At 45.9% G+C, this 288,358-nt stretch overlaps 3 protein-coding genes and 1 pseudogene across 4 annotated transcripts; 3 read left to right on the plus strand and 1 right to left on the minus strand.

Moving 5' to 3' along the window:
• Window positions 1-35,083: 35,083 nt before the first annotated feature.
• PCYOX1L (prenylcysteine oxidase 1 like) lies at window positions 35,084-165,103 on the plus strand. 2 transcript variants are annotated; one of them, XM_085618169.1, is made up of 6 exons: window positions 35,084-35,377; window positions 102,564-102,770; window positions 107,573-107,747; window positions 118,265-118,476; window positions 135,102-135,242; window positions 163,657-165,103. In XM_085618169.1, exons 1-6 carry the CDS (start codon window positions 35,263-35,265, stop codon window positions 164,313-164,315), a joined length of 1,509 nt encoding a protein of 502 aa, XP_085474295.1. In that variant the 5' UTR covers window positions 35,084-35,262; the 3' UTR covers window positions 164,316-165,103. The 2 variants fall into 2 exon arrangements, with proteins under 2 accessions (XP_085474295.1, XP_085474294.1); XM_085618168.1 differs by having other exon boundaries at window positions 35,099-35,389.
• TIRAP (TIR domain containing adaptor protein) lies at window positions 79,173-165,103 on the plus strand. The gene is made up of 6 exons (XM_085618170.1): window positions 79,173-80,029; window positions 102,564-102,770; window positions 107,573-107,747; window positions 118,265-118,476; window positions 135,102-135,242; window positions 163,657-165,103. The coding sequence occupies exon 1, from the start codon at window positions 79,173-79,175 to the stop codon at window positions 80,004-80,006; it is 834 nt and encodes a 277-aa protein (XP_085474296.1). The 3' UTR covers window positions 80,007-80,029; window positions 102,564-102,770; window positions 107,573-107,747; window positions 118,265-118,476; window positions 135,102-135,242; window positions 163,657-165,103.
• A 14,915-nt stretch (window positions 165,104-180,018) lies between these two features.
• IL17B (interleukin 17B) lies at window positions 180,019-215,314 on the minus strand. Its single transcript, XM_085618171.1, has 3 exons — window positions 214,838-215,314; window positions 196,661-197,016; window positions 180,019-183,346 (listed from the first exon to the last, which is right to left on the minus strand). The coding sequence occupies exons 1-3, from the start codon at window positions 214,856-214,858 to the stop codon at window positions 183,088-183,090; spliced, it is 636 nt and encodes a 211-aa protein (XP_085474297.1). The 5' UTR covers window positions 214,859-215,314; the 3' UTR covers window positions 180,019-183,087.
• LOC146811110 (calpain small subunit 1 pseudogene) lies at window positions 184,055-184,746 on the plus strand (annotated as a pseudogene).
• Window positions 215,315-288,358: the final 73,044 nt, after the last annotated feature.

The following is a 288,358-nucleotide window of genomic DNA, read 5'->3' on the forward strand; positions in this document are numbered from 1 at the left end:
CGGCATAGGCAACACTTTCCAAAGGGAGCTGCCTGCTGCCCGGTTTGGGTGCTGTAGTTCCTGCTGGTGGACTAGTCTTGGGCTGGGCTGTGCTGGTCCTGGCTGTCTGCACCTCACATCAGAGACATCAGACCGTGGTCAGACATCGAGGAGGACTAGAGGAGGCTGCATGACGTGGTGACAAGCAAGGCGTGCGGGAGGGACTTAAGCAGTGGCGTAACGAAACTTGAGGGGACCCCCCTGTAAAGTGCATGGAGGTGCCCCCCTCCGGACTTGCTCAGGAGCGCTCAGGCCAGGGTGCTGAGCTGAAAGGCCCCCCTGGAGCTCGGGGCCCCCACACCGCGGGGTCTGCGGGGGCCTTTGTTATGCCACTGGACTTAAGCTGAGAGGGTGGGGAGCACAGGGACAGTTGGACAATGTAATTATTCCAGGGCCGTCATTGTTAGTGCTTTCGTACGCTACTATAAATTGACGACTCTGTGAGCCAGCACATCACTGCTGGTGTATTGAAAACGTTATTAAAAAACAGACTAGGAAGTAGTGTCAAATTTGATAATATTTTCGAAACAGCAGTAGAGTGCACGGGTAAAGTGCTGTCCCCGGGAGGCTGGAAACTAAAGTAACTGGAGAGGACTAATGAAAGGACTTGTCAGCTTGCTGATTTAGTTACTATGCCCTCAGTAACAATATCGGACCCCAGCTCTTCCAACCCCCTGGGAAATGCCTGGTACTGCCAGTCCGACCCTGTCTGGAACAGACTGGTTTGAAGATACTTACTCGGGGAGGTAGAGTGTTATGGCAGCTTCTAAACCAGCTCACGGCCAGGTGCAATGGGCTTCTCTAAAGGTGTTCTAGGTCTGGAGGCAGACATTTTATCCCTGCCTCACCTCAAAGGGAAAACAAGCATTGGAAATGCCAATAGGTCTTGTCTATCAGAGCTATTGGCTTTGGCAATGGTTTATAGCAGTGCGGATGCTTTACAGTGTGGTTAAAAGACATTTTTAAAAGCTCATTTGACACAGCCATGTTATGATGTTTTATAAAATTTTCATTATTATTTTTAGCCTTGCTGCACAGCAGTCACACTCCTATACAGCATGGCTACAAATCATTGCCAAAGTCGACATTGCCCATGCTGTAGAGCATAAGCAAAGGGCAATGGCAGAGCCACTAGACACAACGGTGAGATCTTAGGCTTTTGACAATGCTTGTTAGATCTCAGCACAGCAGCTTTGTGATTCCAACCAAATCAGTTAATCACCCCATGTGTAGCAAAAAATGCTATCACAGAAAGCGACTGCTCCCATGTTCATGTCTAAGTGAAAATACATTTGGAAGCAGATTACATCTGCTGCCAAATAAAAGGAGATAACATCTGTTGACACAAAACATCCATTTCAAACGAGAAAAGACCTTCTTTGAAGTGTGTGTAGCATAGTAAAAAAAATAGCTACAACTGACCAGAGGCTTAACAAAGACGACAGGAAGGAAGAAGAAATAAAAGTAGTTCCTCAATCACAGTGCAATCAGTGGAAGGACAGCAATCAAGCTGAAGCAATCAGTACCTGGTCCATGCTCCAGCCAGAAGAAGAGGAAATGAAGCCAGCATGCTCGGGCCAATTAGAAGGCTGCATGTAAGAGTGGCAATAAAGCCATTGAATTTTAAGCAATGGGCTCACTGCAAGTCCCTTCTTGTATACAATTTCTTTTGCAAGCGAGAGCCCATGTCGCAGGCAAAATGCAGAGCAGCATCTAAATTAGCTCTGTTGCAATCTCACAGGGGAAAAAACAGTATAGTTCCATATCTACAAAGATTGACCTGAAACTAGTGTTATCTCCTGAGCTGATGCAAAAACAGGCTGTCATGCGCAATGCACAGCCTCGTGCCATGATGCAGAGGAGACAGTACACAGTCTTGTGTAGACTTTCTACTAGAGGCATAGCTTTCCAGTACAAATTCCTATGGAAAGTCAACTGCTAAAGAGTCAAATTCATTAGATGAGTTCTGTGCACTGCAACATAAATGTAACATGATGATTTCCATATGAAATCAACATATTCCCCCTAACTTGTGTCTGAGTCGAGTAGGCATTCATTTTTGACTTCACGACCAGTATGGCTATCTTGGTTGATTGGGCTTTGCATCAAAACCTATGGGCGTTTGCATTGATCCACTCAAATTGAATCCCCATGACGTAAAGTAGCATGGATTTAACACTATGAGAAAGGCACCTTTCCAGTGAAAAACACCTTTCATGCTGAAATGTAAATTGCTTTCGACACTTTGCTTTACTTTGCATCCTTCTAGTGAAAGCCAAAAGCCTTAGTAAATATGGTCCTCAGTGACCAAACTTCTCTTTAGACACAAGTATAAAAGAGAGATAAAACCACAATATTCTGACAAATAATTAATTCTCCTGTGTGCCACTTCGGTATGTGATTCTCTTGCATCTCTTGTGTATGCAGGTCTTATGCTCTACATACCTAACATGAACATCCAAGAGATGGCCCATACGCCTGAGGCTTTGGGTTCTGCTACTAACGGTGTCTGAGCCTGTAGATTTTTGGATGGACTGGGATGTGGTCCTTTTAGGTCTCGCCTACGCAGTGCGCATGCACTGCATAGGAGACCTTTAGCGTTGTGCAGCTCTTTTTCCAAGCACATACTCGTGCTTGAGGCGGCATACGCCTTGCAGGAGCGCGCAGGGGTGCGCCACAAGCACGAGTGTGTGCTTCGAAAAAGAGCTGACTGCTCTCCCAAGCTCATGCGCGCGCGCACCACTTTCACGTCCCGGCCACTCACTCGCTCCGCCCTCTCCGTCTCCTTGTTTGTGTTGTCCATCGAAAGGCATTTACGCTCCTGGCACAGCACAGCGCACAATGGCTCCTCCTTCCATGTTGCTCCATCGCACACAACAGGAGTAGTAATTCACCCATTGTTCCTTCACGCCGTTCTTGCTTGTAGGTAATTAAAATTGGTATTTTCTTGCCATTTTGTAGTGACTCCTGAGCACTCATTCTCTATAAAATGACCGCGCACCACTTGCACGTCCCAGCCACTCACTCGCTCCGCCCTCTCCGTCTCCTTGTTTGTGTTGTCGATTGAAAGGTATTCACGCTCCTGGCACAGCACAGTGCACAATGGATCCTCCTCCCATGTTGCTCCATCACACACAACAGGAGTAGTTATTCACCCATTGTTTCTTCACGCCGTTCTTCCTTGCAGGTAATTAAAGTGGTATTTTCTTGGCATTTTGTAGTGACTCCTGAGCACTCATTCACTATAAAATGACGGCTTTGTTTCTAAGCCTCTTGACGTGACTCAACCGGGTCGTTATGTGTCAGAGCAGCCACCGAAGAAAGCTGCTGCAATATCCAATGGAGGCTTTAAAAGTATCCTTTCCTGCAGAACATTATAGCCAAAGATCTAATGCCTACTCAATGGTACATGTCTTTTATAAACATATTTAATTTAAGCGTAGGTTCTTTTTAAAGAAATAGCACCTTTCGCCTTTTGATTTCTTTCTGGTTTACATATAAACATACATTCTCTTCAGGACGCTCCATTGTCCAAGTTGGCAGCCCCACAAGACGTCCTGTTTTAGTCCTTCGCCTCTGTCTATCCGAGTCTCTCATCTTTCAGCATGCACTGCTCTTATCCAATGCAGGCTTTAAATGTATCCTTTCCTGCGCAACATTATAGCCAAAGATCTAATGCCTACTCAATGGTAAATGTCTTTTATATACGTATTTAATTTAAGCGTCGGTGCTTTCACTTTTTAATTTCTTTTCCATGTAGAAATACACATGCGTTCTCTTTAGGACCCTCTATTGTCCAAGATGGCAGCCCCAAGAAGACGTCCTGTTTTAGTCCTTCGCCTCTGTCTATGGCAGAATCCGAGGCCTTCATGTCCCAGCATGCACCACTGTACCTCCAGTTTGAAGCCCAGTTTCAGTGAGGGTAAGCATAGGTAATCGCTGGATTTCTTGTTTATGCAGGTCAAGCTGGTAGTAGGTTGGACGTTTTGAACCCTGTGGTTTTGTGGGCTACCCAGGTACTTCAGCCGGGCTCTGGGAGCGCAGGATGGCGGGGATACTGAGCGGATTAGAAGTGGGACCCTGCAAAGTCTCTCTGCTCTGTTAACAGTGATTTGCATAGCACTAGATTGCCACGTGAAGGACTTGCTGCAAGTTGTGTGATTGGTGTGTGAATGCTGTATTGCTCTTGTAAATACAAAAGAACAGATCCGTGTGGTCTTTGTAATGCTGTTGCCCAGATCTAGTCTGCATGTGTATTTAATCAGCATTTTTCTGAGGTTGTCTTTTGGCTTTTGTGAGTAGGAACAGATGACATGGTCGTGTGCGGTGTTGCTGGCCTCATTGCATAGAAACATTTCAAGAGTAAGGGTTTTTGCTGAGCTCTTCCTGTGTTTTTCTGCACTCCACACCTCAGCACCACCTCTGCACAAGCACACCACCACCTTAGCACTACATCAGTTTAAATCAGCATGACCTCAGCACCAGGGCAGCACCACTTCAGCGCCAGTACAGCACCACCTCACTACCAGTGCAGCACTACCTTGGAATCTGTGAAGCACCTCCACCTCTGCATCAGCGCAGCCCCATCAAAGCATCATCACAGCACCACCTCAGCACCAATGCAGCACCACCTCAGCATCAGCACATCACCCGCACAGCACCAACTCCGCATCACTGAGCACCACCTCCATACAAGCACACTACCACCTCAGCACCATGTCAGTATAACTCTCCTTCACCTGAGCATCAGCACAACATCACCTCAGCACCACGACAGACAAACTGGAAGACGTATATGTTAATTCTTTTTTTAATAGGGTCGTTCAATTGTACATAATGTTTACTTGGTTAAATATAAGGTAATAAAAATGCTTATAACACTTTATTATAACTTTTCAACATGCTGCACAGCAACCACACTGCTCTACAACATAGCCTAAACACATTGGCAAGGCCAATAGCTCTGGCTAAACACTTACAAGATCCCGAAGGCGAGACCTATTGGGTATGCTAGGCTCGTGCTTGTGGCGGCATACGGATTGCGGGAGTGCGCACAGCCACGCGCCACAAGTACGAGTATGTGCTTTGAAAAAGAGCACGCCTACTCCTCGTGTATCGTTTGCGATTGGTCTTTGATCTTCATGCGTCTTATCGTTTGCGGTTGGTCTTCGATCTTCATGCGTCTTTCAGCCAATCGCACAGCAGTTCACGCTTGCTTCTCGTGAGCCGGCAGGGCCTTTTGGCTTCTAATTGGCTGCGCCCAGCTCTGACTCGATGCGATACTTACACAGTCTCACCGTGCACGGACCTAGTGGTCTCTCATTGGTTGTCTTCACTCTCACTGCTGTAGCATTTACGAATCACGCATGCCCCTCATGCACAGTGTCCCAGCTCTCCGACTTCAGCATGTAAACAGCAACACTTGGCACAGACGGGAACGCTACTCAGCCTGTTAAAACTGGTTTATTGAAGTAAATCTGTTGATACTTAAGGGGAAACTATTTTCAACCCATTTCTTAAGGTATGAGCTTTCAGGACATACACAAACTAATCTGACTCGATGCAATACTTACACGGTCTCACTGTGCACGGACCTAGTGGTCTCTCATTGGTTGTCTTCACTCTCACTGCTGTAGCATTTACGAATCATGCATGCCCCTCGTGCAGTATCCAAGCTATCCGACATCAGCATGTAAACAGCAAAACTTGACACAAACGGGAAGTCCTATGACTACAAGAACAATTATTGCGCTACCCAGCCTGTTAAAACTGGTTTATTGAAGTAAATCTGTTGATACTTAAGGGGAAACTATTTTCGACCCATTTCTCAAGGTATGAGCTTTCAGGACATACACAAACTACTCACCCAAATATAGTAACAGGCGGTCTAAGTTATCATGAATAATCACAAAAGGAACCCCTCTGAGCCCCAATAAAGAGACAGACAGACAGACACACCCCACCCCTTACACACATACACATATTCTATGTGGCCCAGGTGCAACCTGTTCAAATAATTAACTTCTAGTAAAACAGCACATACTACATTCTAAATTCAGTCACAGACAGAATACCCAAGGCAGTAGCTTGCCTGAATATAATAAATCAACCATAATCAGAATTAAACCCGAATGCAATAGAAATGTCAGTTTCCGTTTATTGTTATAATCAAGAAGAGAGAGGAGAACTACAGAGGCTAGTCCGTTTCCCCAGTTTATATGTTAATAATCAATGAGAACTAGCTCTTGTTTAAATTGTTTGTATGTCTGCGGGTGGGGGAAAACCATTAGGTTTTTATGAAGGCCCTCACCCACCAACCTAGTTGGTGGCATGCTTCATCATTGGGCCCCACCCGAGGTTCCGAGTGTACCTCAGGTGTGCTTCGACACCAGATTACTGCGGAGCGGGTTTTTTTGGGTTCGTGAGGGTGCTGTGGGTGTGCTCTGAGTGAGGTTTAAAATACTGTCCTGGGTGTCCCAAAGACTGTTTTAATGGTGGGCCCCAGGCAGTCAATAAAAACAAAGGCTATCGGACGTGCACGGTAGGCTTATGGCCTCCGACGTCCTGTGCGATCAACTAGTTTCAGCCAGGCCTTTTCTTCTACTGGCTTTCGTCAGGACCTTATATGTGTGGGGTGTTACAGGGGTTGTTATGAGTTTGTCAGTGCCCTGTGTGTAAAGCACACGCTACGGTGCTTATATGTGCAAGAGATTAGATGACTAGATATCGGTATAGGCCATTTTACTTATTGCGTGTTTTATCCTGAGCTTAATTTGTTTGTTAGTGCTCGGCACCTGTAATTCATTTTTAACATTGTCAGTTATGTATGACACTCCATCACTGTCAATATCAGACCACAGGAGGTAGCCCGTAAACCACAGTGAGACTGGGGCTGTATATTATATCAAACAACAATGTCTCAATGTGGGTTTCATTATAGGGAACAAATATGGAAAACAAAAATAAATATGAATTGGTTAGAGGAGTAAATCAACATGGGGAGAGACACAGGGAGACGGAGAGTGTTGAAATATTTGTATTGAGAATGCATAAAACATGTTGGACATATTAATCATCATATGTACAAGTCACATGGACAAGAAGCACTGCATAGCATTTACTGGAAATGTAACCGATAAAATACTGTGCACAAGTGCTCGTGAGAGTTGTGACGGCGCAAGTGACACATGAAGTGATATATACAGCGTGAAAACAGGGCGCAACAGGAAATACAGTGATACAAAAAGTCTTGCAAAATTAGGGCATCCGAACAATCAATGCTGGAAAATCACAAAGAACAATAAAACGTATGCCCGTAGCATAAGGGCGCCAAAATTAACGCTGTTGGAGTCGACGGCGTTTCGGCCTGTAGAAATCTAGGCCATCATCAGGACTGGTTACATACAATTTTAGGGCAGTGTTGTAGCCGCACAGAAGTAAGGGAACAACCAGATGGACACGGCCTCGGTGTGAATCGAGAGGTCCGTGTGTACAGTCAGAAATGTGAAAAGAAGGGCGGCTCGTAACCCAGTCAATGAGTAATGAATATGAGACGAATCAATCGGGCACAGGAAAATCCATGGCGTGCAAGGTGCCGGCGTTAGTCAGGCAGTGTTTGTGAAACACTGACTGTACACACGGACCTCTCGATTCACACTGAGGCCGTGTCCATCTGGTTGTTCCCTTACTTCTGTGCGGCTACAACACTATCTCAGGGAAGCCGGGTGCATAGGTGTGAAGTGGAGTCGGAAACCGCTGTCAAACCCAATTGAGGACTTCAGGAAAGTGCCACTGCTGGAAGAGGAGAAAGTTTCCGGAGAAATCCAAACGTGGATTCTGGAAGGAGAGTATGTGAAAGCAGAGGGGACAGAGTCTGGGTCACTGGGGAGTGACCAGGGGCTCGGTAGACGAATGCCCACCGATGTTGGGTGCTTCAGGATGGATGTCGATGACTTTGACTCTGCAGCTGTAAGGACCAGGCGACGTGGAGGATGACCAGGAGCTAGATACAAGCTGTCCCACGAAGGATGTCGAGAGCTGAGGGGTCGGTGTCCAGCGGGAGCACCAATAAGCCTTGGCAAAAGCAACCCACAGGAAGTCAAGAAAGTGTACGGTTCGGACCAGCAAGATCCAGGAGACTCACCACAAGCAGGGCAGTCAGGGCAGGACCAGAGCAATCAGGAGTGCTCAAGGATATCAAAGGTGACCCTCAAATGGACCCACAGGCCAACGGCACAGGAGTCGCGTGAGGACCTCAAGCAGCTAGCCAAAAGAGGCAGGCCACGGAGCACACAATGCGGTGTGTCTGAAGATTCTGGTCACATGAGGTGCTCGGGGTTGGGGCTACTTGAAGCCTGAAGATCTTCTTGCAAAGATGTCAACAAGCCTTTGCAACTGCCAAGGTGACGCTTTACCCAGGGGTTCGGTTATTGCCACCCCCACTCAAGCTGCTGACCTCAAACTTGGTTAGAGTGGAGAGCTGGCCTCGAGGGCTTAGGAAAACCACCACCTGAGTTGCAGAGCCCACGGAGTCCGGAGGAGCTCGGGATCTGCAGACGAGTCGTCCTCGTTGTGGTGCCTGCAAATGCAGGGGAGTGGCTCCTTCTCTCCAAGGGTGATTACTTTGGTTGCCCTTACGCATGCGATGTAACAACTTGCGTGGTAACAGCCTTGTTGTAATGGCTGTTTACCGTCTGGGAGGTGGTCACACCTCCCTGTGACAGGATGCCTTCCCCTGCTCAAGCTCGGCTCAGCAGCAGGAGCGCAGAAATGTGTCTCTGGTCGGCAGCAACCATTCTGTAATGTCGGGGGCTAGAAGGCTGGTACCGGGAACACCGAGAGCCCCACAGAGGGCGCTTCTGGTGGGTGGTATCATACCTCCCACACCAGTTATCGGTGTGGGGGTATGAGTCGAACATGTTTGACACCAAACTCGATAGGTTTTGTTACAGCCGCTTTTGAGATGGTCATCACGCAGTCGCGTAATGCCCCTCTATGGAAGTAGATGGCTACTTTACTGACAACCCAGGAGAATGGACTCCGTAGGCTGCAGGGGTGTCTTGCTTATGCAGGGGCACCCTCTTACTTAGAACCAAGAACCCCGTCTTCAGGATTATAAAGGCCTGCTATAGGGGGGACTCATACATTTTAAGTGCAGTGACCCTTAGGTATAGGGAACCTATATCTTATGTAAGTGGTGAATGCACCAACTTACACAGGTTGCAATGTCAGTCCTGTAGTTCCATTTTGAATGGTCTCTCATGGGTGGCATAATACTTGCTGCAGCCCATGGGAGACCTCTGGGGTATCTATGCCCTGGGTACATGGATACCATATACTAGGGACTGACAAGGGTACTCCAGTATCCAATCTGTGATTACCTAAGTACATAGCATAACAGTTTAGGGATAAAGCAGCTTGACTGGGGTCCTGATTAGCAGGATCCCAGTCAGACTTGTCAAAAACAGCATTACATCAAGCAAAAAGTGGGGGTAACCATAAGAAGCAGGTCCTACTTTCCTACATGTTTTATTGATAAGTCTTGTCCTGATACACTTACAGGTCCCCAAACCCCCATATTAGACAGACAAGCTCACCATCTCTTGTGGTTCTAAGCCGACCCGTAGCCAGAACACCATCAGATTTCAGATTAAGAAGTGTGAAAAAGGAAAAAAACAAAGCAACATGCCTTTTCCACTTATGCACCCGGGATCTGGAACAATATTACCAAATTCATCAGGACCACCCTACCACTGCTCCAATATAGGAAAGAGTTGAAGACACACTTCTTTAAAGAACACTGCATTACAATGCAGTAACCATCAGTTTCCTCTCCTATTACACATGGATTGTAAACTTCCCTTTGACCATGTACAACACTCCGCTGCCATTTGTCTAGGTGCGTGCAATAGAAATACCATTTACATACATACATTACGCAGCAAAGGGTATCAAAGCATTTAGTCCACCAGGATTTTTTGCTTATGAAAACCTGGGCCCATATTATACATTGTGCCCCAGGGCGCAACGGGTGTGTGCCCGCTTTGAGTGCCCCCGGGATGCACTAGTATTAGAGAAGGGGCCACAGACGCTTGTGCATACCTTTCTGCAATACAGATAGACCTTGCGCACATGTTGCACCAGCACTATCATGAAAAGTTGTTCTCTCATTTGCGTGGTGACGTGGCCTCATGCAAATGAGGGAATCACTTTGCCTCTGTGCCCATGTCATATTACCAATGTTCTACGCAAACAAATGATGGACGGAATGCTGAATAAATCATACATTCACCCCCAGTCAAGAGATATGGGTTAAATCCATCCTTCTTTTGCTCACCATGCCACCCCAGTTTAGACCCAGCCATATGCAAATCAGTCTTGACCCTGTACCTTATTGGAAAAGCTCAGCTACATACATTTGTGGTGGCCTTAAACTGGGCAGGGTTACCACCAACATATTTGAAAAGTGTTGTGGGGAGCTGCAGGACGTGAAGTAGCCATTCACGGGACTGCTAAAGTATTACGTGGTCATTGTTATTAATGTGAGGACACCCTTGCAAAGCCAGTAGGCCTGCTATATAAATATATTCATCTGGTGGCCCCCTGACAAAGCCAGTACACCTGCCTTATATATAATAATGCCTCCCTCATAGTGTGATTTAACACCTGATATAGGTGGAGGTATTGTGATTATGGGGTTCAGAACTGACTAGGGGTGAAATGAGGCTGCCACCAAGGGTATTTCCATCTACCTGATGTACATATTTGTAATTTAAGGCATGGTATTTAGCAGTGTGTGTGTAATAAAAGTATTTTTATTAAAGAAAAGCACTTCCTGGACAATAGTTTAACGAGTGCTGTTGTTACGTGCCAGAGAATTGGAATTTCTAACCCACACCACCTCTTCTGAGTAGACCTTGAACAGCTCTGCAACGCTACCCTGAGAGAGTCAAGTGTTACAATGGAGCACTTGGTTCCCGTAAAAAAGACAATTGTAGACCTATTACTAGTGCAAGACTCACATCTTTCACAACTAATAATACCATTTCTTACAGGTACATACCTTCATACCCCAAATGCACAACATGGCATATAATTGGCAAACCATCAGAATAAATTAGATTAACCATAGCACACCCTCAAACCAAGAACATTGCATAGAAATTATTTAATTGTTTAGTGATGCTTATCTAGGAAACAAGTTTGCTCAGACCTTGCAATCGACAACCATTCTTCACGGTGGAATGAAATAAATAGCAACATTCTTTGGCACAAGCATCAATTCACAATAAAAATTGTTGGTAGGATCAGATAAATTTTACCTCTCCTACTCACAAATACAAACCCCAGCTTTACGAACCAAACACAACCAAACATCACGAGTCAATGAAAATACCAGCACCACATGGAGAAGGTGCACATGCTCTGAAAACATTATAATGCCATAAAGATGGTAGGTTTATTCTATATCAATGTTGATCAAATATAAATACTTTATTTGGCTATATGTGAAAGGGCAAAAACACAGAGTTCACGGTCACAGTAGTACTTTCATGTGACTTGTTTGCCCTGTAGGTTCCTCTATTGCACTCCTTTTTTGACCTGGTGTTCTCTGGCCTCTGTTATTATTATTATGATTATTAAAGCCAATTAATTGACCCAGGGTGAACATTATTGACCTACAAAGGTTACATCAACACTCTGAGTACACTAACAGAGCTAAGAACTTCATCAACTAACGTGTACCTTTCACTAGAAATACTAGCGTTTATGTGGTCACAAAATAAACGTTTTCCTTACTAAAAAAAATAACCAAAAGAAATACTGTTTTAGACCGCTCGATGTCCCGAGGGTAGTCTTCTTAGGTCTAGCCTGGGCAGCGCATGCGTTGCTCTGCGAGGCATGCTGTATTCAGGAAGGGACTTGAAGCTCTGCCCACTCTCCGCCCATATTTTTCTTTGGCTTGTGTCATTGTCCATTGTAAACTGTGGCTGTTCATTGTTCGATAGGCTTGGTAGTCCCTCCTTAGAACTGCCTTGTCTCATTTTGTAACCCCCCATGGCGACACCCTCGGTACATATGTTTTTACTCAGTAGGCTTTAATTACAGCCTCCAAGCACTATTTGGTTAACTGTTTTTCTCCTGCCTGCAACAGGCAGGACATGCTCTTCCCCCAATGCTTGTTTTCTGAGCACGGCATGCCATGCTGATGCAGTGGTGGCCGTGCCTTTAGTTTGTTGTTTGTGGCCCGAATGCGTCCGCATGTTTTTTTTTCTATTATTCAACTTGACAGATGCTTTTTTTTTGTAAAAGCGCCCCATATAGCGCTTCACTTTAATGTCGGCCGCGCCCCTTTCTTTACATGTGGCTCTAAAGAAAGGGGCCTGGCTGACACTAACGCGACATGAGGCACTTTTCCAAAAATTGCATTTGAAATGCAATAGGTCTCGCATTTGCGAGTGTTTGAGCTATTGGCATTGTCATTTACAATGCCAATAGCTCGAACTCTTGTAAATGCGAGACCTCTTGCATTGTAAATGCTTATTTATAATAATTAGAAAGACGAGTAAACTGCCACTGCCCTTCATTATAGTTGCTCCAAAATACTTTTTTCTGTTGCGCCACCTGGTGCCCTTCCCTCACAAAATGTTCAGCTATTGATAACTTTGTGGTCTGTTTTCTCCTAGAACGTTGGTTCGCTTAAATAATATTGAATGGAGCACTCCGCTTCTCCCGCATACAGATACCCTTTGAGGCATTTTAAAGTAAATTGTGTTCGCCACTATATAAGTTGCAAAATACTATTGTTCGGCTTGTCCACCCGGTATATGTAGCACCTTTGTGCCTTTATGACAAGGGTACAGCAGCAAGGCGCCTCTTCTTAACTGTCCTTGTTACATTTTGCGACGGACTATAAAACATTTTTGACTGGTGCTATTAAATGTCCCTAGTAGTAACTGGAAAGTAAGACAGTGCTTGGTGTAAACACCCTTTAACACTGTATCTTTATATATTTTTTTCTGCTCAGACCAGGGCACTCTCGCAAACCAATTTTGCAGGAGATAATGAGGTATGAGCACACTAGGAGTTGGAGTGCATATATAATGGAGAGTTTAAATAATTTTAAGTCTCCGTCATTTTAAGACGAAGTCAGGAGCAAAGTGGTGCACAAACAGACAATAAATCGATCAGCTACCCTTCTATCGATTCTTTTAGATAAGGATGAGCTCGCAAAAAAGAGTCACTCTTGGTCAGTTATTTACTCATTCACCAAATTAGAACCTCAATTACATCTCACAACCCATTTAAAATCATTTTTAAGGGACAAATGTATGTTGTTACGGTTTGGAAGATATCCCACAAAGGATGGAATGCCTACATGGGAAAAAAATTGGTCCTCAAACCGCTGTAGGTTATGTGGCTTTTACAAAGAATCATTTATGCATATTGTAACTACTTGCCCTCAGTTGTTAGAAGAGAGAAAAGTTCTGCTGAAATCCATCTTTAATGAATTAAGGGTGAGAACATGTCAACAAGCTAATATAACCTGTCTCACTGGGAATACGCCCCGCCTGAACCCACAATTTGTAAAGTTCGTCTTCATCGCAGAAAAAAAGTTACTCTCTGAATGCGAGACCCAACATCAGTCGCTTGCCTAGATTATTAATGATTTGTTTTGCAGGCTAATGTTGTTAATCTCATTAATGTTAAATGAAAATTTGCAATACCCCCCCCAAAAAAAGAAATATTTGTTTCTAAATTGGAATAAACAAACTCGAGGTTTTTAAAAAGATTTTATTTGCTCATAGTAACTGGTAAAATCCTAATACTAAATCAATTATCTATATAGTGTGGGTCCGTTCTGACGGGGAGAAATTATCCATTTTAATTAACAGTTTAAAACGTTTTTAGCTGTTAGATTCTACACAATTGCACTTTAATTATTGCTGCTAAATATAAGACCCTGCACAATTGCACTTTAATTATCACTACTAAAAGACTCTGCACAAGTGCTTTAAACCATTGCTGCTAACTGTAAAATATTGCACAGGTACACTTTATTTAGTATATCTTAATTTTTGAAACACCAACGTATGTATTTCAAATGTGGGGGTAGTGTAGGTAGTTCCCTTGAGAAGGTTTTATTTTCCATTTGGAGAAATGGTCTTTGTGATAGGTGTGAAATATGAAACAACTTTAAAATGTACCACTATAATACTTGTATCAGACTGTATTATATATGCTTGTGTTCCTTATAGTTGCCATTTCAGATTGATTGATTAGGTTTAATTAAGTGCACTCTTATTATGCTGTTAGATGCAAGACACTGCACAAGTGCACTTTACCTATTGCACCTCAACTATGGTATATTGAAATGTGAATTTTAAATGGGGGTAGTATGGTCGGTTCATAGTGAACATTTTAGCTGTAATTTGAAGGGATATCCCCAGTGACTGGTGCAAAATATGATATTGTTTACCAATGTACCACGATATTTCTCAATACAATGTAGTATATGTGCTAAGAATTTGATACTAGTGAATCTAATTGGTATAATAATGCTCATAACCCAATGTGTTTATATTCCTGATTGTAATGTTTTTTTTTAAATCAACAAATAAAGTATTTTATTCACTGTACCACAAAGCAGCTTTGTGTAGGTTGCAATAGTATTTATGCATATTTGTTGTGTTATATTTTATGGTGGTGTTATTGTCTTGTTTTTTTCCTGTCCTGTTTTGGTGCTGCATTATAGTTCTGATTGTTGCATTGTACTGTGTTTGCTATGTTTCCTCCTGTTGTAAAATTCTATTTTATGTTGTCCCATGTTATGTTGTTTTGTAATTTTGCTTTGTGTAATGTTATTGTGTTGTTTTATATAGTTACGTGAGATATGTCAACAAATGATGCTACATTTCCATCCAAAGGCAGCCCCTACCATTACAGATCCAGTAACAACTAACCATTTAATACTTTATAAAGCGGTAACACGCAACTGCTCCAGCTCTTCAACTGTTTTATACAACAGCCAGACTAAAACTGTGGCAGAGAATGTGCCATAAATCAGCACTTCCAGTATGTATTTGATGTTACAGGGCCCAGGGTGTACGGGTAATTTGAGGAATATCTGATTTAAATAAAGCAAAACAGACGTTAGCCCCCCACCCCCTTGTAAGAAACCATATAGCTCATCTTAACACATCGCCTTGAGGACCACTTTCAAACATTTACAATGCGCATTAGACGTGCTCACAAACTCCAATTATGGATAAGTTTTCATTTTGGGTGCCCTGTCCAATACCTCCAGATGGAACAACTGCTTTGCTAGGATACATTGTTGATTCATCACTTCTTTCTTGTAATCTTGCTTGGCAGGCCTTTCCAAGAACTGTAAATTCCTCACATCAAATGCATTCCTGTCTGTTATAATGTGCTCGGTTCTCATGTGCTGACTGTAGGGAAGGCCCAGACCAATTCCTGTCAGTTGGTTTATAAAAACACTACACTGAATGTGGCGTCCTTAAACAAAACAGGCGTAGATAAGAAATGTACAATTAGCGCACCTCTGTCTGTTGCATATTTAATGTTAGAATGCTTTAGGACCAGTTGTCCAGTTCTTAATTTATAAAAGAATAAGTGCCAGGGCCCTCGTTAGGAAGACACTACAGCTTGCACCACCCATTGCCCCTGACAGTGCTGCCAATGACAGTACAAACACATTTACTAACCATCACACTCCTACAAGTGTGACACTTTAAACTAATCCAGGCCACCAAATAGATAAGAATGGCTTGGATGGCAGGTATTAGTTATTTTTAACATATTTTGAAATAATAAACAACTGTTGCTATGGTCATCTCTAAATAAAACAAACAGTGCCACCATGTGGCAGACTGTGATAAGTGCCGGTGTTAGCAATTAAGTACCAGAACCAAGCACCGGGAACCACCGTCTCAAATTAAGCACTGCAGTTGTCTACAGCTTTGGGAACTCAGCTGCAACGGGTCAATCCTCCTACAGAGAATACATAGCCTGTTGTGCCTGGACTCGCAGGAACCATTTACTACTTCAAGGCTCAGTGAATGCCAAGAACCTCCTTTTCAGGCTTTGGCACATAGCAGCAAGGGCGAGCAGTCAAGGTTTATTCTCGAAGAGTGGTGTTAGGTAGAAACTCAGATACTGGTAACTCTGGAAAGACACCAAATTAATATAATGCCTAGGCACTGTTATAACTTTGATGAAACAAATACATGGTTGAAAAGGTTCAGTAGCTTATGAAAACGAAAATCTTTATTCTTGCCTCATATTGTGCTATTTATTCTTTATTTCTAGGATTTACTACAGAACCTTTTCCCAAAATCTTTTTAAAAATTCATGTTGTGTTACTATAAACATAGTGGCAGCCAAGAAGACGTAGATCCAAAATGAAAGCAAAGGTAGAAAGAATTAAAGTATAAGCTATAAGGAATGTTGAGTAAGATGGAACAGTCATATTGGATGTACAAAATGTCTAAAATACCAAACCGAGTCCAAAGTCTTGCAACCCTTCTCCAGATGAAGAGGGGAGTCTCAGCAGGCCAGCTGTCTCCAAGAGATCATGGCAGATGGAATCAACCAAGTGCAGCCCACAATTTTCACCCATCCAATTACTGTTCCAAAAAGCGTTATACTTACAGAAAGTGACAAAAAAGATCAAGACGTGAGAAACGGGGAAGGGGAGGAGGGCAGCAGCCTTACCAGCTTTGGCACTGGATGTAAAAACAGTGTCTCCCGGGCCAGGGCTCAGGACTAGGAAGCACCAGTGACGGTTTCTTTGTTGGGACGTTGGGGTGTTGTCCCCCATGTCTGTTTTTCTGCCCCCGGGCAGACCCATATTAAATGTTTTGATTCCATTTAGCCGCATGGGCATGGTCCCGCAGAGTTTGCCTTTGAGAGCGAGTGAGGACCGGCAAACGTGAGTGGGGGGGAGCTTGCATTACGATTGACAAAGGTGGTTCATCTGGGCCTTGGGGTAAAGAGCGCATGTCGGGTTGGACGGGTGTGACTAGCTCAACATGCAAACTTAAGCCCTCACCAGGTTAAGCAATGTCAGGAGCCCAGGGATTTACAGCCACAGCCCCCAAGTCTCCTAAGGAGTGTTGGCAGTGACTGACAGAGCCAAGACTGTCTAGGTTGGATTGAGCTCCAGGAGGTGCTAAACATCTCAGATTGAACGGTGTGCATGGAGCGTTTGAGGAATTGCATATCTGAAGTAGAGGAGACTGGCAGGTAGAATATATGGGTCCATTCCCAGAAAATGAACACCACAAATGTTCAGGGAGTTCTAAGGATTTGTGAATGGCACTAAGACAGTCCTTCACTTAAGCAGGTTCTGTTGTTCACTGTCAGCCCTATTGTACCGGCCCGGACGACAGTGGTGAACTCCTCTATTGGAAGGATAGCATTTGCGGTGCCCTTGAGCACATTATGTCACAGTTCTGCTTCTTTGCAGGACGCAGGCTGCACTGCCAAATTGGTTTGGTCTAGTGATGTGAGATTAGACCAAAGTACCGTCCCTGTTCAATTGAGCATTTGTTATGTCAAACCAGCTACAAGGCCTGGCTACAATGGCCCATGCAAAGAGGGAAGGAGTGCGACAAACCATGCATTATCCCCAATCTAATTCCTGGAGGATTGCTATCTGGTATTAGGGAACCTGGGTGATCAAAAATTGAACCTCACAGGAATGTAAATCATTAAGGGCCAGATGTGCAAAGAGAGGAATAGCGATTTCCAAATAGTGATTTTATCTGAATCACTTTTGGAAATCGCGGTTCCTTATGTTTGAAACTTTTTGTTTTATACTTGAGATTCCTAGTGGGTCGCAAATAGACCTACCTCATAAATATTAATGAGGTTGGAGAAGTTTGTGACCTATTAGGCATGCCTGCCATCACAGGGATGGAGGCCTGCTGAGGTCAGCAGACCACCTTGTCTGTGATTGCCTTGGAATAAAGTTTTTTTTGGTTGAAATGTAACCCGTCTTCTTTGAAAGAAAAAGGAAAATGGGATGTGTTTCAACAACAAATAATGAAACGTTTTGTTTTAATTTTTTAAGAGCAGACAGTGGTCTGTGGGACCACTGTCTGCTCTTAAAAATGTTTTCCCAACATTCACAAAGGGGATGGGGTCCCATGGGGACCCCTTCCAATTTACGAATGCATTACCACCAGCTTGATCACAAAACTCTGATACATAGCACTGGAAATCGCTATTTGGAAGAGAAGACATGGTCCAAGGCAGTGCTTAATTTGAGCCGGTGGTTTCTGGTGCTTGGCACCGGCATTTAATTTTCAGCACTGGCAGCAATAGCAGTCTGCCACATGGTGGCACTGTTTATCTTATTCAGAGATGAGCACGACAGTTGTTTATAAATTCAACATACATTAATAATGACTAATATCCCCCACCCAAGCCATTCTCATGGCTTTAGTGGCCTGGAATAGTCTGAATTCTCACACTTGTAGGAGCGTGAGGGTTAGTAGGTGTGTTTGTAATGTCATCGGCAGCACTGGCAGGGCCAAAGGGTGGAGGGAAGCCGACGTGACTCTCTGATGAGGGCCCTGGCACAATTTTTTTTTTAACAAATTAAGCACTGGTCCAAGGCATGGCCCATGAACACAATGCACTCAGGTGTCTGAGGACTGGTGGCCTGGGTTAAAAAGGACATAACACCACTAAGAAGGTATGGAAAGGACAATAGCACACCATGTAAGAAGAGAGCGATTGACTTGGATAAGTCACATTTGTTTCTTTCGAATAGTTACCATTTTGGTGAGGTGAACTTGGAGAAATACACTTACAAAAAGCATACTATGTTTAGTAAGAAACAACAGGGAAAACCATGATCTCTACCTCACAATTTAAGAACAAATACTGTTTTTTATTTTTGCCAATGTTTGGAGAATACTGGTAACTCCAAGAAGACTTCCTTTGAAAGGGCTTGGAAAGGGATCAGACCAACCTGTAAGGGACATAGGCTTTGGGAATCTCATCTTATTTGAAATACCAAGTTAATAAAATCCCTTCATGTAAGTTCTACACGTGGACATGTTGCAGACAGTATCTGTAACAGCAGTTGTGGGTGATACACTTAATAAACTTCAGTCTAACGGATGGGAGCCCCCGAAATTCTTTGCCTTACATCTCCTTTAGAGATAATGTTATAACATGTTTGTCTGGGTGTTACTTATTCTGTAGACTGAATTGACTTTTTAGTGCATTTTCTTTGAGCAGTCTTTTCCTTTGTTACCTTGTGGATCCACATTTGCCTCTCTCTGCTTGTGTTTATTTATTTCTGCCTCCCTTATTACAGCCCCATGGCAGACCCTTTGCAGTACCTCAAGTGATAGCTCTGCTCTCCACCTGAGCCTATAAGAGCTATGTACTTGGGGGGAACTTTACGTGCCTGAGCATATAGACTCTCCTCAGTCTGAGGGGTAGCTGTGCTATAATAGGCATGAACCTGTGAGAAGTGTGTAGTTTGGGGAACAGATATGCTGTTTGAGGGCTGGCCATGTAACATTTGTGTATTCAGAGCCTTAAAGATATTAGGGACCTGAAAGGTAGCTCTGCCATCAATGCTTGTGCTTATAAGGCTCATGTAACATGAGTGGTAGCTTTGCTAACAGATACCCGAGCCTGTAAGAGCTGTGTACCCTAAGTTGTAGCTCTGCTAATAGAGGCTACAGTCTCTATGACCATTGGAACTGTACTGAAAGCTTTGTGGTCAGCCTGCTGTAACTTTAAGATCTCAGCAACCTATCAGAAAGCTCTGTTGCTTTCAGAAGTCTCAGTCTTTATGATCTTTCCAACCAGAGTAGATTTTCTATCTGGGACTTTAGCTAGTGCATTCTCTATACACAGTCTGGTCTGGTGACTCGGGTGGTCTGATGCATCTTCTCCATATTTGAGCTCATGGTCACAGGTTAGAAACCTTGCGGGCCGACTCAGCCTTTCATCCTTCAGAGGTTGATACAATGAGTACTAGAGAGTTGAATCTCTATAAACATCTGTTATTTAAGTGCCAAGATAATCCTTTAGGGTGACCATCTACTTCACAAACATGTTTTTATATGTTGGGTGCTATCCAAAGCCAGAGCCTGTAAGATTTGGCAAACCTGGTGATCACTGTGGTAAGGGATGCCTGAGACTGTATGAGCTGTGAAACCTGAAGACTGGAGGTGCTGCCATATGAATACAGATGAATACAGTGCCATATGAATACAACTGAGTCTGCAAAATCAATATAAAATAAGGGACAGGTTTGCCATCCGGTACCAGAGCCTGTAGAGCAGGCTTCTCCAACGAGTAGCTCGTGAGCTGCTGGTAGCGCTCCAGCTACCTGTATGTAGCTCTCCTCTGTTCACCACAATTAATTAAATTAGAAGCTTTTGCCTGGTTGAATGAATATATGTTTACCAAAATTGCAAAGCGTGCATTTGAAACACAAATGTGTGCATTTTCATAACACATAAACTGATGTTTGGATAAAAAAGGCTGATTTTCCAAAATATGTTTAAAGTCGATAAGTAGCTAACGATGTTGGGGAGACTTTTACTAATATTATTAACTTGCTGCTAGGAGCACATCAGCTATGGCTGTTATGTTTTACCCATGTAGAGCAATTCCACAATGACAAAGCATTTTTTACACTATGGCTGACAACTGTCCCTGAAGCACAGAGGGGATCGCTGCTAGTAATCTTGCATATGATGGCCACTAATATAATCTTGTCAAGTGTAGTTACTACTGCATCTCTAACAGGATTTCCACTGAAAACAAGTAGCTTCTTCTGCATAAAAGGTTGGAGACCCCTTATGTAGAGACTCTAACTAAGGACTCAGGGCCATATTATCAAGGGCAGGCGATAACATTATCGCTGCTTTAGCAACCGTTTTTCGGGAGAATGTTATCGCTTTAATAACAAGGACACGCTAGTGCGTGTTTCCTTGCCTTAGCGCCCGGTTTCCTACCACCTCGCCTTGCATCGCTAATGAGATGCAAGGTAGGCGTGCCCCTTACAACTACATTAGAAGATATCGCTAACGGTGCTTCGCTGTATTTACAACAAAGCCCCGTCCGGTTTAGCGCAGATTTTTTTCACGCTAACTGGGCCTTAACACTGGAATTTAACGTCTGTTAAATTCCAGACGAAGGCATACCTAACAAGGGAGGTGGATTGTGTGGCTAAGACCACAGGCCCTATCATCAAGGATATCGCCATTTTCCATGGAACATCACTGGAAAACCAGCGTTGTTCCATGGAAAACAGCGATATCCCCGCTGTCGCTGGAATATTTATCGCCATGGCGCTGAGCGTTGTTAATACAGCGCTAACATGGCGATAAGTTCCAGCAATAGCCGGCGATCGGAAAATGCGCGGTAAGAGCGGCCAGCGATAATTATCGCTGCCGCTTGATAATACGGCCCTCAGTTTGCTGTCAGAGCCTGTTTGATCTGTAACTCGCATCCTCGTCATGCAATGCAAATTACCTCCCATATTACATCACTCATAATTCACAACATGTTCGATGAAATCAATGATAACATCACGGCAACATCGAAAATTTGATTATTGGAATAAATAAGTCTCAAAGCCTTTGATTGAATATGTTTAACGTTCAAAAACATAAAAACTGTTCAAAATTTTAATATGTGCGTTTCACTCGACTTAATTTCCAGAATACTTCTCTGAATCAAAAATGTCTTTCAGCAAATTCCGATTGTTCTTTGAACATGCGCAAACACTTAATGCTTCCCACCAGCCTTTCTGCTCACAGAATGTATTCTGCTCGATGAACTGCAGTGTGATGCATCATGCCTCAATGCCCGTTGCACAGCCCGGGGAAGGCTCTGCAGGCGTCCTTACACTGGCTGCCTGGACTCCGATTTAGTATACTGTAACACTATGAAAAGCTCAGACGGCCTGAGCCTATACAGTTTGAGACCTGTAGAACGTGTGCTAAAGCCTGTAAATATGGTAAGATATCTCAGTGAGTTAGGAGCTTTCTGCTTAAGTCAGGAAAAAAAGTTCATGCCAGGAGATTGAATCCAAGCAAAAAACAATTTAGCTTTCTCTCATTCCAAATTTGAGCAATTGAGATTTTTACAGTGAGTAGTAAAGAGGAATAGGTCAAAGTTTTTCAGCGTTCTAGCAGTTTGCCTGCAGAAGCGCTCTCCAATTTAATGCTGTCACTGGAAGACGCTGAATGTTTGCTGCCTTACCGCGCCTTATGAACGCCCCAGCCTTAACAGGAACCCTTTTTTAATTACAGCATAGAAACAGTGCAATGGTAGCCAGGGCCGGACTGGGAACCAAAACCTGGCCCTGGCAAAGTGCTCGGCCGGCCCCCGAGGCTTGGGGGGGGTGCCGCCGAGCTCTTTGCCAGGGCCGGTTTTCGGCCGATTTTGATACAGGGCCGATTTTGCACCTATGCTGCAAAAACGTCCCTGTAACAAAAACGGCCCCCAGGAGCCCAAAACCGGCCCCCACCCGTGCGGCGCACCGGGGAATTGCCCGGTGCCCGCTACGGCCAGTCCGAGCCTGATGGTAGCATCTGGTGCTGGTCAAAATCATATCATTATTTTTTATGTGTAACGCAAGAGATGGCTTTACTGTTCGAAAGCCAAGTCTGTGAGGTGAGAGTACCATTGGATAGCTGTCTGCGGTCTGAAATCTGAGCCCATTCAACCTTTGTTACCTGAAACACACCTACAAAGCCTGAGCCCAAAATAATCTCTAAACCAAGGGATTGTTGGCTGAGCCTAAAGGGTAGGTGAAGGCAATGCCTTGCATGTAGCTTGAGCCTTTTTGAAATTTCTGATACATGTGGGATTGTTGTGGTAGGATGAAAAAACGGGGTGGGGGGTCTCTCAAAGGGGCGAGGTCGATATAATTAAGGGTGTGGCTTAAAAACACATAAGCTAAAAATCTGTGCTTAGCATGGTGTGCCACCCCACTGGTATTTTGCTGCTTCTGTCATTGCATCCAGACATAAAATAGAACAAGTAACATTACACCTACAGCAAGCCAGGACTATTGGTTTTGTCAATGGTTATAAGTTGAATAAACTAAATACGCAACAACTATGGCTTTGTTGTATATAATATTGAAAATGCTTCCGTTCTGAAATGAGACTGTGAAAGAACTATAACGAGTCTCTTTTAAGTTACATCTAATGCTGTGAAGGGTGGCACTGCTGCAGATGTAAGATTTGTTTTTCATCCTGATGGTGAGGGCAAAAACAGAATCTGATAGGGACCCGTCTCGGCATCTGCTTTTTAGAGCTGTTGGTGCTGAGCATCGGCAGGACCCAGCCCACTTAAAGCCCTGCCCTGACAGCTCAGTCCTGTATGAAACTGCTCCTCAGTTCACCATAACCACTTACAGCATGTTCTGTGTGTGCTCCGCCATGCTTCTTTCTTCTAAACCTCTTTGAGTAGATAAAGTAGGAGGGACTAAAGCCATACTTCAGGTGCTTGGGAGAGTACCGTGGTGCAGTCATGACTCGCGGGTGAGGGGTCGCGGGGGAGGTTACATTTTTTTAAAAAACACTTACCTTACTGGGTCCTGCGCCGCCTCCATTCTGGCCGGGTACCGCACCCACGGTTTCCTGGAACAGGAAGCATGCATCCTCCCGCCCTTCCTCTAAGCCAATCACAACGCTGCAATGACAGCGCTATGATTGGTCTGGACAGCGCCTGTGGGGAGGCCATTTTCTCTATGTATGCTGCATGCAGCCTACATAGAGAAAATGTAGAGTGCACATGACTGGTTTGGTCGGGCCACAGCAGAGGGCAAGCCACTCCTTCCAGAAATCTTCAACCAGGCATACCCTACCCCATCCCCCTCCTCAACCAGGCATACCCTGCCCCCCCAACCAGGCATACCCTGCCTTCATTTTTCTCACAGCGAGAGAAGCAGAAACATAAAATGGTATTTAAAATACCATTTTATGTTTCTGCTTCTCCCACTGCGACAAAGCAGTGGGGCGATGCTCTTCCGCCCTAATGGAGGAGCAGCCCCTGCTGTGGTGCTTGTTTTTAAGGCGCTGTGCACCCCAAAAGCAGGCACTATGTATTGCACAAAAGATCTTGAATTTTTTTTCACTGCTCTATTAGGGCTTTCATATCAGGGGTTGTGAAGGCACTAACTTGTCACATTGCTTGCAGCCTCTGCAATTTCTAGACCTGAGCAGAGCTACAAAGTGTTGACTTTTTTCATCAGTCCTGGCTTGTTAAGTTGTTAGCCACCAGCACATACTTGCTGGAACTGTTTATCACTGTAAATAGAAAACTACAATTCACAGAAATATTCAGCCCCGTTGGCCTTTAAACGCACTAACTTTGATTTCTTTTGCAAGCCACAATTAGACTAGTCTAACTGTTAAGGTTTCTAGTTTGAGAGGGGGTTTTAGACCATTATATCAGTTTTAAGCAGGTGCTGAAGCCTTTAAGTACTTGGTCTTTGTTCTAACGCAAGCAAACACTGCTCAATCGCAACCATTTTTACTGGATGATTTGAATATCATTTTGACCTTCCTTCTACTTGACTGAGAAGTTTGTGGATTTACTTGCCGTTTTTTGATTTTAAGATCAATCTTTGTCCTCCTAGTCACAGCAGTGGTCATGCCGTGGTCATTGTATGCTCCGGCTCCCAAAGCTGGTATTCGTATCATCCCATACTGCTACCATGATACGATCACTTTGGACTGCATCTTTCGTGTGATTTAGGTAGACCCCTAAAAGTTTACAAAACTGTCCTCCCTGAGATTAAGTTTAGGAGGGTGAACACAATTCGCTTGTTGATACACGTGCAAATGGTCCCTGTACTAAGGGTGCCTTGGACTCTACTGAATCCCTATTATGATTCTGTAATGTTAGCTGCAGATGACCTTGCTCCTCTTATGTCCTGACCAAGGAAAATGTCTCCTGTACCTTGCAACTGGTTCAAGCCAGAGCTTATCACCCTCCAGTGCTCTCTGAGAGCGACAGAAAGATACTGGCAGCAGAATTATGATGCAACAGCGAAACAGAAGTGGCAGGAAACGAACGGCATTTATAATCATGAAACCAGGACAGCTAAGCTAAAGATACTCCAAAAAAGATTTGTAATGCTCCGAACATCTCAGCGGCCATTTTTACTTTAATGAATAGTGTGATTCTCCCAACAACCTTTACCAGAACATTTGTCGAAGCACTGCAACTTGATTGCAGATTTTTTGATAGTCGGCTTCCCTTTGATCTGCTTGTTGCTCCCCTTTAGACCCAGTTGAAGATTCACTCTATCATACTGATCCTGCTTTCGTTCATTTTATATATTTAGTCGCTTCCAATTTCTTTACTCTCGTCTCAGCTAGTAATGTCATGTGATTTCCTGTGGACTCTTTGCAGTGCCTTATACAAGACATTCTCTTTACAGGATGGGTTTGGTTCAGAACTAATGTGAATGCCTCCCTGTTGTCTCGAATTGTCCTTGAGCCATTGAAACAAGGTTATGTGATCTCATTATTGAAAAAACTTCTTTACATTAAAAAAACCTGGCAAATATTATTAATCAATTTCACAATTACCTTACTGTAGGAAAGTGGGTTTCTGTTGCAGTAACCCCCCCCCCACCCTTTTTGCCAGAACTACTGATGCACTTTGACTTGGTGTGTCCTGGGTCCCTGCCATTCAGGCTCCCAGGGCTTGTGTTCTTTCCCCAAAACTGTACCAAACCAAATTGGCACTCTCTGGCCACAGGTCAGCCCCTGGTAAATGGTACCCCAGGTACACAGGGCACTGTGACCGTGAAGGCCTCTAAGGGCTGCAGCACTTATTGTGCCACCCTTAGAGGTCCTGTACCTTTACACTCACACACTGCCTTTGCAGGCTGCGTGTTGTGGTGCAGAACATAGTGAAGAGTCGACATGGCACACCCTGTGTGCCATGCCTAAAACCCACTGCCCTGGCATAGATCAGCCATCCCTCTAGCTGGGTGCACTATACCAGTGGTGAGGGTACCGGTGCATGAGCCCTGTACACCTACAGTGTCTAAGTCCATTCTTGGACACTGTGCAGTGTTGCCATTAAGAGTATATGGCGCTGGGAGCTTGTCATTACGAACTCCACAGCACCATAATGGCTACACTGAAAACTGAGAAGTTTGGTATCAAACTTCACAGCACATTAAACCCACACTGATGCCAGTGGGAGATTTAATGAAAAATGCACACAGAGGGCATCTTAGAGATGCCCCCTGAAAAATGACCAGCCTCTGGTGGGGTCCCTGACTGGTACAAACCAGCCTACCACCACGAGACATGTTCCTGGACCACTAGGGTGCGAGTCTTTGCTCCCTGAGCCCAGAAACAAAGCCTTTCCTTGGCGGAGGTGTTCACACCTCCCCCAGGCCAGGAAGAGCCATCTGTGGCAGGGGAGCTTCAAAGGCCTGGCAGCCTTTGTAATGCAACCCCCTGCAATCAGGAGCAGGCCCCCTTCCTGTCTCCCCTCCTTTTCGGCGGGAAGACATGCGGGAAAAACTAGCCAGCCCAGAAGGTGTGCCCACCTCTGCCAACTCCACCCCTCAGGTGGGGGAGGCGAGGTGAGGCCCTCTCTTCAGTGCTCGCCATCTTGCAGAGGGCAGGCACTCCCCAATCAGGATTAGGGATTATGCTTACTCCCCCACGTGGGGTGAGCACACCCAGGGTGTAGTCACCCTACGGTCAGTAGCCCATTGGCTACTGACCTCGAGACCCCTAAAATGCCCCCAAAATACAGCATTTAGGGGGCAGCCCTGAACCAAGAAGGCAGATTCCTGCAACCTAAGAAGAAAAAGGATGAAAGAAGATGCCCAGCAGAGGAGACTGCAGAGAACAACTGACTTGGCCCCAGCCCTACCGGCCCGTCTGCAGTTTCCAGAGATCCTGTGCCAAAAATTGTCTTGTCCTGAAGCCAGCGGCCCCCAGAACCCCTGGGAGAACTGACTGCCTTCAACAAAGACCGGATCTCCTGTGAACAGCAGCCCTGTTCAAAAGAAACTCCAAAAACAGACTCTGAGCCTGCTGAGGACAAAGAAACCCGACGCCTGGAGCTACCACTGCACCCGTCGCCTAGGGCCCGAGTTAGAGTGGCCCATCATTCCCAGCGAGGTCCCCCAGCGCTCCAGTGTCTGAGTCCACCATGGGTTGACCCCTCCAGGACTCCCTGACATCGCCTGCAGCCTCTGCACAGAGCCCCCACCAACCACGAGTGGCTCGGTAAGGTGAAATCCAACATCAAAAGACACCCCTGCATCCAGCCGCCCTGCGCCCTGGAGAAAAGAACTCGATGTGCACCTACGTCCCCTAGCCCTCCAACTTACCTGCCCAGCTCCTGGTTCCTCCCGGAAGTCTTCCTGGACCGAGCCTGCAGCTAAAAAACAAAACCAAAAATCCCCTTTGAAAACAACAGGGCACCCAACGCCAAAACAGCACTCTGCACTCGCCCCCCCTTGCGCCGCTGAGGGTGCACCTTTTGGGCTGGCTTGTTTCCCCTATTTGCCCTGAGCTAAAGCGCAGGAGCTTTGCTCCCACAGCCAAGTGGCCTGCTCGTCATTAGCTACCAACCGGATGCCCCCTATCCCTCATTGGATAACATTGAGCCTCAACACTCTGCACCCGGCCGCCCTACTGCCGCTGAGGGTGTAACAAGAGTGCATCACTGACCCTGGGGGACCCCTGAGTCTACCCCCAGAACCTTAACTTTCACTACCAAATACTTACCTCAAAACCAATAACCATATTTTCCTCCATGGGATAACATTGACTGTTTTTCTTGGAAAAGTTTCCAAGTGTGGAGTTTGAAAACCTAAAGAAATTCCTTAAAATAACACTGTTTAACAATACGATTTTACTTACCTGCTTGCAGGAAATGTCCCAGAGTAGTATCCAGGTATACTACTCTGAGTAAGAAAAGTAATCCAAAAAGTAACTTACTTGGTATTTTACTGAAAATCCCATTCAAGTCTATGTACTGTATTTACAAATCATTGCATTTCTCTGAAACAATACTGTAAGTCAAATCGAAGTACACTTACTATTGCAATCCAAACTGTTAACAAACTGCATTACTACTGTAAAGTATTTATTGCCTCCTGTGCCAGGCTTGCTTGGTCCTAGAAAATAAAATAACTAAAAGAATATTTTTATACAAAAACAATTGGCCTGAAGTTCAGTCTTTGAGTGTGTGAATTCATTTGCTGACTGGGTGTGTACAACAAATACCTAACGCTGTCCTCTGATACTGCCTTACTGCTCGACCACACTACCACAAATAGAGAGTACGGTTCTATCTAACTTTTACCTCTGCCTACCTTTGGGGTTCCACTGGACTCTGTGCACACTATACCTCATTTTGGTATAGTATATACAGAGCCGGCTTCCTACACTTACCTTTCTAAATTAGTACAGAAAGCTGTGTTTTTACAGAGTTTGTGGAAAGTAATCATCCTCTTTGTCATGCTTACTTGGGTTATGTTCAGGCCACAGAACTCATGGTATTGTCTGCTCTTGATGAACTGTGCTGTAGTGCGGACTATCAAGCGCTTCTATTTTACTTGATTTGCCTGCGGCTTTGGACACAGTGAGTCACTCTATTCTTTTATCTAGGCTGTCTATCTTCAGCAATAGAGAGTTTCCCTTACCTGGTCCCCTGGCTTTTTATCTAACTGCTCCCACAAAATTTCTCTCCCTTTCTTAACTTCATTCTCCAGATGCTACTCATTCTGCGTCTCCCAAGCGCCTGACCTGTTGCTATTACAATTTAATATTTACATGGCTCCTTAAGCCCATCTCATCCAATATTATGGCTTTGGGCTTGTACCTATATATAGAAGATACCCACATTGTTGCTCAGATATCTGGTGATAGACAGCACACTGAGAATCAAATTCGGGACTCTCTTATCAAGGTCCATCAGTGGATGAGCTTCAGCCACCTTAAACTAAATGGCAACCAAATAGAAATTTGGTGTCCCATTAATGTTTTGCCCTTTTAGAACTCTGTCTCTGGCCGGCACAGATAGACCCTATGCCTGCAGTAAAGAATCTGGGTATTACATTCAACAGCTTTCTAATGTCCTCAGAACAAATTTCTTCAGTTGTGATGTCTTGTTTTTATTTCTTCTGTTTTTAAGCCTATTCTCCATTTGTTCACACTGCCATAGAAGATGCATATATTAAATGCGTTCATATCATCCCACTAGGATTACCACCAACCACAACTCAGATCTGCAAAGCAAAAATTATTAATGGTGCCCAAGGTTCTTTGTAATGCACTTGTGGGCAGGGCCTTCTCTGTCGCTGCTGTTGCTCGTTGGACTGGCCTTCCCTTCTTTCTGTTAATGAACCTAACTGTGGGAGTAGAAGCATACCCCCATATTGAGGACACCCCAAAATTCAGCTCACCCAAAAATGTATCTCAGACGCTTCTCCCCTGGGTTGATCACGCACAAAAAGGCATCACCCCAATCACCAATATAGCAGATTAATAATCATAAGTAACTGAGTCCACCAAATAATTGAGTTCTAGATCAGAGACAAGTTTAAAGGTTTCATTACAAAAATTACAGTAATCAAATGTTATAAAATAAATGCCATGAAGGCTCAGATGTAGAATTTTACAGAGAGAGTAGTCAAAAATCAGAAATCAATCTAAATCTCAAATGTGCTGCAAAATCATAAAGAATTTGGGCCGTATCCCTAATAGAAAATGAAAGTCTTGCCTAAAAGTCTGGCTCACCCCCGAATCAGGGGTTCGTATACACAATTCTTGCATAACAAATTAGAGAAAGAGCAGAATCATCATGTCATGATGACAAGTAAAAATGTTCTTGGCAAATCAGAATAACACACGTCACTGTCTAAGTACATAAGCACTATCCTGTTTTAAGAAAGCATTGAGCATCTTCCATGATATTGCCATCCGGAGATGTTCAAACTAATATGAAACATTTCAAAAATGATGCTTCATACAATTGAATACGACTAGGGCCTAGGCCCAGCATTGCAACTACAGTGGAAGGGCCTCGAAAAATGCAACAATTAGGAACACTATAAATGCAATTCAAAGCACAACAGTAACAATCTATTATATTAGCTTCTCTTCAATGTGCTAAAATGCACAGAGGAACAGACTGGGAGGGGTGAATGCAGGAGTGAATGACAGAACAGCATTAGAACAGCATTCATGTTATCCAAAATGGCGTTTCATAAAAATGTGGCCTGAATAAAATGTTCTAATAAACACATTTCTATATATAATATTAAACTGGTTTCAACATTTGCAACAGGTAAGCCTCACTTATTCAGTGATGGAAGTGTTCTAGACATATAGTGAAATAGTTCCCCAATTACTCAGCGTTTTCACTACTTTGAGTTGTTCCCTCATGTGTGGCTCTGTAGTGCAGAGTGCTGCGTGTGTTGCATGTGTGGGACCAGGAGACCAAGTGCAGAATGGCTGGGGGCACAGTGGAAGAGAATGTGGGTTCCCTGCAGGCTTGTTTTCATGTGTATGACATACTTCCAGACCTTTGTTCAGTCCTCTCTCCCTTATACTAAATTGGTCTAGTGGGCTGGAGAAATTCCACTTCTCCCTCACTCAAACCAGTTTCCCTACCCACCTTTGAACCCGTCACTTCCATTTTTCCTGTGTTCTTGATGAGTGTGGGACTGAACAGAATGTTGGGTGGATTGTTGTGTAAGTTCCCGGTGTGGAACACTGGTGACGGGGAGTACCCAAGTTGATAGTTGCTGCCAGGGCGGTTGATGTTAGTGGTTGAATAACCTGGTGTTTCCACCTTTCCAGAGTCTGTTACTCCTTTTCAGTTCTGCAAATGTTGCCAGGCAACCGAAGCACTGTGGTTCTAATTAGTATAACCTCTGCTTACCAATGGAAAAGCCTAGAAAGATGGGGGCAAATACTGTAGATTCACTGTCTCTTTAATAGACTAAGATTTAAGAATGCGAAGAAAACTGGTTCTTGGTTGGCTCTGCCTGATAGAAAGTAATCCAAGCAAGGTATACATACTGGCACTCAATAGGCCAAGAATTTGGCTTGTATCTGGACTCCAGGAGGACACTCCCCATCACCAGCATAGAGAGGGACTTTATATTGCTCTTCTGCTGTCTTACCATAAGAGCTTCAAGAGGCTGGTGCAAGCATTCAGCTCTGGAGAAATATTGCTGCCATGAACTGCTTAAAACATGGACGCCATGAAATTCACAGTGAGAATAGGAGCAGACCCACGACAAAGCAGAAAATTAACACAATTATCACATTATTACTTTAAAAGTCTGCAAGAAAGACATCTGGGGAAGTGAGCATGCAGAATCCACAAGAACATTTTGCAGTCCATCTGGACAAATGTGCCCAGCATCATAAAGAAACCAAACGTCAAGGAGCATGCACCATCCCTTAACAGCACTGTACCACTATGGAGCCCATACATTATTATTAGATAATTTTGTAGACCGTGGAATTACCCTACTAGGGCACCCTTGTGCTAACTGACGATGTAGAGAACAGAACCAGTAAGAAGTTATTAGGCATACATCACCCCGTCCAGCAGCAATGGGGCACTGAGATTTTTCTTCTTCAGCAAAAGTCTTGCTGTGAAACCAGGTTAAATGTAGCTGATCACCTTAGTTTCAGAGCTATCTCTCTAGCTATTATGGATGTGGTGGTGAAGGTGTGCTGGTGCTATCACTTAGATCATCTACATATGATGGCATCCAGAATGCGGCACCGGAATAGTATTGACCTCAAGAATAGATAAGATTCAAACAACATTACAAAAATACAGTCAATAAGAAAGGATTGACCCAAAAAGGGAGTTCGAGAGCAAGAACTGAGTGAAAACCATGAATGTTTATTAAAAATATTAAGGCCCAATACAAAAGGCAAATATAGCTCAGTTCAATAAATCATTATATACAAATATAAATTAAAACGTCATAAAAGCTCTGAGCAACAAAAATAAATGCAGTAGTGAATAAACCAGAAAAACAGCGTAGGTTCAATTATGCACCAAAATGACGGAGATTAGTGTAGCATCGCTACTAGAGAACAAAAAGATCTAGCTAACCCCCAAATTCAGGAGTCTTTTATGATGAATTTCACCATAAAAGCAATGAAGAACTGCACAGTCTGCATCAAATGAACAAATGTACTCTTTCATTAGCAAATCACAATTCAGAAATATAAAATGTCATATAAATCCAGTATATTAACACTAGTCCACAACATGAATATTGATTTGCCCCTTCTGAACTAATATCATAAGAGGTAACTGAAAAAATATGTTGCAAAAAACAGTGGAAAGACTAATAGATGTTCTGTCTACAGAGTGCAAGCAGGAAGAGCCTTGAATGCAGCAAATGCTTTTTCCAGAGTTCTTGGAAAACAGCATTTCATTACAAAACAAACAGTGCTTGCTGTGTGAAATGAGAGACTATAGGTACATGGTGATTATTATGAAACAGCAGCAACCATCTTTTTCAAGATGGAGTTGAAGACTAGTTGAGCACAGGATAGAAAAGTGTCCTTGTGTTTTCACTTCAACTGCAATAGACTGATATTAATATCACATATAATTATAATCAGAAAATAACACCCACAGAGACATAGGTATTTGAATATGTGGTTGGTCCCTAATCCTAAATCCATATTGCCAGTCCCTACTAGTCAAGCCTGCACATCTAGAAAATGCATGAGAACCCTTTGCTTGCCTCCAATCTTTCTCTTGCACTCTCTTCTTTTCATCCTCAATCAAGGTTATAGTATAGCCTTTGCTACCTACTAAGCACTTTTTGCCATAGATAATACTAGATTGATGCATTTAACTTTAGCACCTACTGGAAAATACTTGCCCAAGATCCTCTTAGATAATAGGATCCTTCTTCTATGTCAGTGGGTGCTGCAACTCTACTCCTGCTTCAATGACAATAACCTGGACCAGGTTTTGTTTTGAAAATCTACTTGACCCTCACCAGAGTGGAAAATGGCCGCAGCCAGACAGCTCCCGAACATTGGTACTTGCACAGCACATTGCTTTGCCCTCACTATCTAGAAGTTGGCCTAACGGCTGGGACAGTCGACCTCGAATCTGGGGAACTGCGTTCTAGTCTCGGCAATGATGCTGAACATCCTGTGATTCTGGGCAAATCACTTAATCTCCCCATGCCTAACAAAAATGAATGTGTGTCCTCATGTAATGTAACTGTAAAGCACTTTGATACCAGATTTGGGTCAAGTTCACGCTATAAAAACTCTGTAAAAAACAACAACAAAAAAAACGATAAGCTTGAATAGACTTGAGCCTTCTGCTTTTTATTGGTTTATACTTACCGTACTTCCTAGTGGTTTGAAACCGTAAACTATGTAAAAAAATAGAAATTTCAAATATATATCTGTGCCACCTGGATTATTTATTTCAATTTTTTTCAGATTGTCCCGTTTCTCTCTTTGCACTTCTGATATTGTTGTCACTAAGCAAATAAGCAAATACACTTCAAGTATTTTAGAGCTGTCCCTTAAGATTTCTATGTTTTCACCAGTACCTCAAATGAACATTTGGAGTTTGTTAAGTTTAATTTTAAGGCAAGTTGTTACAATGTGAGTTGGGAGGGAAGGAAACACTGGGAGCTCACCCGGGCTATTCGGTTTAATAGTGAGGGCCAGACTCCAAATAGGGTAATGTATGTTATTTTGAAGGTGGTTGCTGTAGCCAGTTGATCAGATGGAGTATGGGGATACCAGTGTTTTTAGATGCTATAGGCTCACATTTCCTGAAACAGGTGTGTAATAAGGGATGTGCCTGCATTGTTGCTATTGAGCACGTGTTACCAAGGGTGCATCATAAGACCTTAGGTTTAGTCCACCTTCATGGTTCATTTCGTTAATGGTCGGGTGGACGATCTTGAGGAAGAGAAAGGGGTGTAGGGGTTTGCACTCAGTTAATTGTTATAGCAAGTTAAGATAATGTTTGGGTTAAAAGGTGTTGCCCTTGGGGGCTTGAGTAATGAAAAGCAGTCTAAAGAGAGGACGGGGGTGTTGGGGTTGTAGGAGACGAGAACGGCGTAAGCCTTTTGGATAGATTCGCAATGAGGTGCAGTTATTTCATTTTTTCAGCTTGTAAAGCAGTTGACAGAGTTGTGTATGTTCTTGTGATACATTACACACCTATTTCATTAAACAAGATGTGGGGCATTTGTTTGCGGCGTCTCGCCTGAAACAGGTTGGTTTGACGAGCAGATTGCTAACACCCTGTTAACCAATTAGACTTGGTTACTACTTGACAGAGTTGTAGGTTTATGGGATTCTGGACTCCGGCAGAACTGTTAAAATAAGAATTACAGATTATTCCAATTGCGTCTTGGAATTGGTTAATGATGTCAAATCGTGCTGGTTTCGCTTTTTCCTTTTAAAAAACTAGATTACCTTGTAATTTCTTGTATCACTACATAGCTCAATCTTTAAAAATGTACTGGCCACACTTCAATTTAGTAGAAGAACTGGGCAACAAAAAATTCCACTGCTTGCATAAGAGACTGGAGGACCTGAGGGGGCATGGGTGTATTTAATGTCCTAATTCCCTCTCCATAGAGTTGGGGAAAATGTCATTTTCTCACGCTCGCCGATGCTTCTTATTTTTGTAGCCTCCATACTGTGCAACTTCTGTCCCAGAGTTCCACGATGTAAATTTACAATTGTTATTCCTAAACAGAAATTCCGTACATTCCCTCAAACTGTCACCGATTTTATAGTAGTAGGCAGATTAAAAATGTATTGCTAACATCCTCGAATTTCTAGTGATGAAGGAGAAACCAACTTTAGCATCATGCGCTTCACTCATCTGACCTGCGGGAGGCAGCAAACGCCGTTGTAATTCAGCTATTTCAGTAAATATGCCATGCGGTGCCTGTCGCAAGAGGGCGGGCTTGATTCCCGAGGTGTGGCCTAATACCTCTCCTCGTAGCTCCGGTGGCAGTGTGAGAGGCGGAGCCTGTCATGCGGATACTCGAGGTCGGGGATTCGCCAACTGCTGGGCCTCAGTTCCCGGTTCATCTAGCCTAGTGCCACCCCGGCGCTCCCACGTTCCTCATGTACCTCTAGCTGCCGGTCCACTGCCGTAGAACTCCCAACATCATCTGTCCGCTTCACAATGGCGTCCGCTGGCCAGACCCCGCCCCGGACCCACCTGCTGATTGTAACTGCACTGGCTGCTCTGCAGGTTCGATGCTGGGCACAGGACACACCTGTCCCGCCTCAGAGGATTGGTAATAATGAGGGTACAATGTTCAGACGTTATGGGAGGTGGGGGCGAGTAATCCGGCACGAAGGGTGGTGGGGGTGATGGCACGCTTGAAGTCAAGGGGAGTCCATGTCCAAGCGTGGAGAAAGATGCTAGGGTTTTGGCATGGAAAGGATGGACATGTATTGGGAATCCGGATAAGATGCGAACAGTTACAGACTTCAGGGCCGGCTTTAGCGCTGTGCGAAAATCATTTTTTGAGCCCCCACTCCACATGAATGCCTTCTCGGATCCTCTCACTACGACTGGGCATAAGTGCCCCTCATCTCTCCAATCATACATTTCTGCTAAACCCAGCACCCAAACCTGAGGTCGGCGCCCCCTCCACAGGTCAGCGCCCAGTGCGGCCGCACCAGTCCCACTGCCCTAAAGTCAGCACTGACAGACTTACACGTGGGGTTCGCAGGAGAGCGGCGGGGGTGGGGGGTGGCGAGGCTGTTAATCATATGGGGTGGTTGAGGCAGTATTCAGGCGTGGGAGCGGGCACAGAAAATAGTTGTCATCTAAACAATGAAACAAACATTGTGTGAAATCATGATAGTCGTTTTATAGTTAGAAGATATATTTCTTTAACCTGTAGACTATTTTTTACAGCCCACACTCTGAACTCACGTATTGCAGGGTACTCTCATGTATGATAACAAAGAACAAGCATTTGCAATGCAATAGGTCTCGCATTACTGAAAGTTTGAGCTATTGGCCTTGCATTATTATTTGCTACCCCAATCGCTCAAACTTTCAGTAATGCAAGACCTATTGGTTTGCAAATGCTTTTTTTATTTTTTACATGTTGTTCAGAAGCTTAACTGCTGTGCACAGAACAAGAAAAAACATTAACAAGCTTATAGATTTTGCATTGACAAAACCTATTGCTTTGCCAATGCTTTCTATAGAAACATTCCTAAATCATGTTCCTGCGTGGGTAATATGAGGCAGCGTACGGACAGATGGCCTAGAGAAGTTGTGCCTATTCTGAATCTCCCTACAGCCCCAAAAAATGCACGATAGTCTAGATGTATGTGCAGAGGATTATTAGATGTGCCTCTACATGGAGTATCATATGCACCAAAATGACGGAGATTAGTGTAGCATCGCTACTAGAGAACAAAAAGATCTAGCTAACCCCCAAATTCAGGAGTCTTTTATGATGAATTTCACCATAAAAGCAATGAAGAACTGCACAGTCTGCATCAAATGAACAAATGTACTCTTTCATTAGCAAATCACAATTCAGAAATATAAAATGTCATATAAATCCAGTATATTAACACTAGTCCACAACATGAATATTGATTTGCCCCTTCTGAACTAATATCATAAGAGGTAACTTAAAAAATATGTTGCAAAAAACAGTGGAAAGACTAATAGATGTTCTGTCTACAGAGTGCAAGCAGGAAGAGCCTTGAATGCAGCAAATGCTTTTTCCAGAGTTCTTGGAAAACAGCATTTCATTACAAAACAAACAGTGCTTGCTGTGTGAAATGAGAGACTATAGGTACATGGTGATTATTATGAAACAGCAGCAACCATCTTTTTCAAGATGGAATTGAAGACTAGTTGAGCACAGGATAGAAAAGTGTCCTTGTGTTTTCATTTCAACTGCAATAGACTGATATTAATATCACATATAATTATAATCAGAAAATAACACCCACAGAGACATAGGTATTTGAATATATGGTTGGTCCCTAATCCTAAATCCATATTGCCAGTCCCTACTAGTCAAGCCTGCACATCTAGAAAATGCATGAGAACCCTTTGCTTGCCTCCAATCTTTCTCTTGCACTCTCTTCTTTTCATCCTCAATCAAGGTTATAGTTTAGCCTTTGCTACTTACTAAGCACTTTTTGCCATAGATAATACTAGATTGATGCATTTAACTTTAGCACCTACTGGAAAATACTTGCCCAAGATCCTCTTAGATAATAGGATCCTTCTTCTATGTCAGTGGGTGCTGCAACTCTACTCCTGCTTCAATGACAATAACCTGGACCAGGTTTTGTTTTGAAAATCTACTTGACCCTCACCAGAGTGTAAGCCCCATGTCTTCAACAATAACCTTACTAAGTGCAAAGCTCATATTGGAACTTTATTATTTGCATAAAGAGGAGTTCTGAGGGAAGTGTCCTGTGCTGCTCATGGTGCGTGAATGGTATGTTAATAATTGTGTGATTGAGCTTCTTCAGGAAATTACTGAAGGAACCAGTTCGAGATGTTTTTAATATAAACATTAAGCACATTTTTGTACCAATGCTTAAATAAGTCAGCATGATTTCCATTTTAAAGAATTTCTTTTTTTAATCACGGTGAGCCGACCCGCAGACACATTTAGCCCCGAAGTACTGACCATATATTTGCATATAACCCCAGCAATTAATGTTGATTCAGGGTTAGAAACAACTCATGCAGCATCAACACAGTGAGGGCAAAACAGAGTGGTTTCACAGCAGAATCGGCAGTCCGAAAACAGTAGCAAGTCACTAAGGCAGGAGCGGTTGGTGGACGGGCAAGCAATGAAGAGGCAGGAAACAAGCAGGAAGGGGGTGGCAAATGGTGTGCACTTTCACGGCCGCTTTGATGTCCTCAGTGGCCTCGCGGCTCACTGAGGACATCAAAGCGGCCGTGAAAGTGAGCAAACGAGTGCTTTTCAGGCTGCCAAATGGTGCGCGCGCCCGGCGCACATGCACTGTATTTGGAGGCCTGAAAAGCACTCGTTTGCACTTCCAGATCCCCCTTTAACAAAAGCTCTCGCGAGAGCAGCGCTAAAGCGCTATCTCAGGCGAGACCTAAAAAGGAGGCCCTAAAAAGGATAATATTTGCATAGGAACACAACATTTGGTAAAGAGGGGACGCCAGGATCGCTCCCAAGTTTTCAGGTTTCACATTATGCAATTTACCCACTAGATGGCTACGTCTTTCTCTCCTTTTTTACACCAAAGGCTTATATTTTCTTTTTAATTCTTGGCGCATGACAGGCAAAGCTCTGCTCTTTTTGGGCTCGAGGGTCCAAGAGGACATCGAGCTGACCCAGGCCTCTGACTCAAGCCATACCTGGTTCGCCACTTCTAGAATAACCTAGTGCATTCTGGGTGATGTAATTTGTTTCGTGAAACCAAACTATACGTGCACCAGCATACAAAGATTGGCTAAAGTCAGTGTTGAATATGGGACGAAATAATCCAGTATCCCATAAATTGGGTGTCGAGGTGCAGAAGAAGTGGGAGGGAGTCGTGAGGGCCAGCCATGAGGTGCTTAGTCTGTACAGTCAACTCACATATTTTTTTTTAGATCTCTGCCTCCAGAAATTGGCAACAAGGACACATTTGATAGCAAGTCTGCTATGATTTACAAAGTTGGTCCCAAACAGTCTGTATTTTAAAATATGTTTGGGTTAAGGCACGTGCTGCAGATATCTTTGTGCATCCCTCATGTTCTAGGGTATAATAGTAGTAAGGTTATCTATTGTAGCTAATTTTAGTTGTTTTAATTTATGATTTTGTAAACAAAATTGAGAATTATCACTTGCGAAATAAGCAACTTTTATACTTGACTTCATCTTGAATTTATAGTCTAATTGCATTTTTATAGCACTTACTACCCCTCGTCAAATCGCTTTTTCGGTGAGTAACACGCTACTCTAGAACCCAAAAAAAGGATTAGTGGTGAATCAGTATGAAGAGGGAAGGGTTTGCATTTACAAAGCGCTAGCTATCCGTGATGAGGTGTTGAAGCACTTTTCAGCGGGTTGCAATCTATTCCGAAACCAAAAAGGATTAGTGGTGAATTAGTAGAGGGAAATATGAAATTAATTTGAGCGGTGGACATGTTAGTCTGTTATTTGTATTGAAAAAGGTTAGTGGAGGGATAGAAGAGGGACGGATTTGCATTTATATAGCGCATGCTACACTTGATGAGGTGTCGAGGCAATTTTCGTCAGGTAACATGCTACTCCAAGACCCAAACAGGATTATTGGGGAATGAGTTTAGAGAAATATGAAATTAGTTTGAGTGGTGGACATGTTAGTCTATTGTTTGGATTCTAAAGGATAGTGTAGGGATAGAAGAGGGAAGGATTTAAAAAATTGGGGGGGGGGACTCCTAGCAGTGGGGAGGAGGTTTGAGATGAGTAAAAGGGAAGGGGAACAAGTTTAAAAAGGCTTGTTTGGGAGATTTGAATAGTAAAAGAGGTTTGAGATGTTGCACGGAGGAGTAGAGGAGGGAAGAGTCTGGAAATGGTTATTTTGGGGATCATAGTTGTAGAATGGGGTTTGGGATGTGTGAGAGTGTTGAGGTAGTGGATATATTGAGAGAGGCATAGGGTGAGACATAGGGTAGTGCATTGGAAAGAGTAGTAGAATAAGGTTTGAGATGAGTCAGAGTGGAGGTAGAGGATATATTGTGAGAGGTATAGGGTATTGCATTGGAGATGCTGAATTGGAAGCAAAGTAATACATATAAACATACATAAGTCCATGAAAGGTATATATGTTTAAGGAAGAAAATGTATGTAGATTTGTATTTAATAAACTCAGACTTTCAAGTGTTGCTGTATTTAAAGTTATTTTTTTCTTATAATTCAATAGTGAAGCAATTGTAGATAGTTATGATATGATAAACAATTTATTTATGCAGTCACGTACATACATGTTAAACACAGACTAATATAACCATAAGTAATATGTAAGTTGGTTAAGCAGAACTAACGAATATATCTACATATTTCAAATCATATTTACTATACATAATTTAATAAAATGAATAGGAAAAATGTTTCAAGAAAAAATCGAATTCTCAAAGCTGTGCACAAGGCAACACGAAGTAGTAAACCCTAAGAATGATGCAGTGAATTATGCATTGGGACAATGTTACCTAATAATATGCTCACTGCGTTTCCAAATAGTCTATACTTGTTTAATTGTATATTCCCAGTTCCAAACATGGAATGTTTTCGAGACAAGGTGTGTTATGTGACTACTCTCTTATTTATTAAGCATTTTGTGTATTACTATTGGTGGTAAACAACACTCAGTGGCCTCTGAGGGCATTGGGCATAGTTTTGTTGAGCAGCAATAAATTGTGTTACAATATATTGTATGATTTGGTTCTATTACGTTTAAACTGCAGAGGCTAATGTTTCAATCATTTACAGAACTGATGTATACAATGTTTCGAAAGGGAACCGTATACTGTTCATACACTTTGACCACTGAGTAATCGCTAGATTATGTTGATTATTTGTATATTGTTTTATGCCCTTTGAGGATGCCTCAAAATTCTGAGGACGTGCATGTTTTCTGAATTAGACTACACTAATAATCAAAATAGTTGTTTGCTCAAAATGTCAGTACTCCTGAAGTATAAACAAACCACATGGATGTCCAATACCTGAGCTATAAATAAAACTCGAGAGTGGTCTCTTCCCATCTCTCCCCCTTCTAGCTCAATATTAGGTTGAACTACAAACATGCATTGGCAAAGCGAGTATGACTGGCTTTAATGTGCTAGGACCTGTATACAAAGGCATGCTTGGTGTAATTGTGCCTCGTTCGCTTCCGCTAATGTCTGTGCCTTATTTTCTATTCCCCAAGCTTGCACTAGCAAACTCAAGCTTAAGGAATTAAAAAGAACATCACCCAAGCTTGGGGAATAAAATACAGGGCACAGAAATAGGAGAAATGGAACAAAACAGGTTGCCCAGAGTCGTGACATAAATAGTTTGTGCACATTTATTCATCCCTTTCTTTGCAAACGCTAGCATGTTAAAGACAGTCCTCTTGGGTTTGTTAATGCTTGTTTTCAGTATGCTTCAGGCTCCATACGTTACCATTTTGTATCCTATTTAGCATGGGGAGGGTGTGTTAAGGACAATGTGTTAAAAGGAAGAACTGATATGACCAATTTAATTTGAGAGCGTGAGAGATTTATATGTGACTTTACTTTATGGAAATCAGGCCCAGGGCAGCTTTTTTTTATGACTGGGGAAGGATTTGAGGTATTATATGTAGGTGTTTGTCATTTTGCCAGTGATGGCAGAAATCTACAAGTAAACGCTGATCACAAGAGGCCGGTGATTTGATGATCAGTGCTGTAATCAAGGAAACCCTACTAAACTATTTTTGATGCCAGGTGGGTGGTAAAAGGTGCTTGTCCTCAGTTGTGTAGGTCTTCTGTCAGTTACCTCCACATCAATACATTGGAACAAGCATTTTATTGAGTTAACAGTTTGCATTTAAGGACTCCAGATGAATAACAGCAACTCTGAGTTCGTTCTGTTCTGTCATGGTGGAGGATGTTGACATGGAAGGTGAGAAGAAACAAGTTTCTGTGAGCGCAATAGCATAACTGTCTTGAAAGAAGGAGTATTTGCATGGCCACAGACTTACAGTTCAGGAGGGCAGCAATAATGTGTTGTGTAGGAGATGGATCAATTGGTTAATGCAGGTGAGCTTTCTGAGGTTGCTTGGGCAGGTTGGTCTTTAATTGTATTTTGAGTGCCTAGCTGTGGAGATTGTGGTAATAGGGAGTATTGTAGCATCTATAATCATTGAGTATTTGGGTGTGCGGGGTGCATTAGAAGTAATTTGTTCAGCGAAATGCTCTGAAGCACTAGGTTTGGTGTATGTCAAGGGTGTGGAATTTGTGTTGCTCGCCACATGTCACGTGCGGTTATACATAGGATTAAAAAGTCTTAATGTTTATTTTTTCAAAAGGACAACTAGATGTTAAGCTGTGGTAAAGAGGTACAGGCCTGTAATTGGGGATTAGCTGGTTGTCGCTGCGCCACAGAATATGTCCATTTAAAGGTATCATTGAAGACACATTTTTAATCTTTACCAATGTTGATAAGGAAAATTTGAACAACTGCAGTACAGCAGTCCGCAGGGGAGAGTCCTTAAACCTGCAGAGGGAGCAATGCTAAATCCTTTAGTGAAATGGTTGCCTGTCCCATGGTCTCCAGAAGACATACTTAGTATGTGTAAGAAATTGAATTATTTGGGGTCAATGACTACCGACCTCCAGGAATATTCACAATCCTTTCAAAGTCATTAAATTAACCTGAGCTTACCCTCGTGAAAGATATGGCACAGAGCACACCTGCTTAACTTAGGACAATGTGCAAAGTATTTGTGCAGTACCAAAATAGTAATAAAGTCAAAATGCAAAACAAAACCCCAAACCGAATTTGAGAAATAAAGTAACATTTAATTAAGAAAATGACAAAAGTCCAATGAGGAGAACAGGAAATATTAATTTTTAAAGCTTTAAGTAGAAATGGCGCAAAGAAGCACAGGTGCCAATGATAGGCAACAGTAGTTGTAGCAGGGACCTAGGTTCAATTTGACGCTGACCATGATGGAGCATGAGTCGGATACACCAACCGTAAAATGATTCACAAAGGAGGCCTAGGATACAATACCGCACTTATTTAAATTTCGGGAATATAATCGGCATATGGTGCGATGATCAAAGAAAACGAGACCCCTTAGTTTCCTAATGAGTGAAACGAACTTTCACAACAGACAATTGCACAAGTAGTTTGATCCGCACACATTAAAGGTAAAGAAATAGTTCCACCTGATATTGTGATTCACACATTCCTTTATTCTTTAAATTTTGTTCTCCTTTCTTCGCAGTAGCCAACGTGTTTCGTCCTATTCAAGGACTTCTTCAGGGCTCATCAGTTGAGTGAAATGCGTTTTCCTTCTTTTCAAATAGAATCCACCTCGCAATACCCTTTCTGTATCTCTATAATATAGTAATCCCCAGTAGGATTGCCTTTGAGTTATTGTATCCTTCTGTTATCTTATTTAGAGCGGTGGCAGCATCAAAAAGCTGTACTTCTGTATTTGTAATCCGAGGTGGGGGAAGATGTTTAAGCAGTAGTGCTCTTTAAGTAAAACAAGGTCATGGTTGACACACAAATCATTAGATGTACGTCGGGCAAAGTGTCCCTCTGTCTACGACCTTGTTTTACTTAAGGAGCGCTACTGCTTAAACATCTTCCCCACCTCGGATTACAAATACAGAAGTACAGCTTTTTGATGCTGCCACCACTCTAGATAAGATAACAGAAAGATACAATAACTCAAAGGAAATCCTACTGGGGATTACTATATTATAGAGATACAGAAAGGGTATTGCGAGGTGGATTCTATTTGAAAAGAAGGAAAACGCATTTCACTCAACTGATGAGCCCTGAAGAAGTCCTTGAATAGGACGAAACACGTTGGCTACTGCGAAGAAAGGAGAACAACATTTAAAGAATAAAGATGTGTGAATCACAATATCTGGTTGAACTATTTCTTTACCTTAAATGTGTGCGGATCAAACTACTTGTGTAATACACCAACCGTATTTATTCTGGTCAAGTTTTTTAACTCTTTGAAGGAAGTGACCTGATTAGGGTCACCCAGGTCACTCGTGACCACTTCTCAGCCTTCCATACAAATGAAGAGTCGGTCAGACAGTAGAGAATACAAACCAAGTATATTTTATTCAGGTACGCTTGAGCAGAGTCCAGCCTGACCAGCCTTCTAGGATTTCCGCAGAGGGACTGACTTCAACAAACAAAGAGATACATTATGTACGTTTTCTGAATCAAGAATTATCCCGCCCCTAATGGAAATCTACTAGCAGGTGCAGCTAAAACAAATAAGTACAATAAGACGAGTCTCGACTCTGAGGCCGGGCCCACATTATCTTTATATCAAGGTCATTCTGTTCATCTCTAAGGCTAGGCTAGTGGGAGAAAGCCTCTATCTATGGGAAAGGAATGTGTTAATAAGAACAGTGTATTCTTTAGCGGAGCAAGGCCTAACCTTGGAGAAATTAACATTTTCACAGCCTGCTTCTCAAGTCAGGGAATACATAGCTGACAACATGATTCAAAATGGCGGCTAAATCTAAAATGGTGCCACAAATGCTAACTTAAGACATGAACAAAGCACGAACAAAATAGCAAAACATTTTCATTTCATCATTCTGACTTAGTCTAAGTCCCAATTCACCACAAGGGTACACTTTTAAAGCCCCCAGGACCTCAGGTGAGGCACCTGGAGACTTACAGGGTGTCTGACTGAGGCTGGGTCCATCTCAGTTCCAGTGCCAATGGTAAGCTGCAAGAATGGCCTCTTTCTGTTCACAATACTATAACTTTACAGTGTGGGGAGGTTGTAATATACATGTAGATGACCCACACTGTAGAGTTGCTGGGCAGCTAATAGAGACTATGGGCCTGACTTAGGTCTCAGCGGATAGGTTACTTTGTTACAATGGTGACCGATATCCCGTCTGCCGAAATATAAATCCCATTATATCCTATGGGATTTAAATTTCGGCGAACGGGATATCCATCACCATTGTGACGGCATACACCGTCTGCCAATATCTAAATCAGGCCCTATGTCTGACTTTAATCTATAGCAAAAAGTTGAAAGCTCTACACATAAAGGTGGCCATACTTCAGATATTATTTTTTTCTAACCGACCCTCTTTAGTGGTGGAACAACTGGTATTATTAGTTTGGTCAGATCGCTTATTAGTCACTTCCCACATAAAGAATTCTACTGCGTAGACGGATAGGAATAAACAAGTGGATACTTTCTGTCTGTGGCATGCTATTTCAGATTCAGATCTTAACAAATTATGTTCACAAGTAAATATGACTCCATTAGGTGGCATTGATGAGGCAGCTAGATCTTTTGATTTAACCGTGAAGGCAGTTTTTATTAAATTAGCACCGCTAAGGAGGGGTGTTCAGGAAGGAAACTAAGTTTTTACAGTATGGTTTCTCTCACTTTGAAGCAGGAAAAACTCTGCCCTAAATAGCTGGAAAGAAAATGGAGACTTAAATATGCCCTTGAGGATAAGCTGACTTAAAAAGCTGCTCTTAAACAGTTTCCCAAAAAATATTAAAAGAGCAAAAGCTGACATGTTTTCCAAACCTATTGCAGCATCAGACAATGCACCTAGAATCATCTCCAAGATAGTAAAATCCTTTTTGAATCCTGATGCTGGTAAACCAACTATTCTGGCAACTCAGTTGCTTCTCAATAACTTGTCAGCCTTTTCCTATGAACAGATGGAAAACTTTTACTTAAAGTTTAATAGTGTCAAGACCGTAGATTCTCATAGGACACCTCAAGCATCAAGTCCTCGGTGCGAGGACTCTTTCATAGCAACCTTTGAGAAGATTTCCTTGGCTAACTCCAAATGGATCCTTTAAAAAGTAGATCTGGCTCCCCAGCGAGCGTTTGTCATCCACACATTTTTTCCCAGGCAGCACAGATTAACTTCTTGTTTAACCTGTCTTTGGAACTAGGTTCTCTTCCATCAGCATGGAAAAGACTGTGATGATGCCACTTCTTAATTAAAAAAACGAGTTTAGACCTGCTACGCCTCTGCCATTACAGACCTATCTCTCTACTCCCTGCATTAGGGACAATGTGCGAGACATCTGTCAACCTCCAGATTATCAGACATATTGGAAACAACAATATTCTTCACCCATCGATATCTTGCTTTCACGTGGGCTTTAGTACAGAATCAGCCCTCTTAGAGGTAACTGATTTAATTGGAACTAACCTTGACCTCAGAAAACAATCTCTAGTTACCCTACTTGACTTGTCTGCCGCTTTTGATATGGTATCCCATTACATCGTACTGCAGAGATTGGAAAACGCAGGCATAGTTGACATTGCATGGAATTGGCTGACATATTATCTTTCCAACAGAAAACAAGCGGTCTATCTTCCTCCCTATGCCTCTTGCTACACAAAGCTGAGTTGTGGGGTTCCGCAATGGGTCAGCTCTTAACCCCACATTGTTCAATATTTATATTACTCCCCTAGCCCCTATTGTACAATCCTGGTTCTTCAACATTGTGTGATATATGTGGATGACCCTTGGCTGATGCTTGTGTTTCACCAACTGGAAGACTCAATGAAGGGTAATTTTCAGTGCTGGCTTTTGGCGGTTGCAAATTGGACGCATAGCAGCTACCTACGGCTTAACTCTGGACATTTTTCTTTGGGACCGCCTCCCCTTTTGGATATGATCAGAATATGACCTACAGAGTTGGGTGAACCTCTCCCTCCCTGCCCCCCACATCAGTTGCAAAAAATGTAGAGATAAGAGATTCAGCCTTATCATTCAAACCTCATGTACTACCCATTACAGGATTTTGATTTTCTCTACTTAAATCATTGCGAAACCTTATAATATCTTCCAGAGGTCATTCGAAAAGACCATGTTCATGCACTGATTACATCTAGATTGGTCTGTGCTAATGTCCCCTTTCAAGGGGCACCTCTGCAGTTGACTAATAGGTTGCAATGTGTGCAGAATGCGGCAGCTCAGCTTTTTCTGAACATCCCTAAATGTCCATGTATTTGTATGGTCTGAAGTTACTACATTGTTTGCCAATCAAGAAGAGAACAAAGTTTAAGGCCGTTGTGATCTCCCATAGTATGTACATAAAAAAAAACCTGTCCTATAGCAAAGTCAGATAATACATACCCCTAGGAGCCTCTGCATCCCTAGGTTGCATAAAGCGAAAGGAGGGGGAAAAGCATTCAACTTTTTGGCTCCCAGCCTGTGGAATTCACTTTCGCAACATCTTTGGAAACTATCACCAGAATCCATCTTTAAGGCTTGCCAGAAGACTTTTCTATTTAGAAAAGTGTAATCTGACCCGCGCTTTCCCCATCTCTGCATAGTGCCAGGGCACTCCTTTTGGAGCAGCAGTTTGCACTTTAGAATTTGGCTTCCTTCCTTCATTCGTTGATTCATTGTTGTCTGCCTGTAGCCACACAGGTGGTCAGCCCACTGACCATACCTCTGTCTTGGATGCAAGAAGGGAGTAGATGTAGTCTTTCAGGGCTCTTGTCAGGCTATAGATAGCAGGTCCAGTCCTCTTCCGATCTTCCACATGTCCTGGAAGTGTTCTGAAGTGGTTGTCTGGGAGTGTGACATTAATGCCTGGCACAAGCTAGTTGGTGGGAATAGGACCGGACATGCCCTGGCTGATGGGGTAAAAGTTCTTGAGCCCAACCCTTCAGCATTTTCATGATTCAAATGGCCACACTGAACTTGGGCCCTGAGGGCTCTGTGTGTGCGTGGGGGGGATTGTACTGTGTTAATCTAGTGTTCATCTACATTTAACACAAAAATCCAGTTTGAGACAGCCATTGTACCCACAATAAACCCAGAGACCAAAGTCTGGTAAAACAAAAGCAGGACTTTTCAGCATCCAGAAGGTGGATACACAGGAGTTGTCTTGGCGTCCTGTTTCCCTTCCTTTCAAGTATGCCCCCAGATTATATGTAAACTCTGCAACCTGTCAAGCCAGACTTGACACACAAGCAGGACTTTACAAAAAGGATGCTCACCCTTCTGAAGAGCTCAAGAGAGTCATCCCTGCCTATTCATGTTGACCTGTCCATCACAGTGACCTATTGTGTAGCTGGGAGGCATTTTACACATTTTTCACACCAGTTTAAATGCCGATCACTTGCTGCGAGTAATTGAAGAGTTGTATCCTCTAGGAACTTCAGGCAAGGGAAAATAACTTTCTACATTTACTTTTCCATAATATTTATTAAAATACGACTTCACCATTGAAATTGAATTTAAATAACTATTAAAAATAGTTCTTTAATTATTTTTTCAGCTAGTACTATTCCCGAGATACAGCATTAGGATTTTATTCTGTACTTTCGTTTTCTACATAGGACAGCTAGGCCTGCCACAGTGAAAAAGCTTTTGGGTGCTACTCACTGTAAGGACATGTTAACATTACATTTCTACATGTCCTACTTTTAAATACCATGCACCCAGAGCTTAATTTGAGCCGGTGGTCCGGTGCTCGGCACCGGCACTTAATTGGTTTCCAATGCTTGGCACCTGCACCTAATCGTCAACAATGCACTTAAGACAGTCTGCCACATGGTGGCGCTACTCTTCTTAGTTAGAGATGAGCAGAACAACGGTTGTGTAGGAATACAGTATAATTTAAAAATAATAACTAGTACTTGCCTCCCCAGCTATTCCTTTAGCTTTGGGGACCCGGAATAATCTGAACGGTCACACTTGCAGACGAGGGAGATGGTTAGTAATTGTTTTGGTACGGTCATTGGCAGCACTGGGAGAAGCATTGTGTGGTGAAAGCTGCAGTGGCCTCCTGGTTAGGGCCCTGGCACTTATATCCTACAAATTAAACACTATATGCACCCTTCCTTGTGGTTGACAGGTCCTCCATAGAGGATAGACAATTCATATTTAAAAAGTAGGTTTTGATCTGTCAAAGGGTTTATTTTGATAGGTCAAATTACATTTGTATATACCTACAGTCAGGCTACAGTAGTAGGTCTGAAGCCATGTTTGTGCTGCCACTGTAGTTAATGGCACAATAAGTGATTCAGTCCACTAGTGGCATTTAACTTCCAAATCCTGGGCACATTTTGTACAGTATACTAGACGTAGAGGCAAGTTAAATTAAGAGTATGCAAATTTAACCTTGTTAAAAGGGGGAGCACAGGCACTTCACCACTGGTTAGAATGGTTGAAGTGCTCAGAGTTCTAAAGCCAGCAAAAATATATGGTTCAGCAAAAATAGAAAAATCCTGGGTGACCACGCATTAAAGGCGGATTTACTACACTTTGCAACTAGATTCCCACTCCAGATCTTCAGCCACATTCATTTCCAGTATCGCAGTTTCTTGGCGAGACTCAAACTGACACCAGAGCACCACTGCTCTCTCTGCCAGTGCCCATCTGCCTTCTAACCCCTGCAACCACTCTCTTGGAGGCTGCCTCTGTGTGCAATGCTCTTATGGCACCCACATCTGCTCCACAGTGGCAGCTTCATCAATCACGATGCCTACTGTTCCCTCTACTATCTGCTTCCCTCACACTCTACCCTTGGATGCATGCAGCAGCTTTGAATTTAGGGCAGTGGGTTTGCTGAGGGGCCACAAGCAGATGCCTGGGAATATGCATCAGCATCAGAGTCACGGTTTGTTTTTCTTTTTAAGCAAAGTGGCACTGTGGGTGTCTATGCAGCAATCTGTATGTATGTGCACCTTTGCAGATGTGTGTGTTTCTGTCCGGTCTGTGTGCATCTCTGTGCAGTGTGTGCCTGTGCGGTTTCTGTGTTTGTGAAGGCAGTGTGTGTTTCTTTGCTGGGTGGGAGGCTGCTGGGTGGATGTGGTTTATTTTTACTGGAGCATGTCTGTTCATTGTGAGATATGACGGTTCATAAGGGGGTGTGACATAGCATAGTGTGTGGAGGGGTTTGTGTCAGACAGGTGTGTGTCTGTGCCGAGTGGGTGCGTATATAGCGTATTCTTTCCACAGGACGTGCATCTCTATAGGAGTGGGTAGATCACTTGGGTGCTGTTCGTGGCCAAAAATCCATATGAGCTTCAGCACAAAAACAGCTGAAGATCATTCGGCTCCACCTGTCCTTAACTTTCACGAGGCAAGAAAAATCAGGAATGGAAGCGGAAAGAAAATAAAAGGATAGGAAAGGTGGCAAAACTAGGAAGGGGGCAGAGGAAAAAAAAGAATGAAAGGGAAAAAAATAATGAAAAACATCCCTCACAAAAATAAAATGGAAAAGAGCAAAGAAGTGAAAAAGAGTACGGTCTAATGAACCGCAGTGTACCTAGAGGGAAAGAGAAGGAAAAATGGAAATAAGGAAAATATTGTAAATTAAAGTGTGCCTGTGGCAGAGTACAATGCGTAATATACAGTTCACTGGATGAAATACCTGTCGTCTAGTTCAGTAGGTTAACAACCAACGACAAACATACATGTTTAACCTGCAGACCACAGAATCAAATGCACCTACTTCAGAGATCAGCGAGTATCCAGGTTACAGATTCTATGTTCAGTGGGTTAGTGCCACGACAGTAGACATTGTAATGTGCTGTTCACAGTTTCCAGTCAAAGTGCTAGTGGGTTATTGCACCTACTACAGTATTGTTATGTCTCCTATGATACTGTGAACAAAATCTAATGATGTAGCCGCCTCACAAAAAACCACTGGCATTAAGACTTTAGATGTCAACAGCACCCTGACGGACTTTGAGTTCCTTCTGTTAGGCTCTAGGTAGAATTGCTCCCTTAAAAAAAAACTTTTTTAAAAACCTGCTTCAATCTAATTAAAACTCACTCCCCCTGGCACTCGAAGGGCCTTGAAAAGGAGAAATCGGCTTGCAGAATCATGAGAGGAGATGGTGCAACACAATAAATAAATCTACCTATCAATGGACATTACATAAATTGGCATTAGGGACCTATCAGAAAAACACCAGAGAAACTCCCAGGTCCCACATTATTGACAGGATAGATAATGCTGGGAACTTAGCCAACGAATTTTACAAGGTTTTAAAAGAGTTTACCAAACCCACTGCCTGTGCTTTAACTATCCCGGCCTCTCTGCCTTTCTCGCAGATCTTTTTGAGGAGAAAATTTCAAAAATGTACCGAAACCTTTCTATTGGCACTACACAGACAGAAGCCTCCCTTAACATCTCCTCTACCAGCAACCTTCCTGCTTTCTTTGAGGAGCTCAAACCCACTACCTCAGAGCAGGTCTCTGACACAATGACTTAAATTAAATCAGGCTCACATTCTGTTCCTCCCCCTACTTTATGGTGACCCAGGCTACTTTACTCCTTCCTGTCATCACTTTGTTGGTTAATCTCTCATTTAACTCTGAAACCTACCTTTGAGCTGCAAGCAGTACAAGTTAAACCCGTCTTAAAGAAACCTAATGCGGACCCCCTTGAGCTTGCCAATTATAGACCCATATTGCTACTTCCTTACCTCAGTAGAATCTTGGAGACCATAGTGAATAAAAAAAACTTTCTTCCTACTTGGAAGCCCACTCCCTTTTGGATTCCTCTGTCAGGCTTTCGAGCCTCCTATAGCACAGAAACAACACAGGGGTGTGGAATTTAATAAAATATCTACTTGTCCATGGGTCAGGTTGCTTCATAAATCTACTTGTCCTGTAAAAAAATCCACTTGTCCCTTTTGTGCCATGTAAAGCGGCGACAAATTATGGCAGCAATCTCATTATTTAAAAGCTCTGAAATAGCCTCTCTGATTATGCGAGGGTTCCTACCATAGTAGGGTTTTTATTACTAGCAATTCCCTTATGTTGTTTATCACACTTGGAGAGTGAGAGAATGAACGACACAGTTGCGTTCTCCCGTCCAACAATTTTTTTCACAATGAGCAACTGTTCTAGAAGAGTAGAAGATAATAGTCATCCGTTGTGGTGGAGAAATCTTCCAAAACCCAACTGTCAGATGGAATATCAAAGATATTGAAGTAAAAGCCTCACTCACATAATAGTGACATGCTTCATCATAGGCTATTACTCCACACCCAGAGAAGATGGTACTCTCCGGGCGGACTCAACCAAAGATATACTGGGAGTTCTTAGATAAGTGGGTACTGGTTAAGCAGGGAACCAGATTCTAATTAAAAATACCTACGAGTATCCCTTCACTCAATTCTTTATTCTCGGGTACTCTTGGTATTGCTAAAAACTTCGTGATGGGGTTATTTTGAATCAAATTTGATTCAAATGTACCCTCGATTTGCTGCCAACATGTTTCGGCCCTATAGCTAGCCCAGTCGGGTCTGGGGGCCTTCGTCAGGGCGATAAATATACTTTTCTTTTATATATCCCTGCCGTGTGTCCATGCACGTTTTTACATGCACCCCGAGAGTGAGGCCTACTGCACTCACCTTTGCGTGTTTGTATTCCAACGCCAGTAGTTTTTCTATTAAAAATATCAAACAAAAACAATTAGACATTTATATTATATAAACTTATCGTAACTGCTGATGTGCCTATATAGTGCTCTTATCTTCTACTGTGAAGGTGGACTATGCGTGCACCACCTACCTCAGTGCTCACTTAGTTGTGGCAATGTGGATTAGAGTAGAATTTGTATAATCCAAAATAATTTTTTTGTGCCAATTCCCTATACTCTACACACCACACTACGTGCTCTATAAAACTGGGATTTTTTAAAAAAACGTGACTTATATTTGGCATCACTGTTGTGTCAGTTCGGGTCCGTACCCGGTACCGCGCTCTCTTTTGTCTAGGGACATTAGTCCCACGTGGTGTATAGCATTCGTTCATCGTTTTTCGGTATCCAGGTGCTATGGTGTTTCTATTTAGACTTCACAGTCTAAGTGTATATCTAGGTATTTAACCAACGTGAAGGGAAATTTATCTATCCAATCGTGCGTTTTTTAAATAAACGCACGATTGGATAGATAAATTTCCCTTCACGTTGGTTAAATACCTAGGTACGGACCTGAACTGACACAACAGTGATGCCAAATATAAGTCACGTTTTTTTAAAAAATCCCAGTTTTATAGAGCACGTAGTGTGGTGTGTAGAGTATAGGGAATTGGCACAAAAAAATTATTTTGGATTATACAAATTCTACTCTAATCCACATTGCCACAACTAAGTGAGCACTGAGGTAGGTGGTGCACGCATAGTCCACCTTCACAGTAGAAGATAAGAGCACTATATAGGCACATCAGCAGTTACGATAAGTTTATATAATATAAATGTCTAATTGTTTTTGTTTGATATTTTTAATAGAAAAACTACTGGCGTTGGAATACAAACACGCAAAGGTGAGTGCAGTAGGCCTCACTCTCGGGGTGCATGTAAAAACGTGCATGGACACACGGCAGGGATATATAAAAGAAAAGTATATTTATCGCCCTGACGAAGGCCCCCAGACCTGACTGGGCTAGCTATAGGGCCGAAACATGTTGGCAGCAAATCGAGGGTACATTTGAATCAAATTTGATTCAAAATAACCCCATCACGAAGTTTTTAGCAATACCAAGAGTACCCGAGAATAAAGAATTGAGTGAAGGGATACTCGTAGGTATTTTTAATTAGAATCTGGTTCCCTGCTTAACCAGTACCCACTTATCTAAGAACTCCCAGTATATCTTTGGTTGAGTCCGCCCGGAGAGTACCATCTTCTCTGGGTGTGGAGTAATAGCCTATGATGAAGCATGTCACTATTATGTGAGTGAGGCTTTTACTTCAATATCTTTGATATTCCATCTGACAGTTGGGTTTTGGAAGATTTCTCCACCACAACGGATGACTATTAATTCCCTTATGTTGTCACGTTTCCGCAGATCTGCATACTGGGGCTGAAGGTAATGGTAAGCAATAGTTCCAGGATTTGAATGCCCTTTTGAGTCTGTGCAGACCTACTAACTTGCATGTTTTAAGGGTTTTCACCAACTCTCCTCTAATCTTTTCCCATACTGAGAAAGGTTGGAAATTTACCCCCGACAAGGGCAGACATTAAACTTCTTGCAGGGTTGAGAAAAAAGTGGTTGAGTGAAAGTGAACTTTGAAACACTCAGATTTTCGCATGAGCAAATCTACACCTGCATATTGCTCATGCTACAATGCACCTCACAAATATTTTCTAGGAGTACTATCTCTTGACATACTTCTGTAAAGTGTTGTGAATTCACGAAAACCGTATATCTGCACCTAATGCAAGGACATGGAGGCACTTTTGAGACTTTATTTAATAATTCGTCCCATAATTAGGTCTGGTGTTAACCATAAAATTTTGAGTTTATTAAATTCTGTCTATCGGCTAGCTCTACTGTGAGTGACAGCATTCTGTTCTTTCACAAGGAGCATATCAACACAGTCGTTTTGTTCAGTGCCAGGAACTACTGTGGCAATGTGTGCTTTTTTGAGACCAAAAACAATTTTTGCTTTTGCCAGTGTTTGTTATAATGGTAAGGGCCCCGCAGCTCCCACACGAATAAGGATTTACGAAAACCATGCGAAAGCAAGTCACACATTGACAAAAACCAAAAAGCTGACCAACAATTTCAGACCTACTGGCTTTACCAATGCTTGTTTATTTTGATATTTACCATAATCTTATTAAAACTGGTTATATTGATTTTCCATTATGAATATTTTTGGGAAATAGTACCATATAACCACACATTTTAATAAATGTGCTGCAAATAAATGGTACCTAAAGGTTTACAGTTGTTCAGTGAAATGTTTTTGCATTTTTTGTGAACATTTTATTTTGAAAGCAAAGAATCCTCAATCTTGCTTTCAAGCTACTGCAAATATTTGCATCTAATCAGAGAGCATTCTGGGAGCATTATACATAGCCTCATATTGCTAAACATTGAAAACGTGTGTATACATTTTTATACTGGAATCACTGTCTGTGCAGTCTGAGCTTGCAGCATTTATGTAGAGGGCTCACCCTAATAATAAAGGCTTTGCATTAATGAACCATAAATACAAGTTTGAACAGCTTTAATACATGGACACAAATATTACCTTAACTGCAAGCAATCTCTTTCCCTGATCCATAATGAAGTAATGTAAACTGGCAGCCAAAGGGTTTGTGCTGTAGGGGGTTGGGCCTACTTGTCCCAAGGACAAAATACACATGAAAACTTGTTGCCCTTGACCCCAAACAATATGTCCCGGGCGTCGGGCTATAGGAATTCCACATCACTGCAACGCTAGTGGTGGTATCGGGTATCATCAGGCTTTCCCTTCGCGATGGTCTCCCAGCTATGTTGGTACTACTTGAACTATATGCCGCTTTTGACACCACCTCTCATTCTATCCTGGTCCATAGACTTACAGAGATTGGCGTCGGTGAAAAGCTTTAGGATGGCGTAAAGCTTTTCTCAGTAACCAAACTCAGACTTTGGTTCTATAAACCTTTAAATCCAGTACCATGACTTTAGATAAGGGGGTCCCACAAGGCTCCTCATTGAGCCCTACACTCTTCAACATCTATGTGGCCCCCCTGGCTCAACTGGCAAGACCGTGTGGCTTTGAAGTAATCTCTTATGCAGATGACACTCACTTGATCATCTCAATGAGGCCCAACCCTGAATCTTCCAAAAGTAGATTTGGTGAATGTATGAGGAAAATCACCTCATGGATGTCTTCTAACTGTTTACAACTAAACTGGGATAAGACAGACGTTCTGCTATTTGGCAAGGGCCATGCTCACTGTTCGGGCGACTGGTGGCCCTCCGAACTGGGTGCAGTACCCCACCCTAAAAAGGTAGTAAAAAACCTTGGTATCCAGGTAGATGAGCGCCTCTCTATGAGGAAGCAGGGAGGCTACACCTGCGGTATCTGCTTTGGTATCATGCATATTCTCAGGAAGGTCTTCCAATGGCTCACGCTGCAAAGTAGGAAAATCCTCACTCTGGCACTCATTGTAAGCAGTTTGGATTATAGCAATGCCCTCCTGGTTGCAGCGAATGAGTCACTACTCTCTAAGCTGCTGGTTGTCTAAAACACTGCTGCCAGCCTAGTTTGCCAACTTTCTCCTCGCTGACCATCAGAGCCTACATTGAAATCTCTTCACTGGCTCCCTGTAAGAAAACCCTCTTTATTCAAGCTCCTGTGCCGGATTCACAAAACTCTGTTAGGCAAGGGCCCTCTTTACATTCAAGAGAAACTCTGGCCATATCTGCCTACCCAAAACCTCCGATTCAAAGGGCAACTCTTGCCATGCCCTAGTAGCATACGTACAACTCGATATGGTGGGTGATCCTTTTCCTATCTCGCTTCCCACCATTGGAAGGGACTGTCCTTTCATATTCTGTCCTACCCTGAATTCGCCGGTTTTAAAAAAATTACACAGGACCTGGCTCTTCGAACTCCTTTTCCTAATCATACGCTTAAGCGCCAAGAGACCCACTTCGTGGGTGATTCATTTGTGCTATAATAAATCTATTTAATGGGTCAAGCTTGACATCAGCAGAGCAATGGATTTAAACAGATATGTTGATATGCATCTAAACTGATCGAATATCATGAGGACAACCACATCACACCCTAGGCAGTCTCAAGCTACTCGAGGATGTTTTTGCAGTAAGAAAGGTGTCCTACTTAGCATTTTTGTTTCTCTTTATGTAGTAGTATAAACAAAACAACTGGTAATACACCTGTGCAGGGCTATCTAATTGATTTAAGCTGTGGTAACGGACAGGTGAGTTTCTTTACTGGACAAGAAGATTTCAGTAGCATTTTCCTCCTTGGACAAGTAGATAGCTTAATAAAAATCCACACCCTTGTGCCACTTGTCCTCTTCATGAGTTGTTGTCTTGAGTGAGGTGTAACAGGGGATGGGGCCCTAGGAGGATAGAGCGTGTGGGAGAGATATGGGGAGTTTTGTTTGCACACTTTGTATCATATTGTGCAAGCGATCCAACTTCATTTTACATTTGAGCAGTTTGTTTTTAAGAGTCGATAAGAGATGTGAGCTCTTGTCAGTAGTACGTTGCTGTAATAAAATGTGTGTGGAATCATGCCTATGAGATTTTGAGTCCATTAGTGGTGAGTCAGTGAATTTGTGTGATTTTTTGTTTTTTTAAAGTTAATTTTTCTTTTTTTTTTTTGGGTAACTGGACTGGGCCTGGAGGATGGTTGGCAAAAGGAAGATGTACAAAGAAACGGTGGTGGCTAAAGGCAGGGCTGTGTGTGAGCTCCTTGGTAGTATTTTAGTCAGTGTAGCTTTATTTCAGGTTATGATTTGTTTATTTGTATATTTATATAGCGCAACTAATACCCGAAGCGTCTAGGCGCTTGAAGACGCTCCCCAGCAGACATGAGGTTAAAAAAAGTGCTGAATGATTACAGTGACAGAAATGTACAAGGTTATATCTTAAAGAGCCAGGTCTTTAGACCCTTTCTAAAAGAGAATAGGTCAGGGGAGTTTTTAGGAGTGAGAGGCAGCTTATTCCACAATCTGGTAGTAATATTTAAAAAGCTTTTACTACCCCAGTTAGACAGTCTTGCTTTGGGAACCTCCACCAACATAAGTGAGGAGGACCGCAGCCAACTGGTTGGTGTGTACCAGCGAAAGTGGTCGATCAAATATGCAGGACCCTGGTTGTGCAATGCCCTAAAGGCAATGCAGAGTACCTTAAAGTTGATCCGTTTTTCGATTGGGAGCCAGCGTAGGGTATTAAGGGCCGCCTTTGCAGAGGAGTATTTTGGCAATCTAAGGAGCAGACTGGCGTCGAGTTCTGTATTACCTCCAGTTTAACCAGGAGGGCTTTGTTAACTCCAATCAAAAGCCCGTTACAATAGTCCAGCCTTGATAGAACTAAGGCAAAAACCACTGTTTTCTGCAGGTCCAGTGGTATGAAGGGAAAGACTTTCCTTGGGATCTTCAGAGAAAAGCAGGCAGCTGAAGTGATTGCATTCATATGGTGGGAAAAGGACAGAGTGGTGTCAAAGAAGATACCCAGGTTTTTTGCCTTGGCGACTGGTGAGGGGAAAGGGCCTAGTTCCATAGGCCACCAGTCGGAGGACCAGAAAGAGACATCTCTGCCACAAAGGAGAACTTCTGTTTTATTTATTTGAGTTCTGCTTCAGGCAGTTACCTGACATCCATCTACTCACCTGTCCCATACAGGCGTGAAAGTTATGGACTGTGTTTCGGGAGTCATCTGAGATGGATACTATAATCTGGGTGTCGTCAGCGTATGACACCATAGCAAATCCGTAGGATTTGATAAGCCTGGCCAGGGGGACTACGTAGAAATTAAAAAGAGTCTGGCTTAAGACGACCCCTGTGGAACCCCACACGGAAGATAGAAGCTCTTAGAGCCGAGACCATCCACACCACAAATTGTTCCTGGTCCGAAACAAAGGAATTTAGCAATGATAATGCAGTACCAACAATGCCTATATCTTGCAGGCGATGGAGTAGGAGGCCATGGTCCACCATATCGAACGCTGCCGAAAGATCAAGCAGGATCAATGCCACCATGCCTCCCTTATCTACAGAACGCCTGATTTCTTCAGATGCCGTAATCAATGCAAGCTCAGTGCTATGACCACGCCGGAAACCGTATTAAGATGGATCCAAAATGTTATTGTCAAGGATAAAAGAAGATAATACTTGGTTAACTTATTTTTTGAGAATTTTCTCCGGTAGCGAAAATAAGCAATAGGCTGAGAATTGCCTGGGTCTGCTTTATCCAAATTGGTTTTTTTAGTAGTGGAAGAATTGAGGTCTTTTTCCATTTTGGGGGGAAAATGCCAGTTTTAAGAACTAGATTGAATATTTATGTGAGATGTCCGGCTATTGGCTCGATTGCAGAGAGAGTAGAGTGATCATAGGAGGACAGGGGTCCAACGGTGAACCAGATTTGGCGACAGAAAGAAGTTTAGTGACCTGCTTGAGCGTTATAGGTGAAAACTCTGAGAGATACGCAGTCGGGACTACTGGAGTTCTTAGAAACATTGAGATCCAGGCTTCCTGCGTCATGAGTTGGAACCTGAGTAAATTTATCATAGATGCAGCGAACCTTACTGCAAAAGGTGGAAGCCAAGGTATCACAGAAGGCTTGATTTGGTGTATTATCTTTGTGGACTTGCACTTGGCTGAGTTTTAGGACTGTGGCAAACAGTTCTTTAGAATTATTCTTGCAGTTTTCAATCTTTTCTGAAAAATACTTAATTTTTGCAGTGTGGATCGTTCCTTTGTACTGGGATATTAATTCCCTATAGCGCTCTTTTTCCTTTGAATCATAATTACGCCTCCAACATTTTCTTGCCTGCGGCAATGCCTTTTTAGAAGTCTTAGCTCTTCTGAGAACCAGGGTTCGGTGGGTGCAGTCCTGGTAATTTTCCCCGTTTTATGAGGAACTGTCTCCAGAACTGCCGACCAAATCCAATTGTGGTAATCTAGAGCTGCTCTCCCTGGATCTAGGGATAGGTACGGTCTGCTCAGGCTAAGTTTAGAATGAAACTCATTGTTATGCAGGCAATGCCACTGGAAACACCTGTGGCTTTTAGTTAAAGATGACCTAGTATCAACAGTAGGGGGCAGTGTGAGAGTTAGCATAACTGCTGCATGGTCTGGCCACAGTAGTTGCATGGTACCTTTGAATTTCAGAAGCGGACAGTCAGAGAAAACAGCGTCAAGCAAGTGTCCAGCTCTGTGAGTAGGACCTTCAATCAGCTGTGTCAGGCCTACACTGGGTAGAAGGTCCATAAGGACCATCGTATCCTTATTGTGTAGTTTATCTAAATGAATATTTAAGTCCCCAAGAATGGTATAGTCCTGGAAGCTGACTTTGTGTTCAAGTAGATGACCCAGGGTTTGAAGAAAGTTAACCCGGGGGAAAGGGGGGGGCGATAAATCCACATACCGTTAAAGGAATGCATATTATTTATATGAAAAGAAAGCACTTCGCAACTGGCTCTGGAGGCAACCTCGTTGAAGGAGGCTTTTATGTGGTTCCTATAGACAATAGCTAGCCCGCCTCCTTTTTTAGGGCTCGCGCCTGCGTTGCAGTGCTCAGCACTACTCGCGCAGCGAGAGCCCTTTTGTATGGTCTTTTGAAAGCTGACCACACGCTCGTACGTGTGATTAGGCTTTCGCCGGCAGGCATTGGCTTTCACGCGTGTTTTTTAATTTTTTTATTTTTTTAAAGGCACACGATTGGGCAAAGGCGGGCGCATGTCCCGCCTTTGCAACGCCTATTCCCGACCGTGTCTAGCACGCGCAGTGGCGCGCGTTCTCCTTGCTGCCACGCTCCATCCACCCGCTCCTCTGTGGTGCGCGCGCACCACTGGTTTTGAACAGGAGCAGAGATCAATCGCCCTTTCATCATGATCGAGACTGTATTCATTTCACGCCTAGGCAAACGCCCACAGATCCCAGTTTGTGAGCGTCCTTTATACCGCTGGAGGGAGCCCTAGAGCCATAGATGAATTAATATCCGATACCGGTCTGTTTGTGTGGAAAAATGCGGGGACAAACATATTAGTGATAAAATTGAGCGAGTGCTTCATGTGAAGACCCAGAGTCTGTGTGCGGTTCTGAAGTAATTAACTTTCTGTCTATTATTCACACACGCATCCTTCCGGTGAGATATTTGGGTACGGGTAAAAACTGTTTTCACCATCCTAACCAGCTCACACTTATTCAGCCCAGAAAGGCGTGGTTATTGTTGACAAGCTACTCATATTCTTCAAACTCCAAAGAGAAGACAGCAAAAGATGTCAAACTTGATGATACTCTGTGCTCAAAGGGACACCACTGCTCCGTATCAGTGGTTAATTTTACACATGCTGGTGAGCTCGAAAGTTAATCCAATTCAGGTACACCGGAATTACACAACCCTCAACGACCCACTGGGTTCATTAACTGAATGCCAAGGACTGGAACGCGGTGTCCACAAGGAGCTTGAGTCATCTGGTCACACTTTCCACACTAAAGCGTTCATATTGAATCTTCTGTCGTTATGACTGTGTGATCTTCGACGAAGCAAGCCATTTATCGGAACAGGTGCCTGTGACAGGCCAGAGGACACTAGGGAGTGGCATTCAGTACTTATCTGAGATCAATAAAAGTGACACAATCCCTGTCATTAACTAGTGCAAGTACCCATGCTAGGGCAATACTTGTGATGCAGCGCTACACTTGTGCACGGGCACACTACCAGATCAGTGGCATAACACAAAATAATGAGACCTCACTGCAGAATCTTTAGAGGGGCCAAGAGTCTCCCTTATCTCACACATTCATCAACCTTGAACTGAATGAGGCCCTTTCTGAAGGCTTGTTTTCGGTTGTCCCTGCACTCTGCGCGGCTGCATGTGCGATTTTATGTGAACAACTGGAAATCCAGGTGCGCTGCGGTAAAAGAAAATGAAATTACCTTTTGTGGGAGTTAGGGAATGGGGTCTATAATTGAAGGTTGAAAGGCTTCAGGTGCTCAAAATAAAATACTCTCTTCCTTACTTTAACCAGCATAATAAACATTAAGGTGCCGATTCCGATCCATTAAAAAAAATGTACTGTCCGACTCGTATCCGTATTTTTTACGTACGAATCGTACAAGTCCCGTACAAACGGCGAAGTACGATTCGTACGTGAAAAATACATACGAATGACCTCAGGAAAAGTCTACGAGACGTCCCCGGACAGTTTTACGTACGAGTCGTAAAACTGAAGTCCGAGCGCACAAGTCCGATCCGTACCAGCGTCCCGAATACACAAGCGTATGGAAAACGTCCCGTACGGAGCAAACTGTGCACGACCCCTACCCCGGGTACACTTGTGCCCGGGGTACGAGTCGTACGGCCCCCCCCCCAGCCTCCCACCGCTCTCCCGTATGTACGCACCGTACCCCCCAGCCCCCCGTATGTACGCACCGTACCCCCCAGCCCCCCATATGTACGCACCGTACCCCCAGCCCCCCGTATGTGTACGCGCCATACCCCCAGCAGACAGAATTAGGCAGCCTTTACTTTTTCTTTACATTTTTATCACCTTCGGATATTTACTAAGTGCAGATGTAGCGGATTAGGGTGCGATGCCAAAGTTCACTTCCTGTCTGTGCTGTGTCCTACAACCCTTTCCACCTCGCCTTGAACCAAAGGCCAAACAAAACAAGCATTGGCATAGCCAATAGGTCTCGCCTTTGGGACTTTGTAAGTGTTTAGCCAGGCAACAGTTGATGTTGTTGCACCAAGGATATTGTGCTGGATAACTAAACACTCAAAAGGTCCCAAAGGCGAGACCTATTGGCTATGCCAATGCTTGTTGTTGTTGCAATCTTTCCTGATGATGGAGAAACCTGGCGGAATAGCTACCACCTTGTCGGGCCCTGAAGTCTCATCTGCCCAGGTTTCTACTACAAACACAATGTCTAGCCTTTGTTCTACAACAAAGATAGCAAATTCAAATTTATGTTTGACAAGTAAACGTGCGTTAATAAGAGCGCACTGAAGTCTTGACTGGGTCTTATGGGAAATATTGATATGAGCAGATTTGATATTCAAAAGATGTAATTTACATAAGTGACAAATCTGGGGATCTAAGCTTTTTACGCATGTAAGGACTGGTCCTGAGCTGCGCAGTATAGGAGTGGAAAGAGCCAGCAACCTGTCTCGAGAGTACCTGTACATGCTTCCTGGGCGAGTTTTTAACAAATCCAGTAGCGTAGCTGGCGCTGAGCGCGGGACGAGCGTGGACGGGTGCAGACGGGCTTGCCTTTGGCATGCCGGCGGCGCGCCCGCTGCATCCGTCTGCTACCCGTCCACTTCGGGCAGATTAAGTAGTGAGGCAGGCTCTGATAGCGTGAGCAGCTAGACCGCCAACTGCCCAAAATGGCGGGCGTCGATACTGCTAACCCCCTCTTCCCACCCGACTCTCTCCACACAAACGGCAACAATGCACTGCGGTGGACCGGAGAGCGACAAAAATGCAAAAAAGGTAAGGAAGTTACAAATTATGATCAAATACCAGTTTGAAATCTGGACTAAAATCTATACTAAACGAGCGGCAGCATAGCAGCGTGGCAGTGCAAATGAGAAAAAGAACATAGGCAGAATTTAAAATCACCAGCACCTTTTTTTTTAAAATAGCTGGAAATGCAGGCACCCAAAGAGTGTTTAGGTCGTTGTTAATGCGGGCTGCGCGTCCGCATCGGGGCCGATTAAGTAGTGAGGCAGGCTCTGACAGCGTGAGCAGCTAGACCGCCAACCGCCCAAAAAGGCGGCCATCGATACTGCTAACCCTTTCTACCTGCCCAACTCTCTTTCAGTCAGTCGTGGTCAGTAGAAATGGTATGTGGGGTATCAGTGCGAACTTACCTAGCCATGCTAGAAACTTTTAGGACCTTCAGAATATCAAAGACTATTGTGACAATATGGCTTTCCAACAATTGGATTGTTACCATCCTATTTTTACTCTGAGTGATATTTCACTCAGGTTCAGGCTAGGGTAGCCTGGGTAATACGAGGGTCGTTTTGGATAGGTCAGTGGAGAGAAGGTTCTCGGGAGGCTGTTATGGGCATCCTGGAGTCTGATCTGGTTAAAAGCTCTCTTTGATTTATGTTTGATGGACATAATAAGTTCATACAAAAAGTGTGTTGGTTTTTGATCTTACAAAGCAGATATGGTGTGGGAGGACTACGATATGGATCCTTGGAGTATCACAGGGTACGCAGTGAAAATGCAGAAGCTGTGTTTAGAATGCCATCACATTGGACCTCACATTAAGGTGAAAAACCACCTTTAGTTCAACATCACCATGTGGGGGGGGGGGAAAGCAGCAGAAATCAGTTTATGTACAAAGAGACCCTTGGTGCAGTGTAAGCCGTATGTTGTATCGTAATCATAAACAATAATTGTATTAATGTCAAAGTCACCCCGTTGCATCATCAGGCAAGTGTGTGGTATAAATTATTGAAACAAACGCATTTCGGTGCAAAATCTGTCTTGGGTGCAAATTCACTTTTTGCGTAGCATCAATAGGAATGTGGATACACTTTTAAAGAGCACAAATGTACCTCATTTTGCAGTGCACGGTTGCTTTACTTCATCGTTTGTGCAATGCAACTGGAAGCCCTCTTTAGCTGGGCGGACTAGCGTACCGGATAGGCAACTGCTCATGCTGAGACTGAAATACTCTTCTGACCTCATTCAAAATGTGGAAATAATTTTTTTCAAGCAGTGGTTGGAGGGGTGTGACACAAATAAAGGAGTGATTTAAGGATTCTGACCGAAAGCTCTCTTTGAGTTTTTTTGTTTTAAGTAGATGATCTGTGGGAGCAAGCTAAAATGTCAGTTGCTGGGCCTAAAAAGAGGAACAAATCATTCAGTAAGATCCATCTGCTAGCTCAGCATTCCTACCAACATTTCCTTCTGTGACATAAAAGATGCATGTTGATCTGCAGCATGAAAAGAAAGAGAAAAGTAAATTTCTGTGAAAACAACCCTTATTGGCTAGAATACAAAACAACAGTTTTTGTTCTTTTTGATACAGACTCTTAAATAGTGTAGTGTAGTTAATTACCTACAGTAAAGATGTTAAACATTTTTATTTAAATCAAGCTGTTTTTATATTGTACTAAAATATAAAAAAGTCACATCAAAAATGTTGGGGTATTGGGAGTTATAGATCTAGCTTAGTCTGAAGGTCTCATTAGTAAAATAACATGTGATCTTAAAGAGCATGATGTTATCAAAACCCTTGTGTGAAAATGTACAATATATATGCAGTTGTACAGTGTAGTATGCTTATTACCATTGTTAATTATGCGTATGGTCCATGACTGACAAGCTTATAACAGGACATGATGAGATGCCTTGCCTCCTTCAACAATTGTAATAAGATAGCTTTTTAGTCACTATGCATTTGCATATATGGTTTGTCTTATATAATTTTTCGTATGTATTTGTATGAAAAAAATGATTTAAACAAAACCTATATTCAAAGGGATAAAGTTGTGCAGCTAGGACAAATTGCATTGAAGAGGCCTTAACAGAGTTGTTTTCCGTTGCAAAGTCATTGTACTATGAGGGAGGAAGAAAACAATATTTTCTCATATCAGGTTTGTTTTACTATTGCTCTAAAGAATGTTTTATTGGACCAGAATTATTTTTCCTGACAAGCCATACATTTATATATTTCATAGATGTGAGGATCTGGGTTATTATATGATATGGCTGTAAGGCCTAATCGTCCAATAAGCTCGCAAAACCTGTCTTGGGTCCAGTCAGACTTATTTGAAAACCTTAAGCTCAACCCTGGTAGCAATGGCTCCTAGCAGCAAGGTTTAGCAAAGGAACAATGTGTAAAGCATTAAACAGCACCAAACAGAATAGGAAAGTCATACAACAAAAAAGAGACCTGACAACAACTTATAAAAATAGAGCATATTTTTATGAATTTTCAGAGTCCTTGATGACAAAAATACACTGATGGGTTCGGAAGTTATTAATTTGTAATGCATTAAACAACGTTAACATCAACCGCAAACAAGCATTGGCAATTCAACCCTTTGTAAACTTTTGAAAAGTTTGTAACACTGAGTTTATCGCCTCCCACCCGGATTGGGCAACCAAATCCGGCAGGATAGAGGTCTAGGAGGTCTAAAAGAAATCTTTGGACAGTTACCTGCCCACCAGAGCGCTTTTAGAGGGAACTCCAAACTTTACGGGACAACTAACATTGATTCTATGGAGTGGTCCTGAGGGATGCAGGCTTAAAGATGCTCAATGAATGCTCCAGATGCTGTGCGGTACACAGTGATGAAGTGCGATCGAGTCCTTGGTCCACAGGGGATTGGGGGCGACCCGGCCACAGATCTCTGGGTTCCACGAAGCCCTCTATACAGGGTTCAAAGGACTGTTGATGAAGATCTTTTGTTCTTGCAACACAGCGGTCATAGGGCAAACCTTTGGTGGGAGCTAGTGTCCCTTGGGGTAAAGGAATCCGGTCACAACCAACACCCACAGGTCCAGTAGACTCGGGTGAAACTTTTGGCTATTTCCAAATTGTCCATCGAAGTGCCAGGCGTCTTCTAGTGCCAAAACAGCTGTGATGGCTGCCAGAAATGTGGTTTGGGCTTTTCCAGCTCTAATGTCCCAAGTGCCCTTCTGGAGGGCCAGACAACCGACCCTTGGAGTCTCTACTTCGGATTGGGGCTGGGAAACAACTTCTTCCCAAGCCAGGCATGCAGAACAGGGCCCAAACCACGGTAGCCCAAAGTGCAGCAGGTGCAGTCGCACCACTATCGCAGCCTCGTCTTTTGCTTCCAATGGGTGCAAAGTGGTAGTCTTCTCTTCCTTATTCCAAATCCGGCAAGTACTTAAGTTTCAGGTGCCAGTGGTGCCCATTATATCCCACTAAAATACCCTGAAGGGACAACGCATCGCTAGCCAATTGTCTAATAGGTCCCCTCATATCTGGTGACACAGTTCCTGTGATGTGTGGCATCTGGCTATCCCAGAGTGCAACTTGCATACCACAAATAACATGGCTGAAGTCTTCCTTGAGTGTCAGGACCTTGGTAGCCATGGCTACCATGGACTGGACGCCCACAAAAAACTGGTTCTGAAACTGGTATTCCCTTCCTTGGCCTTGGCTCGACCTTGTCTAGGGAAAACAAAAGGCTTCCTTTGCAGGAATGTTGTCGCAGCGGCCCTTCAAAGGTGGGATCACATTTGATGCCTGCCTTTTCGGTTAACACCATTTGCAGCCCATCCTGTGGGTAGGAGGTCACACCTACAGTGCGACAACTGCTTTTGTTCCCGGCCTGTGAATTGGTCACATGTCTCCCCAGGCGAGCAGAACCCTGTCTCAGTCCCATTGTCCCTGCAAAAGCTGCTGCACTAGCTGGGTTAAGGAATGGCAACATTTGCAAAGATGACCAGTGTTAAATTTGACATAAATGTTGACTGCACTATGGAGTCACAGTTAATGTCCTCTTTTATTTGATACCTTACATGACACAGTTAAGTTACCTCTGTCATGAGTTGGACAATTGGAATGCCAACCGTTACCTCTGCAATTACCTTATAAGGCTACTTAACTGTCCTCAGCTAACCAACTCTTTGGGATTTTGCCGTTCAAACATATCAAACATAGGTCTATGAAACCATATATAGCTCCTTGCCTTAGGGCTTCATAGGCCTGCCTTAGAGTATGTGTGTGTGTATATATATATATATATATATCTATATCCTACTGGCGGTCGCCAGTAGGTAGTTATAGTTAGCACCAAGTTTCCATAGGAAGAGCATTTTTTGTTTTGCTTATAACTTTGGCGTCATTTGATGAATCTTCATGAAATATTCCAAACTAATTCTTTGTTCATATCAGCTCCTATGTTGAAAGTTTGGGGGTGAATCCTCAAGGGAGGGCTGAGAAAAAAGGGGGGGTCCCAAAACGTGTTTTCTCCATGTTAATTTCCATAGGAAACTTTAGACAAGGCTACAGGTTGAACGGGTGAACGGAATTACCACGAATTTGGCAGGGAGAATGGTCTTGGTCTAGAAAGCACGCTTTTGTTTATTTGGTGTAAATCCGTTCAGTAGTTTTGGAGAAATATCAAAATTTGCAGATATCGATATTTAGGAAATCTGCCATCTGATTGGCTGAGGCGTTACGAGCTTGATGCTTATTGGCTGCGAGCTGTTGCAACTAGGAAGGGTTGTCAGCCATTTTGTGATTCCATTGAAACGAGTAAGGGGAAAAAGGGCGAAAAGAGAAGGAAACAGGAGGATAGCAGCACTGTAACCTCTGAGGGGGAGTGCGAAGCGAAGTAGTCACTCCTGTGGACTGAAAGTGCGGTGTTGCTCAGCTGAGAGGAGATGCTTCTACACTCGGGTATGAAACCGAGAGCCTAAACCGTGAGGTCATTGCTGTAAAGTGATGTGCTCTGGTCTTTGTAGCATACCTGTGGAAGTAGTGTTAGTAGGCGTTTATACCATACAGGGAGTGGGAAGCGAACTACTGACCTCTACCGTGCATTTATACTATACCGGAAGTGGGAAGCGAAGTAATCACGCCTACCGGTGTGAAGACTCTGGGATCAAACTGAGCTGATTGCTGTAAAGTGATAGGCTCTGGGCGCTGTAGCATACTGGCCGTTGTAGTATAACTGTGTAAGTAGTGTTAGTATACGTTTATACTATACAGGGAGTGGGAAGCGAACTACTCACCCCTACTGGTCTGAATACTCGGGGATTAAACCGTGGGCTCATTGCTGTAAAGTGATGTGCTATGGGCGCTGTAGCATACCCGTGGAAGTAGTGTTAGTTCGCGTTTATACAATACAGGGAGTGGGAAGCGAATTACTCACCCCTACTGGTCTCAAGACTCGTAGATGAAACCATGAGCTCATTGCTGTAAAGTCATGTGCTCTGTGTAGTATTCCAATGTAAGTCATAGTAGAATGTTAGTATGTAATGCTAATATAATGTAAGTATGTAATGTTAGAATGTAGGGCTGTCATGAGGGGAATCTTGGGGGTATGTACACGGTGCTGAAGAAGACGGTTGACTTGCTGTCTGGTTCTGTTGGTGGCTGTTAAAGCTGTCTTGTTTTCCTGCAATAAATCTACTTATCGGATCCACTGCTGTCTTCCTCTATAAATTTGGCGACCAGCGGGAGAAGGTAAAAAGAAGGCAGCACTCACCAAGATTTTGAGCTTGCTTGCGTTCTGCTGAAGACCCGTTTTCTTGGTGAAGCTTTTTCTACTCATCCCAGGGTCGTCGGCTCATCGAGCTATGTGATCCTACCTCTGGTAGGATTTATATTTTTTGATTTTGGGCTTCCTCTGCCTCTTCACTACACTCTGGTTGCTGTTCTACACGTCTGTAAGTAGTGTTAGTATGCGTTTATACTAATTCTGTAGTTATGCAGTAACCAATGCATCATGGCCCTATGGAGCGCCACCTCCCAGGCGCAGCTCATACAATGTCCCGAGGTGTGCATAAGCGGGACATTTATGGTTGCTATTACAGGGCGGGAGCATGGCTTCCACCCTGTGATAGTAAATTATTGTTTGCCTTGTTGAAGCGAGAGGAGGAAAACCTCGTATCGCTTCAATAAAGCTGATCCGGGTGGTAAAAATGGAGAAAATAAAATGAAGCGGGGTCTCACCCGTTCATTTAAATGAGCCCACTGGTGGGTAATGTTCCGGGACCAATCCTATTATTATATTGCGGGGTCTCTGCAGCACTGGGGACCCTAATCTCACATGTAAATTAGGCGCGGGAGGGCACAGAGAAGTTTTGCAGCCTAGGGGATCGACACCATCCCGGGTATTGTTTACTAATTGTTCGGGGGGCTTCGAGGCCAACTCAAGACCGGGGATCGGCAACCTCCAGGGCTTTACTTAAATATGCAGGGTGTGCCTCGCCAGTCCTTGAAGCCTCGGTGGCCCTAGGCAGTGCCTTATTGGTTCTGTAATCACACGGGCAGTACTCATGGTGTTATAAAGTGATACACTCATAGAACCCTTGCTGTTGTGGAATTACCCAGGCTTCATTTATGTTATAGTCTGTTGGTTTATATTTGTGAGGTGCGCCGCAAAATTACAAATGTTTTTCCTCATAACCTCCTATCAACCGCCGATTTTCACAATAAACTACAGACAAGTGTAATCAGAAAAAGAAGACCCATACATTAACTTATTTATTGGTAAAAAAAATAACTTTTATTAAAACACCACAAATAAATGGAAACGTAACTTTATTCGAACAAACAGTAAAACATGAAAGAAGTGGGTGGGACTCCTCCGGAAGCAGCGTACAAAACCTGCAAGAGAAAAAAGAAACATAAGTATGTGTGCCATGTCCAAGAGAAAAAGAAAGGTAGTCAGAATGAAAAGAAGAAAGTGAGAATGGGACAGAGAGCGAGTGGGTGGAAGGGAGAAGGGGAGGGAGAGTCAAAAGAACAGAGGGAGGAGGCCTACTGCACCCAGCCCTCACTGTTCACCTTCCGTCACCCGTGTGTCTGGGATGGTGGGGTCCGCGAGAAACAGTGTGGTCTAGCAAGTCTTTAAAATGAAACAGAGATATGAACGAGGCCATAGATTATATTATTATCTACGGCAACATCGCTTGCCTGCACCTGTTCACCCAAGCTGCTGCACCCCAGCCCCTTCCCCCAAACTGTGCTCAAATGCAGCTCCTGCGCACCGAGGCTTCACTGCTCACCTGCCACCACCGGGGTGTCCAACGATGTGCCGGTGCGAGCTCAGACTCCGTGGTGCCTCTCAGGGTGGCACAGCAGGTCTCCAGTGTGGGACGGTGTCTTGATACCACGATGGGAGGCGTCAGAAAGGCCAGAGCATCATCAGCGGTTGAGCACCTGCTGCGTGCTTTTTTGTGCAACTAACTCGGTGTCTGAAAAGGGAGAAATAATATAATGGTGGAAACGTCTTGAGGTAAATGAAGGTTTATTTCAAGCTTAAGAGAGAACTCCAGTTGAGTGCATCCTTACTCCTTGAAGTACTATCTACCAACTGTTCGTGGTAATCGTGGTTCAAAGAGGAGTTGGAGTGCACGAGAATACACAAGGGTAAATAATATGTTATGCCAACGTTCACATACAAAGGAACAGAGCGCATGCTAGAAGCATAATGTGCCAGTGCAATGCAGTGGCGCAAGCCTGTCTGCATGCTTACTTAGTAGTCAGCTCACTACAGTGTCCCAAAAGCCAACGCCACGTGCCTGTAGGGCAGCTCTGCCCACTGGCTCAGGCCTACAGTACTGTCCTGCAGGTCCTTAAAATGAGACAGAGATGTGACTGAATGAGGTCAGAGATCACATCATTACGCACGGCAACATCGCTTGTTTGCACCTATGCACCCAGGCTGATGCACCCCATCCATCCCGCCGCAACGCACTCAATTGCAGCCCCTGTGCACCCAGGCACCACTGCTCACCTGTTGTCATTGGTGAGTGTCCAAACATGACGGCCAGCAGGGTTCACAATTCAGATGTAGTTTTGATTGCCAGGATGATGTAGACCTCATGGATCCCTTTCCTTTTTTTTATTGCGCATTGATATGCGAAGTGGATGTGGCCATAGCACCTGAAGCAGTGTGGAAGAACTGGGACATGTGGCGTCGTCGTTATCCTATTTATACGTATGCAAAGTGGGCTGGGCTTGCGTACGCCAGGCCAGCGTAGGGGTGTGAATAATTATTCCGGGGACCTGGGCGTTGTTCAGTTCCTGCCTGGGCAGGAAGTGTACTTATGTGTGTGTCCCTGTTGCAGTTTTGACGTCGCACAATCCGCAATTTACATTAATGTAGCATGTACAGGGAGGGTGGCAACTATCGCTAATGAGATGCTGTCTGAAAACATTGAATGGACAACATCACATGTTGTCAAGCTTGTGGATATGTGCAGACACGCATGTCAATGGTGTGTGGTATTATTGAAAGTGTTGCTATCGCGAAGCGCACACATGTGAATGTGCTCGGATGGAGGGAGGATCAGCAGTGAGGTTATGTCATACACAGTGATTTTTAACTCTTTTTATTGGCATTTGTAATAAAAACATTGCATACATTTTCACATTCGGAAATACAGTAGGTATGAGCCCGTGAACAGGAGTGTACAGACGCTGCTTTTATGGTCAGCGGAGCTTACAGGCTTAGAGTGTTATGGTCCCCGCCTTATCTCTGAGTTATAAACTGGCTACCGAAGCCTGTGTCTGGGCTCAGCCCACTAGTGTGCTCTGTGGACGCCGCACCATACGGGGGCTGCTCCATGTATCTATATCCCCTGTGTGGGTTATCACATAGGTCGTTGAGGTGCAGCCACCTGGTTAACGAACTGGGGATATGTAAACTGGGGAGTGCACCATATCTTGGAATATAAGCAGTGTGAGTCTAACGTCGGAGAGCAGTGTCATTGCCTGTCGTAGTGTTAGGGTTTCGCAGGCGGAGGGGGAGGGGGTGGAGGCGGGAGTATTGATCCTTTTCTATGCATGGGCCTAAGAAGGGAACAGTTCCAGTCTGCAGTTAGGAACCGCCGGGTGCCCGGGACTCCTGCGTGCCGCCCTGAGCGGACTCCTGAGTCGCGGAGGCCCCCTGAGAGCCAATCGTTCTCGGGCCTACTGCCGGTAACGTTTCCTGTGCTAAGGAGTGCATTAGCATTGCCCAGGGCAGGAAAATCGGATGTTTGAGATGTCCCCGGGCTTCCTCTGTTCTAAGTAGCGTTTTGTCCGCCTTCCCCCAGTTCTTAAATGCCCCCACCCATGCCGCCAGGGGAGGTCCCTCTGGGGCCCTCCAGTGCATGGTAATGACGTCATACACAGTGATAACACTCATTACGGTCAAGCAATGCATGTCAAACGTGAAGCTAAAAGTATCACATATGACACACTACTATACTGGTAAAGCCTGACAATAGAGCATACTGCAACACAAATCTACACATTACTCTTTACTGTTTGTCACGTGATCTAGGAGGTGCACTCTGCCCGTGGCTGATGATACCCCTTCGAGCCACCAATACCCAGGCCAAAAGGCAGAACAATAATGCGCGCACACACACACACCATGGACATCGTGTAACACACTTTTTTTTAATGTCGCGTTTCAGATGCATGGCTATCACACGTGGAAGGCTACTGTACAGAGCATGATTATTGATCAAGATGATTGTTTCATGTTGTGTGTACTATAAGATGTGTACACAGCCAAAAAGTTTTCAGAAAAGCTCTGTAAGCAGAAGAGGTGTTGCTCATCAAACGGTGTAGAGAGAATGACTAAAATGGCTGGGGTCCTCTAACTGTTACAATGGGACATGTTATGAACCAATCAAAAGCTTTTTTTTAAGGTCACATGGCAATCGCGCATCAAGCACGCAAGGAGGCCGCACCCAACGTGATTTTGAGATAATATATTTACCATAATATACGTTTATTACAGTTAGAAATGTATAAATGTGGAAAATATTTTAGATTATCACTTGCTCTCATATACACTTTAAACTTATTTAGATATAGTTTTGAGACATAAAAAAAGAAATGAGGGAATGGTGTACCCGGCGCGATACCATACGTCTATGATGTAACACAGGGCCTGGCAGCATGCACTCGTCGCATATGGAACGCGCACCCGGCGCGACCCTATACGTATATGACGTAACGCGCGTATTGGTACCGCGCAACCGTCGCATACCAAACTAGGAGCTGGCGTGACCTTATACGTATATGATGTAAGGCGGGACACGGTGCTACGAAGCCGTCGGATACGAAATATGCATCCTTAACGAGTTTCGCAATATGGCGGATAGGATTTGCGTGGTGATGGAGCTTGGTACACTACCGGTACGGGAGTCTAGTTTTTCCAACAAAAAAAATATATATACATACTTTTTTGGAAGATATAAAAAGTTACATAATTTTTCTAATTTTAAAAATAAAGGATAATAGAGGTCCAAAATATTACAAAACAAATAGAAAAAATATAGGTTTTATAAATATTAAAATATGAAATTAACATTTAAAAAACCTTTGAAATTCACTGAAACAACTATAGGTTTTATAAACGTTATAGTTAGGAATTAGCATTTAACAAAACTTTGAAATTCACTGAAAAAACCATAGGTTTTACAGACGTTATAGTTAGGAATTAGCATTTAAAAAACCTTAGAAATTCACTGAAAAAAAACATAGGTTTCAGGGACGTTCTAGTTACTTGGACATTTGACTCATAAAGCCAGAGAAATTCGCCTGTTATAGTTAGTTGAGCTAACTATAACTCGCGCGCCCGCAATTCACTGGTGATGACGTCACAAATTACATCACTCATGACATGGTCAGTGACATTACTGATGACATCACTGATGACATAATCCACATGATAATCTGATGCACATACTGATGCCCTAATATAAACTTTGATATACGCACTCTAAAATACAGACTACTATTTTTGAAAACATACACACAAGAATGCCAGATCACTGACAAAATATCAAGAAGGAGAATATCGACCTAAAAAAATATCGAGGAAAAAATATAGAATGCCAAAATATCGAATCCCTATCTCCAAACAGGTAAGTACAAAATTATAGAATCCAAAATATCGTTGTAAAAAATATAGTTGGTCAAAATATCGAATTTTTTAAATGTCTTAAAAGTAATGTAAAATTAAGGAAATAATACATATAATTAACTAAAACATACTTAAAAATACTTAAATGACTTTAAAATTAATAAATAACGTAAGTAAAAAAATAAATAAATACATATATATTAACGTAATATTAATTAAAAATATTCAATATTTTTTGCATAGGATAGCGGGCGGGTAAAATTTACTATTACCACTCCAGTAACTGCAATAGTAGGAAAAGAGTTGGATAGCTGGAGGGTAAAAATTACTATTCCCACTCCAGAGAGTGCAACAGTAGGTAAAGTGTTGGATAGCGGGAGGGTAAAAATTACTATTCCCACTCCAGAGAGTGCAATAATAGGGAAAGCATTGGATAGCGTAGGGGTAAAAATTACTATTCCCACTCCAGAGAGTGCAACAGTAGGGAAAGCGTTGGATAGCGTGAGGGTAAAATTTACTATTCCCACTCCAGAGAGTGCAACAGTAGGGAAAGCGTTGGATAGCGTAGGGGTAAAAATTACTATTCCCACTCCAGAGAGTGCAACAGTAGGGAAAGCGTTGGATAGTGGGAGGGTAAAACTTACTATTCCCACTCCAGTGAGTGCAACTGTAGGGAAAGCGTTGGATAGCATAGGGGTAAAAATGACTATTCCCACTCCAAAGAGTGCAACAGTAGGGAAAGCGTTGATACGTAGGCGTAAAAATTATTATTCCCACTCCAGTGAGTGCAATAGTAGGAAAAGCGTTGGATAGCGTAGGGGTAAAAATTACTATTCCCACTCCAGTGAGTGCAATAATAGGGAAAATATTAATTTAATATTTTATTAAAAATAAAATTAATTATTAATACCAAAAATAAAAATTACAATTATTTACCAATCACACAATATTTAATAATTAATTATAAATAGGGCTCCCGGTTTTCCGTTTAAACTGATTTGTACATATAAATACAGACGGAAAACAAGTTTTTCTTTGTCTGTATTTATATGTAAAAACGGGAAAACACTAGCACATTTTGCGGCGCTGCCATGCTCCAGCAGAGAGTTGAAAACAGGATTGGTATGGTGATTGCTCACAGAGCAATCGCCTCTAGTGTTATCAGTATTCAAACACAGCCTCGTTAACAAGTGAATGGTCTTTTAAAGACCTGTGAAGTGCTCTGGTGCGGCTGTGTGTGCCGGGAAGCTGTCTCAGCCCGGGCTGCCAGACAGGATGGAGGGGGCTGAAGCCCTTTGAGTCCAATGGGCACTGCGTGCCTGACGTTGGGTCACCGGTTCGTATCCTGGTGGGTGCATGCAGTCTTTCGGAGGCCGTGGAATTGACGCATGTCTATTGGGTTGTGGTGAACTCTGGCGCTCACTGCTTCACATCCTTAGAAACATGGAGGTGCACTCAGCAGGCGGCAATCAGTGCATGAGATTGGAGTGCAGGACCCCATGCTGTTTTTAACTGCAGTGAACAGATGGTGTTGTTTGCTAGTATTGTGGGTTTTCATCGGGTGGAGTCGGATCGTCTCTTGGGGCTCCGTGTCCTAATGCCGTCCAGCGCCACTTGGCATGCATGCAGAGTTTGTTTGTCCGTTGGGGGACGCTGGTTTGGCTGGATGCTGCATTGCTTCCTCTGAGGTGAGATTGAGTCATCATGCAGGGCTTGCATCGGTTGATGAAATTGTGTGACAGTACTTTTTTGCAGTGGAGGTTGAGTCCCCAGAGAAAGTTTTACGCACCCGGTGGCTTCGGATGTCGGGGGCAGGTGTCATCTGTTTCCAAGCCAAATTTACCATAGGTGTAATGCGGGACATCACTAGTCGCGAATGCAATGCGGCCATTCGTGGCAGAGAGGAGCTGCAGGGGCTCTAAGAAGGGGCGAAAAACAACAAAGCCACATTAACAAGCATAAGGTCTTTGAAGGACCTGTGAAGTACTCGGGTGGGCTGTGTGTGCACGGGAAGCAGTCTCAGTCCGGGCTGCCACACACAGCGTAGGGAGGAGGTATTGTGAAAGAGAAAGGTCGCCGCGCCTAAGATGTGTGAAGCATGCTTTCAGCCTCATGGGAAAAAACAGATGTTTAATTAGTTACAGGTCTGGTGACATCATGACAGACATAACGTTATTTTCCTCCGTACTCCAGTTCCCATATCCAAATTATTTAAAAGGGAAAGATTTCTTTTAAGCGCCCTTTACAATAGATTAACTGAGTTTCGTCAGGGGTGGTATGGAGCCGAAGTGACTTGCCCAGGAGCACGGAAATACGGCCTAGTTGGGAAGCCGGGATTAGTACGAAAGTCTCTTGTTGCTACTGTGATGAGGTGTTCTGAGGGAAGGACACCCCTAGCTATCATTATCATTCTGTTCTCAGTACTTGTCCTAAGTATGAACGCCGATCCCTGTAGGTGCTGATGCTATGACACCCTTACCTATGTACAGAAGACATTATGCAGTTAGTAAGCCCAGATATGCTCTTTTTAGGCCCGGCTTTACAGTGCCCCAATTATACACCTATTGTTACCAAATATTTAAAATCTAAACAGACTGAGGTGAGGACCATTTCCTTCTCACCTCTGGCCATAGGCTGTTATTTTGTATCATTCCACCTCCTATAGATCACTTGCATTGCAGTGCAGGACTGTATTACATCTCAAATGCACACTGAACCATTACATAAAATTATGTATCTCATATATACTTTGCCTAGAAAAGCCAATACGTTTTCCCTAGTTTTTTTCCCCCACTACAGCAGGATTTATTAATGTTTTATTGAGCGTGCAGTTTCAGTTTAGTTAATTAAGTTGGATATTATGCCAACATGGCAAAACAAACTTAAAATTACAATTATCCAGTCTATATAATTTTTAAATGGATACATTTTTTAAATAAGTAAACAAGAAATAAAGTCCCATGAACTGCATTCGCCCCACACACACCTGTTGGTGATAGCTTCTCAAGAAAAGTCGTTTTCAATGCTCCACGAAAATAGTAAAATTTGCCCCACCCCCTCACAAATACACTTCTTGTCAATTTAAATAAATGTGGAAAAATACTAGCTGCAGCGTTGTCTTTTACTTGTGGGAAAAATAAATGTGGATAAATACAGATAAAATGCTGAAAAAATAAATATGGATAAATACAGACGGAAATGAGAAAAAAATAAATACCATAAAACCAGGAGCCCTAATTATAAATACAAATATTTTATTTTACATTAATTACCTATTAATAATTAATTAACCAATTTTCTATACCAAGAATTAATAAATACAAATATTACCAATTAATAATTAATAAATAAATCATCAATATACAAAAATTGTTTCAATAAATAATTATGTACAATTAAATTACTTCCCACCATATTCCCCTATAAACCCACAACTCGCTACAAATAATAAATTAATACAATTAACATAATTATCAATTAAATAATTAATATAAATTAATTACCAATACAAATTATTTACCAATTAATAATTAAACAACCAATTAATTTTCAATACCAATTAATAATTACCTAATAACAATTAAATTACTTCCCACCCTATTCCCCTATAAACCCACAACCCGCCACAGAAGTAAAACGCACATATACTGTCTTAAAACATATGTACTTACTCACACATATACCACTGAGACATTCATTCACTCACCAACACACCCATACACACTAACTCACCCATACAGCCCTTCCCAGATGCACTTTTTAGGTCTCGCCTGACCCAGTGCATGCGCTGGTCTGGCGAGACTTATTGAGAGGGCTCCAAAAAGCCAGGCCAGCCTAGAGCTACAGTGAATGTGCGCGGGCGCGCGCGCCACGTTTTACCACGATTACTTTCACTTTTGCCTGCACGGCCGCTTTGATGTTTGATCGCGATCACTTTCGCAGCAGCACGGCCGCTTTACATAGCCAATAGGTCTCGCTTTTGGGATCTTATAAGTATTTAGTTACGCAACTGTTGCATGGCTAAACACTAGGTCCCAAAGGCTTGACCTATTGGCTATGCTTGTTAATCCATACAACCAGTGAATCACCCACTCGGACATCTATGCACATAGTCACACCCCCCCCACCCACCCATACAGTCACTGAGGCACCCATACAGATACTCAGACAACAAATCAATAACCCATATAGACACTCATGTAAGGTACTCACCAACCCATGCAGCCGCTTGGACACTAATACAGACTTTCACACAGTTTAGTCACTAAACCATACATTCAGTAACACATGTTCAATCACTCACTTATACAGTCAGTCACGCACCTACTAAATAATCCATTCAGGCACTTGTAAATCCACTCTTTCTTCAATACACCTTGGCATAGATATAAAGTGTACTAACCACAGGCTCCTGCAATGCTCACTAGGGATGTGTGAAATTGCATACATTTTGTTACCCACAATCTTGTGAACACTTTAAGAAATGTGGTTGGTCAGTAGTTCGAGACTGTTTTTATTTTGGTTTAATGAACTACTGCGCATAAAAAGCCCCACCATATAACCGGAGACTCGTTCGAGAAGGACATTTCTCCCAGCAAGACATTTGTTTCTGGTCCCCCAGAGGCTAAAATATGTAAAATAAATCACCTAATGCGGAATTGTGTGTAAAGTGAAATTGTGTGCATTTGGAATTGTTTGCATTTCTTCTGTCTCTCTGGATGTGGATCTGATGAGAGGGCGCCGGGACCTCCGAGTCAATGATCGGCCGCAGGCGTGTCATTTGTAGCATCTTTTATTTCTAAGCGTGGGCAGTGGGTGTATTTGGATGGCGCGGTCCTTCATCAAGACGGGACGAGCCGTGATGGGCTGGTGACGCGGTGACCTGAGAACGGAAGATAAATACAGAGAGCACTAAGAAGGGTCGGAGAAAGAAAGGGGTAAGGGCACGGGTAGTACCCGCGGAAAGAGGAAAGAACAGAGAGAAGAGGCTCCGGTACAACGAGCGAGGACGTATAGAGGGAGGCGACAGGAATTTAAAGAAAGAGGAGGGCTACGGTTTAGGAGGTGACAACAGGGAGGAGTGTAGCAGGAAGCGGAAGAAGAGAAAGTGGAGCGGGGAGGACAGAAAGAGGCAACAGCGTGGAGGATCGAGAACAGAGAGGGTTTGGAAGCGGGGACTAGAAGGGGCGTGCGGTTGAGTTCGAGGGGCGGAGAAAACAAGGCGGAAAAGGAGTTGCCAGAGAAAAGAGTAGGAAGCAAAGGAGTTTGAAAGAGAAAGTAATGAGGAAGTCGTCGGTCGAGACTGGAGAGTAGGAAGCAAAGGAGTTTGAAAGAGAAAGTAATGAGGAAGTCGTCGGTCGAGACTGGAAAGGCGAAGAAGTGGAGAGAGGGGCCAGGAGCTGCGCCCTCCCCACTCCTGTTTGCCCTGGCCAGGCGATCTCTTCAGTGCAGCCTACCGCCCGCTTCTCCGTCAATCCGTCTCCTGATGCGGAAGACATTCGGTCAGCCTGGTTGGTTGAGGCGCCTGCGAGGCATACGGGAGGACAGCGCCAGTTCTTCCTCGAGTGCACCAAACATTTCGTCTGGAAGCAGCAGCCTGCCTCCGCCCCAGCTCTCCCAGCCTTCCGAGCGCCCAGCAGAGCACACCGCGGACGTGGAAGCCTTCCGAAGGAGCAAGCAGTATGACGTGTGCGTCTGCCACTGCGAGGGAGACTTGGACTATGCCTTGGAGTTGGTGTCTTACCTGGAGGGAGAGAGCGAGGCATTCCGCTGCTTCCTGCAGCTGCGGGATGCGGCAGCAGGGGGCGCCATCCCCACTGAGATCTGTGATGCGCTCTCCAACAGCCACTGCTGGGTGCTCCTGATTACCCCACGGTTTCTGGAGGATTGCTGGTGCGGGTATCAGATGCAGCAGGCGCTGGCCCTGGCCCCGGTGTCCAACGGGTGCATTATTCCTTTCATAAAGGACCTGGAGCATGCGCAGTGCCCGCGGGAGTTGACATTTATGTACAAAGTGTGGGCCTCCTCGGTGAGGGATGCCGGGTTCCTGCGCATAAAGACCGCGCTGACGAACTATTTCAAAGAGGCCGCGCGCAACAGTGAGAGAGCGAGGGGTGGCGGCGCTTCATCCGGGCAGGGGACGAAAGCTAACCCAAGCAGCAAAGAATCCAGCTGAGCGCTTTGGATTCAGGACTGGAGGTGGCCAAAGACTTGACATTTGGAATGTGCACTTTATGCATGCATTCTGCTCACATCTTTTGTTTATTTGGTGGTCTTCTTGGATTCTAGCTCCTTTCATTTCTGTTTTACAGTTAGCTTAATTTAGCTAATGGGTCCTTGACACTCAACCAGATTTATGGTAACTTTAGTTAAAGAGGGTAATTAGGTTCAGCTGTAAAATACGATTGGTGTTGAATGGCAGTCACAGTGTTGCTTTTCATTTGCAGCAGAAGCCTAACATTGGCAAAGCCAATAGGTCCGGCTTGCATTTTGAGTCTTGGGTAAATATTTTTTTTAAAAAGGCAGCTGCAGTACAAAAAAAAAAATACAAATGTGTTCCTTATATACAGTTCATTTATGAGATAAATAATCTAATGTGTACTTTTAAAATTAAAATAAGTATTGTAATGCAAACACTCAATAGGTGGCAGACAAGGCACAAGTCGGGGGTGGACTTGGGGAAGGAAGACCCCCACATTCTATTTTTAGAAAGGGGACTCCACCCCCCTTAGTTCTAGAGTGAAGGAAGTGGATGTATGTGTCACCGTGTGCCCCAGCAATGCAACTGCTTGCATTTACAAACACTATGTGCATATAACCAGGCCTCAGGGTGTTAGTTATTCTCCATCCTACTGGCAAGACCTCCTTCGTTTGTAAATATAGCCCATTCTGGGACTACATTTCATAACTGAGAAGGAATTGAGAATTCCCCGCCATTAACCCTTCTATTGCTTAATAAACCAACTGTGAAGCACTTTTCTGCTTTGAAGCTGAAAAATGAACACCAGCAAGAAACAAACACATATTAAAAGCAAGTTTATCTGATTAAGAAATACACCCAACATATTGTGGTTACTCACAACATGCAGTTTAAAAATGTTATTACCAACTTTTAAATGTCTGTTTAAAAATGTTAGTACTTTCAGCATTGTCCAAGTTCTGTTACACATTAATATGTGGACAACGTACTTATGATTTATATGAAGGAAAACAAAAACATATTGTTTTTACATTTCTTTGTGGTTATGCTTGTTTGTTGTTTTACCATATACGCTTTTTCCTTTTTTAAGTGAGGTAATATTATAGGGGCGTGACATAATTGTAAATTCCATATACTAATTAGTCCTCCCTCTTCTTGGAGATGGCACGATACACAAAACAGCCAGTAGCTTATGGTGATGAAAATAGTCTGCATTATACGGAACCCAGGACCACTATATATATATATATATATATATATATATATATATATATATATATATATATATATATATATATATATATTTTTTTTTTTTTCACTGAAAGAAACAAAAAAAAGATTATTGGGACGTTATAGTTAGGCTCAGGTTTCACTCCTATAAATGCTTAGAAATTCAACAGTTCTAGTTACCTGAGATAACTACAACTTAACCGCCCACAATGCACTGCTTATGACCTCACATATTACATCACTCATGACATGGTCAGTGTCATCACTGATGACATCTAAAATGACATCACCCAGTGAGTGTGTTTTCTAAGAATTCATGAGTGTTAAACATATATAGCAAGCTACTACCAACGTTTAATTAGTATACCAGGTGTACTGCTTTTAACATATAATATGTGAGTGGCTGTGTGTATCAGTGTGTGAGTGCATGTCTAAGTGGCCATATGAGTGTGTGAGTTGTTGGGTGCATACGTGGGTGTGTGAGTTGCTGTGTGGGTGAATGAGTTGCTGTATTAGGGAGGGTGTGTGTCAGTGGCTGTATGGGTGGGTGAGTGACTGATTGGGTGTCCGAATGGCTGTATGAGTGAGTGACTGGGTGTAAGTGCTGTATGGGTGAGTGAGTGGCTCTTTGATTGGGAGTTTGGTTAAGTAAGTTGGTGTGTGAGTGGCTGTGTTGTAGAGTATGTGTCTGGTTATATGAGTATGTGAGCGGATGCATGAGTACTTGTATAGATGTGAATGGGTATGTAAGTTGGTGTGTGAGTGTGATTGCGGGTGAGTGAGTGGCTGTGTTGACAGGCTGTATGGATAAGTGAGTGGCTGTGTGAGAGGCTGTATAGGTGAATAAGTGAGTGTGTAGTAGCTGTATGGGTGAGTGTATGTCTGTGTGAGTTACTGTATGGGTGAATGATTAGTATGGATAGCTGTATAGGTATGTGAGTGGTTGTGTGAGTGCCTGTATGAGTGAGTGGGTGTGTGAGTGGCTCTATGGATGAGTAAGTGGATGTATGAGTACTTGCATGGGTCTTTGAATGGGTATGTGTCTGGTTTTGTGGGTGTCTGAGTAGGAGTACGAGAGGTTGTATGGGGTATGAGTGGGTGTGTGCATGTTTTTGTGGATGATGCCATCAGTGATGTCATTTGAGATGTCATCAGTGATGTCACTGACCATGTTATGAGTTATTTAATATGTGAGGTCATAAGCAGTGGATTGCAGGGGCGTAAGTTATAGTTAGCTCAGTTAACTAGAACTGCTGAATTTCTATGGTTTTGTACGAGTGAAATCTGAGCCCAACTATAACGTCCCTGTAACCCTTGGTTACTTCTGTTAATGTCCAAGGTTTTTCTAATTCTATTTCCTAATTATAACGTTCCTTGTCTTTTTTAAGTGAATGTGTAAGGTTTTACGAATTCTATTTCCTGACAAATTTTTTTTTGTATATATTTTATTGAATATTTCAAGAGAATTACAACCAAGCATATAATGAAGCAAGACCGTGATCTATACTGGCAAAGCCAGCAATCACCAGCATGTTGAATAGAGGCATCTAAATACTAACAATATCCAACAATACAACAACATAAAACAATCCAATACAAAAGAGCACAGCCTACATCTTGTGCAAGTGGAAATGACACAGTGAGTAGAAAGCAGCATTCATACAGGTACAAGCAGTGCAATATTTCTGGTACAGCAGTACATTCTTTGCCCTCATAGAAAGGATCCGAGGTAATGGACTGTTCCTAGCCAATACACAAAAAGAAAATTAAAATATCTAATCAGCAATGTACAAGTATAGATTGCACCCTCATGGGTCAATGGCATGGGACTGTAGATAGTCTTTCAATGGTTGCCAAATATCAAGGGGACGGGATTTAGCAGGTAAAAGTGTGGCATACGTACCGCACATAGTGTCACAGTATGTAAGCTCCCGAATCCAAGTCACCACTAATGGAGATTGTTGTCTGCCCCACAGTATTGACACCTGGCGTTTAGATATCAGTAAAGCTATTGCCAAGAACCTTCTAATGCTCCTCTTCAATGGTTTCACATATCCCAGGAGGGCCAACAAGGGGGAGGGAGACAAGGGATGGCCAATTATAATAGACAGCTGTTGGAAAACACCTTCCCAATTTGTTTTAACTGACGCGCACTGCCACGCCAAATGTATAAAGTCTACCCCGGGTGCACCGCATGTCGCACACGCACTGGAAACTGTAGGATTCACCCTTGCCATCAGCTTGGGGATCACATGGGCCCGATGAAGATATTTAAAATGCAATAACTTGTGCTTATAGTTGCCTGAAACATAGCACATCTGGGAGCAGCAATATTTCCAAATATCGTCAGTGAGAGTGGTGCCAAGATCCTGTTTCCATGACGGTCGCACGCGCGTGCCCACTGTTGGGCGATGTGCAAGCGATGAATGATAGAGGCGCGATACCAAATGTGTGCTGTCAGGGTAAGTGATGAGGAGTGTGAGCAAGGGAAGTTCGACTGGTTCAGCTGTGGGGTCCGGTAAAGCTTTCAATAATCAACTACGTGTTCTGTGTAGCAAGAAGCGATCCATGTTTGTCGCCGGACCCCTCATAGTCAGAGCAGCAGTCGAGCAAATTCTATTTCCTAACTATAATGTCTGAGTCTTTGAGTGGGTCTTTGACTGGGTACATCAGCCTCCGAGTGGGTCTGTAAGTGGGTGCATCAGTGGATGTCTGAGTCTCTGTGTGGGTCTCTGACTGGCTGCATCAGTGTGTGAATGGGTCTGTGAGAGAATGTTTCAATGTCTGTGTGGGTCTGTGAGTGGGTGTTTTGAGTCTTTGAATGGTTCTTTGACTTGGTGCATCACACTCCGAGTGGATCTGTGAGTGGGTGTCTGAGTCTCTGAGTGGGATTATGAGTGGGTGCGTCAGTGTCCGAGTGGGTGTGTCAGTGGGTCTCTATGTCTCTGTGTGGCTCTGTGAGTGGATGCGCGAGTCTCTGAGTGGCTCTGCCAGTGGATGCATCAGTGTCTCAGTGGGCGTCTGAGTCTCTGAATGTGTCTGTGAGTGGATGTTTGAGTCTTTGAATAGCTCTCCCGAGTGGGTGCGTCAGTTTCCAAGTGGATGTGAGTGGGTGTCTCAGTGTTTGAGTGAGTCTGAGTGGGTGCATCAGTCTGAGTGGGTTTGTGAGTTGGTGAATCAGTGTCTGATTGGGTCACAAAGTGGGTGCATGAGTCTCTGAGTGAATGTTAGTGTCTGAGTAATTCTCAATTTTTTTTTGTTTCAGCGATATTTGTGAATTCGTCTCGCCGTTACACGGGAGAGGCCACGTTGACGGTCACAACAACTAGGTGGATATGTCATATTAACCCAGAAAAATATTTTCAATCCATAGCTTATATGATTAACTCTCTTATATTTGTAATATGGGGTCAGGGTACCTCTACCCTCACTCCTTATACCACTTTCAGGTTTGAATTTCAGCCCCCGGGGGCCGTCTCCCCTTGCATAAAATGGCAGTCGCAACTTTCTGTTCAGGTTGTGACCAGCCAATCACGGTGTTTCTCTTGGCATGTGCCTTCGCTATTAAGTGTGGATACGTTACGAAATAAATGCTGCCAGAGATATCACTAACATTTGCTAATTTCTCGACAACCACTGAACAGATTTACACCAAATAACTAAAAGCATGATCAGCATAACAAAATCTACCATTCTGCCAAATTTGGTGTAATTCCATCCAGTGGTTCGGGCTTCAGATTCGGCTACGTGCCCTAAGGGAATGAACATGGGAAAATAAACTTTTTTTGACCCCCCCCCCCCACCCAATTTCTCAGCTCCCACTTGACAAATCGCCCCGAAACTTGCAATGCGCAACAAGGCTTAATATAATAATTTTGGGGGGGAAAGTTTGTGAAGATTCGTCAACCTGCGCCAAACATATATGCAAGTCAACACTTTTCCTATGGAAACATGGTCCTAACTATAACTACCTACTTAGAGAGAGACTGTCTTGTCTTCTCCAGTGCTGTTCCGGGAATGTGGTTTGCTTCTTCTGGTTTTAGGTTTACTTGACGGCACTACTGTCTGAAAGACCTATTTTTAAAAAATATATATATATTTATCACCAATAGGTCTTTCAGACAGTAGTGCCCTCAAGGTAAACCAGAAGAAGCAAACCACATTCCCGGAACAGTACTGGAGAAGTCCCCTGCATCAGAAACTGACCATCTGTCCTGTTTACATGAATGGTTGCACAGTTCCAAGTGGACTGGTAGGCATGCAGCCTTCCCGTCAATGGGACTAGTCATTCAGGGTCATCAGGATGTATGAAGGCCTACAATAACATCTAACTAGTTAAATTTACACCCAAAACTTTTCTTAAAGGCAATTTTTCGTGATTCAGAATGTTTTTGGCGCCATTTGTGTTTTCACGCACACAAAAAGCAAACATGCCACGTTATTCAGCTCTCAAGTAGGATAGCTGGACATCCTCATTAGCGAGTAATCTACCCAGTTCAGGGTGGTTGTTTGTCATTGTATTTATATAGCACTTACTACCCCTGACGAGGCAGGGTTATTTGAGGGATCATGATTGTAAGATGAGGTTTGGGGTGAGCCAAGGAGGAAAGAATCTAGAAAGGGTTATTTTGGAGATCGTAGTAGTAGAATGAGGTTTGGGATGAGTTAGAGAGTGGAGGTAGAGGATATATTGGACAGGTATTGGGTGAGACAGAGTAGTGCATTGGAGAGAGGCAAAGGTGTTTTTTGTTTTCTACAGTAGGAGTAAAATAAATATATAAATACATAGCTACTTAGGGTATACTTGTATAAGGAAGATAATGTATAGCAATTTAAAGTTGTTTTGTATAAAGTCAGAATTACAAGTGTTGCTCTTCTTTAAGCTAATTTGTGTATTTTTATAACAAATGTTAATTTGATCTTTTCCTCAGTATTTTAATAGTGAAGCCTTTGTAGATAAAATAGATAAGATATTTGCATAGTGTGGTAAATTTTTTTTTTTTTTTTTTTTTAAAACCGTTTATTGCAATCTCAAATATATACAGATATGGGCCTACAACCTTCCGGCCGGCCGCTAAAGTGACGATAACAAATGACATACATACAATGAGGCACTTAGCCTTACATAGACACTAAGGCAGGAGGTATCCACAACGCGGGCCATATGGCTCTGAGCCCACAATACGGTTTCATTTTATACAACACAACAACATAAATAAACACACACCCGCAAGGCAACCCACGATCAAAGTGGCAGCACGTGCTCCTCAAATGGGGGACCCAAAACCATCCACTGAAAACCCCCGAGAGGGGAAGGGAAACAGGTCCGGGACTGGGAGAATACTGTGCTCGGAGCTGAGGGAGGGAGTAAACTAGGGGGATGGAGCTGGTGAAGCGGGAGGCAACAACGGCGGCTCGCAGATATCCCCGCGGTAGGCGTTCCAGGGGCCCCATATCTTCACCCATGCCCCAGGCTTACCCCGCGCCACATACACCACCTTTTCTCGGAACATGCACCAATCCATGTGTTCTTTCCAAGCCGACACCGCCGGGGACCTCTGGGATCCCCACAGCTGTGCAACGTCCCGTTTAGCCACCATATAGCCCAGAGTCACCCATCGCGTCTGCGGAACCGAGTAATCGGTCGGTTCCCACACATTCAGCAAACATCTCCTCGCTTCAGGCAACAGCGCGACATGCGTAACCGCTCGCAGGACCTCATGCACACCACGCCAGAATCGCTCCACCCTCGGGCATTCCCACAAAATGTGCAAAAAGGTCGCCGAAGCACCACACCCACGCTTACACAATCCGTCCTCGGCATAGCCCATACGCAGAAGCCTTGGCCCCGTCATGTACACCCGGTGGAGTATCTTAAGCTGGACGAAACGAAGGCGAGCCGGGATGGCCACCTCCTTCGGAGAGGCCACCGCGGAAATCCAGTCCTCGTCGTCCAACTCCAGCCCATCGGCAACCCAGGCCTCGCGGAGGCCAGTCAGTAAGCCCGAGCGATCATTTATCAATTTCTTGTAAATGAGGGAGATCGTGCTGTCCGGAACATGGCCATCTAGCACTCGATCCTCCAGGGGGGAGGACTCCGGGATGGAGGCCACGTCTGGGAAGACGGAGCCCAGCGCGTGACGGACCTGCAGGTACCGAAAGTATTCACTGCCCCACAGCTGAAACTCCGCCTGCAACGTCTCGAATGTTTTAAAGCCTCCCCGCGTCCAGAGATCCCCCACTGTACTGATGCCTATAGTGTCCCACTGCTCAAAGCCCTTCGAGGTCCACAGAGAGCGCAACCTCTCAGACGCATACAGCGGTGACGCCCGGGTCAGCACGAATGGGGCCGAGACTCGACCATTCACCACCACCTGCGCAAGTGGGTCCGAGTACAACAATTTGACCCAGCTGATGAAACCCGGCCCGAAGCCAAATTTCGCCAGCATCGCCCAGATGTACGGCCACTCGAGTGTGTCAAACGCCATAGTGGCGTCCAAAGACGCCAAGATGGCCGGCTCTCGCACGAACGGAACACGCGCTAGCACGCCGTGCAGGCGTCGCAGATTAAGAGCCATATTGCGATGGGGGATAAAGCCGGACTGGTCTTGGTGGACCAGGTCGCCCACCACGCCGACCAGCCGGTTGGCGAGCACCTTGGCGAGGATTTTAGGTTCCGCATTCAAGAGCGAGATAGGCCGATAGGATGTGACCCGATCTCGGGGTCTCCCCTCCTTGTGGATGACCACGATGGTAGCCAGACGCTGGTCCGGCGGGAGGGAGCCCCGCGAGTGGGCCGCAAGGAACATTGCGCGGAGGTGGGGTGCCAGTACATCCGGTCGCAGCTTGTATAACTCGATAGGAATGCCGTTTGGGCCCATGGCCTTGCCAGAAGCGACCGAGCGGATGGCGAGGGCGATTTCGTCCGAGGTGGGGGCGGCATCCAGCGACTCCCTGTCCTCCACAGAAAGGGAGGGGAGCGCGATGTCACGCAGCAGGGCATGGGAATCCTCCTCCGAGCAGGGAGAAACCGGGGAATATACCTCGCGGAAATAATCCGCGAAGCAAGAAACAATGCCTTCCGGCTCAATGACACGCACGCCATCCGTCCTCTCAATCAGCGGGACCACACGACTCGCTCTCTCCTTCTTATCCAGCCACGCAATCAACTTGCCCGCCTTATCACCCACATCATACAATCGCCCCTGTTGCTCTCTGCTGAGGCCCCTGGCCGCCTCCGTGACGAGGGCCCTATAGGCCGCCTGCTTAAGGTGCAGAACGTGGAGCGCAGCGTCAGTCACCCCACTCCCCAAATCACCCTCCAATTCAGTAATTTCGGCCTCCACCCGGGTCACCTCCTCCTGTGCGCGCCTCCGGGCATGGGAAATAAAGGAGAGGGCCTCCCCTCTCAGCACTGTCTTGAAAGCCTCCCACAGGGAGATAGCCGACAGGACTGACCCCACATTCTCCTCGAAATACCGTTGCAAGGATTTAATCAAGTCAGCGCGAATAGTGGGGTCGCGCAGGTACCAAGCGTTGATTGGAGCTACCCTGCCCTCCCCCCTCGGGAAGACATCAAAGTGCAACAGGAGCGGGGAGTGATCTGAAATGCCCCTCGCCAAATGGCGCACCTCCCCCACCCTCCCGGCATAGGCCGCAGGGACAAGGATATGATCAAGCCGCGAAAGGCTACCATGGGCACCCGAATGGAAGGTGTACTGCAGCTGAGTGGGATGCTTTAAACGCCAGCAGTCTACCAATCCCAGTGTGTCCAAAAGGCCCGACAGCCACGCCTGTGCCCGGGGGAGGTCCCTAGGGGGATAACGATCCATAGTCCCAGAAACCACCGCGTTGAAGTCCCCCCCAACCACCAGAAGCCCCCCCGGAAGGTCAAGAAGGAGGCGTCCCAGGTCCGCAAAGGTGGTGGACTGTAACCCCGGTGGGACGTACACTGAGACAAAGACGACTACTTTGCCCTCCATTCTCCCCACCAAAACAGTGTAGCGTCCCCTCTCATCATGGCGCACCTCGTCTATTTCTAGCGGGAGCGAGGTCTTGACCATAATGCCCACCCCTCGTGAGCCTGACGTAAAGCCCGAGTGGGCCACCAAACGATAACCACGTCGATTCATGGCACAAAAGGAGTTACCAATAAGGTGTGTCTCCTGCAGAAAGACCACATCAGGCGAAATCCGTTTCAGATACTGCAGGACCACACCCCGCTTAATCCTATCCCCCAGCCCGTTAACGTTCCAGGACAACAAAGTCAGGTCCCTACCCCCCATCACATACAGAAGCCATCATTTGTCCCCCCGAGAGCAACTCAAAAACACCAGTACAATAAAGGGTTTGCCTTGCGGTAGAAACGAACCACACCCCACCCCAACCCACCCATCCCAACAGAACTCCCCCCACCCTGCACCCCTGCATGAGCCCAAACAGCCCCCCCAAAGTGCAGTGTGCCTGTCGCCCCATAGAAAGAAAACTAACTAGTCCCCCAGAGGAGGAGGGAGATCCCCCAAGAGACCCCGCACGACCTCCACAGGAGGGGAACTTACCCTAACAGTCAATGGTGACAATAACACAGCCCGGAGCAAGGCCTACCATTAGTCCCTTAGTCCTGATCCGGCGGGCCCTCCCCACCAACCGCTCCCCCCCCGCCCCCCCCGGCCCCGATCTCCGGGCAAAGTGTCCAGCCAGTCCCCGGCCGCCTCGGGACGATCAAAAAAGTGCGTGCGGCCATCTACCTCCACCCTCAGCTTAGCTGGAAAAAGCATCGAATATTTGAGATTCAGGTCTCGTAGGCGACGTTTGACACCCAGAAAGCTTAGTCTCTGCTTTTGGACCGCCGGGGTAAAGTCAGGATAGAAATTAATATCCATGTTATCAAGTCTGACTGGCCCTTGGAGCCTAGAAGTCTGCAGGATAGCGTCTCTGTCCCTAAAATTGAAGATCCGGGCGATGAGAGGCCTCGGAGGGGCGCCGATCTTAGGCCTACCCCCGGGGACCCTATGGGCCCGTTCCACTGCAAAGAATTTGCTCAGCCCCCGAGGCTGTAGGTGGGTGAGGACCAGGTCCTCCACGAACAGATCCGCTGCCTCCGCCTCTCGTCCCTCCGGCACCCCGATAATGCGGACGTTGTTTCTCCGGGCCCGACCCTCGGAATCCTCCAGTCGACGATTCATCAGGGCGCTCGCCTGGCCAAGCCTGCGCACCTCCTGTTGGAGGGCCGCCACGTCAGTTGTGAGGCCCGAGGTAGAGTGGGCCAAAGAATCGACCCGGTCATTTGTTTTAGACAGATCGGCTCTCACGAGGCCCACGTCCACGAGGACCGAGTCGATCTTCTGCGCCAGAGTGTCAAAGCGCTGGTCCACCGAGGCCTTCATCTCGGCGATGGCGCCCATGACATCCCGGAGGGTCAGGTCCGTGGGCGGAACAGGAGCATCAGTCGAGCCCGTGGGGGACCTACGCAGCACCTCTGGAGATCCCTTCTGGAGGGTGTAGCGGTCCATGTTATTGGATTGTTGGGCCGTGCCACGACGGGTCGACTTCACCTTGGCCCGGTCGCCATCTTGTTTTGTGGCCATGGTCGCAATCCCCAAATCGAGCCAATCTCCTCAGAAAGGGGGCAGACAATCCCGTTCAAGGGCTCCGGGGGGGGGCGACCACCGCTCCTCAGGACGGATCGCAGCCGGCGGGCCGGCAGGGCAGCCCAACGAGGCCACAGCACCGCACACCGCCCCGCAACCCAACCTCGCCTGGCAGCAAGGAGGGCGCAAAAGCGAAAGTGAAAGCGCGGGGTACGCGAGCCACCCAGCCTCGCCCGCCGCTGTTGTTCACTTTGTGTCCGGATCGCCCCACAACTCCAGTACGGGGGGCCGGCGTGGAGAAGGCCGCAAACCTCAATCGATGCTCCTGCCGGTGTCCGAGGTCCGATTTAAAAACGGAAAACGGGCGTCACCTCTGCACAGGCTCACAAATACAGTCCCCTCATCTGGGACAGGATTCTGTCAGGATTTATGCAGGAGGTCGCGGAGGTCCTCGGGAGCCTCGCACCTACGCGGCCATCTTGGTTGCGCGCTAGGCTCCTATAGTGTGGTAAATTCATGAAACCGAGACCCATAAGCATGTAATCAGATAACTTGTATGAAAACTATGCAGTGACCTATAAACATGTTAAGCATAGAATAATATAAATATATATTTAACTATAAGTAATTTATGCATTTGTTAAGCAGACCTAAAGAATATCTATATATTTTAAAAACCATAGTTATTATACATATTTTTACAAAGAAATTCACATCTAGATACATACATATGATCAAATTATAAATATTTACAAACGCAGGGTTATATTGTACATTAGTGTTTGAGTATGATGGTTATGTAGGAAAGAGGCAACTCTTGAGTAGTCTTCTGAAAAAGATACTTTTCTCCGTGGATTTTACCTTTGATGTTAATGAATTCCATAGTTTGGCTGCTTGAACAGAGAAAGATGTACCGCCTATGGCTTTTTCTTGTATGGTGGGGTTTTGAGGCAAGGTGCAAATCTTGGGCCGAAGTTCTTTTGTTGAATGTATTTGGTGATTTTATTCCTGATGAAAAGCAGTCCTGTTAAATGCATTACTTTGTGGGTGATACAAAGCAGCTTGAAGTTGGATATTCTGGCAACTGGTAACCAATGTATGGCCTTCAAGGCAGGGAAGATGTGGGCTTGTGGGTTTAAATGTAGGAGTAGTCTGGCAGCAAAGTTCTAAATCAGTTGTAGTCTTTTCATAGTTGATAAAGATGATCCGTGGTAGAGTCCATTGGCGTAATCAAGTTAGACAGTCCAAAAGTGATAGTAACCTGGACCGAGTGTGGAAATCTCAGGTGGGGGGAAGATGCGTCACAGAGTTTTCGTAGTATGAAGCTTGAGCTTGCTAGTTTGTCCATTTGGGCACTCATTGATAACCTGGAGTCCGTGGTAATTCCAAAGCTTCTTACTTTCTTAAATACTTTAGTAGTTGGTACCAGATAGTCAGGCCAGGTGTACAAAGTTCTGTAGATCTGGAATATGTCCCCAAGTGCTGCAGTGATTCATCCAGGTCTGTATGTAAGGCAGAATATCGTCAGGGTATAGTGAAATCCAGTTCTCCCACAAGTCGCTCTAGCACTAACCCCATACCCGAGCATCCACCCTGATCCACTCCACCTGTTCCTCTATGGCAATCGCAACAGCATTGGAACATCGGAACACCCCCCACCCTACCACCACATGGGGAAATCTCAACAAAGAACCCCACTTACCTTCACCCTGGCCTGAGGCTTCATATAGAGAAGACGGACCCACCGCAAATATCGAGACCCAAAGCCCATCTTTGTCATTATAGCAAACACAAAGGGCCAGTGAAGGGCATGAAAGGCACAAATGGGGGTTGTATAGTTAATGATAGATGCCAACAAGGTTACAACTTCATTGGTGTTGCTAGCATTCCCACTGCCACCGCCAGCCCTTTCCTTGGGAATACTTTTGTCCTTAACATAATTACCAATACTGGTGGATTTTCCACAGTAGGATGGTGAAATTAAAGTCTGAAATTTTTGCAAATTGTGAGTTTTGCGGATCAGGATTTGGGAATTTCAAAATACCTTTCTCCAGTTGCACTTAAACTTATGCTCAAAAAGGCTCCTTAATTAAGCTTTGTTTAATTTCTCTACGACAGAGTGCCAACAACTCTATTTTAAAAGCCAATTAGTGTGATGCCATTGCATTTTTTTCAACAGGAATCTAGGCTCCTCCATTTTCATAATCATTAATGGGATATAGAGAGACATAAAAGAAAATGGAGCATGGGGCTGAAAAAGTATACGCCAATATTGGAATGTGTTGAGGATAAATCAACCTTGAAACCCCCACCCCAGAGAGGGCTTGCTGTTCCAAACAAAATATATCCTCCAGGAAGTCCACATCCACCAGATATGGTGACAAAATAAATCTCTCCTGGATGTATTCTATGTTCCATAAATCATATCCTAAGGGAAACAGGTCTTGTGGCTAATTTGCTGCATGCACTACCAAAAAACACTCGCTACGCAGTTCTCCATGCACCAAACATTGCAGATCTCACCACTTATTACATGCTTGTTGTCTTCTTCATTATAGAAACATGACTGACCCTCACATACTAGACACCCTTCTTCCCACAGTCTACAGCATCCATTGTGTGACCCGTGCATAAGAAGGCAGGAGGACTTACTGTCAACCGTACGTATTCCTGGTTCTACACACTAGGGAAGCAAATAACACTCAACTCCATGGAGTTACTGACATGCCATTTCCCGTTCAGCAAGCCAGACCGCCAATGTCTATCTCAAATATTGGCCTCCTGGGCACAACAAGGAATTCATTAATTAATTCTTCTATACCCTCGATGTCCATCCGACAGGCCCACCCTACTGTCTTTATTTGACTTCAAACTCCCATACAACACAAGCTGAAAAAAAACTAGAAATACGCTCAACATGGTACAGAATGTCACACAACCAACACATTCCAAAGGCCAAATGCTCAACCTTGTTCTCACAACATTACCTGTGATCCAATGCAAACCACACATTCCCTTGGGCTGAACACTTTGTGATCCCTAGCTCACTGCTTGGCGTCCTACAAACAAATTCAAAGAGAAGACCAGACCTTCAGATCCTACAAAAACGTTGCACTAGACAACTCCATGAAAAATGTCAACACCCTCCTAAACAATCTCAGGACTTTTTTTGGAAACCTAAATGAACATCCACACCCCAATTAAAGCATGCACCCTGGTACTCTAAAGACCTCGTTGACAATCAATTATCCATCCGTAGGTAGGAAATGAAACATAACTTCCAGTGACCTCGTGATACTGAAGTCCCTCGGAGCAACATGCAGACAGCTTATCACATCAACCAAAGTAAAGTACTATACCAATATCCTCAACGAAGCCACTAAAAGAAGCACATACGTTTCAACTCCCTGTCGGACCCACCTATTCCTCATTCCACAGAAAAGTTCAATACCACCAACCACTGAAAAAAGAAATCAACAAGATAAAGCCTGCTTCATCTCTTACACCCAGCCCTTTCTGCAGTATCCCACCATGGTAAGTCTTCAAAGCCCTATTACTCGTATGTCTCACCAACTTACTCGACTACCTCAAAGCCACTTCGTATAAAGATATTTTACACTTGTCCTTTGTCACATCTCTCTCTGGGAATGCTGTCTCACCTTTATTGATCATTGTCCATGCCTCCCTCTCTCATGGCATCTTCCCAGAAGCCCTCAAGACAGGACAGATCCTCCCTCTTGTAAAGAAACCTACACTAGTCTCTGCTGACCTATCCAACTATCAGCCGATTGCTCATCTATCAATCACCGGGAAGAACATCGAAAAAGTAGCCAGTGTTCAACTCCCAAGATCACATTAATGCTAACTATCTCCTGCTCGACTACCAGTCTGGCCTCCGATCCCTCTGCAGTATGGAAACCACTACCGTATACATCATTGAAGATGCCCACTTGAGAACAGATGAAGATGACCCCTGTCTCCTGATATTGTGGGCCCCTCAGTTGCCTTCGACAGTTGAACTTGCCTCCATAATATGCACCCTGGAGTCTCGAATGGGATTCATCAGCAATATCCCTACTGGTTCTCCTTTCCAACCAACACCAATTTGTTCACACGGCCACTGCCGGTTCAAAAAAATCCCTTTACCTGCAGAATCCCCATGGTTTCCATACTGTCCCCTGCCATGTTCAACATTTACATGCAGTCGCTTAGTACTTGCAGACAACAGCATCAAGATTCTCCAATATGATGATACAAAACTCTACGAGAGTCTCCTCTGCTTCAGACCTCTGATGACCCTAATACTGTTGCCTCATTGTCCAGACCTGCATGTATAGCGCCTACCTGAACCTCACCCCAACTAAAAGTAAGAATTCCTGCTATTTGCCAATGATTCCTGTTATTTACTCAATGACACAAACCTAGACAGCTTTAGATCCCAACTTTCACCAAATGCCAAGGCACTTGGATTCACCCTCGACACCAACCTCACCCTCAAGATATACATTACCAAAAAACAAATTCAACCTGGTATCGACTCTCTTTTCTAAATAATGTGAAACTATTTCTTCCAGAAAGCGCCATCATAACTACTGTTCAAGTTTATGTACTCTTGCATCTGGATGGTGGTTAACACCCTGCTCTATGGCATCTCCGACTCCACGCTGGCACCCCTTAAGGGCATCCTTCACGTCGCTGCACGTCTTATTCAGGGCATGAAGAAATATATATTTATATTATCCCCAACATGATGGACTGCATTGGCTCCCCTTGCTAACCCTCACCATCTTCAAAACCAGAAACATCATTTAAAAAGCCATCAGAGCAGCACTCCTGCTTATCTTACAATTAAGCTCTCAATCTGTGGTAGTTCTTGGTAGACCCAAAGGCTGAACTCGACCAGACTGCAGACTAAGAACTGTAGAAAAGAAAAAAACACAATGCAGCAGACCTTTTCCATCAGTGCATCCTAGATCTGGAGCAACACCCCCATTGCCATCAGGAACGCCCCAATGCTGCTCCAATTTATGAAGGATTTGAGAATGCACCTCTTTAAAGATTACTACATTGCAATGCATTAACCATCCGCAAACCGGCTACTTCTCCTAACACTTGTTGACTTCATGCTTGTCTTTGACCTTCTACAGAGCCCCTGCTTTTTGGTTAGATTTGTGCTGTAGAAATACCACATACATACAATTTAACAATAGACTAGAGTTCAAATTGTCTGTTTCATCACCTAAGCACACATTGTGAATCTGGGTTAATTAAATCCTTTATCTGCCAAAACTGAGAATAGCTGAGAATGAGCAGCACGTTAAAAATAATAATAATAATAATAATAATTGCTTTTATATATACATTTAATTTACTCTTCACTCCACAAGAAAACAAATTACCCAAATTCTCACCATAAGAATCTGCTAATCTGTACAGATCTGTAGCACGCACTATCAGTGGGAGAGAATCCTTGTGCTTTGCAGATGTGAGTCTAGCCGTACATAGGGCCTTGTGAGACTACACTAAAAGCCAGGTCTCTAGCTTCTTGCAGAGTTTAAGAAGTGAGGAAGATGCTCTTAAGTGTAGGGCCAGGCTGTTCCGTTAGGAGTGATGTAGGAGAAGGCTCGACCGGCGGATCTGGCTCTCCTTAAGAATTGTATATGTGCAAGTAGAAGTCCGAATGAGCGGCGGCGGCTGGAAGGTTTGTGAAAGCAGAGGAGATTGTTGAGGTATGCTGGGCCAGTGTTATGCAGTGCTTTAAAAGTGTGGGTGAGAGGTTAGAATTGTGCTTGTTTTTGAATGAGGAACCAGTGGAGCTTCTTCGGATTTGATGTGATGTGAGTGTAGTGTGGGAGTGAGGTTGAGAGTGATCCTGACAGCCAAGTTCTGAATGATCTGCAGCCTTCTGGAGAGTTTTTTGTTGATTGCGGCATAAAGTGTGTTCCCATTGTCCAGCTTCCTTGTGGGCAGGGCGTACCCGAGGTTCTACTATTTAAATGATAGGGGTACAGTGAGTTGGTACCAAGTAAGTCTCCTGCATCAGTACTTGCCAATATGCAATCCAAATCCTCCTGAAATGGATGAACATATGAAGGCAGATAAATGCAAGTATCAACAATTTACACTTGGATGTAGTGTGACCGCTGTATCCAGTGTGGGCTAGACATCTGGAAACGCATGCCATAGTTTCCACATTCACAGGAAGTGCAACATTTTCCATATTTCCTTAACTTGAGTTTGCCAGAATGTTGTTTTTGCTCAAATGAGATGGGTTTTCAATATTTTCCAGAATGGTGCGCATCTGATTACGGATCGCACTAGGGTATTCTAGACTCTTCTCCTGATGCAGAGGGCTTTCAACCTCTTGTAATGTATTTTTACACCACACTGTTTATTTGTGTTAAGGACATTACATCAGCGCCCTTGATATTTGTACGCAGCTTGACAACATTCGGTAGGGAAGAAACTATGTGCAGTTCTTACCTGGACACCCTCCTCTTTACAGTTTTTCAACCATTATGATCAAACTTGGCTGCCTCCTCTACCTAGTCTTCAATAATTTCCTATGAAGGGAAATGCGAAACTTCCCTCCAATTCTGAGAAAACTATTTAAATAAGTAAAAGAACATGCACATTTTAAAAAGCAAAACTCTCAAGACAAAGCTAACCGTTTTTTCTATTAAATTATGCTGTCCTGTTGTCCAGATCACCCATGACACCCCTACAGGTGTGAATGGATAATTAATTTGAGGGTGCAATAATGCTAATTCTACTTCCAGATTCTTGTCTCATTGGATTGGTTTTCTGCTATTTTACCAAAACTCTGTGCCAGGGCCAATAGAATGCTCAAAATAAGGCTCAGTGGGTTTCTCACCTTTGAAATATCCCCAGGTACCAGACTGGATCCAGAAGACCCTTCTCCCTCAGCAACATCCCCTGGGCGCCAGCAGGTGACACCGCGTAGCCCCGTGCCGAGTCAGCTCTGCCCCAGAAGCGACAAACGTAGCCGTACAAAGGTGCCACCCAGGCGCTCCAACACCAGTTTTCCTCTGAATATCGTTTGCACCCTCAGACTAACGGCCCAGCAGTAATCAATTGTGCCAGTTTGTAGATCTCTAAAATTGGGACCTCTTTACCTGGAAAAGAGTCCATTCAACAGAACAGGGAAGGAGGAGGGCCGTGACAAATCTGCGGTTTGAGAGAATATCCACTAGAAAAAGCATTATTGATGATAAGTAACTTGTTCTTTTGATTGATACTTCTAAGTGCAGATTCCTCACCTTGTGAACAGATATAAAAACAGTACCTTCCAAAGTAGTGATTCTATGCAACAGGTCAGACCAATAGTCTGCCAGACTGAAAGGCCTTAATGCCCTTACTGTCGTACCTGTACTCCACGCGCAGGTTTGGACCTGGGGGAATGGGCGTTCAACTCCTCTGGAGGCTGTTTCTTTGCCATTGAGTATCAGATGTTAATACAGAGGACTGTTCATCTGGATATGTCCCTTCTGCACCGTTTTGCCTTTCTTTGCCACAGAGAACCTGACAAAGAACTGATCGTCACCCTAATGGTCTTTGATACAATCAATTTACAAATGTGAGCGCTCTTTTGGTTTCCAAACAGTAAAGTGTGTTCTCCACTTTCTGGGGATGAGGCGTGGTAAAGAATGTTGGTTGAGTGATTGATTGACTGACGTGAAACACTGCTCTAGTCCTCAGCACTAGTTTGTCTGGAAAGAACGGAGGCTGAACTAACAGAGCCTTAAGCTCACGCACACTATGAGCAAAGGTTATCCGGATGAGAAAAACTGTCTTCAGAATTAGCAGACGTAGGGACAGATGGGTAGAGAGGCTCAACGAGAGTACACATCAGGAAAGTAAGGACCAAGTTAAGGTCCCACTGTGGCATCACAAAAGGTTTAGGGGAAACATTTGGATCAATCCTTTGAGAAAACGTACCACAACTGGTGATTTGAACAAGGACAATTGGTCCGGCAAATGCAAAAAGAGCTGGCAAGTAATCTACAACAGTGCCCACTGCAATTCCTAGCTGGACCAAAGAGAAAATGAACAGTAACATATCCAACAATTTGGCTGGTTATGGGTCTGTATTAAAAGTGCCACACCAAGCCACAAACCTTTCCCAGCATCCTGCATAAATGGATTTCGTAGGATGCTTGGCTGCTGGAAATAGGACCTGGGGGATATAGCCCCCCAAAAAATGGCGTGACCTCACAACCCCGCTGGGTGTCCTGCTTCATAATTGCCCACCCCGGGCTTGCCAGAGAATACTCTAATGGCAGGCAGCCCTCATCGTAGTTTGAAAGACTGTTGAGGGGTGACCCGGGATGTGTGGGATACAGGCAGCTAAAAACCCTGTACACCTACCCATAACAGAACTATGAATTTATTAAGGGGGTGTGAAGGATGATTAAAACAATCAGACACTTGAGGCTTATTTATGTGGCTCATGTCCTTGTAGGTCGACATTTTTCAGCCCTAAAAAGGCCCCAAAAAGAGGTCCGGGGCATTGACCAGGACCGGAATCCTGCTTGTTCCTACGTGTATCCCTGTCTACACGTTTATACACTCACTTAGTTCACACGCTTACATACAATACCAGTTCCTAATCAATGGTTATGATAAAATGGTTTTGCTCTTTGTCAATGGTAAAGTCTTAAAGAGACAGAAAACGTATTTGCAGTTAGAATATACTGACACTGTTACACTTGACAGAACAGTACACAAAACACTAGTGACTGTGGCATATATTTCTGAAAACGCAGGGCCAACCTGTGACTGCCAGCCCTGTGAAATCATTATGTGCCACTCTTGAGACAGCACAGCAAAAGCAAGCAATATTAAGAAAGCATGCATGTATAGTCTCATTCTTAAAACATGCGATGAACTCAAGGTGAAGGGTGACTTTTTGAAGTTTGCACTCATACCAGAAATCTCACCCTGTCTCTTACAGTGAAGAAAGAGTCACACCTCATGGAGGAGTGAGATGAGGAGAGCTTTGCAGTCACACACTTTTTTGAAAGGAGGGAGACAATTAAATAAACCAAAAAGTATCGTGATTATCATCGGGTACTTTGCGTTGCCTCCAAGCGGGTGGATGTACCTGGGTAAACTCTTACTTTGTCAATGGTCTCCTAGTTTCTGGCTCCATTTTCCTCTTGATACTGCTGTTTGTTGCAGCAGACCGGGTATTTACTGCACGTGCATGCAGCAGGTGACTGTGTGTTCAATGACACGGACACCAATGTCAATTGTGCGTGAGCATGCTGGGATTGAAGTCCCATGCTCGTTTCTGGGTACATTGTCAGGCCACTAGACACCGTGGTGCCGGCGAGTGATGTCAGCGCCTGTGTTAGTTACGTTTGGGCATGCTGGGAATTGAAGTGGCGAGCGCAAGGTGGCCAGTGATGAAGCAGGACAGCTAGGTGGTGTGTGCGGCCATCCCATTCTTTTTAGGTCGAGCATTCGATACTTTAGTATATACTTATGTGTATGTACTTTGTGGGCTCAGGAGAGCAGCCCTAGGACTTGTCTGCTTCCACTCATTGACTTTTATTTTCTCTTCAACTGCCTCTATTTATCTGTCTTGCTAGAAAACGACCAGTAGAGGTCAGTAAAATACCAGAATTGCTTTCTGCTGAGGGACTTTCTTTTTTTAATTTTTCTGGCAACTGCCTCTATTTAACTTTCTTGATAGAAAACGACCAGAAGAGGTCAGTAAAATACCAGAATCACTTTAGCATTCTGTAGATTCCAGTCCATAGAAATTGTCTTCCACGCGCACCCGTAGACAATAATATTTTTTATCAAATCTTGTATTTTCAGTGATATGACCACCGACGGCCCTGATTTTGTATTAAAAACAGAACTTTGGACTATACAATTTCCCACTGAAAGGCAATATTGCTCTCCATACCTGGCGTGTCACACAGTTTGGTGCTTACTTTCCCTCCATGTTAAAGAACAGTAGATGTTTCAGCACCCAGGCTAATGTGCTGCGTAGCTAAATACATATAAGTTCCCTAAGGCTAGACAGATTGAATTGCAAATGATTGTTTGGAAATATCCTCCGGGTCCTACTTGCAGTAACTGGGACACAAACAACCATCCTGAACTAGGTAAAAGACTCGCTAATGAGGATGTCCGGCTCTCATACTTGAGAGCTCAATACTGGGGCACGTTTGCTTTTTGTAGGCGTGATATTGAAAGGGAGAGTACAAGCGCATACCCTATAAACGATCTCTCTCATTCCCCCAGCTCTTTATATGGTAAGGGCAGAGTGTGTTGTGTCCATTTGTATTTGATCATATATAGAGAGAGAGTAGGGTACCCTTTCTTTTATAACTCAGGCCTGCGATCCAACAGTACCTATAAATAATTTCATTGTCTTCTGTGAAAAAGATTGTGAAGTGTAACAGTAGGTGCAGTCATTGCTGGAAATGAGGGGCATCCGGCCACTTCCGGCAGCTATTATTGCAGCTGATCAGCACAGCCCCAGTGAAGTATGCGGAGTTTGTCCTCGTGTGTTTTGCTGACACTCAGCAATTCCCCAATCTCAGTTTTCCATTCGTAGAAGCCGCCTGCAGGGGGCAGCAGTTTTTTTTCCCCTTCCAGCTGGCCCCAGCAGTTTTTTTTTCCCTTCCAGCTGGCCCCAACACAAAGGCTTCACTTTAAGGGTCTTCAGAGCTATCTGGAGCTTACACCTGGATGCCAGTGCCATGGAGGGAAACAAATGCACTCAGTTTGTTTTCTCTTCACAAGTGCTTAAGAGACACTATGATTTGGAGGCAGGTATGTAAGAGATATCCAGGCACTGTAAAAATGTCAGATACATCTCTCTATGGGTAATAACTCCAAAATACTACTGTAGCATTTACTATTTAAATTATTTTTTTATAGTGCTTTTCATCACAATCTCAGGAGTCTGCGTGCTCTGTATCTCACCAATATTAGTTACTGCCCAAAGAAACTGTTGCAGCAACCTTTGAACAATGCAAAATCGGGGGAAAATACCTGATTCTAAACCTCTGCCTTCAGTTTGCACCCCGGTCCATGATGCCGGTTCATAGTTCACTGTGCTACATTAAAAGAGTTGCAGCTTATGAACTGCTGAGCAGAAAAATAATTTGTCGCAGAAGCAGTTACCCACTGAGCTAAATACATATAATACAAATCTGTGATCTACATGTTACACTTGGCATAACAGGCAATGCATATTGTCCTATTTCACAATGATTCGGAACTGTAGCTAAACAAAACTGATTTTTACAGCGCCTTCGCAATCCGGGTTACCTAACCATTGCTACATCCTGGGAATTGCTGGCACACAAAACTTTCTGCAGCTAGTGCCATAAGCCTGTAAGATGTCTTAGATTGCTTCCAGTTTAAGACCAATACAGTGATCCAGAACAGATTTACCATCATATTTGTCCTTATTGACGGTTTCTTTGTGGCAGAAGTTGAAAATAAAATATCTAAGTTGACTGTCAGATTCCATATTTCATGAGGCGGCCCTCTTTTTGCTGCCAAACATTGACCCCAGTTGATGGGATCCCAGAGTACATTGTTTTCCATTTCCAGCAGTAAGTGCAGTGCTCTAAAGTGCTATTTCCTCCTGAAGCTCTGGCCAGTTGATTGCAAAATAATAAACAAGATATGTAACTCAGCATCTTCTGTCTTCTCATTGTTGCAGCTGTGGTCGGTGCAGGCATTGGTGGCTCGGCTGTGGCCCACTTCCTCCAGCAGCAGTTTGGACCTCAAGTGCAGATCGACGTGTACGAGAAGGGCAGTATTGGTGGGCGAGTGGCCACCGTCACGGTCAACAACCAGGAGTACGAGTGCGGCAGCTCCTCTATCCATTCCCTGAACCTGCACATGCAGGACTTTGTGAAACTACTGGGTGAGTCCTGGTGAGGGTCATGTGTGCCTCTGCACTGGTCTAAGGGAAGGCAGGGACATGGGGCCTGGGTAGAGGAGTGTGGGCACATGGCAGAATGAGGAAAAGGTAGAATTAGAGCCTGGCATTGGGTTAAGTGACTAATAGAGCTTAGCAGCACAAGACGAGGTTGAAGTGTTGTACTCAATGTAAGAGTAGGTAGGATTATGGAGCAGGGAAGGGTCCATGTGGCAGCAGTGTTGTAAGGTGGGACAAGGAATGGCTTCAAGTAAGTCACGCAGTACTATGTAAGGTTGGCAAGAGGTACAGGGGAAGAGTTAGTGAATGGTTATGACAGCATACAGTGCTCACTGCAAAAGAAGCACGTTTTTGTCTTGGGCAGGGACAATGTCGTTTAGAAACATGGACCCATGAACAAGAAAGTTTCCACCCTGAAGTTGGACTTTAGGGCAGTGGAATTATTTGGTTGAAGTGCATGTAGCAGGATCTATGTTTTGTGATGTGGAGTTGCAGTTCTGAGGCCCACTAAGGACAGACAAATTGAAGGGTATTAGGACAGATTCCAGGGTGAAGGAAGGAGAGTTCACCAGAATATGTGGAGGCTTGTACCCTGGGGTAGGAATAGTGGCTGATCATGGCAGGGATATGTAGCGTTCTCCCCAGTCCGAGTTCTCGTCAATACCAACACCACACATGGAGCTTAGTATAACACATCTTTATTCTTCTGCATCTAACCTCAAACTCAACATTCAAAACCTGCACTGAATACACTACACTTAAATGCTTACTACACAGTTCTAAGGAGTCCATCAGGGTCCACAAAGTTTCTGTCATTACAAACTCACACTACACTACATCTCCCCCTCTATTATTTTACAAATTTACACACAATCATAGCTCTTCTATGAGTCTTCATGACGCTTTGTTCACATGTCACGACCAGGTCTTCAGAAACTGGGGACAGGCTGTAGAAATGTCCATTACCAGCATTGGTGATGTAGAAATAGCAGCCGTCAGGCGTGCTTCACTTGTCCTTTCAGACCTAGTCTCTACAATGACATCAGTGCCTGACGAGCGATGCACCACATGTGGGAAATGCGAGGAGTCTTACATAATAGACTTCCCAGGACGTTGGGCAGTCCCCGTGTGTCCTTTGCTGGTCTCCACATGAAATGGTTCAGCATTGAAAGAAACATCAGACTTTCATTTTCTATGCTGACACACAAGTACTCGATCTCCTCTAGTGAACATAACATCTTTACATGTCCATGCTTGTCTGCACAGGCCTTCATTTTCCTCTTACGATCCAACACTTTCATGCGTGTTTCTTCCTCGGTATTTGCTTTTGTTGGGCCATTGAGGCAACTTGGTCGTCATGGCCCTCATCAAACATTATGGTTGCACGATTTTCACCTGTGGTTGAGTGAGAGGTTTAACGGTAAGCTTAAAGAGTAGAATTTAAGACAGATTTAAGGTCGAGCTTTTCTAATACAGCACGCTGGACAGCTTTCTTTAGAGTACTCCTGAAGTGTTCGACAAGGCCATTTGCTTGTGATCAAAGAGGTGTGCTCTTGTGATGCTTCACATTAAGATGACTGAGAAAGTCTCTGAAATCGTGACTGTTTAAAGGTGGGCCGTCATCAGACTATTAGATCGCAGTAAAAACCCAGGTCACGAAGATGCTGTCTAATCTCTCAATGACCCGTTCTTCAGTGAGAGATGAGAGATCTTCGATCAATGAAAATGAGGAGTATTCACCAATGATCACCATGAGTAATTCTTTCCTATGCCTGCATTGACAACTTTGACATGATTAAGGGTGTTGAGTGGTATTCGATGATGGGCACTTCCATAGAGGACAGTCATTTAATTCTCTTTCAAATCTCTCGTCGAGATGAGGAAACCAGCCTCTGTCTCGTAGAACTTATTTGGTGGCAACAATTCCACAATGTTCTTCATGGGCCACTTCAATTATCTGCTGTTGCAGACTCTCAGAAATCACAATTCTTAAACCTCTTAGAATAATACCTTCCTCAGTAAAAATTTTTTAACTGTTGATATTCACTGTCACTGATAGGTCGAGAGTGCTGGTACCACGACTGATGTGTATCGATGTCTTTCAGTTTCAGCATGTCACTATCTTGACTTGTGACAGTGAAAATTTGTTCCAACGAAATGGCAGCTTGGGTGCTGGGTTACACTATGAAATTTGTGTAAGCTTCAGCCGTCTTAGAATGGGTGCCAGGGCATTGTATAGGCACTTGTGAGAAGTAATCTGCAGGGTTCTGATCTTTCCCTGGACGATGCACAGTGGTGTAGTTGTATTCTTGCAAAAGCATACCTCAGCGTTCAATGTGAAGAAGCATTTTTGCTTTTGGATTGCCAAAGATAGTCAACAGTGCTTGATGATAGGTCACACGCGTGAAGGGCTTCCCATACAAGAATACATGGAAATGTTCACAAGCCCATACCACTGCTAAGCTTTCTTTCTCGGGTTGTGAATGAACGTATTCAGTTTTGAAAAAACTTCGGCTTGCATACGCTCCAATGCTTCTTCGAGCATTTCAATGTACACTGTGCCTGCAAAGAATGGCGCCCAACAGGGCTAGCGTCCACAACAACCTCCATTTGAAGCTTTCGGTCACAGTATGTCATTTTAGTACCATTCTCAATAGATTGTTCAATTTTCTGGAGGCTTTGCTAGCATTTATGTGACCAAAGAAATTAAACATTCTTTTTTCGTCCAGTCTCTTAATGGCTCACTGACAGTGGCACAGTCTTGTTTGTACCTAGAGCAATAGCTGGCTATGCCAAGGAATGAATGTAACCTGGAAACATCTTATGGGGGCGTGGAATTTGACATCACTTGCATTTTCACTGGGTCGGGTGCCGTGCCCCATAAGGAAAGATCTGGCCAAAGAATTTTAACTTGGTCTAATCGAAATTCACATTTCTTGGCATTCGAAATTAAACCAGCATCAACGATCAACTGACACACTTGCGTGAGAGCTTTGTCGTGCTCCTTCTCTGTAGCTCCGAAAACCAATATGTCACTGCTGTAATTGAAAGCGTTCATGACAGGCTGTGTGATCCCTCAAATGATATCTTGGTATAACTCCGCAGCTCATGACACACCAAATCTTAGTCTTTTGTAAGAGAACAGACCAACATGTGTAGAAAAGGTTGTAATGATCTGCAATTCTCCGCGAGTTCCAACTAATGATATCCTTTATTCAGATCCAGGCAAGAGAATACCTTCGTCACCATTCAATTGTGTTATTTCGGCAATGTGCAGACCAGGATGTTGCTCTCTTTCAATTGCCTTGTTCACCTAATGCATATTCATGCAGAGCCTACAGCTCCTTTACTGTCCTTTTTGGGTTCTACCACTATGGGACAAACCCATGAAGTTGGACCAGTGGAATGCTTAATGACATTACATTTGCGTAAGAATGCAAGTTCTTTTTCAATAGCTTCCTGTAAGTGAAAGCCAATTAATTTGTGTCTTTGAGCAATAGGATAGACGTTCTCATTAATATCATATCATATCATATCAGCATCTGTGCTTAAGCTGAGTAAACAGCCACTTGACTCCGTACCTTGAAGTACATTAATGGGTGTTTGTACTTTTGTTTTCTTGTGCCTCATTGTTGCTAAAAATGAGTCTTAAGTTTTTATTAGTGTCAATGCAGCCCATGTATACACTAGTTTTCAATGGCATAAATCTGGGCAAAGTAGACAGTTAATTATATTTCTCCTCAGGCATAATATTTATTGAAGCATTACTATTGATAATGAAAGGTATTGACAAACCATTGGATTTTAGTGTGATTTTCAGACAATGTTTGAATTACTTTGATGCTTTTTCTTGTCAACTTCTCTTTGACCAGTATTGCTCCTCACATGTGGCCAGTCCAACATGTGCATGCTTCTCTGAGGTAAAGATCGACACGGCACAGTCATCTTCTTTACTTTCACTTGATATTAATATGGAAGAACTGTTTGGCAGCCATGAGAACTCACTCCAGACTAAGAGTTCTCTCAGCATTCGTCGTCTGAACGTATCTCACCCATCAATCTCTCTGAGGTGTATGGCTTCCTCATCATTAAATCTATGCCACACATGGAGCTTTTTATAACACGTCTTTATTCTTCTGCATGTAACTGCGAAATCAAAATTCCAAACCTGAATTCACTTCACTTCAGAACTCTATAATGCTTACATTGCAGTTCTACAGAGTCCCTCAGTAGCCTCAAAGCTTCCGTCATTACAAACTAACACTACACTACAGGATATAACAAAGATAGCATGGCTGAAGACTTGGAGAGCGATAAAGAAGGGTAGGATACTGGAGCAGCGATAGAAATAGACTAAATACTGGGATAAGGTCATGATCTAGGAATTGGTCTTGGAAAGGGATGGTGCAGCGAACGAAGGCCTGGATGCAGGTGACCACGAGCACTGGCCAAAGCTATGGCAGCGGAGGCTTTTCGATCGGGTGTATTTGCTTTGAAATGGTATAAGGTGAATGTGTTGATACAATGAACTTGGGGCAGGACAGGGGAGTAATGTGAGTACCTAGTCTAAGGAGGGCAGCAGCATGGCACAAAAAAGTACAGAGTTGAGACAAAGTAGGGTAGGAACTGCTCAGGTGAGCTTTTCTGATGCCTGCCTTTCCTTCTGGGTGGTTGTCGGGATGAAATAAACTCTTTGATACTTTCCATATGACAACGAGTGAGTGCATTATTGCTACATCAATGATGTTGTACTAGCGCTTAGGTAGAGTCTATGATTCCTTTTGCAGGCCTGAAGCATCGGCGAGAGATTACTGGGAAGAGCGCCATCTTTAACGGGGAGCAGCTAGTTCTGGAGGAGACGGACTGGTATCTGCTGAACCTCTTCCGCCTCTGGTGGCACTACGGCATCAGCCTCCTGCGCCTGCAGATGTGGGTGGAAGAGGTTATGGAGAAGTTTATGAGGTATGGAGACTGCACGATCAGCAGTGGCCGAAGGACATGCCTTCCACTCTTCATCAATATCTGAGCTTCAGGCTTCTGTCTCATTCTCACAGTGACCAGTATGGATATTTCCCTCGTGTGACATATGATGCTCATAATAGTAATATAATGGTGTTGAACTATGGAGGAGACATGCAATCAATCACCTGGTGTATTTTGGAATGTTTTGAAGAAATAGTAAGGGTTTTGTGAATTGTAATTGAAAAGCAATAATTTACCATTTTAGCAAATGCAGGTTGATAATTTCACCCAGACACTCTACTTTATTGCAGATATTCACACATAAAACTAGCCATAATAATAACAAACATTACAAAAATATCCCCAAAGTCACTGTGGTTTTCAATGCAAAGAAGGGCTCTGGATCTGAGATGATCAACAGACGGATCAGTTAATAGGTTGATTCAGTGAGATGGCGAGGGATTCAGTGTTTCATAATTTACAAAGTCTTATTATGAGGAAAAATGACACGTTAAATTATAGACCAGATGTCGTGTCACTGGCTTGTACTGTAGCAAATAGGGTCAGGTGTTGCAATGTCCAAAAATCAAGGCTTTCTCATATTGGGCCAATCACTGAAGACCCTGCCGTATGCGGGAAGCATATATGAACGGTTTCTTTACAAAGCAAATTTCAGAGTTTATATATTAGTTGTGCCTCCATCAAGGCACTCGCTGATATTTTCTCGTAGTCTACTCAACTAGAACATTGTCTGCTTAGAGAGCGGCCATTGCATCTCTTAACATGGCTTTGATTACTTTAACAACCAAAAGTAGCTGTGGTGCCAAGGCAATCCCAGGAAATCGAATTAGATGGATGACAAACTATTCTCCATTCATTTCCAGATCCATTTCAATTGACATGCACAAGAGCAGACGTGCCAGTTGTTTTTAACGTTGATTATGCCACAAAAGATGATTAAGACCCAGATCTAGAAATACCCACATGTCAGGGACACCTATTCCTTCTCTGAAATATATGTTCTGATCTGACTTCTGAGCTCTGATGCTTCCTCCATCTTATCTCTAGTGTGCACATGGAAAGATTTTTGAGCTTCTCGTACACAACCTGTTGGTTATACTGTACACCATTTTGATCCCCATCTCAAAACTTTCTCCAGTGTCTCTTTATTTTCATACAGAGATGGCCCCAAAAATCAGCCACAGCACCATCACATCTAACCTCTAAAAAAGGGTGTTATCCAGAGAAATGTCCCTCAGAATATGACGCCTTGCGGATTCCACCTTCACATTTTTTTTCTTTATTAAATTAATAATAGAAACCCCATTTTATACTACTTGCACATTAGCATTACCAAATACATTCCATTAACTCCCAAATGGAAAAAGTAATTGCAAAATACTTAATATAAACAGAAATTAAAAGGAAAAATCAAAGTACATCACGCAATATATGATAATATGCATTGAAGCATTTAATAAATTTGAATTTAGGTTATCATGCCTCTTCATATGTATGTTCAGGATGTGTAATGCTATCCATTCGTTTAGTAAGCATGGATGATTTATCATCTATGTCACCACAATAGAGATGCAGTTTTCTACCATCTCAGTATATTACAAAAAAAGCATATGGATACCACCAATCTTCTTGAGGCAAGGTACACATTTACTGGCTGCCATTAGTTTTGTTCATACACTCTTAATAGCCTCTACTTTACCTAAGGCAGCAGTTAAGATGTGTGCCATCTAAATACATTTTTGAAGACTTAAACTCATCTCTGTTGAGCTTCTATTACCATCTTCCCGTAGCATGTTCTACCCATGTATCCGTAGTCAACTAAGTGGGGGTATAAGCAGGGCTCTAAAATGCAACATTGCTGTTTAACCTGTTTTGATGTCATATCTTTTAAATTATTGACCCAATTTTCCAAATCTATATATAATAAAATAGTAGACAAGCTGCCACATGCATCAAACTAAGCAATTGCGATTCCTTAATAGCGATTATTAAGGAATCGTTATTAAGGAATCTCAATTCCTTATGCATGTATGTTTCGCAAAAAAAAAATAGATTCCTACACATTTCATAATAGCAAATTGCAAATTGCGATTCCCTATTAGGGAATGCTCTCCCATTCATTCCTCTGAATGGAAAACCATTCGCAGTATGCGATTACCAAATAGGTAATCGCAAATTGCGAATGCAATTTCAAGGGTGCCAGAGGGCCCAAAAGGTCACCCTGATGCACCCCCAAAATAGGCATGTGTGCACATGTGCGCACACACATGCCCTAAGGGCAAGTGTACACGCCTCATGGCAGTTAGAAAAATGCAATTTTGTGCATTTTTCCAAGGAATTGCAAATTACCATCAACTCGTAGTTGGTGGTAATTTGCAATTCCTTAATGCAAAGTCGCATTCTGAGAATACTTCTTGCATTGCGTTTAGGGAATCGCAAATTCACGGAATCGGCCCCTTGGCAACCAGTAGTTGGTCTTTTGGGATGCATCAAGCCCAAAGCCATTCGCAAAATAGGTCATTGCAAAATTTGCGATTGCCTATTTTGAGAATGCAGTTAGGGAATCGCAAATTTTGCGATTACCTATTTTGAGAATGGCTTTGGGCTTGATGCATCCCAAAAGACTAATTACTGGTTGCAAAGGGGCCGATTCTGTGAATCGGCCCGTTTGCTACCGGTAATTAGCTTGATGCATGTGCCCCAGGGTCTTTACCATGTATCCAGTGACTAGGACTGTATGCAATAATTCATGTGAAGGCGCTGGTACTAAACAATTTGGATACAAATGTGTAATATCATTATTTAATAGAAAGATGGCCAGCTGCAGAACAAGAGTACACCCTTTCAGTGTTGAGCACAGAGTTGGATGTTATGTTTTGCCTATCGGACAGCGCGAGTTGTCAGCTTGCAAAAAGACCTAGTGCCAGCTTACTGTGGGCTTAGAGCCCGCCTATTGCTTATCATTAGTTGACTGAAAGACACTGATTTACATGCTTTTAAGATCTCACCTACCACAAGCTACCGGTTTGTGAAAAGACCAATTGTCATTCTAGAGCGGGTTTAGAGCCCACCCATTGCTTACCATTGGTTGGCTTTATTGTATCTGTTATTTTCTTGCTTGTTGTTTGCTGGCTTGCATGTGCTTTTCATCCTCTCTTCTTGTGTTTGTTGTTTCCTGAGCATGGATTCATCACCTGTGTCCTTCCCCCTAAATAACATTTCAAGCACTACTTTTTTCTTTACAAGACTGTGTGTTTTCCAGCTGTCTCCTTCCTATAGTTCTCTCCCCTACTTCCTGTTGCTCTCTATCACCCTTGTTCTTCTCCCCCCACTAGTTCTTGTTATTTTTTTTAAGGCAAGAGCAGATGCAGTGAAGAGACATTTTATGGTTGCAGTCTATGAAGCCTTATTAAGGGGCCCATTATGATATCGGATGGATCGCCACCACCGGCCCGGCGGTGGCGATCTGCCCGCCAAATGTCCCTGGTTCACCCCCCACCATATTAGTATGGCGAGGGGTACCGCGGCGGACGGAAAGAACGTCCGCCGCTTTTCTGCCGGTCGTATTGCCGGCCGGGCGGATAAGGGACACAATATGGTGTTGGTGCCTTGCAGGCACTGTCATCCATATTAGTATGCCTGCTGTTTGATACCTTTCCATGGCGGAGACTCCGCTATGGAAAGGCATGTGGGGAAAACTTTGGGGGCCCGGTGCGGGCCCCCAGGGGGGTGGGGGAGGTGGGTGCCTGCACTTGGGGGGTATCTACATTGACATGCACAAGGTGGCAGGCATCACGCGGTGCCTGTCACGTTGTGCATGCTAATGCACAACATGCATTTTTTACATTGCGGCAGGTGCTGCTTACAGCACCGCCCGCCGCAATGTAAAAAATGCGGGATGCGACCGGATTGGCATGGCGGGACCGCCGCACCTCTGGCGAGCGGTCCCGTTTGCCGTTGCGGTGTCCGCCCGCCATCGTAATAGGCCCCTAAATGTTTTTTGATGCAAGACGGGATGCTTTTCTTTCCAGTGGTAACTTTTTCATTGTTAATTTCTGTATGGTATATTCAACTACATCAGGGGTACTCATAGTACGGCCCGCGGGCCGCCAGCGGCCCGGCAAGCCTTCCCTGGCGGCCCGCGGACCTTGCAGACATCGTACCTGTGCACCGCCGGTTGCAGCAGCGCGGGGCTATGGGGGCCGGGCGATTCTTTTAAAAGCCAAGTCACTTGTTAATGAGACTTTGTTGTATTTCATCTCTTCTTAGCGCCCCTGCATCTCCCCTCTGAATGAGTGGAGATGCAAGGGCGCTAAGAAGAGATGAAATGCAACAAAGCCTCATTAACAAGTGACTTGGCCTTTAAAAGACCTGTGAAGTACTTGGGTGCGGCGGCTGTTTGTGTTCCAGGGAAGGTGAGGTGACGGGCAGGGGGAGGGGGGGGGGAGCAGCTAGTGAGAGCAGCAGGTGAGTTTAAAGCGGGAGGGAGAGAGGGAAGACAGAGCAGGAGACAGGGAGTGAGAGACAGCGTGAGAGAGACAGACAAGTTGGGAGAGGGAGGGGGACAGAGGGAGAACAGATGGAGAGGGAGGGAGACAGAGAGTAAGTAAATTCCAGCTACTGAAGCAGAGAGTCTGAACAACCCTCTTAGTACTGGCGAGTGTTTTGAAACGCATGGCTTGCAGCTGCTGCTGGTATTGCTAACTCATACAGTATTAGTGGCATTATTTTTTTCTACAGTGTTCAAAGCTCATTCACTTGTGCCATGGGTGCCATTTGATTTTCTATGATGTCACTGTCATGCCAGCTTTCATGTGATGTCATACCAGCTGATACCCTGAGTCTGTTAGCATACAGAATGCAGATGGGACTCACAGTGCAAATCCTCTATTTTTATGTGATCTACTTGTTTCCGCAACCTCCTAAAAAGAGAAGGGCAAACTACATGCTGTAATTCAGCCGCGTGCCACCGACGGCTGCAAAAATAACTGTCCCACATGTTTCATGGACAGTTAAAGTAATGCCTGCTGTGATTAACTGCAAGCAGCCAATTAGAAGGCTTCTAAAACGTAGCCCTATTCCTAATGGTTGAAAAGGTCCTTGTGTTTAGGCCATTATGATTGACTGCTGGGAATTAACCAGAATTGAAAAGTGTATAGCAAATGTGGAGGGAGAGACAGCGTGAGAGAGACAGACAAGTTGGGAGAGGGACGGAGACAGAGGGAGGGAGGGGGACAGAGGGAGGGAGGGGGGACAGAGGGAGAACAGATGGAGAGGGAGGGAGACAGAGAGGGACGGAGACAGAGAGAAAGGGAGACAAACTGATTGAGAGAGAGGGAGAGAGATAGAGAGAGGGAGGGAGACAGGGGGAGAGAGAGAGGGAAGGAGAGAGAGGGAGAGGGAGGGAGATAGAGGGAAGGAGGGAGACAGGGGGAGGGAGGGAGACAGAGAGTGAGGGAGACAAACACAGTGAGTGAGGCAGAGGGAGAGAGAGAGAGATAGAGGAAGAGAGACAGGGAGAGGGAGGGAGACAGGGAGAGGGAGGGAGAGAGGGAGACAGAGGGAGGGAGACAGAGAGAGAGGGAGACAGAGAGACAAACAAAGTGATTGAGGGAGGGAGGGAGGGAGACAGACAGAGGGAGGGAGACAGAGAGAGAGAGGGAGACAGAGAGACAAACAAAGTGATTGAGACAGGGAGGGAGGGAGGGAGACAGAGAGAGGGAGGGAGACAGAGAGAGGGAGACAGAGAGAGGGAGAATGATAGAGGGAGAGTGATAGAGGGAGGGAGACCGAGCTAGATAGATAGATAGAGATGTGTGAATGCCGGGTCTGGTGGCTCAGTGGACGAAGGCGTCTGCTGCAGGGGCCTGTGTTCAACCTCATGGTCACAGTTTTTTTTTTTTTTGCTCTAGCCCCGCCCCCTCCCCCACTGCCCCCGCCCTCACCGGTGCGGCCCTCGGCCACAAACCACACTGTAAATTTGGCCCTCGATAGAAAGTTTGTGAGTACCCCTGAACTACATGGTGACATAAATCAGCTACACTATGAAATGCTATAAGCAACTCTTTTACATATCCTAAAAATAAATTGTTAATAGCATTCCATACCACCACTCTAAATTGCATAAACATGAGCTTGGTTAGCAGATACACAAAAGAGATCAGACTAGACAAACTAGCAAAACGTTAAGACTGAAAGGCCGGGAAAAGAAAAGCTAAAGAAGGGATAAAGAAAATAATAATTAAAAAGAAAAATTAAAAGACTAGGAAACATACGGCTAAGTTATGTCAGAAAATTCACACATATAATAACTAGAATCCTCTGATGGCAAAAGGGCTCAGTTAAGCATTTGCCTCTGATACCTGCGTGATCTGTACATCTCAAATTTTAATCTTGGCGTAGCCGACTTGGCCTTTTTTTTAAAGAGTGGCATTTATTTCTCTGCTCAAATTTCAGCTTTAAGCACACAAAATAATTGTTATATAAAAGATATTTTTGGTAGTTATTATTAAAACTATTATTATCATCATTAATAGTTGTCTGCTGTTGCACCCATTGAGAGTCTGATTTGGCCTCCAGTGGTGTTTTCATGTTACCTCTAGTTCATTCAGCAAACTTATCCTAAAGTCAAAACTAATAGGGTATCTTTACTCAGCCAGTCTTGACAAATTAGAACGTGGGCAATACCAATACACGAAAAAATATTGTTTTTTTGTATCGTTATTGAAAGTTCCGATCAGGTCACTATTATAACAAGCATTTGCAATGCAATAGGTCTCGCATTTACGCAAGTTTGATCTATTGACAATGCAAATAACAATGCCTTTTATTTTTGTTTTCTTTTTAAAAACCTAAATAAAAGGAATTGTTATTTATAATGCCAATCGCTTAAACTCGCATAACTGCGAGACCTATTGGTGGAGGGGTTGGGGGAGCTCACAGTTGGCATAGGTGGAGGAGGAATGGTACTGTCGTGTTAGACGACAGTGGACGATGGCCAAGAGCAGCAATGGAAAGAGTTGGTTGAAGACAGGAAGTTGGGAGAGCCCTGGTGGTGGAATGTGTGGCCGAATAAGCGAGCACGCATGAATGGTGAGCAGGACCTCGAGAAGGAAGGAGGGGTAGGAGAAGATGGATTCACAGTTGTGGAGGGTGGGGGCTGAGAAACGGAGTGTATGAGCTGACGAGTGTTCTCTGGGATGTGGGGCATGAGAGAGCAGAATGTGAGGACGGAGCGTGAGCTCCATGATGGATAGTGGAGAATGCGTAAGCTCAGAAATATGTCCCATGGAGAGAGGGGTTAGATTAGGGATGGAGAGTGGGGCAAGGTGGAGCGCACTTTGGAATGGGGTACCTGCGTGGTGGACGGGGTAGGTGATCTCAAAGATCGAGGGTCTGTGGGGTGAACTCAAGAAATGGATGAGGGAAAGATGGGTGAGGTCATGAAACAGTGTGTGGAGTGACAGCGAGAGAGGGCGGCGTGCGTGGTGATGGGTGAGAGGCTTCGAGGATGGAGGAAGTGCTAGTTCGGGATATGGGAAGGTGGGGGAATGCCAGATTGTGTGGTTGAGACGGGGCAGTGGGTGAGGTTGTGGATGGAGAGCAGGTGAGATGGCGCGGGGAGTGGAGAGAGTCGGCCAAATGAGAGGCTTGGCGAGGTCGCTTAATGAGTGAAGGGCAAGGGAGGCTCAGCGGGTGGATAGCGGGTGAGATCAGGACTTGCAGACTGTGAATGAGATCAGGCGACTGAAAAATGACTGAAAGAGAAGTGGGAACGGAGAGCATAAGGCAGATGAAATGAATACACGGAGAGAGAGAGGGTGAGATCAGAACATGGAGAGTGTGGAGGAGGGGTGGGGTTGGGTAGGTGACATCGTTGCATTGTTTCTGCAGAGCTTTGTATTTCTTCAGCCCTTGTTCCATATCCTGCCTCAGACTCATTTATCATCGTGAACCGGGAGCGCGTCCGAGCCCAGAGATTATATTTTTAGCCGGAAGAATGATGTCTGCTGCACTGGGAATGGTGTGGGCTCCGAAACACCAGGAGGGCTGTGCACGCGCGGCTCCGGGGACAGCTTGCGTCATCTAGCGCTGCCAGACTTCACTCCGCTCGGGTGACCTGAGCTCGGCAGCAATGCCTGCGAGTGAACTCGATGCAGCAGCGGCTCCCAATAGAAGCAGGGCTCCCACATCATTGTTTGTACTGGGCAGCAGGACTCTCAAACTATAGGCGTGGGGGCTCCCAAACGCTGACCTTGCCTCCTGTCTCCCAGCAGAAGATCATCCGATTGCTCCTACGTGGCTGCCAACTCAAGCCAAGTGCAATATTCGAAAAAAAAGCAGCTCCGGTTACCTTAGTGCAATGCGGCGGGGGCTCAGCAGTCCGGGCGATTTCGTCTACTGGTCGCTCCCTGACCTCAGGAGCATTCCTGGAACGAGCATGGGGAAGCCCTCGAGGCTGAGACCAATCTCAGCGTGGCACGGCAATGATGTCAGCGGACTCCGGGCCAGCAGCGGAGGAGCGGGAGCGCAGCAGCAAAGCGAACACGCGGTAATTAGAAACACATGTCTGCTGCGTGTAACAGACACCACTGGGAAATGGGCGGTTACATTTGGAAAGAAGCTGGGACATTCACATACCTTTCACCAATGGCGTGCTGCCTTTTTTACAAAGACCCAATAGCAGCTGACGAAAACAAAAGCATACGCACGAGCGTGTGGTCAGCTTCCAGAACCCCCTACATGAGGTCTCGCGCTGCGCGAGCAGTGCTCTGCACTGCAGCACTAGGCACGAGACCTAAAAAGCATTGGCATCTGAGGTACCTAATAATCCACAAATATTACATAAATGATCAGACTGCTGCCTAGAGAATTGAGGCATTGGGGTAATCAGCAAATGCAAGAAAATGATCGGAAGCAATCTCATTACAACGAGGATAGCCTTCAACATAATGTGAGTCGAATTTAAGTAATTTGGGGTTGTAATGAAACCGCAACATATCTAAAACATCTTGCTTCTTTTAGGTTCTCTTACAGAGTGAATCATATGAGGAAGGGAACTAATAACTCCTCTGTCCATTAGGAGGCCTCATTTGTCCATCGAACAACTGGAAATGTATAGTCTTTGCCCTGTGGGCAGTGGGCAATCATAAAGTGAAGAAGGAATATTTCTAGTAAAATATTTTGTTATAGGAAGCAGTATAAATTCAACCATAGGTTAGTCTCTCAACTTAGCTATCCTAATTAGACGGCCATATGATTTTTCTGTTTTTTGTCTAACTTACCTTCAGTTTTAGTGCACCAAAACACATCATCTTGAATGGAAGTGTTACTTTAGTAAAGTTTCAGTCTTCTACTATTAAAGAAACGTGAGAAAATGATTGTACCATATCTGTGTGCGGTGCAACATTGTAGTTGCCATAAGTTATTTCCCCAAATTTATATTTATTCCGCCAACAAAATCTTTGATTGGCACTCGCAAGTATATTGGATCTAAGGAGCATACTAGATTTTCGTGTGTTAAACCTGCTTGCAATGTTGAGAAATATATATTTTAAAAGAGATCTGGCTGGGCGACATAATGGACACTTTGACAACCAATGGTACTCCTGTAAATACGCAGTAGAAAGTTCTCCTTTGAAGATTGGATATTGTAATTTCTTGCAAGCCAGACAATCTGTATTTTATCCCATGCAAATTGGCCAAGTCAGTAATTCTGAGCCTTAAACAATTTATAAACTACAATCAAAGTGATTAAAAAAATACAAAATAACGAGCATTCAATAAAAAGCCATTTTTGCGTACACAATACTTGGAATGATGGGTGGTGCCTTAATGGTATTTGGCTTCTGGAATTCTTTCCATGCGGGAAAACTGTTATATTTTTATATGTTGTCCAGTTTGGTGATAACAATCTCTATACATATCTTATTGCAGGTCAGTCTTGGTGTACCTTCGTGCAGGGTGCGTCCAAGCTAAGATCTCTATTTTGTACAGTGTACCGCAAATTCAGAGAATATTCCATATAATGGCATGCTGTAATAGTCTTAGGAAGGGTGATTTATGAATCTTCCAAAAAATCTAAATTTCATCTGCATAGACACTTAGTTTCATGAATCAAAAGTCTTGCATTTCTAGAGAATATCTCAGTCTGGATGGAAATAGTTCAATCTAAATTTCTAAAAAGTGACCTCTCTCTTTGTGCCCCTATCTATAGGAAATGATGTTGTCCAATATTCCCCTAGGGCATTTAATATGAGTTGGTTCTGATTAACCTTTGGGAGTCGGCCAGCCTGTGTTTTCTTTTGTTTGTAGAAATTTGATCAGGTTAGACTGTTTTTCTTTTACCTTACATGTTAACTAGGCGGTTACTTGGAGGAAGCTACATTCAGTAAATCTAGTCTTCTTGCAGCTGTACCCACTATTTAAGAAGGATGCCTTGGGGTTTTTGGTCACATTTTCTCTCTTATTGCTCACACTGCTTTGTCTGTTTGTAGAATTTACAAGTACCAGGCCTACGGCTATGCCTTTTCCAGTGTTGATGAGCTCCTGCGGTCCCTGGGTGGAGAGCACTTTGTCAATATGACGCAACGATCAGTTTCTGAATCCCTGCTGGAACTCGGTGTCACTCAGCGCTTCATTGACGAGGTCATTGCGGCGCTCTTGAGGACCGGCTATGGACAGACAGTGTCCATTCCTGCATTTGCCGGTAAGTGCTGGGATAACTCACACTTGTTGGAATTGTTGGCTCTTAAAGTCTAATTGGACTAAATGCACATCAATGCCTCGGGGCTACAGACACTGATGAGGGTAGCACAGCACTTGGCAGCAACTTTTGCCGGCCAACAAATGTTGTCATTTTTCCTATATAAAACACTGGTGATCTAGATGAATTTGTTATTGTTCTATGCAAAGGTGGATAGTCTGCTGTTCAAGAGTCCCATGCAGAGCAGAATTCACTGCTCATCATTCAAAAGTAGTGTGGCAAAATAAGATGTTCGAGGCATATGAGCTGCAGATCACACACTGAGGATAAGATCGCCATCTGGTGTTGGGCTCGGATGATTGCAGGTTGTTGTCGTCTTCGGAAGAAGCCTTTGGTCACGAGGTTGGTGACTCCTCCCCTGGACAACAGTGCGCATGGGCATCCACTCCATCGTCAGATTGTTTTTTTCCGCCATTGGGTTCGGATGAACTTTTTCCGCTCCAGCAGAAAACTTCCAGCAATCGATTTAACTCTTCAATCTTCATTCCATCGACATCGAAATCAACTTGGACCGGTTCCGGAAGCGGCTGATGGACAGGACACCCTTCAAAAAATGCCCCCAGTGTGGAGCGAAGTTCCCCCACAGTGACCACCACGAGGTTTGTAACCTCTGCCTGTCGCCGGAACACAACGAATCGACCTGTCCAGCTTCTGCCGCTTTCCGCTCCAAGAAGACCCTCCGGGACCGAAGAGCTCGACGCCATATTATGGCCAAACCAGCTCCAGAACCGGAGGACATCTTTGCTCAGGATGTTCCTGAAGATGACACCGAAGATCTCGAGATCGTGTCCGAGGCCGACGATTCCGATGACCTCATCACTCCAGGGCAGCGTGTGAGTACCACCCCCCCCCTGCCCCTGCCCCATCCAAAAAGACAGTGGTCAAGACTCCGCCAGCTGGGCCCAGTCGCGACCGGAAATCCTCTTCAGAAGCCCCGCCCTCGGGCCCGGCTCCGAAGACATCTAAGCCTGTAGGTGGCTCGGGCTCGAGCAAACCTCATGTGATTGTGCCTATAACACCTTCGGCACCGAAAAAAACACTGTCGGCACCGAAACAGGCTTCAAGACCGAAATCTCCTTCGGCACCGAAACGTTCCTCGGCACCCAAATCTCCACCGGCGCCGAAACGTTCTTCGACATCGATGCCTAAAAGTCCCTCGGCACCGAAGCCATCGGCGCCGAAAACTCCATCGGCGCCGAAAACTCCATCGGCACCGAAAACTCCATCGGCTCCGAAAAATCCATCGGAACCGAAACATCCGTCGGCACCAAAAAATCCATCGGCACCGAAAACTACGTCCACACCGAAAAAAGTTCATAAAGACCCGAAACGGCCATCACCGCCACCACCTTTGAAGCCGGATGAACTTTTTCGCCCAGATCCTACTCAAAAGCGGATCTACATCAATCCCGAAACTGGACATGTGACTGCCGTCCCATACAAAAAACGGAAGCTGGACATCACACCTCCTCCAGCTCCCATACGGAAAAAGGACTGTGCTACTTCACCACTTCGTCCTTCCTCTCCTGTATTACCTCCTAACCCGTCCCCCCCTCCTCCTCCTCCTTCTCCTTTACCTTTACCTTCACCATCTCCCTATCATTCACCTCCTCCACAGGATGATAATGATGACTTAGGGGGAGGGGCGGACCCTGATTTATTTAATGATCCTGTTGATCCAAACGACCCTTTCACATTTCCAGACACAGCACCAGTGGATTACTGGTCTTACCCAATGCCTGACATGCCTGACCCCACTACCTACCCCTCCAAGCCCTCCCCTCCTGATGACCATTTGGGGTTTGGCCAACTAATAAATAGGGCAGCAACATTCCATGGCGTCACAATGCACACGGACCCCCTTGAAGAGGACTTTCTCCTCGATACTTTTGAGCAGTCACAGAAAACTGTTCACATACTGCCCATGATTAAAGGGGTTATAAAGCATGCCACTGAGGTCTTTAAAGACCCTGTTCGAGCTAGGGTTCTCAACCCACGCATCGAAAAAAAGTACCGACCAGCCCCGCAGGACCCTGCATACATTAAAGCCCAGCTCCCTTTAGACTCCTTGGTCGTATCAAATGCCAGGAAGCGCGTTAACTCACAGCCAACTGGAGAAACGCCTCCCCCGGACAAGGAGTCTAAGCTTTTAGAGGCCTCAGGCAAACGAGTCGCCGCACAGGCGGCGAACCACTGGCGTATTGCCAATACCCAGGCCCTGTTAGCCGGTATGATAGGGCGCATTATGACCAACTTGAGGACCTTTTGCAACATCTGCCTGAACCCTTTAAATCCCAGGCCACTGACCTCATTCAAGAAGGCAAATTAATATCTAATGCCTCCATTAAATGCGCCTTAGATGCGGCAGACACTGCTTCTCGGGCGGTCAATACTAGCGTCTTACTCAGACGACATGCCTGGCTCCGTATTTCCGGTTTTAAACCGGAGGTTCAAACCGCAATTCTAGCTCAACCTTTCAACCAAGAGCAGCTATTTGGCCCTGCAGTGGACACTGCATTAGAAAAAATGAAGAAGGATAATGAGACTGCCAAGTCTATGGGAGCACTGCAGTCTCCTCAAAACCGGGGTTCCTTTCGTCGCTCCTTTTATAGAGGAGGCTCCAAAAACACGGGAACTGAGACCACGTCCACCTTTAAAAATTCTGGACAAACATCCCCTAACAGAGGATATTTCCGAGGAGGTTATAGGGGAAACAATAACAAAGGTCGAGGGCGGGGCAACAACAACAACACCCGCACCTCCCCAGCCACCAAACTGTGACTTGCCACCACTCCCCCCAGATCATTCCACTCCGGTCGGGGGGCGGCTCCAACAATTCCTACCTGTCTGGACTTCCATCACCACAGACAGATGGGTAAGACAAATTATCCAGTCTGGCTACTGCCTCGAACTCATACAATCCCCCCCAAACATACCACCCAAACAACGTCCAATGTCCTCACATCATCTCTCTCTCCTCAAACAAGAAGTTCAATCCCTGTTACAAAAACATGCAATAGAACCAGTCCCTCTTCAACATCAGGGAACAGGGGTATATTCCCTATACTTCCTCATTCCCAAAAAGGACAAAACATTAAGGCCCATACTGGATCTCAGACTACTAAACCAGTATATACATTTGGATCATTTTCATATGACCACCCTCCAACAAGTCCTCCCACTATTACAACAGGGAGACTTCCTTGCCACATTGGACCTCAAGGACGCATACTTTCACATCCCTATGCATCCAGCTCACAGAAAATATCTAATTTACAGTTCTCCCATTCGGAGTAACAACAGCACCCAGGGTGTTCACCAAGTGCTTAGCAGTCGTGGCAGCGCACCTCAGAAGACAACAGATCCATGTCTTCCCCTATCTGGACGATTGGCTCATAAAAGCCAATACTCACCAAAAATGCGTTCTCCACACTCATCGCACTATTCAAACCCTCCACAATTTGGGATTCACTATCAACTACCCCAAATCCCATCTACAGCCTTCCCACTTACATCAGTATCTAGGAGCAACCATAGATACATCCAAAGCCATTGCTTATCCCAGCACTGCCAGGATAGCCAGTATACAAAATCTCATCTCTCAATTTCAAACTCATCCATCTCTTCCAGCAAGAGTGTTCATGCAGCTCCTAGGCATGATGGCGTCATGCATCTCCATAGTCCCACACGCATGACTTCAAATGCGTCCCTTACAGGAATGTCTAGCACAACAGTGGAACCAAGCTCACGGACAACTTACCGATCTGGTGTTGGTGGACAGTCGCTCACTTCGCTCACTGAAATGGTGGAACACCATCAACCTGTCCAAAGGGCGGCCGTTCTTAGAGCCTCTTCCACAAGTTGTGCTAACTACCGACGCATCTCTCACAGGGTGGGGAGCCCACCTCCTTCACCATACCACTCAGGGCAGGTGGACCAGTCAACAAAAACTGCTCCACATCAACCACCTGGAACTCTTAGCAGTGTTCCTAGCACTAAAATCCTTTCAGGTACACCTAAAGAACAAAACTGTCCTTATACGCACAGACAACATGACGACAATGTATTATATACAGAAACAGGGAGGGACACACTCTCTCCAACTGTCCCAACTGGCACAGCAAATCTGGAGATGGGCAATTCCCCAAAACATCTACCTGTTAGCAGAACATCTCCCAGGGATCCACAATCAGGTGGCCGACCTCCTAAGTCGCCACACACAGCAGATCCACGAATGGGAATTACACCCCAAGGTTCTACTCCCCTTCTTGCAAAAATGGGGACAACCAGACATAGACCTGTTCGCCACTCCCGAAAACACAAAATGCCCAACCTTCGCCGCCAGGTTTCCACACCCACAGTCGAAGGGCAATGCCCTATGGATGAACTGGTCAGGCAGATTTGCGTACGCTTTTCCGCCTCTCCCACTAGTTCCATTTGTGGTACGCAAACTGAAACAACAGTCGCTAACACTAATACTAGTAGCTCCCACTTGGGCACGTCAACCGTGGTTCACCACACTTCTGGAACTATCTTTAGTTCCACATCAAAGGCTACGTCTCTCCCCGGATCTATTAACCCAGAACCATGGAGAAATCAGACACCCAGATCCTCAAACACTGAACCTAGCGATCTGGCTCCTGAGGTCTTAGAGTTCGGATACCTCAATCTCCCTCCAGACTGTATGAATATCATAAAGGAAGCCAGACGGCCTACTACTAGAGCATGTTATGCCGCAAAATGGAAACGATTTGCCATCTACTGCGCTAACAATAACATACATCCATTGGATGCTTCCATCCAAAACATCATTTGCTATCTACTACACTTGCAAAGATGCAATCTAGCGTATTCCTCTATACGTTTACACCTAGCAGCCTTGGCAGCCTACTTGCAAAATAGGCAACACCTGTCCCTGTTTAAGGTACCAGCCATCAAAGCGTTTATGGAAGGTCTCAAAAGAATTCTTCCTCCAAGATTGCCACCTTCCCCAGTGTGGAATCTCAATGTGGTTCTAACAAGACTTATGGGTCCCCCATTTGAACCTATGCACAAATGTGAATTACAATTCCTAACATGGAAGGTAGCTTTCCTTATCGCAATCACTTCCCTACGAAGAGTAAGTGAAATACAAGCCCTTACACTAGAGGAACCTTTCTTACAACTACACCGTAACAATGTGGTTCTTAGGACAAACCCTAAATTTCTTCCAAAAGTGATTTCCCCTTTCCACCTTAACCAATCAGTAGAGCTACCAGTCTTTTTCCCAAACCCAGACTCCGTAGCTGAAAGGGCCCTACATACCTTAGATGTCAAAAGAGCCTTGCTTTATTACATCGACCGGACAAAACCTTTTCGAAAGACAAAACAACTCTTTGTTGCTTTCGCACCACCACATAAAGGCAATCCCATCTCCAAATCCGGTATAGCCCAGTGGATAGTTAAATGCATCCAAATATGCTACCAAAAGGCTAAACGTACACTTACAGTTCCCCCTAGGGCGCACTCCACGCGTAAAATAGGGGCTTCTATGGCCTTCTTAGGTAACATTCCCTTAGAAGACATTTGCAAGGCAGCCACTTGGTCTACCACGCATACCTTCACTAAACACTACTGTGTTGACGTGCAGGCCAAACAACAGGTCTCAGTGGGCCAGGCTGTCCTAAAAACTTTATTTCAAACTGCTGCAACAGATACAGGCGACCACCGCTAAGGGGAAGCACTGCTGTATAATCTATCCTCAGTGTGTGATCTGCAGCTCATATGCCTCGAAAGGAATATGCTACTTACCAGTATGCATCTGTTCTTGGCATGTAGAGCTGCAGAGTCACACACGCCCGCCCGCCTCCCCGGGACCTGTATCTGTTCCAGCATCTGTCTTACTTAGACATTTCACATGGACATCCTTTCTTTCATTCCTATACACTCCATCTTTTCCCATCATGGCGAAAAAACAATCTGACGATGGAGTGGATGCCCATGGGCACTGTTGTCCAGGGGAGGAGTCACCAACCTCGTGACCAAAGGCTTCTTCCGAAGACGACAACAACCTGCAATCATCCGAGCCCAACACCAGATGGCGATCTTATCCTCAGTGTGTGACTCTGCAGCTCTACATGCCAAGAACAGATGCATACTGGTAAGTAGCATATTCCTTTTTATGCTGTTCGTCGAGAGCAATTTTTTTAGCGTTGGCCTAGTGGTGCACAAACACTGAATTGATGAAACATTAATGGAGTGAAATATTTCTCAAGCGTTATCTCAGTCCACTTCCTATTTCCCTCGGTGCTGCCCACTGTAGCTGGCCCTTTTGTGCTAAAGGCGTGCTTGCTGCCTAAATATGCCCCTGCAATGCACAAAATCCACATGCTGTTGCTGCATGAGGCTGGACTTGGCCTGGCTCCTCAACCCCAGCATTTAAATACACCAACCCCTGGATCTCCTCTTTACTATATCGCAGGCGTGGGCCAGATCCAGAAAGTGCTATCCTCCAGCTGTGGCCAGCCCAACACGGCACCCTTTGAATAGGAGCCAATATTACCATTGTCACTCTGTGCTCCTAGATCTGACAGGCATGCCAATGCATGTCCTACTTCCTGCATGTCACCCAGAAAGCAGAACCCACCATCTTACATTTTGTCCTTTCTGTAAGACCGCAACCCTTATAGCCCTCCATTGCATATTGTCTTGATGTAGACCCAATCCAACACTGCATACCTCCCCTCCCCCCCCCACTGAAATTGATGCAGCCCACAACCGCATTTTGCTCTCCGCAAATGGACACGGTCTGCATGCATCGTAGTGATGGTGGACCATGTGGGTTCTGTAGTAGGGGATCTCTGTGTATAGTCATAATCTAGTGAATAGTCCCGCCCATGTGCGTGGACCCCGGAGCAATACAAATAATCTCTTAAGTTGTCAAGCCATGCAGACCTGCATCTACACTTAAGAGAGAATTTCAAAGACAGATAATGCAGCCTATATCCACAGGCTACACTGTCCAGTACTTCAACTAGAAAATTCCACCAACATCCACCAACAGCACTGCCTGCCCAGCTTTTTCCACAGAGAAAAACCTGCCTCTACCAGCAAAAGCCTCTGGAATGATGGAGAGGGAGGAATGGACAGACAAGCCCCATAGGCTGCCATTATGTGGCTCAGAACAGGATACTGTGCCTTTAAGAATACTTTCCAGAACTTTTCCAGTATCCCAGAATGCACAGCAGGTCCCTTTTACTTTCAGTTCTTTTTTCCGGCTCCTGCTAGCAGGACCCTGGAGCATTGAGCTCTCCCTTTTCAAGGGTTTATTTGGATTTGTTCACTTTTCAAGTGCTTATTGTGTGTGCCTTCCTTCTTGTGTGTGCTCTGTGTTGTTCAACATGCCTGGCCTGTTTGACAAGTGCCCAGAGTGCGAGAGGATGAAGGCCAAGTCGGACCCACACAGGGTGTGCATCGTCTGCCTTCCCCAGTCCCATGTTCCACAGGAGTGTGACATTTGCCAATCTTTCTCAGCCAGGACCTTGAGAGAAAGGATGAAGATCAGGCTCCAAGGCCTGGAGGACAGAAGGCTGAAGGCACAAGGTGGGTCAGGACATGCTGAGGCCCCTGGGGGGCTCCCCAGGGGCAGGAAGCCCAGCAAGCGTCCCCATTCTCCGTCGACGTCGAGGGGGATGGCTGCAGTCTGTTCACCGTCTCCCCAGGGCTCTGGGGAGAAACGGCGTCGACGCTCGCCGTCGAGGGAGCTGAGCAGCCCGCTGTCGACGACATCAGCATGTTCGTCGACGCCGGCGACGTCTCCGTCGAGTCATCGGCGTCGAGACCAGCCCCGGCGTAGGCGCTCGCCGTTGAGGCGGGATCGCCGCTCGCCTTCGACGAAGAGGAGGCGTTCGCCGTCGAGGAGGCGTTCGCCGTCGAGGAGGCGTTCACCATCGAGGAGGTGTTCGCCGTCGAGGAGGCGTTCGCCGACACCGAGGCAGCGCAGGAGGAGTCCTGACGCCGGGAGTCACTCGGGGTCGCAAGGGAAGAGGACGGAGTCACCGGGCTCGGTGTACTCGGTGTTGTATACGCCTCCTCCTCCTCCTCCTCCTCCCATCCCGCCTCACACACCGTCGGGCCCACCTGCGGCCCCACCACGGTCGGTGTCGTTGTCGAGGTATCCGATGCCGCTGAAGAGGACTCCGAGGCCGCGGCACCAGGTTACGCCACTGTCGCCTGCGCCTGTGAAGCCGGCTGGGCGGCCGAAGACAGACAGATCGCGCTCCCGCTCCGGACGGAGAGGAAGGTCACGGAGCCGTGGACTGTCATCGTCGACATCTCGGCGACGCCGCAGGAGGCGCAGAGCCAGATCCCGCACCCGATCGTCTATCAGGGACTACTTTCCGACGCTGTCGGACTCACCAGTGACGGGTGTATCGCCGGTCGACGATGTAGTCTCCTTCCAGGAGGTGCTACTGAGGGGTGCGGCCAAGCTAGGGATCACGGTGACGGTGCCAACACCTACGACGTCCGTGATCTTCGAGACGCTGCACAAGAAGCACCTGTTTCGCCCCCTGCTGCCTCTAGTACCGGGATTGGTGGAGCCCGCTAGGGAGTTGTTCCTCACTCCGGCGGTGACTAAACCAGCCCCCTCAAGGCTCCTGAAGAAGTATCGGGTGCCGGACTCGGACCCGACCTTTCTGAGGATGGACCCAAAACCGGACTCGGTCATTGTGACGGCGGCTAGGAAACAGCATGCCTCCACTCCTTCCTCGACTGTGCCGCCTGATAAGGATAGCCGTTGGCTGGACTCGGCGGGCAGAAAGGTCTGTGGGACGGCTTCTACCACCATGAAGGCGGCGAGTGCCGGGGCGCTGTTGGGGCGCTACGACCGTGCCCTATGGGAGTCTCTCCAGCAGTACACGGAGCTGCTGCCTCGCAATTTTCTGGAGACTTTGCGTGAGGGGATGCTGGTGTCGAATCAGATCATCAGCGCGGCGGCGGATGTGTCTCTGTTGGCGGCACATGGATATTGTCATGGCATCAACCAACGGCGTCACGCTTGGCTCTGCCTTACCTCACTCAAACCGGAGGCACAACATAGAGTGGCCAACCTACCCTTCTCGGGGGAAACCCTGTTCGGCCAGCATGCGGACGACGAAATGGCCCGCATGAAGATGGAGGCAGAGACCCTGATGGCTGTCGGGTTAGAGAGGCCTGAGAAGAAAAAGCGCCCATTCCAGAGACGGTCCGGGGCGGCAGGCAGAGGGCGTGGGCAGGCAACCACAGCAGCAGCAGTTCCGGAAACCCTTCCAGAAGCGCCAGAAGGGTAGAGGAGGCCAGCAGTCCGCTACAGCGACCAAGGGCCCGGCTGGGTCTCGGCCCTGAGCGGTTACTTCCCCTTCAACCGTTACCCACTCCAGTGGGGGGAAGCATTCAATTTTTTCTGGCAGAGTGGAGAAAAATTACTCGGGACAAGTGGGTGCTGAATATTGTTTGCAATGGATACAGTCTTCGGTTCATCAGCCCGCCTCCAGCGATTCCGCCGGTAAGCTCACGGTATCAACTGCGAGAGCTCCAGGCGGAGGCAGACATCCTGTTGCGGAAAAAGGCGGTGGAAGACGTACCTCTGTCTCAAAGGGGAAGAGGTCTGTACTCTCGTTTCTTCCTGGTTCGCAAGAAGGACAAGAACGAGTTCAGGCCCATTCTGGGTTTGCGGCAAGCAAACAAATGGATTCGCAGAGAGAAATTCCGCATGCTGTCGTTGCACCAGATTTACTCTCAGCTGCAACGAGGGGACTGGCTATGCGCCATAGACCTGCAGGATGCATACTTCCATGTGCTCATTGCACAGAAGCACAGGAAGTTCCTGCGATTCCAAGTCGGCACCAATCATTATCAATACACAGTACTGCCGTTCGGGCTAAAGTCTGCGCCCAGGACCTTCTCGAAGTGCATGGCAGTGGTAGCTGCACACCTGCGGAGGAACAAGGTGTTTGTCTACCCGTACCTGGACGATTGGTTGATCAAGGCCTCCTCCTTCTCAGAAGCACAAGCACACTTCCAAAAGACGTGCGTTCTCTTGCGCAAGCTGGGGTTGCACGTCAACATGTCCAAGTCTGTCCCGACTCCGGTCCAGTGCATACAGTACTTGGGGGGCCTCCATCAATACGCTGTCAGCAAGCGTGTCTCCTTCGGAGGAGAGACGGTTATCACTCCTTCGGAAGGCTCAGGCTCTTATGACCTCTCCATCGACGACAGTAAGGGAGGTGTCTTCACTGCTGGGATCGATGGCCTCATGTATCTTCCTCACGCCTCATGCACGGCTGCACATGAGACCACTGCAGGAGTGCTTGGAGGATCAGTGGAATCAGAGGACAGGTTCTTGGGACGACAAGATACGGCTGCCTCTGCATGCTCTTCAGTCGCTGAAGTGGTGGTGTTCGGCAGACAATCTCCTCAGGGGGGTTCCCTTCCACAAGGACATTCCCACGCAGAATATCGTGACGGATGCGTCTCTCCACGGCTGGGGAGCGCATTCCGGAGACTTACAGATACAAGGAAAGTGGTCCCAGTTGAAGTCGACGTACCACATCAATTTCCTGGAACTCAGAGCCGTTTACTTGGCATTGAAGGCCTTCCATCCGTCCTTTCAGACCAACTCGCTGCTTGTGCAGAAGGACAATACAACCACGATGTATTACCTCAACAAGCAGGGGGGGTCGAGATCACGCACGCTGTCTCAGGAGGCGCAGTCGATCTGGCACTGGCTTCTGGCCCGAGGACTAACGATTACGGCCACGCATCTGCCAGGTGTGCAGAATGTTCAGGCGGACGCACTGAGCAGACTGATTCAGGAAAACAACGAATTGGTCATAAACGACAAGGTACTAAGGGACGTCTTCGCAAGGTGGGGGACTCCAGACGTAGATGTGTTCGCCACCGCCGAAAACACCAAATGCCGAGACTTCGCATCCAGGTACTACCAGCGGGGGACGCTGGGGAATGCGCTATGGATCGACTGGTCGAACAGCTTTCTGTACGCTTTTCCACCCATTCCCCTGATTCAGGCGGTGCTCATCAAGCTGTCCCGGTCCGGGGCGAGGATGATCCTGATTGCCCCGGAATGGCCCAGACAGTGGTGGTTCACGGACCTGCTTCACCGGTCTCTCCTTCCTCACATACGGCTGCCGTGCAGGCCGGACCTTCTCACGAAGTTCGGGGGGCAGTTGGTGCACCCCAACCTCTCGTCTTTGAGTTTGGCGGCATGGCTCCTGAGATAGTGCAATATGGCCATTTGAATCTACCAGCAGATTGTATGGATATACTGAAGGAGGCTAAGCGACATTCCACTAGAACGTCCTATGCTTACAAGTGGAAGAGGTTCTGCATCTGGTGCAAGTCCAAGCAGTTTGACCCGACGACATGTAAGGAAGATGTCATCCTTCCGTACCTTTTGCATTTGGCGCAGTCTGGCCTTAATTTCCATTCCATTAAGGTCCATCTCGCTGCTTTGACTGCTTACAGGAAATGCCCTTCACAGACTTCCTTCTTTCAGATCCCTGTGATCAAGGATTTTTTGGAAGGCTTGAAGAAAGTGTTTCCTCCTGTCAGACTTCCCTTGCCTTCATGGGAATTGAATGTGGTGCTGTCCAGATTGATGAAGGAGCCTTTTGAACCTATTCACAAGGCTTCGTTGCAGCACCTGTCTTGGAAGGCGGCGTTCCTAGTGGCCATTACGTCGGCCCGCAGGGTGAGTGAACTTCAGGCGTTGTGTTGCCAGGAACCTTATACGGTATTTCATGCTGCCAAGGTTGTTATGCGTACTCACCCTAAGTTTCTTCCTAAGGTTATATCTGATTTTCATGTCAACCAGACCATAACTTTACCTACGTTTTTTCAGAATCCCTCTTCTCCAGCGGAAAGGTCTCTACATTCCCTGGACGTTAGGAGGGTGTTGAAGTTTTATCTTGATAAGACCAAAGATATTTGTAGTCAGACCAGTTGTTTATCAATTATGGATCAGTCGGGACCGGTCTTGCTACCTCCAAACAGTCCATCTCTCGGTGGATTGTGTCCTGTATACAATTGTGTTACCAAAAGGCTAATAAGACCTTGGGGGGTAAACCTAAGGCTCATTCCACCAGGGGCAAAGCTGCCACGACTGCTTTGCTGCGTAATGTTCCGATTGCAGAAATCTGCAAGGCGGCCACTTTGAGGTCGGTCCATACCTTTGCTGCACATTGCTGTCTGGACGCGGATGCCAGGGCAGCTGCTCAGGTTGGGCAGGCTTCGCTGCGAAATTTGTTCGCACAGTAGTGGTATTATTTTGTAGTCTTCTCCACCGCCGTTTTGGTGTGGGGATGGGCTTGCCATTCTATTCACTAGATTATGACTATACACAGAGATCCCCTACTACAGAAGGAGTAGTTTCTTTTCTGTAACTCCCGTTCTGTAGTAGGGGTATCTCTGTTATAGTCATAAGCGCCCGCCCTCCTCCCCGGTGGAGAGATAAATGTTAATATAAGGAATGCTACAGGTCTGGCGTGCTACGCCTTCAAAAAGAATTGAAAGTAAAAGGGACCTGCTGTGCATTCTGGGATACTGGAAAAGTTCTGGAAAGTTTTCTTAAAGGCACAGTGTCCTGTTCTGAGCCACATAATGGCAGCCTATGGGGCTTGTCTGTCCATTCCTCCCTCTCTATCATTCCAGAGGCTTTTGCTGGTAGAGGCAGGTTTTTCTCTGTGGAAAAAGCTGGGCAGGCAGTGCTGCTGGTGGATGTTGGTGGAATTTTCTAGTTGAAGTACTGGACAGTGTAGCCTGTGGATATAGGCTGCATTATCTGTCTTTGAAATTCTCTCTTAAGTGTAGATGCAGGTCTGCATGGCTTGACAACTTAAGAGATTATTTGTATTGCTCCGGGGTCCACGCACATGGGCGGGACTATTCACTAGATTATGACTATAACAGAGATACCCCTACTACAGAACTGGAGTTACAGAAAAGAAACTACTCCTTATGTTTTAAGGCTTTAAATTGTGCAATGGATGAGAGGCAGGTGAATGAGTGTTGTTGTGTTGGGGTGTTTGTGGTAGGTGTTGGCGAAGATAGAACATTTTGGATTAAAGTTGGTTTAGGATTTGTATTTGGGTAGCCATGAGGGTATGAGTGGGTGTTTGTTTCTATTTTGTGATGGAATGTAGTATGAAATTGTGTGTGGTTGTGTTGTGCTGGTCTGTGTTCTAGTTTGTTTTTGTGGTGTAGTGAGATTAGATATTGATTTAGTGAGTTTCTGTGAAGGATTTGAATGTAACGTACTGTTGGTGAGTGGAAGTTGAAAGTTAAAGGGGTGGTGATGTGCGTTGGAGGAGAGTGTATGTGGTGTGTGAGAGGGGATGGACAGGGATTATGAGTGTATACAATTTGGTCTCAGGAAGAGGTAATACATGTGGTGGAGTGTAAGGATTGTTTGGCTGTGTATTTTTGGTAAAAAGAGGAGGATGGTGTTGGTGGATTTTATGAGAGATAGTTGACTATAGGCTTGGTGGTGGTAGAAAGAGGTCTATTAGGAGTAAGTAGAGAGAAGAGCTGGTGTTTTGTATGAACAAGGAGTGTGTGTTTGAAGGGAGTAACGTTAATTTGTATAATTTGGGTTTGTGTAATGTTGGCGATGTGTGAATTTGCTAGTGGTATAGAATAGAGTGGTGGTCTGTCTGAGAGTGAAGCTGCTTTTGTGTAGCAGTAGGGGTATAAGGGTGTATAGATGTAGTTTGTGGGGTTTATTGTGATTTTTGGGACACTGAAATGTGGTTATACATTGTTTGTTTTAAATGAGCAGTGTGTTTTTGATGAGATTGTGTTTATATATTTGAGGATGTGGATGGCTGGTAAATTGAAAAAAGGGCCGCTTCTCTAGCCCTAGGTTCGAACAGGCAGCTACCCTAGTCCTCTCCACCCTTAGCCTCGACACCAGGATGAGACGCCATGAGCCCTAGGGTTAAATAGCCCCAGTGATCAGGGGACCTTTAGCCAGTCAGAGCCCTAGCCCAAACCTTAGAGCCAATGGGAGCCCTGACCCTGTTACCCAATCATAACCCAAGCCCTAGGTCCAATAGAAAGCATAGCTCTAGAAATCAATCAGAACACCAGTGCAACAGCCACAAAAAGTCTGTTTAAAGAGCATGTGACATTGAGCTTAAGAGGCTGATCAGATGGTGGTGGAGGGTTGAGGCCCAGCCAGCTGTCCTATGGGCCAACCAACAAAGCAGAAACTGGTGTGCAGGGGGGCCGGTAGCCTCTCCAGAGCATATAATCTCCCTGTCCAACACACCGGTCCAACACACACTACACAGCTTCTGCTCAAACCTGCAGGCAAAGACCAAATGCAAAACTACCAAACACTACCCTTCCGTGCACTCAAAAACCCTGCTTCTCCAGTCAAAAACAAGTGCCACATACCCTCCACTAACACAATTTCCAACCACAAAATAGGCCAAGCAGTCTCTCAAGCAGTCAGCCTAGGGCTCAGTAGTGCCCAGTCCCTCTAGATTCCAGGGAAGGTGAGGGCAGTGGGGCCAGCCCTCTAGTAGTCTCAGCACAGTCCAGGGAAAACAAGGAAAGAAACCCAAACACACCTGCAGTGAAATACAGCAGCTTCAAAGCAAAACTTGACTGCACAGTGTGTGTGCTCCCACCACCTCTGCCCCGAGCAGGCCCTCCGGGCCGTCCAGGTCCCACAGAAGCCAAGCCACAAACTAAAGCTGTCTGCCCTGAACCTCCCTCCGCAAACCCAGTAGTCTGAGCAGGTGTTATGGGTGGGCAGAGACCTGCTCAGGTGCCCTGTGGGCCAACAAGTAAAGCAGAAACTGGTTTGCACGGAGCTGCTCTTAAGCACACAATCTTCTTGGATGCTGACAGGGCTAATACACACTTTGCAGCTCTTATTCAAACCCGCAGGTAAGGTCCAAATGTAAAACTACCAAATACTGCTTTTAACCACTCAAGTTAAGCAGACTCCTAAACACTGAGCTTAGGAGTGTTTTTGCCTTTTTAGATTCTGTTGGGGTGGGGCAGGGGGTGGATTTGGGGGATTTGCCTTCTAGTAGCCTTAGCTGTTTAGGAAAACAAGGAAAGACATTTAGTCAAACCAGCAGTGAAAAATAGCTGTTTTAAAGTGACATTGCACTGCTCAGAGTGTGTGCTCTTACCACCTTTGCTTTAAGCTAGCTCTCTGGGCTGTTTGGGCCCCACTGAAGCTGGGGTAACAAAATGGAAGTGTCTGCCTTGAACTTCCCCCCACAAACTTAAGGGGCTGAACAGGTGTTAGGGGAGGGTAGAAGCCTTAATTCAAACCAGCCCTCCTCAATTCAAACAAACCCGCAGTGAAAAACAGCAGCTTCAAAGCCAAACTGCACTGCACAGAGTGTGCACCGCTACCCTGAGCCTGCTCCTTGGGCCGTCCAGGTCCCCCAGAAGCCGGGGCCACAAAACAGAGTTGTTCACATTTTTTCGCCCACCAAAGCACGCAGCATGAGGCAATACAGCGAGAGGTTGTCCTGATCACATGTTCAGTCTACAGAAAAGGAGTGCACTCCAGTGCCATTGTTGACGTGTCTGGGCTGTTAGCTCACTCCTTTATTTCCATACTTACATTTTTTTGCCATTTTTTGTGGATAGAACCTGTCTCCAAATAAATTGCGTGTTTGTAGATGCCAGACTTACTGGCTTTGTCACTGATTGTGCTTCATGCAGGTAGATGCCTGTCCCTGCTCATCTCTTTACTGTGCCTTTTTTTTCGTTGGTTCCTCTTATTCATTTTTTTCCGTTGGATTTTGCACCCTTCTATAGCTCTGTCTCATTCTGTCCTACCTATTCTCTACTTCCTATTTCCTCCATATGTTGTTGATGCCCGCTATTGGCATTGGAGTGCCTCAGATTCTCTCTCTTTTCTAGCCATTTCTCCTTCTCTTTTTGCTTCCTTGCTTTCAGTAGTCAGAAGTTAAGGCTTTAAATGAGTGGTTCTAATAGTAATTACAGTACTAGAAGATTTAAAATAGGGGGGAAAAAATCTACAAATCTGCTCCCCTCTTCCTTCCACTTTACTCCAGTGATATGTTAGTGTGTCACCTGTACTCCTAAAACCACATCAGGAAATTATTGGATACAAGTGTGGAATACAACTAAGAAAGGAAGCATGGATTACATCTAAGGGTGTGCAGAACTAAAATTCCACCCTCGGAGTTGAAAAATGTGCACCTCTTTGCATTGTAAAGTTTGTTAGCATGGGAGAAGTTTACTGGAAAAAAAAGTTTAGGAGAATTGGATTTGTGCTGATTCTGATGGTGAAACCGTTGTAGGAATGAAGTTAGATTGATCAGACAGAGCTTGGAGGGCCCGAGAAACAGGGATTGTGGTCAAGTGGAAAGAAGTTTACAGCAAGGGGCAAGAAGGGAAATGAGATGGCGGGGGATCAGTAAGTTGAAATGCAATTTTGGTGTGTTTGCTTCAGCAAAGATATCCCATCAGTGTGACCGATAGGCCAGGGTGGTGTCATTACAGAGATCTCTTAACTTTGCAAATTTTGTTCCCTCTAGGCGCTATATCACTTGCTGGAGCCCAGGGCAACAGGTGGGCCGTGGAAGGAGGAAATAAATTGATCTGTTCAGGACTTCTGAAGCAGACGAAAGCCAACGTGATCCAAGCCGAGGTGCTGGAGATTGCGCTGCAAGGCACAGGTATGCACTGGGGCTGGGCAGCGGAGATCCCTAAAAGCAGGAGGAGAGAGGGGGGAGCAGTGATCCAAGAGTGGGGTAGTACAGAAGATCATGGAACTATCGCTGCTCTTAAGTTACTGTTGAGCATGAAATAGTTGACGCAGGGACCTAGAGTAATTGATATAAAAGACAAGAAAGGGGGCATGGAAATGATTACAAGTACTAGAGCTACAATACTGGTTCTGAATTTCTGATTTATTTATATAGACTATTTTGATTTCGCGATTGGCGTACTTATTTCATGAGTTTCTGAAAAAGAAATCCTATTGAGAGGTTACATCAAAATGATACATATATTCTGAGTTCTGAGAAGTGATAAAACAGTGTATCCTGTTCTTCACCCTCTCTCGAAACCATGTAAAAAAAAACAGAGCAATGTAATTAGAATATTAACTAGTAAGGTTCTGTAATTTACAGTTGAGCATTTTCAACATCTCACACTGACTTTTGGGAAGTTGGATGAAGAAGTGTCTTCATAATACATGTAGTATTAGCACAACCCTGTGTTTCCTTTTCTGTCCGCTTTTGAAGGCTATTAAAAGAAGAAGTCCTCTGGTTTTTTTTTTTAAGAAAACTTTTATACACACCCGATCACACGAAACCACCTCATACACACAATAACCATTCATAAAGGTCACCACCCACCTGGTGGCTACAGTATCTTGGCACAAAAACTCATTAATAGTCAATAGTACATGTAATTTATAATTTTTTGTAGAAAGCGGGAAGAGATTCAGTTAAAAACATTTATATTCAAAGATAGTCATAGACCTAGTATTCCAGAATAAAAACAATTGATCACATAAGTAACCATTAAAATCAAATAATAAACAAAAAACGAGAGAAAACAAAGACAGTTGTCTTTGTCATTGGTGGCCACAGCCCAGACTTATAATCCTGTAAACCCGCCATGATATCTTGAAGACCATCTAGGGGAGTGTCCGTATAGCTGGGTTTGTGGCAAAAAAGGAGCGTCAACGCGTTTCATGATCATGTTGTTGTCAATAAAACCAATCCACGGGATTCTCGTGCGATGTTTCTAACTTCCTAGGTGTGCGCTTATGGGTAAGGATGGAATTAGTGGTTTTGCGATCACACCACTTATGGTTTTAGGATTCCATCCATCGATCCTTTATGTTCCAGGATCTTATTAAAATCACTGCCGACTCCCAGCATTTGCTGTAGGTTAAAACGTCGAGAAATATTATTCCTTTGAGAACTCTTGATCCTTAATTAGACTTCTCCCAACATTAATCGTCGCGAAGCATATTCAGTTTTAGCTCTGTGTTTTTTTAGATTTAGAACCGGCGGTCCCTCGATCCGCCCTGGTTTGTTTAGTGAGTTTTTGAAGGCTAGCTGAGAAACTTCATGCTGCCCGATTCTCCTAACCGTGACTGGCAGGTTGTTAGTTTTCAGGGTTGAATTTGTGAAAAGCTGCCTTTGAAAGGCCTGTAAAGATGGTACAGCAGTCACTTGGTAAGGGAGCTGGTGGACTAGGGGCTTATCTGCACGTTCAGCGCACTGTGGTTGAGACATTGTGATTGGTCATAGGCCGTAACCACTTACTGCGCCCAATATATTGGCACGTTAAGAGTGGGTTTTAGCAGGAACCTGGGTGATCATCTGAGGACCTCCCAAAGTGAAATGCGTCATGCATCCCATGCTGTGCTTTGATTGGTTAAAGTCTAGAGTAGAGAGATAGCTTACATTTCACCATGTGGCGACAGCCAGCCATATTGATGGGGAATTTAGTTGCCCATCGTCACAAGAATCCTGTCGACAATTTGTGATGACACTACAGACCCTACTACTGATAAAAAGATTTTCCAGAGATATCAGTTGTTCGTGTAAAGTGTGTTCACCCTCAGAACCACAAATAAAATGTACCTGGATTTTCACCTTCAATGTGCCCAGTCTGTATAGTTTGCTTGATCAAATATTTCTAGAAGAGAAGAGAAACTTCCTGTTTCCGAAACTAGGCCCTTTCTTAAGGAGTGGGCTGACACTAACTTTGGTTCCTGCCTTTTTAAGTATTGTATGTACGGGGATCCCACCTGCACTCATGCAAGGGGATAAGCTGAACACTAAGATGTTGTGTAGGCTGTTTCACCAAATAAAGCCCTCTGTTTCTCCCTAAGAGAACTGTTCACCTTTGTCCAAGTCTGAGAGAATGTGGTAATCTTGGCTCCATTCTAGATGATGTGCCCACTGCCCAGTGATACATGAGGGGCAGCTTCCACTCTAGGGTTTGTTGGAATTCTTGCAGTCGAGAAATGCGCTGCAGGTGTTTATGAAAAAACACCTATTCCACCTATATTTCACCTCGGACTGATTAGTGACATTGGAGGTGTTCTGCCACTAGGTGGCACTAACAGCCCGAGAGAAACTGTGGATTTATATAAATCAAAGAAGTAGAACCATCCGTTACACTGGTGTGATCGTGCGCAAGTACGCACCACACTTGTTGCACGAAATTCCTGACATTCCACCACGACACGCAATTACGCAGCATTTGCTGCAAACATTTAGCGCTTGCGCACTGGAACAATTGCTTTCTGCTGGTGATTTATTTTTTTTGCCACTTCGTTAGATGATGGAGATTAACTTTGATGATGTTGTGCATACATCTCCTATAAAATAGCCATGTTTGAAATTAAAATCTATTTCCACTACTTTAAACATCCTTGTATGCTATTCCCACTTAAATATCTTATTGTATCCTATGTCAACTAAAAACAATTTGTGACATATTTGATAAAGCTCATATTTCCGAAAAGCCTTAGTATACCTGAATCGGAATACAGCAGCTAGTGGTCTAGGAGAGCGCGTGGTAAGGCCAGATACTTCTTTTTCAGATATTCTGTCGAGCCTCTGTTGGGAGAATGTCTCATCCATTGGAAGAACGGATCTTACACAGTCAGTCATGAGTTGATGTTCTTGTCTCTCATGCTTTGCACCGGCAGATGGCGCTAGGCACATTCGCTTTCTCTTTGGAAAAGCCGTGAGTGTGACCATGGGCCCGGTCCACTGTGTCATTTTTTTTAAAAACATCTTTTTATTGAAATAAATGTTACTTTTTAATATAGGCGGCACAATATTCAGGTATTGCACATCATATCAATCATGTGATAACAGTATTATGATTACCAAACAGCATTACAGTTATGAAAAAAAAAAGGGGGACAGAATGCATCATATTGGTGCATGTGCTACAATGGCAGCGTTACCGGGACGCTGTTGCCAGGGCTTCATTAGTGTTTCACATGATCTCCGTATATAATGCCAGTGCCAAGAGTCAATCAACGATGCCCATTCAAGTAAACTATAACTAACAATAAAGAAATATAAAGCACAAAAGAGCGCCATCTGTAGCGCATGGAAACTACACCGTAGGGGAGGAGTGTGAGGGAGTGTGAGGGCCAATACATTGCGAGAGTGAGAGGAGCAGTGATGGCGAGGTCTAGGGAGATGCTGGCGACTTGCGGGAGGTCCACAATGGTTACCTGCAGTGTCTGATCCACCCGGCTAGAATGGTGGTGGTTCCTACCATTCTGTCGAAGAGAGGAGGAAGAGAAGGGGGGGGGGGAATGGGGGAGGAGAGAGGGATAGCATATTATGGCATAACGATTGCAGTCACGGCAGTGGACTGCGAGGCTCGTTCCCCAGCATCTGGGAGCATGAGGTGTTTGAGGAGTTCATCCCAGGACTGTGCGATCGGATATTTGCGCAGCGCCGCAGTTTCCTCCTTATGTAGCGTAGTGCTCTCGGCTTGTGCCCATATCGTAAAGGACCTCTCCCAGCTAGCTGGTATTGGTGGGTCAGTGTGCTTCCAATGTTTTGTGATGAGGTGCCTTGCCGTTATCAAGCCCAGGTCTATGAATCTGGATGTTATTCTATTCTTTTTTGTCCGTGTGTGCAGCCCCAGAATACAGATCTCCCAGGTAAAAGGCAGGGGGACCATGGTGCATTTTGTCAAGGCATCCACCACTGCCTGCCAGTAGGACCGCAGTGAAGCACAAAACCATAGCATGTGCAGTAGATCAGCACCTATTAGGTGACATCGGGGGCAAGCAGAAGTATCTAGGTGGAAGTAGTAATTTATCTTATCAGGGGAAAGATATGCTTTATGAATTATATCGAGTTTGAATCTTGAGTTGCGTGGTATGTAAGTGGATCTGGCCGCTATTATTTCCCACTCCTTGTCAGTCCATAGATGCCCTCTGTCTGCAGCCCACCTCTCACACAATCTTCTCAGTGGCTTCAGCGTGTTCGTCAGGAGAGCCTCTGTCAGCCAGTGTACCACATGTGAGCCCTCACCCATCACATGTAGGTATTGCACAAGTAAATGCATTTGGTGTTCGGTAGTAATGTCTCCCCAGGTGGCCGTCAAGGTGCGCACTATTGCTGCGTGTAAGAGGAAGTGGCCAGCTGGGATGTCATTTTCCCTGGATACTGTGTCAAACGTGAGAAGGGTGCCCTCCGCATATAAATCTCCCACCGCATCTAAGCCCGCCTCATGCCACGCTTGTAGTTCAGCATCAGGCACTTTCCCCCTACCCCTGGGAGTTCCCAACAACGGTAACAACGGAGCATAAGGAAGCGTGTCGCTGGTCAAATAGAGGCTTCTCCTGAAGCCCTTATGGGCCAGCGACACATAGATCTGGGGTGGACAGGGAAACTGATTTATGGGGTGAAAAAGGTAATACAGCTGGGACCGTGGCCATGGCGGTGTCGTGGTCGCTGTGTCTGTCAGTCCATACCCACTCATCCATTTGGACACCCATTGCAAATGGGAAGCCAGGTAATACAATTCCATATTCGGAACCGCAAGACCGCCACTGCTCATAGGCGCGTATAGTTTGCTTAGCGCTATTCGCGGCCTGCCTTTGTTGCAAATCAGATCGCGGAGGATGCCCTCCAGACTCCGGAGAATCTTCACTGGGACATACACTGGGAGGTTAGAGAAATAATATAGCAACCGTGGCAAAATGACCACTTTTGTCAAGGTGACGCGGCCCATCACGCCCAACGGAAGCGTCTTCCAGAATCGGACCTGTGCTCTGATTGCTGTTATGGCCCGCACCAAATTGCCATCTAAGATGTCTGCCGAGGATCTGTAGATGTAGATTCCCAGATACCTGAACATGGATGGATACCAAGTCAGCGCGGCTCCATTGATAGTGATGAGCGCGTCAGTCGCCCTATTGACAAAATAATAAACTCCGGACTACGACCAGTTTACTTTGAGCCCCTACAGTCGCTCACATTGCCGGAAAACATCCGCTATGACCGGTGGTATAGTCCGCAGGTCTCTGATATACAATAATAAGTCCTCTGCGTATAACGAGACCGTATGCAGCCCGTCTCCTAGCGGTATGCCCCAGCCACACCTGTTGGCCCTGAGTAATGCAGTGTCAGATGCCCCACAAGACTTACCTTTGCTTGTGAAGTGATTCCGCAGAGACGACAAGAGCGCCCGCCCTAGTACCCACCTGACCCCCTTGGACCTAGAACCCAACAGGGATGAGATGGACGCAAGGATAGGAGCCAGAAAAGGACGTAGAGTTGTGGTGAGTGGAATGGAGCATGCAGGATATCCCGAGGGCAACTGGAAAACAAAACAATAACCTGATTGGTAAGGAACCCCCACTGTCGTCTTTTAAATGATCCCTAAAACACACACAAACGTTCTCCTGCCGGGACTCACCAGTGTTTCTGCAGACCACGGTATTCAGCCATCCGTGTAGTTCCAAACCGAACAGGATAATCCAGGAGAAGCTCTCCTGCGTGATGTCGTCAAGAACAAAATGTCTAATGTTAAGAACAGCGCTTCTGCATGAGCACCCAGAGAACCACCAGCATAGCGCTCCTGCGTGGCCCCAAAGAACAAGAGTATAGCTCTTCGTGCGGACCCTAAAGAACCAAAGATGATAGCGCTCCTGCGCTGACCCCAAAGAACAAAGATTGCTGCGCTCCTGCGCTGACCCCAAAGAACAAAGAATGTAGCGCTCCTACGTGACCCTCCAAAGAACCGAAGATGATAGCGCTACTGCGCTGACCCCAAAGAACCAAAGATGATAGCGCTCCTGCGCTGACCCCAAAGAACCAAAGATGACAGCGCTCCTGCGCTGACCCCAAAGAACAAATGATGATAGCGCTCCTGCGCTGACCCCAAAGAACCAAAGACAGCGCTTCAGCGCGAACAGCAAGGAAACAAGAGTTTAGCGCTCCAGCGCGGACACCAAAGCACCCCAATGATAGCGCTCCTGCGTGGTAGAAAGTAAACCAACAGTTACCTTCGTAACGGCGGATCTCAGGAAAACTCCTACGCAGCGTGAGCCTCAGAAGAATTTGAAGCACGGAGCCGGCGGGAAACGCGATGTATAAGCGTTTCCCCCGGAAGTGCTTCTGTGACCCGCAGTCGGCTCAGAGGACTAGACCGGGGCTCAGCTTCCACCCGGAAGTGAGTATCCCGGCAGTATTGTGTGTGTTTAGCGGGATGTCGGAGAACGGCAAACGCCGTGAACCCGACAGAACCCCCTCCCAAAACAAGCCCCCCTCTCCGAAAACCCTGGACCTCAGAAAGGGCAAGCAGGGCGAGGGCTCAGGGGGTGACTTAGATGAAAGGCACGGACCAGAACGGGAGCATGGCGCACGTGGGACAAGGGCTCCCAAGACCGCTCGTCCGGACCATAACCCTTCCAGTCCACCAGGTAGAATAGCTTACCCCGGACACGGCGAGACGCCAAGATGGCCCTGACCTCCTACTCAACATGGCCCTCCACCACCACCGGAGAAGGAGGAGAGGGAATAGAGTCATCAGAGCGGACCGCCCGCAGAAGGGAGACATGGAAGACTGGGTGGATCCGCATGTGCGGAGGGAGCGAGAGCCTCATGGCCACAGGGTTGACCACCTTCTCGATGGCAAAAGGACCCACAAAACGAGGCAATAGTTTCTTGGGGCCATGCACGTTGAGGTGCCGAATGGACAGCCACACCCTGTCGCCCAAGCGGTATTCGGGCTCCTTCTGTCTATGAGCGTCAGCATGCGCCTTGTAGGTGTCTTTTGCTTTGGCCAACTCAAACCGCGCCTGCTGCCAGAGTCTGTGCAGGGACTCATGATAGGCACGCACCGTTGGTAACTGGCTGTCCCGGGGTACCTCCCAAGCAGAGGTGCGAGGGTGACGGCCGTGGAGACAAAAGAAGGGGGACATGCCAATGGCCGAATGCTTGCTGTTGTTGTACGCGTATTCCGCCAACCATATCACCGCAGACCATTCCTTCTCCACCATCAGAAGCAGACAACGGAGGTACTGTTCCATGGTGTGGTTCGTTCTCTAGGCTTGACCGTCGGTCTGGGGATGGTACGCTGAGGATAAGCGCACGTCCATCTCGAGGATTCTGCATACTTCTTTCCAGAAACGGGACACGAATTGAGATCCCCGGTCCGTTATGACCAACTATGGGATGCCATGGAGGCGAACCACCTCGTGCACGAAGACCAAGGCCAGGTCCGCCGCTGTAGGCAATTTCAACAAGGGTACGAAGTGCCCCATCTTGGATAGGTGGTCAACTATGGTGAGAACCGTGGTGTGCCCGGTCTTGGTGAGGGGAGATCAACCACGAAATCCATGGAGATGGTGTGCCAGGGAAAGGGTGGCACAGGGATGGAACGCAGCAACCCAACAGAAGGTTCAGAACTGTTCTTACCTAAAAGACAAACGGTACAGTTCGTCACATGAGTTCCCGTGTCGGACACCAGTGTTGGCCACCAAAACTGTGTTTGTGCGAGTTCGAGTGTCTTGTGATAACCGGGATGGCCAGAGAGGACATGATCATGGCACATGCGGACTGCTCTTTGTTGGCTGGGTGCCCCAGGTAAGTACAACCGTTCTCCTTTAAACAGCAATCCGTCCACACAATTCGCCCCTTCGCGTTCTTTAGCCAGGACTACCGGATCGGACTGCTCCATATCATGTTTCACCAGAGTCAGGAAGTCCGAGGATGTGATTACCCCCTGGAAGTGTTTCTCCGATATTATGGGACCCGGCTCGGTGGTCTCGGCATTCCCGTCATGTTCGGCTAGCCGTGAAAGGGCATCTGCTTTGGCGTTGTCCTTTCCGGGTCAGAACGTGATCACGAAGTTATATTCATTGAAGAATAATGTCCATCTCAACTGTCGGGCTGTGAGGGCACGGGCTGAACGCAGAAACTGGAGGTTCCGGTGGTCAGTGTAGATGGTCACTGTGTGTTTGGCGTCTTTCAGGAAGTGGCGCCATTCCTCGAACGCCGTTTTGATTGCTAGTAGCTCCCGGTCAGACACAGTGTAGTTGCGTTCCACTGGTTTTAATTTCTTGGAATAAAAAGCCACAGGATGCAGTTGTCCTGTGCTGGTGCTTCGTTGGGATAACACGCCCCCTATAGCTTCCTTAGAGGCGTCTGCTTCCACTATGAAGGGCTGCTCGGTATCAGGATGCACCAGTACGGGGGCTATGGTGAATCGTCTCTTTAGTTCTTGGAAGGCGCTATCAGCATTCTGATCCCACCCGAATTGCACACCTTTTCGAAGCAAGCGTGTTATAGGAGCCACCAGTGCGGAGAAGCCTGTGATGCATCTACGGTAGTAGCTGGCAAAACCTATGAACCGCTGGACCCCTTTTACAGATTCCGGAGAAGGCCAAGTCAAGATGGCTTCTTCTTTTTTGTTGTCCATTTGGATGCCTGCCGGAGTGATGATGTGCCCCAGGAACTCAACAGAGGTGACGTTAAAAACTCTCTTCTCCAGTTTGACGTATAAACGATGTTTTCCTAGCTGTTGGAGGACAGAACGCACGTGCTGCACGTGTTCTGCGATGGTTCGAGAATATATCAGAATATCATCTATATAGACAATACAGAAGACGTCTATGAAGTCCCTCAACACCTTGTCGATGAAGTACTGGAACGCTGCGGGGGCATTACAGAGTCCGAAAGGCATAACCTGGTATTCGAACAGACCAAACTTTGTCCGGAAGGCGGTCTTCCATTCGTCCCCCTTCCGGACTCTGACTAGATGGTAAGCATCCCGCAGGTCGAGCTTTGTGTACACTGAGGCGTTTTTTACTTGGTCCAGGAGGTTGGAGATCAAAGGCAGAGGGTACCGGTTTTTTACGGTCATGGTGTTCATTGCCCGAAAGTCTATACAGGTCCTCCGATCGCCTTCCTTCTTTGACACGAAGAAAAGAGGAGAGGAAACCGGAGACCTGGAATGGCGAATAAAACCGTTGTCCAGATACTCATCCAAATAGGATCGAAGGTGGATATTCTCCTTCTCTGTGAGAGAATATATTCTGCTGCATAGCAACGTGAAGCCGGGGATCAAATCTATTCGGCAGTCAAACGACCGGTGAGGAGGCAGAGTATTGGCTCCCTTCTTATCGAACACCTCCGCCAGGTCCTGATACTCCTCTGGTATGGTCGCCTGGGAAACCATCCCCATGCCATCTACTGGCAGTGACCGAGCCTGTATGGAGCGAGCCCCCAGGAGATTGTCCTTCGTATAACAGGTTGCACAGCAGTATTCTAAATCCAGGTGTATTATTCTGGCCACCCAATCGATTCGGGGATTGTGCTTCACCAACCATGGCAACCCCAATATAACCTTGAATTGAGGAGCGTCGATGACGTCAAAACTGATAGCCTCAGCGTGGTGGTTGGCAAACGACATAGTCATGTTCTCGGTTTGATGCCTGATAGGGCCGGAAGTCAAGTCCGTTCCATCAACAGCCTTGACCGTTTTCGGTTGCTCTTTTGACACTGTGTTTATGCCCAAGGCACGTGAAAAACCGGTGTCAATAAAGCTGCCTGTCGCACCGGAATCCAGCATGGCGCTTACCAACCAGGTTCTGCCCGCCTGATTCAGTAAGGATACTTCAATGCCTATGTGATGACTGCCGTCGAATACTGCAGGGACTGCTGAGGTGTGATACGAAGAACCCAGAGGACGGATCCTCGTTTCCCGTCTGGTCGCCTTTGGTGATGGGCAACGCAAACGGCCTTCTGCCCCTTGGTTTAGAGGGTTTCACCGGACATTCCCTGACGAAGTGTCCGCTCTTCCCACAATACAGACATTGGTTCTGCTTCCTCCTTTTTTCTCTCTCTTGACTGGTCAACGGTCCTCTTATGCCCCCGATCTGCATGGGTTTGGAAACCTCGCCCTGGGGAGCGGATTCGTCTTTGGCCTTTTCGGGGCTCTTTTCTCCAAAGGACAAGAAACGGTTGTCACTGCTCTTCCCTTTCTCGGTCCTTATTTCCTGTAGTCGGAAATTCATCTTCACCACCAAGTCGATGAAAGGACCTATTTCATCAGGCGGGTTGGGTAACTGGGAGATGAGATCCTTCAGGTCATCACGCAATCTCCGATAGAATACTGACACCTTCTTATCCTCTGGCCAATTGGCCTCGAGAACAAGCCGGCTGAATCGGGTGATGTAATGTAGCAGGTCTTGGCTGCCTTGTTTTAAGTTAAGCAACTGCGGCCTGCACAAAGGTGTGACGAGCGAACATACGCCGCATGGCTTCCTTAAATGTCGGCAAGTGGTGGAGCATGGGATCGTCGTTTTCCACAAAAGAAATGGACCACTGAGCGGCGTCTCCTCCCATGTACGATAAAATGTATGCGACCTTGGATGCATCATCGGGAAAAGCCGCGTTTCTGGCCATGAAATGCAGGTGGCATTGATGGATGAAGATCCCATAGTTGGTGCTGTCGCCGTAGAAACGTTCAGGTGGTGCCAGTTGTACAGGATGGGGTGTGACGACTTGTATGGCAGTGCTCTGATCGGTAGCAGCGGAGGGCCCCCCAAAGGTGAAAGTAGGCGGTCGCAACAACCCTTCTTGTATGACTCTGGGGCTAGGGGTGGTTCCCCAAGGACTGGTAACCCCGGATGCCATTTGACCCTGTAGGGTAGTTATATCATGGCGTAGACTGAGGTTCTCGTCTTGCATGGCAGCCAGCATGACGGCTATGTCCTGCAAGGTAACCTCCGGGTCGCCCATGTCGTCTGGGTGGAATAGTTAACGTGGGCTTCAAATTCTGTCAGATGCCCCACAAGACTTACCTTTGCTTGTGAAGCGATTCCGCAGAGACGACAAGAGCGCCCGCCCTAGTACCCACCTGACCCCCTTGGACCTAGAACCCAACAGGGATGATATGGACGCAAGGATAGGAGCCAGAAAAGGACGTAGAGTCGTGGTGAGTGGAATGGAGCTTGCAGGATATCCCGAGGGCAACTGGAAAACAAAACAATAACCTGATTGGTAAGGAACCCCCACTGTCGTCTTTTAAACGATCCCTAAAACACACACAAACGTTCTCCTGCCGGGACTCACCATGTTTCTGCAGATCACGGTATTCAGCCATCCGTGTAGTTCCAAACTGAACAGGATAATCCAGGAGAAGCTCTCCTGCGTGATGTCGTCAAGAACAAAATGTCTAATGTTAAGAACAGCGCTTCTGCATGAGCACCCAGAGAACCACCAGCATAGCGCTCCTGCACGGCCCCAAAGAACAAGAGTATAGCTCTTCGTGCGGACCCTAAAGAACCAAAGATGATAGCGCTCCTGCGCTGACCCCAAAGAACAAAGATTGCTGCGCTCCTGCGCTGACCCCAAAGAACAAAGAATGTAGCGCTCCTGCGTGACCCTCCAAAGAACCCAAGATGATAGCGCTCCTGCGCTGACCCCAAAGAACCAAAGATGATAGCGCTCCTGCGCTGACCCCAAAGAACCAAAGATGATAGCGCTCCTGCGCTGACCCCAAAGAACAAATGATGATAGCGCTCCTGCGCTGACCCCAAAGAACCAAAGACAGCGCTTCAGCGCGAACAGCAAGGAAACAAGAGTTTAGCGCTCCAGCGCGGACACCAAAGCACCCCAATGATAGTGCTCCTGCGTGGTAGAAAGTAAACCAACAGTTACCTTCGTAACGGCGGATCTCAGGAAAACTCCTACGCAGCGTGAGCCTCGGAAGAATTTGAAGCACGGAGCCGGCGGGAAACGCGATGTATAAGCGTTTCCCCTGGAAGTGCTTCTGTGACCCACAGTCGGCTCAGAGGACTAGACCGGGGCTCAGCTTCCACCCGGAAGTGAGTATCCCGGCAGTATTGTGTGTGTTTAGCGGGATGTCGGGGAACGGCAAACGCCGTGAACCCGACATGCAGCCAGCGGTTCCATAGCTAGGGAAAAGAGCAGTGGGGACAGCGGACATCCTTACCGCGTCCCTCGTCTGATTTTCAAGGCGTCAGAGATTAGCTTCCCCGTCTTAACCCGTACCGTAGGGCGTTGGTAAAGGAGGCCTACCATCTCTATGTAGTCGTCCCCCAGCTCATATTTGCACAAGACCGCTGCCAGATAAGGCCATTCTAAGGAGTCAAAAGGTTTCTCCAAATCAAGAACTAAGCATCCGGAGTGTGGCCAGTCATGGGGGGCATACGTATGCACGCAGAATAGCTGTCGTATGTTTACGGAGGTGCTCCTAGTAGGGTCAAAGCCGTTCTGGTCGGGATGAATCTGTGTCTTCACCAGCGGAGATAAGCGTTTAGCCAACACAGATGCAAATATTTTGTAATCTGTATTGAGGAGTGCCAAGGGGCGATGGGAGCCGAGGAGTTGGGGGTCTCGACCCGGCTTAAGTAGGGAGACAAGGGTCGCCTCATTTTGTGTAGTCGTGAGTGAGGAGTCCTCTATAGAGGCCGTGTACAGAGTCAATAATCGCGGAAGCAAGACATCTGAATATGCCTTATAAAATTGCGCAGGCAGACGGTCGGGGCCAGGGGATTTGCCATTAGATAGCGAAAAGATGCTGTCACGTATTTCCTCCTGCAGGAGGGAAGCATTGAGCTCTTCCTGCTATTCGGGGGTGGGCCGCAGCAACTCGGCTCCTGCCTGCAAGGATTGAAGCTCGGCGGGTGTAGATTGCACTTGGGACAGACATAGCTGAGCGTAGTGCGAAGTAAACTCATCATGAATAGCTGCCTGGGTGTACACCACAGTGTGCTGCGGAGTACGCACAGATGTGATCGGCGGAGTCAGGAGATCCTGTCGGATCAGCCACGAGAGTAGCCTGCCTGCCTTGTCCCCCTGGTGGTGAGTCCTCGCAGAGTGCGCCGCATAATTTAAACAGCGCAACCTATCCAGGAGCCGAGAGTGCTCCTCCTGCACATCGGACAAGGTGTCCGTGGCATACATGTCCTCACCCTGTTCAAGCGTAGCTAAGCGCTGTTCTATTCTGAGCAAGTCCTTCTCCAACTGTTTGCGCATGCCCGCTTGTGTATATAGGCAGTGGACACGCATCACCACTTTGAAAACATCCCACTCTATTTGGGCAGCGGATGCCGTGCCTGCATTATCATCAAAATATTGATCGGTGGCGGTGGCCAAGGAGCCACGGAAAGGGGCATCTAATAAGACATCTGGTTACAGCCGCCAAGTGGGGATCAGGGGACGGGCGTCTGCCCCCTGCAGGTCTAGGGTGTGGGGGTTATGATCTGAGTGAGTTTGGCCCAGATAATGCGCCGAGACTACATAAGGCAGCAGGGTGGCAGACGTCATAAAACGGTCAAGGCGAACATGCAGCTTGTGGGCCCCCGAATAATAGGAGTATACCGTCAGTCGGGTGTGAGTGTCTCCATGCATCAATCAGATTCCATTGTGACGCCCAGCTGGTTAACGCTCTCATGGCATGTACTGTGCTCGTACCTGGGGGAGGGGGGGGGGGAGGGACGACCGGTCCAGCTCTGCATCCAATACATTATCGTAGTCACCGCCTAGCAGCATAGGGACGTCATGCCAAGGCGCTAAAACTTGTGAGATATGATCAAGGAACACCCCTTGTTCCGTGTTAGGGGCATACTGCGAGGCCAGCACTACTTGTCTGCCATCTAATATGCCATACACCAACACATACCTGCCCTCCGTATCTATTTTGACATTCGTGACTTTAAAAGGGACCCCCGGTCTGATCCATATTAATACCCCTTGGGCAAAGGCTGAGTATCCTGTGGCGTATAATTGACCCCGCCACCGGCGATGTAGGCGCGACAGCTCAGTTTTGGACAAATGGGTTTCTTGTAACAGTGCTATCTGTATATGGTGTCGCCTTAGGTAAGAGTATATTTGATAGCGTTGTGATGGAGTGTGTATGCCCCGCACGTTCCATGTGCCTAATTTAACGGAGGCCATAATGTGAGAAGAATGTGAGCAAAAGAGGAAGAGCACATAAACATGTAGACCTCGCAAGCAATGAGTGTGGTCTCATTATTGATACCCCTGGCCCTGAGTGGCAAAGAAATTAAGCTTCCATGCACATTAGGTGGCAATATGAACAGTTCAAAAAAATCAACAAATAATTCCAAAAGGGCGAATTTGCAACAGGCAGTCGTCCAAACTTTGTACCAAGACAACATTCACACAATGAACTGCGTGATGATCAAAGGATATGTGAGTATCTTAAAAAAGTCTCGGGAGCGCCCCAACTACCGGCCGATCATGAAGGGGAGATCGACGTGCCAAGCGACATCGCAACCCGGTGGTCCATGCTGACTCAGGAAGAACGGGTGAATGTGCAGTTCAGGGAGGGAGAGGAGCCTCAGGACCATCGTAGGAGCAGAGTTCAAGGCACAGCCAGGCTGCAACTGTGTCAGTGGTCCCGGGGGACTGCAGCACCAAACGGCGCAGGGCAGGGCAGGCCAGGTCCGTCGGCCCCAGCAGTCAGTAGAGACATGCTGCATAAGCGATGATCCAATACAGCTTGTTAGACAATGGTGTCGGACGTCTGTGGAGTTACGTTAGGCAGTTCATAAGAGTCTTGGAAGGCCTGCTGATCATCAGAAAAATCATTGTCACTGGTTTGGTCCTGGTCTTGACGGCTCGAGACAGAAGCATGGTCGTCCAGTTGGGAACCTGTGATGTCCGCAGCGGCCAGAAGTACTTCACGGCGCTCGCGCAGCGCCTGGCTTTGATCTGGTCCAGCCGACTGTGAGGTCTGAGAGTGTCTCTGCCGTCTGCCAGCATGATGGCGACGGGAGAGCGCGGTGCGTGACTGCTGTTGCCGGCCAGCGGGTGCCTCTCCAGGATTCGTGAGGGCATAAGAGTCCATCCATTCTGCTGCTTGTTCTGGGGTTTGGAAGAAGTGAGTCTTCCCATTGGCAACTACACAAAGGCGTGCAGGGAACAGGAGAGAGTATTGCAAGTTGTGTTGTCTAAGGCGAGTTTTGACTGCCATATATGTCTCTGCTTGTGGACTTGTATCGTGTAGTCAAGAAAGAACATTATTTTATAGTTATCAACCTGAATGTCCCGTAGCTTCCTCGTTTCCTGCAATATGGTGTCATTGTCCCTGTAATTGAGGAGGCGGACCAGGAACGGCTGTGGGTTGGAGCCTGTTGGCAACAGCCTCGCAGGCACCCTGTGCGCCCGCTCCACTACGAAATGAGATGAGAGAGTGCCTTCAGGGAGCAAAGAACGGAGCCAGGTCTCGGCGTACACAGCCGGATCTTTCCCCTCCCGGCCCTCCGGCAGGCCCACCACTCGTACGTTGTTGGGTCTTGACCGCTCTTCGGCATCCTCGACCCTTTCCTCCAGGAACCTAGACGCGGTGGAGCAGGTTTTGTATTTGTTGGTCTGCAGCCGCAACCTGCGGAGCGATGTCAGCTTCTGTGGCAGTGGTGCAGTCCGTCAGTTTGCGGTGATCTGCTCGCAAATGTGTAAGGTCTATAGCTACTTTGTCGATTTTATTTTCTAAGGAAGTACGCACTTGTTGGAGGGTCTCGCCTAGCTTCTCGACTGCCACCAGAACTGCATCCAGTTTGCCAGAGATGGAGTCTGTAACAGTTTGCGCCGCCATCTTATGTGGTTTACTCCTGAAGGACAGAGGCGAGGTCAGGGCACCTCCTGCACTCACCTTAGCGCGAGTGCCGTGGGACATGAGGCTGAGGCTGCGGTTGCGTGGCGTCTACTGATACAATCCGGTCAAGGATCAAAAGTACCTGCTCAGCACAGAGGAGGCCGCCGCGTCAGGGCAGGCGCTGCAGGGAGTAGAAGCCAGAGCATAGCACACTGGGATATCCACGACATAGGATGGTGAGGCCTGTGGGCAGCAACCAGCGGAAGAGCGTGGTGTCAGGATCTGGAGCGCGGTTCAACTTGGTGTATGAGGGAGGCAGAGCCGTGTCGCTGGATCTAGTATCTCAGTAGTGGGGGTTCTACCGGAACCGTGGCGCCAGGAGGGGTGTGGCCCCTGCCACAGTGATGGGAGTCAGGCCAAATGTCAGTCACCGTGACAAGATACCCGCTGGTAAATTACAGAAGGGCGCGGAGCGCGCGCTGCGCCACCGTCCAGCAGCACATTCTCCTCGTCACACCCGGGTGCCTTTGTCAAGGACGCAGCAGTGGGCGGATAGTAGAGCAGGGCCGCAGTGACAGTCTTACCTCCCAGTGGAGGATAGCAGCGTAGGTGGAAACAGAGCTATGTGGCATCTGTGCATGGCAGGCAGAGCAATGGAGGCACCACGGTGCGGCCCCAGGGTGCAGAGCCGGAAGAGGGCCTCCGGCCGCACCCCGATCACCAGAGCCACAACACCCAGGTTACTGGTGGAGCTCGATAGAGGCCGGGGCGCAACAGGGGGGGCGCCACCCAAGATGTCCGAAATCATCTGGGCCTGCCGGGACTCGCTGCCGATCCTCCACAGTGCTATGTCCCCACTGTCCCCGGGCCCCCAGCCCGCAGCAGGACCAGTAAGATGTAGCACAGTCAATCAGGGGGCCCCCTTACCCGAGTCCAGAGATGCAGCAGGGTAACTCCAAATGCAGGGCGCGGTCCACCAAGGCAGCCCCTCCGATCTGGGCGGCAGCGTACTGCCGCCAGCCTGCCGCACGAATACACCAGGGGCAAGGTCAAGTGCTAAGGCACGCCAATGATGCTGTCCATCAGAGCAGACATCCAGGCCACAGCTCCCGTTCCACCATTCACGAAGCCCCGGGTCTCGTCTTCAGCAGCACCGTGAATGGAGCTGTGCCACTCGGCAGGGCCTGGTGGGCGGAGCACGGCCGCGGCCTCACGTAGCCGGCAGCTCCGATGCGTTGGGAGCGCGTCTGGCCGATCTCAGAGTTCAGGGTTGCCGGCGCAGCCCGTAGTCCTCAATTGTCGGGGAAACTCGCCCCCGGGACGCTGCAGGTGTCCGGGCGTGCCTCCTCCTTCCAGGAGCCGCAGCGGGTCAGCATTGGTCGGAGAAATGTGGCTGTGTATAGGGGGCTCCCGGCAGAGCTCGTACACGTCAGCCATCTTTGCCGGCTTAGCCACGCCCCTCCCCCTCAACCGTCCACTGTGTCATATGTTGTTCTGGCATTCTCCGGCTTAAAATGTAGCTTGTGTCTCGCCTGTGAAGTGTAAAGAGAGTGTGTGGTTCTTGCCACATTTGGAGACTGCCTTCTTAAGGATAGGCTTCTTGTTAGGCTTCAGTGTGGGGCTGTTGCTTAGTAACATCCCCAGTGGTCCAAAGCTGCATCTGAATTTACCAGGATTCCTACAGCGATGGAGCTCCCCTCCCAGCCACAGTGTACCCAGGCACCCCTGCTCAGCTCATGTTACATGACGGAGGAGGGCCAAGAAGGGGAAGAGCAGAACCACCAGGAGAACCAGGATCATTGAACGAACAAGATCAGCAGCACTGAACAGGTATAGCAGGACTAGGAGGCCACGGAGTGGGATGGACAAGATGACTTGAAGGAGACAAGAACGAACCAACCAGGATGAAGAGGACCACCTTGCGGACAAGGTGGACTAAACTCAGGTGGTCCAGGATGAGGAGGTCTAGGATGAAGAGAATTACATGAAAGATGACGAAAGCGTCAGGGAGGTGGATGAAAATTTTCAGGAGGGGAGAATAGAAGGGTGAAGAGGCATAATAGAAAGACCAGAACGGGGAGGTGGACCACTAGGAGAAATAGAAACACTGGAATGGACAAGGCAAGGTTCACCAAGAAGACTATGACCTTGGAAGAAGGACAAAGTGGAGGATGAAGTGGAGGACGAGGTGAGGAAGAAGGTCAGAAGGAGTGGGCCCACGATTCCTAGAAGGTGTATGAGTACCTACCCACTTGACGGACCAAGACCAGGAAAAGGTAGAGGACCAGGAATGGGAGGAGGAAGAAGGCCAACCAGACCACCAGCAGAAGGACGAGGACCATCAGGGCATCGATCAGGACTCTTGTTTAATTAAGGAGCACAGCACTCGGCAATCCTCCATAGGTTGAAGCTTACAATATTCATGAAGTACAAGCTCGCTACTCTGGAATCCAAACTGGAGCACAGAACAGGGGCAAGAAGCATGGCATACCATGCTGGTGACATCACCTATGCACGATAACAGGACTGTTACCTTGTACTACCTCATTAACTGGCATACACAGATGTTTTTAGAATTCTATCCTAGTTTGAATACCAAAGGTACCTCACCTTGCAGATATGGTTCTCAGTTACGCGTATTAGAGCATGCCCTTTTAGCGAATCCCCTTCATTCAGGGACGTAAATATCAGTGGTGCAGTAGCTGCGTTGGCACCAGGGCTTAGAGGGCTTGGCCCCCTGCACTCCTATTATGGCTGCCTTTTATTCCTCAACCACAAACCTGTGGTCCCATTTACTTGTTTACGTGCTTGAATTAGGGGTTTGGCACTATTGCTACCCCATCCACGTTTTCATTCCACTTAAAGCTCTGGTTCCACCGACTGACCAACGCAAGAAAGATATTTCCATATAGAGATAACTACATTTTGAATTGGCAGGGTGGACAAATGCTTAAGCAGTCTATAGCCTTTAAACTGTCCAGTTGCCCACAGTTCTGGTTTCAGCCGCCATTGTGGTGGAGGGTGGAACAGTTGTCGCAGTGTGCTTGTGTTTTAATTGCAGTAGTGTAGCACTACCCCGGCTCTAACGATACGTTGAAGCACTGTGTTGCAGTAGCATGTTACCCCGGATTCCAAGGTCCGAGCGCTAAATCATCCCTGCACCCCTACTGCCAGCGCCTATGACCCGGTAAGGGTTTATCTCTATAGAAACGCAGAGAACAGAAATTACGCACGCCGCAGATGAACGTGCATGTAGGTTAGTTACAGTTTACTTGCCGCTGCAATTATAGATCTTTAACAGTAGATGGCGCAAGGGTTTCATGTATATATTTTGTTCTCGGAGATTCGGTTGGGGGCTCCGGCGGTCAGTATTTCGTCAACGTTTATGACTCTATAGAAGTAAACATCATCGCATACCTTTATTTTATAAATGAATGCCTTAATCCCCGACCCTACACTTCTTCAAAACATATTTTACTCAAAGCTACTAGTTTCTACAATTTCCCTGACTGTATTTTCTCCAGAAAGCCTGAAGAGTGGCCCAGAAAAGGTGCTTGAGCGACCGCCGATGTAAAGTCGAGTTTGAAAATTATAGAATTATTTTGATGTGGAAGATCGCCACCCCGGCCCCTCCATCTCTATGATTTTAGTGAGCTAGTTTTGCTGTAGCCCCTGTGTATGGTGGTGTTGCTGGAGGGAGGGGTGTTTGGGGGAGGTATACTAGGGCTTCGTCTGAATGATTCATTCCCCGACCTCTCTATCCTGCTTTGTAGTTTAGTTTCGTATTTCCCTTCCTGCTTTTTCCTGTCTTTTGTTTTATTCTCTCCATCTATGAGTTAATTTTTTCACTTCTTTCCACCTTTTCTCTTGCTTTCTTAGCTTTTTGTAACATTTGGTATTGGTATATGTATCGCAAACAGCACTTGTCTTCTTGCATGCCATTACATTTGCTGCTATTTCTTTTTTGGTACTTAATTTATGCCAATAAAATGACTGATAAAAAAAAAAGACCAGACAATGGCGTGAGGTCCGACTGGGAGCAGCCCTGATAATCCCAGCAGGGTAGAGATTAAAGATGCCATATGTTTGTCCGTCATATTTGATATTTTAGTCTTTTCTGACTGCACCTTTGACGTTCCCTAATTTAAGGGGTTTGGCGTATGGAAAATTGCCACTATGTGCAGACAAGGGAGGGGGACAAACAGAGTAGACCAAGAGGGCTTGCTATGCAGCCTCCACGCTTTTACACCCCACACTCCCCGACTCGTGCCTTCCCATAGATGAACCTGGTTATGCAAAGACCCCTGCCTGTCACAGGAGCCCCTACCGATAGCATATAGGAGCAAAGGATAGATGTAGGGAAGGAACAAGCTTCTGAAGAGCCGTTTCCCTGTCAATGGATAAGAAAGAGAAGCTGTGTGTGGGATCTCCCTGGTGGCAGATTAAAGCCCTTTCCATGTTACTAATGTGAAAGGCCATCACAATGTAGCTCAGAAGAGGCAGCATGCTCCAGGCCTGCGATTTTTCAGGGCCCCATGCTGATGGAAGGATGGATGGCTAAATGAAAGGGGGATGGAGAGAGAAAGGGAGGATGGATGGATGACTGAAAGGATGAATGGGTGGAAGGATGAGTGACTGGGTAGATGAATAAGTGAAAGGAAGGCTGGATGGGTGAAAGGGTAGATGGCTGGATGGATGAGTGAATGGATGAATGAGTGGAAGTGTGGATGGATGAGTACAGCTGGATAAGGTGAAAGGATGAATGGAGGGATGGATGAGTGAAAGGGTGAATGGGTGGAAGGACGAGGGACTGGGTGGATGAATGAGTAAGCAAAAGGATGGCTGGATGGTTTTAAAGGGTGGATGGCTGGATGGATGAGTGAATGGATGGATGAGTGTACATATGGATAAGGTGAAAGGATGAATGGGGGATGGATGAGTAAAAGGGTGGATGGTGGGATAGATGAGTAGAATGATGGATGGATGGAAGGATAGATGATGGATAGGTTTGCAAATGGTTGAATGCTGATATGGATGGTCACACAGATGGAAGGACAGAATGAATGGTGAAAGACTGAATGATGGCTGAAAGAATGATTACACCTTGCAACCCCCATCATCTTAAGTACATTTCCTATAGATTGACTTTCACATTTATATGAGTCATTGTCTCTATATAATGTGTGAAATGTAACGCACTCCGACACCCTGTCCTACTTACTTGGGATGAGTAGCACTATAAAATAAATTAAATACACATGAGAGAGGGTCTGTGTGAAGAGGAGGGTCACCATTGGAGGGTGGTAGCAAGGCCGGACTGGCCTGTCCAGGCATCCTGCGTTTCCCTGGGAGGCAGGAAAGGTGGGGGCGGTTTTGTTACCACCAGAAGACTTGCACATTTGCTCAAAGCTGAGCGCATACTGAAAAACCATGAAGTGCACAATTATCTCAACCTAATATAAACAACTTTTTCACTCGTACTTAAGTGGTTGTCTATTTACTTACTTCTATACTATTGCGTGACCTCTTCTGATGTGTCTGTAAAACCTACCTTTTGTCCTGAATTTTGACCTCCTGTCTGGAATTTTTGTCCTGAATTTTGACCCTTTGTCCTGAATTTTTACACTCACCATCCTGAATTTGCACCCATGCCAGTTGGTCAGCCTATCTGGGAGAGATCTGGAAAGAAATCAGCACTGTCAAAGCCAGAAGGCCTGGCTTTTATTTACTGGATAGATTTTTCATGTGTCACTACCACAGAACAGTTAAACTATTTGCTGCTACAGTACAAGCTTCATTCACACACACACACACACAGTAGGGACAGCCTGGTAGCAGGAGTGCAAGCTTTCCAACTTCACGGTTTACTTGGCGCTTAAACCATGTGCTGTGTTGTGTTGCTGTCCTGCTGCAGGACACTTCAGTGAGCAGCCAGCTCAGCAAAGACAGCTGCAAAGTATTCATCTACAGTCTTCACTCATGTGAATTCACTACAGCATCTGGCGTTACTACACTACGCAAGGCCGTGAGCTGCTCAATGTGCAAGGGAAACGATGATGTCCACGTTTCTTACACTTAGTGCCTATTTGGAGAGAGTCCATGAAGAGGGAGTGAAGCTTGCCAGTGTTTCTTTTGTAAAGCAGTCTCAAGTGTAAAGTGTCTAGTAGTTCTCATCCACCCCTCGTGATTCTGGTGATGGGAGATCTATACGAGTGGCTCTCATTTGAATACCTCTACAATCTGACTTTGTTAAGTTTCCAAGTTCCAAGAGCAGGATACAATTCCATGGCGTTTTGGTTCACATGACACCAAATGTGGCCTTTAGAATCGTGCACAGTCCTTCAGAAGTCTGAATTCCACCTTACAGATCTGCATAGAGGGTAAAAGTATCCGGATCAGAGGTTTTCAGACTTGAAACAAAGAAGTCAACACACTAACCTGCCAACCAGTCCTTTCCAGGTGAAGCCCCCCCCCCCCCACCCCTTCCAAGAGCTCTATGAAATGATAGTCGAGATCCGCTTTTAAGTTGATGTGAAGGTTTAATCAGTGACACAGCAGGATCCATAAGACAGCACCAACCGCCTCTATCTTTCCTTCCAACCATGGAATGAGTGGTGCATCATACCATGCATCACACCATTCCATGACACAGGAAAGGTTCTACATTACATCACCAGCTCCCATAGAGCTAATCATAACACATCCCCTTCCCACCCAAATGAAAGAATAAAATAAAACTTAAAAACAAAATCCAAAAACGAAAATACCATATAAAAACATATTCAAACAAGGCAACATTAGTACAGTACATGGTCCATCATCTTAACATACATTAAGAGAAGACTCAACCAAATTGACATTAGTACAGTACATAGTCCTTCATCCTAACAGGTACCCTCCTAGACCTGGATGGATGCCGTTCAGATTCCCCTCCAACCTCTTCACCTCCTGAATGTTTATCACCCATTTCTGAAAAATCAGAACACTCTGCACTCTGGGAAACACCAGTGTGCCTGACCAACCTAGACATACTCCACCAGCAACCCGTGTTAACCTTTACCACATTTTTCTTGGTGGCTACAATGATAAAGGGACCCAAATAACGTGTTTTACCTTTGAAGGTATGCCTGGGATTCTTCACCAAGACCTGGTCTCCCACACACCATTTCTTGTACCTGACATTCATCCTGGAATCATAATTAGACTTGTATTTGTTTTGATATTCAGAAATCCTAGCTTTCCTAGTCTCAACAGACAACTCTTCTTCCAAACTAGAAGGTAACCAACTGGGATTTAATTTGGAAGAAGCTTTCCTCCCCCTCAAAACCTCAAAAGGAGACTTTAAAGTAACAGCATTAGGCGTAGTACGGTGAGCCCACCAAGTATCCCTCAAAACAGTACTAAAAGGCAACTTAGATTCAAGAGCCCGTTGAGCACATCCTTTGACTACTCTATTCATTCTCTCAGCCAACCCATTAGCTTGAGGTGAATATAAAGCTGTCTTTTGATGGACAATGTCAAAGTCTTTAAGGAAGTTGTGCATTTCATGGGAAACAAACTGCACCCCATTGTCAGTAATTAAAAACCTAGGAACCCCCTCAGACACAAAGACATCTTTCAGGAAATCTATCACCGTTTTAGTATTAGCCACCGACACACACTTGGTAACCACCCATTTAGATGTATAGTCCACAAGAACCAAAACAAATCTCTCAAAAGAAGGTAAAAGCTCAAATGGCCCCACAATGTCCAGACCCAGCTTTGACCATGCCTTTTCAGCAACCACCACAGGAGACAGAGGGACATTGCTGGGAATATGAGACTTGTCATTAGAGGCACAGGACACACAATCTTTAACCACTAGTTCAATCATCCGATCCATGCCAGGCCACCAGTATTTTTCTCTCACGCGGGCTTTCGTCAGACTCCTGCCCAAATGTCCCTCATGGGCAAGGTTAATTATTTTGTCCCTGAATACACAAGGAGGAATCATCCTCCCACCTCTCATGAGATTATCACAACAAAACGACAACTCTTCCCTTACAGTCCAGTAAGGTCTCATTTCCTGATCCAGGACTTTATAATCAGGCCATCCATGACTCACCCATCTCTTCAGGCAAGCAAATTCTTTGTCACTATTAACTCCCTCCGCCCACTCCTCAGATGAGAACGCAGGCTCAGCAACCCATGACACACATTCCACTTCACTGCAATCCATGGACTCCCCAACAGGCAAACGAGAGAGACAATCCGCAGATTTGTTATTCATACCAGGTATATACCGAACAACAAAATTGAACTCCTGTAGGCCTTCACTCCAACGTTTAAGCCTGGGTGTGATGTTCTCATTATGCCTGCATGAAAAAACTTGTACCAGAGGACGATGATCTGTCCGAACCACAAAAGGAATTCCCCAAAGGTAAAACCTGAAGTGCTGTACCGCCCAAAACACACTCAAAGCTTCCCTCTCAATACACGAGTAATTAGCTTCAGCATCCTTAAGGGCTCTAGAGGCAAAAGCAATTGCCCTATCCTCCCCATCCACAACCTGAGACAACACAGCCCCCAACCCTTTAAGACTGGCATCAGTTGTAAGCAAGGTCTTCCGATTAACATCAAAATGACCTAGGGTAGGCATTTTTCCTATCCCCATCTTTATACAATCAAAAGCTTTCTGACAATCGTCAGACCAAGCAAATTGTGTCCCCTTCTTAAGCAAGACCCTGATCGGCTCAGCAACACTAGCAAACCCATGTATAAACTTGGAATAAAACTCTGCGAGTCCCAAAAACGACCTCACTTGATCCTTATCTTGAGGAATGGGCGCTTTCACCACACTTTCAGCCAATTCCAACTTTGGTTGTATCCCCTTCCCAGAGATTACATGACCCAAGTATGTTACTGAACTCACACCTATCTTACACTTTTGTTTTTTAACCGTGAGTCCAGCATCCCTCAGTTTCTCCAATACCGTGTAAAGGGTTGTACAATGCTCCCTCTCATCCTTCCCATATACCAAAATATCATCTTGAAAGAACATCACATTAATAACTTCCCCCAAAACCATCTTCATAACCCTCTGGAAGCATGCCGCTGCTGATGCCAACCCAAAGGGCATACGCAAAAACCGGTACGCCCCCATGGGTGTTACAAAAGATGTGAGATGTCTTGAGTCCTTGTGCAGTACAACTTGATGGTAGGCCGAGGATAAATCCAACACACTAAATACTTTGGCCTCAGAAAGAACACTTAGGGACTCAGCAATATTGGGCAAAGGTTGCCGATCCACCCAAATCCATTCGTTCAGTCCTCTCAAGTCCACGCACATGCGGACACTCGCTCCACCATCCTTAGGGGCAAGAACAATGGGAGCAAGCCACTCTGAGGCTTCAATTTCCTCAATAACTCCTAATTTGAGTAATCTCTGTAGCTCAGCCTTCAGTGGTTCGATCATCATGTTTGGCACCCTCCTCACCTTGTGCACACAAGGAATAGCTTTCTCCTTGAGGACAATGCGATGCTCAAACCCCTTCAGACAGCCTAGGCTATCTGAAAATACTTCAGGAAATTTCTCAAAACAATCAGAACTTGAGTCCCAAGAATCTACCAGCATAACCTGATTATTAGGATCCTTAGCACAAGGGTTAAGCATGATACCAAGATCACGCTGATGCCTCCACCCAAGCAAATTGTCACCCCTTTCAGCTACATAAACTTTCCCCATAGTACACCTATCTTTAAATTGAATAGATGCTTGAACATAACCTAGGACATTGATCTTGGATCCCCCATAGCTGACAGGATTGATATCTGGCCTCAACAATGCTACGTTGTCAAGACCTACACACTCATCCCACTGTTTGTTACCAATCATGGTAAAAGGCGATCCCGAGTCAGCCAACACAGAAAAGTCAAACCCATCAACCATTATTTTACACTCTGGCATGGTTATAATATCTGCATCTATTTTTCCATCATCAGCCCTAACACTCAACAGAACGGTACGCACAATCTCCACATTCTTCTGAGGGTTGCGAGCTTTGTCAGAAGCTTTGCAGACTCTCGCATAATGCCCCTTGACACCACATTTGTTACACATTGCCTCCCTAGCATAACAATGCGGATAATTAGAGAAATGTGAGAAGCTTCCACATCTCATACATTTAGGTTTAGAGACTGAAGAAGTGGGCTTATCGGAAGAAGAACCACTATGATTGTCACGTTCCACTTTACTTTGAGCGCTCTTCAAGGGAACGCGCACGCGTACATCCTTCTCAGCAGTCTTTCCACCAGAAGACGCAGAAATCTTCGCTAAACTGTTGCAAGTCTCCAAATTGTCTTCATCTTCTTCCTCTATGGCATGTACCTCATTAGGTTTCTGACTTTTCTCTTCCTTGTTTTTCCTAATTTCCTTAACCCATTTTGAAGTGTTCTCCATTCCCTCAACAATGGCTACAGCTTCAGTCAAAGAGGGATTTTTAGATAAGAGCTTTTCCTGAACTCGAACACTGTTGGTGCATCTTACCAACTGATCTCTTACTAGCGAATCCGCAAGATCACCAAACTCACACGTTCGTGCGAGAGTTTTCAGAGCTGCCACATAGCTGCCCACACGTTCAACTGGACCCTGGATCCTAGTAAAAAATTTGTGTCTCTCCAGAACCACGTTGATACGTGGACCAAAATACTTTTCCAACATAACTAGGGACATCTCAAACAAATCGCTAGGAGCAGCATCACCTTCGCCCACTGGAATGAGATCCATGCTGTCATAAGTGTTTCTTCCTTCTACGCCCAAGTTATGAAGTAGTATAGCCTGTTTCCTGACAGCCGAAAACTTCTCCCCACCAATGGCTACAATGTAGGAGTCAAAAAGGTTTTTCCACCTCTTCCAGGGCAGAATGGGATCACCCTCTTCGGACAAAAAGGGAGGTGGTTGTGACATACTAGAGGATGAGGCTAATGCCATTTTTATTTAAAAAAAATAGGACTAGTAAAACTAGTAAAAGATTTTAAATCCCTCAATCCTCTTCACCAAAATTCCATCAGAATTCCACCAAAATCCTTGTTCAAATGTCAACTCTATATAAAAATATACCGGAATACATTGGTATTGTTTTCGAGCAAAAGCGTGTGCTCACGCTTAAAGTTTTGTTGACAGAAACGCTTCGTTCGTGACACTGTTTATCGCGTTGCCGGGTAACAACCGATGTTGCAGGAGGGCCAATCAGGAGCGTTGAGGCGTTGCTAGGTGACGAGCGTCTTGAACGTGCCGAGACGTGCGTTGCGTTCCAGCCGACAGAACCAGCACGCGAAGACCAGCGCGAAGACCAGCGCGTGGAGATAACGGTACTTTTTCCTTTTTATAAAAATGACTTATTATAGTTCAAAATTGTCCCAAAATAGCAACGAACTCACGGAGAGAGGAACCTTCCTCCTGTAGGTTGCTTCTTCGAGCTCCTGTCGATCACGAGTCTCTGCCGATCACTCGGGCCGCAAGAGAACTCGAAGAGACGTTAAATTCAGTCAGGGGAATTGGTGCTTCGCCGTGCTGCCTGTCCCCAATCAGGCATAGTCTTCTCGTCGCCAGTGAAATGATAGTCGAGATCCGCTTTTAAGTTGATGTGAAGGTTTAATCAGTGACACAGCAGGATCCATAAGACAGCACCAACCGCCTCTATCTTTCCTTCCAACCATGGAATGAGTGGTGCATCATACCATGCATCACACCATTCCATGACACAGGAAAGGTTCTACATTACATCACCAGCTCCCATAGAGCTAATCATAACACTCTACCTGAAGATACCTGAAGGCAAAATGACCTGCTGAAATTCAGTCGGAAATTAAAAGCCTATTTGTTTAGACTGTCCTTGAATCTTGATTTATAATATCCCATTTTCTTTGTTTGCTTACTCTCCAAGCTACTCACTTATCCCTCTTCTGCTCTTTCTCTCATCTTTTCTTATTCCCTACCTTCTCTCGCTCTGTTTTGTCCTGCCTTATGCCTCCTTTGGTCTCTACTTGATTTTCTACGAATTCACCTTCCTAAACCCCGGATTCCTTCAAAGTTATTTTATCTCTAACCATTTTGCCTTCTCACCTCTCGCATTCGAACCTTCAGCTCCTCTATGTAGCTCAATATTTAAATCTTGTCATACACTGAGTTGATTGTATTTCTTCGTTCACATTTCTATTTTAAGACCCAGTCTCTACTTGTCCTTCTGTAAAGCCCACTGGCGCCTATCTTTGAGTTATGCTATATAATCACGTGAAATAAAGTAAAATAAAGGACAGCAGGTCTTCAGAACTGGATGTAAACTACAAATGTGGCCTTCAGCACTGAACGCTGTGACAGGGTAGCGCTGTAACAGGTTAGCGCTGTAACAGGTTAGCGGTGGAGGGTCCCTGTTATTGACACTGTTATTGCAAGGTCATCAGTGAAGGGTGCTCTCTCACTTTGTTGCCTTGTCTTTTATTGTCTTCTTGCAGAGGGGAAAGTCCTGTACCAAGTCAAGCATCAAGCTGATGACGAGCAGGCCTCAGATTTCTATGACATGGTTATCATCGCCACTCCACTCCACAAAGAGCCGAGGAATATCACCTTCCGAAACTTTGAGCCTCCCATTGGCGAGGTCCTGGGCTCCTACCACCACGCTGTGTCCTCCGTCATCCATGGCTACCTCAATTCCTCCTATTTCGGTTTCCCTGACCCAACGCTCTTCCCATTCGCCAGCATCCTCGCCACAGATAACCCCAGCCTCTTCTTCAACAGCCTGGATAACATTTGCCCCGTCAACGTATCCGCCAGTTTCCGCCGGAAGCAACCACAGGAGGCGGCTGTCTGGAAGGTGCTGTCGCAAGGGCCGCTAGAGAAAGAGCAACTCAAGACGCTATTCCGCTCATATTACTCTGTGCAAGTCACCAGTTGGCCAGCGTACCCAGAGTACGGCTCAGCCAAGGCTCTTCCTCCCATTGTTCTCCATGACAACCTTTTCTACCTCAGCGGCATAGAATGGGCGGCGAGCTCCGTGGAAATGAGTGCGGTGGCTGCCAAGAATGTGGCTCTGCTTGCCTACAACCGGTGGTTCCAGCACCAGGACAAGATAGACCAGAAGGACCTGATGCAGAAAGTGAAGACGGAGCTGTAACCTTGGGGTTTGGGGGGGAAATGGGAGCGGGTGCGGGTGGAGGAGCAAGGCCTGCAGCTACTGCTAGGAAGCAAGCTGAGATGATAAGAGGTTATCAGAACTGTATTTATTTATTATCCTTTGGATGCCTTATTCAGCCTTGGATGTAGGCAAGGATACACATTGGCATTTGTGGTATTTGGGATTGGGTGCTGGCTGAAAAGTATTTTGTAAAGCATCTATTGCCTTTTTGTTAATAAGAGAAACTTCACCCTGATTTTCATCTGCAAGCTGAAGATGATCACACCAACAATCGCACCAGGAAAATGTTTTGTTTTTGCTCCGAGGAGGAGATAGAGATTAATCATCACCATTCAGTTATTTGCCGCCCTGTTGCTTTGGTGGGATTTCCTGAAGACTTATTCAGATGAGGCATGTACTGTCTTCTCAATTGGCTGTTAATCCGTGGGTACAACTGTACTTCCTACCAGCTCAACAAGACAACAAGACACCCCACTGATAGGCTGGACATTCTCTTTCTGAGTTTTCCTGCCCTGAATTGCTCTACAGAACATCTGGTTGAGCAAGATGGCGGGAGTAGCGTAGCTCGACAAATGGATATGACTTGGCTACCAGTGACCACGTCACAGATGTTTTAAATGATTCCCTTTTATATGGCTCTAAACAAAAAATTATAGATGAAATCAATTCTGAAGCACAAACGCCCCATTGTGAGAAATTACAGATTTGGTGTGGATGTGAGCGGAAGTTAAAAATCATAAGAATAAACTTTGCACCCATCTACAAAAGTGTTCTTGCTGGTTTTTTTCAATGCATAATTTATTTTTCTGCAATCGTGTTTTGTTTCTGATTGAAAGCATTAGTAAGGTGCGGCATATATTATATAAAGTGCCTCTTTCTTCTATCCGGGACACTATCATATTAAAATAATCCAAGGAGAGCTCCACTTTAGTGATGTGAAAAGATTTTGAAGATGTAAGACCGATGAGCCCTTTAATGACAAGGTGGAAAGGAGGAATAGGAAAGTGGTTCAGTTTTATTTCTATATTTGTGGTGTGGAATTTTATGTACTAGGCTTGAGGGTGGTCGGAGCTCTTGACACAATGAGAGCAAACCAATATGTCGAATTTAATATGCTGAATTCTAAACAAAGCAAAAAATGTATAAACAATAAAGTAGTAGAAATCGAATACAGAGAGGGAGAAGAAAAAGATTTCTGCTTTTTAGGTCTCGCCTGAGCCAGCGTGCATGCGTCGCTCAGCGAGGCTTTGGTAAGGACATTCGAGTGACCACACGCTTGTGCGTGTGTTTTTTTGTTGCTGACAGCCTATTGGCCTTTGCGTGCATCTTTCTAAGAAAGACAGCACGCAATTGGGCAAAGGCGGGGCTTGTCCCACCTTTGCCTGGAATTGTAGCCGCCCACGGCCTATGGCTTGCGGTTACGCGCAGCCTGCCACATAACGCTATCTGTTTCCAATTATCGCGCGAGCATTAATTGTAAACAGATGCCGGTCGGGTTGGCTGGCCGGGGCACAGGCCCCGTGTGCACACTTCTTGTTTAAACTAAGTATACTACCAGTCAAGTATTTGCAGGCCTCGCGTCGCAGCTTCACTTTGTGACCAAACAGTACTAACACGTACAGGTATTAACTTTATCGAAGTGGCAGTCCTGAAGAGAGGGAGTCCTGCCGCATAATTATGTCTGCTCATTGGCTGTTATCCTCTCCTTGCTCCTCTCTACGAAGTAAATGTAAACCTTGAAGTATAAAACTTCACGTTTACATTTACTTCGTATTTAGGATGCAGTAAATGTAAACGTGAAGTCTTACACTTCCTTTTTTTTTTTTTACTTACATGGTCCCAAAGGTGAGACCTATTGGCTATGCCAATGTTTGTTTTTCCTGTAACGTATATATGTCATGTACAAGTGACTGCCCAGTGAGCATGAATCCGCGTTATTCATTGTAGACCAAAGATTTGTAAGAAAAATGTAACATAATTCAAACAAAGTGGATGCATTATCACATGATGTAGAAATGCAGCGCAAGCAGAGATTTGTCCACGGGGGCGGCACAATCTCCTTGGTGGTTAGTGAGCGGAAGTTAAAAATCCTATGAATAAACTTTGCACCCATCTACAAAAGTGTTCTTGCTGGTTTTTTTTCAATGCATAATTTATTTTTCTGCAATCGTGTTTTGTTTCTGATTGAAAGCATTAGTAAGGTGCGGCATATATTATATAAAGTGCCTCTTTCTTCTATCCGGGACACTATCATATTAAAATAATCCAAGGAGAGCTCCACTTTAGTGATGTGAAAAGACTTTGAAGATGTAAGACCGATGAGCCCTTTAATGACAAGGTGGAAAGGAGGAATAGGAAAGTGGTTCAGTTTTATTTCTATATTTGTGGTGTGGAATTTTATGTACTAGGCTTGAGGGTGGTCGGAGCTCTTGACACAATGAGAGCAAACCAATATGTCGAATTTAATATGGTGAATCCTAAACAAAGCAAAAAATGTATAAACAATAAAGTAGTAGAAATCGAATACAGAGAGGGAGAAGAAAAAGATTTCTGCTTTTTAGGTCTCGCCTGAGCCAGCGCGCATGCGTCGCTCAGCGAGGCTTTGGTAAGGACATCCGAGTGACCACACGCTTGTGCGTGTGTTTTTTTGTTGCTGACAGCCTATTGGCCTTTGCGTGCATCTTTCTAAGAAAGACAGCATGCAATTGGGCAAAGGCGGGGCTTGTCCCACCTTTGCCTGGAATTGTAGCCGCCCACGGCCTATGGCTTGCGGTTACGCGCAGCCTGCCACATAGCGCTATCTGTTTCCAATTATCGCGCGAGCATTAATTGTAAACAGATGCCGGTCGGGTTGGCTGGCCGGGGCACAGGCCCCGTGTGCACACTTCTTGTTTAAACTAAGTATACTACCAGTCAAGTATTTGTAGGCCTCGCGTCGCAGCTTCACTTTGTGACCAAACAGTACTAACACGTACAGGTATTAACTTTATCGAAGTGGCAGTCATGAAGAGAGGGAGTCCTGCCGCATAATTATGTCTGCTCATTGGCTGTTATCCTCTCCTTGCTCCTCTCCTCTCTACGAAGTAAATGTAAACGTGAAGTATAAAACTTCACGTTTACATTTACTTCGTATTTAGGATGCAGTAAATGTAAACGTGAAGTCTTACACTTCCTTTTTTTTTTTTTACTTACAAGGTCCCAAAGGTGAGACCTATTGGCTATGCCAATGTTTGTTTTTCCTGTAACGTATATATGTCATGTACAAGTGACTGCCCAGTGAGCATGAATCCGCGTTATTCACTGTAGACCAAAGATTTGTAAGAAAAATGTAACATAATTCAAACAAAGTGGATGCATTATCACATGATGTAGAAATGCAGCGCAAGCAGAGATTTGTCCACGGGGGCGGCACAATCTCCTTGGTGGTTAGTGAGTAGTAGTCCAAAGTATAAAAGTAAAGTTTCGGAGCAGAAGAGTGGAAATGACGGTGGATTGGAGGATGTTTTAAGCCTATTTTTTTAATGACAAACAGAAGGGTTAGGTCTCAGATCAGGTTCAGCGGGGTTCCACTTTTTAAGCGGGCGCACACAGAAACTTTGGGCCTGTGTGTGTGTGTGTTGTTTTTTTAATGCAGGATGCTCTAAAAGGAGGACTCTCAATTACAAAGGGAACATAGATCTCACTGAAATTTTCAGTTTCAGGTACAGATAACTGGAGGAGCTAAAGTGATGGATTTTGTTAATCAGGCACATCCTTATACGTCTGCATCGTGCATTATTCTGAAGCCGCTGGAACACCATGAGCCCTAGAGAGATGTCATCAAAATGTCTGCTGCCAGAGGCTACTCTCCCAGTTTTTAGAGAGGCAAGATGAATTTAGGGCACACCAGTAATTAAATGTTACAGTAGTCAAATCTGGTTAAGAATAGAGATTACACATACACAGGTTTCAGGCCTTCTTCAGGGCTATACAATGTTATTCTCTTCTGGACTGCCAGTTAAAATTATGTATTTCGGATCATGTTTTTGTGAAAATTGATGTTACCCCTTTTATTTTGAGAATAAAGACTGATGATCTAGTGCACACAATAATGGTTGGTTCACAGTTAGGGCTGGAATATAGGGGGATTCACACCGGATCCTGGTTCTGGCTGTTATTTCCCCAAGGAAACATGCTTTACTTGTCCAGGTGTCATTTTCCTACACAGGATATAATTCAGCAGAGCGTACACACTGTCTGAATTCCATTCGGAGGCGCAGCCTTCAGAAAGGAGGGGGCTTTCTTAATTTAACATCCAGATGAGCCCAAAACAAAGGCATGATTTAAAGGAGCATCAGCCCTCCTTTAGTTCAAGTATCAGCCTGACGGGAAGCTATCTAGATCCTAACACCTAGACTCCGATACAATGGAAGGAAAAAAAGAGCACAGCTTGTTAGCACTTCACGAGAAAAACTTTTGGAGACAGGTTTTTAACTTTGTTCAACTTCCTATGTAAAAGATGTGCTTGCACTCTAAGAATACAAGACTTATCTGTCTGTATGAGTAATTACACAAACATTGCTTTAAATGGCACCTATTACTTTTATTTATTTCTTTTATAGCGCTCCTTATCCAAGTGTAGGGTGTCAAAGCGTTCACAGACGCACAATAAATCTTACTAGTGTGTGAATCAATGTACAGGAAATGTTATATAAGACAGAGAGGAATATAAGGTGTACGAGTCAAATCTACTCCATACTTGTAGACATTCTCCGTTTAGAGTGAATGGTCGGGAAAAACACTAAGTCATGTTATAAAACATAACATAGTGTTTGTGGTTGTTTGTACTAAAAATAATTTATTACTTCCAAAAGGAATCCTTTTTTTGCAAACTTAGAGTGACAACAGGTTGGGAAAAAACAACAACGATCTAAACCCATGACTTACAGTTTGCATGAAGCGCCTTGATGCCTGTTAACAGATCACTGTGCTTCATTATAAAGCTTGCAACTCATGAACTGGAAGTAGCAAAATGACCTCAGTGTCGACAGTAGTAACCTGCTTACCTATCTAAATATAAATCTGTGATCTGCTTGTTAGACAATGTGCTTTGCAGCAGGCAAATGAAAACTCTGCGCTACTATGAGTCGAAACTGTGCTGGATAAAATACTGAACTCTCCTGGGACTGGATTAACCACCAGTTATCTTACCATATTAAATCCCCTCAAAATTGCTGGGCACACAATGATCTCTGCAGCAGGTGTCTTAACCCTGTAAGATCATTTTAAATGCAGCCTCTTTGCGATTGACCAAGTAATCTAGAACACATTTACTGTCACATATGTCCTCTTTGCCAATTTCTCTGCAGCAGATTTTTATTAAAAATAACATACACATTGACTGTCAGACTCAGCTTTATAAGCTCTGCCACTCATTACTCCACCCCCTTTCCTCTGCCACACCATGACCCCCCATTTTTGGGTCCTTGGAGTAAATGTTTTCCAATTTCATCACTGTTTACATTCTAGAACATTTAGAGAGTCTAACCAAGATTGAGCAGGTATCTTGGAATGTGGGAGTGCAAAATCCCTTTTGGCGATCATTGTGGCCATGCCAACTCCTCACTCCCCTTGGGGCAAACCCCCTGAATTTAACTAAGGGGAAATGACTGGCAAATACCATAACATGCAGATTTTAGTGGAGAAGCATCAAAATCTTCTCCTGCCCTGAATTGCTCTACAGAACATCTGGTTGAGCAAGATGGCGGGAGTAGCGTAGCTCGACAAATGGATATGACTTGGCTACCAGTGACCACGTCACAGATGTTTTAAATGATTCCCTTTTATATGGCTCTAAACAAAAAATTATAGATGAAATCAATTCTGAAGCACAAACGCCCCATTGTGAGAAATTACAGATTTGGTGTGGATGTGAGCGGAAGTTAAAAATCATAAGAATAAACTTTGCACCCATCTACAAAAGTGTTCTTGCTGGTTTTTTTCAATGCATAATTTATTTTTCTGCAATCGTGTTTTGTTTCTGATTGAAAGCATTAGTAAGGTGCGGCATATATTATATAAAGTGCCTCTTTCTTCTATCCGGGACACTATCATATTAAAATAATCCAAGGAGAGCTCCACTTTAGTGATGTGAAAAGATTTTGAAGATGTAAGACCGATGAGCCCTTTAATGACAAGGTGGAAAGGAGGAATAGGAAAGTGGTTCAGTTTTATTTCTATATTTGTGGTGTGGAATTTTATGTACTAGGCTTGAGGGTGGTCGGAGCTCTTGACACAATGAGAGCAAACCAATATGTCGAATTTAATATGCTGAATTCTAAACAAAGCAAAAAATGTATAAACAATAAAGTAGTAGAAATCGAATACAGAGAGGGAGAAGAAAAAGATTTCTGCTTTTTAGGTCTCGCCTGAGCCAGCGTGCATGCGTCGCTCAGCGAGGCTTTGGTAAGGACATTCGAGTGACCACACGCTTGTGCGTGTGTTTTTTTGTTGCTGACAGCCTATTGGCCTTTGCGTGCATCTTTCTAAGAAAGACAGCACGCAATTGGGCAAAGGCGGGGCTTGTCCCACCTTTGCCTGGAATTGTAGCCGCCCACGGCCTATGGCTTGCGGTTACGCGCAGCCTGCCACATAACGCTATCTGTTTCCAATTATCGCGCGAGCATTAATTGTAAACAGATGCCGGTCGGGTTGGCTGGCCGGGGCACAGGCCCCGTGTGCACACTTCTTGTTTAAACTAAGTATACTACCAGTCAAGTATTTGCAGGCCTCGCGTCGCAGCTTCACTTTGTGACCAAACAGTACTAACACGTACAGGTATTAACTTTATCGAAGTGGCAGTCCTGAAGAGAGGGAGTCCTGCCGCATAATTATGTCTGCTCATTGGCTGTTATCCTCTCCTTGCTCCTCTCTACGAAGTAAATGTAAACCTTGAAGTATAAAACTTCACGTTTACATTTACTTCGTATTTAGGATGCAGTAAATGTAAACGTGAAGTCTTACACTTCCTTTTTTTTTTTTTACTTACATGGTCCCAAAGGTGAGACCTATTGGCTATGCCAATGTTTGTTTTTCCTGTAACGTATATATGTCATGTACAAGTGACTGCCCAGTGAGCATGAATCCGCGTTATTCATTGTAGACCAAAGATTTGTAAGAAAAATGTAACATAATTCAAACAAAGTGGATGCATTATCACATGATGTAGAAATGCAGCGCAAGCAGAGATTTGTCCACGGGGGCGGCACAATCTCCTTGGTGGTTAGTGAGCGGAAGTTAAAAATCCTATGAATAAACTTTGCACCCATCTACAAAAGTGTTCTTGCTGGTTTTTTTTCAATGCATAATTTATTTTTCTGCAATCGTGTTTTGTTTCTGATTGAAAGCATTAGTAAGGTGCGGCATATATTATATAAAGTGCCTCTTTCTTCTATCCGGGACACTATCATATTAAAATAATCCAAGGAGAGCTCCACTTTAGTGATGTGAAAAGACTTTGAAGATGTAAGACCGATGAGCCCTTTAATGACAAGGTGGAAAGGAGGAATAGGAAAGTGGTTCAGTTTTATTTCTATATTTGTGGTGTGGAATTTTATGTACTAGGCTTGAGGGTGGTCGGAGCTCTTGACACAATGAGAGCAAACCAATATGTCGAATTTAATATGGTGAATCCTAAACAAAGCAAAAAATGTATAAACAATAAAGTAGTAGAAATCGAATACAGAGAGGGAGAAGAAAAAGATTTCTGCTTTTTAGGTCTCGCCTGAGCCAGCGCGCATGCGTCGCTCAGCGAGGCTTTGGTAAGGACATCCGAGTGACCACACGCTTGTGCGTGTGTTTTTTTGTTGCTGACAGCCTATTGGCCTTTGCGTGCATCTTTCTAAGAAAGACAGCATGCAATTGGGCAAAGGCGGGGCTTGTCCCACCTTTGCCTGGAATTGTAGCCGCCCACGGCCTATGGCTTGCGGTTACGCGCAGCCTGCCACATAGCGCTATCTGTTTCCAATTATCGCGCGAGCATTAATTGTAAACAGATGCCGGTCGGGTTGGCTGGCCGGGGCACAGGCCCCGTGTGCACACTTCTTGTTTAAACTAAGTATACTACCAGTCAAGTATTTGTAGGCCTCGCGTCGCAGCTTCACTTTGTGACCAAACAGTACTAACACGTACAGGTATTAACTTTATCGAAGTGGCAGTCATGAAGAGAGGGAGTCCTGCCGCATAATTATGTCTGCTCATTGGCTGTTATCCTCTCCTTGCTCCTCTCCTCTCTACGAAGTAAATGTAAACGTGAAGTATAAAACTTCACGTTTACATTTACTTCGTATTTAGGATGCAGTAAATGTAAACGTGAAGTCTTACACTTCCTTTTTTTTTTTTTACTTACAAGGTCCCAAAGGTGAGACCTATTGGCTATGCCAATGTTTGTTTTTCCTGTAACGTATATATGTCATGTACAAGTGACTGCCCAGTGAGCATGAATCCGCGTTATTCACTGTAGACCAAAGATTTGTAAGAAAAATGTAACATAATTCAAACAAAGTGGATGCATTATCACATGATGTAGAAATGCAGCGCAAGCAGAGATTTGTCCACGGGGGCGGCACAATCTCCTTGGTGGTTAGTGAGTAGTAGTCCAAAGTATAAAAGTAAAGTTTCGGAGCAGAAGAGTGGAAATGACGGTGGATTGGAGGATGTTTTAAGCCTATTTTTTTAATGACAAACAGAAGGGTTAGGTCTCAGATCAGGTTCAGCGGGGTTCCACTTTTTAAGCGGGCGCACACAGAAACTTTGGGCCTGTGTGTGTGTGTGTTGTTTTTTTAATGCAGGATGCTCTAAAAGGAGGACTCTCAATTACAAAGGGAACATAGATCTCACTGAAATTTTCAGTTTCAGGTACAGATAACTGGAGGAGCTAAAGTGATGGATTTTGTTAATCAGGCACATCCTTATACGTCTGCATCGTGCATTATTCTGAAGCCGCTGGAACACCATGAGCCCTAGAGAGATGTCATCAAAATGTCTGCTGCCAGAGGCTACTCTCCCAGTTTTTAGAGAGGCAAGATGAATTTAGGGCACACCAGTAATTAAATGTTACAGTAGTCAAATCTGGTTAAGAATAGAGATTACACATACACAGGTTTCAGGCCTTCTTCAGGGCTATACAATGTTATTCTCTTCTGGACTGCCAGTTAAAATTATGTATTTCGGATCATGTTTTTGTGAAAATTGATGTTACCCCTTTTATTTTGAGAATAAAGACTGATGATCTAGTGCACACAATAATGGTTGGTTCACAGTTAGGGCTGGAATATAGGGGGATTCACACCGGATCCTGGTTCTGGCTGTTATTTCCCCAAGGAAACATGCTTTACTTGTCCAGGTGTCATTTTCCTACACAGGATATAATTCAGCAGAGCGTACACACTGTCTGAATTCCATTCGGAGGCGCAGCCTTCAGAAAGGAGGGGGCTTTCTTAATTTAACATCCAGATGAGCCCAAAACAAAGGCATGATTTAAAGGAGCATCAGCCCTCCTTTAGTTCAAGTATCAGCCTGACGGGAAGCTATCTAGATCCTAACACCTAGACTCCGATACAATGGAAGGAAAAAAAGAGCACAGCTTGTTAGCACTTCACGAGAAAAACTTTTGGAGACAGGTTTTTAACTTTGTTCAACTTCCTATGTAAAAGATGTGCTTGCACTCTAAGAATACAAGACTTATCTGTCTGTATGAGTAATTACACAAACATTGCTTTAAATGGCACCTATTACTTTTATTTATTTCTTTTATAGCGCTCCTTATCCAAGTGTAGGGTGTCAAAGCGTTCACAGACGCACAATAAATCTTACTAGTGTGTGAATCAATGTACAGGAAATGTTATATAAGACAGAGAGGAATATAAGGTGTACGAGTCAAATCTACTCCATACTTGTAGACATTCTCCGTTTAGAGTGAATGGTCGGGAAAAACACTAAGTCATGTTATAAAACATAACATAGTGTTTGTGGTTGTTTGTACTAAAAATAATTTATTACTTCCAAAAGGAATCCTTTTTTTGCAAACTTAGAGTGACAACAGGTTGGGAAAAAACAACAACGATCTAAACCCATGACTTACAGTTTGCATGAAGCGCCTTGATGCCTGTTAACAGATCACTGTGCTTCATTATAAAGCTTGCAACTCATGAACTGGAAGTAGCAAAATGACCTCAGTGTCGACAGTAGTAACCTGCTTACCTATCTAAATATAAATCTGTGATCTGCTTGTTAGACAATGTGCTTTGCAGCAGGCAAATGAAAACTCTGCGCTACTATGAGTCGAAACTGTGCTGGATAAAATACTGAACTCTCCTGGGACTGGATTAACCACCAGTTATCTTACCATATTAAATCCCCTCAAAATTGCTGGGCACACAATGATCTCTGCAGCAGGTGTCTTAACCCTGTAAGATCATTTTAAATGCAGCCTCTTTGCGATTGACCAAGTAATCTAGAACACATTTACTGTCACATATGTCCTCTTTGCCAATTTCTCTGCAGCAGATTTTTATTAAAAATAACATACACATTGACTGTCAGACTCAGCTTTATAAGCTCTGCCACTCATTACTCCACCCCCTTTCCTCTGCCACACCATGACCCCCCATTTTTGGGTCCTTGGAGTAAATGTTTTCCAATTTCATCACTGTTTACATTCTAGAACATTTAGAGAGTCTAACCAAGATTGAGCAGGTATCTTGGAATGTGGGAGTGCAAAATCCCTTTTGGCGATCATTGTGGCCATGCCAACTCCTCACTCCCCTTGGGGCAAACCCCCTGAATTTAACTAAGGGGAAATGACTGGCAAATACCATAACATGCAGATTTTAGTGGAGAAGCATCAAAATCTGCATGTTATTCCGTACAAACATTTAATAAGTGCCATTTCTCACACTGATAAATCTTGATGCCGCAGAGACGATATTAGTGCAATAAATATCGCTCCAAACCTTGGGCCACTCATAATGAGGGCCTGTGTAAGTTCTGGAAAATGGCTCTATCTGCAAATAAGCCTTTTAGATGCATGTAGTTTTCTTACTTTAATGGTTCTGAGATTAACATTGCTACAATCTGGCTTTTTTCAGAGTCAATATGAGTAGTGTTTTTCTTTCATTTTCAGCCAAACAGTCTTCGGGTTGACTAGGAGTTTTTTCATAAAATCAATAAACCTGGTTTATAAAATAAAAAAGTGTTTGACCTGCTGAAATTTACTTGGAAAAAACTGTAGTGTGTATTATCTGCAAAACGTCTAATTCTGGTATGTGCGGTACAGAGAGTTACAGCACGTAACGGGATTTAATGGGCCTTTGGTGCTTAGGACTACTACCTTTACCCTCAGACAGACCAGGCCTCCAGTGCTATTGACTGCAACCTATTACCTGTCTGGCACTGGTGCAGTTTTACTGTAAGCCAGTAGATACTGCAGTAAATACATGCAGTGGAAAGGCTTCAGTTCCACAGACTCGACAAAAGACATGATCTAATTAGTGTTTCGATTTCTTTTATCAGGTTACACTTTTGCAAATGTAATGCAACATCATCAGCACCTGATAACCTCTTGGGGAGTTATTATTGAACATTTGTGCAATCTTGTACCACTTTAATGGTATATGATGCCAAATGCTGGCCATGTGACACGACCACTCGGCACACAAATGAATGTTTGGAGACTAGAATGGCATTTTCAAAGGTGATACCCAGTTGAGGACATCAAATGGCCGTCCATCATCAGGATGGTCCACACGTCAATAGTAAGATAACGAAGTAGCATTTGGACACAATCAAAGTGGCAAAGTCGTTTTTCATTAAGACAATGATAGAAATGAAATAAGATGCAATTCTATTGAAAGTTAGGAGTACGGTGGCGGCTCCTCCACTAAGGCGGAGAAGCTTCACCCCACTGCTTAGCAGCAAAGAAAGGAAAAATAAAATGATAATAACTTGATGTTATTATCATATTATTTGTTCCTGCTGCAGCGTCTTAGCGGGGTGTGTGGTTCTGCTCTGCTCGCCGAGCAGGGCAGGGGAGGAGTGGTGGAAACACTTTAAGTGTGCATGACGCTTTGGCTGGCTGTCTCAGCCCAACCAAAGCGTCAGGCACACCTTGCATGCTCTCCACCTAGACTGATTTACATCCTGGGTGGAGAACATGCCCAGGCTCCCATTCCCTGGCTGAGCGCCGATCCACGGTGCGCAGACCAATCACAATGCTGCATTGAAGAGTTGTGATTGGCTCTGGGGAGCCTGGGTGTGCTTCCTGTTCCTGTTTGTCCCAGACGCAGAGGAGAGACGACGTGGGGGAGGGGGACGCGGCCATAAGGTACGTTTTTGTATTTTTTTTCCTTTTCTACCAACCCCTTTGGACCCCTTTACTCCCTGTACCGGCCGTCACTGAAGGACTGTTCCGTAACACATTCGAGGAGTTGGACGGGAACCAAGAATGAGATTGTAGGAGATTAACTTTTTAAAGTGACTTAAAGAAGGTGGCAGGAGCAGCATAATCAAAGGAATTCAGCTCATACTATCAAAAGTGATTGAGAAAGAAGTGATGTCCTGAAGAATGTCATTACTGATTGGTTTAACTCCCCTTCTTTAATGGTCTAATAGATGGAATGGCCCTTGTTAAGGAATGACAGGCAAGACGTGCTCAACATTACCCGTGCAGTGCACGAATGCACAAATGCATTTGATGCAATAAGTATAGGTTCTCCAAGGCCATTATTGTGCCTTTTGAGCTAATTAGCCCTCACTCACACCTGGGTGCTAGCTTGCACCTACTAAGAGCTAGTGTACCACCACTCACATGTGCTAAGATGGTGCACCCTCATTCATATTCAGACCCCACCCACACCTGCTTATGACTACTCATTCACAACTACGAAGTAGTGGACCTCATTCACACCAGCTTAGATGTAGTGTGGCCTTTGACCTACTGATAACGAATGTGCCTTTGCTCACAAACTGCGCATCAGTATGCCCTGAATCACACACGCTGAGCTATAGGAACCCTCGTACATTGCCACTAAAAGCTTAGTTGAACTCACACCAGCTGAGCGCTGATGTGCAATGGATCCCATCTGCAGCTGTGACACACCCTTGTTGCCATCTGCTGAGTTAGTGTGATCAACACACATACACACTCGCACTAATGTCCCATAACACACACTTGCTGAAATCCAGAAAGTCCAGCCCTAGTCACACCTGTAAAATAGTGCCCACCCTGAAGAAATTGTGAAATATACAATTTACATTGAGACTATCCTTCTAGCACATTCCACTTTGCATCATCTGGAAATAATATAAATTGCAATTCAATAAAACAAGGGATCTCAAGAATTGAATAAACATACAGGGTACTGAAACTTAGAAAGATAAATCAAATTGTATTTCCGGTAAGAAATTTTATGGACTGCGGCTCAATAAAAGAAAGGTGGGGAGAACCATATTACTCTTCACGGAATACTAGATTAACTAAAATATCATTCTAAACAGAATTCAGACTGGAAGGAGGACACTTTATCAAACAGAAACACCTAAGGCCTTGTGACTGCGTTTATTTTGTGAATGTTTCTTTACAGTAAGCAAGAGGTATTAGTGCAGTCTACAATGGATAGGAAATTAGAAAAATTAATACGCCCAGTGTTTCCAGATGTGAAGCTGTCTATTGGTGAAAATACCTTCTGTCAGCTCCCAGTTGCTTAGAGTCAACCCATTGCTTACTATTGGTTGGTTTTATGTCACTCTTGTTTGCTTGCTTGTTATTTGTTAGCTTGTGTGGGCTTTCCTTCCTCTTCTTGTGTTTATCCCTCCCCTTGTGATTTACCCTACTACTTTTTTCCTTCCACTGCTTACTCTTCGAGTACTACTTTTTCTTTTTGCTAAGACCTCCATTAGAGTGCATGTGTTTTGCAGCATTCTCCCTTCTGTCATTCTCTTGCCCCCACCACAGATCCATGTTGGTCAGTTTCACCCGTGTGCTTCTCACCAACCCTCCTCCAGTGCTCACTCACCCCACATTGCTTCCTCACCTGTGTGCTTCCCCCTGCTCCTTATTGCTCTCTCTCACCTCTGTGTTTCTATTCTCCCCACCGCCCTCCACATTGATCTGTCTTCTTGTCGGTTGTGTCTCTTCCCCCACCTGTATCCTCCATTTTGCTCCCTTCCTCCATGTTGCTCCCCCATTTCCCTAACTGTTTTAAAAAACATCTTCTTGATACTTCTTTCTTTTTACTTACTGCTCCAATGCGGATCGGTAAATAAAAAGGAAAATCAAAGACACTGTGTCACTCTGTAGGCATGTGAAGAATGATGCACACGCCTACAAAATGACACTACCGGTTACATCATAAGTTTTTTTTTTTCAGCCATGTCACATAGCATTGGGGATGCTGTACAGCATGACAAAAACCACTGGCAAAGCCAATAAGTCCCAAAGACCAGACATATTGACTTTGAGAATGCCGTTTCAGATGTCTGTCAAAGATCTATTGTCTGGAATGCAATAATACGCAGAGCGGATTTTGGTCAGCTCTTGTTCATGATTAGATAGGTTTGTTGTCTATCTCCGTTTGTTTATTTTTATTTGTTGGATTTTCCTGCACTTGTTTTCTTTGTCTCTCCACTGCATTATATACCCTATGCCAAGGTTTTGATCGAATGAGTTCTATTCTTTCACTGCTGACATCAGGGAACTGTTTTTAAAAACAATTAATTCGTCTTTCAGGACTCCATGGGAGCGCATTGCTTTTCTTTCTCTTCTTTCCCACCCACTCATCACCGTCCTCTTAACCTGTTTTAAAAAAAACAGTTTTGTAATCGCGCAAGGGCTCTGCTACCGCAGGCTGCTTTCAGACTGATTCCCTGATTGTCCGTGGCTTCCTGTCCCTCCTATTTTAATCTGAACATTTTATTTCATTTATTTCTGCAAAGGATTTGAAGCTGCACATTGCTACCAGGCTAGTTGCTTCTTATGTTTTGCACATCACATGCTTACTATTGTTTCCCTTTTAAATATTTACCTTTCTAAAATGGCTGCCGTTTTATAATTGTAACTCAAGCTTTAAAAATTATCTAACGTGGTTGCCAGTGCGGCGCTGCATGCACGCACACCAGTGGTCTCCTAAGGATGCTTTTTCTTTAGGAGAAAAAACATTCAAAGATGACCATCCAATGCGTGTGCTTGTGCGGGCATGCGGTGTTACTCACTGGCAGACATTTTAGATTATTTTTTGTTCTTTTTAATCTTCCAATGCAAACAAGCATTGACAATGCCACTAGGTTGACACTTGCCATTTGAAGGCGAGTCTGACTGCCTTTGCCAGTGCCTGGTATAGAATTCAGTGAACTTTTGAACTAACAGCTATCCTCTTTTCTAAAAAGAAAGCGATTTTGTAAATCTTATGTAGGAAAATCATGTACTCCTTATTTTTTTTTTTTTTACGATAAATCTTCACACTTTAAATAAAAATCGATTTCTGAGAGAAGTTCTCCTTTTAGTGCTTGTGTTGTTTAGATATGTGTGTACTTTAAAAAGGTTGCCTGATTTCTTAAAACACACAATTGTAGCTCTTTAAAAACATCTAACATTTTCATATAAATTGTAGCTTTTTTTAGAAAAAAAATAAATGTAGAAAAACAAGTCTTGGGGTGGAAAAAAAATCTACCATTTATTATGGAATGTTGAGATGTTTACAATTAATGCCATGTTTTATAAATATGAACATTGCTGACATGCAGTTTCGAATTTTGCAACATTTTGCAAGAAAAGTGATTTGTTTGTAGAAAATTATTATTCGTAGGGAAAGGTGATTTAGAATTATGCATAATTTTACACAAAAAGTGATTTGTCTACAGAATATGAAAAACGCTGACTTTCATTGTTATCAATATCGAGCATGTTTTGCATTGTATATGTACTCTCAATCTATTTTATTTATTATAAACTGGAGTATGCTTTGGGGCTCCATAGAAAATGGGTGGAAGTGTAATCGTGAACATATACAGTGTGTGTGGTAGATATGCCACTCTTACTGAGCAGTCGGGAACATATCTGCATATGCATAAATCTCTCTCAGGCATTTGTACAAATAAACGCATGTTCCCACGTTTATTACTAGAGTATAAAGGTCAAATTCGAGTTTTTTCCCACAGTACTTCAAAATAGAACTGAAAAGAAATGTGTCTTAATAACACTTTATTTAAAGCAAATGTACTAATAAATGCACGTTCACACATTTATCACTACAGTGCAAATTTCAAATTTGAGTTTATTACATTCCAGAAAAAATTGTCATTTGAAAAATATTTTTTACTGGTTGAGAGACTGCATGTAACCATTAAATTTACATAGGGAAACAACTAGCCTAATAGTCACAAGGTATCCTTCGTGTAATTTTACCACATTGCACAAAGCACAAATGTAACCCCTTGCATCATGGTTTGGGTGTAATACCATTTCTTGCTACAGATATACATTAAAAAATGGGATAAACTGTATATGTCGATACCTTGGGCCGGATCCACAAAGGTAAACGTACACTTTTGTGTAAGCTTACTACTCGTAAATCCCTTTGTGAATAGCAAACAAATGCAAACTAACACCAAAGTGTAAGTTTGCCTCAGTGAATCAGGCCCATAGAGTAGAATAATATTCAATGTGCTACCATCACCACACCCCAAATAAGGTACCTTTTACTAGTGGGACACATTCGACTATTTGTAGGTATATTTGTACGCCGATACAGAGTATAATTGTTGTTTATCACCGTTGTTGAAAGAGGGGAGGGACATCATGGCCCACTCGAGTCATGGTCCTTTCTCACACTCAACAACGATAATAAACAGTAAATTACACTTTGAATCTGCACACATATATATACCTACATGTAGTCCAATCTGTCATAATATTAAAAGGTCATTTATTTGGTGCGTGGCTTTGTCTGTGAATGACCAGGACAAGAGGATACTAGTATTAGTGGGAAGATGGAGGAAGAGAATAGGGTTTGTGCCAAGAAGTTGTTTTAGCAAGGGCTGCCTACGAAGGGGGCCTCAAGGGCCGGTGCCATAACGGCCGCCAGAGCCTACATAGGAACGGATTTGGTTGGCGCTTGTTTGTGCCGCCAGGAAAGGACGCGTGGCGGAACGCACCTGAGGCCCTCTCCCCCTACCAAGAACAAAGGGAAGAGAGAAAGGGGAGGGGGATTTAAGTCGACGCTCCCCCTGGGCAGCTCACCTTCACATCAGGGAGCTGGGGGAGCGGCGCCAACGATTTTCAAGTGCCTCCGTGTACGGCTGGATCGTAGGTGGGCATCGTGGCACCCTGAGGAAATGACGTACAAGGCTGACCAGCAGGCACCCAGCCAGAAAATGCAGTCCAAGAAGACGTGTGACCGGCTGAGGAGGTGACGTCTTCTGCGCCTTTCAACTGTTCAACTGTAGCACGACTCCCGCCGGAACTAGGAAGGCTCAGGGGTCCAGCTCCCCAAGCAACAGTAGAAGAGGCGCTCGGCTCCGGGGACGAACGGGCGGAGCAGGGCAGCGGTAGTAACGGTGAGGCAGATGGCGAAGTGGGGTTAAGCGCCTGCTGCAGCCAGGTGGGAGTACTTTGCCAATATTGCTTTGAATCCCGCCATGCCACGGCCTGCCTTTGCACAGTGGGCAAATAGAAGCGGCTGCGCAGCTTCAGGTGCAGACACTGCTAATGCGTAAATTGTGCACCTGGCGCACCGAGTGCATTACTTGGCCGGCATACAGTGAGCATTGCAGCGGCACGAGCCCCTGTGCCTAGAGCAGTGGGCGTTCCCGCCCACCGTCAGCAGATGTTAAAAACAATATATTAAAAGTAACCCTATACTTATAATTGTTTGGTTGACGCGAGTTGGGCTGCTGCCCAATGTGCCGGCCACATGGAGCTGAAAAATGCATGCTGGGGATATTCTGGTAGGAAAGAGACGTAACCGTGGCAGTTTTTGTATGCAAGGGAGCGTATAACTGCTAGAAAACGTATTAACACGTATACTGCCCTACCATAAAGAAAGGGGGATAGTGACCCCCTATCTGAGTACTGTGTGCAATTGTACGGAAAGCGGTTACAGAATATCTGGGGTCACCCGCATAGTGCAGCAGCTGTTGAGTTTCTTCGCATACCCTGAATACTGAATCACATGTAGACACTAGGGTAAATTTAAGGTAGGAATTTGGGTCTAGTTAAGGACAAAGTTGATCAATTGGTAGCAGTTGAGCCCCAATCCCACAGAATGTCTTAAGCTGCCATATGGAATTACACAATGGTCAATGAAAACGCTTTGGTTCATTCAACCCTTGAGTGTTCTATAGCCTACCAATTAGGGAGAGAGTCTGGTTTGAGAGCAATTTTGCTTAAGGATGATGTTTGAGTAGGGTCGCTATTCAGCAGTCAAACGACAGAGATTAGGTCTTTAAGACATGAAGTGTGATTTGTAGGATGCAATCCCTGCTCCACTCTTAACAGTATCCTGACAGATTCTGCTTTGCTCCCTATTGCTTTTGCCTTTTGTGATACGGGTTCCATTTTGGATGATTTTTACAGTGTAAGGAGCATTGTACTTTTGTCGGTGCGGGTTCTACTCAAGATAGCTATTGGAAGAGGGCAACTACCATGTCATGGGGGGAAGGGGTGTGTATTTCTTTTGTTTTGTTATGCTTCTGAATGGTTCAGGCTTTACTTCACTGGTTAGAAGATGCATGTGCAACCAATCACAATGTTCTCCATCACCGTCTGGTATACCGGGTGGCACCTCTTCTTCTTGCGGTGGGACTTCCTGCCCGGCACCTCCCGCGGGCAGAGCAACCTCCTGACAGGAATCTTTGCATAGATGGGGATGCTGGTCATTGAACGGTCCTCCTGCATGGTAAAGGGGTTGATGCAGCCCGTGCACAGGCAGCGGGCCTCGGGGATGTCCACGGGGATGCGCGACTCATCATGGTTGATGCTAGGGAGACGAATGAAAATGTTAATTTAATTTTGAGTTACCTGAGTGACACAGCTTTGCTCAGGAGTTAGACTGTCCTATCTCGATTGAGGGATATTCCTCAAAAAATACAAGTTCCTTAGGTATGAATTGCATTCTGAAGCAATACCTGTGATTTACTACAATTAAAGATTTCGTACAAGCTAGTTATTAAACAAAGATACATTAATTTCAAACAATGTGTATTTTCAACAAAGTAAAAAGATATTTGTTAAGCCTGCTGTATTTTGTTTGTATTAGACCACGTTTGCAGGTCACATTTTGCTCGCAACAACATACTGACATTACCAGAAAATATTAGATACATGAGAAATATATTTTGACTTAAAGAATAGTAATACCAGCGTTTGTGGCTGTAGTTATACATCTGGAAATATCAGCCAAGGAATGATAACTGGAGTCATTAAAATGTCTTGACTGTGAGCCTTGTAACACAGTTGATGCGGGAATGTAAGGTGAAGGCGGGAAGATTTCATGGGCGCACCATAATACCCTTGTCTCACAGTCTGTCTCCATGAAGGATGACAAGGAACACAATGACAACAAAACCGATCATAACAAAAGAAAGACTGCACAAGGAGCAGCTCTGACCCCCAGCTGTGCTCCTCGTCGCATATCCCGCGGCTCCATCTTGTATCTTTCTTGTATCTTACTTCCTGAGACGCCATAATGTTCCTAATCAATAACTTTAAGAAGGGTGTCTTCAGAAGTGTTAGTAGTGGAGGAGCAGGAAACATGATGGTGACCTTCATGAACATCATCAGCGATGCTGCTGCCCACTTGACCCAGAGCCACCACCCCCGCAGCCTTGCTTCCAATGTTGTTGAGGCCAGTGAAAGTGAAGAGGTCCGTCAGTTTCGGAGTCAATTTGCACAGCTGGCTGGAGATGATGTGCAAGTAAGTCTGAAAGAGTTGATGGGAATTTTAAACAAGGTTTTCACCGACATCCAGACCTCAAGACTGATGGTTTCAGCATCAACTCGTGCCGTAGCATGGTGGCAGTCCTTGATAGCGACAGCACTGGAAAACTGGGATTCAGTGAATTCTATTATTTCTGAGACAATATCAGGAAGTGGCAGGCCAGTTACAAACGATATGGTGCTGACAGATCTGGGGCCAGTGGCAGATCATAGCTGCCGGGGGCATTCGAAGCTGCAAGGTTCTGGATGAATGACCAGCTCTACAGTATGATTGTTTGTAGATACTCTGATGAAAATGGAAACATGGACTTTGACAACTATATCAGCTGACTTGTGCGACTGAACGCCATGTTCTGTGCCTTCAAAGTCTTGGATAAAGATGGGGATGGTAACATCAAGTTCCCCATGCAAGAGTGGCTGTAGCTGACAATTTACTCCTAAGGAGATGACCTCAAAATATCATAGTTCGCCAGACTGCGAAATCCAGATTAGCCCACCCTCCTACCTCTGATGGATGCCATCTTGTAACTCCTGATCTGCATTTTCTTAGAGGAATTGCGTCCCTCTGCTCCTGCGCACTCTTTACTACTTTTGAGTTGTTCTACTTTGCTCTGTATTTCCCAATGATAGAGTAGGTCTATAACTGAATATTTTTATACAGACATATTCGTTTATCAACAGTCGGTTTCAGAAAACGCATGTTCCCGGTTTGTTTAAAGTCTGAAATACTCCACCCATATCATGTAGCATGTTGGAGGAAAAAGGGTGCATTGTAGAGGAATATTGACCCTTCTCTTGCTCTCATTTCATCCCTCCACATCAGCGTCTCTTTAAAGACCACTACACCTCATTTTCATAACTAGTGCATTTGAACTGTGACGACTAAGCACACAAACGCCCACTACTCCACCTTACGGGGCTGAGATGTGCCTTTTCCGTTTGCGGACTGGTATGCAGCACTTCGGCGATTGCAATGTTCTTATTATAATAGTTTCAGACAAAAAAAGAAAGAAAGACTGCATGTTTTTGAAGGAGTCCGTGATTCGCTTGTATATTTCAGAGTGCCATGACTGTCCGACGATGCGTATGTGAGCACACATTCAAGGCCTTCACAATAACGGTTAGTCAAATCGTCGAAGGGTAGATCTGTTACTGCACCTTGTGGTTTTACCCTAATGGAGTTTTATTAATGATTTTTTTTTAGCTTGGAATGGAGAGTGATGCACTGATGTGGTTTAACCACACCTACAAAAACTGTTTTCTCCATTACCGACCCGTATGTTTTTGAAAGCAAATTCATTTTCGCAGAGGTGAAACTCTTCAGTGTGGAATTGCTGCATAACTCAGAATCAGAAATGGGGTGCAACCAGGTCTTTAAGTGGGCCGGGGCTCACCGGTGCTGAGCACCGGCAGTTTTTTTTAAAGGGGGCCTCAAAACGGGTCTCCATTGGGCTCTGTTTTGTGGCCTGGCACAGGTGGTCCATTTTTTTCCGGACTGAAGTGACAGCAGGCACATCGATGTGCGCGTGCTCACACTGCTCACTTCTCACTAGTGGACAGAATCGGCAAAATACAAGTCGGGCGGCAGATGTTACTCACAGATTTTTAGCTTGCGTGGTGGTGGTGTCTGTTTATTTCAGTATGGAGTACATCAGGTTAGCAATTAAATGCATATTAAAAAAACAAAAAAGTCTAGAGTATCCAAGTCCATTCTTACAGCTTTGCCTGGAAATATCAACCTGCAGAAATACATAGTGCCCCCAATATCAACAACCAAAATATTATGAGGGTAAGTGCAGCTTTACTTTTATTAACTCTGCTGTGCCAATACGTTGGGGCATAGTTGCTCTTGCTTGTGAATCTTGCAGTGAGGGCAACATATCTAAGGGGAAGAAACTCTGCATCACTCTGTAAGAGACATTGGAGTATTGAACATGTCCGTGGTATATGCTGATAATCTTTAGGTACATGTGGGCAAAGATTTACCTGCCTTTATTTCTTCAGTAGTAAACCAAGGTGATCTACTGACTAGCGCTGCAGGTAAAGGGAATTTTAACTCCTCACATGATTGATTCAGTTTTAGCTTTGAAAAGTGTGTAAATAGTCGAAGAGGGGTTTGGGAGGCAGCCAAATGTAGTGAGGTCTGCCCCCCGGGCAGTTTGGGAGGGGTGTGGGCTGGCCAGATCGGCCATTTTGTGGTTTGGGGCTTTTTGGGGCGTAGCCCAATTATAGCCCAATGCTTATATAATCCTATGAGGGGATTTGCCAGCCACCATTTTAGATTTTGGTGACCTGGTGGCTGGCAGCAGGGTAGCTTGTAATAGTTGTATTGGATGCTTAATTAGGTGTTTTCTTGGCTGTTTAATTAGCTGTGTTTAGCGAGTTAGACATAGTTATGCAGGATTATAAGGTCGTGGAGGCAGTGCACCTGCTGAGCGAGGCAGGTCGCCTAGATTTATTGATCCCTTCAGCTGCAGAGCTTTCGCGCCGGCCTGCACATCCCCTAAGTGGGCGAGAGGAAAAGCGGTGAGTCTTGAGGGCCACTCTTATGCCTGAAGAGCGGCCCCTTTGTCCCCAGATGCGCCGGAGCCTCGTACGTGTCCCGAGGCTCCGGCGAGAGGGTGCTCCGGCGGGGCCTGTGGGCTTAGGAGCACATCTGTCACTCACTCCGCTAGGGCCTCGAATGAGGTCTTTCCTGCTTGGGGCCAGGGGCCGAATGAGGCCGAGGCCCCGGCAGAGTTAGTAAAGGAGGGGCGGGAGACGGGGACGCGAGGAGGCGGGAGGCGAGGGCAGTTTTGGTGTTTGGGAGGCGGAGGGGGTATACCCGGGTTGGGTTAGGCAGGGTGAGGGTCTGAGGGATTTAGAAGGAGAACTTGGTTTTGGGGAGTAGAGCGGGGAGGAAGATAGAGGGAGTTTGTACAAGGCCAGAGCTCAAATGGATTTTGGGGGGAGGGGGGGGAGGAGGGGATCCCAGGGGATTGGGAGATGGCTGGGGGTAGCAATGCCTGGGAAGGGCTAGATATTTTCACCTCGTGGAATGAGGAGGTGAGGGGCCTTAATAGATTGGGTCAAGTGGTCAAGTGGATGCTTATCTTGCACAGGGAGGGTCAGCTGGTTTGGAGGGCAAAGGTCTAAATTGGAAAAGAGGGGGCAAGGGGGGGGCGGGGGCAGAAGAAAGCTTGGTGGGGGGACTCAGGGGACAGGTCTTGACCAGGACTGGCCAGGGTTAGACACGGTTGTGCTGGAATGGAGTGAGGGGTGGAGGGGGGTTGAGTGACAGGGAAGTAGGTGATTTGTTTTAGGTAGGGCGTCAGTGGGCAGAGAAGACTTTTGGCTTAAATAGGAAAAGGAGAAGGGAGACCGGGGATGAGTATCAGAGGCCGGACACACCAGACCATTCATTTATATTGCAGGGCGCGGACTCATGTCTGGGTGCGGACTTGGCAGAGCTGGGTGCGGCTTACTGCCGCTGAGGAGAAGAGAGGGTGGAGCCTCGCGTGGCATACCCATTACCATCAGGGGATCCCAGCGCAGCCAGCACATGTAGGCCCGAGCGGTCTCGCTGGCCCCAACACCCGACGGACCTCAACGCTCTGCAGGACGGAAAAACCAGCAGGAGAACACAGTCAAAGGACTCAGCGGTGTACCGGAGGGTGCAGTCTGTGTACCGGAGGGTGCAGTCGGCGCCCCCGGAAGCGCAGAGTTATGGGCCCATGAGGGGTCGCGGAGTTAGATTTCGATGAGGAGAGCCCTGAGGATGGCGAGCTGAGAGATGATTTAGATGGGGGGGGGTGAGGGGGGGGATAAGAGTGATGTCTCTCAGAGTGTTTTTCAGGTTTCCAGAAGGGAGTCGGGGCTTACGGCAAGGCCAACCAAGTCAGGATCGACCACGGGGCCACGGGTAAGGCGGACTGCAGCAGCACAAGCACCCTCCATAGAGCCAGGTAAAACATATGGAAAGAGGGAGGGCCATTAATGGTCTCCGTGGGTACGGGGAGGAGAGGGGATTTCCGGGGAAGGGGTGGGAGGGTAGGTTGCGCAAGGGCAAGTATGTTTTAGACATAGGGGTGGGTACAGAGGAAAGAAGGTAAGAAGGATCCGGCCAAGCCAGTGATTAGCAAAGGCACAGAGAAATCTGGGATGAGGGAAGAAACCAGCGGAGATAAGAAAGATAAGCTTGAAAGTAAAGAGTTGTAGATTAAGAGACTCCTTTATATGGGAGTGCAAAAGACATTGGGCGCGCATTTGATGCTGGCGACTAAAGCGCACATATGGAAAGGTGAATATGTTGAAATGCTGAAATTATTGCACAGGGAGGTGCGTGGAAAAGAAGGGTCTAAAGAAGAGGAATACGAGCTGGCTAAGCGGCCAAGGGTTCCTCTGCAAAAACCAAAGGAAATGATGGACGGAGTGTTGAACATTGCAAGCACTCACCCCCAGTCAACTGATCTGGGTTTAATCCATCACCATTCTTTAGCCCACTCTGCCACCCCAGTTCAGACATGGCCATATGCAAATCAGTCTGACCCTGTGCCTCATGGGAACAGTCCAGCCCGAACTGCCAAGCCATGTCTTCCCTGGACCGGAAACAAGCTTCCTAGGACCGGTTTCTGGCATTTCAGCCGTCTTCAGCCAGGCTTGCTTGAATCCAGTGGGAAAGTGAGCAAGGGACTCACGTCTGAGCATACCCTGCCAACTTATGGCGAACAAAGCAAAAACCAAAGGAAATGATGGACGGAGTGTTGAACATTGCAAGCACTCACCCCCAGTCAACTGATCTGGGTTTAATCCATCACCATTCTTTAGCCCACTCTGCCACCCCAGTTCAGACATGGCCATATGCAAATCAGTCTGACCCTGTGCCTCATGGGAACAGTCCAGCCCGAACTGCCAAGCCATGTCTTCCCTGGACCGGAAACAAGCTTCCTAGGACCGGTTTCTGGCATTTCAGCCGTCTTCAGCCAGGCTTGCTTGAATCCAGTGGGAAAGTGAGCAAGGGACTCACGTCTGAGCATGTTTCCGGTCCAGGGAAGACATGGCTTGGCAGTTCGGGCTGGACTGTTCCCATGAGGCACAGGGTCAGACTGATTTGCATTTGGCAATGTCTGAACTGGGGTGGCAGAGTGGGCTAAAGAACGGTGATGGATTAAACCCAGATCAGTTGACTGGGGGTGAGTGCTTGCAATGTTCAACACTCCGTCCATCATTTCCTTTGGTTTTTGCTTTGTTCGCCATAAGTTGGCAGGGTATGCTCAGACGTGAGTCCCTTGCTCACTTTGCCACTGGATTCATGCAAGCCTGGCTGAAGACGGCTGAAATGCCAGAAACCGGTCCTAGGAAGCTTGTTTCCGGTCCAGGGAAGACATGGCTTGGCAGTTCGGGCTGGACTGTTCCCATGAGGCACAGGGTCAGACTGATTTGCATTTGGCAATGTCTGAACTGGGGTGGCAGAGTGGGCTAAAGAACGGTGATGGATTAAACCCAGATCAGTTGACTGGGGGTGAGTGCTTGCAATGTTCAACACTCCGTCCATCATTTCCTTTGGTTTTTGCTTTGTTCGCCATAAGTTGGCAGGGTATGCTCAGACGTGAGTCCCTTGCTCACTTTGCCACTGGATTCATGCAAGCCTGGCTGAAGACGGCTGAAATGCCAGAAACCGGTCCTAGGAAGCTTGTTTCCGGTCCAGGGAAGACATGGCTTGGCAGTTCGGGCTGGACTGTTCCCATGAGGCACAGGGTCAGACTGATTTGCATATGGCAATGTCTGAACTGGGGTGGCAGAGTGGGCTAAAGAACGGTGATGGATTAAACCCAGATCAGTTGACTGGGGGTGAGTGCTTGCAATGTTCAACACTCCGTCCATCATTTCCTTTGGTTTTTGCTTTGTTCGCCATAAGTTGGCAGGGTATGCTCAGACGTGAGTCCCTTGCTCACTTTGCCACTGGATTCATGCAAGCCTGGCTGAAGACGGCTGAAATGCCAGAAACCGGTCCTAGGAAGCTTGTTTCCGGTCCAGGGAAGACATGGCTTGGCAGTTCGGGCTGGACTGTTCCCATGAGGCACAGGGTCAGACTGATTTGCATATGGCAATGTCTGAACTGGGGTGGCAGAGTGGGCTAAAGAACGGTGATGGATTAAACCCAGATCAGTTGACTGGGGGTGAGTGCTTGCAATGTTCAACACTCCGTCCATCATTTCCTTTGGTTTTTGCTTTGTTCGCCATAAGTTGGCAGGGTATGCTCAGACGTGAGTCCCTTGCTCACTTTGCCACTGGATTCATGCAAGCCTGGCTGAAGACGGCTGAAATGCCAGAAACCGGTCCTAGGAAGCTTGTTTCCGGTCCAGGGAAGACATGGCTTGGCAGTTCGGGCTGGACTGTTCCCATGAGGCACAGGGTCAGACTGATTTGCATATGGCAATGTCTGAACTGGGGTGGCAGAGTGGGCTAAAGAACGGTGATGGATTAAACCCAGATCAGTTGACTGGGGGTGAGTGCTTGCAATGTTCAACACTCCGTCCATCATTTCCTTTGGTTTTTGCTTTGTTCGCCATAAGTTGGCAGGGTATGCTCAGACGTGAGTCCCTTGCTCACTTTGCCACTGGATTCATGCAAGCCTGGCTGAAGACGGCTGAAATGCCAGAAACCGGTCCTAGGAAGCTTGTTTCCGGTCCAGGGAAGACATGGCTTGGCAGTTCGGGCTGGACTGTTCCCATGAGGCACAGGGTCAGACTGATTTGCATATGGCAATGTCTGAACTGGGGTGGCAGAGTGGGCTAAAGAACGGTGATGGATTAAACCCAGATCAGTTGACTGGGGGTGAGTGCTTGCAATGTTCAACACTCCGTCCATCATTTCCTTTGGTTTTTCCAAGGGTTCCTCTGACCATAGAAAACTGGACAGCAGCTTTCTTGATTTATGCTAGTGTTTACTGTGAGAAATTCCCGGAACGCTGCGTAGCACTATTCAAGTATATGGATGTCATTCACTCACCGCAGATTACAGGGTGGGGTTATGCATGGGCACAATACGATGAGGAATTCCGGGCCAGTATGGTATGGGATACCGAGGCAAATGGGGGGAACTTGACACGGATTTATAGCAGCACACGATTGGGGATCCCAGAGCAGGTAAGACTATTTTTACAGCGAGTGGACTCCCAATTGTCTACCGTCCTTTCAGGGGAAGCCCACCCGGGCAGGGGTGGGTAATACCTGAAGGGGACAGACAGGGGCAGGGGGGGGCCTGCTGGGATTTCAATAAAAGGCTGTGCACGCACAAATTTTGCAGATTTCGCCATGAGTGCTCAAAATGGGGGGGGAAACATCCTTTGGTCAACTGTTTTGGGGTAGGGGGGTTTTCAGCAAGGGCGATAGCAGTGGCAGCGGAGGGGGACAGCAGCAGCAGCATTTTTCAGGGTCCATGGGAGCTAAGAGTTTTCAGGGGTCTGGGCCAAAAGGCTCATACGCCAGTTAAGGCAGACAAATTGGAGGCAGCCTTACAGAGTTATGACGACCAGAAGGCTGCAGAAGTACTAAGGGAAGGGTTCACAGTGGGGTTTTCATTTGGGTTATGCAGGGCCTAGACACGGGCGTTGGTCCGAAAATTTGAAGTCCGCAAAAGAACATTCACAGGTTGTGCAAGAGAAATTAGACAATGGTGTGGGAAGGGAGAATGGCGGGCCCTTTCCCAGATTGGCCTCTGGACAACTTGATTGTGTCACCAATTGGGGTGGTGCTCATGAAAGAACCTGGACAATTCAGGCTTATTCAGCATTTATCATGGCCAGAAGGGTGCTCAGTAAATGATTTTATCGATGAAAAAGAAGCTACTATTTCTTACTCGTCAGTTGACGTGGCCATGTCACTGGTAGTGACGGCGGGCGCAACGGCGGAAATGGCAAAATGCGACATAAAATCGGCTTTCCGTTTGCTTTCAGTCCATCCAGAGGACTGGGAGCATTACCGATGGGCTGTTCTATGTCATGCGCATTCTTTTAGTGTTTTAGCAACTTTCTGCAGTGGTTGTTTTAAAAAAGGACGGAGCACATGTTAGTGACCCATTACTTGGATGATTTTTCTTTGTTGGAACCTCCGGCTCCACGGAGTGCCAGGAGGCCCTGGAAAACTTTAAAAGAGCGGACGGAGGAGTTGGGAGTGTCATTGGCACCCGTAAAGATGATGGGCCCCAGCACGGCAGTCTTTTCTTGGAATTGAGCTTGACTCCAGAAAAATGCAAGCCCAGTTGCCGGATGATAAAAGGGATAAAATGCTGGAATTGCTTAACGTCATGCTGGCACAGGAAAATGTAATGGTCTAAGAGATACAGGCCTTGCTATGGCATCTCAATTTTGCATATAGGGTAGTGAGAGTAGGGAGAACCGTTTGCAGGAAGCTAGGGAGGGCATTTGCAGGGAACAGATTGCCTCATCATCATGTGCGTCTCTCTGCCGGCATAAAAGATTTGAGAATGTGGCGAGTTTGTCTGCAAATTCAGTGGCATGAGGAGGGGATCTTATTTGGGATGTGCAGATATTTTCAGATGCAGCAGGCAGCAACGGTTTTGGCCTCTACTGGCAGGGGAAGTGGTGTGCTGAGCAGTGGCCAACAGAATGGAAGGAAGTGGGTAGGTCCATTGCATTTCTGGAGTTCTTCCCCTTAGTTGTGGCAGTGACACTATGGGGTAGTCCGCTTGCGCATAGGAAGGTGACTTTTAGAGTTGATAATATTGCGGTTGTAAAGATTGTGAACCGTCAGTCAGCAAGGGATGAACAAGTGTTACAGTTGTTGAGGGTTTTGGTCCTAGGTTGCTTGCGGCATGATATAGCGTTAAGAACACTGCACGTCCCAGTTGTGGACAATGACATAGCGAATGCTTTCTCTCGTTCACAGTGGGGGGAGATTCCGTGGATTGGCCAAGGATGCCGACAGGATCCCGACGCCCATGCCGCAGCAGTTGTGGTACGTAGGCAACACAGGATGCTACAACTGGTGATAGGATCACTGGCTAATTCTACTAGGATAGCCTATAACCTAGTATGGAAGGAGATTTTGCTGTCAGGCGCCCAATGGCGCTCGAATGAGTTACAGCGAAGGGACGATGTGATTCAGTTTATCCTGGATATGATTGAAGAAGGCTCATCCAGGGAGTCAATTGCAGGAAAATTAGCGGGAACTGCATTCAAGGGTAAACTGCTCTAGGGTTACACGCCTACAGCGGGTGAATTGGGCGCAAGGATGCTAGAAGGGTGTGCCAGGGAGCGTGGCCACCTGAATCCTGTCAGGAGACCTTGGTTGTGGCAGTTGCTGAGCGGAGCAATACAGATTTTGCCTAGGATTTGCACAGACGCCTTTGAGTCATGCCTGTTTTCCACATTGATGTAGGATCTTGTTTGGTGCATTTAGAGTGTCTGAGTTGTTAGGGGACAGAAGGGGTGGGGGGCATCAGGTGGGAAGATGTGGTCTTGCGCGATGGGGGATACAAACATGGTTTAAAAAGTCCAAAACTGATCAGAAGGGCAAGGGAAAACGGGTTTTGTTGCTGGCTCCATTGCCTATGCTTACTTGCCCTTATAGATGGGGGTTACACAGGTGAGCAGCATCCAAGCATATCGGAGAGTCAGTTTTTGTGCATGCAAATGGGAAAAGAGTTAGAGCCTTCCGACTGCTAGCGTTGCTGAGGTAGGCACTAAAGGAATTGGGCATAGACGGTGCAGGTTTTGGGACACACTCTTTACGGATTGAGGCAACATCTGAGGCAAGTTTGTGAGCAGCGGCAGGAAAAGGGTAGGCAGGTATTCTAAGTTTCAGGATAGACGTTTTTTAGTTACAGTTGCAGGAAGACAGGAAGGGAACGGGGTGTCATTGGGGGAAAACGTTTTAACTACAATACTGTGTAATGTTGTTGTTATGTTAATGCCAGGGTGAGGGCATTTTTGAGGGATTGTAGGGGCGGGGGGGGGGGGTCAGGGGTCAGCTATTCGATGTATAGCCAGACTTTAGTTTTGTAAGGCAGTTGCCATTTGGTTATTTTGTAATATGCACCTGTTTCAATAAAGCAGCCTTTTTCACACAGAAAATGGGTCTCGGTTTGGCTTGCCCCCCTCCCTCCCAAAGAGTCCTGGCGCTGTAACCTGTAAGGCAGCAAGTGAGCAATTATTGTCAGGAGAGGTGGGTTTTAGAAGTTTGCGAAATCTGAATAGATTAGATTCCGAGCGAATGGCATGGGGGAGACTATACCATGTCCAGGAGCATAGTTTAGTCAGTGGTAATCAGGGGGGGTTTGAATAGCACATTTCCCAACTAAAAAAACAGTATGCCAAAGGGTGAAGGGTTGAGATGACCTAGGTTTGGGGTACGCTGTTTCCACAAGGAACAGGTTCAATATTGATTTGTATTAGGTGGGCTTCTTGTCTAAGTTCTTACAAAAAAAAAATTAACAAGTTAAAAACTTTTAGTCAAATAAGGAGGAAGAGAAATAAAACAAAAAGGCACAGCAGACCGAAATCAGGGCCCCCAGATCCACTCTCTAGCCTGAAAGGCATCTATTTGGGGGGTGTCACTCCCCAAACACTCTCCTCCCCCAAAGCTACAGCCCAGATCATGTCTGAGTGGTGATAAATATAAGAGAGTGTCCTCCCAGTCCCGATCTCTGAAACCTTTGGATGGTGACAAGATGAGAAACTGGGGAACAAAGAAATTAGGCAGCGAATATCTACAAAACATCTAGGACATATAGCTACACATGTACAGCGCCTTGTGGCGGAAACAGAGCGCTTTAAAAACATATCTGTTATGGACTCAGCCTAGCCATGTCACAGCTGATGGGACTGTATTAGTTTTGGTGATGGATGAAGCTTGACAGATACCAGGCTATGAGTGCGATTGTGGTCTAGAAAGCTCCCCGTGTTGTGTATTAATCTTAGAGTGCATCCAAAGAAAGGCAAGGGGCTGGACTTAATGCAAAACCAGATTTCGATAAAAGTGGAGGTAAACACCAACACTTTTGATATGTGGCTGGTTATATCTCCTGAGCAGTAAGGGGTGGAAGATTGTATTTGAACTTAAAGCCAATGAATCACCAGACACGCTGCAGTGAGGTGTTACCACAGAAGGCTATGTCTGACAAATGCATTAGGTGCCAATGCGATACAGAACTTCGATAAAAGTAGGGAACTGAAGGTGTCATTCAGGTTTGACCCTAGGAATGGGGAGGTGACCTTAGTGTAGTCCCCGGTAGTGAACTGGATTAGGAACTAGTTAGCCCTTTTACAACTTTGGCTTTCAATTACATGATTTTGTAAGTGCTGTCTTGGTGTCTCAACTTCAACAAACCGCACATTGCTTTCCAGCTTTATAGTGCTAGAAGACCCTTTAAATGTTCGAGCGCTTTATAAACCATTTGTAACATAACAGACAAAGCACATGGGTGAGTTGAGTTCATTTTGCAGAATGGGGGTGGACTGTGGAGTGCCACAGGGATGAGTATGTGGTCCACCCTTTATCATGGCAGAACCAAAGGCCAGGAAGGTGTGCATCTTTGATAACAACATTAGCATCTTCTAGAGATGGGACAGGAAGGATGCAAGACTGGTCTCAACGATGACTACTAAAATTAATTTGTCTTTTGTGGCTTTTCTGGTGGAGAGTTCCCGAAAATTAGGAGACAATGGAGTAAAGAGTACAGGAGGCGCTCAATAACAGGATTGCGATGGATTAATAGATCCAAAGGTCTGACATTTTCCGGGCTATGGGAAGAGCAAGAGTATAAGGTGAGCGTAGGGAGATGAGGAGACCACCTCAACTGAGGAAGCTATGTTAGCCAATATAAATCATCAGCGAAACCCCCCTAAAGTACTGTGTCTGGTACTGAGGTCAAACTGAGTATAGTGAAGAGTTAGATTACTGACGTCCCAGCAAAAAAACAAGAAGGTACAAGGACTGCATCAGAAATAAGAAATGCAAATGCTTTAATCCTTATTATCAAAAACAGAGGAAGGAAAGTTGATATTTAACAGAGGCATTGAAATACCTCAGGGATATAAAATGCACCTGGGAAAGTGAACATAGAACAAGGGATCACAAAATAAGATGTATCTGTGGAGGCTCAGGAGTTACTTGAGAAGCTCTTGTAGAAAGGTGTGGCGTGGTCATGGAGCTGGCTTTCAGCAGGCACACTGAGGGAAAAAGCAACAGAATGTCAACAAACCTGACTGCCCCATATGTGTATTTGTATTATGTTTTTTGGGGAAATCATAAGACTGTCAAAATAGTTATAGCTCTCCCTCAGCCAGACCTACTGAAAATCTGCATACACCATAACCCTTACGGTGTTCGTAGGGTCATCCGGGAGTACTCACCCATAGGACCAGGGAGACAGGCTTCTCTTGTTGGACATCCACAGTCGCAGGTTCACTTCACATTTGCCTCCAGATGCCTCACTGTGGTTCCGCAGCTGGGCCACCATGTCCTGTAGGCTGTGCTCGTACTCATCGAGCGGCGTGTAGTCTCTGCTGCCAGCTGTGGTGAGGGAATTCACACGTAGCAAAGGGTCTGTGGAGATCTTCTCAAAGGGAACAACCTCTGGGGACTGACCTTCAGCCTGCTCCCTCTCCATGTGTCTGCCTTTTTTTCGGCCTCTACCCGCTTTGGGTTTATGTTTGTGGTCAGTGGAGTTCACCAGGGCCACAAGCACAGAGATGGCAACAAATATGATCTGGAAAGAAGGAAAGGGGTCACTGTGCAACTGTCACATGCAATGACACATGGAAGAAATGTAATGTGACTTGTAGACAGACATTAGATGGCCTAGCCATGTTACCCTCCTTCATAGTGTCTGAAGAGAGGAGTGTTCACCTGTTAACCTATAGGACTTCAATGATTAATGGCAGCAATTACATTTTTTGCCTGGAATTGGCCTGTCATTCGTTCATCCCTGGAGTCTTCCTTCTTTTGACACGAGAGCAATTGCAAACAGTTAAATAAAGCTCTGGACCCCCTACAAATGACCCCAACTTTATTCAGGTATCACTTCCTGAACAAAGTTCTAAATGGGAACACTCTGAAAAAGACTTCACTACTAAGCTGCCATGGGTTTGTCGGAGCAAAACTTTACCCCAAAATTTGAACACCCCAAAATTTAGATACACTGAAATGTTACCTCATCCGGTTCACCCACAAGTTGAATTGTGCATTAGGACACCCCTTAAACATCAATTAGCATAGTAAGCCAGTTCAAATAAATAATGGGGCCAACTCAATAATTGAATTGCAGATGACTAAAAGTTACAGGGTTTTATTCCAAAATTCCAAAATAAGTGGCACAGAAATAATGGCATTAAGGCTCTCAGATGCAAAATCATATTGAGTATGAAAAATAAGAGTTACTCTCAAAAAGAAGTCAGCAGCATCCCTAGTAGGAAAGTCTTCTGGCTCACCCCCTAAATCCAGGGGTTCTTATACACAATTCATGCAAAACAAATTAGTAAACATACAAAATCATCATGAGCCAAGCAAAGAATTTGATCTCTTTGGCAAATCAGAAACAATACACGTCATTACCTTAAAACACAAGCACCATCCCATTTAAAAAAAAAAAAGTATTTAGCACCCTCTTTGCTAATACTACCCGCAAAAGTTCCTCCCCATATGCAATATTAAAGCAGTAGACCTTTCAGCAAATTAATGGACTAGTATTCACAATGGAAGGCAGCAGGAGAAACCTTGACAAAGTTGCAGATCGTAGGAAACAAGAAAGTTCATTGAAAGCAATTTAATCACAAGTGTAAATAAAGCTTAACCATTCAGCTTGACTATGCTGTGCGGATCCTGTGGGGAGAAGATACACACAGGGTGGGAAACGGGAGTGAGTGGCACAGATGGCATCCATCTTGTCTATAATGGTGTTTAATGGGAAAATGTAGCATTAATGTAACATACTAATAAACACATTTCTATGCATCATATACATTTAATTTAAACTGCAATTCTATTCATGTAACCTATATATGCAGAATCAAATTTGAAGTCACATTAATTGTCAATATTAATGCAGGAAATATAAACCCTGAAAAAGAATCTAACAACCCTGCTCACTGCATCAAAAGCCTGCCGACTAAGAGCTCGCGACAGTCTGCCAAGGGACCAGTTTGAACTCTGGAGACTAATGGGGCAAACCATGGGTCCATCTCAGCCTACCTGGAGCACCAAAAGTCATGGAGCCTACCCATCTTGCAAGAAGCCTAGTCAACATTTCCCTTGCTCTCCTCACGGCTGTTTCCGACCTGCCCACTTCTGCGTGCCTCGCTCAGCACCACACAGCCCCTTAATTTCCTTTTACATCATGGCCTTATATTTCTGCTTTTGTAATAGTTATGGGTAAGAAGCAGAAGCCTGCCTTTTAACATTATGGGTGTGTCCTCTAACATACATATCTCCAAAGATTTCTTCAAACTGCAATACTATGTGCTCAGTGTGAGGAAGCTATTGATTCATTAGAATATATTTTAATAAATAAAAATCGAGGCATGAAGGGTAATATTTATGAACACGTATTTGAACGTGTACTCTTGGACAAGTACATTACGCTAAACTAAAAGAGCTACACATCAATGAAACCTGTGACTCTATGAACCAAACTTAGAAGAATCAAATCCAACAGCTGGTCCAGTCCAAGAGCTGTTCCATCATTTTATTCAATTTGCGGACAAGTTGTGACAGGATGACGCCCCATATTCAACTGTGTTTGTTCCACGGCAATTCTTCCATTTTTCCCCCAACGCTTCCCGCCCCCATTTCCCAGTGCATACATTTGTTTTCTTGTTGCTGCTCATATAGCGTTTGGAGACGCTTTATTTTTAATTTTTTGGGACAGACTTTACCAGGGTGTTAAGATGGGCTGCTACAGACTGCCTTTTTTTCCAGTTTATGTTGCATTGCCCTCCCAGTCCTCTCATACTCCAGCTTTGGTTTCCTTTATGGGGAAATACCACCCCTTGTCCCCCTTCTTAAAGGCGTTATTCCCCTTCCTCCAAATCCTTTGTGCCCTATGGCAGCCCCCCTACATTCTGCCACCTGCTACTGCTGAACTGTGTTTGTAGTCATTGCAGGGCAGGCGGTAGAATTTGTGCCGGCAGGGCTAATGCCACAAGAATGCTGCATAACATTTTATTACTCCAAGCAAAATTGAACATTCATAAGATGCAGAGGGGCATATTTATAAGGGAATGGCAAAGCGTGGCATTAAGCAAACATTGCTACAGCCCCACTCTGCTATTCTGAAAACACAGGGATGCGCCGTATTCACAAGAATGCGTCACACCCCTGCGTTTCCACTAGCGCTGGTGCTAAATCTAGCTGCCTAGTGCCACCGCACCATAGTGCAAGGGTGTCTGCGTTGGGGGAAATAATGTTTATGTGCAGGATGGTGTCCCTTCCTGCATATAAACAATCCAGAATGGCGAATTGTAACTTCTATGTGTGCTGCATTGTGCAGCACACAGAAGTGGCAAATAGTCATTTTTTTTAAAGAGTGATCTGAAAGAGACTATTAGTTATAGATTCCTTACCTTAGAATTACCCCCAGGCATCAGACTGGATTTGGAGAGTTTTTATCCTAGCAGTACCCCTGCGCGTCGGAAGGTGGCGTAGTTCGTCAGCGTCATGGTCACTGGTATGACGTTGCGGTGCCTACTTGGATACCACCACTGCGCGCTGACGTCAGTTCTGACACGATTTTCCATGCCAGAAACGCAGAGCCATGAAAAACACTGACCACTGGTGCGCCATCACTAGCGCCCTGCAAGGGAGTCCCTAGCCCAAGAAGTCAGTTCGCAGAGCAGGGAGGATCGATGGTGCGGTGAGTAATCTATATCTATTATAAGTCTCTTATAGATACATCGTTACCGAAGGTAAGTAACTTGTTCATCTGAAAGACTATTAGTTATAGATTCCTTACCTTAGAATAGATACCCCTGCAATACCAACACCGGAGGAGGATCTGCAAACCAATGTTCACACCGGAAAGTCCTGGAGGACAGAACGGGCAAAGTAGCTGTCCCTCCGGACTTGACTATCCAGGCAGTAATGTATGGTGAAAGTGTGCATAGATGCCCACGTGCCCGCCTGGCAGATGTCGATAAGTGGGACTCCACGTGACAAAGCAGTAGTTGCTGCCGTAGCTCTAGTGGAATGCGCCCGCAGCCCCACTGGCGGTTCCTTTTTTGCTCAAGCGTAGCAAATCTTTATACAAAGGACAATCCATCTTGAGATGGTACACTTTTGGACAGCCCAACCTTTCTTCGCACCCACATAGCCAACGAGGAGTTGATCGTCCACCCAGAATTCTTTAGTGCGGTCAAGGTAGAAATACAGCGCACTTTTCGGGTTCAGACAGTGGAGTCTCTCCTCCTCCTTGGAAGGGTGCAGAGCTGGGAAAAAGGTAGGCAGAGTTATAGTCTTTCTGATCTGAAAAGGAGTGACAACTTTAGGGTGGAATGAGGGCCTCGTTCGAAAAACCACTTTGTCCGGATGCACCGAGAAGAAAGGGGGGCTTAAAAGAAAGAGCTTGAAACTTACTCATTCTGCAAGCAGAAGTGATGGCAACAAGAAAAGCAGTTTTCAAGGTAAGAAGCCTAAGAGTACAGTTGTGAAGAGGTTCAAAGGGAGCACACATAAGATGAGTCAAAACAAGATTCAAGTCCCACTGAGGCATTATGAAAGGAGATGGAGGAAAGAGATGAATAATGCCTTTAAAGATCCTACTTACAATAGGGGACTTGAACAAAGAGGGCTGATCAGGTAGCCAAAGAAAAGCAGAGATGGCTCAGGTAGCCTTTAAGAGTGCCCAGAGCAGAGGCCTGCTGGGCCAAAGAAAGAAGGAACAAAAGAACCTCTGAAAGAGGGGCAGAAAGGAGATCCACAGCCTTTGCTGTGCACCATGCCACAAACTTGTTCCATCAACAGGCGTATACCGTTTTTGTGGAGGGTCGCCTGGATGCTACGATGACATTGCAAACCTTGGGAGGAAGGTCAAAAGCTGTCAACTGTCGCTACTCAATCTCGATGGAAGGAGGTGGAGGCTGGACAGGTTCGGGGAGAACCCCTCCCTGCTTCTGCGACAGAAGATCCTCCTGAAGGGGCAGCCTGATCGGAGAATCGATAGCCATGCTCAGGAGCTCGGGTACCAGACTCCTCGTGCCCAGTCCGGTGCTACAAGAATGACTTGGGCCTGGTCATGCTTGATCTTCTTCAGCACTCGGGGCAGAAGTGATACAGGCATCCGCAACACCACAAAAAGCGTTGCTGAGCGAGCCCTGCCTTGGAAACTCCAACGCTCAGAACTGCTGACATTGCGCGTTCTCTTCAGTGGCGAACAGATCTAACCAAGGCTCTTCCCACTGCTGAGAGAGACCTTGCACCACCTCCGAGTTAAGATGCCATTTGTGACCCACCAGACACCGACGGCTGAGTTTGTCTGCCCTGGCGTTCAGGGAACCTGCCAGGTGTTGAACCACCGGGGTCATGCCCTGAAGTTCCAGCCATGTCCAAAGGCGAAGAGCTTCTTGACAAAGGGTTCATGACCGCACCCCGCCCGGTTTGTTGCAGTACCACATGGTGTTGTCTGTGAACACCTGCACTGTCTTTCCCTTGAGGGAGGGAAGGAATGCCTTCAGGGCCAAGTGAATTGGCCAGAGCTCCAACAAGTTGATATGGAGCCCGGACTCCGCAGGAGACCAGACTCCTCTGGTTTCCGCCTCTCCCAGGTGGCTGCCCCATCCCAGGAGTGATGCATCGATCACCACGTGAAGTCTGGTTGGGGAAGGGAGATTGATTTGCCTCTGACCCAATCCTGGTTCGTTAACCACCACTGCAGCTGTTGAGCAGTTCCCTCCGAGATCTAAAAGTAGTCGGAAAGATTCTCCTGATGCTGCGCCCACTGGAACTTCAGGTCCCACTGCAGAGCCCGCATTTGCCACCTGGCATGATCCACCAGCAGGATGCCCAGCAGCCTCGGGTCATTCTCACCGAAATCTGTGATAGAGGCTGAAACATCGGTATCATAGCCCGAATATCCCGGACTTGCTGCTCGGGAGGCCTGAAACTGCATTGCGTCCAGAACAGCCCAGATGAAAAAGAGCGTATGAGAAGGAGTCAGTTGTGACTTTGGCACGTTTATAGGGAACCCGAGCGAGTGCAGGAGGTCTGCTGTAGTCTGGAGGTGAGAGACGAGCCCTCCTTTGAAGACTGGAACCCCTGGTCTGCGCAGATGAGCTGTGACCATCGCCATCACTTTCGTGAACACCGAATGGTCACTGGGAAGGCCGAAGGGGAGCACAGTGAACTGAAAATGCTCATGGCTTACTGTGAACCGTAGGTAACGTCCGTGGGCTGGCAGGACGGGAATGTGAAAAAAGGCCTCCTGCAAATCCAATGCCCCCACCCAGTCACCAGGGTCAGGGGCAGATAGAACCTGAGCCAAGATTAAGATTTTGAATTTCTCCTTCTGGAGGACACGGTTGAGGGTCCTCAGGTGCAGGATAGAATGCAGGCCTTTGTCCTCTCGCACCAGAAAGTAGCAGAAATAGCAAGCACGACCTACCTCTGGTGCAGGGACCCTCTCGATAGCTCCCTTGGCCAAGGGAGCTGAGACTTCCTAGCGGAGAAGCGCCAAATGATTCTCCGACATGCGATCGAAAGACGGTGGCATGGAGGGAGGGATAGTCTCGAAGGGGAGGAAGTAGCACATTTGGACTATCTGCAAAACCCACCTGTCTGACGTGATGGATTGCCAGTGAGAGAAGGTGATGGCGAATCCTGCTGCCCACTGGCCACTGATGGGCATGAAAAATCAGACTAGGAGGGTTTGGAGGCTGCTGCAGGCGGGGAAAGGATGGACTGGCCCGCCCGCTGGTTCCCAGAGCCGCGTCGGTGGGTCCCACGTCCGCGGCCACGCAGAGGCTGGGCAGCTTGCATGGGCCGGTGGCTAGACTGGGTCGGACGTGGTGGGGTACACCTTCCGTAGCCACAAAAGGGGCAAGACATAGCGAAGCCCAAGGATCTGGCCATAACCCAAGAATCCATGAAGTGCTCTAGCGCCGAGTCTGCCTTGTCACCAAAAAGGCGACGGCCGTCAAAGAGCATGTCCAGCAAGGTTGCTTGAACATCCCCTGAAAAACTATACGTCCTCAACCAGGTGTAACGCCAAAGGGCTACCGACATGGCAATCGTTCAGCCTAGTGAGTCAGTGGTATCCAGTCCACATCTCATTGAGAGAGAACAGCTCGGGCCTCCTCCAGGCACTAAGGCAGCACATGCACAACCATTTCCCAGATTGTATGGGTTAACGGCCCAAGAGACATGCGGTATTCACGGACCACAGTGCCAATTTGGAGGAAGAGAACATGCACTTCTCAAGATGATCCAGCTTCTTGGATTCCCAATCCGGGGGTGCAGAAGGGGATGCGCACTTGGAAGAGGAATGTTGGACCACCATGGGTGGTGGGTGAGGAAAATGGGATCGTTCAGAGCCGGGTGGTGGCGGCGGGCAATCGTCCGTTCCACAGGAGCCCCTGTGCTGGGCTTGGACCAAGTGCCCAGAAGGACGTCCGTGACTGCTTCATTGAAGGGCAAGAGGGGTTCAGAGGAAGTTGCCGCCGGTTGAAGCACCTCTGTCAGGAGGGTAGTCCTGACTGCCACTGCAGGGAGTTCCAGTCCCAAGGCCTCGGCTGCCCTACGCACCACCACTGCAAAGGATGCTCCCTTCTCCGTAGCCATGGTAAGGGGAGAAAGCATGCCAAGGTCGGGGGAGGTGTCCAGACCACTGGTGTATTCCAATTCCACTCTCCAGTCCAGTTCTTCCAGCTGGTCTGTCAAAGGGTCCAGAGAACCCTCCTAGTCCTCATCACCACCCTCAGGCCGATAGGCAACACCTGGAATGTACAAAGGAACAAATGTATCCTCCGGCATCAGATTCGACGTCGATCCTACACCGTGTCCATCTTGGAGAAGAGGATGGGGACAGCGTAGGCGGGGGCACGACCGGCGCCGGGGGTGTTGTAGCTGGGATCGGTGCCGGGTAAGGTCAAGTAAGGTCTTCCGGTGTCGATCCAGGCCTGGATCCATGGGGGCTCTCGGGCACCGGGGTGGGAGCCGCTGGCATCGAAGGCCCAGGGCCCCCAACCGGCCGTTCCAGTCGGTCTGGCCAACAAGTGGCCGTGTGTTTTGTGTGACACCTTCTTCAGGTCCTGCCTTTTTAGCCCCCAGCACTTTGCATGTTGGGATTTTCGATTTTGAAATACAACTGCATGTCCCAGAATGCAATTTCCTGCATGCTAAAAAGGTAGGCACTACTGATGATGTGATACATGGTGTGAATCCCCTTTGCTGCTGAGCTTAGACAGCCTCCAGAAATGAGCAGAGCTGACCCTATCTTTCTTTTTTTTTTTTGCAGTGATTTTTATTGGCATATCAACAGCAGTGCAGTAGCACCCATCATAAAGAACACTGGACAGGAAATCAATAAACCAGAAAACTACAAAAGCAGAAAGGGAAAATAAAAACTAGAAAAACATGCAAAGTGCACATTGAGCAGTGGTATAAAACACAGCATCAAACACTCAATCCAGAGAGTTCCAATCAGCAGCAGGAATACACTATGCCAGAATGGGGCATGCGTTAGGAACCGATCTGGACTGACACCCATTGTGAAAGATAGTAGGTGGGAGGTGCCGGAATCAGAGAATGCGTATTAGTGTTCCTACAGGGATCGCAAAGCATCGCCCACCAGGGCATCAAGAAAGAGGAGCTACGGAACGGTCAAGTATTGGGCCAGGGGCTCTCGGCTCCCTCCCCGTGACTAAAGGTGTAACAGTCGGTAGAAACCCCATCGGTTGGACCTGTTTGGGCATCAGTCGGAGGAACGGCTCCCAAATTTGGCAGTAGGCATCCATGTGGTTGTTCCACTTGTATATGATTCATTCACATTCCGCTACTTTAACCAGTTCAGGGAGCCAGTCAGCACTCGTAGGCACAGATGGTTTCCTTCAGTGGCATAAAATACAGAGTTTGGCAGTGGCCAGGTCCGTCACCAGCCAGCCTTTCCTGTGGTTTGTTGGGACATTACAGCCACCCATGTCATGAAGGAGGGCCAACCAGGACGTGGGTAGCAATCGGATTGGTCCTGAGCCACCGAGGGTGCCCATTTATCAAACCAGTAGGAGCCAAGCACCAGACAGGACCACAGGATGTGTACCATGCCACATTCCCCAGCCCACAACAGGTGTGGTGCTGGAAACCAGTACCAGTTATGCAGCAGTTTAAATTAGGAAAATTTCAACTGAGCTTCCCAGAGAAAAGAATCATGGATCTTGAGGAGTGAGGCCCATTCCTTGGAGGTGTATACATGGCCCACCGAAACCTGCCAGAAGAGCTGAGACGCCTCCAGTTTAGTTTGGGAAAAAACAACATTGAGAAGGTGACCAGAAAGTTCGGGTATCACCCTTGGGGCAGTTCCCAATAAAGAAAGATACACACTGATCAGTGAGGTGTCCAAGATGATTGGATCCCTACCAAGTATTCCCTGAAGGCTATGGCGGAGATGGAAGAATTGCCAGCAGACTGTAGTCAGGAGACCATATTCCTGAGAGAAGTCCTCAAAGGACTTAAAGGAGGAATCGGCAAGCAAGTGGTCAAGCGTAAGAATGCTACACTCCCTCCATACTGGCCAGTTTATCGCACGACCGCCGACACATATCCGAGCATTGTTCCATATAGGAGGAGCTGTATGTATCCACGGATCTACCTTCAAAAACGTATGGACCTGCTTCCACATACAGAATATGTGTATAATAGTGGGGTTGCCAATTTGTCAAGTCGCCATTTGTGCAGTATAAAGGGCAGTGAGTGAGGCCCGCACAACAATACGATAGTTTATATCCTACACCAGATCAGTGGTCTGCATTCGTCCCGACCAGCTTGCCATTTGTTAGAGATGATTGGCCGTATAGTACGTACCAATGTGCGGAAGACATAACCCCCACTCCCATATGAGCATAGAATTAGGGCATTCGAAGCCGGGTTCATCGGACCCCCATATGAAATCCTAAAAAGAGAATCAATGGGGGCCAGGAGAGAGCTGGGAAAACTAATTGGTAGCATCTCCAATATGTAGTTGAACCATGGGGCAGTCACCCTCTTGATGGCCTGCACTCAACTCCACAGAGATAAATGAAGATATGTCCATTTGGTAATGTCAAGGCGAGTGGATGCCAGCAGAGCAGATACGTTGTCGTGCGCCAAATGGTGGAGTCCCCTGCAGATATGAATGTCCAGATATTTCATGCCCTTCAGGGTCCATTTCCCTCTCCACCCCCTGGATGGAATCTTGGGTCATGACTATAGACATTAGCATCTCCTGGCATTTCTCCCAGTTCACATGGTAACCAGAAAAAATCCCAAAAAGAATCTAGTAAGGACATCAGAGCCGGCATGGTGGTCTGTGGTTGGGGCATCGTCATCGGGATGTCATCCGAGAAGAATTAGTGGGTCCTGCTGCAGTTGGTATACCAGCTAAAAGGGGCGACGTTCTGATGGCAACCACCAAGGGCTCATGGGCCAAGAGACAGCGTAAAGGAGAGAGCGAACAATCCTGTCTTGCGCCTCTCTTATAATAAATTGGTTTTCGGTGCAGTTGACTGGTTCTAGAGGCAGTTAACTTAAAAAATAAAGTATTGGCCGAAGCACTCAGTAACCTGTAACAGGTAAGGCTATTCAACTCGGTCGTACGCCTTCTCTGCCTCCAGTGATAGTGCCATTCGTTCGTCCTCAGCATAGTGCGATTACCAGAGGAGATGGACCAATGTATGCATATGAATCCGAGAAGAACGGCCCGCACAAATCCCCAGTGTGACGCCTGGATCAGAGCTGGTATAAGCTTTCGGAGCTGGTTAGCAAGGAGCTTGGCCAGAATTTTCATGTCAACATTTAACAGAGAAATGGGGCAATATGAACCACAGGCGAGAGGCTCCTTCCTGTCCACAGGGATCACCATGATGATTGCCTTATGAGAAAGGGGTCACAGGGTCCCAGTTACAGACACCTGCCAAAACGCTTGGTGTAACACCTGTGCCAATTGTGGTTCCAGATCTTATAAAATTCACCAGAGAAGCCATGCTCACCCGGCGACTTGCATGTTGGTGAACTGACTATAGCTTCCTTAACTTCATTGAGGGTGATGTCCCCTGCCAAAAGAGCCCTGCCTTCATCGGTCAGCACCAGAAAGTGACTAGAGGCTATGTACCAGTCCTCAGCAGGTGTAAGATCACCACTGTCGGAAACATAGAGGTGTTCATGGAAGGAGGCTAATGCCTCTGCAATATCTGTAGGGAGCGTAAAAAGTCGGCCTGTAGAGTAGAGGGTGGCCGTAATGGAGAAGTGAGCCTCTGGTTGGCACAGTTGAAAGGCTAAAAGACAGCCTGCCTTTTCGCCTCTCTCATTGTGTCTCTATTTAAATGTAGTGAGTGCCATTTCCGCAGTAGTGATGTAGTGTGCATTATATTGAATCTTGACAGTTTTTAGCTCATGGTGATTAGCAACTGAGGGAATCTTGTTATGGGACTTCGTAAGGGAGGACACTAGCATTTCCAAGCAGGTTCTCTCAGTGACACAGTGGTGCTTTGCCAATAACACTGTCCCTCAGCAGAAGGCCCCCCCAGGCAGTCTTCCCAGCCATCCAGACCACCTGAGGTGAGGCGACCGAGTGCTCATGATCCACTTGGTAGACCCTAACATCAGCATTTAGCGTTCCTTTTTCCTCTCTCTGGGAGGCTGTATCTGGAGGCCTGAATGCACCACAAACCAGTCGCCAGGGGTCTAATCCCCAACATCACCTCCAATAATACTGGGCAATGAGCTGAGAGCCCTGGTAAAATGTACAAGTGAAACGGGAGAGAGATAGAAGTGAGTGGTTCACTAGGAAATTATCTTGCTGAGAAGAAGCATTATGAACCACCTAAGAATACGTGTAGTCCTGATCAGAGGGTGGGTAAGACGCCAAACATCCAGTAGGCCGTGATTAGCCAGTAGATCTGTGAGCTGAGCCCTGTCCTAGGCGTTGTGATGGTCAGGTGGACCAGTCTAGTCATGAACTGCATCTGGTGCCACGTTCCGGTCGCCCTCCCACTACCAGTCTTGACAAACTTCGTAAGGAATCTGTTCAGGTAGCTAAAGCACGTAGCTTTACAGCCCACAGGAGTATATACCGAACCCAAATCAACAATATGTGTTCTCAGCTTCAATTTCACGAAGCTGTACCTGCCCTCAGGATCAGCCCATGTTTTCAACAGAGTATGTGGGGGGGATTTATGTATGAAGATAGCAACTCCACATTGTCACTATGAGCGGGAAGAGGCCTGGTGGGGAGGTGAACTAGATGTTAAAGCTATAGTATGCTACTCCCCACCACCTGTCCCACCCAATACCTGCATAACGTTTCCTCCTCACCTGTGGGCAAATGTAATTCCTGCATTAATGCCACATCAGTATTATGGTGTTGTAAGAAACTGAGGATCTTTTTACGTGTAACAAAACTGGACAGGCCATTAACATTAATGGACACAACAGAGAGGTCAGTCCTGAACCAATGGGAGAGGGATTGTCATGTATAAAGAAGGGTACCCACGGGGATATTAGATGGGGAGGATGGATGTCCAAGTCCTAGAGCATGAGCCCAAATGAAAGCCCTATTAAGCTCAGTGCAAGGCTGCTAACCAGTTATGGGGTCAGCAGAGAGAGTGGATGTGGTAATGAGGAATGTGAGGTCTCTGTTAATGTGCACTATGAGTAACTGTAACTAACAAACTAGTCTGCGGAACTAATCCTGATATAGAGCAGTGGACGGGGGCGGCCGATCAAGGAGCGCGTCTCTTCATCGGCTCCAAGTCTACAGATGTGAGGGAAACATAGGCCCGGACCATCAGGGAATTAAGCACCTCACCCCAGCGGCCCAAGGAAATCCCTCCCCCAACCATACATGAGCAGCAACACAAGCATTGAACAATTAAGAAAACAGTAGCCCAAGCAGGGGAATATGCAGTACAAAAGTACAACAAAGGATATAATCATGGATGGGACCGTGGCAAACTTGTAGGACAAATGAAGCTGAATAGAACCAGGTTCGAAGTGGGTAGGCTGCAGCTAGCTAGGAGGTTGTAGGTCTGTACTTCAGAGAGGGTCCTGGTTCCGGACATCGATCATCCAGTCCAGGCCTTCTCTGCTTGAACTCAGGAGGAAGAGCTGCATTCAATCCACCGGCTCGTACAGATTCATCACCCTTCTCCATTTGAAGCGAAGGCGAGCCCATCGTCTACTTCAAGGTATCAAACTAGGATGCCAGCCGCTCTGATTATGATCATCAGGGCTGGGTGTACAATGCCAAATTTGATCCCTGCATCTCGTAGCCAGCAGCTTCTTGCATGTGACCGCCGTCTCATGCAAGAAATCTGCAGTGATATGTATCAGGGCTCCATTGTGCTGAAACGGTCTCCCATTCTATCTTGCAGCCTGCAGGATGGCCCTGACAAGCTGATGGCGCAAAAGGTATGCTATGATTGCTCTAAGGGCACCAGAGGACCGCCCCGGATGGGCTGGCAATCCAAGGGCTTCTTGAATATCATGTGGGTCAGAGTAGGCAGAAAGGTGCCAAGGAAGACCAGCATGTGGTCGCCCTCCAAAACCTCCGGGACCCCACAGAGCCAGATATTATGCATCCAGGCCTGGTCCTTCAAGTCTGAGACTTTCTGTTGCAGTTGCTGAATGTTAGTAACCCAGTCTAGCTGTTGACCATAGATCCTGTCCAGTTCATCCACCCTGTTGTCTGCGGAATCAAGCCTTAAATGCAGTTGTGAGGGATCAGACCACAGGGACTTAATATCAAACACCATGGATGTGATAGTGGTATTGAAGGCAGGCAGTTTGGCATTTATTGCAGTTACCTCCTTGAGGACCATCGCCAGCGTATTCTCAGCCATAAAGTTAGTAGTCGCAGTTGTGCGCGGCGCCCACTAATAGTGCCGCAGACAGCTGTCTTTTTGCCTCTGTATCAGGCATGAAGAGAGAGGATGTAGCATAGGCAATACCCTCACATTTTTCCATGCAAGGGTGTTTGCATTATTTCCTTTGGAAGGGAAGCCAGTGGCATTAGGAAAAACAGTTCCAGAGACGGTTGCCGTCCTAGGGCACACCTCACCGTCAACAAGGCCGACATACCTAGGGTTAATGGCTAGCGGAGCGAAGGTCAGCAGAAAGAGATCACCAGGAGACCTGGCACCATGGGCCTGTCCAGTAGGGGCGACATGCCAGCCGAGACCAAGCGTCAAGGGAGCGGGAGACAAGAATGGTGTTCCAGGGCCAACGGAGCAGCAGAGCACACATCCCAGCCAAAGTCACTCCATTAGTATGTGAACCACCAACATGCTAACGGTTCAAAGGAAGTACCATTGTCCGAGGGGAAAGCGGGGACTAGGTGTTCTGGATAAACCGTCTATCCTCCAACAGAGTACCAAATTAGTAGTGCAGGAAAAGACCAGGCTCTAGGTAAGCACCGCCACGAACGTCCTAGACCCCAGCAGCAGGCTTGGTCTCCACAAATGGGAGGGGGGGTCTCTCCTAGCAGTCCTCCACCCTCGCCACGGCAGAAGGAAATGGCAAGGAGGAGCAGGTTCAGAAGCCCACACCCCAATGTTGTGAGGGATGTTTGCCTGATGAAAGAAGTCTCTACTGAGATGGGCCAGTCAAGTAGGAGCAGGGAAGCAAAGAGCAATGCCACCGGATCTCTTCTGCACACGGGTGGGGCCTGAGAACAGGAGCACCTCTCCCCTTGATGAGCACAGTCCAAGGAGCCACCTCAGTAGCCACGGCATATGAAGCAGCACACTCCACGAGGCCATGGGTGCAGCCTCCAACACCGGAATCGCCTCTCCCTGTGGGTGGATCACTTCTCCAAGTGGTCAGATCCCAAGTGCGGGATCACCTCGCTCTTGGGCAGTCCGTCGTCCAGGGTCCCTCAGGAATCAGGTGCTGCCATAGTCCATGCAGACCCCAGCAGCCGCTGCACATCAAACTGCACTCTAGCGCTACCCGGCTGCATGCATAGTCATAAGCTCTGCGTGTGAGGGCAGAGAAGAGGGCATCAGGAGCCGTGAACACAGGAATCCAGTGCCCCTAAATCAGGTACACCGGAGCCTCTCCACTACCGACTGTACAACCGGGGACCGTGTCTATGGCATAAAAGGGGCGGTAGATCATCCCTGGTGCCGGAGTCATTCAATGAGCCGCCATCTTGCTCCATGGCATAGCTCCGCCCCTCCAGCTTTCCCGTTCTTAACACAAAACCCATTATATCAACAAGTGAAAGGTGGAGGAACAAAAAAAGAAGAAATGCTTCAGCCATAAAAGAAATGTTCATTTCTTAGCTGGGTCATCTTGTCTCATTCCTGTAGGCTGGTTCAGACAGTCTGTGTTCCTACCCAGAAACAATGAGGGAACTTGGAACACTGCTCCAAGCACTCTCTCTGTGAAGTAACAGTTATTCAAAAACTGCTTCTGCGCACACAGTGCTTGGGCTAACGTGCACCAACTTCCTTCAGGCAGAGTGAAGGTCTTTGTGCCTCAAGTATTGTGACATCAACTTATTACAAGCAACTAAGTGCTGCATTTTCCTATAATTAGGACTTTCGGATATCAGAGCACGCCGATCATAAGAAAATTAGCAAAATGCATTATTGGGAGATTACGAGTTCCAATATATTATATGACAATAATACATGGGATTCTGTAATTCCTGAATATAAACCTGTCTCTTTCTTTATAATAGGTGACTTGTGACACACCCAGTTGCCTATTATAAAGAAAAAACGTAGTTGATCAACCGTAATAACTTATTATAGTTGAGTTCTGACGTCACAATGGCTACTGCCAAAGTGAGCAGCCGAAAGCAAAGACAGCATAATCAGGGAGCATAATAAAAGAACCTGAAAAGGAAACCTGGCTTTTCTTTCTTCTACATTTTGAATAACTGTGCCTTTTTTTTAAAAAAATGACTTGTATTAAACTGATTCTATTATTGTTTTTAAAAAATATCTAGATTTTTTATGTATTTAATTTTGCACTAGAGATTCAAATTTTATTCTTCATGTTTGTAAACATGCTCTCTCTTTCATATGAATGGGCTACGCAACAGAATTTTAAGTGGTCTGTGGGAATGGTGATGGTGTGACCATGTATTATATCGAATAAAGGATCCCCTGTCGTACTTGATAAGGAGATGGCAAGTTGCATTGTTATGTTATGTTAAAACCTCTTGTATAGCCCGCAGCTTCCCCAGCGAAGGGGCGTCCCGCCGCTGAAGGCAGAGTCTAAGAAGAGCGAGAACTAGACTGTAGGAAACAAGTGAGTTTTAATGATTTTGCGTAAGGATGACAGACAGTCTAACTGACGAATCTGCACAGGGAGGGAGTTCCATAGCTTCGCAGCCAGATAGCGGAGTTCCATAACCTTATAAAAGAACATGGTCTTCGACCTTCTTTCACTATATGGTGATGGAACTTCTCCGTGACTTGCAATATCTTTATAATGTACAGTAGGGGGACACTATCCCATATATGTGTATGTGCTATACCTCATACACAGTGCCAGACCCTGCATCCAATCCCTACAGCACACAGCCAGCTACCATTTGCAGTCGGGGTTGGCCGCCCACTGAGACTGGAGTAGGGGCAGCCATGTAGCCAAACACCACTGAGCATAGAAAAAAAACAGAGGTTTGCTGCCCACTGAGAGATAGGGTCAGCATCTACGGCCAGCCCCAACAGTGCGCAGCCTAATGTATTCACAGGAAGGATTGAATGCCCACAGCAGGTAGGTAGCAGAGCCTGGCTGGAGACGAGACCCTTCGGTAACTCCACCGAAGGCCGTGCGCAGTGAAAGTTGGCTGCCTGTGTGAGTTGAAATTAGAACTGAGTACATTATCTCCAAAAACACAGAAATTCACACAAAAAACTACACTTAAAGTGAAGTTATGGTTAGGATTGATCAGAATACCTTAGCACATGTTTGAAAAAGCCTCTGAAATCCCTTTAAAATAACATAGTTAAAGTACAGTTATGGTTATGAATTAAAAATGAAAAATCATTGAAATTCAACAATATGCTAACACACTAGACATATGTGAAATACAATTGGCACACCAAACAGGTTGCTAATGAACTCATCCTAAATGTAACAGATGCAATTCATGATTTGTTAGGTTAGATTACATATCAGATTACCACTGATGCTATCAATGAAACAACAATTTACATATGTATTTTACATTGGTTCGAGTAAGTGTTAACATTTAAGGATATTGTGGTTTTACGTCACAAGTACATCACAAGTAACACACGTTACATCACAAGTATTGCATTTAGTGCACAAGTTATGTTTGTATGGCTTGTGTAAATTACAGATTAAAGCGCTAACAATAACTTGCAAATTCCGTTTTATTTCTTAACCTTAACTGTAATGTAACTGTGGCTCTGTGTGTGAGTATGTGTTGTATGTATGTGATATTTGTGTATTCATTGCACCGTACATATAATACCAAACATCTCAAACGTAAGACATTCAACAGATATACAAACAGCTCATACCCAGTTTAGAGGCCAATAGGTGAGTGAGCAGATTAACGGTTGCAGCATATACAACAAAAGGGATTGGGACTTATTTAGCACACTTTCTTCAAAACTTTTTCCTGCTGAAAATGCAGTAATAAGAACTCCGCAAAAGACATCTATGTAACAATGTTAATTTTTGTGTTGCTACAGTTCAGGGCTGGAAAGCATGAATCCGTGTTTGCTTGTCATTCTAACTCACAATCTGTTTTGAAAGTGAGATATTAAACTGCATATAAAAAGTACACATTAGCGCACTTATTTCTACAGTACATTTTTCATATTTGCTCATGTCAGTAGTAAGTGGATCTCTGTCATAAGAAGTATTAAAACATCAAGTGTTTCAAAGTGGTTTCTGTAGTTTAAACAACAAAATGCTACCCACCCTAAAATTGAACTTAGTTCATCTCAGAGTTCCATGACCATGGATAGAAAAAACCCACTTCATTTGCCCTCGTTTCTATATAAGGTCACATCTCATTAATGATTTGCAACAACTTTAAGCTATACAGTAGGGTGTACTTTATCCCATATATATTACCCTTGGGCGCTGTCTATTCTTCTGCACCTGTTCTCACCATCGTAAACTGTCGACTGTGCTGTGATGTGCACTTTTCAGTAAAAGTGCCATGAAGCGACCCTGGGTAGCGTCACTCTAAATATCACCTATGACATAGTCATTATGTGACATACATCATACCAGATCAGACACTAACAAAAACATCAAGTTCTTTCATTTGGGAATTCAAAACATAAACACCACATCGCAAACTTATAAATAAAAAAAAATCGAACATACATGCCTTTATCAAAACCATTATCGACACCTACCAGTTTCCATGAACACGTCATTCTCCAGCCACGCAGTGCTGCGTTTGGAGGAACAAATTATAAAGTTGACAATGTAGCAAGATCTTCGCATAAGTGTGGGTGTGTGTTGTGACCATAAAGGCACCTGCTTAATCAGAGCTAATCTCCCTGGGGGTGGAACATGGCACACAATACTTTTCTAAAGGTGCTGACGAGGATGTTGACAGAGGACCGGGCTTCGCTCTGTCTCGCGCGCCCGGTGGTGCGCTACGCCGGGGGAGTGTGCGTGGCGTGCGCGCCGCTCCCAGCATGCCGCTTTCCCACACTGTGTACACACACCGGGCTGATAGGCCTTGTTTGTTTGTGTCTTTCAAAGCTTTCAAAGGCCCTTAACCTGCGGCTATTTGAAAAGTAGGAACGCCAGATAAAGGGAAGGCGCACAAAGTCTAGAGCAGACGGCGAGCGTGTGAACCCCTGTACAGGTAAAATGGTGTAAACAGAATGCCTACTGACCATTGTGCCCAACCAGGTGTGCAGTGCTTAGGCCTGACTTGTCTACATTCTGAAAACTTTCTTTTTCACAATTTCCTGCATTAATCCCTATGAGCGCCCTCGCATAATCTACAACTGCCTTCATTCAAGGTGACCCTAACACATCTCTGACCCCAGAGATTCCAATTGTCATTTCAATTTTTAAATGTGGATATCTGTTTTCACATTACTTGTATAAAGTGTGTGGACTTTCCTTGAACTCTTACACCGACCTCAGCTCCTTTTCCTCTCTCTCCAAGTATCACTCACTGGTTTCCTCTCGTAGCTCAAACGCTTCTGCTACCTCAACAGATCTTATCCTCCTTGGCTGTCCATCAGCACAACCAACTTTTCTCCCAAGAGAGGAGTATTTTTTCTGTTTCTCCTATTAATGAGCTCTGTTTTTCAACTTTTATGTCTTGGTAAAAATACTGCCCAATGATACTGTTTTATTGTTTTTTTTTTTTTTTTGTTCAAAATTCTGCGATCAATTAACTGAATACGACAGTAAGAGCTGCCAGGCCACTCTAGTCGTTCCTTTGTCACTGCCTGCTCCACCTAGCACCAAAGTGACTACCTCCATAATGGATACAACCACATTGCTAGAGAAACCACTGCTTTCATGACAGCAAACACAAAATGCTATGCACATTGTTTCAGGACCAAAATATGGTAGACTGGTGAATAGAAACTATCAACAAAACTCAAACTCCGCCATTAGTCTGTTTTTTATTAAGTTTCCCTTCTACAAATCAGTTCCCGCCAGACTTTCACAAAGCTCCCATTGCACCTACCTTTATCTTCCTAGACTCTGCCTAAGTTCCACTGCTTCTGCACATCATTGATTCCCTACAAGTCAATAGCACTAAAATCTAGATATCATTGGCCCTTTATTTTTCAGTGGGTCTTACTACTCCACACATCATTAAGTCGCTTGATTTTTCCAGATTCCAAATGGCCTTTTGACAAAGGTCGCCTCCAAAGGGGGCGTCAGGGGCTGTTGCAATAATATCCACTGGGTGCCACAAAATTCAGTTTTTGACTGCCGCGGAGCGCCAAAAAACAAGGGGGGGAGGGGGCAGTAGCAATATGCTAGAAATACGACAGATTAATACAAATGGGGTATGGAATGCAAGTTTAGGCACGCTTGCACGTCCTGGGGGGGGCACCCGAGCTCAGGGTGTAGGAACAACAAAGGCCATAGCAACAAAAAAGAGAAGAAGGAGAAGCACTAGGAGCGGCAAGAGCAGTGGGGAGACCACAAGAGATGGGGAAGTTTCTAGCTAGCCAGGTCCCCCCATTAGCACACATCTGCTCGTGAGGCTAGCCAATGGGGACAAAACCAGAAAGGATGCTGCTCTACTCGTGAAAGGTTTTGAGGAGGGTTTTAAAATTCCATTTGAAGGACCCATCTCCGTGGGCATGGTGAGGAATCTGATATCGGCCGAGGAGTACCCAGAGATAGTACATCCGAAGATCAGAAAGGAAAAGGACCTGGGGGGAATAGATGGTCCATTATCCCAAACCATTTCCCCAGGCGTTAGTGATATGACCCCTGGGAGTGGCACCCAAAAAAAGAGGTGGAACAGTTCAGGCTCATACACCACCTGTCTGTCCCAGAGGGAACATCAGTAAATGATGGGATCAGACCAGAGGCATGCTCAGTGGGGTACTCAACAGTGGAGGATGCCATTGAATTGGGAAACAGGCAAAGGGTCCCTCATGGTGAAGGCGGATATTGAATCCTCATTCTTGGATAGCATACACCTGCTAGATTTTCAGTGAAAGGGAGAATCGTACTTTGACAAGGCAATCCCTCTGGGTTACTCGGTATCCTGGTCATGCTTTGAGTGTTTCAACACAGTTTTAGAATGGGCCCTGCACAAGCGACACCCTCAGGGAGGTAAGCTACACTACCTTGATAATTTCCTGTTTGTAGGTTGGGCATGGGAGTGCAGGGACATACTGAGGACATTCCAAGAGCTCGCCAAGGAGCTGCACATGCCACTGGCAGCAGAGAAGACAGGTGGTCGGGCAACAAAGGTAGTGTTCCTCTGGCTTGAACTAGGATCTGTGGCAGGGACATCCAAGTTACCGAAGGACAAGGTTCCGGAGATGAGGGAAGAAATAAGGGTGATGTGCAGCAAAAAGAAGGCTGCACTCCAGGCGCTGCAAAGACCGATTGGCATACTGAACTTCACTGCAAGATTCATACCAGCAGGGTGAGTTTTTGCATCATCACACTAGGCTGTGGGCAAGAGGACCTGGTTATGTGGGACACATTTCTGACTGATTTTAATGGGCTCCTTATATGTAGAGAAGGAAGGGTGAAAGCCAGACAGATAGCTCTCTTCACAGACGCAGCTGTCAGCCAGGGGTTTGGTGCAATACTAGGAAGGGAGTGGTGTGCAGGGTTATGGCCAAGAAGATGGCAGGAGTTCGGCATCACTGAGAACAACACCTTCCTTGAGCTGTTCCCCATAGTGGTGTCCCTGACAGTGTGGAAAAGTAGGCTGAGGTACATGAAACATACACTGTGGTCAGACGACCAGACAATAAATAACGGAACAGCGATGTATCCAAATATATTAAGGCTAATGAGGCGCATGGTAAGATTACAGCTAGAGGGAAACCTCGACATGAAGGCAAGGCAAAGAACATACTGGTAGATTCACTCTCTCGTTCCCAGATGAGCAAGTTCAGAAGGCTAGCGCCAGAAACAGAGCAGTGGATGACCCCTTTCCTGGAGGATTTGTGGGAGCTGGCGGAACAGACTTGTTAGTTCTGATTGAGATTGCACTCAGGACGATATAAAAATATGCAAGGATGGTGGTGAAGGTGGGGGGGTGGCTTCAGACACTGGGGGACCTGAGAGCCACAGCTAGGGCTGTGTTATGCTTCAATGAACGGGCGTACCTACAGAAGAAAGTAAAATCTTGGGCACAGACCCACCTAGCGGCACTGGTCCACTTCTCAAAACTAAGCACATGGAAAGGTCCCCACGTCCTCGCACTATATCAGGGCAGCCATGAACGGCTGGAAGCGCCTGGAAGGGAAGAAACTACCGCCCCATCTCGCTCCTCCCGTTTCCAGCCAAAGTCATCGAGAAGACCGTCAACAAGCAGATGGCCGCCTTCCTCGAGACGAACGGATCCCTCGACCCCTCACAGTCCGGCTTCCGAGCCAATCACAGCACCGAGACCGCCCTCATCGCCGCCACCGATGACATCCGAGCCCTGATGGACAATGGAGAAACAGCGGCCCTCATCCTCCTAGACCTCTCCGCGGCATTCGACACGGTCTGCCACCGCACCCTAGTACAGCGCCTCAGCAACATCGGAATCCAGGACAAGGCGCTGGAATGGATCATCTCCTTCCTCGACGGAAGAACACAGAGAGTCCGCCTACCACCGTACAAGTCAGAGGCCTCCGAAGTCATCTGCGGCGTCCCTCAAGGATCATCTCTGAGCCCCACCCTCTTCAACGTCTACATGAGCCCCCTCGCGGCCATCGTACGCAAACACAACCTCAGCATAATCTCCTACGCCAACGACACCCAGCTGATCCTCTCCCTGACCAACGACCCCGCCTCCGCCAGAGCCAACCTGCACGAAGGGATGAAAAAGGTAGCCGAGTGGATGACGACCAGCCGCCTGAAACTGAACTCTGACAAGACGGAGGTCCTCATCCTGGGCTCTTCCCCCTCCGCCTGGGACGACTCCTGGTGGCCTCCCGCCCTGGGCACCGCACCCAAACCGACAGACCAGGCACGCAACCTGGGCTTCATCCTGGACTCCTCCCTCTCCATGACCAGGCAAGTCAACAACGTCTCCTCGACGTGCTTCAACATCCTACGCATGCTACGGAAGATCTTCCGGTGGATCCCCACCGAGACCAGGAAGACCGTCACCCAGGCCCTCGTCACCAGCCGACTGGACTACGGCAACGCCCTCTACGCCGGTACCACCGCCAAGCTCCAGAAGAGACTCCAGCGGATCCAGAACGCCTCAGCCAGACTCATCCTCGACATCCCACGAACCAGCCACATCACCGGACATCTGAGAAACCTTCACTGGCTCCCCGTCAACAAAAGAATCACCTTCCGCCTCCTCACCCACGCACACAAAGCCCTACACAACCAAGGCCCGAGCTACCTCAACAGCCGGATCAACTTCTACGCTCCCAAACGCCACCTCCGATCAGCCAACCACGCCCTCGCCGCCGTCCCCCACATCCGAAGAGCGACTACAGGAGGAAGATCCTTCTCCTACCTGGCCGCCAAAACCTGGAACTCCCTCCCGACCGACCTGCGCCTGACCCAAGACCACCTCTCCTTCAGGAAGAAGCTGAAGACCTGGCTGTTCGAGCAGTAGCGGCACCCCCCCCCTCCCCTCCCCCCCAGCGCCTTGAGACCCTACGGGTATGTAGCGCGCTCTATAAGTGTCACTGATTGATTGATTGATTGATTGATTGAAGAAACAGGACACAGGGCGACCCATAGACTTTAGAAAGCTGACCCAGATAATGGTGACATTTGATTTCCCTGTTTAAAGCAGCTTTCTCAACAGAATATTTGGGACATTCAGGGTAAGCGAGCTTATGGCCCAAGCGAGAAAAGATGTGGACATAGCTGCAGATGTCAAGCCAGACATGTCAAAGGTGGAGCTGCTGCTGAGAAAGTCAAGAACAGACCAGTTAGGCAAGGGGTTCTGGGTACAGCTGCATTGCATAGAGGATCCCAGATACGTCCCAGTGTGCTATCTGCACACTTACATGGCAGTGTGACTCACAGGGGAGGGCCCACTTTTAAAGCATAGGAACAGGGACCTACCTAGCAAGTTTCAGTTCTCAGCAGTCATGAGCAAAGCCCTGGGGCAGGCCGGCCTCCCATCCACTTCCTTTGGGTCCCACTCTTTCAGGATAGGGGCGGCGACAACGACCGCACAACATTGGATGCCAGAGTCTGGGATCAAGGCGGTGTGCAGGTGGCACTCCAAAGTATATAACACATACATGAGGACCCAGCTGGTGTAAACGAGTATGGAACCCCACTGCAAGAGGAACTGACAATGTGCTTGTAGCCTTGCTACGTCTTGTCCCAGAACAGTTTGAGTGGTTGGGCACTCATTCATTCACCAGATGCAGACATGGTGGACCTACAGTGGCAGCAGGCAGGTGGGCGGGTCACAAGCCGCAAGCCACAAGCATTAGGTGGCGGGGCTACCCAGCAATGAGATGGGGACAACTATTGTCAAAGTTGGGCAACTTACAGGCAACATCCGCCAGGTATCCCAACGTTTTGATAATACACCTGTATGCCAACGACTTTGCTCATTTTAGGAGGAGGGAGCTTCTCCACGACATCAGGCTAGGGCTATTAGTGGTGGCGAGGCCCTTGGCACCACCACCACCATCATATGGTCAGAAATCATTTCCAGGTTAACATGGTGTGGGGCCTTGTAGTGGATAACTCCAGAAGGAAATTAAACATTGCAGTCAGCAAATACTGCAAGGCTAATAGCTTTGAGAGTGTCAGTCATAGCTTGATCAACCCAAGAAGTTGGAATTGTATGTGATCGATAAGATGTACCTGTCAGAAGCAGAAATCAAAGTGTTCTGGGTCAACCTATGGCCAGCCATGGCAATGGCAGGCTGCACCTAAAGGACTCAGGAGCAAACCCTAAAAGCAAAAAAGGGGAGGTCGCCTGGAGACGTGAGCCACACAGGTGACGTGGCGGACAAAGGGGTACATTTGTTGGTAAAGGAGGCACACCAGCAAGGGCTGTGTGCCGTAGGAAGGCCTCTTACCTGGGAATGCCTTACGATGCCTTACGGTAAGGTGAATAGGTCGACAGGGGAAGTAAGTGGAGCACGGCACTCACAGTCCAAACACGCTGGACGGCAGGGCACAAAATAGACAAAAAAGGTAGCGAGTTGAGCCTAACAACAGTGAGAGGCTACCTCCCCTCGCAATCAGAAAAAAAGTAAACAAAAAACATTGACCTCCAAAAAGCGGTATGTATGATTGATGTCCTCAAACAGTGAAATGATTCATAACTATGACAAGTAAATGACAAGACATGATTGATTTATGGCAGATGTTTTATGACCTGTCACCCATTTATGATTCAGTCAGAATGATTTATGACGCTGTCAAAAATGATTTATGGCCCTGTCATCATCATTAATGACTGGCCACTGTGACTTTTGTGCAGTGACATAAAATATCAATCATACATGTTAAAAAAACTGCGTCCAAGAATTCTCATGAAAAAACACAAACTCACGCCCGGTAATTTTATTATGCATGAGTTTTTAAATGTCGGATGTGTACTGGTTGTAGAGGGCCAAGTGTGGGGGTTATCAAAACAACAGACTTTTAAGAACCCTTCCAATTTCAACAAAGCATTGGCAAAGCCAATAGGTCTGACATTGGCAGCTGGCCTTTGGCTTTGTCAGTGCCTGTTTTATTTGGGTTTTTAAATAAAACGTTATTGCTGGGGGAACTGTTGGGCACTCTCTGATATAAAATAAAACATTGGCTAAAAGCAAACATATTTTTTTGCATTTTTTTGGACTCAGAAGTGAGTCATTACCGAGGGAATTACTTTGTGTATGGAAGTGCTTTTGTGAAAGAACAGAATCCCATTACTCACTGTAAAGTTAGCCAATGGGTAAAATGGGCTGACTCCTGGTCCTATGCTCTACTTAGTAGTGGATCTAAGAAAAATATGAAAGGCACAACAGCAAACCAATGAAAGACAAGAGATTGCTAAAAGACCCTATAAATAAGTATACTTATAGTTTCAGTAAAATCACAAGGTCTTCGCAAACAGCTGACCTGAAAAAAGGCCTTTGGTTCAAATGCATCGTAAATGATCCCCAAGGAGTGTCCTTCAACAATACAGTCAGACCATGCTAGAATAAACCACCTCTGCTCTTAAAGACAGCATTCTGTAAACAAGCATTTGCAATGAAATAGGTCTCGCATTACTTAAAGTTTGAGATAATTACGTTGCATTTATTGAAACGCCAATAGTTCAAACGTTTAGTAATGCGACACTTATTGCATTGCAAATGCTTGTTTATCTCTGCTGACCTGCCGAGGGTTGTTCCCTTATTTACAAATGTAATGTCCAATAAGGGCTGTGGCACACATTGAGGATGTCAATTATGCATGAATTTGTGTCCTTGAGTGTGTGTGCAGCTAGCCAATGTTACACGAAAATCAGACAAAAAATATAAAAAAACATGTAATACAGCCAAATAATTCCAATGTACACAATATTACTCTTGCTTAAAATGTCCCTGTGACATCACCTGCATTGTTTAGACAAGTGCCAGGGGGGAGGCCCGAAGTAAGAGCTGTGAGCGGGAGACCAGGACATCCCCTTCCATAACAAGCGCTGACAAAGCCAATAGTTTGGTCCTTGGTGGAGTGAAAATGTGTTTTGTGTGACTCTGATGCAGAGCTCTCCAAGTGCCACTGTCACTGTAATGTGCAAGAAAAACTATCAGTTTATAGAGGGGAATAACAATTTGCTTAAAACGTAATGAGTCTGCCATGCATGCACCAAAGTGCAGTATTATGGACTCTCTGAATGTGGCACAAAAATTTAAAAATACAATGTAAGTCTGCGCCATGCTCAATTTCTCTAATACCCATGCAAAACTTACCCCTAGCGACATTAATGTCCGACTACGCCAAAAATAAAAATAACAAATCAGGCAGAGATGACTTTAGGAAACGCACTAGTTGAGAGTCCGGAGAAAGAATGGAGAGACAACAAACAAACTAAAGAACTGATTGGGGGCACCATAAAAAAACGAAACATTGGAGCTTGCATCGTGAAGTGAGGAAGGAGAATTGGGGCCTGCACGATAGAGCTGGAGTAGATGATTCGGGCTGGGATTGCTACCTTTAGCAGGAAAGACTTGTGAGACTACATGTTAGAGTAGGTATGGGTATAGGAGAGAGATTGTTAACAGCTGCAACCTTGAGAGAGATTGCGTCGGCTACAGCCTAGAACCGGAGAACCCAATTTACATGCATCCTCTGAGACTACTGCAAATAGCTGCAAGAATTAGCTGAAACAAAGGCGGCCGATTCTTGCACGAATTCCATTGAAAACATCCCTTCATGCTGTTCGACTGAAATGCAGGTAGATGAAGATTTTTATTGACGTTTTTCTGGAAACTATTTGCTCAGCAATCTAAAGTAATACACTCTGACAACACTGAAGAGCACAGGACAAGGGTTTGTCATGTTACCGGCACCTGTTCGGAACAAAGCACAATCTAAGAGATGCCAGAATATGCTAAACAACTGTCCCAATATGACCTGAAACATAGAGATATTTGCCCGGAATAGCCACTGCTAAGGGGCAGCAGAATCCTTTCATCCAAGGAAATCCTTCGATAACGGACTGCCTCTAATTACACCAAACTATTACATCTTTAAAAGAATGAAAGATTTACATGTTATCAGCCGTTTGTGAGTCAAAAGTGCATTTGCAAACGTATTAAATAAACAATGTACCATCCTTTTCGTTTAAAAATGTTTTTCACTGTACTAAATACAAGTATCGCTTAAAGATGAAAGAAATGTGTTTCTAATAAGTGAACATACGACTTAAATGTCCATTCTACATTTATGCGTGCACTGCTAATTATACTTGTTGCTTTTAGAACGCGTTCAAGCAATCAGAAGGCTGAGAAGAGTGCTCACAACATAACGTCACCACACAAATCTCACACCATCTCATGCATGACTTTACATTAACGTACCTCCGAGATTAACTATTGAAACATAGAATAACTTAAATGCACGGCTTCTTAACGGAAACTCTTTCCTCCTTGAATTGAGTGTTATCATTGCATGACAAGTATGCCCACGGTCATGGGGTGAATATGGGCCTGTCTGCTAAGATATACTTACTTGTAAAGTGCTGCATGTGCCTTTGCAAAATGAATCACTGCTAAAGGTACAATGTAAAAGTAAAATAGTTAACTTGTTGATTTGCTTGTATGCACGCGACTCTGCAACGTGAAAGGCATAGTAGAGTATTTCACAGTAGGGCAACAAAAAACTACAGGGCAGGATCCAGTATCATGATGTGAATTCCTGTCTGGACACTGACATAATTACTCATCTCAATTGAAGTAATTACCCAGTAGTGGGGTTTGAGAAAAGTGCACTCTGGGAGTTGCAGTCTTGGTTCTTTCAATTGAAGCGGGTGAACACAATTGTAAAATAATGATTGTAAAAGGAAAGCTCAGTATTGGAATCTGGTGTAACTGGTAACATGAAGTCAGCTGCCCCCTTCACCCCGAGTAGTCTGGCCCATAGTAAGCTGATTATGTTGTAGTGAAGGAGAACTCCAGCACATCACTTCAGCCTCTGACAGAGTGGGTCTGCCACTGAGGGGGTGGGAATGGGAGGTCGCGGCTTCCCACTGCAGCGAGGTGTGCGTAAGACCATCCGCGGTGTAGACCACTGGCTTCTATCCAAAGACAAACTGACTATCGCCAGATTGCTCATGTGGATTTAAGCGAAACCTACGTCTATGGCTTTCACTAATTAAAGGCAGACGGACTTAAAGCGGTGTCCTTACAATTTTTAATGGATGTTGTTGATCACTCACCCGCGGAGTGCCCCACCCGTGCGTGGCCCTGCCAGACTAGTAGAGCAGGGAGCTGCCAAACATACTGCCTCCCAGCAAGCAGCCGACCACACCACGTCACCGGAAATGACCTAGCAAGATATACACAGAAATTCTGGAGTGCGGTATTACCGTAATACCGGAACTGGGAGCAAACACTGGGTTCAATTTCGCTGTGCTTTGTGCCAAATTGCAGAGTGGGTTTTCTATACTTTGTGGTGTTTTGCTGCCTCCAGACAGATGCCCAGGACAAATGAGCGTCGCCAATAAAGCCAGCATACAAGTGCATCAGTGAACCATCCACAAGACCAAAGGACTGACAATACCCGCCTTTTCAGCTCTGTCTCGGTGACCTCTCGGTGGCATCGGAATCCCTGCCCCACACTGCGCCACAAAGCTCGTCTCCGGAGGCCTGAACCCGGCTGAGCCGCGCTGCGCTGTGCAGGGTCGGCCGAACAAAGCGCTGGAAACGAGGGTTAATTTGCTGTGCACGCTCACAATATTAGCATCTATCGAGTAACATTCAAGGTCAGTCACATTGGGTTTTTTAATGTTCTCTTTTTTGGGCCGACTTGCCCAAGCCATAAAGGGGAGGCCTGGCCCTAGAATGTTAATAACGGGCCCTCTGATACCGCGCGATTTATGTCAAGATACAAAGCATAGTGGCGTCCAGCCCGTTTCCTCCTTAGTAGCCGTTTCAAGGATAAACGAGTGGTGCGCGCGCCACAGCAAGCCCATGTGGTTTCAATTATCGCGCCCGTGTCTGGGCACGATAATTGAAACCACATGGCAGCGGTGTGCGTAATAGACACCAATGCGCCCGCCTTTGGCCTATTGTGTGCTATATTTAAAACAAGCCCGGCGGAGCGTGGCGCGCGCGCGCTTGGGGGCGAGGGAGCGGACCCTTTGAAGTGCTCCCAAAAGGCGGAGTGCATGGCGGCACCAAGCGCGTGATTGTGCGCGTGCTAGCAATGCAATCCGCTTTTTGGGAGCACTTTTAAAAGCCCCTATAGTCCCTCTTTGCGATCGCTTACGCGATAGCAAGGCGAGACCTAAAAAGAAAACAACCCAGTCCTCTTTCCTCAATCCTGCATCCTTAAAAGCCGCCAATAATAGGATTTCATAATATCCTGTGTTTGATGATTGATGGTTGAAATTTGCGATCTATAGGGGTGTCTTTCATCACATAGTCCCTTAAGAAAGTTATTTCCTGGATCAAACCCTCCTTACATGGACCCCACTAATTAAGTCACATGAAGCAGTTACTTTCCTAACCATTCCCTCTCTGAGCATCACCAAACAGCCACAGCCTGAGGAAGAGACAAATAGAAAACTGACTCTAGCATAGTTATTTTTCTAACTCAAGTGATAAATATGCTGTGTGCAGAAAGTTCAGAAATTAGCTGCTCTGCATTTTGGATAGCAGGTGGAAAACTACTTGCTCTTTGCAAAAATACCTTCTTTGTCGAAAGGAACTAGGTTAAATTTAATCCACTTGTTAAGATTACAGATACCGAATGCATCACTGCTTTGGGTCAATCTTAAAAGAACAGGTATAGTTTAAAAGATAAGCACACTGGTCCCAGAATAATTCGTCATCATGAACCCATGGTATAGGTTAAATCCTGCTATGAGTCAAACTCCTGTGGTCATTGGCGTTCATGATAAAACTGGAATATTTTAAATTTATGACACTCGTTTGGGTCAAAATCAGAATGACACTGAAATTGTTTAAACTCACAACACTGCTGTTGGCTGAACTGCTGAAGACAGTAGCATGGGTTCAGCTCATGACGATTCTGGTATGGGTTAATTTCTTGTAGAGGCTTTTACAGCTAATGCCAGTGATGTGAGTTAAACACGTCATTCTTGCGGTTTAACGTCACAACTTCACTAAGAGTTAAACCTACAACAACACCGGTGCAAGTAAAAATCAACACACCCGTTTGAGATACACAAATGGCATCAGCTTTGGTGAAATTCATAACCATGGAATAGATTAAATTGTTAAGTAATATGGTATAAACATACAAACCCATAGTAGGCAACAAATTATCTTAAGAAAAAAAGAATGCATCTCAAATCTAAGGAAAGACTCTTCTCAAGAGTATCTGTTGTAAAATGAAGAAGGTACTCAGGTAAGAACACGTTTATTAAACATCACCAACTCGTCTCAACCACTCTGACAGCACAGTGCCAGAGGAGGCTGCATTAGAACGTTCACAGCCGGCGGGGGAAGGTACCAAGAGGGAAGGAAAACGGGGGGGGGGGGCAGAGCAGACCAAGATTACAACACATCTCCCTGGGCAAACATAAAATACAGCAACAGATAATAAAGCTGCTAAACTAAGTAATAACATAGTCTTTGTGCCAAGCAGGACTAGTAGTGTTCCTAGTAGAACTGCGAACCTGGTCGTGGTTTCTAGTCAACGGTGCATAAGTACCACCCTCATTTTTTGGAGGGCCACATTTTACCACCTTGTCCATACCCCATGTTTGTCCATTATCCAAATGGACCACATTCCTTCCAACACTTGCTATCTTGATAGGCTCGGAAAACCTAGAAGAATTCCTCCTTCTGGCAGGTGGTAAGTCTATCCGAACCCAATCACCTGATTCCATTGAAGGTACTTTGACGCTTTTTTTCAAATCATACCTCAGCTTATACTTCTCCTGTTGCTTTCCAATTTGTCTCGCAATGTTCAACCTGTCTATCTTGCAGTTGTAGGTATTACACAACCATCCTGCTGTGAGAATGGTTTTTGGCTTCCTTCCTTTCAAAGACACAAAAGGAGAAACATGAGTGACAGTGTTGGGTGCCGTTCGGTACGACCATATCATTTCTTGTAAAGCTTGTTTGGCCGGAATGCCCGTGGCCTCTGCTCTTTGTATGCATTCTTTAATGACCCTGTTCATACGCTCCACAAGACCATTTGCTCTCGGACAATACAAAGCTGTTTTCAAATGGTTGATGCGTAGGCCAGACAAAAATTCCTTCATCAACTCTGAGGTAAACTGGACTCCATTGTCCGTCACAATGGCATCCGGAATACCTTCTTCATAAAAAGTGTCTTTTAAGAACTGGATCAAAACCTTGGTATCAATCACATTCACCCATTTGGTAACTACCCATCTTGAGTGATAGTCTATAAGGACCATGATAAAGCGGTCAGAGTCTTGTCTTAGGTTTAACGGTCCAATAATGTCTAATGCCAGTTTGGCCCAGGGACGGTCAGGAACTTCCACGGGTGATAAAGGAGGTTTCCTAGTAGACAGAGTCTTGTCACTCTTGGCACAGTTCTCACAGTTCTTTACCACTTCTTCTACTTCCTTGTCCATGCTAGGCCACCAGTAACCTTCTCTTACTCTGTTTTTAGTTAAACTCCGCCCTAGATGACCCACATGAGCTAGGGTAATAATTTTGTTCCTCATACCTTCAGGGGGTACAATTTTCTCCCCCCATTTGTATAGTTCCATTGATTTCAACCATTTCATGTCTAACTTCCCAGAATTTTCCAACCAGGTCAGTCAACATGCTCTTTTGCTCTGGCCAACCCTTACGGATGCATTCTTTTACAGTTTTCAATGTCTCATCTAGTTCATTTTGTTCTTCCCATTCTTCCTTAGTCAAACCTGTTACTTCTAATACAATCACATCACTTTCCTCCTCCTTTCCATCATCGATGACTTGTAAAGGGGATCGAGAAAGGAAGTCAGCAATTACATTTGTTCTCCCAGGTACATACTCTACCCTGAAATTGAACCCTTCCAGACCTATCATCCACTTAGCTATCCTTGGGGTTAGCCTAGTAGACCCCTTGGTCGTGAATACATACATGAGTGGTTTGTGATCCGTTTTGATAGTAAACGGTATCCCCCAAAGAAAAAACTTGAAATGGTTAGCAGCCCAAAAACAAGCTAGCGCTTCTTTCTCGATGACCGAGTAGTTTTGTTCCGCACCTTTTAGTGTTCTGGATGCAAATGCTATCACTTGTTCAGTATTTCCTGTTTTTTGAGTAAGGCTGGCTCCCAACCCTTTATTACTGGCATCCGTGGAAAGGTACGTAGTTTTAGTGGGATCAAACCTACCCAGGAAAGGAGCTTGGGTAATGCAATTTTTTATGTCAGCAAAAGCTCCCTTACAGTTCTCGTTCCATACAAATGGTACTTTACTTTTGAGAAGATTTCTTAACGGTTCTACCCTTCCGGCATAATTTTGGATAAACTTAGAGTAGTACTCAGATAACCCTAGAAAGGATTTTACTTCTTCTACATTAGTGGGGGCAGTTGCTTCCTGTATTGCCTCCACTAAGTTCATTTTAGGTTTGATACCTTCATTGGAGATGGTGTGTCCTAAATATTCTACAGACTTTACCCCTATTTGGCATTTGTCTCTTTTTAAGGTAAGACCTGCTTGGCTCAATTTTTTAAGGGTACTTCTCAACCTGTCATTGTGTTCAAGCTCATTTTTTCCAAATATCAAAATATCGTCCTGAAAGCACATCGTGCCTGGAGCATCCTTAAGTACATGCTGCATGATTCTTTGAAATGCAGCTGCCGCCGAGGCTAGCCCAAAAGGCATGCGGCGGTACTGAAATGCCCCTAACGGAGTTACAAAAGAGGTTAAATGTCTGCACTCCGGATGTAACTCGACTTGGTGGTAGGCTGATGATAAGTCAAGGACACTAAAAAGACTGGCATCTTTGATTAAAGTTAGAATTTCATGTATTCTGGGTAGCGGATGCCTATCTACCCAAATTTCTTTGTTTAAGTCCCTAAGGTCAATGCAAAGCCTAATATCCTTGCTGGCAGCCTTGGACGTGATAACAATTGGAGACAACCATTGGGAACATTCAATGGGTTCTATGACCCCTAGCTCAAGCAGTCTGTCTAGTTCTTTTTGTAACGGTTCATGCATTAAATGAGGGATAGGCCTCACTTTATGTGCAATGGCTTTAGCCTTGTCTTTCAATTTTATGCAATGTTGGTAGTTTTTAAGTAGGCCCAATTTATTAGTGAACACCTCTGGGAATTCTTCACAGATGGTTTGACCACACACTGATCTATCCACTAAAAGAACTTGGTCAGTGCTGTTTGGATCTAGCTTCATACCTAGATCTTTTTGATGTCTCCACCCAATTAAATTAGATCCTTTCTCTGACACATAGATTTTCCCAACTGTGCTTCTGCCTTTATACTCAATTCTCATGGTAGTCATACCTAACAACGAGATAGGGTCTCCCCCATACCCTCTGAGTTTTATGTCAGCTTTTTCCAGAGTTCCTACTTTGTTAGGAAATAACCCTTCAAATACTTTGCCATCTAACAAAGTGTATGGAGAGCATGAATCAGCAAAGACTTTTATCAACTTATTGTCAACCGTGATGGTGCATTCCGGAAAGTTAACAGTACTGTCCTTGTCTACGACCTGAAAAGTAAACTTAATATCATCTGGTACATTTTCTGAATCCACCAAGGAGACTGTCATAGAGTTATTATTACATAATCTGGCTATGTGTCCTTTCTTGCCACAATTATGACATGTAGCACTCCTCGCCGGGCAAGCGGGACTATTAGCCAAATGTGCAGGATTACCACATCTGTAACATTTAAATTTGACACTTGAAGTGCTCACATTTTTTAGTTTAACCTCCTTTTCCTTTGACTTCTCTTGCTTGACAATAGCATTAACTTCATGACATTTAGTTTTAGTATCATCCCCCACATTAATCTCTTTTATGCACTCCGCTGTGTGCTCAACACTTAATGCTATGTCCACTGCTTGTTTAAGATCCGGATTACCTGTTAACAGTTTCTCTTGAATTTTATGGTTATTCGTACACCTGACCAACTGGTCTCTGATGAGGGAATCAGTTAATCCTTCGAACTCGCACGTATTGGATAACCCCTTAAGAGCAGCAATGTATGATTTTACCTTTTCACTCTTGCCTTGAACCCTTGAGAAAAATTTATGTCTCTCCAATACCACATTTATCGCTTTCCCAAATTGTTTCTCCAACTTATTCATAGTAGCCAAATACACATTGAAATCCCCTTCACTACCTCCTTCATCCTCTGTATCAGGTCCTTCCAAGTTATTATAAATTTTCCTACCCTCTATTCCTAGATTATGTAGCAAAATATGTTGTTTCCTGAAGTTAGAAAATTTTTCTCCTCCTATCGCAACTAGATATGACTCAAAAATTACCCTCCAATCTTTCCAACATATGGCTGGATCCCCTTCTTCATTGAGGAAAGACGGAGGTAACGCCATATTTAACGCAGCCATACTGGAAACCCTGACTGGAAAACACACCACGCGAAGTAGAAAAAATGACAAAAAGTATGAAACAAAATGGGAAAAATTTAGAGTGGAAAAATTGCCACCACTTAATAAAGCGGAATATAAAGCAAGAGATAACAATTTCTGCAATTATACAATGCGATAAATCAGCAATACAATGTAAATATATATATCATAGGAATAATAGGCAAAGGCAAATTGTGCCTATAAGCATGCAGAACAATGTCACGAAATGCCAGAGAAAGCAAGTTACCCTGACAGGCGAAAAGGCTGTGCCCATCAGCGTTGAAGAAAGTAAGACAAACTGTGCCTGTCAGCGTGTAGAACAAAGTCACACAAAAACATCGAATGCAAATTTCCTCAAAGACAGGCGAAAAGCTGTGCCCATCAGCGTTGAGAAAGTGTGGAAACTGAGTAACGGAATATCAACTATTTTTCCTTCAAAATAGTTTCTGACTGACAAGGAATCTGCTGAAAGGAACAGTAAAACCACCAGGGGCGCTCCTCTGAAGAAATCTCCTCAGGACACGGAGAATCTGGTCGAGTTGCGGAAGGCAGAACACCCAAAATCACTCCTCTTAACGGCTCCCACACCCGGTAAACCCAGGATAAAGAGACCCGCTGAGGAGAACCGGACGGAGAGCTTCCTTAGTCAGCTGAAAGAGTTTTGCTAGAAGCGTAGCAGCGTTAACCAACGGGAAATCCAGCAACGAATGCCACTCAGACGAAACTGCGGTGAGGCACCAAAACTCAAAGGAGAATCACCAGCCACACACCCCCGGTATGCCAACCCACATGGTGAAGGAAACGAACAGCAACAGCACCGCAAAACCAAAAGGCCGTTATGTGAATGGCAGTCTGAAGGGACGGACGAGTTGTGCTCAGCAGGCGAGTTGTGCTCAGTCTGTCACGCGCATTACTACTGGACATCAGCTGATGGAGGGACACGAAAACGGAGGTGACAGGTGTCCTGGTGTGTCGAACCTGATTCCTCGCACTCACAACTGTCGGCACACATTCGCCGCCATACAGCCGCTGCCAGTATAAACTCCGCAACAGATGCACTCACTTGACTGGAACCGGAACACCGAAGACGGAGTCCTTGATCGGTGGTGAGAAAGGATCCTTCAGGCAGAAACTAAAGAGAGGATGGACGGAGAAATGCTCAAAGCTGGGGATGGTGATGCACTGCCCCCACGCAGTATTCGTCGCCAGTGTTGTAAAATGAAGAAGGTACTCAGGTAAGAACACGTTTATTAAACATCACCAACTCGTCTCAACCTCTCTGACAGCACAGTGCCAGAGGAGGCTGCATTAGAACGTTCACAGCCGGCGGGGGAAGGTACCAAGAGGGAAGGAAAACGGGGGGGGGGGGCAGAGCAGACCAAGATTACAACACAATCACAGTCTTTTAACGAAGTAGAGTAGGAGAATTAAAACTTTCACAAAGGCCCTCTCAGGCACAGGGACCAAACTATCAGTTTATGCGAATGTGAACACCTGCTATTGTTTTGGAAAATGCTCATACGATTCATTGGGTTTGTTTACTGAAAGCGAAGATTTGTCTCAAATCTCTACTCGGTTTTCCGTAGAACAGGGTAAGGCTTGTGGAGTCTAGGCAAGTAAGGGCACCATAGGTTCCTAGGAATGTCCGGGATATATTTACAAGGGAATTGGCGGAGTGAGACGTAAGCCTTCCTGCCACTTCAGAAACGTTGAGCTGCACCATATTTACATGAATATGTTGCAGCCCTGAGTTTCCCCCTGCACAGGCGTTACACTTAGCAGCCTAGCGCCAATGCAGGCACCCTTGCACCATAGCGCAAGGGTGTCTGCGTGCAGGGGAAGATTGTTTATGTGCAGGAAGGCCCCCCCTTCCTTGACCTCACCTCCTATGACTTGAGACTTGTCAATTCTGAGGCGACACACAACAAAGGTCATCTGCTTGACCCGATTTTCACCAATATCCACACGCTTAAGGCCACACCTCCCCACCCTCTCCCATGGACTGACCACTTTTTGGTCCCCTTCTTCTGGCAAATTAGAGCCATGCCACCCCAACCCCCCAAGACGCGTGTTCTAGACAGAGCCTGGTCCAAACTCTCTGTTGAAGACTGGACCTCCATACTAGAACAGTCCTACCCCCCCCTTGTTTTTGACCCTGTGACTGCAGACTCGAACCTTGCTAACTGGCTCACCAATTCACTCGACTCTATTCTTCCCAAGAGAAGCACCCAGAAAAAGGAGAAGAGAGCTGACTCTGCCCCTTGGTATACTCCCGAGCTGAAATTACTAAGGAAAGGATGTAAAAAACTGGAGCGCTCCTGGAGGAAAGACTGGGCGAGATCCAGGAAAGATGAATATCGCACCGCCATGAGAACATACAAGACGGTCCTGCGCAATACTAAGAGGCATTTCTTCAATGAAAGAATTAAAAACCCTTCCAACTCCTCTAGAGAAACTTTCCTCATCGTTAAGGAATTGCTCAAGGTGCCGGACCCCCCTTAGGCTCAAGACACCTCTGAGGCCAAATGCAACAAATTGGCAAACTACTTTGACGCTAAAATTCAGAATATCTTAACTACCCTGCCCCAAGTCAATCATGGAATAGACTTAAGCTGCCATCCAGCAAAACCAGCCATTCAGCTGGATACCTTTGGTCCAGTGTCAGTGGACGAGGTACTCAAAACTTTGGCCATCATCAAAAGTGGCTCTCCTAGCGACCCGGTACCCATACGGATCCTAAAAATGATTGCACCCACCATCGCCACACCAGTCACCGACCTAATTAACGCCTTGCTTCTGCAAGGAGTAGTCCTTCCTGGCTGGAAGAGAGCCATTGTCAAAGCCCTTCTTAAAAAGCCGCTCCTAGATCCAGCGGATCTGGCCAATTATAGGCCAATCTCCCTACTCCCCGGACTTAGCAAAGTCACGGAAAGGATAGTCAATAAGAAACTCTCCCATGTCCTGGAGTCTAACGGCCTTCTCCGGAAATCGCAAACTGGCTTTCGCCCGGGACAGGGCATGGACACCGCCCTTCTGGCAGTCGTTGAGGAGGCCAGATGCAATTTGGATTCAGGAGGATCAGTGGCAGTGATCCTCCTGGATCTAAGCGCGGCCTTCGATACGGTTAACCACCAGGTCCTCATTCAGCGACTGACAGACATAGGGGTAACAGGGACAGCCTTGTCCTGGATCACGTCATTTTTGAGAAACCACACCTTTCAGGTTTGGGAAAATAACTCACGATCAGCGGCAATCCCCCTCCAGTGTGGGGTACCACAAAGCTCCTCCTTAAGCCCCACATTATTTAATGTGTACATGGCCCCACTGGAGGAGGTAGTCGCCCCGTTTGGTGTTAAAATCGTGAGCTACGCTGACGACACCCAACTGGTCGTCTCTCTATCCCAACCCGACCACGGACCGGGCTCCCTCCACACCTGCCTATCAAAAATATTTACCTGGATGTGTGAATCCTCCCTGAAACTGAACGGGTCTAAGACCGAGATTATGCTACTAGGGCATAAAGGATCCACCCTCCCTCCATACATCTGGCCCACCTGTTTGGGGGAGCCCCCCTCCCCAAAAAATGAGATCAAAAGTCTGGGGATCTGGATGGAACAGGACCTCTCATTTAAGACCCAAGCAAAAAAAATGGCGGGAACCTGCTTCGGCCTCCTTCGATCGGCTCGGAAAGTCCTGCCCCTCCTCCCACAGCCCTCTCGGAAGCTGCTTATCCAAGGACTTATTCTGTCCAGATTGGATTACAGCAATGCCATCTTCCTTGGGGCACCGGAAACCACGTTTAACAAACTCCAACAGATCCAGAACGCTGCAGCACGGCTTTTCATGGGCACCCCAGCCAGAACATCAGCCAAACCAGCACTTAAACTTTTGCATTGGCTCCCAATACGCGAAAGGGTAAAATTTAAATCCCTATGTTTGGCATTCAAATTATTGCAGGATAAGGGCCCCCCCATCCTAAAGAACATAGTCGTGCCCTACAAAGCCAACAGACCACTCCGCTCAGATCATGAACGCCTAGCCAGAGTGCCCAGAGTAAAAAAAACACATACAGGAGGACGGCGATTCTCGGTCAACACAGCCAAACTATGGAATTCCCTTCCCTTCAAACTCAGGATCGAACCCTGCCATCTGCGATTTCGGAAACTCCTAAAACCCTACCTCTTCCCTTGACCCATTCCTTTTCCCTGATACCCCCTCTGGTCTCTCTGTTTCGGCTTAGCGCTGGGATGCTTTCGGGTAACTATGCGCTCTATAAATCCGCATTCATTCATTCCTGCACATTAACAATCTTTAAATACCGTTTTGTAACTTCTATCATGTTAAGGTTTGATCTAAACAGCCAGCTGGGGCCAGCCATCAAGCATGGAGGTACACAAATAACACCACAATAAAAATCTGCTCTCCCTGTAGACGGCGGGTATGGTGTATTGGAATAGAAGCGTCAATCGTAACGCTACACCGAGTAATCATTGCTGAATTTATACTCACACGTTTTGTGTTTTACATCTCTACAATTTTATGCCCTGATGAAGTTCCATCCACTGGAACGAAACGCGTTGGCTGTTGTCCTGTGTATATCTACTGTTATATGAAGATGAATAAGGAATAAAGGATTTTCTTGAAATAAGATGGCCTTTTTGGATATGTAACTTCATTCCTGGTGCCGCATCCACTTTTCTTCAAGAGTTTATCCCTGGATTTTCCAGTAAGACCTTTCCGCAGCAGGTCTTGGAGACGTTTGGCACAGGACTTTTTTGATTTATGGGACTAAAGTATTGATGTGCTCAACATTAGTCGGCTGTGGGATCTTTTTCTTGTAAAGACAAATAACACCACAATAAAAATCTGTTGACCTCAATACATGACTGTGCCTTTATCCTTGGTTTCAACAGTGGCATATGGAAAATAATGTTACTCAGTCGAAGATCTACTAGTATAGTTTGCTGAAGGGAGCAGATGAACAGGCATCCATTAAACCATTCATCAGTCAGGGAATGGTCCGTGGATGAGGAAAAATACCCACATATTTTGGGAAACCTATTTATTGTTTTTCTTTTTAAAAATAGAAGAAAAATTCCTTCCTTGTTTGATACAAATGTCTGCCATGCGACCTCTGAGCGATGCATACAATGACCCACCAACCATTGGTTGCCTGGCTCAGTGTTGTGTATATTATGAGTGCTGTTATGGTACTATTTTTTTTTGGTGCAGTTTTATATAGCACAAACTAAACCCGATGGGTATCAGAGTGCTTTACATGAGCACCAGTTACTACAGACTGACACATACATTTTTTTTAGGCACGGGGAGATTAAGTGATTTGTCCAGAATCACAGAATGTTGAGTGTCCCTGCCAAGACCTGAACCCGATTCCCCAGCTTCGAAGTCGACAGCCCTAGCCGTTAGGCCACATTCTCTCCCATTGCAAGTTGTTGAGCAATATGTGGTACAAGGTTGGCAGTGCTCCACTAATATTTGTGGCTGAACAGCAAGATCCTCTGTGTAGTCATGAAGACTGGTACAATAGTGGGAATATCACACATGTGTAATAGTATTCATTAAAAAAAGTGTGGGCCCCTGGAACCAACAGTACTTTATACATGTCAGTGATATTAATAAATATTCATGGACTTCCAAATGGGCGTAAGTCCTGTCTGCCCATCATAATTCAAATAGTGCTTATAAGAGTTTGGAAATACAACATTGATTCATATGCAATTCTATTCTGTTACTGAGCTTCAGAATTTACTGGTAGAAAACAGAAACAAATACCAGTGGTGGCTGGTCATTTTACCAGGGAGGAAGCCACACACTCACACATACACCTGACTCACACCCATGCATTTGCACACACACTCATTCACAACACTCACTAACAAATACACATACATTCACTCATACATGCACGCACCAAACATAAAAAAATCATAACACTTACCTTAACTGCAGCTCTCCGAGATGGACGCCTCGGAGTTGCCAGAAGGGTTGAGACTGCCACCTTCGCTCATTGGCTGATCTTAGGTCAGCCATGATAGGCAGCAGTCCCAACTTGTCACAGAGTGGGATGGGGTCAATGAGACCCCACCCCACTCTGTGACAAGGTATCACTGATTGACACTCGGCCCCAGCCACTTCAGGGCTTAAAATTGAAGTGCCCAGTTTCGAGGCAATCGGTGACACTTCCCCCTCATCAAGGGAGTAGTGCCTCAAGGCACTTTTGCCAGGCTGTCCAGTGAATCAGTTACCACCTCCTGTTCAATGGACTGAAACTGCAGTTGCAGTTTCAAACTACTGATAGATTTCATTGTGATTCATATATATAAGAGGGGTGCCCCTTTAACGCCACCATTTAAATGCAATCAGAATCAGTCACAAAACCCTTTTGCAAATCGGAAAGGCTTTTCCAAATCGCAAAACCTGTTTAATACACAGCGAAAAGCCACTTTGAAGTCCCAAACCCCACCATTTTGGGAATCCCATGGTTTGTCAGTGTAAAATTACTTTTACATCTGTGGCCGTATCATGATATGCTTTGCTGGCACAGCACACAGTCGAAAGCCCGCTTTATGCAGCTGCAATGCATTAACTGATTTTATTTACACCAATATTTCTCTGAGTTAGTGCTTTATTTTAAAATAGTGCATCTCGGAAACAGTGAGTAAGGTTTGTCCATTTCTGTGTCTGAGCAGTGCTGTCTGAAAATAAAGCACTAAATACCGGGTTAAATGAATTCACTGTACATACTGTAACAGGTGCTCGGCTCTGTGCTGCACCAGAAAAGCCCATCATGTTATGATTCCTGGCCCTTTGTTTGACGAGTAGTCCTGTGTGTGTGTTTTTTTAGTCTGAAATGGGAAAGATACATTGTATCTGGTTATAAGGTCGAGGGGGTGCCTTTCCTAAAACGCATTCTAGTCTTTAGAATTTTTGGGATTGAGCCCTTGGGTGCAGATCCTTTTCATGATGGTCATTGCCTACCAGAGCAGGTCTGTTTCATCACTACATCTGGTTGTAGGACAGAACCCCGCGTGTCTTTACAAGGCAGTTACTACCCCGACTGCGACGTTACTGCGCATTACTTTACCACGCAAGTGGTTACAACAACTTGCCTTAGGGGGCACTGAACTTTGGAATAGTATACACTACTATTCCAACTCCAGTCTACGCAACAGCAGAAAAGGTTTTGGACTTAAAAATCAAACACCAGTCCAAGTGACGACTTGTGCGTTAAAGGAACACTTGGTAACGTCGGGGTGGTGACTGCACTGTAAACGCAAGTCGTTGTTGTGACTGTGCAGTAAAGGATGTTTCCCGTAAATCTAGTACCTGATCAAGCCTTTTGTGTCACTTCCTCTGGGTTTAAATAGGTTATACAGCTATAAGGTTCATGAAAATGGGGGCACCACTTTTAGGATGGCTACATCAAGAAGGATACGCTGTGAAGTTTAATCCATGTTCTGCCCTCCATGTGTTTTCAATCATAAATGCGAGAAAAGAGGTGTAGCCTGCAGAGGAGCTAAAGAACCATTCTATGACTCTGCTTTGGAACTAAGTGGGGTGTTTGAAGATGTCATTCATTGGATAGTGTTAATAGCAGATGGCATTTTAGTTTACTTTAAAGTGAGACATGATTTACTTTTAAGTGATTCATGTTTCACTGTTCTAAAGAAAGAGGTTAAACGAATGTTAAAGGATTTCTATAAACAAAGAGTAATAAAACCAATTGAGCCGTCAGTGTCTTGGACCCAATGCCCTTACCTGAAAGGCACGTGGAGATCGGTGTTGTGGAAAAGCAGGATAGTCAGGTGAATATAGTGGAACCGTGTAGATTTATTACATGCACAACATAAATGAAACGTCCCACCCACATTGACTGCCAGCAGGTAACTGACTCACATCATTATAAAGTCTCCTAAAACTCTTAAGGTAAGTTCTACATTCTGTAATTGTAAATTCCTAAAGAGCTAAATCAATACAAAGATACCACACACCTTCCCCCAATATATTCAATACAAAATAATGAAGATTATAAAGACCTTAAAATATACAGCCCAATACATACTACAGATGAAAAGATTGATATAAACAATAAAGAATATCAATTAGATTACGTTTAATGAATGACAATATGTTTTATACATAGTCTTTTATATATTTAGGATGAACCACCATTCGCTTATTCCTTCTCAGATTTTGAACATTCATGGTTCACACACTCCGGACTTTTGTGACTCACAGAACCTGAACGAAAAATGGCTATTCTTCCTAAATTCCAAATGCGATTATCATTTAACTTAACCGCATTGTAAAATAACATGACAACCTTGAACAGTGTGGAAAATGTGGAAGTCCCTCCTTTCTAAGCATATCTTACTCTCACCGTATACTCTATTTTCACCTTTGTTATGGAAGTGGTATGTCTCACATCAAAGTTGAGCTTCTTTTTTCATATTTTCTCATTTTGTGCTTCTTCCCACCTCACTTTGTCTGAAAGTTTGCCCACATTTTTGTCATTCACCAATCATGGATACATTAACATGTTAGGCTTCCTGCCCCTAAATAAGTCAAACGGCATTTTGTTTGTGATGGAATGAGGTGTAAGTCTATACAGTTTCACCCTTTCCACAATCTCGGACTTTCAATCCCTGTTCTGAGATTTGCTATCTGGATGGATTTTTCAATACCTTATTGAATCTCTCTATCTTATCAGTTCAAATATTTTTATTAGTTGTTTCAATAAAGAACACACAAAGAACAGTAATGATATGACGTTTGATGTACAGCAGAATAACCTTATCTTAATACATCAATTGAGGAGGTACATGACGTTTCTAAATTGTCCAATAACCAATGATTATTAACTTCATTACTATATGGGTCGCGGAAAAAGTATTAGGCATAATAATACTTCAAACTGTACATTAATAGCTAATTTTTATACAATCTAGAAATAAGAAGGAAGGAGAAATAAAAGATGGAAAGTAGATGAAAATAATAAAAGTGAAGAAGAGAAAATATTACGATCAGTGTAATTAAGAGGCCTTCTGTTTATGTCGGGTGTTTGTCAATGAGTGTGTCGGAGAAATGGACCTGTGATGGAGAAACTTTTAAAAGTCAATCATGGAGGTTTATGTGTACTGAAATATGTATCCAGGCTATCCCACATGAGTCTAGTGGAGGGTTTCTAAAGAGAGTTTTGAAGAGTGCGCCCCTAAGGTGAATAATCCAGTTCATCCAATTTGTATATGATACCTTATGTGTGTCTTTCCAATTACTCAAAATGATTTTAACCGCAGATGTGAATAAAAGGTCCAGTAGGGCTTTGTCTGCATAATTTAATGTATCAACGCAAAGAAAGCCGGTTGTTAAGGTGGAAAGTTCTCTTTTTAGATTACAAGAGAATAGTTTTGAAATAAAATTGAATACCTTATCCCAAAATGACGCTACAGTTCTGCAATGCAGAATAAGATGGGCTAAATCGCCTGTTTCTTCCTTACAGTTCTAGCAAAGAGGGTCATGTCGAAGGTGCTGTAAATGTAATCGGGCCAGTGTCTAGAAGGCTTTGTGTAGGATCCATAAGTTAGTTTGAGATAGGACCGGAGATATTTTATTTCTGGTGGTAGAACTCCATATCTGCGACCAGCTAGACTCGGGTACCTGGGTAAAGGAGTGTGATTCCCAGAAGGCTATAAGGGTTTTATTTAGAGTTGAGTTTTTAGGACAAAGTAATTTATAGATCAAAGAAACTTGGTGACCTAGCTTATTAATTTTCATTACGATGTTTGGTAAGGATGGAGTTGAGTTATGCAAGTTGGCTTTTGCCAGCGCAGCCCTAACTTTAAGAAAATTATAAAATTCTATGTTGTCCAAGTTCTATTTAGGTTGGAGTTCTTTAAAGGTAATGGATAGGGTGAGTTTTCTAGTTTATGGGGGAACAAGATCCCTTTATCGATCCAGGTAACATAATGCATCATTTTGCCCTTAAATAAAATGTTGCGGTTGTCCCATATGAATTCCAAGTTAGAGCGTTTTATGCTGAAGTCAAGTTTTTTACCCAATTTTAGCAATGCTGCCTTTGCATTTTTAAAAACTGATTTTGAACTGACTAGATTTGTATGGTTAGAGGTAAGCAGGGAAAAAGGGACAAGATTATTAAGAATGTAATTTTCTACTTCTAGCCATACTGGAGTGTAAATGATGGGAGGCGAAATCCAATAAGAGCCCTGGTTCGCCAGGAAAGCTGTTTGGTATGTTTTGAAGTCAGCTAAATTGACTCCACCTAGTGATTTGTCCAACCGTAGTTGTTTAAGTCCAATTCGAGCCTTCTTGCCTTGCCATATAAATTTGGATAAGAGGACATCCAATTTACGATGGATGTCTTCAGTTAGTATAAGAGGTAGCATGGTAATTCAATAATTAATTAGGGGTGTGATCATCATCTTTATTGTTTCAATTCTTCCCCACCAAGTAATACATTTTGGAGACCATGTGTCTAGAAGTTTCTTAATTTTTTCTAGTGTGGTACTTTCATTATGGAGTAAAGTGTCTATTATATTGCTTCCAAATTCTATGCCTAAATATTTTATGTGGCCCGGTTGCCACGCAAGCCCTGAGTTACCTAAAATCTCTCTGGTACAATGGAAATTTAGGGGTTTTACCTCTGATTCGTCTCTGTTTAGTTTGTATCCTGAGTGTATAGAATATTTCCCTATTGTCAGCATTAGAGCTTTAATTGAGGGTCTTGGGTCTTCTGTCACTATAAGGAGATCACCAGCTTAGGCGGCTAATTTAACGCTAATGTCATTAAATCTTTTTTCCATTTATATCTGGGTTTTGTTTGATGTCTTGTATTAAGGGCTCAAGGGCAAGTAGGAACAGTGATGGAGAGAGTGGGCAGCCTTGCCTTGTGCGCTGTTGGAGAATGAAAGATTCCGAGAGTGTCCCATTGATTGCAATACGTGGAGTGGAGTAAAGTGCCATAACCATATTAATGCAGGGTTCCCCCAAATCAAATGATTGCATGCAATGTTTTAAAAGCGGCCATGAAACTCTGTTGAAAGCCTTTTCTGCATCCAGGGTGATTGCTATGGACGGGTCCGGTTTCACCGTTGCATTTTCTAGCACATGACATAGTAAGCGGGTGTTATCATTTGACATGCGGTTTTTAAGAAAACCAACTTATGATATTACTTATCAGGTGTGGAAGGACTACAATAAGTCTTGTAGCTAGTTTTTTTGCATAGATTTTACAATCAACATCAATAAGAGATATTGGTCTGTAGTTTTTTGGTAATAGTGGATCCTTGCATTCCTTGGGTATAACTATGATGTTGACTTCTTTCATTGAGTTAGTTGTTTGTCCCTTTTGAGCTATAGCATTAAATACTTTTAACATGGTCTGTTGTATTGATTCTGCAAATGTCTTATAAAAGCGGCTGAAAAGCCATCAGGACACGGGGCCTTATTGTCTTTCAGGGATTTAAAGGAGTTCATCATTTCTAATTCACTTATAGGGTTCCCTAGAGCTAATTTATCTGCTTCTCTCAGTTGAGGGAGGTTAAGTGTGTTCAAATAGTTGATGCACTATTCTGAATTAAAATCCTGATTGCTCTTATACAAGTTTTCGTAGAAGGATTTAAAGGTATTTAAAATTTCCTTCTGTTTAGTCTGCGTTTTATTGTTGGTATCTTTGATTGATGAAATAGTGTTTTGTCTCTGTTTATGTTTAAGATAGGAAGCTAATAATTGACCTGCTCTATTAGCTTCGCAGAGTGTAAGGGCCTTGAATGTAGCGATTACTGAGGATTTTATTATATTCATATTTTTTTTGCGTTAGTTGATTAAGAATATTTTTGTTATCTAACGAATTGGCATGGGAGATCTCTAGGAGTTTAATCTCCTGTTCTAAATTAATTAATTCAGAGTTAATTTTTTTATTGATTTTTGTTTTAATACCAATGAGAACTCCCCTAATGGTTGCCTTCAGTTCATCCTAGAGTGTGTTTACATCTGTCTCAGGCAGGTCGTTATGCTTAAGATAGACCTTGATTGCTTCTTCAATTTTCTTTTTGTCAGCAGGATCAGAAATGACATCGTTATTAAACCGCCATCTTTTGGGCGAAGGTGTAGTGTGGCTACCAGCTAGTTTATTACTGATACATGAGTGATCTGATACTAACTTGGGCGAGATGTCTGTTTGGTCAATTAGTTGTGTGAATGAGCTGGATGTAAGTATATAATCTATCCTAGTATAGGAGTTATCTGGGGCAGAGTAAAAGGTGTAATCTCTAGAATCTGGATGTTTGAAGGCACCAGGAATCTTTGAGGTTAAATTTAGAGCACAGTTTCTTGACTATTCCATGAGACCTAGTAACGTGGTATTTGCATGTTGATTGGCAGGCAATTATAGTGTCCAATGGAATATTAAAATCGCCACTGATTATGATAAGATCATCTTAGGGTAGGTTTTCAATGAGTTTTGAGATACTTCCCCAGAAATTGGGTACGTCTGTATTAGGGCCATATACCTTTATCACATGTATAAGGTCTTCACCTTTTTTCAGATGAGTAATTACTACTCTTCCCTCATCGTCATGTGATTGTGATTCGAGGGAGATGTTAGCCTTCCCAGTTATTAAAGTAATTACACCTTCCTTTTTATGATCTGCCGGTGAACATGAAACATGTGAAAGCCAGTTGTGTATAATAAAGGCTGCATCTTCCTCAGAAAGTTTTGTTTCCTGTAAGAGTATAATATTTCCCTTCGTTTTAGCCAGATAATCAAATATTTTCCTGCGCTTAATTGGGTGGTTTAGTTCTTTCACATTTAGAGAAACAACGTTAAGGTCCTCCGTAATGTTATAATTCTTATTCTTATTCTGAGACATTGTGTAAATCAGCGAAGATAGTGCTGATAGATCTCATATAATATAAGCAAGCATAGTTTGATAATTAACATACGCTCTAGGTCGGTCAACTCCCTATGAGTGCTAGACACACAAGGGTGCCACAAATTTATTGCAGTTGAAACAGTGGCGTTGCTAGTATATGTAAAGTAGGCCGTACATATGAACTCTAGACGGTCAAAAAGAAAAGAAAGAGAAAAAATAAGGCAAAAAGATCAAGATCCAAAAAAACTAAAACTAATCTTACCCAAGACCCCTTTCTGCCCCCTCCCCTACCTGAAGGATTCGAATATTGGTGGTGTGATGACAGGAGTGTCAGTCTAACACTTGGAGGAGTATAACATAGTAATAATATAGTAATAATAATCTGGAGTAAAACAAAGTAATAGACGCTTCTTATAACTCTAGCAGTACTGTAGCTAGTAATAAACTATAATTATATCCCGTAAGCATATGGGTAATTGTGTATAAAAACATACAGCACCTAAATTCGAACAAGAAATCAGCTACTTAAGGCAAACAGTTATAACATAATTCAACCAAAGTAAACTAAACTAATAGGGCTTCTGTGATACATAAGCATATAGTGACACACATTACATTGTAAACCCTAAACTTAAGATAAGATCTTACTCAATAGTGTAATAAGCATAAAACTGAACAAACAACTCTATAGCTGTTCCCTGAGAGATAATCCCTCTAGCTCATGTGATTACTTGAGTCTACATATTTAACAATATGTAGCAAGATATAATGACCAAAAAGTATTATCGATTAACACTCGTGAACTCTAATGAGCCCCAACATTTATCGTACTTTGCATAAGGAACTGGTCTATCAAAAGGATATCATGACTTTCTTTTATTCGAGGTTGATGCAGATAGATCCATGTTCTGAGTTGTTGTTGCTTCTAGGTACTTTGCCAAATCATTTGGGTTTGTAAAAAAATGTGGTCTTCCATTTTCAGAAATTCTAAATTTCGCAGGACCTGCAAAGGAAAATTGGATGTTTTTGTCTCTTAGTTCATCCCTTAATAGAAGAAATCCATTTCTCGTATCCATTGTGGTTTTTGAGTACTCCTGTGTAAAAGTTATTTTTTGACCTTCCCAGGTGACCTGGCGATTTTTTCGGGAAAAGTTAAAGATGGCTTCCGTGTGTTGATAACGCAGAGGTTTACAAATGATAGGACGGGACATTTTCCTTGGAGAGGAGCTAAATGTTGGTACTCTATGTGCCCGGTCCAATTCAAGATTTTGTTGAAATGTTATGCCCGTGATCTGGGGTATCCAGGACTCCAGAAACCAGGGGCGTAATACAGGCCCCCGCAGTGTGGGGGGCTCCAAGCTCCAGGGGGCCCCCTCGGCACTGCACTCTGGCCAGAGAGCTACTGATTGAGCCTGGAGGGGGACCCTCTTCGTACCGTGAAGGGAGGCCCCCTCAATTTTCATTACGCCAGTGCCAGAAACGCTACGCAAGACTCAGCGGAGTCCTCCGAGCCCTACGGAATACCGCAAATTCTGATATTGCCTCTTCTATTGCGGTCTTCCGAATCGGCAGCGTGTCTTTTAAGATTACAGGTGATATCTAACATGGACTTGATTTCTTTGTTGGCCTGAAAGGCGGTGTCTTCAATATCACTTATTCTTTGTTCAGCGTCAGTGATTTTTTCATATTGCGCCCTAGGTTCTTTATCCGCCATCTTGGGTCTGAACAGCACACGTAAGTTGATTACTAGCATATGAGTGGAAGCCTTTGGAACAAAATTGTAATGGCGACCGGTGCTTGAGTGCAATTGGAACGTAACCAGACAGCAGCTAGGTTACAAGTAGATAAAGGTAACTCTGAGCAATATAATCTCTGTATTGGGTGATAAGTACGGTCGAGGTAGTACAAGTTTAGGTGGGCAAACCTACCACCGTAGTGCCTGGAGGCGACTCAACTGTGAAAGTGAGGGACCCTCACAGTTATTGTGGGCCCAGATTAGTGGCACTGATTATTGACGACTACTTGTCTACTGTTGGCTATCTGGTTGTGATTAAAGCATGAAGGCTACTATAGAGCGTAGTGGTATATAGTGCACCCTAGAGTCACCAGAAAGATGTATGACGAGGGGGCTCTGTGCCAGCACCCACCCTAATTCCGAATCGGCATTGAGCAATGTGGCCTCTGTATCTTCTATGACCTTTATGGCTGTATTTATGACTGACTTTTAGTAATCACCTATGGAACTGAACTACATAACCTTCATGGTGGGCACCGTTGATGACTTGAAGTATTATTGGTGTGAGAAGTTGGCCTGATATGTAGTGCTCACTATTCTAGTGATCACTGTGTATCATTCCAAACGACCCTTATTGATGATTGGTTGTAAGTCAACCTTTTAGACCAGCTATCCTAGTAGCGTGGATACGAGCAGTCTTTAGGCTAAACTCTAGAGGGCGTGTTAAGCCAGCTGTTTACCATCACATATACCCCTTGAACACCCAGTGAAAGGACACCACACAAGTTGTTATGAAAATAAAAGGATATTTATTTATAACAAGACTACCCTGGCTCTTTATGAGTCAGGGAGCTAAGCACACTACAAAACTCTTAGGAAAATACTTCAGTTGCACAATTTACACAAATGCCCGAGGGGCACGAGAAACCATCTACACTAACAGTGAAATGCGAATGGTTAGAGTCTGGAGATACTGATTCCGGAGTGATCCGATCAGTGGGACTAAACGAAAAAGGAACTGGACACTTGTAGAGCGAACCTGCGATGGAGCACCGAGATGCTCGAGTTACCTAGCCCGGAGGCTGCGGCTGCGGGAAGTTCGTCAAGATGTCGGGAGTCCTCGTGTAGTCTCAGGAGCCTGAAAGAAGAAGTTGCTGGCAGGCGACCAGTGACGATGTTCAGAGCGATCCAAGCCTGGATCGGTGGTGAAGGAAAACCTGAAAGCAGAGGGGACTCAGTTCTCAACCGCTAGCCAGCGATCGTGTGGGTACCAGGAGGGTACCGGCTGAAGTCACCTCGACCAGGTGAGTGGGTGACGTCGGACTCGGCTGTTCCTCGGACCAGGAGACGCGGCGGCGACCAGGATGGAGGGCGAGCTGTCCCACGAAGGTGTCTGCTGTCGATGATGCTGGGCCCAGGAAGGGGCAGCGGATCTTGGCAGTGGCCACCCAAGCGGGGGAGTCAAGATGGCGTCGGGAGTGGACCAGGAGGGTCCGTGGTACTCCTCTGTTGAAGGGGAGCAAGAGCCAGTCTGGAGCAACCAGACTAGTGATGAAACAATCGTGGTGCGTCGTGAAGAGGGCCACAAGCCGGTCGGCAAGTGGTCGAACAACGCGGTGAGCAACAAGGAGCGGAAGGGCCCCCACGCAGATCTCGGGGATGCTGGGGAGGCAGACTTCGATGCTGGAGCTGCTCAGGGTTAGGGCTTCTCAAACCCTAGGTGCACTCACTCGAGGGTCCCTCGGTGGGCGTGCTAGATAAGCGTCGTGCAGGTTCTGAAGATAGCCGGTCCCGCAGGTCTCGTCACACCTACGACTCTCAGCTGAGCTGATGAGGGAGGTAAAAGGTCAGAGATGGCAGGGAACTCGGGTCTCGTCGAGCTGGGCAGTCTTGATCCGTAGGAGAGACTTACAGCAAACCGCAAGCGCTTAGATGGTGCCTGCTGGTGCAGGGTGGCTACTCCTTAGCCACAAGGGAGAGTCTTCAGAAATAGTCAAGAGTTCCTTTCGTGGAAAGTAGTTTGTGATTCGGAGTTATCCGATTATCTGATTATCCAATTTGGGAAGGGGACTCGCTCCTACCTTTATTCTAAGAAAAAGGGGCTGGCCCGTGACTAGGTTCTACCTATGGGTGGAGCCAGGGGGGGGGTGGTTACACCCCTATCCTTTGTCCGGCTTCGCGCCAGCTCAGGGGCTGGTGTGCCCCCGAAACTGGTTTGAGCCGGGCTATGCACAGTGAGCACCGGGGTGCCACTTGCAGTCACCTTCCTTTCAGCCCTGCCTACCTGGGATACCCAAACCCTGTCTGGGACGGTGCTAACACCGCCCTCGACAGGAAACCCTTTGTCCAAGCTCCCCTTGCTGGAAGGTCCCCCAGCAGCAGGAGGTCAGACTTGTGTCTGGTGGCAGCATCCATTTTGTGATGCTGAGGCTTGAGTCAACTTTAACCGAGGTTCAAGGTTACTTCCATGTCGTGTCCCTCTAAAAGGGGGGAATGCTAACCCCGTCACCAGGACTGGCGAGGGGTTCGTATTCCCATTCGTATGACACCTTACTCGACATGTATAGGTGATGCGATGCCAAAGTTAGCAAATAACCGCAAGGATTATAATGCATTAAAAGTAGTTGGCCCGCGTCACCATGGAACGGCTATTAGGACTTGGTTCCGCAAGCCGTCGACGGGCTCAGCTCGCGCCAGAGCACCGTCCCACATGATTCCCTGCACTCTGCCTTCAGGATTGATAAGGCCTGCTATAGGAGTGACTGATAGGAATCCATGTGTCCATTTTAGGGTTTAGGTGTAGGAATACTACACCTACAGCAACGGGTGATTACACCACGTGGCCCCAGCTGTCGTGCAGCCAGTTGTGTCAGATTTGGGCGGCCATTCCAGGGGTGGCATAATACATGCTTCAGCCCCTGGTAGGCCCTGGGTACACCGATGCCCTGGATACCTGTGGTATGCTGAGACAGGGACTGACAAGGTGGCCCAGTTCCAATTAGTGGATGCACCTAACGTACATGTGTGTTAATTTCGAGAGAGAACAGCTAGGCTGTGGGTCTGATTGGCAGGCCCACAGCCGGAGAAAGTCGTAAACCAATGAAGCAAAAGCAAAAAATCTGGGTGATCATAGGATTGCAGACCCTACTCTCCTACATGACCCCCCCCAAACTTTGGGACAATAAGCTAACCTTGACCAGGTGAGTCTTCTTGCTCTAAGTGGAAATACCTGGAGAGCCCATCTGCATTGCCATGATCAGTGCCAGGTCTATGCTCCACTGTGAAGTCCATACCCTGTAGGGAAATGGACCACCTAAGTAGTTTGGGGTTTTCACCCTTCATTTGATTTAGCCACAAGAGGGGCTTATGGTCGGTCTGAATCTTGAAGTGAGTGCCAAACAAGTATGGCCTCAACTTCTTCAGGGCCCAAACCACAGCAAAGGCCTCCCTCTCGATAGCTGACCAATTCTTCTCTCTGGGGGTCAGCCTCCTGCTAATAAAAGCTATGGGCTGGTCATGACCATCAAAATTCAGTTGCGATAGAACAGCTCCCACACCCAGCTCCGAAGCGTCTGTTTGGACAATGAATGGTTTGGAGTAGTCTGGACTCTTTAGGATAGGTGCTGTGCACATGGCCTGCTTTAGGTCATCGAATGCCTTCTGACAGCTTGCTGTCCACTGAACTTTTTTTGGCATCTTTTTACTTGTCAGGTCGTTTAGCGGGGTCACAATGGATCCATAATTTCTGACAAATTTCCGGTAATAACCAGTCAGGCCCAAGAAAGCTCGAACCTGAGTCTGGGTGGTTGGAGGAGCCCAGTCCTGGATGGCCTGTATTTTGCTCTCCAATGGTTGAACCTGGCCTCCACCTACAAGGTGGCCCAGGTATACAACCTGTGTCTGCCCTATCTGGCACTTGGTGGCCTTGATAGTGAGGCCTGCCTTCTGCAGGGCCTCCAACACTTTCCTCAGGTGGACCAGGTGATCCTCCCAGGTGGAGCTAAAGACAGCGATATCGTCCAGATACGCCGCACAGAAGTCGTCCAACCCAGTGAGAACTCGATTCACCAGCCTTTGGAAGGTGGCAGGTGCATTTTTCAAACCAAAGGGCATTACCACGAACTGATAATGCCCACCCGGGGTAGAAAATGCTGTTTTGGGCTTGGCCTCCTCAGCTAACCTGATTTGCCAATACCCAGCTGTCAGGTCAAACGTACTTAAGTAGTTGGCCGAGGCCAACCGGTCGATAAGTTCGTCTGCTCTTGGTATCGGGTGGGCGTCGGTCTTAGTGACCGCATTGAGACCTCTGTAGTCCACGCAAAACCTCATCTCTTTCTTACCGCCCTGGGTGTGAGGTTTCGGCACGAGCACTACGGGACTAGCCCAGGGGCTGTCCGAGGGTTCAATGACTCCCAGCTCCAACATTTTCTGCACCTCTGTCTTGATGCAGTCTCTGACATGATCAGGTTGCCGATAGATTTTACTCTTTACGGGCAGACTGTCCCCAGTGTCGACCTCGTGGGTACACCACTTGGTCTGACTGGGTGTCAGAGAGAACATATGTCGAAAGGATTGAAGAACCTGTTTACAATCCTCTTGTTGATGTCCAGAGAGGCTGCCACAAAAGACAACACCATCTACTGATCCATCGTCAGGGTTCTGAGAGAGCAGGTCTGGGAGAGGGTCACTCTCCTCCTCCTGTCCCTCATCTGTGGCCATGAGCAAGCCCATGCCCTCCCTGGTGACATATGCCTTGAGCCTGTTTACGTGGAGCACCCTGTGGGGGCTCCGGGGAGTTCCCAGGTCTACCAAGTAGGTGACCTCTCCCTTTTGCTCAATGATCGTGTGGGGCCCAGACCATTTGTCTTTGAGTGCTGCTGGGGCCACTGGCTCCAGCACCCACACCTTCTGTCCAGGCTGATACACAGTCAGGACAGCCTTTTGGTCGTGCCAAGCTTTCTGTAATTCTTGGCTCGCCTCAAGGTTTTTAGACGCCTTTTCCATGTACTCCGCCATCCGCGAGCGGAGACCGAGCACATAGTCCACAATGTTTGATGCCGGCTTTCTGAGAGGTCTCTCCCATCCTTCCTTTACCAAACAAAGGGGTCCCCTTACAGGATGTCCGAACAGAAGCTCAAAAGGGCTGTAGCCAACCCCCTTCTGCGGGACCTCTCTGTAGGCGAACAAGAGGCAGGGTATCAGGACATCCCATCTCCGCCGAAGCTTTTCAGGTAGTCCGTGAATCATCCCTTTTAGGGTCCGGTTGAATCTCTCAACCAGCCCATTGCATTGTGGGTGATAGGGTGTGGTGAACTTGTAGTTGACACCACATTCCTTCCACATAGCAGTCAGATATCCCGACATGAAGTTTGCACCTCTGTCTGAGACGACCTCCTTAGGGAAGCCCACTCTGGAGAACACTCCAAGTAGGGCCCGTGCCACCACAGGTGCTGTAGTGGTCCTAAGGGGAATAGCTTCAGGATACCTGGTGGCGTGGTCCACCACCACCAGTATAAACTTGTGCCCTGATGCTGTCTGGGGTTCCATTGGTCCGACAATGTCGATCCCCACTCGTTCAAAGGGTACCCCCACCACTGGTAGTGGTATGAGGGGGGCCTTTGTCGTGCCACCTGACTTACCACTGGCTTGGCAAGTGACACAGGAGCGGCAAAACTCCTTCGTATCTTCGGACATGTGGGGCCAGTGAAAGTGTGGAACAATTCTGTCCCAAGTCTTATTCTGGCCTAAGTGACCTGCAAGGGGAATCTCGTGGGCCAAGGTGAGAAGGAAACCTCTCAGAGACAAGGGGATGACCAACCTCCTGGTCGCACCAGGTTTGGGGTCTCTTGCCTCGGAGTACAGGAGTCCATCGTCCCAGTACACTTTGTGGGTACCTGTGGCGTTCCCTGCAGCCTCAGCAGCGGCCTGCTGTCTGAGGGGTTCAAGTGAGGGGCAGTCTAACTGTGCCTTCCCCAGGTCTTCCCTGGAGGGTCCCCCTGAGCCCAGAAACTCAACCTGACCAGGTTCAAGCTCTTGCGGCTCAGTTTCCCTCAGTTCTTTAAGGTCAGCCTCCTCGGAGACTTGATCCACGACCTGGGGCAAGGGGGAAGGCGAAGCCTTACCCTTACTGCTCCTTTTCTTGGAAGGTGTCTGGTCCGTTCTTCCAGGATCCAGCACCTGTTCAGTGGGGCATCTTTTGGCCTGTGACCTGGTCACAGCAAGGACATGTGCTGGCAAACCTAACATTTCCATGTGAGTCCTCTGCTCCACTTCTGACCATTGTGACGTTTCCAAATCATTGCCCAACAGACATTCTACGGGGAGGTCTGAACTAACCACAACCTTTTTCGGGCCACTTACCCCTCCCCAGGAGAAATCAACAACTGCCATACTGTGATTGGTAGTGACGTTGCTGGCATTGGTCACTAGGTAACTGGTACCTAGCATGATCTGTCCAGGGTCCACGAAGTTAGGCGTCACCATGGTGACACTGGCACACGTGTCCCTGTAGGCCTGAGCCACTCTTCCATTTATCAAAGGTGTCTGCCTGTATTTGCCCAAAGTATTGGGACTGGCATCAGGGGACATATCCATATCCCCTGTACAGACAAGGACGGCCTGAGTGAGCGTGCCGACTAAGTCGTCACTCCCCTCGGTTCCCAAGGTTAACCCAACTAATGCCTTGGGAGGCGCACTACCACTGCTGACTGTACTAGGGGGCGCAGGTGCCTTAGGGGCTGCAGTGGCAGGAGTTTGCCCTCCTTTCTTGGTGCACTCACTAAACCAGTGAGTCTTACTTTTACAGTATTGGCACCACCTTTTTGACTGGCCTTCTTGAGTCTTCTTCTTCTGTGAAGCCTGACCCCCACCCTCTTTGGTTTGTTGGGGACCTGTCGAAGACTTCTGGTCATTTTGTTCGTTCTTGTTACCCTTTTGGTCTGCTTTCTTCTGACCACCCTGGTTCTGATTCTGGTTCTGCTTGACCCTTGTTCTGACCCATCTGTCTGCCTTCTTTTCCAATTCTTGGGGAGAGGTCAGATCCGAGTCGACAAGGTGCTGATGCAACAATTGGTTCTGACAGTTGTTTAAAATCTGTTCTCGCATGATAAGATTGTACAATCCTGTGTAATCAGTAACCTTGCTACCCAGCAACCAGCCTTCCAAAGCCTTAGTGGCACAATCGACAAAGTCAGCCCAATCCTGAGACTGAATTTTCTGGGTGTCCCGGAACAGCACCCGGTACTGTTCCGTGGTTAAGCCGAACCCATCAATCAGTGTGTTCTTCAGGACTTGGTAGTTGTTAGCATCCTCAGCTCTTGTAGTGAGGAGCTTGTCCCTTCCTTTACCTTCAAAGGAAAGCCACAGTATAGCTGCCCACTGACTTGGGGGGACGCACTGGACAGTGCAGGCCCTCTCCAAGGCAGTTATCCACTTGTGGATGTCGTCCCCTTGTTTAAAGGGGGGCACTATTTTACTCAGGTGTCTAGTGTCTATACCCCTGTCTTTCTCTCTATTGAGAATGCTGCCACCAGTGGGATCTAACCCACTTAATTTCTGCTCTCGGGCTAAGGCAAGTCTTTCTTTGGCGAGGGCAAGTTCTTCCCGCTCGATCCTCAGATTGACCTCCCGCATCTTCGCTTCATGCTCCCTCCTCTGAGGGGAAGTCATTCCTCTCTGAGAAGGTGCCTGAGAGACATGTGTATGAACCGATCTGCCAGAGCCTCTGGAGAGAGACCTAGCTCGTCCGTTCCCAAGGTTAAGCCTGCTTGAGCGTGGGCCCGGGGCTCCCCCAGTTCCATTCTCATGCCTGCTTAAGTTGGTCCTTGTAAGCCTGCCGACTACCACTGGACCTTTGTCTGCCTCGTCTCCCGATAACTCGTCCTCGTCCTCCTCCTCTGTGTGGAGGTCGAGGTCTGGGTCACCGAGGGTTCCCTCTAAGGGAGGCATGTTCCCATCTGCACTGGGGGGACCTGGGTTAGAGGACCTCCTAGCATCGTACGCCTCTAAGAGACCTATCAGTATTGCGATGGTAGGGTTAGAACCCTGGTTTAGCTTCCTGGAGGCACACAGTTGTCGCATCTCCTTGAAGCTAAGAGTTGCATATCGTGACACGACCTGTGGAGGGTCACTGACCACTAAGGGAGTTCCTGCAGACTCTCCGTGGACCGACATGCTTTTCTAGTGAGGTGTAAGTGTTGCACCTACCTACACTATGGGTTTACCTACTGATCCCTTGCTAAGAGTTGTAGTCAGGGTGTGCTAAGCCCTGTTACACTACAACAGCCGGTTCAGTAGAACTCGGAGTATTCTAAGTTAAGTTATATGTACCTGGGTACTTATGTGATCTTTCACTGCGATATTCTTAGGATACGTGTGTGGTAAAACAACAGCAAGCTCAAATCCCAACCGCTGCTCACCAATGTGAGAAGTTGGCCTGATATGTAGTGCTCACTATTCTAGTGATCACTGTGTATCATTCCAAACGACCCTTATTGATGATTGGTTGTAAGTCAACCTTTTAGACCAGCTATCCTAGTAGCGTGGATACGAGCAGTCTTTAGGCTAAACTCTAGAGGGCGTGTTAAGCCAGCTGTTTACCATCACATATACCCCTTGAACACCCAGTGAAAGGACACCACACAAGTTGTTATGAAAATAAAAGGATATTTATTTATAACAAGACTACCCTGGCTCTTTATGAGTCAGGGAGCTAAGCACACTACAAAACTCTTAGGAAAATACTTCAGTTGCACAATTTACACAAATGCCCGAGGGGCACGAGAAACCATCTACACTAACAGTGAAATGCGAATGGTTAGAGTCTGGAGATACTGATTCCGGAGTGATCCGATCAGTGGGACTAAACGAAAAAGGAACTGGACACTTGTAGAGCGAACCTGCGATGGAGCACCGAGATGCTCGAGTTACCTAGCCCGGAGGCTGCGGCTGCGGGAAGTTCGTCAAGATGTCGGGAGTCCTCGTGTAGTCTCAGGAGCCTGAAAGAAGAAGTTGCTGGCAGGCGACCAGTGACGATGTTCAGAGCGATCCAAGCCTGGATCGGTGGTGAAGGAAAACCTGAAAGCAGAGGGGACTCAGTTCTCAACCGCTAGCCAGCGATCGTGTGGGTACCAGGAGGGTACCGGCTGAAGTCACCTCGACCAGGTGAGTGGGTGACGTCGGACTCGGCTGTTCCTCGGACCAGGAGACGCGGCGGCGACCAGGATGGAGGGCGAGCTGTCCCACGAAGGTGTCTGCTGTCGATGATGCTGGGCCCAGGAAGGGGCAGCGGATCTTGGCAGTGGCCACCCAAGCGGGGGAGTCAAGATGGCGTCAGGAGTGGACCAGGAGGGTCCGTGGTACTCCTCTGTTGAAGGGGAGCAAGAGCCAGTCTGGAGCAACCAGACTAGTGATGAAACAATCGTGGTGCGTCGTGAAGAGGGCCACAAGCCGGTCGGCAAGTGGTCGAACAACGCGGTGAGCAACAAGGAGCGGAAGGGCCCCCACGCAGATCTCGGGGATGCTGGGGAGGCAGACTTCGATGCTGGAGCTGCTCAGGGTTAGGGCTTCTCAAACCCTAGGTGCACTCACTCGAGGGTCCCTCGGTGGGCGTGCTAGATAAGCGTCGTGCAGGTTCTGAAGATAGCCGGTCCCGCAGGTCTCGTCACACCTACGACTCTCAGCTGAGCTGATGAGGGAGGTAAAAGGTCAGAGATGGCAGGGAACTCGGGTCTCGTCGAGCTGGGCAGTCTTGATCCGTAGGAGAGACTTACAGCAAACCGCAAGCGCTTAGATGGTGCCTGCTGGTGCAGGGTGGCTACTCCTTAGCCACAAGGGAGAGTCTTCAGAAATAGTCAAGAGTTCCTTTCGTGGAAAGTAGTTCGTGATTCGGAGTTATCCGATTATCTGATTATCCAATTTGGGAAGGGGACTCGCTCCTACCTTTATTCTAAGAAAAAGGGGCTGGCCCGTGACTAGGTTCTACCTATGGGTGGAGCCAGGGGGGGGGGTGGTTACACCCCTATCCTTTGTCCGGCTTCGCGCCAGCTCAGGGGCTGGTGTGCCCCCGAAACTGGTTTGAGCCGGGCTATGCACAGTGAGCACCGGGGTGCCACTTGCAGTCACCTTCCTTTCAGCCCTGCCTACCTGGGATACACAAACCCTGTCTGGGACGGTGCTAACACCGCCCTCGACAGGAAACCCTTTGTCCAAGCTCCCCTTGCTGGAAGGTCCCCCAGCAGCAGGAGGTCAGACTTGTGTCTGGTGGCAGCATCCATTTTGTGATGCTGAGGCTTGAGTCAACTTTAACCGGGGTTCAAGGTTACTTCCATGTCGTGTCCCTCTAAAAGGGGGGAATGCTAACCCCGTCACCAGGACTGGCGAGGGGTTCGTATTCCCATTCGTATGACACCTTACTCGACATGTATAGGTGATGCGATGCCAAAGTTAGCAAATAACCGCAAGGATTATAATGCATTAAAAGTAGTTGGCCCGCGTCACCATGGAACGGCTATTAGGACTTGGTTCCGCAAGCCGTCGACGGGCTCAGCTCGCGCCAGAGCACCGTCCCACATGATTCCCTGCACTCTGCCTTCAGGATTGATAAGGCCTGCTATAGGAGTGACTGATAGGAATCCATGTGTCCATTTTAGGGTTTAGGTGTAGGAATACTACACCTACAGCAACGGGTGATTACACCACGTGGCCCCAGCTGTCGTGCAGCCAGTTGTGTCAGATTTGGGCGGCCATTCCAGGGGTGGCATAATACATGCTTCAGCCCCTGGTAGGCCCTGGGTACACCGATGCCCTGGATACCTGTGGTATGCTGAGACAGGGACTGACAAGGTGGCCCAGTTCCAATTAGTGGATGCACCTAACGTACATGTGTGTTAATTTCGAGAGAGAACAGCTAGGTTGTGGGTCTGATTGGCAGGCCCACAGCCGGAGAAAGTCGTAAACCAATGAAGCAAAAGCAAAAAATCTGGGTGATCATAGGATTGCAGACCCTACTCTCCTACAATTGGGGCATCAGAATTGTGTTGTGTTTACTCAAAAGGCAGATGACTGTATAAGTTATCTAGCCCAGGTAGCATCAAGAAGGCCTTACAGACTGATTTGTCAATAAAGAATGATAGCCCCCATGCCAATCGTTACAGTCCTGACCTCAGGGAGCAATCATATGTGTTCCAAATCCATTTAGTTGCAGATCAGCGTGAAGGATCAAGCGCACTCGAATTGGACAAAGGAGATCGGAGCCATCACCATTCCAAGGTCAGGCCAATGATAGTGAGGTAATCCCTGCGCAGACGTTCCCAAGACACAAGCAAACTTTGGATTAGCTCATGAATCTGCATTAATTTGAAGAACGCACATCAATAGGCACCTTTTAAGCATTTTCGCTACACCGCGTATTAAAACAAAGGCGCGAGGTACTCCGTATTGATCATAGGCGCCATTTTAGGGTCAGGCAACTCGTGGCAAAGTATGCGTTGCGGGATATAATACTGGTTTTAAAGTCACAGATAGTGGGTCTTACTGTGCGGTGGTCGGTAGTACGTACCGCTCGCCTTGCGGACCGACATGTAGTTGTTTAGGAGGAATGCAGCGTCTCCATTGTTGTGGTCAGGGTTCCAGCCTCGCCATTTTGTGGGGTCGCCTTCCTCGATTCACGTCAGGGTCCGGACTGATTAAGTGGTGATTCAAAGGTTTCCCACTGCCAGTGAACATATCAGCTGATGCCGCTTCTCTTCATAATGAGAATTCTGTGGTTCATTACTTCTGCGCTCATGGTGTGCTCCAGACGGAAAACAATTCTTTTCTCATAGCGTAGAGCAACGGGTTCAGGCAGCCATGAGCTCTGCCGTCCAATCCACGCCCAAATCTCTCTATCTTATCATTAGTGCCGGGATGATATAACATCTTTTGTGCTTAATTCCTTTTTCTGATAAAAACTCTTCCATTTCCTTGGACACCAGTTTTACTCCATTATCCATTAAAATACATTCAGATAACCCGTCTCTACTGAAGATGCCATCATCAAATTCAATAATAATCTTTCATGTTTCTATATGTTGTGTGATACATATCTCAGGCCACCTTGAAAACATGTTTATCAAAACTAGAACATATTAATGACCAACTTTGCTGTTAACCGGTCTTAATATGTCCAATGCAACTTCCTGCCAGACCCTCACTGGAGTTTCTCTCATAATCATTAGTTGTAACCTGGTCTTACATATTGTGTCACTATAGCCACACTCCATAGAGTCTCTCATGATTCTTTCCACCTGTACATCTATTCCAGGCCACCAGAAATATAAACTAACCTTTTCTTTGATTTTTAAGATTCCTCAGTGACCTTGGTGCCCCAAGTGAATGAGTTTTTCCCTGACCTCAATAAGAGGTACAAGCTTTTGTGCCTCCTTGGATGAGAACATCATTAACTGACAATTCTTCTCTTACGTCTCAGTATTTCTAAATTTCTTCACCCACATCTTTCTTCCCATGCAGCCATTAGTGACTTGCTTGATAATTTCTTGCAATACAAACCCTTCCATTCTCTTAGCTGACAACACCTTCAGTGCTCTACACACACTAAAATCTTCCAAGTCCTACAGCTCATCATTTTCTTTATCATTGGTTTCAGTTTGTACTGACACCAAATGGGGCTCTATTTTCTCTTTTTTATTCAGCTACTTTATTTTCTGTCTGTGTGATGTATTCAGTCTTAAAATTGTAATCCTCTAGGACAACACCTTACAGAACCAGAAGAAGTTGCATCTAAGTTCTTCTTAGAAACCCCATCTTTCAGAGGTTTATAGTCATATCTAACCACAAAGGTAGCACCCCAGAGAATTTTTTTAAACTTTTTTATGGCCCAATATATAAATAGGACTTCCTTCTTAATAACCGAGTAATGATTCTCAGGGCCAAACTATCATCTCCACAATAATACCTTCCCTCTTCAACTTGTTTAGTTTAGAGAGCATAGATTCTCTCAGAGCTAAAGGTACTCTAAGCATTTCACACACACCTAGTATGGCTTTATCTTTAAGTACAATCTTGTGAGTGTAGTCAGTGAGACCCTAATTTATTACTAAAAAATTCTTTGAACTCATTACGGAAACTTTCAATTAGACCACTTTCATTCCTATCTAATGTATTAACATTAAGCTTCTCTTTAAGCTTCAACTCTTTATCTGGCAACATCTCCTTTAATACATTTTTTGGTTCACTGTTGGGATCCAGCATGACATTAAGATCTCTCTACCAGCGTATAATACTATCTCCCATACACAAGATGTAAATCTTACCTGCTGTCAAGTGACCTTTATACTCAAGATCACCTAAGAAATACCCCAGTCAATTTATTGGTTGGCCACCATATGCTAAGGATTTAATGCCTGTCTTAAAATTTTATCCTTTAACTTCTTTAACCCGTTGCGTGCTTCAGTCGGCCAATGGCCGTCACGCGCACTACCTCCGTGCGCACGTCCGTTGGCCGACGCGACCGCCCACTGATCAAAGGTGCCGCACCGCAGCGGCGTAAAAGGGTTAAATAAAACTCTTTTGGGATGAGAGAAATGTTTGCCCCAGAATCAAATAACATCTGAATGGATTGGCCATTCACCATAAATCCATCAATAGGACTTTTACCTTTGTGTTGTTCTATTTGAAGTACAACTTCACCACAAAGCAGTTCTTCATATTCACAGTCACTTTCATCTTCTAACCCCACCTCCTTTACTAATTAAGGGCCTCATTTACAAGCCCATTGCACTGCTGCTGCATCACTTTGTTTTACTCACTGGTGGTTCAATGGGCTTCCCCATATTTACAAGGCCACATAAAGTCACCCTGGGTGACTTTTCAGGGCCTTGTAAATATGGGCCCCTTTCACGAATTACTCTGTGTGAAAGGGGCATTCCATGCTTGTTGCATGGGTGTTCCCATGCAACATCCATGGAACCTGACACATTCCCAGATTCCCAACATTTTGTAAAGCTGGGAATGCGTCAGAATCCTATGCCTCCCCAGGGAAGGTGTAAGAGTGGTGCAACGAGGAGAAATGCTTTTTCCTCATTTTTCCTCTTTCTATGCATGCTGACAGAGAAAAAATGCCATCAATGATTATCTTTGTGCAGGAAGGTGTCCCTTCCTGAACAAAAACAGTGCAGGCACCCTTGCAACATGACGCCAATGTGCAAGGCAACAGGTTGCACAGTTCAGTGCGTGAGAGTGGGTGAGTAATGGTAACTCAAACGGTTGCACATTGAAGTAAAACATGTAAATGCCACTAAATAGCGATAGCCACACACTAAGTCACAGTACCAATGAGCTCACAAAGATACTTGAATAGCGTCTTGGTGTAGAGAGCCACTCGCTCTCCCATCTATTGTTTCAAGCATGCACTCCTCAGGGCGGGCTCCACCCAAGGAGATAAATAAACCCGCCAGCCAGTTATCACTGTGTGGACCTTTACTGATTTACACGCTGCGTACGCCTCACCTCCGTGGCCCTGCTGCGCTACACTGGCAATGAGGCCGGTCTGAACCCTGGTGCTCGGTTTCACCTCTGGCGGTGTTGTGAAAGGGCCCCTGCCACTCCTGTTCCCGAGGGGTGCTTCCTTCGCTTTTGACTCCCCTCGCCTTCTGCTGCCCTGGGTCGTGTGCCCGGTGAAGGTGGCTGCACCATCGTGCACCCATGCAGCAGGAGTCTGCGTGCGGCCGTCGCCGCTGCGCAAGAACCGCAGCCCGCAGGGAGCACACCCCTGCACGGGTGCCAAGTCCTGATTCGGAGGTCTGCGCGTAGCTGTCGCCACCGCACAAGTGCTGTGGCCCACAGGGTGCCCACCCCTGCTAAGCACTGCATCCCGGAGAGGAAGTCTGGGCTTGGCCGTCGCCACCACGCGAACACTGCTGCCCGCAGGGTGCCTACCACTGCACAGGCGGCACTGTGGAGGAGTGTGGCTCAATGGTTAGAGCGGCAGACCCTGAAGCAGAGTTCTGGCCAGGGACCAGGGTTCGATTCCCGCCTCGGCGGGGCTCGGGCTCAATTTCCTCGGACCTGTCTATTCTCGCCTCGGTGCCTATTCTAATCACGGGCCCCACGCTGCAACTCTGGGCAATAGCTTGCTTAGCCTCCACACCGGCCCCAACAGCGCTAAGGATGCCTGGCTTCACCCTGGGGGTGCCCAGGAGTGGACACTTCACAGGGAAAGCCAGGAGGGGTTCCACAGCGGTATGAGTATCAGCGCCAGGAAACCGCAAAAGGCGACACCGCAAGGTGGCCGTCTGGTGACAGTGCGCTCTATAAGTACCTCGACACTTACATTTACATTTACATTTACAGGCGCCATGCCCCCGGCTGCCGAGAGGCCTCTGCTGCCTGCATCCGGCTCCGGCCGGCATGCCCCGGTGTTTCATAGGAGGAGCGCGTTGAAGAGGAGCGCGTACACAGCAGCAGCTGGAGCTGCATGCGCCCCTCAGACTGCCAGCGGGTGAGTGCTTCAAAATCCCCCGGGGGCTGCACACCTCACGCGCTCCTAAGCGTGCACCATCTTGCTACTTAGCCCAACCAGCACACGCCCACAGAGGGGAGCACAAGGTCTGGATGGGCCAACATGGCCTGGAATAGAAAGGAAAAGTCACTAATTGAATAACTGGGGAAAAGGGGAGAACACTTGTGAACAGTTGACAAAACACAGTGCACAACAAGAGAGAACATTTGTGAAAGTGTGGCACAGAGCTGCCCAATCAGGAGTCCCCACCTACCTGCATGGGATAACTACATACCTACCAAACCTGGAAATAGCCTGCAGGCCAAGGCTGCCAGTGACATCTCTACGCCCACACGGGCACAATTTGCCTGGACTGCAATAGGCCCCAACATGGCGCACAAGTACCCGCATGTCAACACCATGCAAGCCGGCCAGCAACGTGCCGCAACACTCACCCGCCAGTTGGTGACGCTCCCAAGGGGAAGGGAATGAGAAACAAAAGGGGACTGGTTCACCACGCTTGTGCACGTACCTGCCACCAACATGAGCACGCAGCCGCAAGCAGGTGATGCTGGCCTGCCGGCCGATGCTGTCGATCAGCAAATGGGGCGCCAATGTCCCGCCCCCAAGCCATGGCTAAGCGATTTCGGTTCTGCTGCAGCTCTTCTGCGAAACTGCCGACCCAGCCACGGCTGCCCCACGGTGGAAAGCATGGATTGGACGCTGGAACCACTATTTTAGGGGCACCAGATAGATGGACGGCGCAGCAAAAAGATCGCTGTTCATATACTATAGCGGCGCAGAAATCTACGATCTTTTTGAGACACTGCCTTACACAGGGGACGACGATGACTATGAGGCAGTGGGCACCTTGCTTGACAGGTATTTTGACACACAACTGAACCCTGATTTCAAACGTTTCAAATTCAGACAGGCGCCGCTGTCCAACAGTGAGTCTGTGGACATGTGTGGCTGCGAAGGCTGGCAAGCTCGTGCGCGTTCGCAAACCAGAGAGAAGAAATACGCGGCCAGGTCATCCAAGGGTGCTGCTCGGTGCTGCTGCGGAAACTGATCCTTTGGCAACCAGGGATCTCCCTGGACGAGATTCTCATCCTCGCTAGGTCTCACACACTTTCAGATGCCCGGGCGGGTGAAATGGAAGCTGCCCTGCAGAGGACCACCGCTGCGTCAGCCCCGCTGAAGTACACAGCCATCATGGAAGAGAGGGTCGAGGCCATACAGAGGCGCTCGAATACAGTCCGCCCTACACCACAGCCGTCTACAAGTGGAGCATGCGGCAACTGCGGAGTAGAACACCCGTCAACAGCGGTGTGCGGAGCAAAGAGAAAGGCGTGCTCCCGCTGCGGAAAGGCAAACCACTTTGCCGAAGTGTGTAGAAGCAGCCAGTCTCGACAGACCTTCCCCAGGCCTCGAGGGATGACACACGTCTACGCCAGGTATCACTCGACGATACACAAATCACAAGATGATGGAGCGACGCGTGGGCGCTGCGCTTGAGGAAGATGACGATGAGGTGTTTGTCATATCTTTCGTCAGCAGGTCAGACAAACACCAAAGGCCACCGCCGATGTGCTCTATCCTGGTCGGAGGGTCAGTAGTTCAGGCGCTCATCGATACGGGCGCATCGGTCAATGTCATGGATTCTGAGCAGTACGAACAGCTGTCGTCACGACCCTCTCTCCACCAAACAAGGCCAGGATCTACATATCTACACATATGGAGGGACACATTCTCTACTCCTCAGAGGGGTCATCGAGGCTGAAGTCACTAGTGATGGACACATCACGAAGGCCCGCTTCCAAATCACGGAAGGGAGGAAAGGCACCCTTCTCAGTTGCCACACTGCAGAAGACCTCGGCCTGGTTTTCTTTGCTTGTCAGGTCCACGACTCTCATGCTGACGCCATCTTGCACGATTTTCTGGTGCTGTTCACAGGGCTCAGCAAGCTAAAAGGGAAGCAGTTCAAGCTCCATATTGACCCCACCCGCAAGTAGAGGCGGAACTAAAGAAACTCGAGGACCTTGACGTCATCGAAAAGGTATCCGGCCCCGTGGGGGTATCCCCGTTGGTTGTAGCCCCCAAGCCAAAACAGCCGGGTGCTATTCGGCTGTGCGTGGACATGAGGTTCCCAAATGTGGCAGTCAAGAGGGAACGTCATCTCACACCCACCATGGATGACATTGTTGCGGACATGAACGGTGCCAAGTGGTTCTCCAAGCTCGACCTGAATCCGGGGTACAATCAGCTCGAACTGGAGCCTGAGAGCAGGTACATCACCACGTTCTCAACCCACGTCAGCCTTCGGAGGTACAAAAGACTGAGTTTCGGGGGTGCCGTCTGCAGCTGAGGTCTTCCAGAATGCCATCCAGGAAGCACTGTCCAGTCTGCAAGGCATCATAAACCTGAGTGACAACATCCTGGTGTTCTCGAACACCCTGGAAGAACATCACACCCACCTCAGTGCCACCCTCCAGCGGCTACAAGACTGTGGACTGACCCTCCACAAGGCCAAGTGTTCCTTTTACTAAGAGTCGGTCGACTTCTTTGGCTACATCTTTACCAGAGAAGGTCTGAGAGTGGACCTCAAGAAGGCGATGGCCATCCGAGCGGCGAGCACCCCAAAATCCCACACAGAGGTCCGCTGCTTCCTCGGCATGGCCACCTACTGTGGAAGGTTCATTCCGATCCTGGCCTCCTTGTCAGAGCCACTCCGCTCTCTCACCCGCAGTGACCGCCAATGGGAGTGGAACGTGGCTGCCAACACGGCGTTCAATACCATCAAGACAGCCCTCATGGACAAGACGGTCATGGCCTACTTTCACCCCGGTCGACGTATGGAGTTGGTGGTGGACGCAAGCCCAGTGGGACTAGGAGCCGTCCTCTTACAGGAGCATGACCGGGAGTCTTGGAGGCCAGTCGCATACGCCAGCCGGGCGCTTTCTGACACTGAGTCCCGATATGCCCAGATCGAGAGGAAGGCATTGGCCATAAAGTGGGTGGCCAGCATTTTCACCTCGATCTGTACGGACAGGAATTCCAGGTAGTGACAGACCACAAGCCGCTGCGCCCACTCTTCGCAGGATCCTCAAGGCTGGTACCTCCCCGGATCGAAAGATGGGCAGTCCAGCTGCAGGCATACACCTTCAAGGTTGTGTTCCGTCCTGGAGCACATAACCCAGCAGACTACCTCTCGCGGCACCCCGAGCCACCGGTCACTCAAGCCCTGCCTACGGATGTGGCATTCTTGGAAGCATTTGTGAAGATGGTCTCGTACGAGGCATGTCCAAAAGCAATGACATTGGAGGAGATCGGCCAAGCCACGGCTGTGGATGAGAGGCTTGCCAAGGTGAAGGATGCTCTAATGAACAATGGGTGGACCCATTTCCTGGATGGAGCCCAATCACTCTGGCCAGAAGAGAACCATGCTCGGCAACAGCTCTGGCAGATTCGACATAACCTGAGTGAAGGGGAGCAGGGCGTCGTTCTGAGAGGGCACGTCATCGTGATTCCCAGGGCACTGCAGAATCGCATCATTCAGTTAGCTCACGTGGGGCATCAAAGGATGGCGAAAACCAAAGCCCGGCTGCGAAACAAAGTCTGGTTCCCAGCGATGGATACCCGAGTGGAGGACATGGTGCGTCATTGTCACTCGTGCACCATCACGGGCGGGGATACGGCACCCGCCCCAATCATCACAGAATAGCCCTGCGAACTCCCATGGTCTAAAGTCAGCATCGACTTTGGGAGTTTTCCTGATGGGCGTCACACGTTGGTGATGGTCCACTCATTCTCCAAGTTCCCAGTGGTGGAAGTGGTGGCCTCCACGGCATTTCCCACATCAAGAAAATCCTGGACAAGACATTCACCCTCCTAGGCCTGCCGGATGAGATCCAGTCAGACAATGGACCCCCATTCCAAGGTCATGAGTTCCAAGAGTACATGGAAAATAAGGTGATCTGCCACAAGAATATCACCCCTCTGTGGCCTCAAGCTAACGGAGAAGTGGAACTGTTTATATGGACCCTTAACCGAGCTCTACGAATCGCAGTGTATCAGGGGATGGACGTCGAATCAGCGCTCAATCAGTACCTAGATGCCTACCGGCAAACGCCACATTATACCACCAAAAGTGCTCCTGCTCACCTTCTTTTCAAAAGAACCCAGAGGGACAGCATCCCAGCCGATCCAGCGTGGAAACCTCCCGACAGAGACGACGCCGCCACACAGGCCAGAAGGACTGTCACTAACCAGAAGGCGAGTGAGGCTCGAGGAGCAAAAGCACCACAGCTGAAGGTGGGCGACAGCGTCGTGTTTAAAGACAGACATCCGGGCTGGAAATTCAGAACGCCGTATGAACCAGAACAATGGACCGTTGTCAAGGTGCAAGGGACCATGGTCACGGCGAAAAGAGGACAACACGTGGTCACCTGGAATATCTCATGTTTTAAAAGAGCTCACGGGCCGGACACCGGCTCAGAGAAGGCAGAAGATCTGGATAGAGCTCAGTATCTCCCACCTGCGAGCTCACCAGAACCTGTGACCTCCCCACGAGACACCCACAGACAGAAAGTGGAGAAGCGGCAGCTGCCGCTCAAAGACACAGCCAAACTATTGTTGTTCAAAATCCCCCGCACAGCCAGATGGATGCAGTGGCCAGTTCCAACTCCCGGAGCCAGAAGTATGGCCTCCGGCCGAACCCTGCTCCTAGTCAGAAGTGGAAGGACTTTGTGTGCACATCCCCCTAAGCATGCAGACTATGGTGACGATCACTAAAGAAAAGGAGGGATGTAGAGAGCCACTCGGGCTCTCCCATACATTGTTTCAAGCATGCACTCCTCGGCGGGCTCGACCCGAGGAGATAAAAAATGGCGAGAGACCGCTCGGGGTCTTCCCACCAGCCAGTTATCACTGCGTGGACCTTTACTGATTTACGCGCTGAGTAGGCCTCACCTCCGCGGCCCTGCGGCGCTACACTTGGGACGTTTCTTCTCAACTCACAATTGCCTACTGATCACCCATGAATATATAGTCAGCCTCTCCTCCGGCCAAAAGTCTTCCAGTAGGGTCCTGCAAATGCTTTTACCACGATCGTCACCAATGTGGAGAAGTAGGATACCCAGGTGATTATTGTGGAAACGTGTAGATTTATTACGTGCAACAGCATACATGAAATGTCCCATCCACATTGACTGCCAGCAGGTAACTGACTTGCATCATTCTAAAGTCTCCTAACAATCTTAAACTAAATTCTACATTCTGTAATTCTATTATTTAGCCTAGAACTTTAAACAGAAATCTATGGGTGGATCTATGGGTGGGGAATCACACGCCACCCAATGTACATGAAATGGTGTCAACATTAGTAAGGCAGCCATGTTCACAATGCTTCAGCCTGTCTAGAACATGTCATTGGATGCAGAAGATTGAGAGGTGACCAGATATGTGTTCAGGACACCTGATGGTGCATGCCCCCTGAGGGATGACTCCTGGTGGCCAGCAGAACTGGGACCCTCCCTCACACCCACAGAATATGCCAGAAACATAGGCGTCATACTTGACAGCAAACTCACCATGAAAAATAGAGATAATGAAGTATCCTCAGTTTGCTTTCTCACTCTCCGTATGCTCCGGACAATCTTCAAATTGCTCCACGCCAGCACCAGACGCACCATCACCCAGGCCCTCTTCACCAGCCGCCTAGACTACAGCAACACCCTTTACATGGGTAGCACCTCGCAGCTGCTAAACAGACTTCAGACCATTCAGAACTCAGTGGTCAGTCTCGTCCGCGACCTCCCGAGGGACGTCTACATCCCCACTCACCTTAGAATGCTTCACTGGCTCCCCGTCCACAAAAGGTGCCAGTTGAAAATGCTAACCCATGCTTACAGGGCCCTGCAAATTCAATGACTAGCCTACACCAACCACAGTTGTACTTCCACCAATCACTCACACAACTTCACTCTGCCTCCCTCTCCCTCGCCCACACTTCCTGCTTTCACCAAAGCAGGAGTGGCGGCCGCACCTTCTCCCACCTAGCCAACAAGACCTGGAATGCCCCCCCAACCTCCAAACCACCCACCTCGCAGGAATTCAAAAAAGGTTTGAAAACCTGGCTGCTCAACTAACTACACCCAGCAGCAGAAACCCCCAGGCCCTGGATACCCTCACCGATGATAAGCAGCGCTTTATAAATCCGATATGATTGATTGATACAAGCTTAGATGCTTTGCCAGGGGTATAACAGAAGATAATGTTTCATTTGTTTGTGCATCAGAGAGATGAGCTTCATATCAGAATAGCATTTTGATTTATAGCACGAATGTGGCAAGGCACTATTAGGGCCTACAGGGTGTCAGAGAGAAATTTGAGTAATACTGTGCAACTCTAATGGACGAAAAGTGTACATTTTCTCAAAAGGCAACTCGATATCACAAGAGGGGAAAAAACGAACAGAAATGTAGTCAAGAACATTGATGAAGGACTCTGTGATTCGAAAAGGGTTCTGGAAGTTTCCCTGTACTAAGCTAAATTTGTACACAACTTTTGAAAGAGTTACATAAAAAGTGAGTAGTACAAGTGAGATGAGAAATATACGTTTTGCAGTTGGTTTCTGATTTTTCTTTTTTTAACAGAGCTCCACTGCCCTTATTGGGTAAGTTAGTGCTGTATATGGAGAGCGACACCCAATGATAAAAAGAGGGCTTTTTTTTACAAGCCCAGCTATTGGGATGGCTGGCAATTAGCAAGATTTTAGTCTTGGATGGATTACGTTTGAAAAATGTCTGAGACAACCACGTTTGAAAAATGTCTGAGACAACCATTCTTGAACTACCTTAAGGCCTGGTGGAAGAAATTGCACTGGATAAGTGAGGTGGAAATATTATTGAAGATCAGCCAGGTAACTAAGGTACAAATTAAAGAGAAGCGTCGATGGGCAGAGCCCTGTGTAATTCTCTTCACAGGCTCAGATTGAGATGTAGGAGGGTAATACTATAGGTGAAACTTCTAGACCTTGCTGATAAAAGACCTGACCCAGTTGACTGTATAACTCTGGATTGCCTAGAAACAGAACTTTGCCTTAAGCTTTGATAGCAGAGAAGACTATAAAGGGACAGGAGCGCCCTCTTTTCTATGTGTAAAGCTCAGGGCAGAACTGCTATAAATCAGTAGGATCAGCTCTTGAAAAACTGAAATATCTAAAAAGAAGACTAGAGGTAAGGTATATGTGACTGTGTGATTATAGCCAGTGACTAGGCGTGGGAGCAATTGCCTAGTAATGGTGGAAGTAATGGGTGAAAGTTGAAGCTCGGCGTTAGAGAATAACCTGTGGGGTTATGAGGTTATTGGAGTAATGGAAAGAGTACTCAGTGGGGTTTGCTTAAATGGGGAAGATGAAGTGAATAAACTGAAGTGAATAAACTGCCTTGTGATCCTCCAGTTGATCTGACACGAACGAAAAGACGTCATGAAAGATTTACTATATCCATTAGTCTTGTGTGGTGTATGTCCTGTGTTGTCATTTCATCACTTGCCATGAGGGGTAGAGGGGGGGGGGATAAAGGGTGTGTGTATGTGTTTTGTGCACGTGCGTGTATGTGTGCATGTATGTGTTGTTTGTTTTGTTTGCTGTGAAAAGGGGAATAGGTTGTTTATTTCCTGCATTTATTTTGTGGCTCTATCCCTATTTATGTCCTTGTTGCATGGAGAGTTTTTGGGTTTGATCTTGGATATCAGTTAAAAGAAAGCATCAAGAAGGGTAATATAACAATTTACTCTACAATAAACATCTTTTGACTTAAGGATTTTGCTGTGCTGTGATCCTAGATTGTTCCAACCAGCGAACTGAATCATTTCCAGGATCACTCTCATGAGAATTGAAATTTCCCAGATGTTGTCGGCGGCTCCAGTTTCCTTGGAAAAGTAGATTAGAGAATACTGAGTAATGGAAGATCCCATTATGTCTGTTGCTCACTGACCCTTCAAGCAAACTTGACATCTCTCTTCCTGTTGCATCCCACACAATTTGTCTGTTTTGCCATGTTAATTCCTTTAGGTAGTTGTCCTACTTTGATTTCTGTGCAACAATCAGCATAGAGGAAAAGCTGCCTGGAGAGTAAGATTCTTCACTTTCTATTAGCACCACTGCCCTGTTTGGTATCAACTATGGCATGGAAGTAGTTAATCACAAATTGCGGTCGATAGCACCAGTCAGTGACACCGCTTAATTTCTATGCTCCTGCCTTCCTAGGATGGTGCTGACGAAGGTTCTGAGGTGAACTGTGATGTCTACAGCCTTGCAGTGGGATAATAACACGTTTTTCCGATGGCTACATCATCTTCTAGACTATCCACGATGTGACTATCACTCCTAGTACCACACTGATCTTGAAACCTTTCTCCAACAATAGCTGTCCAGTGCTGCTAGGTGGCGCCATGTGGCTTCAGCTAAGACTCCACCCATCAGATGTGATGACATCAGAGTATATTGAGAGCCAACTGATGCCTAGAATCAGTTTCTGTTTTTCTGCCCCTCAGGGACGCTTATCCGGCACTATCTTGAGGATTCCTCAGTACTTTGACAGTGACTAGGTAAAATTTTCCCTTGCTAAGATTTCAGGTATTAACCCCTTTTGCAGGTGTCCCAAAAACATGTCCTTCTCAAACCCACATGACATCGATATATGGCATTTGAGCTTAGAATATTTAATGCTGCGAGCCATGGCTTCTGTTTCAGTGCACTCAATTACCATCTGAGAGTAGGAAGCCAAATCATGTTTAGCCAAGGCCAACAGACATATGCCAAAGTATTCCAATGATCTTCACAGACTCCACCTGAACATACCATAGGAAGGAGAAATCATTTTCTTCCTCAGTAAGTTCAAGAGACCTTTGATACCAGATTCTACCTTCTTGTTGGAGGAAATCCAGATGCTGAAAAATATGAGGCCAGAGTGTTTGGCTTCATTAGCCAACTTGGCTCAATTCGACACCTTCTGGAAAACAGTCTTGGACCTGTACATGACCACTTCTGTACCCTATGGGCTACTCCAATAGTGTGGGCCTAGCCCCGAAGGTGTCGTGAATCCAGCGTCTCTGACCCAATGACTCCCAATTGCATACTTCCATGGGCCCTTGCCCCAGTGCCTAAGAAGAAGTCAAACTTGCCAACGTGCTGTAACACATTTCATCAGGACCTCCATCGATGCCAACATAAATGGAGCATTCAAAACAACTCGACATGGTGCCGCTATCGAAGTTATTTTAAATCGAAGGCAAAGCATGTTTCAACCTTGTTTCCATGGCCGATCATCTTCCTAGAGCCAAAAAGATTCACCGAGATCAAAGCACTTTTTGGATCTGACTTTGAGGCCCTTGTCATGCCAGATAAGAATTATGGTGGTATAGAAGACGATGACTCAGAGACTGATAACATTCTCCCATCTTAAAATACGGATTCTTGCTTATATCCTGCTTTGAAAAAAATGCAAGTGACCTGGATACTTTAACAGAAAGGAAAATCCATTATGGCTGTTAGTCCGAAAGTTGACAAAAATATCATCTTTATTTAGTGTTGTAGCCTAAATAGTATTTACAATACTATTTGTCTTTGGAATGGTTTTTGTATTAGTAACTCTAATGGAGTGATATTGTGTAAAGAATATTTAGGATACAATACTTTGCCAGATGATATTTAGGCCACAAAACCAATCTTTTTCTCCTTCAGAAGAAGTCTCTTTGTTCACACACTAGTATGAAAAGGAGCAAAGGTTTTTGAGTTGATCCTGCCCTCTGTAAAGGCGAAGTCTAAACTTTTCACAGACATCTTGCAAAAATGCAATTCATTTTTGGAGTCCTTTCTCCCCTTTAATGAGACTGTTCTGCAACCTGTTAGGGCAGCATGGGAGAAACCATTCCCTACTGAGCAGTCCACATGCAAATTGGAAAACAGCATAGCCCTGCACCAGATGACTCACAGTTTCTTGCCCTTTGCCAGAAAATTTAATAGTCCAAGCTTCCTCCTCAAAGTTGACCACAAATGACTTACCCATGGTGCCTCTAGTCATAAACACTGGACTCTAGGGGCCATTGAGTCAAACTCTTCAAATTGGGGAATGCCATGTCTCCCTGACAATACAGTCAAAACTTAAAGTCATCAACTTACCAGACCACATGAAAAGTCTGATTTGGTCAATCATTGTTTGGATGCTTCCAAACAGATATTGAAGTGCGGCCAGGACTCTGCAGACACTGTGGTTTGATTAGTCTGTGGGTATTTTTTTTTTTTTTGGGTAGGTCCATAATGCTACAAGGTGAAGATCGAATGTGTTACAGTGTCACTCCATGATTTTTTTTTGTCAAATATTTTTATTACCTTTTTCGCAAGAGAAACACATTGCGTGGTAATATATTTGAATTGACTTCATTTCGTATGTTATTAAACATTGGGAATTACCATCATTTCCCTGGGTTGTCATCTATCTATTACATAGTACAATTGCTTCAATAAACAACCTCACATTAGTTTGCATGTCTTTTCATATGAAGATGCATCTCCTTCCTGTTGCGTACTGATGTATTAACAACCAGATACGGTGCTTAACTTATAACTGGGGAGTGAAACTGGGGTGGTGTTCGTGAGATCCAGGATATGTGAGTCAGACGGGGTACCGGGGCTACTGTGCAGCGTGCTTGTGGGTGTGGCTAATTTCTGCAGATTGGGGCCTGTCCAGCCGTTACCGTCTGTCTAGCTGTCCGAGATAGTAAGTGGTTGCGTTGTCGTGCGCGTTGCACATTTGCAGTAGTGTGAGAAATAGTGTGTGTGCTTTCGATCTGGGGCTATGGTTACGAATCTGCTGGGGCTTGCAATGAGATGTCTGAATCGTCACACGTTGGATGTTGTTTGAATTGGTGTAACAATAGGGTCCACTACATGGATGTGGGGTGTTTGCGTATCCCTTTTACTTCCTCCTCCCTGAGTGTTTCCTCCTCCGATGCTGCCCATTTGTGCACTGCTCCCACCCATGCTGCTATCAGGGGTACCGTGGGGGCCCGCCAGTGCATTGCTATTACCCTTTTAGCTAGTAGTATTGCTAGCGATGCGAAGTGGATTAGCACTTTGTGCTGTTTTGGCCTGCGGAAGATTCCGAGTGCGCAGGCCTCCCATGTGTTCAGGTTAGATAGACATGTGAGGTCCCTGAGTGTCTCGTGGACAGTGTTCCAGTACGATTGCATTGTAGAGCAGTTCCAAAACATGTGATGAAAGACCACATCCGGTGATTAACATCTGGAATTGGGTGGCTGGATAAAACGGCTAGAGACGCGCTGGTGTTTGATACTTCACAGTGGCTTTTCATGATCTGCCCAAGTGATCCAAGTGGACCTGCCATTTAATAGCAAGTGGCTGTTGGGAGAGAAGGCCTCTTCCTCCATGGAGTGCTTCAAAAATATCAGACCTAAGTCTGACTCATGGGGCTTGACTCCCCTTCCTCCTGCCTCCCTCCAGCAAGGCAGCTCTATCTACAGTAGTGGACATTTGAAGACTACTCCCAGGAACAACCATCACAGCAGTGCCAACCTTTGCATCAACTCCAAACACTAGCATAGGTATGGGTCTTTTTGGGACAGAGGTGGGTCTAGAGGATGCCATCACTTATAGTAGCAACTCTTCCAGGCCCTGACTTCCTCTGCTGGTTCTGCTGCCTCAAAATCTCTCTCCTTTATTTCACAATATTCTGCTCGTTGTTCCCCAGTTTTCCTCAATTGAGAGTTGACCAAAACAGATCACTAGAACATCTAGTTATTCCTTAAAGGTTGGGTACTACCCTTCTCTCACTCCCAACCTCCCTCCCCTCACTTGGACATGCTTTCAAGGACACACCTCAATTTTAGAGGCTGAAATCCCTGCTCTACTAAACAAAGGGGACATAGAGGCGGTACCTCTGGAAGAAAGAGGGACCAGATTCCACTCCATACACTTTCTGGTCCTCAAGAAGGATGAAGGTCCAAGAACCACCCTCCCTTTCTTGAACCTGTTCATTCACTAGGATAAGTTAAACTTTCTGTCCCTGAACCAAGTTCTGCTGCTCTCTTTGCCCTCATTGCAGGGGACCAGCTGGCATCCCTGGACCTTCAGGGTGCTTACTTCCAAGAAAATATCTGTCATTGTCAATAGTTACCGAGTAAAACTATTGTACTGTTGATGGCAAAAAATTCAGCCTCTAGGGTAGAGGACCTTTAAGCCCTCTCACTTTGTTCTCCTTTCACGTCTTATACTCGGTCAAGTTGTTCTCCAGATGTTCCCAGCATTTTTTCCAAAGTTGGTATCTGCGTTACACCTGTGCCAGATATTTACCATTCCATATCGTTTCCTTCTTCCTCATCCCACTAAGGAAGAAGAGCAGCTGCATAGGCTGAACCCCAGACATGTTGTGTCTTATTGCATCAACCACACTAGACATGGCAGAGTGGGTCATCAACTCTTTGTGAGTTTCATTAGAACTAAAAGGGACAAAGACTTTGACCAAAAGCACCGATCTTGTTGGATCATTCTTTGTGTTAATATCTGCTGTGCCTTAGCCAAGAAACACTCCCTGTAGAGCATTCCTGCGCAGTCTATTAAGGGTATGGCTGCTTCCACAGCTCTCTCTAGAGGCATTCCGGTGACTGACGTGTGCCGGGCAGCTACGTGGTCATTTTTGCATAATTTGGGCATCACACACCAAGCATGCAGAGACAGATACTTTGCCAAGGTCTGTGTTGCATGATTTCCTTAGTTAATTGGCACTACTCTAGCAACCTCTTAGGGCGGCATTGCTATCAGGGTCATTCATGCAATAAGGATTCTGCGGAAAGATGTATCCATAATGAAAAAGTTACTTATCTTTAGTAGCAATAGTTCTGGTGAATATATTATTTTCCCTTAGATTCCTTCCCGTCATCGGTACTCCACTGATGAGTTAGTTCAGTGATTCCCACGCAACACCTATGGAATCTGAAGCAATCCCAGATAGTCAAGGAATCATAAACCTGGGAATGCATCAGATTCTATCGCCACCCCAGGGGCGCGCAACGAAGAGAACTAGCGAGAAATATCCTTATTTCTCTTAGTATTGCAGCACACATAAAAGGAGGAAATCGCCTCCATTGTTTTTGTGCAGAAAACCAATCATTCCTGCAAAGCAGGCACCCTTGCAACATGGTATAAGGGTGCCTGCATTGGCGCTAGGTCGCTTTTATAGCGCCACCGCAGTGGTCAGTACAGGAATGCACTGTATTCTTTTAAATATGGCGCATTCCTGCACTTTTAGAATGACGCAGCACGGCACTGCAAAATTGCTTACGGCACCGCGCTGTGCCATTCTATTGTATTGTAATGAGCCCCTCAGTTCCTTTCTGCACACCTTCTTGGTGCTCAGAAAAAGTACCAACAACTGATGCCAGCATGTAGATTGGCACCTAATTAAATTTATCTGCCAGGCTGAGTCGCAGTTAATTCTGTATAATGCCTCCTTCTGGCATTATAGATCTATTGCTGGGGCAAGGTTTCTAGACCAGTCTAGAGCCTGGGGCGCTTCTCATAAGCTGAGGAATCTCCATGAAGAGTTTGTATTAAAGAGGAGTATTGTTACCAAGGGAAGCAGCTTTCTTTTGTTTTTCAGTGTAAGACGTGTCAGTGTGTCGTGAATCTACCCAGACAGCAGCATTTCTCATTGCCTGACTGATCTTTCAAATGAAACTGTAAATGGTCCCAAACTTGAATGAATGAAGTGACGTGTTAGGCGCACAGCTGCTCTAAGGGGTATCGTGGCGCTACACCTGAAAAGGCAGGCTCACTAGCCAAGCTGTGAACTGAGAAAGACAGGATGAGTTTTTCGCCTTTATTGTTGTTCAGTACGTTACTAAAACCCCCCTTATGTGGGGTTGTGTGCATATATGTCTTTTCTCTTTATAGAGACCAATCTCCCATGCTGGTTGAAGCCTCCATCAGGAGACGTCTAGGCACAAGGCGTTGATCTGAGGTACCCATAGCTGTGCATGCCACCTTGAAATCCTTGGACGTGTGCTCTTACAATGCCTTGTGTACAACAATGGATGGATAAGCCGTAGCGCCCATCATGTTTGAGTTCGCATCCACGGCCGCTCACCGTCTGCCTTCCCACTACTTCCTGATGACTCTGATGCCTTTGAAGTGGTGTCCTGACAAGTTCATTGGTGTTTTTGAAGTTCATTTCTTACTCGTACCACTGCATCCGGAATCCAGTAGAGTACACAAGGCCCTGTTGACAGACTCTTGCATAGAAGGTCTCCCGTGATTACCAGCCCTAACAGAGGACTCGGTGTTGGCACGACAGACTGAGGGGGGAGAGGCTTGGGTGTGTCTGGGCAGCTGGGCTGTGCTGGAGGTGAACTCCAGGTGACTGAGGAGTGACGCACCTGTCTGCCGGGATCCATGAGCAACATTCGTTTTATGAATTATAGTACTTTCAGATGTAGCTTGCTGGCTGCAGCATGCTGTGCTAAACCTTGCTTGCTTGAAATTAACAACTCCACCAGCCAAAACTACAGTTCTTTCTGGAACATGCAACTGACTCTAGCCCAACCCTACCTGCCTTTCTGAGGCTGCTTCTTTCCTATCCACAATGACCTTTCAGCAGTGCTTAATTTGTAAAAGAATAAGTGTTCGTGCCAGTACTGGAGTTGGAAAAACTTTACTTTGGGAGTCCATAAATTAGGGGTCAAGGTGGGTAACAAAAAGGGGGAGGAGTCACTAGGGGGTGGAGTCGTGAAAACCAGTCTGACAGTCAACTTATACATTAAAAAAACGATGTCACAAAGAGACTAGCTGCAAGGAGAAACGTGACAGAAAATCTGTTCTGGCCTGCTTGGTTGCAAAGTCCGCATTTTAAAATATCTTATGGGGCTAAAGCACCTGTTGAATAGAGCTTTGTGTATAGGAAAATATCAGGAAATAACAATAATGGGAAGATACCTCTGGTGGTTAAAGCAATTTCTGGGGAGATCTGTGTTTTGTTTAGTCACAGTTTTCCTTCAAAGTAGTATCAAGGGTCAATGTGTCTTCTGCAAAACACATTCGGTGACATGCAGGTGACAGATTATTATGTTATGTAGATAGGTAAGTGGGTCACTGCTTTTGGACACAGATGTTTTTATTACTTGCACTTCATAAATGTCAATCCTTCTAACATAGCACAGTAAGCTATGAACCAGCATCATGGACCTGTATTCAAACATGAGTTTAGAACCTTTATAGTTTTTTCTCGGTCTGTTGTTATAATGCTGCTAAATAGGGTGTTTTGGGTAGTAATAAAGGACAACACCAATCACTGCATATTCTTTTTAAATCCTGACTTTGTGTTTCTCCCAACTATATCATAGCACCTAATCCCTCCTAGTAAAAACGCTGTGCGAATCCTACGTCTTGAAAACTTCCATGTCTTTTGAAACATCCTGTACATTGATTTCCTTTACACACTTGTATGATTTATTGTCAATGTATCATGTGTGCGTGTGATGTAAAGCTTTCTGACACCCTACAGTGGAATGAGTAGCACTTTAAAAGTATTTTTTTTAAACTAGTAAGTGCTTTTTAAATTGTTACTCGTATATTTTGATACATCCAGTGCATGCATATCTCTTAGATATAGGGGTTGCACAAAGTCAAGCAGTTGCCTCTAAATCTTAGTTTCTCTTAAGCACTTGTGAAGTGACAACAAGCCGTGTGCCTTTGTTGCCTTTCATCGCATTGGCATGTAGGTGTTAGGCTACAAACAGCTTCCAGCCAGGATTATGCTCAGAACAAAAGGAGGCCCTTTAAATTCGACCTTTGTACTTGGCTGAAGCTGGAAGAGAAAATACATAACACATCCCCTCACCCTTTTGCACGTTGCTGTTGCAAATAGAAAGCAGAATTGTGTCCTGGTGTTGGCAGATTATACTGGGACCAATTGAACATATTTCACTGGGGACAGATGGATCCCCGATCCGGCTTAATAATAGCTGCTAAATCGGGAATCAGGAGGGTTGCCCCTTCATTCCAGCACTGGTTGGTACCCAAACTTTTGCTTATAACTCCGCGACCAGCACTACTGGACATGGAGGGTGCCGAATACCAAGGCAGCGTAGTTTTGATCTCAACTAATGACTGGAGCAGGCGACTTCGAAGCTGGAGATCCAAGTTCGAGTCTCGGCAGGGATGCTCAACATCCTGTGATTCTGGGCAGATCACTTAATCTCCACGTACCTGGAAATAAAAAAGAATGTGATTGTGTGTGACGCAAATTGGTACTAATGTAAAGCACTGTGATACCTTTGGGTCAAGTTCACGCTATATAAATCACACAAAAAACAACAACTCATGCCTCTTCAATCCACCACCAGATACCTCCTGTCCCTTTATCTCACTCTTGCAGATTCCCATTTTCTTCCTTTGACATGGTTTTACTGTCTTTCTTTTCCTTCTTCTGTTCCCTTTGGTTGAATATTCCTCTTTACCTCTAGTTCAAAGTCGGATTAGGAAAAATAAGTGCTCGCCCCCAAAAATTAGTACTGGTGGGCCCACCTTCAACCAGTGGTTCAAACTAAGCAGTGCCTTTGAGGGGCTCCTATGAAAGTTCTAAGGTGATCAGATCAAAGTTGTGTCTTGTCTGGACTGTGCCCCCGAATCTATAAACCCAATGGAGTCTTGCCCGTCAGGTGATTAGGTCTACCAGACCACAATGACCATTTCTTGGGTACAGCACAGAGGGCTTCAGTGCAATAGTTCCTGAAGCACACCACATGTTCATACACCACATGCAGTGTGAGAACAAGACTTGCTCACGTGCAAAGTGAACAGATAAGCAAAGCAATAAAAGTAGTGCAAGCGTCCTTCACTCACACAAAGTGATCGCTCATATTAGTAGTTCACCCACATGCAGAATCTTTGCAGCACAGGCGGCAGCAGTGCAAGCTTCACTCAGGATACAGTCTGGATTTATTGAGACTGGTGCAATGCCACGCTGTTTGAGAATCAGCAGCATTTTGTAGCATGAAAGCGGAAAAAATATTGTGCAGTATCATATTTACTATATGTGCCCTGCCAATGTTGTCAGTTGGCACGCACTCATTAAAAATTGTACTAAAAAGTCATGCAGCACAGCAAGTAACGTTGCTGCCCTGTGTTGCATGAACGGGAGAGAGCAGAACAGTGCCATATCTACTCTGCTCTCTCCCTGGGCTGGTGCACTTTTGGCTGCCATTGTGCCAGAGTAGACCCCCTTTTTCCATAGGGCAAGGGCGTTTGCGTTGTGGTAAGCATAGTTTTTGTACAGAAGAATTCCCTTCCAGGTATCAAAACTATAGTTCAAGGCGATTCCCACTTTGTATGTGTGCTGTAGAATGAAGCATACATGCAAAGAGGGAAAAACAAGGAGAAATTAAAACATTCCTCCTTGTTGCGCCTTCCTCAAAGAGGCACAGGATTTTGGTGCACATCCCTGCCCACAATTCTGTGTAGATAGGAATTTACATCAGTACCTAGGTGGCTGTATGGTCACGGCCATGCGCCACCGATGGAATGCTCTTTTGATGCAAAGTAAAGCAACCCAGCACATTGAGCAGGTTTGTGTTACTTTTAGTTGCAATCCAATGAAAATCGTTGTAAATACCACACCTGCCTTTTGCATCTGTTTTGAATTAAAAAAATGAATGCATTCCAGACACTAATGGGCAGATTTACAAGAAACGGACGCATCTGTACAGATGCATCAGTTTCCCTGTGCCTCCATACAAACCCTTACGCCACCATAGATGTGCCGTATCAATACGGCACACCATGTCGCAAGGATTGACAGATGTGTCAGAAATTCTGATGCACATGTTGGCGCAAAAGTGACGCAATGCTGGAGTTGCTCATGAAAGTGACGCAACTCCAGCACTGCGCCACAACAGATAGGTGAGTCCCATTTAAAAAGCCCTGCGTCATTCCATACGCTTGATCTGAGCAGACATAGGGATTTTGAATGCAGTGAAGGCATAAAGTGACGCAGTGAAATGTTGTAAATTTCACTGCATCAGTTCTACGTGGCTTTTTGTGTGGGAACACCAACCCTGCATACATTATACCTGATGCAGGTATAATGTGGTGCAGGGCTTTACAAGGTATACCACTTAGCCGATTTCAATGTTGCTGATGGATTTATGGTCTGTTGGCGGTGGATTCCCAATGGAGTGTCGTTTCTCTTCTGTAAAGATAGGTAAGTACTATGTGTGAATATCACAAAATTCATATATATGTAGTTAGTGATGGATAAAACAAAGCAATGATGTGACCTTTGGAGTCACATTTGGTTGGTTGGGTAGTTTTCAGCGTGTTGATTAGGTTCAGGGTTTTTGTTTGTTTTCTTCATGCTTGGAATGTCTGGAAGGATCGAGTGTTTCTGACGCTAGGTCCAACTTTGCTCTAACAGGTCTAACCAGGAGATGCCCTTGTATTCAGCTGATCTTGTCTTCAGCTGTTGTTATCTTATGCAGCACAGTTAATGGGATACCCCCAAAAAGGCAAATATAAGGGAAGAGAGAGCAGCAGAAGATTGATTATTGGATTCTTTTTTCAATCAGTCAGTCAGTATATATTTATTTCCAAGTCACATATCTTACAGAAATATACATGATACAGTGTCTTTAAAAGAAAAAAATACATTCAAATTCATTTTATAAACAAAGAAATAATGTATACACAAACCAGTAACCTCTCAAGCAGCCACATTACAATTCCATTACTTTAAAAGAAGATACATATGCACAATCCAGGCAACCCAAAAGAATAATGAAACACACCTTTTAAACAAGATTTTTACATATTAATAATTAATTCAGCTTAAAAGATTAAGGACCCCATAAGAATCATATTTGTGCTCTGATACAGCTGATCGGCTTTAGCACATAAGCCACGGTAAAGGCTTTACTGATAGACCACCATACCTCAGATCAAACCGTCTCGGTGCATTTACTGTGCTTTGGAGCCCGGCTTTTACCCTCTTCATGTGTCTGCCCACCTCAGGTTCTAAGAAAAAGTAATCTCCAGATATTTGCAATCTTCAGCCTGTTTTAGTGTAGCATTATCAGAAACCAGCTGAACTCCACCTTCCGCTTTGAGAAAATCAAGGTTTTCCTTTTCTCCATGAGAATTCTTTCTACAATAAGTGTGTAAGGTTTCTAACTTTCATTTCAACCCAATCTGGGTGTAGTCCATCACGACCAAGTCATCTGCATACATCAAACAATGGGTATGCACCCGCCTATTTTTGGGGAGAAAGAATTTGAACTGCCTAATATCTCAGGAAGATCAGCAATGTAAAGGCTAAAAAGCAAGAGGGATAACACACAACATTGCCTCTGTCCGTTATTCACCGTGATTTTTTCTGTTACAGAGCATAGGCCATTCAAATCAACCTGTAACCAGTTATTCGCACGCAGTCACTATCATATTCAAAAGACCTCCTCAATTCCCCAAATGCCAGCTTATCCCACGGGAGGCCACGTGAACTCTATCGAAAGCTGTCCTGAAATCTACAAAACAGCAACATAGTTTTCTTCCTAAACCAACTGCTCCCCACACAGCACCCCATTGGGCAAAGCAGGGATCAACTGTAGAATAGCCTGGCCTGAAACCCCCTTGCTGTTTGGAAATGCTCCCATTACTAAAGGCTAAGGTCTTTAGAGCAAAGGGAAGTGTTTGGGAATAAATCTTGGATGCCACATCAAGCTGCCTATCATTTGCAGGGTCATCATAACTTCCCTTCTTATAGATAGGTTTAATTATAGCCCCTCGTCAAGAATCTGGTATAACATCTTTTTTTGTTTCCCATTCTAAAAAGGGACTTGGAACATTGGCCCACCATAGTGAGTTTGCCTTATAGGGTATTGCTGGTAACCCACCTGGACACCTGCCCGTGATGACTTCATATTTCTAATAATTTTTGCTATGATGTCAGTCTCCTGAAGATTTGGACATTCTGACTGATTAACAACATTTTTGCTTTTCACATTTTTATCTGACATCATACATAGCTTCATAATAAATGTGGTCCACTACCCTTCTCAGACCTGAACTTCTAATTTCGATGGGTATTTTTGGTGGACATTTTTCACCAACCGCCAGAATAAATGAGAATTGCCATTTACAATCGCATCCTGCATTTTGCTCCAATTACTCTAAAACACCTTCATTTTCTGTGAACACCCTTAGCGGTAGGTCCTTTTTAGAGTGTTAGATTTCCACCACATGAGGTTACGTGATAATCACACCTGGTTGATGTTGGGGTTCAGTTAAAGCTCTAAGCTGCCTTGGTTGGACTAGCTCAATGTGGTGGGATAACAGGAAGGATTTTCTGCCTCCTGATTGGTTGCTAGATTCCCTGTCATGAGAGGTTATGTGACGTCTACTGTGCATGGATGATGCTATAGTGTGCTGGCTCATAAGTGATAGACACCTATTCATCAGCCACAAATATCAAGGTGTCATCCCAGGACACAACCCCGGTGAACTCTGAAACCTTAAACCTGATTTTGAAGGGAAAGACAATGTTGCTAGTTGAGAGAATCTTATACCTGGCTTACTACGGGTACTTTTCTACTCTTGCAGGGCCCAGATTTGATTCCTGTAGGGGAAATCCACAGTTTCATTTTGCTGGGGTTCATAAAATTAGTAACACTGAGCTGGGTGGTAAGTAACACCTACACTTAAGCATGACAAGACAATCTAGTTGATAGGGCCCCTAATAAATCCAAGGAGATATTTAGGTTTGTTAATTAACTATCTAATTTAGACAGGGTGACTCCTGCGGTCATACCCTCACAGAGTTTGTGTGATACCCTCAATGCCTTATTTGTGAATAAGATAGATGCTATAAAAAAGAGCATCCCTCTGAGCTCTTCCGCTACCAATCCATCAGCAGGAAGCATAAACAGTCACACTCTCTCGCGTTTCCCCAATGTTTCTCAAGACAATCTTACGGAGTTGATGGCGAAAGTCAAGTCAGGATCACCCAGCGACACTTGCTCCCGTGAGGTCCTAGGAGTGGTAGCCTCCTCTTGTGGAGACAGTTTGCTACAATTCCTCAACCACTCAAGGGGCACCTTCCTGCACAAAAACACTCCTGAGAGGCATATTCCTCTTTCTATGTGGGCTGCAGGATACAGCATCATAGAAATAAGAAGTAGCGAGGAGAAATAAAGATATTTCCCTAACACTCCTGGAAAGGAGAAGATTTTGGGTGAAACCCCAGGTCTACCAGTTCTGGTAAATCTGGGAATGGTAAAAAAAAAACATGGGCGCTGCATGACAACACCCACACAATGCCCATAGAATGCCTGTCCTGGGCAGAGTAAGGCAGCACAGCGATTTGCGCTGCTTTGCCTCACTACAGATTTATGGTGCCACTTAAAGCCACACAAAGTGGCCTTTCCAGGCTTCATAAATCTTACTTGAGGTTATCCTCACGCATGTACCATATTGTGTGGTGCAAACAAGATGCACACTATCTCGCAAATAGGCCCCAGAGATTTCCTGTGTTTATAGGGTAAAAGTACAGCACAGAGAGCAGCAGTGCACTCATTAATGACGCACATAATAAGTACATCGAAGACAACAGTCCAAAACTTTCTCTTACAAATAAGTCACAAAATAGGCAGCAACAGTTTTTACTTCCACTCAGACATGTAGAACAAATACACCACAAACAGCAGCAATGTAAGCTTCACACACAGAACAAGTTCAAGCTTTCTTCGCAAACACAGAACTGGTGGAGCACTAATAGCAGAAGTGTGAGTTTCTCTCAAAAACAGAACAGGTGAGCAGAGGCAGAAATACTGTAATCTTCCCTCATGCAGAGAACAAGTGAAGCACTGGCAGCACCTACACTCCACGACCATCCACCTTCAACACACTCACACAGTTTCATTGTCACAAATAAACCCAGTGATTTGCGTCTTTAGATGCAGTAAGAATATTTTTATACTGAGACATGTATTTTATTGATTTTATTATTATTATTATTATTATTAATAATAATAATAATATCATAATTATAAACTTATAGCCCGCCGTAGCGGGCTCTACTGGCTCTTAAAGGCCCGCTCCAGCGTTAAAGGCCCGAGCCGAAGGAGAGGGACTTTAACAAGGGAGCGGGACTTTAGTAGCTGGTATAGCCCAGCTACGAAGGGCTAAAGGCTATTTAAACATTCTGCCACTATAGGGCAGAATGTTCTAACAAATTAAACAAAGGCCTCTCGGAGTTGGAGGGGTTTTAAATCCCCTCGGGCTCCGAGAGGTCTTTGTGCAAACAACATTGGAATGTTGCTTTGCGGGCTTTTACCAGCCCGTAGAATCATGGAACATTCCATTGTCTCCAATGGAGTGCTCCACATTCCAGTGTTCAAATATTAGATAAAGCACACAATTACCAAAGAGGGAGTCCTGGCACTAGGGAGGTAGAAACAATACCAGTCTGGAGTGATGATTTAGAGCCAAGTTTTAAGATTTTTCCTGAATGCTACAAGGTCAGGGATGTTCCAGAGGGATGGGGGAAGGTGGTATCACAGTTTAGCAGGAGACACCGTGAAGGCCCTGCCACCCAATATTTCTTTATTGTAATATGGGACATTAACATAAAAAGAGGTAGATGATCTGTCAGGGCTCACCGAGTACGCACGCACTGACTACGGCAGCGGAGGCGAAGAGGACCGGAAAACTACATCTCCCGTCGTCCTCCGGTGCCGTCACACGTGCGCGATGACTCGGCACGCAATAGACGTGCCGCCAGCTGGACTTTATAACTCAAGATGGCGCCTTCCTGAAGAGGCCGATTATTCAGCGGATGCCCGGAGGGTTTGAATTGCGGTCCTGGTAAGGGTGCGACATCGCACCAACTCTTGTGCTATTTTGTCCTTTGCTCGCTTCCTCCCGTTGGCGAGATACGCATTTTCCAAGCGGTCTTATGCGGGAGGCCTTGTTGCCTTGCTTGTGTGTAGGAATTAACGCTGTGCCTTGCATGACAATCTTCTAACGTTCCTCCCGTTGGCGAGATACGCACTTTCCAGCGGCCTCATGTGGGAGGACTTGTTGCCTTGTTTGTGATTTAGATTTAGAACTGTGCATTTCATGGTACTCCTCTCACGTTCCTCCCGTTGGCGAGATACGCACTTTCCAGCAGTCTCATGCGGGAGGCCATGGTTGCCTTGTTTGTGATTGGTAGTCAGCGCTGTATGTTGGAAGGCGCGTAGTGGTCTCGCTTTGAAGTAAGAGCGAGAACGCACAAGCTCCTTAAAACGTTTACACTAAGTGCGAGGTTTGGAAAACCACAAAGTACACCATAACTTCGCTGCATACAAATACTCACTTCAAACCTTGGGCTTCTTGTTTTGTGTTCCCATCTTATAGGGGAGATCAGTTGAGGGGGGGTGCGGTAAAAGCCAGCACGATTCATATGCAGAGGTAGGGATCACAGGGGCTGAATGTGATTGCTATTGCAGAGGGTGTCTTTTTACATGCTGCAGGTGACATGTTACTAACCATGCTCCTTTCCTCATTAGAATATGAGTGTGACTTCTTTGGTTCAGTATGTTTTGCTAGTACCTGTATGGGGGGCGGGCGGGGACGGGTCCCTTTCCTCCTCCGGGGTCTTTTTGTAGACTGGGGTTAGTTGGGCGACAGGCACACTGCAATTTGGGGGGGTTTTTTGGCCCGCAGGGGTGCAGGGTGGGGGGAGTTGGGTGTTGGGGGGGGTGGGGGGGAAGGAGGGGTTGTTTTGTAGTGTGGTTTTTGTTTGCAGGGCGAGGTATTGATTTTCTGCCACCTTTGGGACTTGTGCTACTTGCGGGGGGACCTCTGATCTATTGGAGGGGATGGGGGGGGACGGGTTGAAGCTGATGTCATGGAACGTCAATGGGTTGGGGGACCGTATCAAACGGGGTGTAGTTCTGCAGTATTTGCGTCGTCTGACTCCTGATGTGGTGTTTATCCAGGAGACGCATTTGGTTGGCAATGTCTGCCATGCAATGAACAGGGGGGGATACCGCCTCGTGGCTCACTCTGGTTTCACAACTGGCTCCAGGGGGGTGGGCATTCTCCTGCGATCCTCACTTCCGTTGGAGATCACCAGGGTGGTCTCAGATGACAGAGGGCGTTATGTTTGTCTGACTGGGAGGTGGGAGGGGCATCCCCTTGCCCTGGTCTCAATTTACGTCCCACCGGGCCTCCAGAACTCCACCTTCGCGGACTTGGGTCGAATGCTGCTTGAACTTCCGGATGGCCTTTTGCTTATGGGCGGGGATTTTAACTCGGTGGTTTCGGGTGACCTGGATCGTCACCCACCCAGGGCCCTCCCCGCTGCCCAGGCATGGCTAGGTGGTCTGTTGGAGACCTTCAGCCTGGTGGATAGTTGGAGATTAATGCATCCGACCCAATGTCAATACACCTTTCACTCTGGGGCACATGGGAGTCTTTCTAGGTTAGACTATTTCCTTATGCCCGCGGCGCAGACGGGTCGAATTCGAGAGGTCAGGCACCTGGCGAGGGGTATCTCCGATCATTCCCCGCTGTGGCTTCTCTTTGACACCGAGTCGCGGTCTGCAGGGCGGACCGCTCCCATTAACCCGTGGTACCTGCGAGACCCTACGACCCGCGAGAGTCTGGTTAAGGCTATGGACCAATACTTTCTTGAAAACGAGGGGTCTGTGTTGTCTGCAATGTCCCTGTGGGAAGCCTTTAAAACCGTAATCCGCGGACACGCCCTCTCCCAGATAGTGGTGGCTAAGAAGCTCAGGAGTGAGGCGGTGGTGAAGCTGGAGACTGACATCTCGGGGCTGGAGTCGGCCTTGGAGGCGGGTGTCACTCCGGACGGGCTCCATGCCCTCAGCCTGAAACAGTTTGAATACAGATCTCTTGTCACCGACGCTGCCAAAACTATGTATAGGGAGCAGCAGGGTCGGTTGTATGATGCCGGGGACAAGGCGGGAAAGCTGATTGCGTGGCTGGACAAGAAGGAGAGAGTGAATCGTGTGGTCCCGGAGTTGCGTGTCTCGGATGGAGTGTGTGTGACTGAGCCTGGTGAGATTGTGGAATGTTTTGCCGACCACCTCCGGACTGTGTACTCCCCGGTGACTGATAGGGATGAGGAAGATTCTCGCCTTCTCCTGAGGGACATTGCTTTGCCTGGCCTTTCTGCCGAGGACCGTGAGCAGCTGGACGCTCCCTTGTCGGTAGATGAAATCGCGACTGCGATTCGGTCCCTTCGCTCGGGCAAGGCCATGGGTCCCAACGGTCTACCTATCGAATTATATAAGTTGCGCCCGGATAAACTAGCGCCCTTCCTCCGTCGTATGTTCCAGGAGTCCCTTGAGGCCGGTTCCCTTCCGGTCGACCAGCGACTGGCCACGATAGTCGTGATCCCCAAGGAAGGTAAGCCACGGGACCGCTGTGCCTCTTACAGGCCTATCTCACTGCTAAATGCAGAGCCTAAAATCCTGGCTAAAGTCCTTGCCAATCGTTTGTTGAGCGTCATCTGCGATCTGATTCATCCTGATCAATGCGGCTTCATCCCACATCGCAACACCGCCCTCAACTTGCGGCGTCTCCATGGCGCCCTCGCCAGGGCAGAGTACCTCTCCGAACCGGCCGTGCTGGTTTCTTTAGATGCCACGATGGCCTTTGACACCATCGAGTGGCCATTCCTCTGGGCTGTCTTGACCAAATTCGGCTTTGGGGAGGGATTTCTTGGCTGGGTGAAGCTTCTCTACACGGGACCCATGGCTCAGGTGGTGGTAAATGGGCGGGTCTCTCGGCCCTTCGCTCTCGGTAGGGGTACGAGGCAGGGGTGCCCGTTGTCCCCTCTGCTCTTTGCTCTCGCCCTGGAGCCACTCGCCGCTTGGCTCCGCTGGGAGCCCTCGATCAGGGGGATCCGGTGGGCCCCGGGCTTTGAGGATCGGGTCTCGTTATATGCTGACGATATCCTCCTGTATCTTACCTCGCCGCGGCAGTCGCTTAACGTTCTCTTCGATGTTCTGACTTCCTACGGGTGAAATTCGGGTCTCACGATTAACTGGTCTAAATCCTGTGTCTATCCTATCTCCGGTGGCCCCCCTCTCCTGCCGCCTCGGCTTCCGATCCAAATATCTCTGTCCGGCTTTAAATACCTGGGGATACACATCTCGTTGGACCCGGTAGCTCGCTATGAGCACAATCTCCTGCTTCCACTTCGGCGTTTGAGGGAAGACACGGCTCGGTGGTGTAGGCTGCCCCTGTCCCCACTGGGTCGGGCCGCATTGTTTAAAATGATGTCCCTTCCCAGGTTCCTCTATGCACTTCAGAACTCCTTCGACATCATTCCAGTGGCCTACTTTCGGGAAGTAGAGAGCCTGCAGAGGAGACTGGTGTGGGACGGACGGGCGCGTATCGCCCTGGCCAAACTCACTCTCCCCTGGTACGACGGGGGCATCGCGCTTCCCGACATTCGCAGGTATTATTGGGCCTCACAGCTATCAGCCATTAACCATGCCACGTATGCGCCTGGCTTGAACCCGGCGTATGAGATGGATAAATTCCTGCTTCCCGGCGGTAGCTATAACAGGGCGCTTTACTCCCGCTCGGCTGGACGGACCCTGACGGGCCCCACTAAGATCGCGGTACGGATTTGGAAGGCGGCCAATGTAGCCATGGGCTGGAGTGAGCGACTAACATGCGCTACTCCTTTATTTGCCTCCGACCGACTGGGAAGCCTCTGGACAACGAAGGGGTTTGACCGTTGGGACACGATTGGCATCAGTAGAGTGGGAGACTTATGGATGAAGGGCGCGGTTAAGACCTTCGCGGCGCT

The sequence above is a fragment of the Triturus cristatus genome, chromosome 7 (assembly GCF_964204655.1).
Source record: "Triturus cristatus chromosome 7, aTriCri1.1, whole genome shotgun sequence".
Classification (NCBI taxonomy): domain Eukaryota; kingdom Metazoa; phylum Chordata; class Amphibia; order Caudata; family Salamandridae; genus Triturus; species Triturus cristatus.

What these genes read in the sequence shown, in the direction of transcription:
- PCYOX1L (XM_085618168.1), top strand. Translation starts at nt 35,263, where the DNA reads ATGGCGTCCGCTGGCCAGACCCCGCCCCGGACCCACCTGCTGATTGTA. An exon ending in GAGGATTGGTAATAATGAGG is followed by an intron (nt 35,390 to 102,563) that starts GTACAATGTTCA and finishes TCATTGTTGCAG; the next exon opens with CTGTGGTCGGTGCAGGCATT. An exon ending in GGACTTTGTGAAACTACTGG is followed by an intron (nt 102,771 to 107,572) that starts GTGAGTCCTGGT and finishes TTCCTTTTGCAG; the next exon opens with GCCTGAAGCATCGGCGAGAG.
- TIRAP (XM_085618170.1), top strand. Translation starts at nt 79,173, where the DNA reads ATGAGGAAGTCGTCGGTCGAGACTGGAAAGGCGAAGAAGTGGAGAGAG.
- IL17B (XM_085618171.1), bottom strand. Translation starts at nt 214,858, where the DNA reads ATGACGTGTTCATGGAAACTG. An exon ending in TGACGTGTTCATGGAAACTG is followed by an intron (nt 197,017 to 214,837) that starts GTAGGTGTCGAT and finishes CCTTCTTTCCAG; the next exon opens with ATCATATTTGTTGCCATCTC. An exon ending in CTGTCTCCCTGGTCCTATGG is followed by an intron (nt 183,347 to 196,660) that starts GTGAGTACTCCC and finishes TCGTCTCCCTAG; the next exon opens with CATCAACCATGATGAGTCGC.